This window comes from Podarcis pityusensis, assembly GCF_964106645.2.
Source record: "Podarcis pityusensis genome assembly, chromosome: 2".
Classification (NCBI taxonomy): Eukaryota; Metazoa; Chordata; class Lepidosauria; order Squamata; family Lacertidae; genus Podarcis; species Podarcis pityusensis.
The window spans coordinates 33585694-33866353 of record NC_138029.1 but is presented as its reverse complement, the minus strand read 5'-3'; the positions used below and the strand labels follow the sequence as shown (position 1 = coordinate 33866353).

The 280660-nt window shown below is 46.0% G+C and overlaps 13 protein-coding genes and 2 long non-coding RNA genes across 34 annotated transcripts in view; 10 read left to right on the top strand and 5 right to left on the bottom strand.

The window, feature by feature from the left end:
* LOC308470608 (CMRF35-like molecule 5) overlaps positions 1-7703 on the top strand; it is an 8334-nt gene extending 631 nt beyond the window's left edge. The window contains exons 1-4 of one of the 2 annotated variants that reach the window (XM_080994068.1): positions 86-507; positions 1223-1546; positions 3906-3957; positions 6479-7703. In XM_080994068.1, the coding sequence (XP_080850194.1) occupies positions 300-507; positions 1223-1546; positions 3906-3957; positions 6479-6581 (687 nt within the window). In that variant the 5' untranslated portion in view covers positions 86-299 and the 3' untranslated portion in view covers positions 6582-7703. Of the gene's footprint in view, positions 1-85; positions 508-1222; positions 1547-3905; positions 3958-6478 lie in introns of those variants that run through there. The other variant, XM_080994069.1, reaches the window with a different exon arrangement.
* CD300LF (CD300 molecule like family member f) overlaps positions 1-37758 on the top strand; it is a 104337-nt gene extending 66579 nt beyond the window's left edge. Inside the window, exons 1-8 of one of the 3 annotated variants that reach the window (XM_080993961.1) lie at positions 17765-18346; positions 19105-19437; positions 19967-20296; positions 32170-32254; positions 33946-34058; positions 35146-35189; positions 36373-36513; positions 36672-37758. In XM_080993961.1, coding sequence (XP_080850087.1) covers positions 18298-18346; positions 19105-19437; positions 19967-20296; positions 32170-32254; positions 33946-34058; positions 35146-35189; positions 36373-36513; positions 36672-36824 — 1248 coding nt within the window. In that variant the 5' untranslated portion in view covers positions 17765-18297 and the 3' untranslated portion in view covers positions 36825-37758. Of the gene's footprint in view, positions 1-17764; positions 18347-19104; positions 19438-19966; positions 20297-24388; positions 24621-25402; positions 25691-26953; positions 30307-31613; positions 31944-32169; positions 32255-33945; positions 34059-35145; positions 35190-36372; positions 36514-36671 lie in introns of those variants that run through there. The other 2 variants (XM_080993964.1, XM_080993963.1) reach the window with 2 other exon arrangements.
* Positions 9375-15601, top strand: LOC308470630 (CMRF35-like molecule 7). The gene is made up of 4 exons (XM_080994105.1): positions 9375-9594; positions 11419-11751; positions 14576-14645; positions 15313-15601. The coding sequence occupies exons 1-4, from the start codon at positions 9546-9548 to the stop codon at positions 15452-15454; spliced, it is 594 nt and encodes a 197-aa protein (XP_080850231.1). The 5' UTR covers positions 9375-9545; the 3' UTR covers positions 15455-15601.
* A 278-nt stretch (positions 37759-38036) lies between the features above and the next one.
* Positions 38037-62925, bottom strand: HEATR9 (HEAT repeat containing 9). Of its 5 annotated transcripts, XM_080993869.1 has the most exons (16): positions 62394-62920; positions 61182-61231; positions 58516-58685; positions 56554-56650; positions 55740-55796; positions 53046-53102; positions 51863-51923; positions 50605-50735; positions 50296-50484; positions 48188-48280; positions 45621-45740; positions 45070-45143; positions 41776-41827; positions 39748-39834; positions 39547-39638; positions 38037-38221 (listed from the first exon to the last, which is right to left on the bottom strand). In XM_080993869.1, the coding sequence occupies exons 1-16, from the start codon at positions 62488-62490 to the stop codon at positions 38137-38139; spliced, it is 1512 nt and encodes a 503-aa protein (XP_080849995.1). In that variant the 5' UTR covers positions 62491-62920; the 3' UTR covers positions 38037-38136. The 5 variants fall into 5 exon arrangements, with proteins under 5 accessions (XP_080849995.1, XP_080849996.1, XP_080849997.1 ...); XM_080993870.1 differs by lacking the exon at positions 61182-61231 and having other exon boundaries at positions 58516-58651; positions 62394-62925; XM_080993871.1 differs by lacking the exon at positions 45621-45740 and having other exon boundaries at positions 62394-62924.
* A 7608-nt stretch (positions 62926-70533) lies between these two features.
* On the top strand, positions 70534-106678 carry XYLT2 (xylosyltransferase 2). 3 transcript variants are annotated; one of them, XM_080993689.1, is made up of 11 exons: positions 70534-70840; positions 87982-88456; positions 89211-89386; positions 90414-90616; positions 92458-92538; positions 94574-94790; positions 94920-95096; positions 97147-97409; positions 98697-98892; positions 100124-100355; positions 103911-106678. In XM_080993689.1, exons 1-11 carry the CDS (start codon positions 70700-70702, stop codon positions 104231-104233), a joined length of 2484 nt encoding a protein of 827 aa, XP_080849815.1. In that variant the 5' UTR covers positions 70534-70699; the 3' UTR covers positions 104234-106678. The 3 variants fall into 3 exon arrangements, with proteins under 3 accessions (XP_080849815.1, XP_080849813.1, XP_080849814.1); XM_080993687.1 differs by having other exon boundaries at positions 70535-70840; positions 100124-100457; XM_080993688.1 differs by having other exon boundaries at positions 70536-70840; positions 87985-88456; positions 100124-100457.
* LOC308470742 lies at positions 76857-81604 on the top strand. The gene is made up of 2 exons (XR_013982620.1): positions 76857-77782; positions 77817-81604. It is a non-coding gene; the product is annotated as an uncharacterized lncRNA (long non-coding RNA).
* A 3849-nt stretch (positions 106679-110527) lies between the features above and the next one.
* Positions 110528-132095, top strand: LOC308470615 (uncharacterized protein). 3 transcript variants are annotated; one of them, XM_080994082.1, is made up of 5 exons: positions 110528-111616; positions 116815-116933; positions 121532-121630; positions 122251-122415; positions 130072-132095. In XM_080994082.1, the coding sequence occupies exons 1-5, from the start codon at positions 111580-111582 to the stop codon at positions 130216-130218; spliced, it is 567 nt and encodes a 188-aa protein (XP_080850208.1). In that variant the 5' UTR covers positions 110528-111579; the 3' UTR covers positions 130219-132095. The 3 variants fall into 3 exon arrangements, with proteins under 3 accessions (XP_080850208.1, XP_080850207.1, XP_080850206.1); XM_080994081.1 differs by having other exon boundaries at positions 110530-111616; positions 116812-116933; XM_080994080.1 differs by lacking the exons at positions 110528-111616; positions 116815-116933 and adding an exon at positions 119846-120132.
* A 1232-nt stretch (positions 132096-133327) lies between these two features.
* On the bottom strand, positions 133328-139451 carry MRPL27 (mitochondrial ribosomal protein L27). The gene is made up of 4 exons (XM_080994131.1): positions 139312-139451; positions 136203-136325; positions 135261-135328; positions 133328-133757 (listed from the first exon to the last, which is right to left on the bottom strand). Exons 1-4 carry the CDS (start codon positions 139364-139366, stop codon positions 133551-133553), a joined length of 453 nt encoding a protein of 150 aa, XP_080850257.1. The 5' UTR covers positions 139367-139451; the 3' UTR covers positions 133328-133550.
* A 9-nt stretch (positions 139452-139460) lies between these two features.
* EME1 (essential meiotic structure-specific endonuclease 1) lies at positions 139461-149381 on the top strand. 2 transcript variants are annotated; one of them, XM_080993831.1, is made up of 9 exons: positions 139461-139581; positions 140918-141771; positions 141980-142107; positions 143489-143578; positions 144267-144379; positions 144670-144808; positions 145460-145575; positions 146516-146705; positions 148581-149381. In XM_080993831.1, exons 2-9 carry the CDS (start codon positions 140967-140969, stop codon positions 148755-148757), a joined length of 1758 nt encoding a protein of 585 aa, XP_080849957.1. In that variant the 5' UTR covers positions 139461-139581; positions 140918-140966; the 3' UTR covers positions 148758-149381. The 2 variants fall into 2 exon arrangements, with proteins under 2 accessions (XP_080849957.1, XP_080849956.1); XM_080993830.1 differs by lacking the exon at positions 139461-139581 and adding an exon at positions 139590-139782.
* Positions 149382-150221: 840 nt separating this feature from the next.
* On the bottom strand, positions 150222-160762 carry LRRC59 (leucine rich repeat containing 59). 2 transcript variants are annotated; one of them, XM_080994029.1, is made up of 8 exons: positions 160654-160762; positions 158101-158256; positions 156999-157058; positions 156150-156308; positions 155428-155532; positions 154203-154275; positions 152403-152576; positions 150222-151250 (listed from the first exon to the last, which is right to left on the bottom strand). In XM_080994029.1, the coding sequence occupies exons 2-8, from the start codon at positions 158203-158205 to the stop codon at positions 151006-151008; spliced, it is 921 nt and encodes a 306-aa protein (XP_080850155.1). In that variant the 5' UTR covers positions 158206-158256; positions 160654-160762; the 3' UTR covers positions 150222-151005. The 2 variants fall into 2 exon arrangements, with proteins under 2 accessions (XP_080850155.1, XP_080850154.1); XM_080994028.1 differs by lacking the exon at positions 160654-160762 and adding an exon at positions 160331-160627.
* ACSF2 (acyl-CoA synthetase family member 2) lies at positions 160749-225130 on the top strand (the record flags this gene model as incomplete). 4 transcript variants are annotated; one of them, XM_080993739.1, is made up of 16 exons in its annotated part: positions 160749-160872; positions 177172-177371; positions 180416-180540; positions 181344-181397; positions 183360-183478; positions 187552-187714; positions 188554-188649; positions 189224-189372; positions 190425-190516; positions 191664-191740; positions 219233-219340; positions 220444-220595; positions 222080-222221; positions 223113-223223; positions 224070-224138; positions 224887-225130. In XM_080993739.1, 14 exons carry the CDS (start codon positions 180472-180474, stop codon positions 224935-224937), a joined length of 1452 nt encoding a protein of 483 aa, XP_080849865.1. In that variant the 3' UTR covers positions 224938-225130. The 4 variants fall into 4 exon arrangements, with proteins under 4 accessions (XP_080849865.1, XP_080849864.1, XP_080849867.1 ...); XM_080993738.1 differs by lacking the exon at positions 160749-160872 and adding an exon at positions 168159-168670; XM_080993741.1 differs by lacking the exons at positions 160749-160872; positions 177172-177371 and adding an exon at positions 168552-168670 and having other exon boundaries at positions 180412-180540.
* CHAD (chondroadherin) lies at positions 196099-207196 on the bottom strand. Its single transcript, XM_080993983.1, has 4 exons — positions 206077-207196; positions 198277-198440; positions 197662-197807; positions 196099-196496 (listed from the first exon to the last, which is right to left on the bottom strand). Exons 1-3 carry the CDS (start codon positions 206854-206856, stop codon positions 197666-197668), a joined length of 1086 nt encoding a protein of 361 aa, XP_080850109.1. The 5' UTR covers positions 206857-207196; the 3' UTR covers positions 196099-196496; positions 197662-197665.
* A 2105-nt stretch (positions 225131-227235) lies between the features above and the next one.
* LOC308470667 lies at positions 227236-231056 on the bottom strand. Of its 2 annotated transcripts, XR_013982522.1 has the most exons (4): positions 231042-231056; positions 230090-230408; positions 228914-229003; positions 227236-227940 (listed from the first exon to the last, which is right to left on the bottom strand). It is a non-coding gene; the product is annotated as an uncharacterized lncRNA (long non-coding RNA). The 2 variants fall into 2 exon arrangements; XR_013982523.1 differs by lacking the exon at positions 231042-231056 and having other exon boundaries at positions 230090-230819.
* Positions 231057-234047: 2991 nt separating this feature from the next.
* On the top strand, positions 234048-249856 carry RSAD1 (radical S-adenosyl methionine domain containing 1). 3 transcript variants are annotated; one of them, XM_080993918.1, is made up of 9 exons: positions 234048-234320; positions 241003-241136; positions 241548-241752; positions 242402-242767; positions 244142-244205; positions 244428-244575; positions 245779-245833; positions 248493-248596; positions 248709-249856. In XM_080993918.1, the coding sequence occupies exons 1-9, from the start codon at positions 234168-234170 to the stop codon at positions 248821-248823; spliced, it is 1344 nt and encodes a 447-aa protein (XP_080850044.1). In that variant the 5' UTR covers positions 234048-234167; the 3' UTR covers positions 248824-249856. The 3 variants fall into 3 exon arrangements, with proteins under 3 accessions (XP_080850044.1, XP_080850045.1, XP_080850046.1); XM_080993919.1 differs by lacking the exon at positions 234048-234320 and adding an exon at positions 234539-234712; XM_080993920.1 differs by lacking the exon at positions 234048-234320 and adding an exon at positions 235579-235704.
* A 3936-nt stretch (positions 249857-253792) lies between these two features.
* On the top strand, positions 253793-279141 carry MYCBPAP (MYCBP associated protein). Its single transcript, XM_080993682.1, has 19 exons — positions 253793-253973; positions 255983-256110; positions 256435-256609; positions 256773-256879; positions 259334-259514; positions 260016-260131; positions 261322-261472; positions 262771-262886; positions 263077-263204; positions 264700-264805; positions 266558-266747; positions 268193-268380; positions 269710-269856; positions 271053-271373; positions 272394-272515; positions 273665-273780; positions 275506-275618; positions 275862-276044; positions 278982-279141. Exons 1-19 carry the CDS (start codon positions 253925-253927, stop codon positions 279081-279083), a joined length of 2739 nt encoding a protein of 912 aa, XP_080849808.1. The 5' UTR covers positions 253793-253924; the 3' UTR covers positions 279084-279141.
* Positions 279142-280660: the final 1519 nt, after the last annotated feature.

Genomic DNA, 280660 nt, shown 5'->3' with positions numbered 1-280660 from the left:
GCCGGATCTGGCCCAGTTGCCTTCTAGATCCGGCCTGCGGACGGTCCGCGAATCGCCGCGTGGTTCAGCGTGGATCTGATCGTTCGGGCTGCGCCATTTCCCCCTCCTCTCCCTCACACACACCATGGCGGCACCTCCTCCCTCCCTCCTCCTGGCTTCTCCCTGCCCTGCCTAGAGCAGAGAGGAAGGGGCGGGGCTTTGTTGGTGCCAGCAGCAGCAGCAGTGTGAGTGAGCACTCAAGCAGCCACCACTGTAAGCAGGCTGAATTTGGGGTTTGTTGCTGCCAATGGCAGAGCTTCATGCTTCAGCACCGGGGGGCGGAGAGCAGGCAAGGGCAGGGGGGGGGGCAGCCACGATGCCACCCCACTAGGATTGCACTGCCGGGTGCAGTGAGCTTCCCCCACACTCCTTTTCCTCCGCCAGTGGTTGCTGCCGGCCCCTCTCCGGAGCCCTTTTGCGCCGCTCATCGTTCCGCTTTCGCCAGCCCCTGCTGCTTGCAAGACACAGGTAAGCAGCCACCAGGCCTTGTACATTCATTCATCCCCCCCAAAAAAATTTTAGTCTGGCCCCCCACAAGGTCTGAGGGACAGTGGACCAGCCCCCTGCTGAAAACGTTTGCTGACCCCTGCTGTAGATTCTGGTGCTTTCATATTAGAAGTGGGAATGGGGTGGGTGGAGAGAGGATGGGAGAAGCTTGAACAGTCACAATTAAGCCATACCTAACTAATCTTAATGAATAGTGGCAGCTTTATGGTCTGTGGGGCCCTATGTGGGGGGCTATTGTTCTGCCAAATAAGTGTGACTAAGTCAAAATTAGGGGTGTATGAGAAGATAACAATGGAATACAGTGGTACCTCAGGTTAAGAACTTAATTCATTCTGGAGGTCCGTTCTTAACCTGAAACTGTTCTTAACCTGAGGTACCACTTTAGCTAATGGGGCCTCCTGCTGCCAATGCGCCACCACCACACGATTTCTGTTCTCATCCTGAGGTAAAGTTCTTAACCCAAGGTGCTATTTCTGGGTTAGCGGAGTCTGTAACCTGAAGCGTCTGTAACCCGAAGTACCACTGTATAGGAAAAAGGAGGGGGGTGATGATGAAGCCTCGGCACCGGGCCTCGCCACCCCAACCAACTTTGGAATTTAGATACACACACATAAACACACACAGTTGCTGGGGAGAAGAAAGATTGTAACCTAGCCTGCTTCTTTTTGTTCTTCAGGATGTTTCTCTGACTTGACCGTCCTCAAGATGCACGCAATCCTGGGAGGACTGGCGTCTGTGGAATGCAGATACGATGAATGGTATAAGGGAAACCCAAAATACTGGTGCAAAGAAATGAGCAAAACATCATGTGACAAAATTGTCGAAACTTCGGGTACAGAAGAGCCAGTGAGGAAAGGCAAAGTCTCCATCAGAGACAACCATTCATTAAACCAATTCACAGTGACGATTGATGAGCTGACCAACAGTGATTCCGGCATGTACAAATGTGGCGTGATTGTGCGGGGAGGTTCGGATCTGATGGTTCCAGTCAATGTGACAGGTAAGTTAATGAGTCCCCCTGCTTTGATTTTAGCCCAGGAAGCCAAATCGCAGCTGAAGTGATGGCGAGAATAGAGAGAATAGAGAGAAGGAGAGGACTGCTTTTCCCCATTGGACTAAAGGAGCGTCTCCACTCCCATTGTTCTGCCCCGACACTGAGGTCCAGCGCAGAGGGCCTTCTGGCGGTTCCCTTGCTGCAAGTTACAGGGAACCAGGCAGAGGGCCTTCTCGGTAGTGGCACCCACCTTGTGGAACACCCTCCCACCAGATGTCAAAGAGATAAACAACTACCAGACTTTTAGAAGACATCTTAAGGCAGCCCTGTTTAGGGAAGTTTTTAATGTTTGATGGACTATTGTATTTTAATATTTTGTTGGAAGCTGCCCAGAGTGGCTGGGGAAACCCAGCCAGATGGGTGGGGTATAAATAATAAATTATTATTATTATTATTATTATTATTCACTAATTGCTGTAGGACAGCCTTCTCCAGCCCTAACATCCAAATGGTTTGATTGTTCTCCAGCAGCCTTCCTTGGTTCTCAGTCCCCAGAGATGGATGGACTACAGTGCTCCAATCCTTGACCTGGCTGGAGATGATGAGGGTCATTGTCCAACAACAACAGGGGACCCATGCATGATGGGAGCATTAGGGCTGTCCAAGGGACTCAACCCTTTAATGCAAATTCAGAACATATGGAAATATTAGGCTTTGGCTAAAATTGCATTAAGCCAAATGTCACCATCAAAGCAGGTCACAAGATTCTGTGTTTCTCCTTACCTCATTCTTTTTAAAAAAATGAAAGTCTAAAGGATTGTTTCTAAGTTGGAAATGAAAGTGTTACTAAGAGTCTCTTCCCATACCGCCATCCAATTTCCTTTGTAGCTTCTGCTTTTTTATGTTTGCTTTCATGCTCAAAATTTCTGGAGAATATGAGTGACCCAGGCGGTATTGTATCTTCATCCCGTTAAAGCTCTCTTCTTTCCAGTTAATACCTTCCTTATACTGTTTTTCACCTGATCAAACACATGTTTGTTGTCTACAGCTTCCTTAAGTAGGAGTCATGTTGGCTTCAGTCAAATCCTATATGCGTTGGCCACTCCTGTATAAACTACAGTGGCAGCAACCACTGGCGGAGGAAAAGGAGTGTGGGGGAAGCTCACCGCACCCGGCAGTGCGATCCTAGTAGGGTGCCATCGTGGCTGCCCCCCCCCCGCCCTTGCCTGCTCTCCACCCCCCCCGGTGCTGAAGCATGAAGCTCTGCCATTGGCAGCAACAAACCCCAAATTCAGCCTGCTTACAATGGTGGCTGCTTGAGTGCTCACTCACACTGCTGCTGCTGCTGGCACCAACAAAGCCCCGCCCCTTCCTCTCTGCTCTAGGCAGGGCAGGGAGAAGCCAGGAGGAGGGAGGGAGGAGGTGCCGCCATGGTGTGTGTGAGGGAGAGGAGGGGGAAATGGCGCAGCCCAAACGATCAGATCCACGCTGAACCACGCGGCGATTCGCGGACCGTCCGCAGGCCGGATCTAGAAGGCAACTGGGCCAGATCCGGCCTGGGGCCTTAGTTTGCCGACCCATGGTCTACAGTGTTGTCCTGCAATAACAGACAGCGTTCATTATGAAAGCTGTACAGTGGTACCTCAGCTTAAGAACTTAATTCATTCCGGAGGTCCATTCTTAACCTGAAACTGTTCTTAACCTGAAGCACCACTTTAGCTAATGGGGCCTCCTGCTGCCGCTGTGCTGCCGGAACACAATTTCTGTTCTCATCCTGAAGCAAAGTTCTTAACCCTAGGTACTATTTCTGGGTTAGCGGAGTCTGTAACCTGAAGCGTATGTAACCTGAAGCGTATGTAACCCGAGGTACCACTGTATAGACCAGGGGTCGGCAACCTAAGGTCCATGGGTCACAAGCAGCCCACGGGGGTCGTTTAACCAGCCCACGAGCTGCCCCCAAACTGAGCCGCCCCCTCAGCAACTCCCTGTGCGCTGTGCTAAACCGTCACAGTGCAGCTCAGGGACTCACTTCCACGGCGCCAGAAATCACGTCTGCACAGACGCAGATGCCAGAAATCGCAGGCGCATGCACGATCCAGCCCACAGAGGGATCTCCACTGGAGTGAACTGGCCCAGGTGAGGTAAACCTTGCTGACCCCTGCTGTAGGCCATGCAAGATAGAGATTGGAGAATGGATTGTTCTGGAAAGACTGAATGTAGAGGGAAACTTAATCCATTGATTATCTTTAAGTGACAGCAAGAGTCATCTATTCAGGCTGAGGTCAGGTTTATGTCACTCACAGACTTACTGTGGAGCAGCCCAATTTCACACCTTTGTCTTCCATTCTTCTTCTTTCTATATTAGAAACTACCAGAGGACCAGAAGACGTCTTTCACAAGGATATCAGTTCTATCAGGTGCGTGAACTTCCTTCACAGCATGTCCTGGTTTGAGCCACTCTCTCCCTTCTGACTTGTCTATGTGTTCTGCTTCCCGGAGGAACAGAATAATTTCTTTATTTGTGAATAAGATTCCATTTATGAACCTCTTTCCCAAAAATATCTGAACGCAATTTCACAGTAAAAACATCAGCAGTAAAAACAATAAAGAACAATTCTATATAAAAAAAGCAAACCCAATACAGATGCGGACAGGAATAAAGATCTCCAATTTAAAGACTGCAATTGAATGTCTGCAATCTCCTGCTACTACACACACACACACACACACACACACACACACACACACCCTTTGTACTGGCACATGCAGGTTGTGGAGCCCCTGCTAACAAATCGGTACAAGGTGGTAAATCTTAAAATAGTTAAATTAGTGTAACACACACACAATAAGCTGACATATCCAAAGAAAAACAAAACATTTTCCTATCTGAAATCTTTCCCACCTTCATGCAGTTTTTACTGAGTCTCTTCAGATAAATGGGAGACACCTAAGAGAAACTTAAGATTAGGGCGAATTGTTCTTGTGCAGTGAACAACTTATAATTAACTAAATGGACTTATTTATTCAACCTACTCATTTGAATCAGGTATACCTCACATGTTGCTAATAGACCAGGTTAATTAGGTAAAGTTATTCCTTCCTGCATTTCCTGATAAATTCAGAGTTCAGTCCTTTTCAGCAAAATAGCACCTAGCTGAAAAATAAACCTGTGTGTCTGGAAATGCTCCACTGCCTGGGACTCCATACTATGACATGATAATTAATTCATGCAGCTTAAGATACCCCAGGAACTTAGAGCACATGTTTTGAATATTTTGGATAATTGTTATATACATAATAGGCAGACAGAAAATCAGAAGACCCTCTTTTACTTTTCTGTTATTTCTCTTCTTATCTTGCTTTTCTAATGACCTTTAATCCTTGTTTTCTCTCTGTTAATTCAATCTATATTTATGCTTTGCTTTTTTGAAGTCTCCTATCTTGGATTAATGAACACAGGAAGGTGGTGGATGGGAGATGAAGGGCAGAGCAGAGAGGATCTCCCAGGGTGTAAGGCTGGGGGAAGAGGGGGAAGCTCCCAGGTGAGAGCTGGAAGGGTTTACTCTTCTGTGTGTGGAGTAAGGATTAAGATATAAATGTGATAGAGGACCTTGTGTTTATTTTCTCTTCCTTGTCTCTTCCTCTTTTTTTCTTCCTTTGCTTTTTTAAAAAAATATTTTTCATTTTTGCAATTTACCAACGTTTTGGGATGCCAAACAAAATTCTTACAATTTCAATTTACATTTCCCTCGCCTCCCCTCCCCTCCTTTCTGCGGTTACTTAATCTGTATCTTTTTGTTACTGCATATCCAATTTGAATCTGTTTACTAATTTTCTCTTATCTTCCTATTTGATTATTTCTTACTGCACAGGTTTATATCATCCGGCTAATGTTTTAATTCCTTTGGCATATTCTTGCTTCTTTCCTGTTTATCTTCTTTGGATTAGTTTTTTTGTTGTTGTTGTATTTTATGTTGAAAACTCTCAATAAAAACAAAAACTTCCATAGCACTCTACTTCATGATGCTCTACCCACAGTGATGCTCTACTTAGGCTTTATTTATTAGTCCTTCCTTGCCTCCCCTTCTCCTCATTTCCTTCCCTACAAGCCATGCTCGTTTTTGTTTTCCAGAGTAGTCAGGACCCTGAAATAGCCCCAGTGCATCTTCTCCAGGAGAAGGGTCACTCTATTTTGGACTAGTTAAAATGGGTTTCTCAGGAAACCATGATAAAAATTGTAAAATGAGATGAGGGACAGGAAGGAGGAATTTCTTAGCCTCCAGAAGGCTTCTTTAGATTATTTGGGTTCTGTCGGTCAAGGGAGACTAGTGGTGGCCAGTCAGCAGTCAGTCCCCCAATTGTCATTCTGCACAAATACCTTTTTATTGCTAATGATCATCAATCCTTACTCTGTGTGGATCTTGAAGGCATAAAGCAGAGGTCAGCAACCTTTTTCAGCTGTGGGCCGGTCCACCGTCCCTCAGACCATGTGGTGGGCCGGACTATATTTGCCGCAGTGGGGGGGATGAACAAATTCCTATGCCCCACAAATAACCCAGAGATGCATTTTAAATAAACACACACATTCTACTCATGTAAAAACACCAGGCAGGCCCCACAAATAACCCAGAGATGCATTTTAAATAAAAGGACACATTCTACTCATGTAAAAACACGCTGATTCCTGGACCGTCCGTGGGCCGGATTTAGAAGGCGATTGAGCCGCATCCGGCCCCCGGGCCTTAGGTTGCCTACCCCTGGCATAAAGTAAGGGACAGAGTTCGTACAATAAGCCCCCAACTCTGTAAGCCATGCTTTGTAGCTTCTGGGATCTTGGTGTAAGCTTTTCAGAGCCACAAAGCTTCTTGTTAGAGAATGGTGGGGGTATTGCATTGCGATCTACTCCAGTGAGGATAATATTCTGTTTCTCCAATGCAGATACCTGGTCTACATGTGCTTCCTGGTTTCAATTGCCTTGAAAGCCCCCATCTTCCTGGGTATGATCCTTGCAATTATCTGGATGCGCAGTAAGAAGACATAGCCCTCTGAGGAGGTGACGTCAGAAGGACCACTGTGAGAACTATCACTACTTCCTATCTGGACAATGACTCAACCCAACAAGAAAAGAGGAAATGAACTATGCAAGAAGGCATTTTTCTCAGCTTGTTCCGTTGTCATTCTGCTGTGTCCTCAACTTCTGCATCTGCAAGTACCAGGATCCAAAGAAGCCAACCAGCCTCAAAGTCACTGTGCCTTTGTCTACTCTGAAACAGTGATCAGTCACAGTCTTGATTCCCCGGGCCCCTTTTGCTGACAATCATTTGAATTTTATCAGTTTCACTTGGAAATTCTATTACTTTTGTTTGTTTGTTTGTTTGTTTGTTTGTTTGTTTGAGTGTGCGTGCTGGTGACATTTATATTATAGTAGTCTCTCTATATAATAAAAATGTAAGAATGCTATCATGCAGCCCCACTGGAGGATATGTAATACTATATCACAATCCTGGATTTTCACAAAACCAGGGTGGAGGAAGAGAGCAAAATGAAGGCAGGTTACACAACAACAGTGGCCGTGGAAAGGGAATGAGAAGGGAGAGACACAGAGAGGAAAAATTATGCTTTAAATCAGTGGCAGAAGTTTGAGCAAAGCAGGGATGGAGGCATACTGAGAGGGAGAGAGTGGCAATTATAAGGAATGGCAGAGGTTTGGGTAGGGTGAACAGAGGAAGACACTGAGGGGAAGTGGCAGTTTAAAACAAGGTTTGAGTACAGTGGTACCTCTGGCTACGTACTTAATTCGTTCTGGAGGTCCGTTCTTAACCTAAAACTGTTCTTAACCTGAAGCACCACTTTAGCTAATGGGGTCTCCCACTGCTGCTGCTGCGCCGCCGGAGCACGATTTCTGTTCTCATCCTGAAGCAAAGTTCTTAACCTGAGGTACTATTTCTGGGTTAGCGGAGTCTGTAACCTGAAGCGTCTGTAACCCGAGGTACCACTGTACAGAGAGAAGGGAGTTTAGAAAGACTGTTTTTAACTGGGTTTTCTTGATAACTTTAATGTTTTATTTTATATTTTCAAAAACCACTTAGGTTTTCTCACAATAAAACGTGTGTGTGTGTGTGTGTGTGTGTGTGTGTAAAATTAAATATACATTCAGCCTGCAGGTTCTTGTGATTTGCTTATGTGGTGTTTATAATCATCCAGTTCAAGGCCAGAGTGTGATGTTCTGCTGCTAGAGGCAAAAAACCCAGTGCCATCCTCTGCGACCCCCAACTTCTCACTGCCACTGGGCACCCACCACCCAGCACTCGCCACTGTTAGATGCATGCCTCCTCCTCCTAGTATTCCACTGCTGTGGCCACATCTCCCCAATGCATATATCGAAAACTGTTATTGCTACATATAAAATGTTGTGATTATTACAGTCCTTCTATGCACATTTGCACTTATTCCCAGTGGGGCGGTGTGCCTTGATCAGATTGGGCAGTGAGCCCACTGCAGGGATTGTCTTCAGCTGTGCTGGCAAAAAGGAGGAGGTACATTTCTTCAGCTGTCATCACAACCCTGGAGAAGATAAACAAGAGGGGAGTTCAGAGAACCCCCTCATAGTTGGAAAGAATATGTGAGGGTGTCATGAGGACACATGAACAAAAGTAAAGCCCTACTGGGATCAGACCAATGGCACACGCAATCCACCCCTGGAGTACTGTGTCCAGTTCTGGATGCCACAATTTAAGAAGGAAATTGATAAGCTGGAATGGGTGCAGAGGAGGGCAACCAAAATGATCAAGAGTCTGGAAACCAAGCCTTCCAATGAGCATTTAAAGGAGCTGGTTATGTTTAGCCTAGAAAAGAGGAGACTGAGAGGAGATATGATAGTCATCTTCAAATATCTAAAGGGCTGTCACATGGAAGATGGAGCAAACATGTTTTCTCCTGCTCCGTAGGATAGGACTCAAACCAATGGCTTCATCCTACAGAAAAGGACTAAACACCAGGAAGAACTTTCAGACTCTAAGAGCAGTATAACAGTGGAAAGAGCTAACAGAGCTTTCCTTTACAGTGGTACCTCGGGTTAAGAACTTAATTCGTTCTGGAGGTCCGTTCTTAACCTGAAACTGTTCTTAACCTGAGGTACCACTTTAGCTAATGGGGCCTCCCACTGCCGCCACACCGCCGCCACGCGATTTCTGTTCTCATCCTGAAGCAAAGTTCTTAACCCGAGGTACTATTTCTGGGTTAGCGGAGTCTGTAACCTGAAGCGTCTGTAACCCGAGGTACCACTGTAGTTGGAAACAGAGACTTTTCAGTCCTCCACTGGGACTTATGACATGTTGTAATATTCTGTAGAAACTGTCATGATCCTACTTCCCCCTATGATTCAAAGGGCAACTCAAGGTGATCAGGCTAGAACGTGTGTGTTTTTTAAAGGATAAGATATGTTAAGGTAGAATAAGCCTCCTCAATACCTATTAACTATTGTAGTAAAAATGGAACCTCCCTATACAGGGGCAGTATATCCCTGAGTACCTGATGCTGAACAATGAATATTACTTCCATTCTTCCTTATGAACTTTAGAGAGGCATCTGGCTGCCTGCTCCTGATCCACTACCATCTAACCAGGCGGAGCATCTGTTATTATTAGAAACATGCTAACTTTTGAACTTTCCAGAGGCACCTGATTGGCCGCTCTTGGAAAGAGAGCTTGACGGACACTTGACCCAATCCATCGAAGCTGCTCTTCCCTTTCCCATTCTTCCTGCGCATGCCATAAAAGCAGAACTACACTAACCACAGTCTTGCGCATCAAACATACAACATAGAAGCCTTCCTATTTCCACTTTTCGAAGCTCTGCTTCATGATCCGCTTCATTTAGCCAGAGATTATTCCAGCAGTTGGATTCCAACACATTGTGGTGTCCCTCTTCCTCCACCGCGAGCTTCCTGGGAGACTTTGGCTACTCTCCAGCTCCCTCTAGCTTGAACGGAGAAAACAGCAGGACCATGAGGCTCTGGAGGACTTTGACGCTCCTGATCTGGGGGCTGCTTCCAGGTAAGGAACAGAGAAAGGTGGTCATTGTGAAGCAAGACTCCATAAAGGGACATGAGCTGTGTATGGCAATAAAAGGTGGGATCAGAGGCAGGGGAAGGCATGGATTCCCTGCAGCTCCAGTCTATGGCACGCTGCCATAGTTGAAGGACGCTATTGCCAGATTCCTTAGGAAGAGAGTTTGTGGAAGTACAGTGGTACCTCGGGTTACAGACGCTTCAGGCTACAGACTCCGCTAACCCAGAAATAATGCTTCAGGTTAAGAACTTTGCTTCAGGATGAGAACAGAAATCGGGCTCTGGCGGTGCGGCAGCAGCAGGAGGCCCCATTAGCTAAAGTGGTGCTTCAGGTTAAGAACAGTTTCAGGTTAAGTACGGACCTCCGGAACGAATTAAGTACTTAACCCGAGGTACCACTGTATTCACTTTTTATTAGGGTCCATGCTTGCACAGATGTGACCAGCTTTCACCTCTCCTATGGGCACCCCCCCACACACACACCCTAAAGTGTGCGACAGTGTTGGTGCTTTGCTTCCCACCCCCAGATTGTTGCTGTTTGTGTCCCTGGGTGTTCAGCGGCCATTTCATACGGATGTGCTTTGCCACCTTTTCTCACTTTGGAGAGTCACCCCCCCCCCGCCCACATCCCTGCCAGAGCTGTCAGTCCTGCAGCAGGAGGTCCAGAGTGCCTTTCCCCAGAGTGCTGTGCGCAAACTCACCTTCCGTGCCCATCTTTCAGGGCTCTCGCTCCAGCTTTAAGTGCACCTGGCTTGGCTTGGCCAGGTGCAGGGGGCAGCTGGTGACTGTGCCAGGACTGGATTCCATTGAATCCTACACTGCACATCCTAGCAGATCTAGCCATAGGATTTTCCCCAAAGTGATTAAGCTGTATCAGCAGCATCTCTGTATCTGCCTACTATGCCTTAGCTGTTGCCTCCACGTTATGCTTTCTGAAATATACTTAGAGTCGAGAGTGGATTTCATGCTCTTTATTCAGCTCATAGTGGTAAGGAGGAATGGAAGTTCCCCCAGAATGTCTGATTTATATACATTATTTACATAATGGGCCCCACATGATTGGCTAATTCCGGGATTCTCCTTTAGGCCAGTCAGGTTGTGGATTCACTTCCAACTGGTGCTGGATTGGGTGGCTCCTGTGGACCAATCAGACTGCTGCATTCTGAATCCTATTATTCTAGGACCAATCAGACTGATGCATTCTGAATCCTATTGTTCTAGGACCAATCAGACTGCTGCCTTTTGGATCCTATTCAACTCAGTACATAACACTTTCTAATTTTCTTTATGGCTGTATGGTATACAGGCAATAAGCAATTTACGCGCAACAATTGCGCCCAAATTGGACCCAAATCGCAGCTACACAGAAGTGGCTGGAAATGGGGTGGTATGGGTAGTGGAACAGGATGGAGCAAGCTGATGAATGCCCTACCATCGTGCACGATTACCTGGAACGCAAAAATCAGTGGTTGCCTGTACTTTAATAATAATTAAAAAGCTTTTTCAATGAACGTCCTGGGTGCCTGCTGATGGCAGTCCTGGCTTCCAATGACAGGAATGGATTCAAGGGAATACTCCCAAAATTATCCTTCAGAGGGTGTGCAACCCCATGGAGAACTGGTTGAACACAACCTGTTCCATCTGAGCAACAACATTATTAACACTGTCTCTTTTCTTCCATGCATCCTCAGTGCCAAGGCCATAGTTCTCATCCGGACACAGGGATGTGTAATTTTATATTTTTCTGCTATACGAGAGGGATACTAGTTGGAGAGGTGGTGCCTCATTCCAGGTTCATTCTGTTTTCCAGGTTGCATGTCTGTTCTGATTGGTCCTGAAGTACTGGGTGGATTTCTAGGCAAGTCGCTTTCTGTGATGTGCAGATATGAATATTGGTATCAGACATATAAAAAATATTGGTGCAAAGGAAGCTCATGGAACAGGTGTAGTGTAGTTGTTCAGACTACAGGATCTGAGGAAGAAGTGAAAGCTGGCAGAATGTCTATCAAGGACAATCATACTGATTTGGAATTCACAGTCAGAATGGAGAGCCTCACACAACAAGATGCTGGGATTTACTGGTGTGGCATAAAGAAAAGAGGCTATGATCCTGGATTCCGTATACATATTACTGTTCTCCCAGGTGAGTCCTGTTTCCAAGCTCTAGAGGGAAATCGAAAGCCAAATACAGCTAAAAGGGGAAGAAAACATCAGAGAGGGAATAAGCGTGAGTGGGTGACACTGTGGGTTAAACCACAGAGCCTAGGACTTGCCGATCAGAAGGTCGGCGGTTCGAATCCCTGTGACGGGGTGAGCTCCCGTTGCTCGGTCCCTGCTCCTGCCAACCTAGCAGTTCAAAAGCACCTCAAAGTGCAAGTAGATCAATAGGTACCGCTCTGGCGGGAAGGTAAACGGTGTTTCTGTGCACTGCTCTGGTTCGCCAGAAGCGGCTTAGTCATGCTCGCCACATGACCCGGAAGCTGTACACCGGCTCCCTTGGCCAATAAAGCGAGATGAGCGCCGCAACCCCAGAGTCGGCCACGACTGGACCTAATGGTCAGGGGTCCCTTTACCTTTACCTTATACACATTAACCCAAACGGGGCTTACTCCCAGGTAAGTATACAAAGACTTGCAAAGATAAGGAGAGGGGCTACTTCTATACTTTAAAAAAATAGATAGGAAGTGAATATTTTGATATTTTTTCTCTTTCCAAAAGGAAATATTGCCCGTTAAGCAGGTAAATAATAGTCAATGAAACAAGGCTTGCTTTTCGTGGCTTCATGATGCAGATGTAAAATTGACATTAGGGAAACCTATGTTTGCAGAGTTGTCTCCTGCTACAGATTCCCCTGCCAGCACGGTTGCCTGAATGGACTGGGATAGAGTTCAAAATCCCAAAGGACATACCTGCAATGCAGCAGATCCTCAGGTTGACTTTGCAGTAGCCCCATATTAGCACATGAGGAAACCCATGGCAGGTTTTGGATTTCTCCCATCCCAAGTAAAAGTGTCGACTTGGGAGGAGGTGCTTGGAGGTAGGGAAACAGATCTCCCACTTGAATTACCTGCCCAAGAAGTTGTTTCATGTCACTGGTTTGTTCTAAGGTGCCTCTGAACCCAACTATGGGGTTTTGTACAGGGCCAGCCTGAGGTGAGGCCATCACCTCAGGCGCCAGATCCAGGCCTGAGGAACTCACTGCCTCCTCTACTATTGCACCCTCCCTGCCCATGCTATGCTCACATTGCTGCCACAGCATCCTCACCACACCCGGGATAGGGGTGCAGCTGAGGCATCATGGCAGGGGCCCAGATCTGGAAAGAGTGGTGGTTGGAGGGGGGGAGGCAATGAGGCTTTTTGTCTCAAGTGGCAAGACACCCTGGACTGGCCCTGCTTGCCATGGATTGAGGCAACTGGAAAGTCCAAACCAAATATATTTAAAAGACAAAACCGAACTAAACTGTGTGATCCCAACAAACCTCATAAAATCTCTGTCGCACTGCAGCAGACATTTTGTTTCTCCTGAGGTGTGCTTCATCACTACCCTCTCACACATATGTTCTCACCTTCTTGTTTTTGTTCAACAACATTGGTTCAGCTGTGTACTTTCTTTACAACAAGTGTGGGTTGAACATACCCAGAACACCCCGTGCCTCGCAGCACACCCGCATTGCACACCCCACAAGCACCCCAAATTCTTCTTCTTTGGCGATCACTTGTAGCTGAGTAAGATTGTCTTCCAAAAACACGGTTTTAACAGTGAGTCCGTAAGTGACTGTGGAGGCCAATTCTAGATCCACACGTCCTTCCACAGTGGGGACAAAGGTTTCTGGGCAGGAGTTGATCACGGTGAGGGTTTCCTCTTAGCACATTTCTCCCTTTTGTCCTGAGTTTGAGCATCTTCAAAGCCTATGACACCTTTGGTAAAGGCTGTTCTCCAACTGGAGCGCTCGCAGGCCAGTGTTTCCCAGTTGTCGGTGTTTATACAGTGGTGCCTCGCAAGACGAAACTAATCCGTTCCGCGAGTCTCTTCGTCTTGCGGTTTTTTCGTCTTGCGAAGCACGGCTATTAGCGGCTTAGCGGCTATTAGCGGCTTAGCGGCTATTAACGGCTTAGCGGCTATTAACGGCTTAGCGGCTTTAAGAAAAAGGAAACAAACTCGCAAGAACTCGCAAGACATTTCGTCTTGCGAAGCAAGCCCATAGGGAAATTCGTCTTGCGGAACGACTCAAAAAACGGAAAACTCTTTCATCTAGCGAGTTTTTCATCTTGCGAGGCATTCGTCTTGCGGGGCACCACTGTACTACATTTTTTAAGATTTGCCTTGAGAGAGTCTTTAAACCTCTTTTGTTGACCACCAGCATTAAGTTTTCTATTTTTAAGTTCAGAATAGAAAAGTTGCTTTGGAAGATGATCATCAGGCATCCACACAACATGACCAGTGCAACAAAGCTTATGTTGAAGAATCATTGCTTTGACACTGGTGATCTTTGCTTCTTCCAGTACAAGATACATATCACCAGAAGCAGAGCTGAGGCCATGAGCAGCCAAAAAACACAAACATACCGTTCCAAACACCACAGAACAAGCCCACAGGGATGCTGGTCGCAGGAATGACTCCAGAGACAGACATCGGATACTGCTTCCACCACCTCTCCCATGTTCCTAGGTGTTGTGGGGCGGTTTGGAGAGCTGCAGGAGAGCTGAGTGTGCTCAGGACCATCAGGTCTGGGTGGATCCAGATGGGCCTAGCCAATGCCCTGTCGTGGGCTGCATAAACTTCTGTGGCAAATTTCTTAAAAACAGATCACAGCTTGTTTACTGAAGCTGCCCTCGTGCATTTGGGAGCATGAACTTATTTGCCAGTTCTCTCTTCACATTTTCTGTAGTTCTCAGTCTCTTCAGTGTCTCTTCCACAACTGCTGCTGATACTGTCCATTTCTCACCCTCTCTACTCCCCTCCTCAGATCCAGAAGAAACAACAGCAGTTAGCAGCCAGACAGACCTTGATCCCTCCCTAAACACTACTGACAACGCGTAAGTCTTGAGATTCCCTCTGTGTAAACACGTGAGATCATTGATCTGTGGGCTCAGCAACCTCTAAAAGCTTTTAAGGTCTCTCTTTCTCCCCTTTGCCCTGCAAGTACAACCCACCTCCGGGCGAGCGATATCTCTGAAACTAACCTCCCGTGGTTGAGATGTCAAATGCAATGGGAACAAGGGTTTAATCTACATACATATTAAAAAACGCTGTGAAAATGCTTTTTAAAAACAACAACAACATTTTGAAAAATAAATTGAATTTTGCATAGCTTACTCTCGCCATCTAGTGTCACATTTGTATATGGCAAATTACAACACATTAAAACGTTTTATTTGCAGCTGTATAGCTGAGTCCAGGATCTCTTTAAAAATTCATTGCCAAATGGAAAAGTGAGCTGTGAGATGGAGTGCTAAGTGCATTGGCTGGCAGACTCTGTATGGTGCCATTACCAAAGGTAAGGCCAGCAAGGCCTGCTGTCTGCTATTGGCATGCTGTGTCTGCCAGCAGTAACACCTGGCAACCCATCTCATTGGCTGGCACAGGCATCATGGCTCGGACATTCAAGTGATGAGCACCAGAACTTTCCCCATCAGATGGACAGGGTATAATAATAATAATAATAATAATAATAATAATAATAATTCTGTTTCTTTGATGCAGGCACCTGATTTATGTGCTTTTCACCTTGAAAACCCTTATCCTCCTGGGTCTGGGCATTGCAATTATCTGGATGCATAGAAGACAATCAGAAGAGATCTTCAGCTGCCATGTGGCAAGAAAATGCTGGACAGCAATCCCATAGCGACCAATGTAACTGTTGTTAAGTTTCTTTACATAATATATTGTGTTTTAGCTAACACTCTTTTGTAACTCTAGTTGACATTAAACTATTTGTGTAACAACCGGCTTCATCTTCCCCCCAAAAGTACAATAAAAGGTATGCCACAGATTGTTTAGATGCTTTCCTTTTAACAATGTTTTAAAAGATGTGGCCAATCTACTGGATTTGCAATCCCAGTACAGTCATACCTCGGGTTACAGATGCTTCAGGTTGTGTTGTTTCAGGTTATGGACCGCTGAAACCCAGAAGTACCAGAATGGGTTACTTCCGGGTTTTGGTGGTCGCGCATGCGCAGAAGCGCTGAATCACAACCCGCGCGTGCACAGTCGTGCAGCTGTGGGTTGCGGGTACGTGCATCCTGCACAGATCACGTTCACAACCCGAGCATTCACTGTAATTTACCTGTAACTTGGATAGTCCATCTGCAGCAAGATTCAGAGAGCTACTTTTCATAGGCAAGTGTGACTTATTGCAATGTTTATTGGAAACTGTGGAGGGAAATGTTTTCTGGCAAATTACCTGTGACCAATGTAACAAGTGAGAATTCCTTGTGGGAAGTTGCAGTCTCCATGGGAATTTAACCTTGATATGTTTATTTTGAACCCAACATTTATCATCATTTGCAGGGATGGCAAATGTCAACAAAGTTCCTTAAAAAAAGAAAGAGCGAGCTGGATTTCATATTCATGAATATCATATTGCCATCACTCAGCAAACCAATTTTCTTTTCAGTTTCTCTGTCCCTCAAACTTAAAATAATAAAGTTGGCAACTGACATCAACACTTCAGTATAGTACCTTTTTCTCCTTCTGCGCTTTCTCTCAAGATACTCAAAGTTCCCCTCACGACATTATTCCCTGTGACTAGGGTGCTTATTTTTTAAAAAGTGGGAATTGCAAACCATGGCAGAAGTTTGGGCAGAGAACAGGGGTCGACACTGAGGCAAAGTGGCAGTTTAAAACAAGGTTTGGGTACAATAAGAAGGGAGTTTGGAAAAGTTCTTTTTTACTAGGTTTTATTGATAACTTAAATGTTCTGTTTTATATTTTGGAAAACCACTTAGATTTTCTTACAATCAACAAGACTTTTTTTTTGTAAAATAAACAAGTAAACATTCAGCCTGCAAGTTCTTGCGATTTGCTTATGGGATGTTTATAATTGTACAGTTCATGTCCAGTGCGGGATGTTCTGCTGCTAGCGGCAAAAAACCCAGTGCTACCTGCTGTGACCCCTACCCTTCACTGCCACTGTTAGATGCTCACCTCCTCTTCCTAGTCTTCCATTGCTGTGGCCACCCCCACCCCCCAATGCATATATCAAATACAGTTATTGTCACATATAAACTGTTGTGATTATTATAACCCTTCAACGTGTGTTTGCGCTTGCTCCCAGTTAGGGGATGCGCCTTGATCAGACTGGTCATGGAGGCTAATTTCTCTGAATAAACACATTTTTATATGCAATTCAGACAATTTTTTTGTGAGCAAATTCTCCCAGCATAATTCATTCTTCTACGTTATTTTCACTAACATATTCTCTTTTTTCACATTTCCTTCTAATATGTACATTTTGTAAGCACTATATGATCAGAGGACTGCAGCACAGAATTCAGAGAAGTGTAACTGCTCATTTGTGGACTTTCCAGAGACATCTATCTGACTGGACACCCTCAGAATGCTGAACTTGCAGGTCCAAGCATGGTGTTCCCCATACCCCAACTCATATAAATAAGAGACCAATAAGGCTGGTTTTGGGTCAAAACAGGCCACAACTTTATTGAATACAGATGAAAGAGGTTTGGCTTGGGCATGGGGCAACTGAAATACTTCCGGCCCACCTGCCGGAAGTGATGCGTGGTCAATCCAGGCGGGGGTTCCTAAGACTTACATCAAATAGGGTGACCCCCCCCAAGGGACTGCTGTTTGGGGGAGTTCCTTCTGCCCTAGCCCTGCCTGGACAGGCAAACATGGCCACTCACCCCAGATCCCTTTAACGGGATACCTCAGTGTTTGGAGGAGCAGGCAGAGACTACAACCTCCCCTCCACCCAAGACAAAGGATTGGTCCAATGCCCAACCAGTTGTGACAATTGCTATGAGGAAGGCAAAACCACCGGGTCAGGGCCAATTAACCTGGTGGGCAAATTCCTATCTGGCCCCTTAAAGGACGGCAACCACAGTAGTCGCAGCAAAGTCCATGGCCATCAGCTTAAACCAAGGGTAGGAGGGCGGGAAACCCCAATAAAGGAACGTACAGGTAGTGCCCCAGGTGCGAGCTGCTTAAATGGGCAAGGGGTGGAACCGAGGGAAACCTTCCTGCCCTGTTTGCTCCGCCCCCTGGCACAGCCCAAGAACCAGCCTGCATCCCCATTCACCAAAGCAGGGTGCAGGCTAGGATCCAGTTCCTGATAGGTGGTGGGGGCATAAGTTCATCAGGAAGGGCACGGCAGTTCCAGTTCTCCCATCAGGGCCCCAGTGGAGCCTCCACCGTCCTGCCACAACGCCACACCAAGAGGGGTGAATGGACTTGATGGACACTTGGCGCCACCCATTGAAGCTGCTCTTTCTCTTTCCGTTCTGCTTGTGCAGGACATAAAAGCAGAACAACACTAACCACAGTCTTGCCCATCAAACATGCAATATAGAAGCCTTCCTACTTTCACTTTCCGAAGCTCTGCTTCATTTAGCCGGAGCTTATTCTGGCAATTGGATTCCAACACATTGTAGTGCCCCTCTTTCCCCCGTGAGCTTCCTGGGAGACTTTGGCTTCCCTCCAGGTCCCTTGAGCGGGGAAGACAACAGCACCATGAGCCTCTGGAGGAACTGGATGCTCCTCACCTGGGTGCTGCTTCCAGGTAAGGAAAAGAGAAAGATGGTAGTGAGGGCACAAGTACTGAATTACAAAAAAAGACTTCATAAAGGGATGTGAGCTGTGTGTGGCAAGAGAGGGTAGGATCAGAGGAAGGGAGGGCATGGCTTCTCTGCAATTCCAGTCAATGCACGCTGCCATAGTTGAAGAATGTTATCCCCAGATTCCTTAGGAAGAGAGTTTGCCCATGTGTACATAATGTTCAATGTTCCTGAAGAGCTACCCCGCTGCTTACTGATTTGCCCAATCTATGAGGACTTAAGAGCAGACTTGTTCCAATATTTAAACCTCTCAGTTGAGAGATGGATTTGGTACCTTATTAACTTTTTATTAGGGCCCATGCTTGCACAGATGTGAACAGCGCTCACTTCCACAATGGGCCCCTGACCCTAAAGTGTGCTACAGTGTTGGTGCATTGTTTCCCAACCCCAGATTGTTGCTGTATATGTCCTTGGTTGGTCAGTGGCCATTTCATATGGCTGTGGTTTGCCATCATGTTATCCGTTTGGAGAGTCACTCCCTCCCCGCATCCCTCCCAGATCTGACCATGCTTCAAAAGAGAGTTAGAATTCAGTGGCAGGGTCTTTGAAGCTGAAAAAGCGGCTCTTGGTGCTGGGAATGTGGTCTGTATGGATGCAGTAACCTATGAATCAACAAGCGACATGGGGTGTGTGTAATTTGATATTTTTCCATGATACTAGTTGGAGAGCTAATACCTCACTCCAGGTTTATTCTGCTTTTCAGGTTGCATGTCTGATCTGACTGGTCCTAAAGCACTGAGTGGATTTTTGGGCAGGTCACTCTCTGTGAGATGCAGATATGATGCTGGGTTTAGGAAATATGTAAAATATTGGTGCAAAGGAAGTCCATGGAGCAGTTGTGAAATAGTTGTTCGGACAACAGGATCTGAAGAAGAAAGGACAGCTAGCAGACTTTTTATCAAGGATAATCATTCTCGTTTGGAATTCACAGTCAGACTGGAGAACCTCACACAGGAAGATGCTGGGATTTACTGGTGTGGCATAGAAAGAGCTGGCTCTGATTATGGATTCCCTGTAAATATTACTGTTCTCCCAGGTGAGTCCTGTTTCCAAGTTATACAGGAAACTCAAAAGAAGGAATAAATGTGACCTTGTGCACATTAACCCCAAAGGTGCTTACTGCTGGGTAAGTGTACACAGACTTGCAAAGATAATGTCACACCCCCCCAGGATGTCACCGGGGCAGACCACACACCGTGAACCCCCTTCCGACACCACTAAGCATGCCAGAACTGCCCCCCTCCCAGGTCCAGGCAGGCACTGAGAGTAAGAGAACAGAAAGCTCAGAGGCAGAAAGCACAGATCAGCCAACGTAGGGATGACATAATAGGAGAGATGGAGGAGATGGGGCTTTACTCAGAGCAACGCCATTATCCAAGAGGTGGCATTATGCATCTCTCTCTGTGAATATTGAATAAATTACCTTGGTAGGAACTTCTTGTTTTCCCCCACTTCTGGCTGCCAGCAGTGAGGGAGGGGGATTAGGTTCCCTGTAGCCTGACAACACCAGCAACATGGTGTCAACCTGATTGACTCCAATGAATGATTCTCTTTCTTTCCCCCAGAGACATGGCGACTGACTGGTCCAGTTGAAGTGCATGGATATGAAGGGAAATCTCTCTCTCTGCGCTGCCATTATCAACAAACCTTTGACAATAACACTAAGAGCTGGTGCAAAATGAAAGAAGGCATATTTTTTTCTTCATGCGAAAGTTTAATATCATCAGATGGAAAGGTGAACATGGGCAGAGTCTCCCTCAGAGAGAATAAGAAAGGGCACTACTTTCAAGTGACCATGGACAGTTTGAATCTGGATGATTCCGGTGTTTATCACTGCGTTATAGAACGTCTCTTGCGCAATATCAGACACAGGGTGAACGTGACAGTTATTCCAGGTAAAGGCTGCTCCTCCTCCTCCTCCTCCTCCTCCTCTCCTTGTTTGTAATGATAGAAATGCAGGAATGAGGAAAGAAAAAAAATCTCCAGTACATCAATTGTGTTCACAGCAATTGTGAAATAGTTGTTCAGACGACAGGATCTGAAGAAGAAAGGACTGCTAGCAGAGTTTTTATCAAGGATAATCATTCTCGTTTGGAATTCAGAGTCAGACTGGAGAACCTCACACAGCAAGATGCTGGGATTTAGTGGTGTGGTATAGAAAGAACTGACTCTGATGTTGGTTTCCCTGTAAATATACTGTTCTCCCAGGTGAGTCCCATTTCCAAGCACCACAGGAAACTCAAAAGACGGAATAAATGTGATCTTATGCACATTAACCCCAAAGGTGCTTACTGCTGGGTAAGTGTGCACAGACTTGCAAAGATAAGGAGAGTTCCTTCTTATATACTTTAAATATATATATATAGGAAGTGAATACAGTATTGTGATAATTTTTCTCTTTCCAAAAGGATATTATATTGCCCGTTAAGCAGGTAAATAATGGTAAATGAAACATGGCTTGTTTTATGTTGCTGCATGATACTGGTGTAAAATTCACATTAGGGAAAACTATGCTTGCAGAATTGTCTCCTGTCACCGATTCCCCTGTCAGCAAGTTCAAAATCCCAAGGGACATAATAAAATAATGGGCGGCTTCCAACAGGGTATACAAAAACACAGCAGCAGCAGCAGAATAGAATATCACACGTTAAGAGTACCCTGATATAGGTCTGCCTTCAGATGTTTACGGAAGATCATATAATTATTTATCTCCTTGACATCTTACTGGAGGGTGTTCCACAGGGTGGGTGCCACTACTGAGAAGGCTCTCTACCTGCTTCCCTGTAACTGAACGTCTCACAATGAGGAAACCCCCAGAAGGCCCTTGAATCTAGACCTCAGTGTTTCGGCTGAACAATGGGGGCAGAAACACTCCTTCAGGTATACTGGGCCAAAGTCATTAAGGGCTTTAAGCCAACACTTTGAATTGTGCTCAGAAACACACTGGGAGCCAATATAGGTCTTGTCGCGCAGTGAAGTAAAAACACAGGGTCAAAATTCACAGTAAAAAAAACCTTTACTGAGGCAAACAGACTCTTTACAAACACTATACCAACAATAATGGAAGAGAGCAAAATAAAAAGAAGTAAAGAGCACACTGAGCCCATGTATTTATTCTTCCTGGCTCCGTGTTACTTCCTGTAATTGAAACAATATTTGTATAAGGAATGAGTCAGCTAGAAGAATGAATCTTCACTTTTCAGCATTTTCCAGCACTTTACTGCTTCTGTTCTCAAAGGCCTTTGTCACATGACAGGTCTTTCAGGATAGATGTTATACAGTATAGTCCCAGCAGCTGCTCCCAGTCACCAGTCTGGCAGCCACATTCTGCATTAATTGTAGCTTCTGAGTCACCTTGAGCGCATTGCAGTGGTCCAAGCTGGAGATAACCAAAGAATGCACCACTCTGGTAAGACAGTCTGCAGGCAGGTAGGGTCTCAGGCTCGCTTTTATGAGCCAGAATAGGCAAGGGTCGAGGAGACAGGTTTCACTCATCCAGGCACACTGTCTACCTCCTCAGAGGTAATCGGGTTGAAATTGATCTTATACAACTTGACTAGACAGAGCGCTGAAACTCTCCCACCCCAGCCCTGCTACCACAGTGGCGCCTGCCTCTTTCTGAATCTGGGTGATTTTATCTGCAAACAGCTTTGCAAAATCGTTGCAGGACATTTTGGAGTCCTTCTTGGACCTCAGTGGCAAAGGTGGCTCTGTTAGACTACAAACCACCTAAGAGTCTCCTGGAACAATTCAAAATGTTTATTCGGCTTTACGCCCACCATAAAACACAACACAACAAAACAAATCGAATAAAACAGCGGACTCGCACAAGCCATAAGCAATACAACACAGCTCACAGCACACAAGGACAGATATTAACAATTCAAAAGAAAAATTTAAGATTAAGATTAAAAATTTAGGCACTACGCTAAAATCAATATCTGATGTCATTATAAAAAATTCTTATATCAATAATCAGCTAACATTCCATTCCGTCTCTTGTACGAGAGGACGGCTGTTAGGAATTTAGCAACCTGAAGGGTAATATAAGGATCCACATCTTGAAGAACCCAGGCAAGCTGTAAATCTACTGGTTTATCAGCCATAGGCTGGATTATGGAGTTTAGTATACTAGCACGAGCTGAACTGTACATAGGGCAGATAAACATAACATGATGTAGAGATTCCGATGTTTTCATTTCACAAGCACACATTGAAGAGACTTGGCCCTTAGTGAATCTATGTCTCAGCACGTTTGTTGGAAAAACATTGAACCTAGCTCTAATGAAGGCATAACGGTGAGACGCGGTCATAAGCGATGTTAAGTAAGACGGAGCACGGTAGATTGGGGTTATGCCGAAATTTAACGGCGAGCAGGCTCCACCACCAGCTAAGAAATTTTGGTATAGCTCCACATCATCCAGCCTTTGATTTATACACCTTTTTGCCACATTTAGATCCAGTTTGAGCAATTCAGTGGGCGAGATCTCATAGGACAGCAATTTGGCATGGATTTTTCCTGACCACAAATTTGTGAAGTCATCCCGCCACATGCATTGAATGAGATAGTGGTTCGGGAGTTTATGCCATAGGGATATCCAATAAATCAAAACTCTCCTCCATAGAACTAACTCCACTGAGGGGATCTTCATTTCTAAGCGAATAGCCGCATTACTTACGCATGTTGGTAATTTTAGAAGTCGGCGTAAGAATTGGCTTTGAAGCGACTCTAAAGGTGAGAGGTTAGCAAAGGCAGCCCATAAAGGTGCAGCATAGGCCATTGTGGCCATCACTTTGATGCTATACACTTTCAAGGCCGCAGGGATGAATAAGGCCCCCTCAGAGTAGAAAAAACGGAGGAGGGAGTGTGATAGGGCTTTTGTCTTGTTTTGAAGGTATTCAACGTGCGCTTTCCACCCTAAATTATATTGAAAATAAATTCCTAAATATTTAAATTTATGTACTTGTTCAATTTTCTTGCCCTCCAATTTCCATGGATAAAGTTTTCGACTCCTTGAAAATATCAGTACTTTGGACTTGGTGTGGTTGATAGACAGATGATTAGAATGGCAGTATGTCACAAAAATCTTTAGTGCCCTCCTTAAACCCACTCTGGAGTAAGAGAGTAGTACCGCATCATCTGCGTAGAGAAGTAAAGGACAACGATAATCTGCTATACGAGGGGTGTGGATAAATTTTTGTGAGTTGGCTAATGGGTTCCTCCTGGAACCACTTTCTGCAGATGCCATAGAGACAGTGAAAAGGGTCTTCTTTGCCATCGCTATTGCGATTTGGTAGGCTCTGCAATGAGCTCTAACCTATGTTCAGTCCACTTTAGGACATGTTTTCCCCCACTGGCGCCCTAGTCCTCTCAGAGATCGTTTCATCGCCTTCAGCCCTTGGGAAAACCACATGGTCATCCCAGCTCCATGCAATCGAAGAGGGCACTTCAGAGTTAACAGTCTAAAACCCTGGTTAACTACACATTCCAGTGGGTCACCAGAGTATCAGCTGAGAGGCCATCAGCATGGGATAATAATGTATCCCCTACCCAGTGTTTTTTTTCCTGGGGGGACGCAGGGGTACACATACTCCTAAACATTTTGTGAATCTTTGTACAGTACTTTTATCCATTTAGCTACTGTATTTATTTCCCCCGATTTGAACTTTAAAATGGTGATTTTCTTGAGTCAAAATGAGAGCACCCCTAAACATTTTTTAAGGGGGGGAAAAAGCACTGCACCTATCACTCTTTTGAAGCCATTTGGATCCGTTAAGTGGCAGAGGCAGACCATTCAAATTGGTCTCACCTCCCTGCAGATGGGAAGGGTTGCGGAGAAGTCTAGTTGTACCAGGAAGTGATCTGACCACTGGCACTTCTTTTGTTTGACTGGAACTATCCCTTATTTGCCAGTCCCTCTTCACATTTTCTGAAGTTCTTGGTCTCTTCAGTGTCTGAAGCTGTCCATTTCTTCATCTTTGTTCAGCTTCCTCCTCAGATTCAGAAGAAACAACAGCAATTAGCTGGCAGTCAGAACCTGATCTCTTTCTCATAACTACCACACAAGAACAAACGACCAAACAATCCTCCCCAGATTCCTCCGTGGATTCAGAAGAAACAACAGCAATTAGCTGGCAGTCAGAACCTGATCTCTTTCTCATAAGTACCAAACAAGAACAAACAAACAAACAATCAGGCTTCAGCCCTATTCCAACAGAGTAAGTATTGAGATTCCCTTTGTGTAAACATGTGATATCACTGATATTTTGGCTCAGCAAGCTCTAAAAGGTTTTCATGCTGCCACCTCCTGGTGGCTAGCAAGGCCTGTTTTCCTTGTTTGTAATTCATTTTTTAAATAAAGTTTTCAATTATACAGTTTCCACAATTAAAACAACCACCTATAAAATAATACATCAACTTCCCTTCTTCTCCTTCCGTGGGTCTTTGAAGTTTCCCATTCTTACTGCCTATTTTATTCCAACCAACCAATTTCTCCTCCTTTTCATATTACCTCAATCAAAATCAGACTGTTGAATTAATCCTGCTTCGTGTTTTCACTTTCTTACAATTATATGCAAATACTCCACAAAAACTTTCCATTCCTGTTTATAAACTTGATCATCTTGTTCTCAGACCCTGCTGGTTATGCCTTCTAACTCCGCACATTCCATCATTTTTAGTTGCCATTCCTCCTAGTTTTCCTATATTCCTGAAGTCGTGGCCCTGGGAGGAGGAGGCACTGCCACTACCAGCAAGGAGGGAGGCGGGTGCAGCCCCCAGATGCCACCCTTGAGTGCCATTTGAGTCGATTCCCTCAGAAAGGCTCATGGGAGCACCGGCTGTGGTGTGTTAATCCACAAAGCTTCTATATTAGAGAATGGTGGGAAATAGTCCTGTTTTCTTCTATCAGCAATTATATGATATCTGCTCAGAGTGGCTGGGCAACCCAGTCGAATGGGTGGTGTATTACGATGGTTATGGTTCTGTTTCATTTACACAGATACCTGATTTATGGGCTTTTCGCCTTGAAAACCCTTATCTTCCTGGGTCTGGTCATTGCAATTATCTGGATGCATAGAAGATACAATCAGAAGAGACCTTCAGCTGCCACACGGCAAGAAAATGCTGCACAGTAATCCCACAGTGACCAATGTAACTGTTGTTAAGCTTCTTTACATAATATATTGTTTTAGCTAATGCTGTTATAACTCCAGTATTCAAACTATTTGTGTCTTAATAGGCTTGATCTTCCCTAAAAAAGAGCAATAAAAGGTATGCCCACAGGTTATTTAGATGCTTTCCTTTTAAGTGTGTTTTAAAAGATGTGGCCAATCTACTAGATTTGCAATCTCAATCATTTATCTGTAACTTGGAGAACCCATCTGCAGCAAATTACAATGAGAGCTAATTTTCATGGGCAAGTGCCACTTTTTGTAATTTTTATTGGAAACTAGGGAAGGGGGGATGTTTTCTGGCAAATTACCTGTGACCAACACAACAAATTACAATTCATTGACCTCTACAAACTGATGCAAAGCAAGACCCTCTGCATCTAACCCTTTAAAACACTTTCACAAGTTTCAGATCAGCACCGAGTCCCTGAAGGATGTTGCAATCTCCATGGGAATTTGGTCTTGATTTGTTTACTTTGAACCCAACATTTATCATCGTTTGCAGTGAAGGCAAATGTCAACAAAGTTCCTTTTTAAAAAAAAAACAAAAGAGTTGGATTTCATACTCATGAACATCATATTGCCATCTCTTGGTCAACAAATTTTCTTTTCAGTGTCTCTTTCCTTCAAATTGAACAATAACAAAGCTGCAAACTGACACCAGTACTTCAGTACATTACATTTTTCTTCTTCTGAGCTTTATTTCCAAATACAGTTCTCAATTGCAAGGAATAATGTCCCTATGGGGTGTCTATTTTAAAAATCATTTACACGTTGTGCTCAAGATGGCTCTGAACCTTTTACAGGGTTGTACTATCCCCTGAAACAATGCAAAAGACCTTTAGGTCCCGCAGTGATTTTTTGTATTGTTGTATGGCAACAATAAATATATCTAAACATAACACTGCTAATAGAGCAGGGTCAAAAACCAGTGCGGGCTCCTATAATCCAAACCACATGGCTCCATAACCTGAACAATGGATTGGTACATGTTTCCTTGTCTCTGGGCCTCAGAGAAGTAAACTCCCTACTCTTAGCCCTTCCTCACCGGCACATTAATGGCACTGAGGGACTTCTGGCCTCCTCCTCCAGACTTAAGGTTTTTTATTTTATTTTACGGAAAACATTTTATTTAACTCAAGAAAGGACAAGTGTAGTAAGCGGGACTATTCACACACACACACACACACACACACACACACACTCCTCCTAGACACTGGCAGGACTTTGCCAGGAAGGGGAAAAATTGCTAGTTGTTGCAAATCACAAGCCAAACGGTAAAGCTGCCACCACCTCTTTCCTGGACCACCCTCGAATGGGGTTCAAGGAGGGGAACCCCCCTTCGATATTTACTGGATTTGCCCAGCCCTGAGTCACTTTACCGTGACACAGACAGAAATTCAACAGGTAGGTGTCCAAACGGTAAGCACTAGTTTAGCTTCCCCGAGCAAAGGCACAGAGTACAAAATACAAAAAGTCTTTTTCCACATGTATTGAAAAGGCCACTCGAAAAGTTGCACATCTCTTAGAAGGTTACAAACAAAAAATAAAAACATTGTAAAGTATGACTAGCTAAAACCATACTCACACAGCAACAATAGTTCAAAACACAGCAGAGTCCTTTCACTGGTCAAACACCCCCAGGTGAAGTACCAAGGCAAGACGTTCTGCCCTTTGCATCTGAATTCCTAAATCCTTTATCCTTGAAAACCCATGTGGAGGACAGGTTAGGGACCAATCATTTCTTCAAGTTAATTACCAATTTACCAATGGCTGTACCAATGGCTGTATACTCGCCCACCTGTGGGGAAGGGAGGGCGGATACTCCTGATTGTCAGGAGACCAGCACAGCTGAACTTTGTTTAGACTCAGAGACCTTAAGATCAAAAGGCTCTTCCTTCTTTCCCAGGCCTCTCTTACACACTGTACCAGGCTCCTAAATTGTAAATTATTTGATAGCCTCCTGTGCCTTTTTACAACCCAATCCACACTCAGGCCCCCAGCTGTGCCAGGGTCTGCAAATCAGATAACATCTCATCCTGCCTAGAGACAAGATGTACCAGTAATTGACTCACACTTCTAGAGAAAGAGAGTTTTACTTTTAAAGAGACCAAGCACCCATTCCCCATAAGGCCACAATCTTATCTCTCCCACAATGCCTCACTCCTGCGTGAACCAGCGTTTGACATACCAAGATTTCCCAACTTCACTACAACAAGAGGATCTAATGAAGTTTTCTTTAAGAGCGTACACACCACTGCTTCCTTCAGCTCCCCTAGGAATGTCCCCGTGCCAAGGGACAAATTGATAATTTCAACCAGGGGGATCCGCGTGACGTCTGGGCACGCCCTAATCAGCCAAGACGGGCACGGATCAAGGGGGCAAGTGGTGGGCCTGGCAGCTCAGAGGAATCTATCCACATCAGCAGGGAGTATCCGATCGAAATGGTCCAACACTGGAGCCGAAGACAGTGTTTAAACGGAATGTTTACCTCTATCTTTGTAGCTCTGTAAAGAAGAGGACTTGGGCAGGCCAGCTTTCAAGGCATGGATGGGCAGGCCTGAGGATACTTCTTGCAAGTAGATCACAGTTTTATGCCCTGAAAACGCCCCCAAGGCACTGCATTCGGGGGTATGAACTATGGAACACTTATCCTCCATTTCCAGTTTCTCAATGACTTGACCTCCTCATGGCCATGAGTTTCCACAGGATGACAAAGCACTATGCGAGGAGAAATTTCATCTTATTGCTCAAGAGCTCATCACCATCAATTACCTCAGTTCCTGTGCGAAATACGTCTGCCATTTTGGAAAGTGCAAACAGCTCACCCGCAACAGCTGGCACTAGTCATCAATTATTTTTAGCCCCCTTCTTAGATATAGAAGAAGAATTAGCAATAACTGAACAACCAGACCTTGCTCCCTCTATAAATATGACTGGCAAAGCACAATTGAGCATTCTGACTCCCTGTTGGACTACACGAGCACCTTGCTGTGTGCTGACAGAGTAATTTCCAATTATACCATTTTCACAATGTAACGAGGGAATGTAGAAAATTGATGTCTCTGATAGTGCTTGAAAACTCATCATTTCTATTTTGGATAAGTTAAGCTCCTAGTCCTCATGGCTGAGGCAAAACTGCAAGTGGGGAAACCCAGCCAGATGGTCGGGTATTATTATTATTATTATTATTATTATTATTATTATTTCTTCCAGTTTCTGAGAAAAGAGGATGCTTAGTGGGGCTTTTGTTGGCCAATATCCTGCATAGTCTAGCATTTTCTATAGTCCTCATCTCCACTTCTCTCCCTACATAGGTCATTCACACTGAGCCTTTTCCACACATGCTTTGTCAACTAAGCTGCAGTTTCCAGTATCTTTTTCATGGTCTGCCATTATTCATTAAAGGGATAATAAATTTTGTGCTGCTCAATATTGTCAAGTCTGGCCTCCCTTCAGTTATATATTAAGTTCATTGTTGGTCCCAGAAGTGATTTCTCTCTCACGCACATCTGAAACACATCCTACATATTTTTGACCTGGCTTTATCATTGCTTTAAAACTGCAGCCAAGCTGCCGCATAATCTTTGCGTATGCAGCACTTTTTCATTAGCGAATGGTGGGAAATAGCTTTGTTTTCTTCTATTTTCTCTTCTGTTGCTGTGCTGCAGATATCTTATTTATAGGTACTTCCTGGTTCCGATCAGCTTGAAAACGCCCATCTTCCTGTTTCTGCTTTTTGCAGTTATCTGGATGCATAGGAGTCACAACCGGAAGAGAGCTTCAGCTCCCACACTTCCTGCCGCACAACTCACTTGTAACCACACCATCTCTTTGTTTGTCACAGGGAAGTAAACCGTGTGATGGTGGGGGACGGGGAGCAGAAAGCTCTCTAATGAGGTGACACCACCACGAGAGAACTTCGGCTACTGCATCAAACTGTCCACTGTATGGACAGGATGTTGGACCTGAATAGCTCAGTTGGTTAGAATGCTGATACTGCCAAGGTTGCAGGTTCGATCCCCGTATGAGACAGCTACATATTCCAGCATTGCAGGGAGTTGGACTAGATGATCCTCAGGGTCCCTTCCAACTCTACAATTCTAAGACCAGTTGGGCCACTGGCCTTCTGATTCAGCAGAGCTATTTTCATGTTCTTATGGAGAAATACTGTGCATCTTTTCTTGCTTATCACAGCCCAGTTGTAACTACACTAGGTCATAGTATTGGTTAAAGTAATTCCGAAGTCCACTGAAATTCAATTACATTATTCTCCTCAGCTAGCATGTGTGTTTCTTAATATAAGGGGTGGGGGGAGAATACACTAACCACTACTGCTTGCATACTAAGGATTGCAGAAGAGAAGCTGTCCTTTCCCACTATTTCTAAAAAAGGCTGAGCACTTCCGCTTTCAGGGTTAAGTTATTGCCAGTGAGCTTTGAAGATTCTCTTTCCTGCCAGAAACTTGGGAGAGTATCTTGAGGCCTCTGGGAGAGACTGACTACCTTTTACCTCCCTCCAACTTCAGCAGAGAATAGAAGCAGAATCATGAGACCGTTGAGGGTGTTGTCTCTCCTGGGCTGGGTGCTAATTTCAGGTAAAGAAGAGAAAAATGCTACGTCAAGGCCACAGATCTTGAACCATAAGGAGGAAGTCTGCCAAAATGCATGGGATGGCACTACTGAAAGTCCAGAGGTAGAAGACTTGAGAGACAAACGGCGGAAAGCGAAAGGTAAACATGCTATTTCTGTTGCAAACATGCTATTTCTGTTGCAGACTGGCGTAGAATCTTTTGCATGTGCATATACCCAAATAACTACTTTGGAATCTTACTGCGTATATGTAAGCATATGACCATATGATATGGTGCCCTGATTTGTGGTTGGCTGCTGGCACAAGTTGCTGAATTGGTTGGCATGCCCATTTTCAAAAATTCCTTCTTTTTCCCTGTGAATTCGAAAAACTGTTTGGTGCCATGCTTAGGGACAAAGAAGCTCACCTCAGAATACACATTGTAAGACAAACATTTCCAAACTTCAAAACCAGCATTACACTATGACAATTCTGAAATTTCCACACCTTTGGGAAAATATACTGGTAAATATTTGTGGTCACAAAGTCTCTCTCTCTCTCTCTCTCTCTCTCTCTCTCTCTCTCACACACACACACACACACACACAAACACACAAGAGATTATCCAATAATACAATAATGCCCGAAACTAGAACTTCTGTCCTAAATGATGCAGCCTGAACAACCTTTTCATTTTAATGCAGATACTTTGGTACCCTCCTACTAATATCCACAAGCTGGTTTGCCCAAAGGCGCTTGGTGCAAAGGCCACTCACGGGAAAAGCAGGGCCAGAGCCTCTCACAGGGGCTATGAGGAGAACAATTTTGTGAACGCTTGTTGCAGAGACATGGAAAGACTTGTCTTGTAATGAATGGCCTGGCTTGACTGCGGTGCTGCACACCTGTCAAGGACTGGACTGAGGAGGAATGGTGGAGACTGCCCCCCTCCTCCTGCACTTCCCAGAGAAGAGGGAGACAGTATAGATTTAGAACAATGGTTTGCAGAAGGTTACAGTTCAGAGGCTGTAGAGGGGAGAAGCTGGGAAATATTGGGAAAGGAGCAGGAGGGGGAGGAAGCACCACCAGGGAGAGACAGCTGACAGACTCAGTGTCTTTGGAAAGCATGCCAGACCCGCCCCCTCTCCCAGGTCCAGGCAGGCACTGAGAGTAGGAGAACAGAAAGCTCAGAGGCAGAAAGCACAGATCAGCTGATGACGCATAATAGGAGAGACAGAGGGGGTGGGACTTTACTCAGAGCAACACAATTATCCATGAGGCAGCATTATGCATATATCTTTCTGTGAATATTGAATAAATTACTGGTACCTTGGTAAGAACTTCTTGTTTTCCCCATTTCTGGCTGTCAGCCGTGAGGGAGGGGGATTGGATTCCCTGTAGCCTGACAACAGCAGCAACATGGTGTCAACCTGATTGACTCCAATTAATGATTCTCTTTCTTTCCCCCAGACACATGGCGACTGACTGGTCCAGTTGAAGTGCATGGATTTGAAGGGAAATCTCTCTCTCTGCGCTGCCATTATCAACAAACCTTTGAAGATAACACTAAGAGTTGGTGCAAAATAAACGAAGGCATATTTTTGTCTTCATGCGAAAGTTTAATATCATCAGATGGAAAAGTTAACATGGGCAGATTCTCCCTCAGAGAGAATAAGAAAGAGCACTACTTTCAAGTGACCATGGACAATTTGAATCTGGATGATTCCGGTGTTTATCACTGCGTTATAGAGCGTTTCTTGCCCAATATCAAACACAGGGTGAACGTGACAGTTACTCCAGGTAAACGCTTCTCCTCCTCTCCTTGTTTGTAATGATAGAAATGCAGGAATGAGGAAATGGAGAAAGAAAAAATCTCCAGAACATCAATGAATAGATGAAATCCTTCTCTTCATGCAGTAAAATACAGAATGCTCTTGATATAGCAGAGGAACTATGACCACAATTTTTGTTGATTCTTTTTTGTTTTTGTTTTTTGCCCTTTGCCCCCACCCCTCACCCCCCTCAGATCCAGAAGAAAAGTTATCCTCTACAGAAACACTGGAATTTATCACCTACGTAGTAAAGTCTACCCACAGCCCAGATCCTACAGAGTGAGTATTTGGGTTTCTTTTCTATAACCTTGTGAGGGGCTTTCTATGTAGGCCCCACTTTTAATCTCCCCCTTTTGTCGCTGACCACTGAAATATAAGATTTCTGCAGCTAATCTCTCCCAGATTAACTGGGGAATAGATGCCTGTGAATATTTGTCCGAAATATGGTATTTATACTGATGTAATGGACAGCAGATGTTTCCCACGGAGGAAGCTGTGGTACTGGGCACTTTTGAGAATACCAGGTCTGAGGAAACTGCTACAACTGTTTGATTTTCATGTTGCTGCCCGGTGCTGTTGTTTGAACAGAAATTGGCTTTGGTTTTTACTATTCCATGCTTGCAGGGTTGGGAAAACTTCTACTTCTATGACTTGCAGACTGATGGAGTAGAGCATTTTTGCAGCCCCCTGAAGGAACTTAGAAACTGGGACTGGCAATGCTTAATCTGCATGATCTGGTGTCTCTTGACAGTCCCTTCAGTATCTGCTCTTGCGGGGGTTATGTTTGCAAGAATTATGACTGAGCAACAACAACAACAAAAGGCACAACTATGTGTATGTCTAAAAGGGATGCGGGTGGCGCTGTGGGTTAAACCACAGAGCCTAGGACTTGCTGATCAGAAGGTTGGCGGTTCGAATCCCCGCGACGGGGTGAGCTCCCGTTGCTCGGTCCCTGTTCCTGCCAACGTAGCAGTTTGAAAGCACATCAAAGTGCAAGTAGATAAATAGGTACCACTCTGGCGGGAAGGTAAACAGTGTTTCCGTGTGCTGCTCTGGTTCGCCAGAAGTGGCTTATGCTGGCCACATGACCCGGAAGCTGTACGCCGGCTCCCTAGGCCAATAAAGCGAGATGAGCGCCGCAACCCCAGAGTCGGCCACGACTGGACCTAATGGTCAGGGGTCCCTTTACCTTTACCTTTACATGTATGTCTATAACCCAAGAGCCCACGTAAAAAACGTAAATCATTAAAATGCAAAAGGTTTGGTTAGCTAGAAATTTGTTTCCAAAACTTTTCCGACTTATCATCAATTGCTGTGACGTCGAACGGGTGGGAGCCACCCACCACAAACCCCTTTCCAAGGCCATTAATTACAAGAGAAGCAATTCATAAATTAATTACAGTATTACTGTTAATGATGATGATGATCAGTAAGAAATTACATCATAAGGTACATGACTAAAACAAACTGTATCTGTTGGGGAATCATGTATATAATGTTACACTCTCCAATCTGATTGACTTTGGGGGGGTTTGCTCCCATTTTAACATCTCTGAAAAAGAGCAGTGCAGACCTCTGTGCACATTATCCATATCATCTTCTGTTTTCATCCTGGGTCAACATGACAATCTGGGCCAGTCCGGATGACGATGGTAATTTTGAAGGCGTTTCAATCACATCGAAATATTTGCTTGGATTCTTGCGAAAGAAAATCCCTTCCCTATGTATCATTTTTGGGGAGGGAGGAGGAATCAGAGATTGACAGCACAACCCTGTGCATGTCTAAGGTTGGAGTGAGTTCAGCGAGACTGACTCCCAAGTAGATATGCTGAAGAATCAAGAAAATAAACAAGTGGAACAAAGTTGCATATTATGTAAGAAGGATGTATTTTTTAAATGAAATGGCCATTGTTGAAATGGCTAATGGAAATATGTGACATTTGATATTCTATTCTTTTTTCTTTTGCCAGGACCCCCCCAGAATCAAAGCTCTACATTTTGATATATAGTATCATTCCACTATTTATTCTTGTCTTACTTGCAACTGTGGTGCTGCTTGTGATGTCAAGGAAGACGAAAACAGGTCAGAGCGATGCTGTATTCTTTGTTTATTCCTGAGCACGCTTCCTTCCTACTTGAATTTTATTCCGCATAAACCTAACACAAGAGCTCTGTTAAACAATTCACCTCTGAATGTCACCTGTTTGTAAAACTAAGAGGCAACAATCCTCTGCACACATACTGTATTTTTCTGTGTATAAGACTAGGGTTTTCCCCTAAAAAATAATGTCCAAAATTTGGGGGTGTCTTAAACACAGATAGATCTCCCCCCCCCATTTTCTTAAATTTGAGTCCCCCAAAATAGGGGGCGTCTTATAGATGGAAAAATATGGTACTTAGGAGTAAGCTTCATTGGACACAGGAGAACCTGCTTCCAAGTAAACATGCATCAGTCTACAGAGCCTCCAACTGGGGGTGGGGGAAACCACATAACAGTGGGAGGTATTCAACTAAATTTTCATGCTGGTGACATGGGACTCCTCTTCCACCACTGGTCCCCCTTGCTGCCCCAAAATCTGTTCTGGAAGAGTGGGGGGAACCCCCAGAACAGATTTAGGGCGTGTGCAGGGGGGAAATGTTCTGTTGCACAAAGATAAATACTTGTACTGATGGAGTCCTTAGAACTAGCTTAGATACAACCCATTGAGAGGGTGCAATATGAAGAAGGGAGAGACTCAGACAAATATTAAGGCCCAAGCTTCTTGGAATCTTAAGAGGGGCCTGAGTGACAGGGAGCAAACTGAGAAGCCACATGGCTGGCAGTAGTGATTAGCAATATTTCAGGCTCTGTGGTCGTAGGGCTGCAAATCTAGGTGCACTTACCTTGGAATAAGCCCACTGAACTCAACGGGACTTGCTTCTGAGTACATAGGCCTAGGATTATTTGTCTGTTTGTTTATTATTTATATACCACCCTTCATCGAAAGCTCTCAGGGAGGTTCATAAAATAAAAGCACAGGATAAAAGCACAGAAAAATATTCAGTATAATCTCCAGTAGGTGTAATTCCAGTGCGGAATTTCAGTCAAGCAGATTTTTCTTACCACCTAACCTGTTGTTGCAGTTGCTTAGTTTGACCTACCTGATTTCCAATTGATGCATCCATTTCAGAATCACATTTTCAGAGAAAAGAGGAGCTAAGTCTACCAGAAAGGGTAAGGCAAAAATCTCACATCACTCCATGATAAGATTTTTTATTAATATTATTTATAAAATAAATATTTATATACCACTATGTCATGAAAAATACATGAAAGTGGTTTGCCGCAATATACAAGGCACATTAATGCAATCACAATAAGTAGCACCAGAACAGTCTAAAATTCTTATTTCTGAGAAGTGGAATAGTAGTACTGAGGAGCAATGAGGAAGATCTTCAGATGTGGTGAAAGTCAGTCTTAAAATACCACAATGTGGTCTCACAGCTGTGGGTTAACCAGCCTCATATACCAAACATGCTTAAGTCTACTTAATATGTGAAGGGGTTAATAGCATAGAGCAGAGTTTTCCAACCTGTGTTGCGTCGGCTACAGTGTATCACACGAATACTCCCTGTGCTCCTCCCAGGGCTGGAAAGGGGTGACTCTAACCTCCGGTTTACTAGTGAAACTCAATTACTGTGTTGCAAAATGATACATGTCTAAAAAGTGTGTCACCAACCTGAAAAGTTTTGAAAGCTCCGTCATAGAGTAAGTAAGCTGTCCTACCAGCCTTAGCCAAGTCTACTTCCCCCTTGGGAGGAACTATAAGTCTTTGTTCCCTTCCCGGTCTACCTGAGAAGCTCAACATGTGAAGAGGTTCTAAGCTGGTTGCTCCAGCTCCACCTGCATGGCTCTCATCAGCCATTCCTGATAACTTTCACCACTTTGGAACTAAACTAAATTTAGCCTGCACAACTTTTTCTGAACGCTGTATGGGGTAGGCACATGAATCAGACCTTTGAACAGTTTGTAAGTAAGCAAATGTTTAACTTACCAAACATGTGATCTTTTCCTATGCTGGGGGAAGAGGGAACTCACAAGGGCATATTTTAAAGGTCTAACCATTTATATTTCCATGCTGCATATTTTGTGATTTTAACTCTCTGCTGGCACTCAGGAATTCTCCTTTATATACCTCTTTTTCCTTGACCACCAGCAACAGTGCATCTGCTAATACAGCCAAGATTTCAGCATACATTAGACCTCATTCTTGAAAAGTTTGTTCTTGGTGGCATGTTTGCATTCTGGCTCCCTGGCAGAAATCTTATCGAGTACCAAGTTAGGGCCATTTCAGATGAGTACAAAGCTCCCTTTCTGTGACTTGTTTTCAAAACTGCGTTTACTTCCCTTCTCACAGATGCCTACCCACAATACTGAAGATACTCAGAATGAGAACACCATTTCTGACCAGCCCCCAGACCATAATGAGATGGGACTCTACAGGATTGTTAAGGTCCTTCCTGAAAATGACTATGAAGAGATTCACTCCCAGGAAAAGGTAGGAAGAAAATGAATGCTTTAACCAGCATCCTTATTAGCCACTGCCATCTGTTTGCGCCAGTATGGGCCTTCGGTCTCATTCAGCAGGGCCCTTATGCCATCTTACCTACAGGCCGCCTGAGGCTTGTTAGCATTTCTAATCTTATTCTCTTTCAGACTTCAGAGGAGCAAGATGAGGTGTCTTATGCCAGCCTGGATATTTCAGATCATCATGGTCACGTCTACAACAACATAAATCTCTCCAGGCCAGCCCACCCAGAGACACCTGCTCAGGAGGTCTTTTATACAGAGGTGAAGCCTGACCATTAAATATATATATATATATAGAAATCCAAAAGTATTTCTCTCAGTGCACTGTCATGTGGGTTTTCTTATCCAGGCTCCAGACCACTTCTCTAGCTCAGAGACCCTTCCCCTTTAAAAGAGTAACTTGTAATAAAATGAGGTTGAATCACTGCTCTGCTTCAACAAAAACCAACTGCTGGGGAACTGGAAAGTGACAGCAGATCCTACTCTTACAGTAAAAGGAAAATGATGGATCTGCATTAGCTGCAACCACATATGGTGAGAAAGCATATGCCAGAGAGGTAAATATAATCTGAGCAGGGAGGGAGGCTTTAATGTACCTTAATGCATGACTATATGCTGTTTATTTGCAGAATACCTTCCCCAGAAAGATTTGCCTGCTGCAGCAATTTGGGCACCAGGTGCTTTTTATCCCAGGCCTTTTAGTTTCAATTATATGCTTCAGTAGTGTATTAGGTCTGGACCCAAACTGATTACTCCTTGCTGGGTGTGGTGGTGTTTTCCAGCTAGTGCTTATACAGTGGTACCTCTGGTTACGTACTTAATTCATTCCAGAGGTCCGTTCTTAACCTGAAACTGTTCTTAACCTGAAGCACCACTTTAGCTAATGGAGCCTCCCGCTGCTGCCACGCCGCGGCCGCACTATTTCTGTTCTCATCCTGAATCAAAGTTCTTAACCCGAGGTACTATTTCTGGGTTAGCGGAGTCTGTAACCTGAAGTGTCTGTAACCTGAAGTGTATGTAACCCGAGGTACCACTGTATTTATTATATACTGGTTTTGATATTTTTATGTCAGTTTCTGAGTTATTTGTATTGAGGTTATTTAACTGACCCAAATGCGTTTTTGTATTTGATTGCCTTCTGTACGCCACCCAGAGGACATTGTTCGATTGGCTGTTCCGAAAACTGAGAATAAAACAATAACAATAATCTGTATCCTAGAACTTGAATCTGCAGCACTAATTATAGGTTCTCCCGTTTAAAAAGAAACACATTTTTGCTTCTTGTGGCTACACAGCAAAGTTTGACACGGAGAAGCTTGGAAATCAACAAAGGACCTTGGGCAGGAGTTCTGGTAGTCAAAAGGAAAATATTATAGAAAGTCCAGTTGGGTGATAGGTAACCAGATGATCTGAAAACCTGCTATCAACGTAACTCGTGAGATGCCCGCAACTGCTGAAGAAATGCACTCTGTGAATAGGCCTGCTCAGATATATTCTCACACACTTTGCCACTGGAAAACCAGAGGCGATGTTTTATTCCATCTGCCTTGCCTTGATTCTGCTGTCGCAATCCAAAAAGAAAGAAGTCATCTCAGTAGATTTTGAAGGATTGGAGCATATACTCTTTCTGGGCATCAGAGACCTTATCAAGTGACTCCAAGGCTTTGGAACATTCTCTGTGAAGGAGGAAGGAGAGCCAAGGAGAATGCAAAAGAAAAGGAAGGTGAATAAAGACTCCCTTTGGGGGACGCCATATTTTTGAATCCGTTAATAGGATTATCCTGCCAGTTAGTAAATTACTTACCCCCAGAGAAAACTCTCCCCCCACACACACACTTTCTCCCCCTTTTGCAATGTTCACTTGGCGCGGTAGCATTTTGCATGGGAAACCTGATGCTGAACTAAGAAACCCCATGTCAGGAATTCAAGTGCCCAGTTCCAGGAACCCAAGAGACACATTTTTAGCACACTCCATTTGCACCTGGTTAGGCCCACCACATCCACACATACAAATTCTCTATAAGCTAGGTCACTTTCAAACCAGCTATGACTCCAGCTTGCAATGGGCATTGAACTGGCAGCCTGAGGGACATCAGGCAGGGACTCTGCCTGCGTCTACCACCAGCCAGCTCAAGCCAAAGGAGGAAACTGCAGGAAGGACCAGACAAGAAAACCTCTGTGCAACAAGATGTGCAGGCGGCTGAGGATGCTTCCTGGCTTATAAGAGGCTCCCTGATCAAGCTTGCCGAAGGTTCTGAGCAACTAAGAAACCTACTCTAGCTGGTTACAGACTGCCTCTGCTTCAACTTCGACTTTACAGGGGCTGCATCTGGGATTTTTACCCCTCACCACTTATTCCCTTGTCCCTGCCTCGTAGGAGATTGCTGCTCTGATATGGCCTTCAAACAGACCTCCTGCTCCCAGGGAGTTGCATCAGGCATGGCTTTTACTTTATTGTGCACCCCTTAACGTGCATCATAGGGATGTGGGTGGTGCTGTGGTCTAAACCACAGAGCCTAGGGCTTGCTGATCGGTAGGTCGGCGGTTCGAATCCCCGCGACGGGGTGAGCTCCCGTTGTTCGATCCCAGCTTCTGCCCACCTAGCAGTTCGAAAGCATGTCAAGTGCAAGTAGATAAATAGGTACCACTCCGGTGGAAAGGTAAACGGCATTTCCGTGCGCTGCTCTGGTTCGCCAGAAGCGGCTTAGTCATGCTGGCCACATGATCCGGAAGCTGTACGCCGGCTCCCTCGGCCAGTAAAGCGAGATGAGCGCCACAACCCCAGAGTAGGCCACGACTGGACCCAATGGTCAGGGGTCCCTTTACCTTTACCTTAGAGAAACATTGCAGCTTAGTCCTGCTGGCCACATGACCCGGAAGCTGTCTGCGGACAAACGCCGACTCCCTCCACCTATAGAGCGTGATGAGCGCCGCAACCCCAGAGTCGTCCGCGACTAGACCTAATGGTCAGGGGTACATTTACCTTTAATGTGCATCATACCTGGCAAGAATCCCTTTTGTCTGTGCTTTCTTCACAAGGCTCTTCCTCACATGCATGTTGTCCATCCCCAGAGTGGAAAATGCCCTGACAACCTGAGAGGAGTATGTGGGGAAACACTCAATTTACTGATCAGCAAAAGAGAGACAGTCAGCAGCACAGAAGGTTCCAACCTACAGGACTCTGAACTGCCCTGATACCAACCTGTATGCGGACATCCTCACAGGTGTCTAGCTCCAGCATTTCCAACATGGCAAAGAACAAATTCTTATTGCGAATGCCAAGGACACCCTAGTGAGAGGCAGAGGAATGAAGTGTCACTTATATAAAGCAAAACAAGATGCAGAAAGGTTTTTCAAATTGGCATTTTATTCTTTTTTAAAAAATATATTTATACTTTTCAGATATATACATTTCACTGATTTTACAATCATTGTGACATTTTAAAACTTGACTTCCTTCCCCCCCTTTCTGCAGTTCCTTTATTTTTAATATCTTCTGCATATCCAAATTAACTTACTCATTTATTTATCTTCTTTAAATATATATTTTATTCTTAATGGTGTGCCACAACATTTAATCTGGCCATCTTTCATGATCAGAGAGCACTTTTCTTCTCACAATAATAGATGGACACATGTATTATTATTTATTGAATTTTTTTTGAATTTCTATACTGCCCCATACCCAGAGGTCTCAGTACCACACGTATCTGAGGAGCTTCATTTCCCTAAGCAAATCTACACACAAATGTATAATCTACAAACAGGAAGTGTTAAGGGTAAACAAACAGAAATTAAATATGTGCAAGACAGAACTGCTATTGGCCAGGAAGACTACCATTCCATTGGATGGGATGTCGACCTAAAAACCTGGGAGTACTCCTGGAGTACTTTGGCCCAATAGTGTTTTGTCCAGCTTCAGCTGGTGCTCCAGTGGGCCTCATTCCTGGTAAAGTCCGACTGGCTGATTCTAATTGTGCAGCCTGAATTTGTTGCTATGTGACTGAATACCAAAAGTTATGACAGTCTGGAAGTGCCTGTATGTCTTGTAAGTATTTCTGAAGGTTCTCAAGAGCTTTAGGCCCAATAATTTCTTGGGAAAGGCAGACCCACCCACATTCACACATGCCTTGGCCATACAACTCACTTCCAAATAAGATGACTTCCAAATGCTCTGAGTTCCTGCCCATGAAAAGTGTTCAGAAACCTCAGGTGGTGCAAAACGTAGCTGTCAAGAAGGTTGGCTGGCGTCAGTTTTGTGGAGTACATTACACTCTGGTGTTATGTGAGTTGCTCCAAGATTTGATGTTTTTGTTGGTGGGTGTTGGTTGGTGATTCTAGGCACAATTCAAAGTTCTGGTTATTAACAACAAAGCCCGAAATGGCTTGAGACCAGGAATTTCTGAGTTTGCATATGTTCATCACTGGAGACCATGTTCTGTGCCCCTTTGCCTTCAGAGCAGCCTTCCCCAGCCTGACGCCTTCCAGGTTTCTGGGCTACATACAACTCCCGTCAGCTCCAGCCAATAGTCAGGAGTGGTGAGAATTGCAGTGTAAACCAGCTGGAAGGCACTGGGTTGGGGAAAGGTGATTCAGAGACTTGGCTGCCTGGGGCATGTGGGGCTTAGGAATGTGATGGTTATGGACTTTCCTCCCTTGGGAAGTGCAGCCAGTCTTTCACCTTGGCCTTCAGGTGAGTAGTGAAGACATTCTGGGGCTCTGGAATTGTCGTAACAGTTTAATCCCAAAGGCAAGCATGCAACCTACTATGGGCAATATCTGATTTGTGTCTCTTCGCTGTTGGAAGTCAGTAGTGTGGGGAGGGGGAGGTGATTTTTGGCAATCCCCCTGGAAGGTTCCAAATCCTCTGCTGCAGATGGGGGATGCAATGGGGGAAAGGAGGAATTGCTGGAAACAGCCTTCCTTCTTATTCAGCTGGTGGATATCTTCTGTCAGCAGAGTTTATCCAGTTGAACACCAATCTATGTATCCTTGCATACAGTGCGTCCCCCCCCCTAGAAAAATAGGTGCCAGCGTTCACCATGAAGTTGTTACAGTAAGTGCCACACTTTTTAACAACAAAAAGAGGCGCCCGTATTGCGTACCCTTGAGTACCCCCTGAAAAAAAGCACTGCTTGCATAATAATAATAATATTAATAATAATGCACATTTTGTGATTGCAAGCTGACAGCTCCAAGGCTATGTGACTAAACATGAAGTGTGACTTACTAATGCAATCACAGCCTTCTTTCGGATCTCATCTTTGTCATCCCTTAGCTGCCTATGGACAAAAAAGGAGGCATTTACCAGTACTGACATTTCAGAGGAGAAGAAGAAAAATGTTCATATCCATGAGATCCCCCCCTCAAAAGATATTGGTTCCACTGTGATATTATTTCTCAACAATTTGAAAGAACCCTTTTCAAATATGCCCTTCTCAGTTCAACCAAAGCTATATCCTCCTGATGCAAGCTTCCCATACCTGGATGAGAGATGCCACAGAACAAGACTGCAGTTCAAAGTGCACTTATTTGGGAATGAATTAGTGAGGTTTAGTTCTCAGCAAACATTCATAGGATCAGGTTACAAGGCTGTGTACAGATGGATGTTTGGGGGGGGGGTTGGGCGAGGGACAACAGCAACAAGTGTCCTATTTCATGGCTTCCTTTGCACTAGCCTTGAATCGACTTAGGGTCTTGGGTTCGAGCCCTATGTTGGGCAAAAAGATTCCCGCATTGCAGGGGGTTGGACTAGATGACCCTCATAGTCCCTTCCAGCTCTATGATTCTGATCCTGTGAACAGCAGTAGTTTACAGTGCAATCCTCGCCATGGGCTTGTTCACACTTCTGCTTGTGCCATGCCTAGAAAGCATGGGTTCTGAGCAGTTTTCCCCTTGCCCTTCTCCTTTCCCAGGGAAAACTCACTCTTCAACAATAGGTGGGAACAAATGATAATCTGGGGGAAACCCAAATTGCTGCCTGCTCCAGTTGAGCGCTAAAAAGCAGGGGAGGGAAGCAGCTGAGACACAAGAGGAAGTGTGGATAAGCCACATGCCTGCTCAGATGTAAATCCTATTGAATTCAATGTGGCTTAATCCTAAATATGTGGGGTTAAGACAGCAACCCCAGTAACTCTGCAAATATAATGGGTGAGGGCAGAGCCTTGTTGCTGGCCTAAAGAGTCCTGTTTGATCTGGTTTGGTTTTTTCCCCTAATTCCGCATTGCAGCAGCCTCTTCCCATGGAGCAAAGATGACTAGATTGCAAGTAGCCTCTGGCCTAGTATATTTCAATCCCTAACAGAAAAATCTGTACTTCCCCTCCTCTATTTTTAATTTGCCTCAGGAGCACATATGTGGCAAACCACCCATCCTTTCACAGAGCTTCACTATATGGCAAAATCACACATTGCAATACAGTGGTACTTCGGGTTACAGACGTTTCAGGTTACAGACTCCGCTAACCCAGAAATAGTACCTCGGGTTAAGAACTTTGCTTCAGGATGAGAACAGATATCGTGCAGTTGCGGTGCGGCGGCAGCAGGAGGCCCCATTAGCTAAAGTGGTACCTCAGAACAGTTTCAGGTTAAGAACGGACCTCCAGAACGAATTAAGTTCTTAACCTGAGGTACCACTGTAAACCTATTTTCTTAAAAGCATGTTTGAGCTGAAAAAGCAGCCACGGGACTCCAATCCAGAATATGTTATGTAACTAGAGTGCGGGTTCACACCAATGTCTTGCCAAATTTCATGTGTCATGGGTTGAAAGGAAGTTGAATGTAGCCATCACTCTTCCTGCAGTTCGGCAGATGTGGTGGGATTTCTGTAGGCGGGTTGTGAGGTTCCCCTCCACCACTTCAGTTCTGTGCAAGTAAGCCTCAGGACCAGTCTGTTTAATAAATGTGCTCTAGGAGTCTGCTGTGACGCATGGTTAACACAAGAGGTTATAAGATGCAAAAGGGAGCTTGGGACAGTATACCTGAAGGAGCATCTCCACCCCCCTCGTTCAGCCCAGACACTGAGGTCCAGCTCCGAGGGCTTTATGGCGGTTCCCTTACTACAAGAAGTGAAGTTATATGAAACCAGGCAGAAGGCCTTATCAGTAGTGACGCCCGCACTGTGATACGCTCTCCCATCAGATGTCAAGAGAATAAACAACTATCTGACATTTAGAAGACATCTGAAGGCAGCCCTGTTTAGGGAAGTTTTTAATGTTTGAAGTTTTATTCTGTTTTTAATATTCTGTTGGGAGCTGCCCAGAGTGGCTGGGGAAACCCAGCTGGATGATCATGGTATAAATATCATCATCACCATCATCACCATCATCATCATCTGCTGCAATATTCAGATCATGCTTCAGTAGAGTAGTTTTGGCTTTTTTTTCTAGATTAAAGCACTACAAAAAGCTGCTAAACTAGTTTGAGCAGAGACCACAGTGGGTCAAGATTATTTTTTTTTGTAAAAAAAGAGTGTATGCTGAAGAAACGATAGCTCTACAATATTGTTTAAACCACTTTGCGGCCTACTCCAGCAGCTCAGCCAAGGATTTTTGTTTCCCAGAAAAGCCGGTGGTCTGCACAATCCATGCCTCTCTTCCTTCAGGGAGATTTCTCCTCTGACTCTGAATGGGACTCGCTCTGTCTCTTAGCGTCTACCTCTCCTTCCCAGGGGCGGGGGAAGGGGGTGCGGTGGGGGCGGGCTGCCCTGGGTGTTACCACTGAGGGGGGTGACAAAATGCCGGGCGACACTCACTCCGGGGCCTGCAGCACGCCAGAGCTACGCGTCTCTCCTGGGAGTAACATGGTGGCTTGGGTGCCCACAGGCTCCGTGCTGCCCCAAACAGTCCACTCGCTGCCTCCCCCTCAGTGGTAGGGCGGCTGAGTGGGAGGAACCAGAGAGACTGCTCAGAGGCCCTGCAGACTGTCCTGCCCCAGATCGGCTGGCCCCACCCCTGGGCACAGGGCATGCGCGCCGTCCCAGGCGCCCTCTCGGCTTGCTCCTCCGCTGCTCCTTCCCACTAGGAATTGCCTTTAAAGGTGTATAACTCCTGCAGTAACTTTGTTATAATATTTTTTTTAAACTCTCTAATAATCCTCTGTATGCAGCTTAAGACAATACAAGATTTCATGAGCCTTAAGAATGTGGATTTTAGTCCATGAAATTATGGTTCAAATGCTGGGTTCTGTAAAGTGTGTGGGCAGGTGCAGCCCTATAGCTCCTTTTGCACCCAGGTTGCATACACACAATACAATTAAAGCACCCCCTTCCAGAATCCTGGGAACTGTAGTATAGTACACGGAGAGCTACAATTTCCAGAACCCTTAACAAAAAGCCAGTTCCCGGGGTTTTTGGGAGGGGAAAAATGTACTTTCACGGGGTGAACACAGCCTCACACCAGGTGGCACTTTCTGCAGTTTGACCCCTGCAGTTGAGAAGTGTGAAAGTTGCAGCCACCTTTAGGGTCTCTCTCACTGAAGGGAAAAAATGAAATATACATTGAATCGTTGCCTTATCTTGCAGCTTACTTCTCCACTATGTCCCAGACTCGCTTCTTTATGTTCAGTTCTTCAACAGTTGAGGCAACAGCCTGCCTCACAACCTGGGTGAAGGATGAGACACAAACCTCATATTGGCATCTAGGAATTCTGCTTTTATACCTATTGTTTCCTTGAACCAACACCATTAACCATAGTTTCTCAGTATGAATTCTGTGGATAACTCAGGCTGTGTACACATTGCTGTTTACTTCAATCCCAGTGTGCTCCCACCACTGGTATTTGAAGCAGAGTACACATTATGTTAGCCACAACCCATATGTATCTTGTAGTTTATTGAGAAATACTTGTGCGTGATGCACTTGCCCTCAAACTAGCTTCCATATGATTAAAAAACATAAGCTGGGGTGTATACATTTTGGACATCCGTTGCTTAGGCACAGATGGCATCTGAATGGAACAGGACATGATGGAGAACTACAGAATTTGGGTGTTTTAAAAGGCAAGGCAGAACTGTACTATAAAGCCTAGTTCGCAAAACTGAAAAACCAAAGGGACAGCTTTGAAAAGTTCAACATCACCAGAAAAGGTTCCTCAGACAACTTCTCCAGAAGCACATTGAACACTTCCTCCTCCAAGCCTTCCTCTTGGATGATTTCGAGCCCTATGGTGGCCAGCAGTCTTGCAGCATCAACGCGATGCTGAGGGTAAAGAGGCAAAAAAGAGAACATAAACTATCCATTTAACAAACGCCATGTGCTTGTGATATTTCAACAGACTGTCCCTTCAACCTGCTCTTCATTCTGCCCCAGTAGGACTGCCACTCTTTCTTCCACTATTCACCAGTCCCCACCACTTCTTTTCTAGTTATGTTTTACTGATTTTCAAAGCTTACAAAACCTGTTACAACACAAAGAAGAAGAAGAAGAAACTTAAAGAGGTAAACAAAATAAACGTCATAGGATATAGGTAAAGCTAAAAGCTTTAGTTCAGGATGCCGGTCCAAAGGCATGCATCGTCAAAGGCAGGCAAGATCCATGTTAGGTAAAGGTAAAGGGTCCAGTCCATTAGGTCCAGTCGTGACCGACTCTGGGGTTGCGGCGCTCATCTCGCTTTATTGGCCGAGGGAGCCGGTGTACAGCTTCCGCGTCATGTGGCCAGCATGACTAAGCCGCTTCTGGCGAACCAGAGCAGTGCACGGAAATGCCGTTTACCTTCCCGCTGGAGTGGTACCTATTTATCTACTCGAACTTTGACGTGCTTTCGAACTGCTAGGTTGGCAGGAGCTGGGACCGAGCAACGGAGCTCACTCTGTTGCAGGGATTCGAACTGCCGACCTTCTGATCGGCAAGTCCTAGGCTCTGTGGTTTAACCCACAGCGCCATCCGCGTCCCTAAGATCCATGTTACTTTGTGCTTATATAAGAAATAAAAATCTGCTTTCTTATTTATGTTTTCCTTCTAGCCCGTTAACTCTAAAGACAGCTGCATCCGCAACACAGACAAAACTTTTAAATTACTGAGAACATGAACGAATGGAACAATGGAAAAAGGAAAATCGAGTGGTAGGAAGTCCTTGAAAAAAATAATACAATACTTGTAACCCAATCCCATGCATATTGCTCTCAGAAACAAACCTGATAGTTCTCAGAAACAAATCTCTAATTGAGGGTGGTCTTAGCTGATTTCTGCACTTTGCATAGATCACAATTCTTGCAGCATCAAATGCAAACCCTTGATTCAATCATGTATCTTGGGCTGTTCCCATAACATTCTAGGAAGGTGATTTCAAGTTCAGCGGGGATTCTCTTAGGCTAAATATGACCCTTTGTTGTTGCTGTTGTTGTTTAAAAAGGAAATCATGTTCAAGGAGTTCTGGGAGAAGAATTAGCCTAAAGAACTGGAGAATGCAAACATGCTTGGTGCCTTGGACAAATCCTCACGTACTAACAGCAAGTGAAGTTGCACAGATCCCATTATAACACCAGCAGCAAGGCTTCTAGATTTAGAACTGTGCAGTTTCTGGAAAAATAGAGGCATGGTGTCTCAGGGTTGAGAAGTCTGTGGCGTCCCTCCAGATGTTTTTAGACTACAGCTGCCGTAATCCTTGACCACTGGTCGTGCTGTTGAGGCTGATGGGAGCTGAACATCTGGAGGCCCAACCGTTTCTCATCCCTGGTTTAAATCTGCCTCAAACTGACATTCTAGCAGCCCCCACAAGGGTAGTGATGTTAGTATGTTGTAGCAAAAACCATAAGGTCTTGTAACTTAACTTAAAAACTAACACATGTGTTGTGGATGAAGTAGACTCTAGCCCAGAAAAGCTTGTGCTTTATATATATCGTGATATATTTGTTAGCTTTGAGGGGCTACAAGACTGCTTGTTGCTTTTGTGATAGCAGCAGCATTGCCCCTATCCCCTGACATTTCAGTAGAGATAACACACACATTTCTGAGGCCATTCCATTGAGATTATTATTTCAAATGATCCAGAACTGTGCAGGAAAAACAAGTTCCAGACATAATCCCTGAAGCATAGACCCTTGGGAAGGGGTCCCATTGAGCCCACAGCAGGGGTAGGCAACCTAAGGCCCGTGGGCCGGATGCGGCCCAATCGCCTTATCAATCCGGCTCACAGATGGTCTGGGAATCAGCATGTTTTTACGTGAGTAGAATATGTCCTTTTATTTAAAATGCATCTCTGGGTTATTTGTGGGGCCTGCCTGGTGTTTTTACATGAGTAGAAAGTGTCCTTTTATTTAAAATGCATCTCTGGGTTATTTCTGGGGCATATGAATTTTCCCCAAAATATAGTCCTGCCCACCACATGGTCTGAGGGACGGTGGACCGGCCCACAGCTGAAAAAGGTTGCTGACCCCAACCCACAGGAATTTATTTCTGAGTAAATATAAATAAATAGAATCCTTTTGTAAGATAGATAAACAGAGAGAGAGAAGCTCAGACAAATCTATATACCGGCAAAGGACCAATTCAGCCAAATTCATGCATGAAAAAGCATGTAGAGAGAAAATAGCAAGCAAATTTTTGGATCCATGGACGAGCAAAAGAGTGGGAGGGAAATTCAGCCAAAATTGAGATACTGGCTTAATACACCACAGAAAGGGTTCTACAGAACAAAATTTGCTCACCTTGTACAAAGGAGAACGCTGAAGCTGGTCAATAACAGTTTTGATAACTACAGGGTCCACGATGGCCATTTGCTTTACCAGCATGACCAAAGCCTAGAAGAGGAAGACATGGATGGAGAGAGAGCATGTGTTCAAAGTGGGGTAAGGTATGGGGGAGAGGAAGACAATTTGGGCTTCATGCCAAGAAGTCTCGTTTAACTAAATAATATTAAAGGTAGCATTAAAATAATACGACAGTCCCTGAACCTGAACTCCTGAAAAACTGTAGGAAAGGAGATCCCAAAACAACTTAATGCAATTGCCCAACTCTTCTCCCAACGGCATATTAGGAATCTGATCTTCTACAGTTTAAATCCTTTCAACTGAAAATGGAATACACAAGATGAAACGGTTAAATCAGCTATGATAAGGTGGGCACAGGACATTGGGTATAATATCATGTTTGAGGACTGGGAAAGGTTGTGGAGTACTGGGTTGAACTTTACTGCATGCAATGCTTTGAAAGAAAATGTAATGAAAATGATATATAGATGGTATATGACCCCAGTCAAACTTGCAAAAATATACCACCTGTCTGATAATAAGTGTTGGAAATGTAAAGAGAGTGAAGGAACATTCTTTCACCTCTGGTGGACTTGTCCTAAAGTGAAGGCGTTCTGGGAAATGATTTATAATGAACTGAAAAAGGTATTTAAGTATACCTTCACTAAGAAACCAGAGGCCTTTCTTTTGGGCATTGTCGGCCAAGGGGTGGTAAAGAAGGACCAGACATTTTTTATGTATGCAATAACAGCAGCAAGGATACTTCTCGCAAAGCATTGGAAAACTCAAGATCTACCCACACTGGAAGAATGGCAGATGCAACTGATAGACTATATGGAACTGGCCGAGATGACCGGCAGAATTCGTGACCTGGGAGAAGAGAAGATGGAGGAGGATTGGAAGAAATTTAAGAATTATTTACAAAAACATTGTAATTTGAGTGAATGTTAAGCAGGATGCTAGATTACAAATAATTGAGCACCACTAAACTAGATGATTTAAGATAATAAGTGAAATTGAGAAAATATGAATTTTAATTTTTTTTTGAGAATTATAAGATTACAAATATATAGATGGGATATAAGAATGCAAATAAGATAATAAATTGCTGATAAAATGTTATAACGATGAAAGTGGGAGCGGGAGATGTGAGGAAGTCCAAAGAAAATGTGAAATTATGTTAAGATATATGTTACACTGTTTATTATGTTTATTTCTATTGTAAAACCCAATAAATATTTATTAAAAAAAAAAAAAATCCTTTCAACTGAATCCTAAAGTTGCGTCTTTTTCTTCTTGCCTTTTCTTTAGAAAAACAAACAAACCAGGTTTTAAAAAGTCAGCTTCTAGCTTCCATGGAGAATGTGCAAATGTACAAACAAATGATATACTGTCAATGAGGTATAAGAAAAAGCTTCACCATAGCTCTACAGCAGTGTTTCCCAAACGTGGGTCTCCAGCTTTTTTCAGTCTACAATTCCCATCATCCCTGACCACTGGTCTTGCTTGCTAGGGATGATGGGAGTTGTAGTCCACAAACAGCTGGAGACCCAAGGCTGGGAAATACTGCTCTTACAGCCTAAATCTGATTCTCTCCTCTCACACTGACTCCTGTGCCACAGCTGCTTTTATCTCTGTTGTAGATTAAGGGAGATTGAGCCCCGTGTCTCCCAATGCCTTGACTAGTTCAGTTTGCGCAAAGGTCTTTGTCCACTATTGGGTGCAGCCATAGTACAGATCTGAGCTAAATGTTCTTGATTATGGCTATTCCTATGCATAGCAGATTTCTCCCATCTCAGGGCCATGACTAGCTAAGGAAAAGGGAAGCAAACTGGGGAAGGTGGCTGATAAATGTGCATTTTTATATTCTCTTAAACAGGGGGAATGAGCAATAACTGCAACTTCGCCCCCTGCCCTGTGAGAAGGCAGAATGCACAACAAGTTTTGTCTCTCCTTTCCCCTGTGATTGTCCTGGGGCAAATATTTCTCAGGGACTCACTTCACAGAGATATTCGGACCACAAAGCACAACTCATATCTCTCTGTCCATTTATGTAACAGCCCCACCTGAATTTTTCTCTGACAGTCGTCCTGGGACAAGCACATGAACATGGTCTCTTGTGCGATTGGATTATACTTGTCCAGGTACCCTAAGCAAAGGGCTGCGTCGAATGACACGCTGTCCATGGGATCTTGTAGGTTCACCAACCGTCGCAGATTTCGGATTAAACTGGACCGGGCACCTATCCAATACCACTAGGGAAAGAGAGCAGCTGCATTAGGTGCAACAGTGATCTGAAAGCTGTTTAAATAGGCCCAGAAAGAGAAGAAACGGGCAGAACACATGTCTATCTGTAATACAGCCCCACATATTACCTCAAGTTCAGGTGTCATTGACCATGCCTGCAGGGATACCTTCAACGCACTCAGTGTATCTTCTCTCCGATTCAGACTCGCATCCTTTAGGTGTCTAATTAGCATTTTCACTACAGAGGTATCTAGGCAACCTGCTCCAGAGAATCAAGAGGCAGTGATCAAAGGGAAAAGCAAAACTCCCAGGAAGTTTTATTTAATTACCGGCAGTATTTGCCACCCCTTAACTGTAGTTCTCTGCGGGCATACATAAACATATTCAAAATAAAAACGCAAAGCAATAAAAATACAATTAGAGCAAAGATAAACAAATTAATTCAAGCACAAGAGTTCAGTGACAATGGAGGGGAAGCACACTGCAAGGCAAAACAATTCTGAGGATATATATTCTAGACAGAATATTTCTTTCCCCCTTTAAAAACAGAAATACCAAACCGACACCTGCTTGCCAGCTTGAGAGGACGGATGTTGATACTCTTTAGCAAACAAAAAGTGAAAGTAGGCTGCTTATTATTATGACTGGTTATTAATACTTCAGATATTCCAGGCTGAGCTGCGATATCCAAAAGAAGTTTGTAAGGCTGAGCCTTGGCTCAAATCTTGCTTACAGATGTGATTTCAGTCTTCAAAGGCATGCTGAAAAAGATCACTGGGCAATTTGCAGCCTGTGTGTTTATCTGAAAACAAATTCTACTAATTTCAGCTGGACTTGCTCCCAGTCCAAGGATTCCTTCCTTAATCTCACTCTGAAGTCCATCAGGAAATAGAAGTCTCCAATTCAATCAAAGTCCATGTGTGTCTAAAAAATTTGGCCGGGGGTTCTAAGCAATCAAAACATTCAAATCCAACAGAAAGTCATCTGAAATATCAGCCCACACAGGAATCTCAAATGGTTATATCCCTGTAACAGAGGGGACCGGAAGTCACCTTTTATAATTCTGCCACAAGTGTGAAATGTGCAAAAGAAAGCTGTGAGGGAGGAAAAAACCCCTCCTCTGCTTGCATGTGACAAGGCCTATAATACACGAGGATTGCTATAAATGCACCAGGGAGCATTCCTCTGTGAGTAATAATAGAAAATTAGCCACACCAGGAGGAAGAAGGAAGAAAAGAGCTCAAGTCCATCTAACTCTGGTTTGTTTTTCTGCCCAAACCGGGGCATGGTCAGCGCTAACTATGGCTGTCCAAACAAGTTGGCTTCAAACTGTGCTGAAGGATCTTGTGTTGTGTAGATAATGATCAGAGGTGAAATGTCACTCACCTAGCAAAGCCAGCGACCGGGCTGCTTCATACTGCAAAGGCAAGCTGTTGCATTCCTGGAACTGAGAGAATAAGTACTAATGGCAGGCCAGCTGGAAACCATTTACTTATACATGTATGAACATCTAAGCATATCACAGGTGCACAGAATAGAAGTGGAAGGGTTCAAAAGACCAAAGCCAAGCACCCTGCCTGCCCACTCACCAGGGCTCAGCTCAATCCAAGATTGTATATATAGCATAAGAACAGAGGAGGCACGTGAAAAGCAAATGCCTATAAATTAATTGTGAAAAGTCATATGCTGCATGGTAAGGCAAATTCCCTCCAGCCCCAACAAGTTCTTAATATGGTACGAAAACTTTCCCCAGCAATAACTATGGTGAGTCTTGCTCCAGTCCACAGTTACAAGGGGCTCTATATTTAACCTCAGAAGAGTCACACACATACCCACTTCCCTTGTGGGCTATGCCATTGCCAATGGTGAGATATGATGACTTAGCAGGGTGGGACGCGGGTGGAGCTGTGGGTTAAACCGCAGAGCATAGGGCTTGCCAATCAGAAGTTCGGCGCTTCGAATCCCCGCGGCGGGGTGAGCTCCCGTTGCTCGGTCCCTGCTCCTGCCAACCTAGCAGTTCGCAAGCACGAAGTGCAAGTAGAGAAATAGGTACCGCTCCGGTGGGAAGGTAAACGGCATTTCCGTGCACTGCTCTGCTTCACCAGAAGCGGCTTAGTCATGCTGGCCACATGGCCTGGAAGCTGTACACCAGCTCCCTCAGCAAGTAAAGCGAGATGAGAGCTGCAACCCCAGAGTCGTCCGTGACTGGACCTAACGGTCAGGAGTCCCTTTACCTTTACCTAACTAGATGTTACAGGAGATGCAGGGCTGCCACTGACCCACGTCTCCTCATGTGTGTCCCCAGAAACAGCTGTTAAAGGAAATGCGTAATGAGATGCTACCACATTCAAGAATTCACTGCTCCTGCATGTAGCAGTTGGTGAACTGGCATGGGGGGGGGGTGTCACACAATGATATCACATTCCCATCACACTCCTCCCTCCCAGATGCTACTGAGTATGAGGGAGATTCATACTAGCACTAGCCAAATGCCCCATTTAGTATCTAGTTAGAAAAGTCTGCAAATGCCCATCACAAGATGGCAAGAGTCCATGGGGATTCTACTTACAGTATTAAAAAGTGCAGATGTGACAGATTCCTCAGCAACCCCAAGTTGTCCAAGGGCCTAGGAAGACAGGCAGAGAAATCAGAATAATCACCCGGGTGGCCTCTCCCAATTCCTGCAGGAAACTGCAGAGAGATTTGTTTCTGCCTTGAAAAATATAAATGCACTACAAACTGCAAGACTGCTTTCTGGAGAGGCTTTGAAGAGGCACACAGCTGACCCACACTCAATTGCTTTCTCTGGTCCACCACATCTTCGAACAAAAGGCATTCATCACCCACTACAGTGGTACCTCGGGTTACATACGCTTCAGGTTACAGACGCTTCAGGTTACAGACTCCGCTAACCCAGAAATAGTACCTCGGGTTAAGAACTTTGCTTCAGGATGAGAACAGAAATCGTGCTCCGGCGGTGTGGCAGCAGCAGGAGGCCCCATTAGCTAAAGTGGTGCTTCAGGTTAAGAACAGTTTCAGGTTAAGAACGGACCTCTGGAACGAATTAAGTACTTAACCCAAGATACCACTGTATTTGTTAGTATTTCACGCCTCCAATGCTGCAGATGAGATTGGTGTAAATCACATGCCTGTCTGGGAAGAGTGTGGGAATAGAAGACAGTCTTATCTCTTCCACTGTATGTACTATTGTACTATACTTTTGCTTTTACTTGTTCCTGCCTGTTTCCTCTCAGAGCTGGAGAGAAAAGATGCCATGGATCCTCTGTCTGTACATAGTGTGTAAATAAATACATAGATGAGCTCTACGATGTCTCACACTTCTTGCTGTGTTATGCTAGAAGATTAGTGTGCACATATAATTTGATATATGTAACTAAAGCACACTGGAGAAGGGTAATGCCTTTTCCAGAGCTGCGCATACCAGAGGACGCTTGGAGTTTGGGGCTGCAAAGACACCCCCAGGGCGTTTTCCAACACTATTGTCCCTACCATAAACAAGTTGAGCTGTTCCCATCCACCTGGAATAGGTGCAAGGTAAGGCAAGTCGTCTAGGGACGTGGGTGGCGCTGTAGGTTAAACCACAGAGCCTAGGGCTTGCTGATCAGAAGGTCGGCGGTTCAAATCCCTGCGACGGGGTGAGCTCCCGTTGCTCGGTCCCAGCTCCTGCCAACCTAGCAGTTCGAAAGCATGTCAAAGTGCAAGTAGATAAATAGGTACCGCTCCGGCGGGAAGGTAAACGGCGTTTCTGTGCGCTGCTCTGGTTCGCCAGAAGCGGCTTAGTCATGCTGGCCACATGACCTGGAAGCTGTACGCCGGCTCCCTCGGCCAATAAAACGCGATGAGCGCCACAACCCCAGAGTCGGCCACGACTGGACCTAATGGTCAGGGGTCCCTTTACCTTTACCTAAGGCAAGTCGCCACTTCAAAGTTTTGTGCTTTAGCTGAAAGGACTTCTGGGGAAGCACAACATGGGCAGAGAGTCTAGAGGCCAGCCAAACCTTTGCTCTATTTCTGCTGCGTCACTTCTATAGCTTAGCAGAATTTAAAGAAGCAAACACACAAATAACAGTGGCTTTACCAGATGTTACCACCCCTACACCGACGACTGAGTGTAACACATAAACATGGCCAATAGATGAAGGTCCTTGCTTCCCCAATAATGGTCTTTGCCACCTCTGTATTCCTCCAAACCGGTTTTCCGAACTTGACCCAGAATGAATAAATAAATAAGCATCCCTAGGGTACGCAGAACTCTGTATAGCAGGAATAAGGTTAATAGGAATCACTTTATAATGAGTTGGACCACTGGTCCACCCAGCTCAGTATTTTCTATACAGAGGTTTTCTGGGGTTTCAAAGAGGAGACATTCTGAGTCTTTCCTGGAGATGAGAGGGACTGAACTTGGGGGGTTCTGAAGATTTGTTATCAATGGACAATGGCCCTTTCCTAGAAGGCCTACACATTTGATAGGCACATGGATCTGAATTTTTACATGGGACCGCAGTGTCTTTCCATGGGAAATACAGTGGTACTTCGGTTTTCGAGCATCTTTGAAGACGAACAATTCAATTTTTGAACGTCGAAAACCCAGAAGTAATTGCTTCTGTTTTTGAACGAGTCTCGGAAGTCTAACGGCTTCTGCTGCATGTTTTTCAATTTTTCCAATTGAATTTGCAGCCAGCCCTTTGCGTCTCGGTTTTCGAACATTTTGGAAGTCAAATGGTCCTCCGGAACGGATTACGTTCGAGAATCGAGATACCACTGTAATTCCTGACCTCTAATGTAAAAAGGAAGGGCCTGCTGGATCAGGCCAATGACCCATCCTGCCTGCACTTTCCAGCAACTGATACTCAGAAGCATACTGTGTCTGACTGTGGAGACAAAGCACAGCCATGATGGCTAGCAGCCCTTGGTTGCCTTATCCTGCATGAATTTATCTAATTCTCTTTTAAAGTCTTTTAATGTCATCCAAGCTGGTGGCCATCATCAGTGAGTTCCAAAGTTTAACCAGTAAAAGGACTTAATCTGCAATGTGATTTCTGACCCGGAACGCTTGGCACGCTTTTGAAATTCTGATAATCTTAGCTTTGTTGCTTTTTGTTGTGTTTCTTTTAAAAGCAGATAGCGCTCATATATTAAAGGAAATCTGGAAGGGGAGAACAACAACAACAGCAACAACAACAAGCCTTTCGAAAGGCTTTTCCAAGCTCGAAAATAAACAGATAAGAAGTCTTAACTTTACCTGAGCTGCATAGAGTTGCTCAAGTTCCACAGGAGAATCTAAATAGTTTATGAGAGCCTGCAAGCACACAAAATAAAAATTACTCACACACATACATAAACAGAGAGAGAGAGAGAGAGAGAGAGAGAGAGAGAGAGAGAGAGCTGTATTAAAAGTGTTAAAATTCCAATGATGTATTACAACTCTCTTGTAAAGGGTGCTAAAAAGCTTTTGCTAGCTTGCTTTGCCTAACTAGCCACACCGTTAAGTCACACTAAGGCCACTGAGTTTTAACTGATTATCTTCTAGTGCCAGTTAGGGAGATAGAGAATGAGTGAGTACACCTCTGTCATGGATTCATTGTGTGACATTAATCATTGCCTCTTTGCCTCAGTCCCGCACCTGTAAAATGGAAATAATAGTGACACTTCATAATGCATAGGATTGTTGCGATGGTAGAAAATAAATAAAATGGCTGTTTTAGTGATAGGTAGTAAAGTCCCACTGACAGTAGTGAGCCATGTATATGAATTCAGCCTTCACAAAAAAAGCCTTCTTTACAGATAAGAGTATGAAGAAAACAAGAAGAGCTCCCCATACCCATAAAACAATATAAATTGCACCATGTGTCCATCTGAATGGGATGAAGAATGGGCCTCCTCCATGTTTGCCAATTTACATATTTCCAACTGGCAATGAGGCACACACAACAAAACTTTCCTCATCCCTGCCCTGATCCATGAGTAAAAAGCATGCAACAATTAATCTACAATTAATTCTTAAATCCGTTCTTGGCAGATGTCCCTGTTGCAAACCATAACCTTTGGCTTCTGACCTTGAGCCTTTCTGGATTCAAATTTTCCTTCTCATTGAAGTTCTCTTTCTCTTTAATCCTTGCTAACTTGACATACTTGGAGAGGGAAAAGTCAGACCTGAGCAAGAGAAAAGACACCGTGATGGGCTGTTTAAAATTTGGTTAATGCACTCGCTGAGAGTGTTAGCACTGCAGGAATAAAAACGAGCAAAGGAATCTAGTGCAATATAAATCCACACTGTACAAGAAAGTCCTTCAATTACGCTGGGGAGATGCAGTTTTGTCATTACTTTGATTGTACTACGAAGGCAGAAGATTCTCAAAACGTGGGGTAACTCTGATGTTCATGTCATGCAAACTGTACATGGGACAGACAGAAATATATCCCTGGAAGAGGAAAGAGGCTGTATTAATCATTAACCAGCCAGAGGGCCTTCTTGGCAGTGGCACCCTCCCTGTGGAAACCCTCCCATCAGATGTCAAGGAGATAAAGGTCTGTACAACTTTTAGAAGACGCCTGAAGGCAGCTCTGTATTGAGATGTTTTCAGTGTTCAACGTTTTATTATGTTTTTACAGTGCTTTTTTGGGGGGGACATAGGGGTACGCATGTACCCCTAAACATTTTGTGAATCTAAGTTTGGCCTCATTGAGGGGCAGTATTTCAATATGAGTAGGAAAATGAGAGTACCCCTAAACATTTCTTTAAGGAAAAAAAGCACCGTGTTTTTGTATGTGCTGGAAGCTACCCAGAGTGGCTGGGGAAACCCAACCAGATGGGCAGGGTAGAAATAATAAAAATTATTATTATTATTTCAAAATGTAGTAAATAACAACCACTGCATGCCACCACATGCAAACCACCACGTCAATTAGCCCTAAAGGCAAGTAGGCACTGCAATAACTGTAGACCCTCCAAGGGTCCCTATTTTCCATTTCACCAATGAAAAGAGGGACATCCTAAGAAAAAGTGGGACATTCCAGGATGAAATCAGAAACGGGGATGGCTTCTCTAAATCAGGGACATCCCTGGAAAATAGGGACACTTGGAGGGTCTGGTATGTAACTGTTCATTTCCCAAGCTGATGAGACATGAGAGATTGTTAAAAAAAATGCAAGTGGCTTGCAAACACCTGGGTAATACTGAACATATGAAATTTAACTCTGAAAAATGCATACAATATACTTGTATGTGAATCATCCTCCCCCCCCCCCCCCGGTGTATTTGGTGCATTAAATAATAAAATTTTGGTGCATTAAATAATAAAACGTTGGTGCATTAAATAATAAAATTTTGTTCCATTGCTATTCATGTCTGAGAGGCCAGCTGAATCCAAAAGGCGGATGAAATCAGTGAGGTGAGTCCCACACAGACAGTTCAATTTGCTCTGCTAAAGGGCAATTTCAGCACCTAAAAAGTCTCACATTGACTCGGTAGACAAAGATGAACAATCTGTGATATGCTATTACCACCTACTGGATACTGGAGGAAGCAGACAAACACGGCTGTATGTGAAACTCCCTGTCCAAAGAAGTTAAGATTATTTTCCTTTGTGGGCTTGTTCCTTTCATTATTCTGTTAACTTACATTTATAAGACAATCAAGTTGGTCTAAGAGACAACTTCCATTTTGTTTTGCCAATATCTTGCAAATATATTTACCGGATATCTTTACTCAAGTATCTTTTCTGAAGACTACAGAGGGCCAGAAAATGTGATGGTGTTGCTTTAAATTGTGTATTTTGCATTGTTTCTGCATTTGCACTCTTGCTTGAATTTGCAGTATTGTTTGATCTGCTTTGTTTTTGTTTGGACCAGGCAGCCCATTAAATAGTCAGTTTAACACCAGTGTTAGCACCAGCATAGAATAGCCTGAATCCTTTGCGCTCCAAGCAGCAAAGCTTGGAGATTTAGCTTAAAGGAGTATTCATTTATTACTTCAAGTCAGGCTTGTAGACTTAGAAACTCAGTGTCCTATATCTTACCTTTTCTTCAGGGCCTTTTTCTTCTGCTTTTCCAGCTTCTTCCGATACGGGCATTGCTTCTTCAAGCTAGCTGCATCAGGCTGCTCAACTATTCTGGGCTGGACAAAGGTGACCACGGGCTGGAACGTTCTCCACTCTGAAGGAGAACACGGGTAAGTTACACGAGGAATCTGAGGACGAAAAATATTAAAACACTAAGACTACTACAGGAAAGAAGCAAAGCGATCTTATTGTCAGAAATAGATTTCCCTTAATTAGACACATGTCTGGGAAACACACTTATGGGATGAATTCAGTGTAGCCCTAAGTGGTGTATGCATGCACACATTGAGACTTCCCTCCCCATTCTGCTTTGCCCCACTTAAACCTGTTCTGGAGGTTCCCCCATCCTTTCAGAGAAGATCGAGGGGATGCGGATGGCTGCAGTCCCATTGCACAAGCAGATCGCATTCCCCCCACACAACCACATTGGAAGCGCCTTCTTTCCCTCAAAGAATTCTGGGATTTCTGGTCTCTTAAGGGTTGCTGAGTTTAACTCTTTGAAGGGCAAACTACAGTGTCCAGAATTCTTTGATGGAAAGAAGGTGCTTTTTAATGCGCTTTAAAGTTATAGTGTGTACACAGCCTTAGCCTTTGCTATGGCCACATGCCTCAGAACGGTCAGGTAAAACAATGCTGTCCAGGGTTGTAAAGACTGTGGAGAGAATAATTGGGTGTACTCTTCCCACCTTGGATCAAATCTATGCTTCCAGGTGCCATAAGAAAGCTGCAGAGATAGTGCAGGATAGTGTGCACCCTGGAAATGATCTCTTTCACCTTCTGCCTTCTGGAGTAAGGTACAGGGTTATAAAGACTAGGACTAGCAGCCTGAGAAACAGTTTCTATTCAAATGTGATTTTGGCTTTAAACGCAGTGTAAGGTAGTCTCTATGGGAATATATTGTATTTAATTATGGGGTATCAGAGTTTTTAGGGGGCTAAGCAGGCCGGAATAGCTGGGATAGCAGGCTTGTTGGTTTTTGAATGTCTGGTTTAGATTTTTTCAATTTCGTTGTTCTGTATGGGACAATGACAATAAAGATTATCGTATCGTATAATGCTTATACCAAAGTACAAGACCACTCGTAGGCTTTTTCTCTCTTCTAACCAATATACAAGGGTGGACTTTGGTAATATAGTGCCCTGGGAAAGGACAAAATTTGGTGCCCCCCTAACTTTGAGTAGGTACCCATATAAATATAGGCTTTTATTACTATTTTTTTGTGGTGCCTTGGTTTGGCACTCTGTGCAGGGGAACTGCCTGCATGGCCCTAATTCCAGCGCTGTAAATATTTCAGAATGCCGCTGCCTATTCCTGGATGGTAAGCTTTTCCTTACTCGCCCTGCTTGAACCTGTGGTTCCGTAAGCTCCAGACTGGGCATTCTTCAACAACAACAACACAAATTCTTCACTGAGACCTGAGTCATTCAGTAGAGCCAGCCATACTTAAAAACGAAAACACGCCTCTGCTATCCTTGTGCGATGTTTCGCCGCATGTTGCAGAACTCACTTCTGTTTATTTTTTTTAGAAAGCGACATTCATCATTTGGATGGGGAGGGTATGTGTGGAGGAAAACTGTAAATATTGCCAGTGAGTATGTCTTCCTATGTGGCACATGATTTCTGAAGAGTAGCAGCTCCCAGAATTCCTTCAAGGTTCTGGGATGGGACAAGGAGCAGCAGCAGAAAAGAGGGACGATGTGTAAAGAGCATTTGTCGTTTGTGTATAATTAATACGCATTTATGCGGTGACTACCATGCCTGGATATAAATACAAATCAAGCTGGTAGAACCAAAGAAGCTTAAAACAAAGCAGGCTGGGAAAGTTACAGAATACCAACCAGTCCTCCGTTTTCTCAAAACAGGCAAGGCTTGATGCAAGCAGGGAGGCAGTAGATGGTTAACAAGTGTGTGCCTATCACAGGAAATTAATTCTTGGACATGATTGCAGGCACAGCTAGGTAAAAAGAATTATGCATTCCATACATGCACGTAGGAAGGCAGGCCATTCAGAGCCAGGACTGGAAGGTGGATTTTGCCCCCTCTGCCAGATTGTTTCCAAGTGCAATGTTTTATTTTTCCCCCATAGGAGAAATTGATAGCCATCTGCTTTCATGGAGGGAAGTAAAAAGCTGCTGTGACTGTTCCAAAGCAGTCAAAATCCCTGGTGTCTAGGCTGAGGGTAAAGTTTTGCCTCCTTGAGGCTGTTGCAGATTTGCAGCCTATCTACAGTGGTACCTCGGGTTACATATGCTTCAGGTTACAGACTCTGCTAACCCAGAAATAGTACCTCAGGTTAAGAACTTTGCTTCAGGATGAGAACAGAAATTGTGCTCCGGCAGCGCGGCGGCAGCAGGAGGCCCCATTAGCTAAAGTGGTGCTTCAGGATAAGAACAGTTTCAGGTTAAGAACGGACCTCCGGAACGAATTAAGTACTTAACCCGAGGTACCACTGTACTTTGTTCAGCGCAGAACACAAAAGCCACTGAGAAGGGGGGGGCTTATTTACATAGCCCCACCCCTTCATCAGCATAGCTCCACCCTCGGAGCCACTTCATGCCAGGAGTTGGAAAGGATATTTCAAAATGGCTTTTTACGGATAAGGATCATGGGGCTCCAGCTATGACCTGGTGAACGGAGCTTCTTGGCATCGTGGACCGGACAGGCTTTCCAGTTCCTAAAAGGAGGAAAGCAGAGGAAAGCCTATCACTAGGCAGAGGAGTATGCTACTTTGTTGGTAGTCAACTTTTTATCTGTTTAACACCAATGTTATTGTGCTGCAGCACAACAAAACCAGAACAAAACAAAACAAACTTTGAATGGTGTTAAAAGTTACAGGACATGCACTGTTGTGTGGACTCTGTAAAAACAATGTATACTGGAGAAGCAGATATCCTACAATAAACACCCTTCTAGCAGGACCCTAAGGCAGAAATCCTATGTCCCCTTAGGGCCAAACTTGAACCATGTGCTTTTTAAACATGCTTTTGTCTACTATAAAGGCAAGGGTGGGAGATAAACTTGCACAGAGGTTGAGAGAAAAATCCATGGAGCTGGACCGGGGGGGGGGGGGGGGGCGGAATAACAAAACTTTCAAGCCCATGTCAATTCCATTCAGGAACTTTACAAATCTGAAAAGTTTGTGGGTGACTCTGTTGCTTGGTATGAGTTGTGGGCAAAAATGAGCCATACTGAACTACAGTGGTACCTCGAGCTACAAACGCCTCAGGTTACAAATGCTTCGGGTTACAAACTCCACTAACCTGGAAGAGTTACCTCGAGTTGAGAACTTTGCCCCCAGGATGAGAACGGAAATCGTGTGCCGGCGGCGCAGTGGCAGCAGGAGGACTCATTAGCGAAAGCACGCCTCCAGTTATGAACAGTTTCAGGTTAAGAACGGAACTCCGGAACGAATTAAGTTCGTAACTAGAGGTACCACTGTATTGGACCACACTAAACTGTTCCCTGGTATTAAAATGACCAAGAGGCTCCACGGTTTAGACCACAGTGCCACCTTGTCTCAACCATGCAAAGGACCCACAGCCTCCAAGGCCTGCTCCTCCTCCAGGCCTGAAGTCACTGTCTATTTGCCTCCACTCTCCAAGCACACAGGCAATTACCAGAATGAGATGGAACATCCTCTCGCCTTGTACAGTATGGACTCAGAAGAAGACAGACAGCAAATTTATGTGCAGTGGGAGTGCTCTGCTGGCAAGGAGGAAAGGGACCCACACTTGAAGGGAAGAATCTGGCCTGAAGCCTGGATCTAGCAGCTACCAGTTCACACAATAATAAAGGATACCATCAACATCACATTATTTCCTGAAGTTCTAACTCACCGTTGTCCTGTATTATCTCAATCATAGAGCTCCATGATAACTTTTGAGGCACTTTGACACCGCAAGTGTTCTCTGGGAGCATTTTTGTCCCGCCCATTTTTGTCCCTTTTTACTGCAAGCCTGGCTTTGATCACTTCAGAAGTTGATGGAAGACAGATATTTCAGCCAACACCTGGTGGTTCATGAGGACTCATTGTTCCTGAGCTCGGAGTGAGTGATGTCATAAACCACTACTATGATTAGGCCTTTGTTTTACATACCCCCAAGCATAACCTCAGAAGTGAGAGTGATTCAATTCCAGGTATTTCTTCAGCCTGATAATGATCATCTCGATCTGTTTCAATATGGTTTCTGACTGCTTTGAGGATCCAAGACTGTCCTGATGGATGATCTACCCCAGACCCTCCAAGTGTCCCTATTTTCCAGTGATAGTCCTGGATTTACAGAAGCCGTATCGGTTTCAGATTTGATTCTGGAATGTCCTGCTTTTCCTCAGGACTTCCCTGTTTTCATGGGAGAAATATTGGCAGGTATGGAGCTATGTGATGCCTGAGCCAAAGAGATAAGTAACTATACAACCTTTAGAAGACATTAAACATTGATATTTAATGTTTTGTTGTGTTTTTTATATATGTTGGAAGCCAACCAGAGTGGCTGGGGCAACCCAGTCAGATGGGTGGTATATAAATAATAAAATTGTTGTTGTTGTTGAACAGGATGTCCCTACAGTGGTACCTCAGGTTAAGTACTTAATTGGTTCCGGAGGTCCGTACTTAACCTGAAACTGTTCTTAACCTGAAGCACCACTTTAGCTAATGGGGCCTCCTGCTGCCGCCGTGCCGCCGGAACACGATTTCTGTTCTCAACCTGAAGCAAAGTTCTTAACCTGAAGCACTATTTCTGAGTTAGCGGAGTATGTAACCTGAAGCGCATGTAACCTGAAGCATATGTAACCTAAGGTACCACTGTATTTCCATCAGAAAAATGTTGGAGGGTATGCTATCCCAGAAGCTGGACAGGAGTAGGAGCATCCCTATTGGTTCTGCTGACTCTCTTACCAGCTTTCAATACCATTGGCCACTGCATGCTATGTGCCAGCAGAGATAGGAATTGAAGGCATTGTTTTATAGTGGTTCTAATCCACCTTGGAGAGTAGGTTTCAGGTGGTGATAGCGGCTTACTGTTTGACACCATGGCCTTTGGCTTAGTGAGTTCCACAGAGTTTCATCTTGTCCCTCATCTTGTTTAACATCTTCATGAAACCATTGGGATGGTGTCATTGGAAGGGAAAGCCCTGCCAGCCTTCTCATGTCTACAGGAGCTCTAGTCCTTTCCTGAGACAACTTCCTGCTTCAGAAGCTGGTGAAGCTAAAGAGGGTATACTGTATACATATTTCTAATAAGTGAATGAAAAATTAATGTACCAGCCATCCCAGTGAAATCCCAGCAAGAACCATGATACTAGTATATGGTAAGTGATTTAAGGAACTGGGACACAGAATCTTTCAGAGCCATTTTGTATGTACTACAGTGGTTTGGTTGGAGGTTGTTATTTGGAGTTCTCAAAACAGCAGTGTCATATTAGATTTATTTATGCCGGAACAGAATCCCCAAGTTGCTTTTGAAACATAAAGTGTGTGGCAGAAAGTACAGGGAGGGGTCTTGGAGTGAGTTATTAAAAAATAAATAGCAGTACAGTGGTACCTCAAGGTCCCCTAGATTTAGAGGCCTGAGTTGTCCTGCCCTCACATGAAGTTTTGGGTCTGCAATTTTGGGAGAGGGGAGAGTGCCTGCTGGGGAGCGGGAGGGCTGGCGAGGCCCCCTAGATTTAGAGGCCCTAGGCTTCAGCCTACTTAGCCTATACATAAATCCGGCACTGCCTAGCCTCATGGGATGCCACAAAAGTGTTGGGCAGCAGCCATTTTTTGTCCGCAACAAACAGAAAAACCATTGCGATCTTGCAACGCACTAAAGCAATGGGTACCTTGTTAGACATTTCCCCCTGAGCACCTGGCCCTAGTTTTATTTGATTCACTGCATGGGGCTCTTGAACGTTCAGGTGAACCCAAGGAGGAATTTGTTCATATTAATTCCGACAAGGGAGTTCTGAAAACAAAACTGTATCTTGAATCTATATATATACTCCTGTTTTGCTGTTTACAGGCCATTAAACTGCAAAGGGAACAATGCCAGAGGCCTTGTTGCTTTATGTAATCCTGATTATAACAGAATGGAAACCCGGTGTAAACAAACCTGAAAACCTGTATAATTTTTTTGTACATTAAACCTCTGGAGGATATTCTGCTTAATGTAAGAAGCTGCCTTAGACCAAGTCAGACCAGTGATCTAGCCAGATCAGTATCTTCTTCACTGATTGGCAGTGGCCCTCCAGAGTTTCAGAAACGGGACAGTCCTATCCCTACATGGAGAAGCTGGAGATTGAACCCAGGACATTTTTCATGCAATGCAGCGGCTCTAACACTGAGCCACAACCCCTCCTTTCGTGACTAGTTTGCGCAAATTGTGGAACTTGAGTTAAAATGCTTTTTAAGCCCAGAACTGAAAGAGTACCTTTAAACTAACCTACAGTATACATAGTCATATTAATGGTGAGTGAGTGTGGTAGAGCCCTAATGTGTAATTTTGTCACTGACCAGAAGGAGAAAAAGTGGCATATTCTGCTTTGACACTGTGAGATATCACACTGCTCAGAGCCAGCTGGCATCTCTGCAGCATGATCAGCCACAAGAAAGGCTGGAAATGATGTGTAGGTGTCTACATGGTGGGGCTGGGCAGAGAAATCCTAAGAACAACTTCTAATCTAGGGTTAAAGTCAGAGAGGCAGTGGAAAGGGTGGTGGATCCTGTGACCCTAGATCAGGATAGGAATTCAGAGAGGGTCTTCATACCTGACCTGCCAGCAGGTATATGGAAGTTCCATGTCCTACTGTCTTCCAGACCTGCCTTACCTGCTGGCCTGCAGCCAAGGTTGGTGGGCTGATGTTAATTCCATCCTCACAAACCATCTCTAACCGTTATTTTCCTATGGAGACATGTTGCCTGCCAGAATCTGATAGCATGGGGTGCTGAGGGACCTGAGCATTAGAGCCATGCTGTGCTGCCAGTGTCGCACGGAGTTTGGTACTCCTTGTTAGTCCTGACAGCCTCATGAATGGAGATATGATAGCACTCTTCAAATACCTGAAGCGACGTTACATGTTAGAGAACAAAGAGCTGCCCCAACGGGAAAAACTAGGGGCCCCTCCAGACTGGTATTTTACTGTGGGTAGACTCTGCAACTTTCTCTTGACGCAACAGTGTGTTAGAAGTGGATTTTTTGCTGTATGACAGGCTCAAAGCTTCTGAAGGTGCAAATAGTACTGGAAGTAGAATCGCCTTGATAGCACATATAAGCGCAAATCATCAGGAATGTGCAATACATTGGTTGTCTGGAGGGGTCCTAGGTCTGATGGATTTAAGTTAGAGGGGGAGGTAGATTTTGGTTGAGCATTAAGGGAAACCTCATAATGCAAAGGGCAATTTGACAATGGACCCAATTACCGAGATAGGTGATCGTGTGCTCTTCCTTGCAGGAGGCCTTTTCCAAAGGCAGGACTATACTGTACTATCTCGTGGGGCTGCCCCAGACCTGGGTTTCCAGCAGGGGGCTTGGAATAGATGACCTACAAGACCTCTTCCAACTCAAGGAGAAGAGATTAAAAATGAAAACAGCACTGTGCAAAACCAGTGTTGCTGAAAGGCTGTTTAACACAAAGCTTCAGGCAAACAATGTACTCACACAAGTACTTGCAACCAGTGATTCATCATTATATAAAGCACTTAGTCTGAAGACAGACAGAAGATTTTAAGAGAGTGGTATGAAAGAAGAATTGCTTCCTAAGGAGTTTACATAAATATTTCTTACACCTCTAGCTGCAATTCCTCTTTCATGACCCCTTCAACTCTCTGGCAATACCCCCCCCCCCCCATATCTGTCCATCTTCTCCAGCCTGACTGCTGACCCTCTTAGTACATTACATCTAATAATAGCCTAGCCACCCATTGCTCATGTGCATCTGATGCTGGGGCAGGGTGCTAGGTCAGCACCTGACAAAGGAATAATGGTCAAAAGTCTGTCTCTGCAAGGAATGTGGAAAAGTTGGCTTCTAAAGATAACAGACAAAGGATGCTTTGCTCAAAGAGTTCAGCCTGTCTTTTCCTTGCAGGCTTAAATAACATAAATGATAACGATAACAGCATTTTGCATTTGTATTGTGCTTTGGAGAGTGCTCAAACACTTCACATATATTATTTTGTAACCTTGTAAAGTAGATTCTGTGTTTTTATTCCCATATTGCAGATGGGAGACTGAGGCACTGTGCATTAAAACAGTTTATGCTGCAATCATAATATACCTGAGAGTAATCCCTGCTGAACTCAGTGCAATTTACATCTGAGTAGAAATGCATAGGATTGCACTGAGTTCCATGCAGAGTAGATCTCTGATATCTAAGTCATCCAGTGTCTTAGGCTACAATCTTCACTGCATCTACTCAGAAGTAAGTCCTGCTTAATGGTGTTTAGTCCCAAGTATGGGTATAGGGCTGCAGCCTTAGCCCCAATGCTACACTAGCTTTCTGAACAGTGGTACCTTGGTTTAAGAACAGTCCTGTTTATGAACAATTCGGTTTACAAACTCCACAAAACTGGAAGTAGTGTCCCGGTTTGCAAACTTTACCTCAGTCTAAGAACGGAATCCAAACGGTGGAAGGGCACGGGCAGCAGGAGGCTTCATTAGGGAAAGTGTGCCTCGGTTTAAGAACGGTTTCAGTTTAGGAACGGACTTCTGGAATGGATTAAGTTCATAAACCGAGGTACCACTGTACTCTGGTTTAGTTCATTTGGAGCTCATTGCCGTCTTACCATACCTGGGTATCTTCTGTACACTAGCCTATGATTTGCAGATTTTGGTTAAGCTGTAGGGCCTTGGCAAACAGAACCAACACAATAGCAAGCCCAGGCTCATGGCCTGAATTGCCATAAAAACACTGAAGCCAACACAGCATTTTTAATCTGTCGGTCAGATCTGAGCATTCATTTCCTTTGAGAGCTCTTTGGAAGGCTCCAAATGATGGCCTCTGAAAACTTCAGTGAACTGTGACTGACATTGAATAATTTACTTAATTCATAATTCACAGTTCATTAATTCATAATGTGTAATCAATTAATTTTTGACTTCTCAATTCATAATGTGTCATTTGTAGGGAGCTCTCCCAGTATCCACTGTTTGATCGAACGGGTACAGTTCAAGATGTGGTTCTTGGTCTTCAGTCTACAAAAAAAAAGCAACACCCACTCCTCAGAGCTGGCCTCCCACTTTATGATCCAGGCTGTGCCATACCTGCAGCACGATCAAAATATGTTTGAGAATCTTGGCTTCATTTTTCAGTGAGGTTGTAACCCTGTGTCTGTACAGACTGCAAAGCAAGGCTTCACGTGACAGAATGTTCCTCCAGACAAAATAACCCACAACTCTTCTCATAGAAAACTATGTTGGGGGAAATGTTTCTAGCTTTATCTTCTCCCTGGCTTTCTTTATGCAGAATACACACACACACACACACACACACACATATATATGTCTGGTACAATAAAAATAGAAGGCTGAGTATACTTTTAAACATAGAATAAAATAAAACCCATTACTGTCATGTGTGGGATGAATCTTAAAGGGGAATAATACACATTATTGAATCAATCAAATCCACTGATAAGCAGAGAGAGGTGGCAGGGTATCTTTATTATCATTATATTGTATGGCGAGTCTTAAATCATGTGAGCCCTTGGCTGAAGCCTAATGGTCCAGATATAATTTTACAGCCTCACTGAGAATTCGCTCAACTTCAGTTGCCCAACATATATCAGGATTCCTTACTGCAGCTCAAACATAAGGAAACTTATGAGGCCTGTTCAGCAACTATTGTGCTATCACAACAGCTTAGAGACCAAGAAGGAATCCAGTTTAGCCTGCTTCAGGTACAGGTATACATTTGGATTTATCCTCAGGAAAAATGGGTGAGGGATAAAAAGGTTCAGAGAGGCTTCCAGATATAACTCTCCTTGATCAAGGATGGGGCAATTCTGCCTCAGCAAGGATTATTTAAATAATCTCAAGGATAAACGCAGTAAAATTGTTCACAAGAAAAGAGGAGGTGTCAGGGACATAAAACAAGAGAGCTTTAGGGATCCTGTAGCCCAGGGATAGTCAACATGGTGCCTTCCAGGTGTTGTGGGGCAACATCTCCCATCAGCTCCAGCCAGTATAGTCCATGGTCAGTCTTAAGACCTAGGAATCTAGAAATCCTTTCTTTCCTATCATGCCTTTACTTGGTAGCTTTATCACAGGGGCAGCCAATGTGGTGTCCTCCATAAATCATTGGACAACCATTTCCATCACTCCTGACTGTTTGGAAATGCTGAAGGGGGCTGAAGGGAAGTCAACAACATCACATATTGGTGGTCTCTGCTTTATCAGAACCTGGTTTTAAGTCACAACTGAAGTACTGGTGTTAAGTTAACCGTCCCAAGGCCTAGAAGTCTTTATATAACAAAAGGAAAATCTTGAACTTGACTCAGTAACAAATAAGGACTTGCCGCCCCCCAAGGCAGCAAAGAATCAAGATGACAGTAGAATGGTAATTGTTTATATGAAGGCCGCAATATGAAGTAGACGTAGAAACACTTCTATGAAGTGATTTTAATGGGTCTATTCTGACTTCACCAACCCATAGATCTTAATCAAGTAAAGTGCACCTAACTGCTGGATCGTGGCCCCAAACTATAACCTGAATAAAATGCATAGGGAGGAAATGAGCAGAAAGGAAGGATGTGGAGGTAACCTTCCAACAAACAGCATTTGAGACAGGAAATTATTAAATTGTGTCTCAATCTAACCAACAGGGAATAAAACTGCTGGAAGAGGGTTGACAGACACACTTTGCAGCTTTGCAACATGGAAGTGGGCAACTGGAGAGGCACCCTGGCCCACTCCCGCCCACAGTATCTCTCTGGGCTGGAGAAACATATCAACTTCCCCCTGGTCCTTTCCATAAGCAGCACACCATTTTCATACCACATGGAAATAGCTGCACCAGACTGTCACCCCCGTACATATATCAGGAAGCCCATTCAGTAGTAGGCCCAACCAACCCCAACCTTTGGATGAAACTGAAAACCCGTTGAGTGACCAAAACACTGAATCAGTGTCTTATTTCCTGGTATTCCCCTGGAAAATCACTGCCCTTTTTCAGTCTGCCTGTTTCCACTGCTTTCCAACAATCTATCCCAGGGATGGAGTATTGTGACCTGCCTTTGTTCTTCTCCCTATGGGCCATGCTTCCTGAGCTGATGGGAGTTGGGAGTCCCAACAACCTCTAAGATGCTGAGGTAATTTAAATCTGCAATTATATCTTTTGTATGTGTTTCTCTCCCCCCCCCCCCTTGATTCTACCTTTTATCTTTCGGAAACCCCTTTGAGGTGTTTTGCTTTGTTTGGGGGGGTTTTTTTACACCAAGCAGTGTATAAATAAAAATTAATAAATAAAGGGCCACACATTTCTCATCCGGGTCGTCGGTGTCGCTGAATGTTGTTTGAACTGCAGGGCCCCCCCCCGCCCCAATACTCTTAGCACAGCCAGAATGTGGGCATTCTTCAATGTTGTGTTTGTGTTTTAAGCGAAAGTGCAAAGGGCTAGTTTGCTAAACGCTGTGCGCGGAGGCGAAGAGGAGCGTTGAAAACAGGCTCTCACTTCAAAGGCAAAGAAAAGAAAGATTCTACAACCTGAAAAAAGAGAGAAGGCATGTACTTTTTTCCAAACCAAGAAAATCTTTAATAAAAAAAATATTTAAACACACACACACGTAGGAACTGTGGGAGGAGAGAGAGAGAGGATCCTTTCTTAAGCTGCTGCACTTGCAGCGTCCTCTGCAAGACAGGCGAGCGCCCCCAGGCGCCCCGTAGCAGCCACCCCTCTTTCCCGCCCCCGAGTTCTGCAGCGACGCCTTAAAAAGCTCCAGGGCGCTTGTGCAGCTTCTCGCTTCTCTCCCCGCCGGTGCGGGTGCTCGGCGCCTACCACGCCGTGCGTGCTCGCTCCCGCGGTCTGCAGGGCTCTCTCGACTCCGCCGCCCTCTTTCTTTCTTTCCCTCCCTCCTCCCTCCCTCCTTCCTTCCTCCCTTCTCTCTGCCTCTCTCTGTCTCTTTCCTCCCCCCCCTCCTCCCTCCCTCTCCCTCTCCCTCGGCCGCCTTGGAATGAAGATGGTGGCCAGCGTCCGGGTGCAGAAGCTGGTCCGCCGCTACAAGCTGGCGATCGCCACGGCGCTGGCCATCCTGCTTATCCAGGGCCTGGTGGTGTGGAGCTTCAGCAACCTGGAGGAAGAGGACCAGGGAGAGGTAAAGGCAAGGCAGGGCAAGGGGCCGGCGCCTGCCTCCCGCGACGGCGACGGGGGGCGAGCCAAAGGGGTCTGGGCAGAGCCCCCGGGGCCACGGAGAAGCCGGCGTCGGGCGGCCAAGGAGCGCCGAGGGCGGAGCGGTGCCCAGAGCCGGCCAGGGTGGCTTCTGCTCCGGGGATGGCGGGTCGGGTCAATCCGCCGCCCGAGGGCGCGCGAGGGATTTAAGGGTGGCGGTGATGGTGCTCTTGGAACATCAGGGTGACACGGAAGGCATGCACAGAGAGAGAGATTTATGCCGAGATATGTAAAAAAAAATACACACATATATATATACATATTTAAAATGTTGGTTTCGGGAGCAAGGCTTGTAGCCCCGGGACCGAGGTTGGTACCTCGCCCCGGGCTGGTTGTGCTATGGGGGGCTACGTGAAACTACTACAAAGTGGCGGCAAGGTCGGGACGGCTGCGCGCGTTTGTGGCGGTGGGTAACTCGGGTGGGGTGCGACGGCAGGGCCTGCGTACAGGTAATGTTTCGGTTTGAACCCTCTCTTCGGCAGAGAGGGTGCCTCGGGAGGTAGTGGGGTGATGCATCAGGGTTTTCGGGTCAGCCCAGTTTGTGTGAAGGTTTGCTCCGAAGTTTAGGGGCTGGGTGCATCGGCGCTCACTTCCCCAAGTTAGTTGCGGCTTAACTCTGGAAGGCGTGTTGCGAAGTTGCTCGAAGCTGATACTGGGCATGAGGGGTGGCTGGGGAACTGCATGTGTAAGGGGTGTTTGCTGTGGAGACATGCCATATACTGTATGCCTTTAGTGTGCTCATTACTTGGTACAGTGGTACCTCGGGTTACATACGCTTCAGGTTACATACGCTTCAGGTTACAGACTCCGCTAACCCAGAAATAATACCTCGGGTTAAGAACTTTGCTTCAGGATGCGAACAGAAAAAGTTCTCCAGTGGCACGACGGCAGCGGGAGGCCCCATTAGCTAAAGTGGTGCTTCAGGTTAAGAACGGTTTCAGGTTAAGAACGGGCCTCCGGAACAAATTAAGTACTTAACCCGAGGTACCACTGTATTGCAGTTTAGAGTATGGCATCTACTGGCCAGTTGACACATTTTGCTGGGGGAGAATGTAGGAAGGGCCCTGCTGGATCAGACCAAGTGTCCGTCAAGTCCAGGGCTTCCTATCAGAGGCCATGCATCGGCTTTCAGGGGAGACTTTATGCCACCATTTGCCATTAAGCAGTGCGCACTCTACTGTATTTGGGAGGTGTAACACAGCAGAATATGGAGATGGTGGAATGAGAAATACCTGGGGAAGTTTCCAGGCTGCTGTATCTTACAATATTGGCTTACGTCGCTTTGAATCGCTCATTGAAGCAGATGCTACCACTCAGTGAGCGGTTTGTGTGTAGTAGAGAATCACCATGTGAATCTGATTGTTTTCACCATGGGATGATAAAAGCAGTTTCAACTTTCAGTCTTCATAGTTTGAATGGGCTGAGCTGCTGCATGCAAAGCAGCTCAGCACATGGTAACAGGCACTGCATGGAGCTACTTAAGATCAACCCCTGCATAGCCGTTGTAGGATCCTGACCTTTAGAAGTGGGGATAGACAACTTAGTTCATACCAATAATTACTTTGGAAATGGGAGAGGCAGAAATCAGTTCTCTCTTGTCTGTACAAACCTGGAGGAATGGGGAGATGCCAGGCTTTGGCCGATAGCAAAACAAAAAGAGTGTGACACACCTAATTGTGCCTGTGACCATGCTTTCAAAGCTTGAGTCGGTTTGGGTTTTTCCCTTCTCTGTCAAATCAGGTTTGAAATGTACCCAGCCTCTTACTTCTCTGCTTGGTTTTATTTTTTTTACCCTCTGATCTGGACACACATTGAACTGTTTCCAGAGTAGGTCTGCATTTCCACCTCAAGTTTACTGAAGAAGTAAATTTGAATGTTATAGAAGTGACCACTTGGTTACGTATGAAGGAACTGAAACACCGCAAAGCTCAACCATTCTGCGGTTCCTGTGGTGTCTGACTTAGCATCGTGTTCCTCCACCCTGATTTTATGCTTTTTCATTTATTGCAGGGCTAGGCAATTAGTGGTCTTGTATTTGTTGTAGGATTCCAGTTTTCATCAGCCCCATCCAGCATGGCCAGTGGTCAGGGATGATGGGAATGGTCACAGTTTCCTCGCCCCCGGTCTAATGCTTGTAAATACGGTACTTTTGAACCTGAAGAAGTTGGATTGCTTCAGGCTAAGATAGTGAACCTTTTAGTTACTCATACAAATTTGAAGTGCTTTTTCTGACGTTCTTGATCATCTTTTGGGAGGCTTTTCCCACTGGAATTTTCAGCTCCCTAAGTCTGCTGGCGCAGAACATCTGCTTTGTATCTTGAGCTAGATTTGCTGCTTTTATGTAAGAAACAGCTTACTGTGGCAGAGGCGGTCTGTCTGGATTAGATAGACTAGATCCCTCCTGTCTCTACCACACACATCTGGCATAGTGCATGCAATGGGAGATCTATTTTCACTCCCTGGTTTGGGAAATCGGATGTTATGGGCATCTTAATAATATGTTCTCTAAAAACAGAAAGGCAAAGATCTTCTGAAACTCTCCACCCTTGTCCATTTATAGTCTGTAGTTGGCTGCCTGGTCTCCTGCTGTTTGCCTCCAATTCTGCGAAAAAGGGGGAAAATATAATTGGCATTTTTGTACAGAGGACAGGGCATCCACCCAATGCATTGTGTGAGAACACGAGCCCATTAACAAGTTTAGCGAAGCTGAGTGCAGCATCCTTTCATATATGTGCATGCTGCTTCCTGGCTGATCGCAACTGGACAAGCCATAGTGCCAAGACATAAATAAATGTCAGAATCCTTTCCACAAGAATCTCTGCCATTACGATGTCTGCCTGATTCTGCAAGTGCTTAGTAGAGCCTTGGTCTTCTACAGTGAGAGATCAGGTGTTGAATAAGGTAGACTCACACTATATGGCCACTGAAGTGTTACATTGAGGAGATGGGGATGGGTGGCTTTTGCTTGACCCTATAGGCAGCAGTGTGAATTTGGGACCAGTTTATGTGTTAAAGAAGAATCACATAGTAGAGCTGTCTTGGAGCTGCCGCTTCAGAAGGGTAGCCAAGAAGTTTTCTCCATGCCACATTTTTCGTGGCTGGGGAGTTCTTGACATAGAGGAGCTTTCGGTCACATCATGATCCCCACCCCACCCCCGGCCGCCAGCTGCATTCTGAAGTGGTACAAACCCAGTGATAAATTTGCAAGAAGATTTTATCAAATGACAACTTGTCAGCATTCATTTACTGCTGTTTGTGTAAAATAGCCATAAAATGAATTCTACCCTGACATGTAACTTTAATCAATTACAAGCAAAATATTTGAATAGCCTATTGACAGCTTCTGCAAAATTAACTGTCCAATTGCCCCATAATAGGCAGTGCAGTCTTTTATACAAGCCTGCACAGAAGCACGTCCCATCCACTCTGGTAAATGAGTATAGGTTCACAGCCTGAATTAACTCTAAAACAACAACTACAATCTTTCATGAGCAGACATGCATTTAAAGCCCAGTTATGACACCTGGTTTGAGTTTATAATTCACTGGCCTTTTTCCTCCAAAGTGCCACTGACTTTATTATGAAGTTGTAGCAATGATGTGCTCTGATTTTAAATGCCGCAAAATCAGTCCCTCTCCTGAGACCTTTGATCTGGGGTTTCTTTCCATGATGTGCGGAAGCACTGTTGCAGCCTGCAGCTCTATTTTGTCTTCCCAGAAGAGATGGTTAAATTTACCCACTGGACTGTCTAGCTTCTGCTTAAAGCAGCTGCTTCTGGCTCTGGTTCTGTTTTTGGAAAGCTCCCCTTTGATCGCTGCTTCCTTTTTGCCTGCCTTCCTAACTTTTTGAGGTTCAGGTTATTTCAGAGCAAGCATTACCACAAGATGATAGGTTGCTGCTAAGTATGTAGGGGGAGCGGGGAGACCCAAAAGATTCCTACTAAAGAATCAATTCAAAATCTGAGTAGGGTCAACTGGTCTTAACTGTGGGCCATGTTTTTCACTGAAAAAGATCTAGATGTGGCAGCAATGGACATTGGGACAAGAAGCGGAGACTGCTCTTTTCAAAGAACAATTCTTTAAAGGATGTTTCTCTCTATATTATATAAAAACCCAGGCTTCAGCACGATGGGCTGAATTGAAAAGGAAGCATCTTTTGTCAGTGTTAAAAGGGTGACATTTTCTTACTTTCATCTTAGCAGTTCATAACAATAAAAATGTCTCTCTCCAAAGCATAGGTGAAGTACAGGTAGATGCAGCTATTTATTGTCAGGACTGAATATGTTGTTCTTCTTGTTGCTTGGGCATGTTTTTTTGTGCATGCTCTGGGGGATAAATAGAAACCTGTCTATTGTTTGGATGAAAGCTAAACAAAAATGTCCAAATGACCCAAGACTGCAATCCTGTGCACACAGAAGTCCCATTGTTGAAATAAGTGGAATGGATTTCAGGGGGGACCCCATATATTGGATCAGGCTCCACTCCCCCTAAGCATAAAACAAAGCTTGAAAGTAAGCCCTCTCTGTGCAACACTCTTCAGTAAACATGGTTGTGATGTGGCTTGGGAGCATCAGGTACTTGAAGCATGTCCATATCATGTTGTTAGTCTCATCTAAAACATCTGCCTGGTGTTCAGATTTAGACAAATAAGAAGCATCTCCATGAATACTTTATGCTGATCTTATTTATATCAGAGGGCATTCTCAAAGGAAAGGGGCAGAATTCCGTATCAATATTGCATCCTGGCGCATACTTGGGCGAGGAAAAGAAAACATTCTGAAACAAAAAGAATGAATTGAAATGCTTTTTCTATCAGTCAAGATTCTTGGACTCTTATTTTTAAAGTATCTCAAAGCTTCTATATTGGCTATAGGCATTTAGCTTAATGCTGAGCCCATCATGTATGCATCGTTGTACTCTGAATCGATTGATCTGGTGGCTGAACTAGTTGTTGACCCCTTTGAGTTTTAGCCCCTTCCCTACACATACATAAGACCCAGAGAACGAGTCCAGTATTTGTTGGCTACAGAAGAAGAAATGCAACTCTAAGTGCACCAATGCTGTAAAGGCACATGGTTTGAACATCAATTCTCTTACAGTTGTGGGAGGTATATTTGTCTGTAAGCCTGGGGAGGCCACAGCTTCAGCACAAGAACAAGGAAGGAGGAAAATAATGTGTATTTTCTTTAATTCTTTATTCTGGTAGCTAGATTGGGCAAGCCTTCGTTCTTACGTAATGTGTGCCCCCGGCACAATAATTGAGGCATCTCATCTGGAGGAAGGAGGGGCTGCAGTTCTGTGGCGGAGAGTACATGCTTTGGACGCTTTGAAAGTCACAGGTTCAGTATTTCCAACTAAGAAGAATAGATAGCAGGTGATGGGGAAGACCTTTCTCTGCCTGAGTCCCCTAGGGAGCTGCTGCCGGCAGAGTAGGCAATGCTGGGCTTAATGGACAAATCGTCTGGGCTGGTATATTCAGTGGTACCTCTGGTTACAAACACTTCAGGTTACAGACTTCTCTAACCGGGAAGTAGTACCTCGGGTTAAGAACTTTACCTCAGGATGACAACAGAATTTGTGCGCTGGTGGCAGTGGGAGGCCCCATTAGCTAAAGTGGTGCCTCAGGTTAAAAATGGTTTCAGGTTAAGAACGGACCTCTGGAACGAATTAAGATCGTAACCAGAGGTACCACTGTATTCACAAATCAGCAGGTGACAGACAAAAGAAAGTACTTTTAAACACAGAAGAACATAGTTAGCCTCTGGAACTCAGGGGCCACTTCACACATTTCACAATTTCTATGTCTGCAAAGCCACATTCATATGTGATTACAGCATATATGCATTGAGAAGCTGTAGCCTGTTACACACATGTGTGATTATCATAAGTAGTGGGCTATGCATTTTGTACATGGTGTGACGTGGCTCATATGATGCCTAAAAATGGATGTAATAAGACCTAGAATAATCACTGTGCTGGTGTCTGTTAGTCACAAAATATGGAAGTCCAAAAACCACAGTCATGCTGAAAGTATGGAATCACACACTTTGGTTGCATGCAGCAGCGCTAGGAGGCAAAATTCTGACCCCAAGCTTCAATTTGTAAGAGCTGTGTGGCAGGGTTTTAGATGCCAGTAGCAAAGTGGTATAACATTTCCAGTTCCTAGTGGCCAGCATCAATTTTGAGCACCTAGCTACCTATGATTTCCCCCAGCCCTGCAATAGGAAGGAAAACCCTCTGTTTACCTTGTCTCTCCTCCTTCTTGTGTACTCCCATTGCTAGGTCAGAGTGCTTATTGCTATTTCCTGAGCGCTAAAACCCTCCTAGGAGCTGTTGCACACAAGGGGCAAGAGAGGCCCCTTTATAAGAGGAAGAAGTGCTGCCGATTTTGCCATGGGGGTTGCAGGCCACTTAAAGCAGCTTGATGAGCCTGGTCTGTAAGGTAAAAAGGTAAAGGACCCCTCAACAGTTAAGTCCAGTCAAAGACGACTCTGGGGTTGCGGCGCTCATCTCGCTTCAGGCTGAGGGAGCCGGTGTTTGTCCACAGACAGCTTTCTGGGTCATGTGGCCAGCATAACTAAACCGCTTCTGGTGCAACAGACCAAAGTGATAGAAGCGAGAGTGCACGAAAACACCGTTTACCTTCCCGCCACAGTGGTACCTATTTATCTACTTGCACTGGTGTGCTTTCAAACTGCTAGGTTGGCAGGAGCTGGGACAGAGCAATAGGAGCTCACTCCGTAATGTGGATTCAAACCGTCAGCCTTCCAATCGGAAAGCCCAAGAGGCTCAGTGGTTTAGACCACAGCACTACTCGTGTCCCTTGCCTGGTCTGTGCCGTAGGTTCACCATCCCAGCCCCTAGACTATGTCATCTGTCGGTGACCTCAGGGTCCTGCTCCAGAACCAGCCTGGCTTATTTCCACCCCCTTTGCCTATCCCCAGTCTCTACTAATGTATTTCTGTTCTGGGTACCAGTTGCATCTCTTTATTTTCTTCCACAGGCTGCATCATTTTTTTTAAAAAAAACCCCAGTTGTTGTTTTTTAAAAAAATCACAGTGGATCTTAATCTCCTGCTGTTTTGGTTGTATTTGGGTATGTTCCGCTTTCACCCCAAAACTCATGAAGTGTATCTCTGGCTTTCTCCACTGTCTCTGAATGGGAGCTGTAGTCAAACAAACATCCAAAGGGTGCCGTATTGGTTACCACTTTGTTAGAAGGTAGCTGACCGATTAAGCTCTACATGCATGTTTGGTACTCTGTAACAAACCTATTTTGATGTTGAGTGGTCAAATCCACAATAAAGTAATCCCAAAGACCTGTGAAAATTTGGGCTGTGACTTGCAGCGATGCAGGCAGTGTGGCAGAGTACTACCCGGATGCAGAAGATAGCCTGTTTTGTATATCTCCTGGAAGTACGGGCTGTTGAAAGCTCCCGTGATAATCTGTTGGTTTTACCAGCAAGCGCAAATGGTGGAGATGAAGCAACATGGCGACGAGAGTCTGGAAATATAAGAGCGCCTGTCCCGACGAGCAGCGGGGAATCCATGCAAGCAGAGACTTTGCCAAAAAGTTCTGCCGAAGTGTTAAACAGAAGTTGGGAGTCATTTATTTTCTTTCCTCCGTGGGTCGAACAGAAGGGATTGCTCTGGCACCGTGCAGCAATTAGGAGCCACTGAGTTCATTAACTGGCAGCTGAAGGAAGGAGAGGGAGAGGAGGGATGCCTTCTCACCTGTCACAGGCTAGATTAAGAGCTCCTTCTGGGAGAGATGGATCTGCCAGCAACAGCCACCACTTAGGAGGCCCGTTCTTAATGCTCAGCCGTGCACATTGTGGAAGGGGGGAGCAGCAGACAGGTGTTCTGGCAGCCTGTCTCACCTTCCTTGTCTCGTCACTCTCTCTTTCTCTTCCAGGATGTGCGAGGTGAGGAAAACGTATTTGTCTCTAGGGGTGTCTTCATTTGGAAGTATGATGCAGTGGGCTTGACTGTGAGAGGGCAATGTGCTGGAAAGGAGCAGAGACACTTGCCTCCGTGCTGCCGGGAGTTCAGCTCTCCGAGTAAACAAAACCCCTTTGCTCCAGAGAGGGCAGGCAGGCAGGGAGAAAATATCCTGGGCTGCAGACTTCTGAAGCATGTGTTCCTCCGAAGATTGAAGGCGAGCACCATCCTTTCCAAAAGGATGCAAGCATTTCCTTCCTCACGGAGGTGCCTGGCTGCCCCTGGCAGGATGTTTGTATCTGAGTAGAGAGCAAAACTTCAGTTGTTTGCCAGCCTCCCTCCTCAGCTCTCACCTTCATAGTGGAGAAAACAGATTTATAAGTCCCTGAACAGATGGCTTTGCCTGGTGACTAATGAGCTGTTATCTCTGCCGTTCTGGCCTCTCTCTCTCTCTCTCTCTCTCTCTCTCTCTCTAGGATGCATGCTTGAAGAGGAAACCAGGGGAAGTTGTGGGTTTTTTCTTTTTCCAAAAGGACTTTGCTTGTGTTTAGTCTGTTCCAAACAAAAAACCAGAACTGCTGGTAAAAAAGCATGGCAGAAGTTGACTGACTGGGTTGATTGCTAACCAGCAAGGCATATGTGGAAATCAGAAAAGCTAGTTAGTGTGAAAGCCCAGAGTCCAGGTTGGTCAGCATCCTATTATTATAATTTCTTAATAGACCAACATTACTGCTTCTGCAGTACATTCATCTAGGGGTGATTCCAGAATTACAGCTGCTTTGGAGGTCCCCACAAAAGTCAGACTTTCTGTAATAAGTAAAGGACGGAAATCCACTGGAGAGTGTGGAGTATTGCTTGCTTTGACACAATGTCAAAATGAAAATGAATTTCAATAGGGACAGATGTAATGTTCTGCACTTAGGAAGGAAGAATCAGCTGCACAAATATAGGATGGGGGACACCTGGCTTACTAGCAGCATGCGCGAAAAGGATCTAGGGGTCTTGGTGGACCACAAGCTTAACATGAGTCAACGGTGTGATGCAGCAGCAAAAAAGCAAAGCTAGTGCTATTCTAGGCGGCATCAACAGAAATATGGTGTCCAGATCAAGGGAAGGAATAGTACCACTCAATTTTGCCTTGGTCAGACCACACTTGGAACACTGTGTCCAGTTCTGGGCTCCACAATTTAAGAAGGATGTTGACAAGTTGGAACGTGTGCAGAGGAGGGCAACCAAGATGATCAAGGCTCTGGAAACTAAGTCTTATGAGGAGTGCTTGAAGGAGCTGGATATGTTTAGCCTGGGAAAGAGGAGACTGAGAGGAGATAGGATAGCCATATTCAAATATCTTAAGGCCTGTCACATGGAAGAGGGATGCCTTGTCACATGTTTGTTTTCTCCTGCCCTTTAGGGTAAGACTTGAGGCAATGGCTTCAAGGTAGAAGAAAGGAGATTCTGACTAATCATTCAAAAAAACTTTCTGACAGTAAGAGCTGTTCGGCAGTGGAAAGACTCTCACAAGAGGTGGTGGACTCTCCTTCCTGGGAGGTTTTTAAGCAGAGGTTGGATGGCCATCAGTCATTGTGCTTTAGCTGAGATTCCTGCATTGCAGAGGGTTGTACTAGATGCCCCTTGGGTACCTTCCATCTCTCCCCTCCCCTCTCTCTCTCTCTCTCTCAATCAGGCTGAATTCTCAATAAACATGTCACCCTAAATTGGTTGATTTTCTCCCAGCCTTTCATTCCCTGGTCTCCATTGAGGGGTGCATTTCAGGATCTGTGAGTTTTAAGACCACCCCAACCATCTGGTTATTGAGAGGGGGATTACTTTAGGGGCCCCATTTCCTTGCCCTCCAATACAGATTGGCCACCTGTGGAACCAAATACCCCAGCTGGGCCTTAGCAGTAGGACTCCCTCCCTTATAAAGCTCTCCGTGTTAGCAGTTACCGAGAAATTGAGGGTTGTGTAGCAACCTAAGAGTCCTGACCCTTGGTCCACTGTGCCTCCCTTGGCTACAGGATTACAGTGTGTGCTACACAAATAGGGAAGCGTAACCAGCTCAATATCTTACCACCTTGACTTCAAGTAGTCATTTAGAGGTAAGCGGGATGAATTCAGCCATCCCACACACGTCCAAAGTGCAGTCTTTAAGAGCACTGTCTGCCATCCTAACCAGTTATTCAGTGTAACATTAACTAAGGTTATGGGAAATAATTGTATTCATTCCCTGGTCCTGCTGATGATTCACATCTAAAATGACACTGCTTCTGAAGCTGCGTTCATGTGAACCGACTTGCCTGAGGGTTTATTCCAGTTTAGCATCCTTGCTTTTGCAAGTGTTTGCATCGCTTCAGAGTGGGGAGGGTGTATTTCATGCGAAAGCAGTTGCTGGAGAAGTCATGTTTGGTTTTAAAGAGACTTGACACATTCAAGTAATGCGCTCTGATTTTTACACATGAATGTTGTGTACGTAGCGCTTGAAGTACTTCAGAGTTGACCCTTTGATGATAGTCTTAGAGATTGCCTCCCCCAGATTTCACTTTAAGCATTTTGTCTTTGTATGGTCGAGGAACACCTCCAAGCAGAGCACAACGTGTGGGTCACTCTGCAGTAAGAAACCACGGGGAAATAACACATGGGGCACTTGAGTTAAACTGGAGCATTGGGGTGGCAGATGGGCAGAAGAAATTCGGTGAAGGAAACCAACATGTATAAAATGAGTGACCTCTTTAGATATGCATTTGGGAGAGTTTTTTTTAAAAAAGTATGAAATGAGTCACAAATCCATTGTCAGTTGAAATCAAAGCAGACATAGACAATGCATGGCAATTAGTTGATAATTGTAAAGAGATGCAGTAAAGAGACCTAGTGGTTTGGGAAAGGAAGAGGTATTTGATCACTCCTTGCTTGTTCTAATCTGTGGTTTTCTCAGTACTGAAACAGCCAGCCCTGGGCAATGCAGAGAGACAGGAACTTGGCCCAAATGGCAGAGAAGTTTTTACTTTCTAATACAGTAGTACCTCGGGTTACATACACTTCAGGTTACAGACTCCGCTAACCCAGAAATAGTACCTCGGGTTAAGAACTTTGCTTCAGGATGAGAACAGAAATCATGCTCTGGTGGCACAGCAGCAGCAGGAGGCCCCATTAGCTAAGTGGTGCTTCAGGTTAAGAACAGTTTCAGGTTAAGAACGGACCTCTGGAACGAATTAAGTACTTAACCCGAGGTACCACTGTACGGGGATGGGGACCTTTGGCCCTCCAGATGTTTCTGGGCTGCAGCTCCCATCATTCCTGATGACTGGCCACCTGGCTGGGAGTTGGGAGTCCATCCAACAACATCTGACAAGCAACAGGTTCCCCATCCTTAGTCTAACCTAAAGGATCATGTGCAGCCATGCTGCTATGCCATATACATGAAAATTGACAAATAGAGGGGGACCAATACTGTAATGGAGAGCATCTGACTTGTTTCGCTGGCTACCATGGTAATTTCCCACAGCCAGGCTTCCCCTGCATCAAAAAATAGCCTCTTTCCCTCTCTCATACTTCGTTTCTGCAAGGATGATTACTTAATAGAAGCTATTTAGTTTCAATCAGGTTCAACTGACTTATTGTGATGAGGAAATCTCCCCCCCCCCTTTTGGGGGGATAATTCTGCAACCCAAGTTATAAATTCAGAACTGATCGCAAGGTCACTTCAAAGGCATGCTAAATTAATCATCTCTTAGGAGATAGCAAATTGTGTGTGAGAGAGACTGTCACACTCATTGTCCCTGCAGTCATAATGCACTTCCTTCCAGATGGGTAAGTGTGTGGAAAAGTGACTGTTTTAAGAAACATTCACCATCTTCATGGCTGGTAGGTCCCCTTTCATACTTCTGTGTGTCATTAGCAGTTAAATGCCACCTGGAAAGCAGAGCTTCAAAACTCCCACCCCCCTTCCCTACTCTCTTGTTGTCCCCTGACCACCTGCTTTGTATAACATCTTGCCTGACTGAAGACTTTGCCACTACTTTTGGTGACATTTTGGTCGGTCCTCACAAAGGCACTGCCCCAAAATGAATGTTGGGAGTTCTTTCTTATGAGCTAGCATAAGAGCCCCTGCTTTGTCTAAAAAGTGAGGAACTTTTCCTGCAGATGGTAGGCATCAGAAAGGATGGCCCATCTGGGATAACTGCTGTCTGCTATGACTCTGGTCTGGTTGTTAATTATTTACGGCAGGAGTGGGGAAACTGGTCCTCTAGATCAGGGGTGAGGAACCTGTGGCTCTCCGGAAGCTGCTGAATTACAACTCCCATCATCCCAGGCCATTGGCTGTGCTTACTGGGGCTGATGAGAGTCGTAGTTCTGCAACATCCAATGTGCCAAAGGTCCTCACTCCTGCTCTTGATAGCGTTGGACATAGTAGCTATTGTGGTGTCCTCCAGAATAATAATAATAATAATAATAATAATAATAATAATAATAATACTCCACCCATCTGGCTGGGTTTTCCCAGCTACTCTGGGCGGCTTCCAACAAAATATTACAATACACTAATCCGTCAAACATTAAAAGCTTCCCTGCCCCTATGTGCACTGAGATAGCTCAGTTGGTTTGAGCTTGGTGGTGATAACACCAGAGTCTCAGGTTCAGGCCCCATATGGGACAGCTATATATTCCTGAATTGCAGGAGTTTGGACTAGATTAGTGGTTTCCAATCAATGTGCTTTGGCACCCTGGGGTGCCTTGAATGATGGTCGGGGTGCCGCTGGCAGTACTGGCCTCTGTCCCTCTTTCCTTCCCTCCCCCTTCTGATGCCTTGTCTCTGCCTCCCAAAGGCTTGCACAGCTGTTAGTTGCAGCAGCCCTGGCTACAAGGTCTGCAGGCAAATGGTGCCTCTGGGGCTGGTCAGGGGGTGCTGGTTGCCAGGAGCTGAGGCGGCCTTGCAGTAAGCAAGCAAGTGGGCGAGGGAGCCCAGCCAGCCAGTCCACCAGCCCTTGCTGTTGGGAATGGACAGACAAGTCCCAGGCCCCTGTGGGGCAGTATGAGGAGGCACCTCTTTTGGGGGCAGGGGGGCAGCCCAGAGACTGGGGTGGTAGCAGTGGCTGCCCAGAGGACTCCCAAGGAGAGGGGAGAGGAGGTTGAGGAAACACTCCACAAGGGAGGGTGTTTGAAAAGGTGTGAGATGCTGCCAGCTCTGCAAGCAAGGGGTGATGTAACTGGGTTCCTGAGCCCCACAGGGGTGCTGCAGAAAGAACATAGTTGGTCAAGGAAGCCATTGACTCAAAAAGGTTGAAAACCTCTGGACTAGATGATCCTTCCAACTTGGCAGTTCTGTTATTCTATCTAGCTGCTCAGCTTGAAAAGAAGAGGGTTCTGGTTGAACGTAGAGCGTGGTCATAATCGACCTTTCACTCAGGGTACTTTCCTAATAATAATAATAATAATAATTTATTATTTATACCCCCCCCCCCCCGCATCTGGCTGGGCTTCCCTAGCCACTCTTGGCAGCTTCCAACAAAATGTTAAAATACAGTAATGCATCAAACATCAAAAGCTTCCCTAAACATCGTAGTGATTTTTCTGATGGAAATTCTCTCATCCTTTTGGGAGAAACACCTAACAACTAAATGTCTGCGGGAGGAAATTTCAGTCAAAGCTCCCTGTGTGAAAGAGGATGCTCATACTCCTTCAGGTGAGGAGGGGTTTTGTTTTGTTTTTGTCAGAGATAGCTCAGCTTGGCATGTTAGAATCTACCAAGGTATTGCTAAACCAGTCAGACAGCTCTGCTGTCTCTTAAATTACTTTTACAAGCCTGCGCCTGCGAACCAACATGGGCAGCTGGGTGGGGATTGGGGGGAGAACAGCACAGCTTCTCAGTGCCTCAATGTGTCTGGAAGCTGGATGTGGGTGAGCCAATTAAACCGTTGAGTTCAGACATGAGGAAGACGGCATACTGAGCATTCTTTCTTTAAAGCAAAAGAAGCAGCCTTGACTAGCCCCATCCAGCTTGGGTGCTTTGCAAGCTGTGCAAACATAATGCAGAAGGGGGGTGGGAGGAGGAGGAACTTTGTGGGGAGGGCAAGTCACCTTTGTCCCTCTTGTCTTGAATGCATTTGCTGCCCCATGTCTCATAAGCCAAATGGAGCAGGCTGCCTTTCTGCAGATCCACCTACAAGTTCTGCTGGGTACAGTCCATTTCACTTCTGAGAAGTTTGCCTCGTTGTGGAAGAGAACGCAGTTTGTTCTTGTTTAGGGAAAAAGAAAAGAAACACAACTAAAGAAAGAAGAAGCTTGCTCTCATAACGGAAAGGGAGAAATGCATACTTGCCAGAGAAAAAAATGGATTGAGGAACAATAGAAATGTTCTTGAAATGGATGGTTGTTACGGTGGGGGAGCAAACAGTTATATTTATATAGATATATTCTTTTTTAAAGGACTAATGTGGTTTTGTGGATAAGCACCTGTATTTTAACCCACAACGAAAGCAGATTAAAACAACAACAACCATAGGGAAGGAGGACTGGAGGGGGGGATTGTTTTTGCCTGCTAATAGTTATCTAAAATCAGCTAAGCTTAATCATTCTGTCTGAACTCAGCTGCTGCGTGCCAATAGGACCGTAGCCAGAATTATGGAGCCAAGAAGAAACAAGAGGGGAGGAATACACACTCTGGGGCACTCGCAAGGTTTGCAGAAGTAGGGAAATGTTTAGGAAGAGAGAGAGAGAGCACATGGGGTCAAAAAATGGCGGCAGTGTGGACTGAGCATGCTCGGTGTCCACAGAATGCTGAGTGCTTGTTGGGGAGGGGAGGAAAACGGGGGGAGGCAGAATGGAATGGAGTGAAGAATCCCAACCAATGAAAAGCTGTAGAACAGAGATGGCGGATTTGTGCTCTCCCAAGTTGGACTCCCAAGTCCTGTCAACTCAACCAGCACGATCAGCGATCAGTAGCAATGGGAGTAGTAGTTCCAACAACATCTGGTCACAGGTTCCTATGCAGTCCAATGTCCATTTACACGGGTTTAAGTCCTGTTAAACTTGGTGGGTCTTCCTTTGGAGTAAAACGTGTAGGATGGCAGAGGAGGTAGATTTTTCTTTGGAATTGTAAATGTATGCCTCTTGCAAGATTCTGTGAATCTAATATTTCTCTTGACACATGAACATAGAGAAATACGTGTTTTTTTATTTATTTTTGCTCTTACACCTCGCCTTTCTTTCAAGGACACCAAGGTGGTGTATATGGTTCTCCAACCCCCCAATTCCTGGTCTTTTTATCCTTGGAGCAACCCTGTGAGGAAGGTTCAGCTGGGGGAAAGAGTAATGGGTAAATCCATCTAGCTTCATAGCTGAGTGGTGATCTGAATCCAGGTTTCCCTAGCTCTACTCTGACATTCCACTGCACCGGCCGTCTTTGTTACTATCTGTGTAACTATCGCCCGCATCTGCACGGTACATTTTAAGCAGTACAGTGGTGCCCCGCAAGACGAATGCCTCACAAGACGGAAAACCCGCTAGACGAAAGGGTTTTCCGTTTTGGAGGTGCTTCGCAAAACGAATTTCCTATGTGCTTGCTTCGCAAGACGAAAATGTCTTGCGAGTTCCTGCGGGGGTTTTTTCCTCCCCCCCCCTTTTTCCCAAGCCGCTAAACCGCTTATCAGCTGATGGCTAAGCCGCTTATCAGCTGATCTTTAAGCCGCTTAACAGCTGATGCTAAGCCGCTTATCAGCTGATCGTTAAGCCGCTTATCAGCTGATCGTTAAGCCGGCTAAGCTGCTAATACTGTAGCGCTAAGCCGCTAAACCTCTAATGGGCTTGCTTCGCAAGACGAAAAAACCCGCAAGACGAAGAGACTCGCGGAACGGATTCTTTTCGTCTTGCGAGGCACCACTGTATTATACCGCTTTGAAACAGTCATGGCTTCTCCCAAAGAATCCCAGGAACTGGGAATTCGCCATAAAAAAGGTAAAGGGACCCCTGACCATTAGGTCCAGTCGTGGCCGACTCTGGCGTTGTGGCGCTCATCTCGCTTTATTGGCCAAGGGAGCCAGCGTACAGCAGCACAAGGGAGCCAGCGTACAGAGCAGCACATGGAAACGCCGTTTACCTTCCCGTCGGAGTGGTACCTATTTATCTACTTGCACTTTGACGTGCTTTCGAAATGCTAGGTTGGCAGGAGCAGGGACCGAGCAACGGGAGCTTTTTTTTTTTTTTTTTTAAATGATATTTATTAAGCATTTTAAAATTACAGAAAAAACAAAAAGACAAAGAAGAAGAAAAAAGGGAAAAACAAACAACAATCAAACAATACAAATCGATAAAAATCAAAAGCAAAAAGCAAAACCAAAACACATAACACATCAAAATCAAAAAACAAAATAAACCACAAAAATTTAAAAACAGATCCAATATTCTCAAATCCTTAACTGTCATTACCTTATTTCATCAACCTCCTCGCACCTCCCTTTTTTGTATTCTAGTTATTAATTACCACAGCAAATCCTTCCCTTTTTTCATAATATTCTGTCATTAAATTACCTTAATCTATTTTAACCTTATATTACTATAAAAAACCCTAAAACTTAAAACTTAAATCTTATTTATACCAATTTCTCATAACCATAACATATTCTTGCATAGTTCTTTTTAACATTTCTGCTAAAGCCAAATAATTTCGTTCCAACATTTTTCTAATACTCATTAATTTTGCAAAACAATCCTAAGTAAAAAATTTTTAAAACTTTCTTCCAATCTTCATCCAACGTCTCTTCCTCCTGGTCCCGGGTTTTGTCAGTCCTTTCTATCCCGAGCAACGGGAGCTTACCCCGTTGCTCGGATTCGAACCGCCGACCTTCTGATCAGCAAGTCCTAGGCTCTGTGGTTTAACCCACAGCGCCACCCGCGTCCCACTGGGGAATTCGCCTTACACAGCTACAATTCCCAGAGTTCCCTGGGAAGATGAATTGATGCATGTATGTACTCTTGTACATTACTTAAAAAGCTCATCTCCTTTAGAAAAATGGAAAGGGTGCTGATAACTTTCATTTTGAACGCTGCAAAGTAGCTTGGAGATGAACCCTGAAGTTAATTCTTCTTTTCCTCTTTTATTTTTATTCTGCGTGTGTGTGTGATTGAAACTGGAGAAGGGACGGCAGAAGAAGGCCCAGCTGCTTCAGAACGGGGAAGGGTCCAAGGATTTGGACAGCTCGGCAGGCCGCAGGGGCAGCTTGAGCCGGAAGCATGGGCGATGGAAGAGCCGTCCGGACAACCCCGGAGTCCTCGTGGCCAAAGTGGTGAGAGCGGTTACGGGGAAGCACAAACCCGGGCGCCGGTTCCCCGTCTACTTGGACTCCTCGAGCCAAAGGAACCTGACGGAGCTCAGAGGGGATGCTCAGCTAGCCGTCTTCCAGCACGGGGACACGGGCAGCGTGGAAGGGGCCCCCCAGCCCACAGAGAACAACTTCACTCCCAAGTGTGAGATCGCCGGCAAGGACGCCTTGTCTGCGTTAGCCAGAGCCAGCAGCAAACAGTGCCAGCAGGAGATAGCCAACGTGGTGTGCCTGCACCAAGCCGGGAACCTTATGCCGCGCTCCGTACCCCGGCAGTGCCAGCTTTCAGGTGAGACCTGAATTCACCTTTGCAGCATAGTTTCCGCTTTGCAGAGAGGATGCTTCTTCGGTGCTATGTGGTTTGGTTCTCTTGTCGCAGGATAGAGACATTTACCCTCTGCAGGCACCAATGCAGTCGCTGAGCAGACCATTGCCCCATAGATACGATGGAAGCAGCCTCCCACTGAGTGAGAGCATGGGTCTGTACACTTTGACTAGCAGCGGAACAAACCACAGGTCTTTCCCAACCTAGATGCTTGGAATCCTTTTTAGCTGGAGACAACTTGAGGCCTCCTGTGTGTAAATCAGCTGTCTTGCCACTGCACTATGGCCAAAGAGAGAAGTTGACAATCCCCTTAATTAAATGGGGCATGGGCCATGTAATTTGGGAAGGGCTGTACTAGCTCAGGAGTGGAGCATCTGCTTTGCATTCAGAAGGTCCCAGGTTCGATCCCTGGCTGGTTTTTACTTAGGTCTGATTTGCACACAGAAAAAGATGGTTGTGCCCTTTTTTTTTTGCCTTCCTCTGTGCTGGGTTGCACATTTATTTCTGATATGTTGCAGCTGCAAGTTGGATGACAGTATAAATGTGCTGCTTTAGGTTATTCTTCCACCCTGTATTTCTGAGATCAGGGTAGGAATGCAGCTTTTCTTCTGACCTCAAGGTCATTTGGCCTCAGGAGCTTGTGCACTAGCTCCTCTTCACTCCCCCTTCCTGCTCAGATAACCTTGAGTCCATCTGCAACCCCTTCTGATCTCTGCAGGGAAAGTCAGCCCCATTATCCAGTGGGATGAAAGCCGAATGCTCCACGCCTCTGTGAGCAAGCCAGTTCGGATTGCCTACATGCTGGTCGTTCACGGGCGAGCCATCCGTCAGCTGAAGCGCTTCATCAAGGCTGTGTATCACCAGCAACATTTCTTCTACATCCATGTGGATAAGGTAAAGCAGGTGGCCTCCTGGCCTGTGCTAATACAGCTTGGCACTAAGAGGAGAGAGGGAGGCGGGAGGAATGGGACAAACCAAGAGTCCACAGGTCTCCTTGCTAGGTCGCCTGGAGAAATTGTGTCTTGCCCTCTGCACAACACTCCCTGCTGTACAGCCCAGAGACTGCCACCCTTTCCCCTGAGTTCTCTCTGGGCACACTGAATCTTCTCTCCCTTGTCTTATCTCTGGCTGTACTGATAAGAAGATGTGTCACTCCTGCCTTCATTGAAGCCTGTTGCAAAAAAAAGAGGGGGGGGAGGTTATTTACTACGGCCCATGTTTTGTTAGCCCCAAAATGGAAAAGGAGTGAGGTCCAAACTAAAGAATAGTGGCAATTTAAGTTGACGGAATATGCGCAGCTTGCAGACCTAACATATAGAATAAGAGAACAAGAAGAACATACGTTTAGAGAAGATTGAAAAATGGTTCATTGAATGTATGGGGGGAGATTGTGTACACTTGAAAACGTTGGCAGCATTAAGATAAATTCAACAGTGTAAATAAGTTTTGATGGATGTAATAATGGAATACTGAATGTTTTGGTTTATGTAAAATATGCAGGGACTTATGATATGCAAAATGAACCATGGAAAGAGAAGAAGGGAAGTCATTGATATTTTAAGGATGTTTAAATGAGTATTCTAAATTGTAAAACAGAAAATTTAAATTTATGTGTGTGTGTGTGTGTGTGTGTGTGTGTGTGTGTAGATAGATAGATAGATAGTCCATTGCAAGATCCCTTCCCTTAGGTCCCCTGGCACAAACAAAGGGAAATGTTAGAGGTGTGTGCCTCTAACATTTAAAGGAGCAGAAATCTTGCAAATGAAAGCAGACACCGTCACGTTTCTTCCAAGGTCCTCCCAGAATAGCAAGGTGCACTACTACACATTTTTCAAAGAGCTCCTTCTAGGAAGGAAGGAATGGACCAACTGAAGCAGTGCTCCTCCCCCTGGGACTCAAACTTGGTTCTGTCCCCTTTCAGCGCTCCACCTACCTGCACCGTGAAGTGGTGGAGTTGGCCCAGCACTATCCCAACATCCGGGTCACCCCTTGGCGCATGGTCACTATCTGGGGTGGCGCCAGCTTGCTGAAGATGTACCTGCGCAGCATGAAAGACTTGCTGGAGATGGCAGACTGGGCCTGGGACTACTTCATCAACTTGAGTGCCACAGACTACCCTACCAGGTTCGTTGTGGGGAGAGCGGGCGTGGGAGGAAGCAGAACAGGGAATTACCTGCAAGGTCAGCTGAGGCTTTGACTACTCAAACACCATGGCTTAGAGTTGGAGGCTCCTCACCTTCTATAGCCTCACCTGAGCAGTTGGTGGGAGAGAGTTTGCATGTTGGAAAATGGGAAAGAAGGCAAGCAGGATGCCACATCTTGAGGGAGGCAGGACAAGGCAAACACCCTTTTAATAAATTAGGGAGACTGAGTGAAGGAGACCCAGTAATGGGAATAGAGTAGGGTTTGGCTAGGATGCAGGGCAATTAACCCAGATTTTCAGATCTTGGCTGCTTCTGAAGGTTTCTGAAACAAAATCACTTCTCTGAGTGTTGGAGGCATGAATTATTGTGTTTGTGCAAAACATCTGTTGACTTTAAATGAGACACTGAGAACAGTGGAACTGCCATACTATTCAGGGCCAGGAATATAGGGAGCTGCTTTGTGCAGTGGTACCTCCGGTTGCAGGCGGGATCCGTTCCAGAGCTCCGGTCGGATCTTAAGGTGTGCGTATCTGGAGGTGCCACTTCTGTGCATTTGCACAGTGCGGTTTAGCGCTTCTGCACATGCGCACGGTTTGTAGAGCACTTCTGTGCATGTGTGCACGGCGAAACCCAGAAAAATACTTCCGGGTTTGCCGCATACGTATGCCGAAGGATCCGTAACCGGAGGTGAACATAAGTAGAGGTACCACTGTACTGACTATTGGTCCATTTAGTTCAGTATTATCTACATCTACTGGCAACGGCTCCCCAGGATTATAGGTGGGATCTCTACCTGCCTTGCCTGGAGATTCTAAGGATTGAACCTGAGACCTTCTGGTCCAGGGTCCTTCAGCTGCAGCACCTAGCCTGTCTGGAAACAGTTTGTACCAGATTAAGAGGAAATATACGTGGAGCGAAAAAATAAAAATTGGTGTAGCACCCCCTGCTGTCATTTTTATACCAAGCATTTGTTACTTGGCACATCTGGGTCTCTTGGGTTCAAGGCAGCAGCCCTTGCAAACTTGTTATGATTAACTTCTGCAACAAACTTGCGGGAAAGTGCTCCCCTTTGCAACTCTTTTTATGATGGAGGAGAGAGAGTCCGTTAGTTCTTTTAACAATTCCGAATGGTATTTCCCCTATACTTGGTTTAGACAGTGGCTGACCACAAATAATAACTCGGTTTTTTGCTTTTGCATTAGGCCACATTGGAGTTTCTGCTCTTCAAAGAATACCTTGAGAGCTTAAAAGCTGCCACTTCTTTATCCATTAACAAAGAGCCTGACAAGTCTCAAACTGCCTTCATCCTTTACTCTTAATCATTGCACCACTGAAGTGTGTGGGCTTCACCAGTTAGTTCTTTCCTCTTTTGCCCAGGCAGATTCATATTACTAGACAAAGGCTTTCCAAAAGACACTGGATGGCTTCATCACTAAAACATAAGCGTTGCATTCTCTGTTCCTGCAGAAGCTGTGTCGTATTTCCTGTCCTGCTGTTCTCTTTTTGAAAATTCATGTACATCGTAGAATTATAGAGTTGAAAGGGACCCCAAGGAGGGGTGGGATGAGTGCAGGACTTTCTCCATGAGGGGAACTTGGAAAAACAGGGATTTCGATAATGTGGAAAGAAGCCAGACATATATTGTTGTATGGAGTCTCTCTTCAGACAGATTCAGATAGGTTGGGGCAGCACTTGCCTCCATGATTTCCCCTCCCCACTTCATCGTGCTATAATTGACGTATCTGAAAAGCCCTCTAGTCTTGCCACTGAACTCCTGCTTTGGCTGTTTTAATTCTTCCTTTGAATTGCTGCCACCTGCAGGACCAACGAGGAGCTGGTGACATTCCTGTCGAAACACCGAGACAAGAATTTCCTGAAGTCTCATGGCCGAGATAATGCCAGGTAATTCCCTCGATTGAGAGACAGCATGGGGAGGAGGTTAAAAATGAACCATGAACGGGGTAGAGGTGGTGGTGAGAATGGGGGTTTGCCCAAAGGTTTGGAAAAGTTAAAGGAATCTTTATTGGGCCTTTTGCTGGAACAAAACTGTGCGTTCACCATGTTCCTGATCGCTGTCCTCCCACTGCTCCTATCACAACTCTAGCTGCAACCCAAAACAACGGAAATCCATTACAGTGCAAAGGTTGTAGATAAGATGTTTCTGCTGTAAGTGAATAATCTGAAAACTTCTCATAGTCTTCTCCTCAGTTTATCTTTGTGTGGTTTTTTTGGCAACTCTGCTGCCAGTTTCATTTGCTGCTGCCTGACTGCTGCCTAAGAGGCTCCTCCTATACCTTGAAGGGAAAGTGTTGGCAGAATCATGGCAGCTGTGGAAGCCTCTTTCCTGAACAGGAGTGACTGTTCTGCAACTTTCCGGCTGTTGAACTCCAGCTCCCAGCAGCCCCAGCCAGCATTATTATTATTATTGTTGTTGTTGTTACTCGTTTAATTTCTATACCGCTGTATAGTTTTAAAGAAAAAGCCTCAAAGCGGCTTGCAACACATTAAAACAGCAAATAAAACAATCCAGAAGAAAACATTGCTGAAGAAAGTCAAATACAGTCATTCCTCGGAAGTTGAACAGCATCCATCCCGGAAGTCTGTTTGACTTCCAAAACGTTCGGAAACCAAAGCGTGTTTTCGGATTGGCTGCATGAAGCTCCTGCAGCCAATTAGAAGCCCCGTTGGACGTTCGGCTTCCAAAAATAGTTCGCAAACCGGAACACGCACTTCCGGGTTTGCGGCATTCAGGAGCCAAAACGCCCAAGAACTAAGCTGTTCGAAAACCAAGGTATGGCTGTATAAAGTATACATTCCAAGCAATGTATTTTAACAGGAAACTACATTACTGTAGTAAAAGATTTCAGAATAAAACATGGCAAAGAAAGTCAACTACAGAATGCGCATTCAATGCAGCAAAGTAAACAACAACAAAATCTTAAAACATTTCCAAAGAAAGCTTTACTAAAAGAAGTCAAATATTAAAATGTGCATTAAAAACAGCATAACTGAGAATGGAATAAAATATAAGCATAGGGCATATCTGCTGCCGTTGCTGCTAGTCCTGCCAATGGCGGTTCATGGTGGGTGGAAGCTCAGGCTCAGTGGCTTGTGTTTGCACTAAGAGGTAGGCCAGAGCTTTAGCAAGGGTCAAGGGAGGCTGGAGTTGTAGTCCCAGGAACCAAGTTCCCCACCAATGATCTAGTACAGTGGTTTTCAACCAATGTGCCAAGGCACCCTGGGGTGCCTTGAATGGTGGTCAGAGGTGCCGCAAGCAACACCGGCCTCTGCCCCTCTCTCCTTCCCTCCCTCCTCTGATGCCCTCTCACGTCTCTGCCTCCCAAAGGCTTGCATAGCTGTTTGTTGCGGCAGCCCTGGCTACAAGCTCTCCAAGCGAATAGTGCCTCTGGGGCTGGCCATGGGGTGCTTCCCAGACCGCTGTGGGGCAGTGTGAGGAGGCACCTCTCTTTGGGGCAGGGGGGCAGCTCAGAGACCAGGGGCAGCTGCCCAGAGGACTCCCAAGGAGAGGGAAGAAGAGAAGAACACTCCACAAGGGAGGGTGTTCGAAAAAGGGTAAAGGGCTGCTGGTTCTGCAGGCAAGGGGTTATGTAACTGGGCTCCACAGGGGTGCCGCAGAAAGTACGTAGTTGGTCAAGGGAGCCATGGATCCCAAAAGGTTGAAAACCTCTGATATAGTAGATGACCCGAGCCAGGCTGATGTTTCTACAGAAAACCAGAGAGGCTGTTACTTCATGAAAAGTGCTTTTAGTGATGAATTAAGCAAAGCAAATGTAATTATGCAGAATGTTTGGAGTTTCCTGGCTGTGGAACCCAGAGTTAAGAGTATAGCATTCTACAGAACCCTTCTTGCTCTGATCTTAATGCAGAAAACTCCACGTTGCTTTCTAGTGAATCTGAGGCATTCATCCCTGCACAGGTTCATCAAGAAGCAGGGCCTAGACAGACTTTTCCACGAATGCGACTCTCACATGTGGCGGCTGGGCGAACGGCAGATCCCAGAGGGCATTGTGGTGGATGGCGGCTCAGATTGGTTCGCCCTCACTCGAAGCTTTGTGGAATACGTGGTCTATACCAATGACCGGCTGGTCTCCCAGCTACGGCAGTTCTACACCTACACGCTTCTCCCAGCAGAGGTGAGTTGGCTGGCATCTCCGATTTCGTTGCTCCCCAGTTAGTTTGGCGTTGAGCGGGTTGCCACATTGCTCACTGTGGTTCTTCTTCCTCCTTCCTTCCCTCTTCTCTCTCTCTCTCTCTGTTTACAGTCCTTCTTCCATACTGTCCTGGAGAACAGCCACGCCTGTGAGACCCTTGTAGACAACAACCTCCGGGTGACAAACTGGAACCGCAAGCTGGGCTGCAAATGCCAGTATAAACACATAGTGGACTGGTGCGGCTGCTCCCCGAATGACTTCAAGCCACAGGACTTCCTGCGGCTACAGGTGCCCCAAGCGTTCCCCCGTTTCTCCCTCCCTCTCTCTCTTTCACTCTTCCGCAATTAGGTTTCACTCCTGCTCTCAAGAGTTGATTTGTCTCCCCTATTCCTCTTCTGCAGTAATCAAAGTAACTCAGCTTCTCTCCCATCCATGGGCTTCATTGTACTGGTTGCTCTGAATTAGTACTTCTAAAGTGGTGCTGCTTACTGCCACTGTTGTATCTAGAGTGCTTGTAGCAGCAGTGGGGAGAGACATTCAGTCTGCGGTCCTAATTTGGATTTGGAGTTTGGATTTGATATCCTGCTTTATCACTACCCTAAGGAGTCTCAAAACAGCTAACAATCGCCTTTCCCTTCCTCCCTCACAACACTCTGTGAGGTGAGTGAGGCTGAGAGACTTCAGAGAAGTGGGACTAGCCCAAGGTCACCCAGCAGCTGCATGTGGAGGAGCGGAGACGCGAACCCGGTTCACCAGATTACAAGTCTATCACTTTTAACTAGTACACCACACTGGCTGTCATATATAAGCTAGGTGCCAAATGGCTCCTTTAACCAAGGTTACAGTCGCCAAAACAGAATGCCGAGTTGCCATTTTTCAATATGACTTTTTGGTTCCTAAAATTCATTCTGACAGTGCAGATAAAATATAATGGATAAAATTATGCAGGATCTGTTTCTAGTGTGTGAAAACAATCCAAGATCCAAGGAACCTAAGGTATTCACCTCCAGATGATGGACACCCCAGGTGCTATCCTGGCACCCAGGCATCTTCACTTGGTCAGAAGTGACCAATAGCCAGGTGCAAAATGCACCTGGCTAATTTCAAATGCTGCATGGAGCCCCTTTCTAGCACCCCTTTTTGCCTCTGGCCCTCCTACCATTGGAATGCAATCTCTGGAGCCAAGACTGACAGTGAGTGGTGAAGAGAGCATCTAATTGCAATGGGAAGGTGAAACTTTGGGTGGCTTGGTTTTTTAAAAGTGAAAAAGGAAAGGGGCTGAATTGTGGAGGGTTGCTGAAGCACATGGCAGATGGGCATTTAGAGAGAGAAGTGGGGGTGGGGAAGGAAACATTGGGAGTGACAGAAAGTGAGCTTAAGGGGAATGAAGGGCATGTGCGGGCAGGTGGAGAGTTTTCATGCTGAGGACTTGAACCTTGTAATTGGCATGAAGTATGAGAGGAAGATAGTGCAGGGGCACAAGGAGAAGGGGGTGGCACAGAATTTAAATGTGAGAGTAGATTACACAAGTTCAGAGGCCTTGACCAGCATCCAACATCAGAGCCAGAATTAATCTCTGGTGAGCTTACCGTAACACAATGCTCCTGTTGAGTGTCTCAAAAACAGACCCTGCAAGTTTGGCTCCCTTCTGATGGGCCTGTTCAGAGCCTACGAGCCAAACTGGTGCAGCAGCAGTGACCTGAATAAGCAAAGTGAAAGGTGAGGTCGTAGGGTTAACAGTGGCTTCAGAGTTGTGCCTCCTGACTGAAAATGTTATTTGAAGTCAGTTTCTATAGCTGTTTTACAAGGACTGCTTTCCAGTAGGACCCTGGCACTTGCGGTCTTTGCGGTTAACGGATTCAAGCGGGAGTTAGGACCTCGTGGGTGTACCTACTGACCTAAATCTCTGAAGGCTCAAATCCAGATGCAGTCTTGGGTTGTGCAGCAACAGCAACACGTTGAGGACTGACTCCCCACCACCTCTTTAAAAGAGCTGCTTCTGCTCTTAGATATTTTGCCCAATCACCACCTCTTCAAAAAAAAAAGACAGGATTCTGCAACCAGGCAGGGTTCCTAGAAACCCAAATTGTATCAGCGATAGGGTACAGGTGTATGCATTTTGTATTCACTTCCACCTTTCACATGGAATCTTTGTGTCTGGGTCAAGTAAAGGAGATTTATTTGGTTAGATTTCCTCCGCTTCTCCCCCCAGCCCCCCATGTCCTCTCCTCGTAGTCTTATTTCTAGCATGTTTCTTTTCTGCACATTGCAGATTTGAGCCTGAATCATGTTGTAAAACACACACCCTCCTCCTCCCAACGTCTGTGTGTCTTTTCAGCAAATCTCCAGACCCACCTTCTTTGCCAGGAAGTTCGAATCCACGATCAACCAGGAGGTGCTGGAGATCTTGGACTCGCATCTCTACGGTAACTACCCACCTAACACACCAGCCCTCAAGGCCTATTGGGAGAGTGTCTATGACCGCGTGGATGGGCTGAGTGGGCTCAGCGACGTCACCCTGACTGTGTACACATCCTTCTCCAGGCTGGGGCTGCGGAAAGTGACATCTGCGCAGGCACAGAAAGAGGAGAAGCTTTGCAGGTAATTCGGGCCGATTGACTGATGATGATAATAATAATAGTAGTAGCAGGGAGTTACATTCTGTGGCCAGTTAGGAGAGCTTTTGTCTGCAGACTCCTGGGCCGCCTTCTTCTTGGCTTGACTCTCTGCTCCCACAGCAGCGTGTGGCACTCTGCGCCTTTGGAGATGGGCCGAACGTCAACGGCAATATGCCTCTGAAGGCCAGTTGTTTGGAATTGCAAGTGGGGAGTGTGCCTGCTTGGGATAGAGTCACTATAAGAACAGGTTGCTGGACTAGATAGCAGGAGCAAGCAGGAAACCTGAAGGTTCAAGCCCTGGTATCTCCTTTCAAAAGGTCCTCAGGGTAGTATTGTCAGTTTGCATTTACAGAAAGTATTGATCCAATGTGCAGAGATATTTCCTATTCTACTTAATTCAAGAGGGTTCTGGAAGCGTCTCTGTGTGAAAGAAGCAAGCAGAAGGTTCCTGGTGTTTGGGTTATACCTTCAGAGAAGCTGAGTACAGCTGGCTTAAACTGGTTCTGTTATCTCTTCTGTCAAGGTCATGCTGACTATAATAGGAGGCCAGAAGGAGCCCGAGTTCCACTCTTCTTCTCTTTCTATCTCTTTTCCTTCTGGTGTGGTGTTCTGTATGCTTAGTGTTAAGGTTTAGATTTACTGTAAGTTTAATTTAAGTCCGCTGCAACTGGATTTCTTATGGACAGTGCCAATCCTGAATGTATTGTATTTATGACCATTATGCTCATTTGCCTTCAGTAGCAGTAAAGCTCTGCTGCATGAAATATAATTGCCTCTGGTCTATTTTGGGGGGAATCCTGCAACGTGTTTTAAGTTTTACTCTGCTAACTATACATTGGAATCTATTCTGGATCAATATTGAGTAGAATTCCATGACAAGTATGACTGGAGAAGGGCAGTGAAAATAGACAGTACTGAGTTAGACAGATCATATGTTTTATATGGCAGTGGGCGTCCAGGGAAATGAGAGGCACAAGGGGACAGGTAAGGTCTCATCAGCTGATGGCCTGCAGGAAAATGGGATCAGTCTGATAGTTCTCCTGGATTAAAAGGTGTAGGACTAGTGTCTGTGTCTTCCGACTCTGAGAAGTTACTATGGCTGTTTTGAGAGCCAGGGGAGCAGACGGGTTAAGAAACAGAACTACAAATCAGGAAATGTGTACCAAATGGGGAAGCAGTGTTGTCCAAATTAGGCCTGCAGACTTGGAGGTTTGCCGCTTTACCTCGAAATGCAAATGTTAACTTGCTCTTCTTTGCTTCCTCTCTCTAGGTTTGAGCCACAGGGCTTCCCGTCCAGTGTGCACCTGTACTTCTACGATGACCATTTCCAGGGCTACTTGGTGACTCAGGAAGTACAAAACCCTGCGTCGCAGCAGGTGGAGTCTCTGGAAATGTGGGTGATGCCCCGAGGGACTCTCAAGCTAGCAGGCCGCAGCAGGCAGGCCAACCGTCTGCAGAACCTTGAGGTAGGCTTCCTGCTTCCTGCTGGTGGTCCTTCCTGGCTCAAAACTGTCAACTTGAAGATGGGGAGATACAAAAAAGAAGTTAGTTTCTGTCTCGGCAACATTCCAGTCTTTAAAAAGAAGGGTAGGCCGAGACCATGGGTGGGTTGATTCTGCTGAGTAAGCGCCAGAGTGCACTGTAGCCTCAGGGTTTGCAGCAGCTTCAGGTCGTTCATTATAGGGGAAGTCATTTCTTCAAAAGGTAGCAGCCTCGTCCAGTAATTTCCCAACAGTCAACTTCCATTGGATGCCCTTGAGTTCTAGTATTATAAGAGAGAAAGGAAAAACTTTACTCTGTCTGCTTTCTCTACACCCTGTATAATTTTATACACCTTTAATATATACAGAGGTTCAACTGCAACAGTCGGACTTCTAAAAAGTCATAGATAGGAAAGGCAGCTTAATCAAATCAGCACAAGAGGTGATAATAAGATGGGCTGCCCCTCTCATCCTCCAGGTCCCTCCCTCATCTTCCTTCCTCACAGGAAGCAACAGTCAGTCACGCTAATTTCTTCTGTGAGTGTCTTTCTGCTGCAGTTGTGCAGATGGATAAAAGCGGCACACAGAAAATGCTTTGAAAAAATTAATGTTACACACACACACACACACACACACACACACCCTCTTCTCAGAACAACAGCAACAACAAAAGACACAAATATTGTAAGCTTTCCTCATAGGGAAGCTCTTGCACCCCTTTGATTGTTTTGGTTGCCCATTTCTGGAAAATATTCCAGTGTCTTTTGGTCTGTTGTAAACTTCTTAGTACAGCCATACCTTGGGTTACAGGTGCTTCAGGTTGCGTTTTTTCAGGTTACGGACCCTCCGAAACCCAAAAGTACTGGAATGGGTTACTTCCGGGTTTTGGCGGACGCGCATGTGCAGAGGCGCTAAATCGCACTTTGTGCATGCACAGAAGCACCGAATTGCAACCCGTGCGTGCGCAGTTGCGCCGCTGCGGGTTGCGAATGCTGCGGGTTGCAAAAGTGCATCCTGCACGGATCACGTTCACAACCTGAACGTCTACTGTACAAACCATTGTTGGCCCAAGCCCTCGCTTTGGGGCAGGTTCTAAGTGTTATATCTGGCTGTTGGAGAGTCTACCATAACATGATGAAAAACGAGTTTATTAATTATCCCATAGTGTGTGTGTGGTGTTTCCCATTCTGAGTGTTTCTCTCCTTCCCTCCCGCAGGTAGGTACCGAGTGGGACCCAAAAGAGAGGATCTTCCGCAATTTTGGTGGCTTGATTGGACCTTTTGATGAGCCGGTGGCCATGCAGAAATGGGCCCGGGGCCCCAACCTCACAGCAACTGTCGTTTGGATTGACCCCACCTATGTCATTGCCACCTCCTACGACATTGCAGTGGACGCAGAGGCAGAATTCACGCAGTACAAGCCTCCCCTCAACCGGCCTCTTCGCCCAGGTGTGTGGACCATCCGACTCCTCCAGTTCTGGGAGCCCCTGGGTGAGAGCCAGTTCCTGGTTGTCCCACAGACCTTCAACCGCAAGCAGCCTCTCAGGAAAGGTGAGGGGGGGAGCTAAGGGGGGGGGGAGGGAACTGTTGCTTTGCAGTTCCCAAACAAAAGCATACACTCCAGCCCATGCTAGCTTTGTGCTGAGTCTCCCTGTGTGATACTCCTGTTTCTAAATCCACGCTTGTCTCATTCACTCATTGCATTTGTGGCAGTGCACAAAAAACATAATATTCGAGTAGGCCGTCAGAAGTCGGTTTTGACTTCACGGTTCTTTTCTTCGGGCCCGTCTGTAGTTGCGCTCTCCGTGTCCTCTTGAGGTGGTTCTCAAGCAGCCTTCTCACATTTATACTTGTGATTTTAAATCTCTGCAGCACGGGGTAATATGCACTGCACACACCTGAACCTGGTCAAAGGGTTCTGCAGTGCAGTCCTAAAGCACATTTATTTGAAAGTCTTTTGAGGAAACGTACTCCCAAGTAAGCATTAATAGGATTGCAGCCCTAGAATTTCAGTGAAGGGGTGACACGTGACAGTGGCAAGAACAGCCAGGGGTACCTCCCACCACCCAAAAGTCATTCCGCGTGGTACCTCTAAACATGCACAGTTTGGTTTTAGGGGAATGTTAGTAGAGCCTGTGATGGACAGCTTGGCCCCCTAAAAGCCAATGAACTGAGGTGGTGGTCCAGACATGAGGTATACAGCGTATCTTAACAGCTTATGCACACTCTGGCACCTCTCTCATCCCTTCATTTTTGCTGCATGTGCCTCTGTGGAATTACTTGCACAGCCTGAGCCTACCCATGCTGCATGCTGCTTTTTGAGTGAGCTTGCACAGGGTTTTATTGAAAAGTGTGTATGTGGAACAAAGGGAGAAGGAAGTCAGGGCCTTCTTTTGTATTTTAAGCAAGCAACTCGGCACCCCCGGGATTTCAGGAAATCAGCTCTCTGTTATCCACCACAATTGCTGGCTGGGGAGTCGGGGAGGGGGTAAACAATTTGGGGGAAAGGAAGAGGCTGCCAGGGAACGTTCTCTCTCAGCGCAACACACTGAGGCAAGTAGCGAAAACGTGGGAGGCTGGTGGAAGGGTAGAGCAGCAGGCACTGGAGGAAGGGAATTGTTGAGGCAAAAGGAGGGGGGGAGAACCCGTGGATCCCATTGTGCTCCTTGTCAAGAGGGGGGAAAGGAAGCCACTTGAGTCGGGAGAGTGAGCAGTTAGACTGTGTGCAAGTGGCAGTGGCTATAGCAACACAGGAGCTTTCTTAAGCAAGGAAACATGCACACAAAACTTGGCTCAGCTGGAGGTGAGCTGAGCCCTTCCTTCCCTCTCCACCAGCAGAGGGGGACAAGGCAGGCAAGCCGGTTCGCCCACCACCTGACTGCTGGTCTGAGGGACCAGGCAAAGTGTAGGGCAGCTGCCACTGCTACTGTCCCACCCAAGATACAATGCAACCCCTGCCCGCGGCGGTAGGCAGACCAACCTTCTGTTTCTTGCAACTGCAACAAGTAAGGCAGGCCAGCTTCCTGTAAGAAGTGATGGCGTTGCACTGCTTCTGTGCTCAGCTTCAAGGCAGCTTTGATTGCTTCTGCCTTGCCATCGGCATTGCTGCTTCACCATTCTTCCTGACTCCTTCCTGTCCAATTAGAAGACAGAAAGAAAGTGAAGCAGTTCAGTGGAGGCAAATGAGGGAGGCAGGGGCAATGCAACTTAATGCTGGTTTTCTTTCCTTGCTTTTCCTGGCCTTGGTGGCCTGCCCCACCTAGAGACAGGCTATACAGTGGTACCTCGGGTTAAGTACTTAATTCGTTCCAGAGGTCCATTCTTAACCTGAAACTGTTCTTAACCTGAAGCACCACTTTAGCTAATGGGGTGTCCTGCTGCACCGCGCTGCTGGAGCATGATTTCTGTTCTCAACCTGAAGCAAAGTTCTTAACCCGAGGTACTATCTCTGGGTTAGCAGAGTCTGTAACCTGAAGCGTATGTAACCTGAAGCATATGTAACCCGAGGTACCACTGTATCTTGCCCAGGGGTCAGAAGACTAGCCCCTCAGTGCCATAATCCAGTTCGGTTAGGGAGAAAGCGGTCAGCAGTCTGCCAGCTAAGGCAAGCAGCACAGTTTGCTTTTCCTCAATAAGGAGCCGGCAAGAGCAGTAACCGAACATCAGTGATGGCCGGTGCTGTGGTTCACTGGGTGGCTGCCAAGTTGTGGGGAAAGGCGTCCCCGACTTTACCTTTCTTTTCCAGGAGGTAGCCGGGGGCGGCAGGCTCCCCACAGAGAGCACAATGCAGTTACCTAGCTGCTAAATGGGTGGCCCTCCTAGTTGCCAATGGCATGAGGGACAAGCATCCGTTCTGCACCTGTGAGCAGTGACCACCTCTCTCTGGCTGCTCCCACCTAAAGTCATGCTGTGAGCACCTGCAGCACTGCCTAGCTCAGGCATAGGCAAACTTGGCCCTCCAGATGTTTTGGGACTACAAATCCCATCATTCCTAGCTAACAGGACCAGTGGTCAGGGATGATGGGAGTTGTAGCCCCAAGACATCTGGAGGGACAAGTTTGCCTGTGCCTGGCCTAGCTACCTGCCTCACTGCCCACCAGTGTTGAGGATGCGGAATGGATCTGAAATATGGCAGGCCCCCTTTTTTATTGACTTTCTGCTGGCTTCTGAAGAGGCTCCAGTTTAGCATTCCCTTGATCTCTTGACCCAAGACTCCTATTTTTAAGCACTGTGCTGTTTCAATGGGATCGTTTAATTTTGGGTGTTTGTACTTTAATAACCGTGCAATTGTTTTTAAACTAGGAAACTGCTCAGAAGCATGTTTTGGCGTTAACGCTGTATGTAAATCAATGCAGTAACAGTAATTAATAAGACCAGGTGGTATCCAGGGCTAGTCCTAGTTGGTGGTGGAGGTGGGGAAATCCACTGAAGTTAATGGATGTGAATAACTTGGTTCATTAGTTTCAGTGTGTATCTACTCCTCTGTAGGATCAGCACTGGATTCCCTAAAATAAAAAAACAATGATAATAAATTACAGTGGTACCTCTGGTTACGTACTTAATTCGTTCTGGAGGTCCGTTCTTAACCTGAAACTGTTCTTAACCTGAAGCACCACTGTAGCTAATGGGGCCTCCTGCTGCTGCCAGAGCAAGATTTCTGTTCTCATCCTGAAGCAAAGTTCTTAACCCAAGGTACTATTTCTGGGTTAGCGGAGTCTGTAACCTGAAGTGTCTGTAACCTGAAGCATATGTAACCCGAGGTACCACTGTAATGTATTATTATGAGCCTAGAGCAGGTATGGGGAACCTTTTGCCCTCCAGATGTTGCTTGACCAAAAGTCCCATCATCGTTGGCCGTTGGTCATGCTGGAGCAACACCTGGTTCCCCACACCTGGCCTAGAGAAAAGGTTAGCCAAAGCCTGCTTCGTTGGAGGGATTTGCGGCGCACGTGGGCCTGTGTGTGCCCCCAGCTAACTGCCTTTCCCTGTTGTGTTCCGTCCCAGATGACGGCAAGTGGCTTCACGCTGGTCCTCCTCGAAATGAGTACATGGAGCAGAACTTCCAGGGCCTGGCTGGCATCTTGAGCCTCCCCCGCTTGGACGAAACAGGACGAGCCTCCCACCGGCACACGCAGCTCATTGGCAAGGCTCTGGAGAACTGGACGGACAGCAGCATCGGCAGCTTCTGGTCGGTGGCTGCCCTCTGCGTGGCGAGCCCCTCCAGCTGCTCCACCCTGGAGCTCTGTAGCAAAACCTCCTGGAGCTCGCTCTCCCCGGACCCCAAGTCAGAACTGGGGGCCATCAAGCCCGACGGGCGGCTGAGGTAGCAGGGGCCGCCGGCAGCACATTGTTGGGATCAAGGAAGCATCCCCTCGTGGCAGGGTGTGGGGCTGGGCGCACAGGCCCCCTCCTCTCCGCAGGGCAAACGCTCGAGACTTCGTCATCCTGTGAAAATGTACCATCCTCCCGTGAACGGGATCTTCGCCAGCAGAGCAGGAAACTCTTAGTGGCTGTCGGCAGCGCAAAGGTGGTGTGGAGGCAGAGGCCCCGCCCACCCGTTCTCAGGATTGGCTGGAGAGACGGTGAAGCGGATGGGGAGGGGCTACCTGTATTTACACGAGTCCCAAGCATTGGAAGCACTCTCTAGTCTGGCAGGTGAGCTCTCAGCTTCCTGGCTGCAGCGCACCTGAGCCGGCGTGCCCTCCTCACCTCTGGGTGATGCTCTGCAAGATCCAGGACTCTTTGTTCCCAAATGGTTGCTGGCAGAGGATTCTGGGAAATGGCCAGATGGGGGTAGATGGGGGAATGCAGGCAACCAGGCCGTCACTTTAACCGGGTCTGTGTCCTCTGAGCAGCTGTGCCTGGCTTGGCAGACCTGTTTCTCATCTCCCAAACCCATCCTTTTAGTTCTTATTTTTTTACAAATGTGTTATGTATATATGAGACAAAAGTGCAATAGCGACGGCGGTCATCCTGCCCCTCTGCCTCTAGAGGTGGGGTGGGGAGCATTTCAGTGTTCCCATTGTCTTCTTCTTACACTGTAACATGATTTTGGTCCTCCTTGCTGATTCCGGTAGGGGTGGGGAGAGGGTGGAACATTTGTGTTTCCCTCCTAGCAGTGCTAGGAGCTTAGATCTTGCTGCTGACGTTGGAGAGAGCTTCTCTCTTTTTATTTTTTTATTTTTATTTTTTGCAGCTCAGAGCTGCTTACCCTCCCGGTTGGAAGCAAGGAAGGGATTTGTCCCCTCTGGCAGCTGTGCCAAGGCTCCCCCTTAATGGAGCTGCCCACTGTGCCAAACCTCCACCACCTGCCAGTCCCCCTTGTACAGTGCCTCATTCTCAAGCCTCGCCATCTACCTTGCCTATTCCCCTTCTCCCTTTGGCTTGAAATCTGGCTGTGTTTTGCGTCTTGGTGGCACATTGCAGACCTGTCCCATCCAAAGGGCCTTATTAAGCCAGGTTTATTAAGGTTTATTATTAAGTCAAGGTTGTCTTGACGTCTGATGCAAGGCAGGAAATCCCTTCATTTGTTTTCCGAATGAATTTTCTTGTCTCTGGATATTTGTTACCCCTGGTACCACTGCCAGAATGGATAGTCAACTCTGACCTACTTCTTCCCCCCCAGTGTGTCAACTGTTCAATGTGGATTTCCTTTCCTTTTTTTTTTTAACATTGTCAAATCAGGCAGCATCATTTGTGACCTTACACGCACCACACACACACACACACACACACACACACACACACACACCACCTACACCTACTTTGAATGGCTAATTTAGCCCTCTGAAGCTGTATACTTCCCAGCCAAAAACAGTGTTCCCATGCACAGGGAGTGATCTTAATTCTGTACTGAATGTTGTCCGATGTCCAGTCTTATTTCTTATCCTGATCTGATCTTTCAACTGTATCCCAGTTCCTGAGTAAACCACTCCCAGTTGAACTGGGGAATCAGTGTCTGGGGCCCCTTAATGGTTGCTGTTGAAATAGAAGTGTTAAGACAAAATAGTCTACTTTGGAGAGTATTTCTCTCTCTCGCTCAGACACACACACACACACACACACACACACACAGTCTCTCTCTTGTTTTGTTTTAAGTGTGCCATATCAGAAAGAACACACAGACGACTTGACATGATGAGGAGCTGTTGATGCTGCCTCTGGAAAACCTCTTTAGAAGGTGGTCGAAACGGACTTGAGGTTCAGAGTTTTGATATAGTCTCAGTAAGATGTTTGGAAAGTTCTGATCTCAGGGGTTATTTGGTCTGAGCCTTTCAAGGCAGTTAACTTCCCTGCATTTCTTCAAAACGTTCTGCTTCTTTTCTTTATTTTGTTCTTGGATTGGAAGTGCAGATCACAAATGACCTCTGTTTGTTCGTTTGTTTGTTTTTTTAAAAAAAGTTCTTTGATTTCAAGAGCTGTGCTGGTGCTAAAAAGAACCTTTGAAAATGGAATATTTTTTTGCGAGTGGGGTTTGCCAGACCCATAGCACACTGATTCTTCTTTGGCCTGAGCTCCTAGTCGGGCTCATTGCCCACCCCTACACCCAGGGCACAACCTTCTCCGTTTCCAGCGATACAGTGTGATGTCGGGGTACCTTTGTCTGGAAAAGGGACTCATAAAAGCGTGTTGTGCGTTCTGAGCCAAGGGGGTGAACTAGGCAGGGCGTGAATTGAAACCTGTTCCAAAGAACGAGTGCTGAAAGCTTTGTGTTGGAAGCATTATGTTAAAAGTTGTCTTAAATATGCAACACAAATATATCTATATCTCTACGGTGTGAAGAGTGTGAATTCTTGCAGCTGGCTGCCTTTCGTTTCGTTTCAGATTGGACAGATATGATCAATAGAATTTACACCCCATCACTCATCACAAGTGATCTTGGAGCCAGTCACTTCTCCAGGTGCATTCGAGAAACGTAACATTGGTTCCTTGGGTGGCCTGATGTGTACCAAAAGTGTCTGCCGGCACCAGACTGAGATGTTTGGAGAAAAAAGGCCAGTGGCCAAAGTCAGCTGCCATAGCGCTCCAGCATCTTGCATCAGCTGGTGGCGCAGGAAACCCAGTCGCTGCCTTCCACTTGATCCCTTTGGACTCCAGGCAGACACTGTGGCTGAGAATTGAGTTGGGGGGAAGCAGTCTGTGTAAGATTTCCTCCCCTTTCTCCTGCTGCCTATGACCTCTCCCTAGCTGGAGTATTTGACTGTTCTTGTTGCCAATTCTTCATGCACACCATTTACTCACGTTCCACACCTGGGAGCGTGCAACTCCTTTAGCAAATACCATGCCAACCAAGATGATTCAATTCCAATTTGCATTCTATATTCTGCATGCACAAATTGGATTCCTGAGCATTTGCAATTTTGAAAGGGATGTGTGTTTGTGTGTGTGTGTGTGTGTGTGTATGTGTAGAATCCCCTAGACCAGGGTTTCCCAGCTGTTTTTTTTTTGGGGGGGGGACTACAACTCCCATCATCCCTAGCTAGCAGAACCAGTGGTCGGGCATGATGGGAATTGTAGTCCAAAAACAGCTGGAGACCCAAGTTTGGGAAACAGCCATAAGTTTTAAGCCTTGTAGTGAAACTTGCTAGCTCAGAGCACAGCCTTATAAGATGGGAGTGTTAACAGCATAGAATCAACAAAATTACAGTAATGAAACAAGTATAGAATAATACATCATATTCAGATGCTCAGCTTTAAAACCTTGGGAGCATGCAGCACTACTAAGAAGTTCTCCAAAGATCTAGGTGTCCAGGCAGGGATTTATGAGGCAAGGGGTAACCTGATCTGGAGGTCTTCAGGGCTTTATATGCCAATAACAAGATGATAAACTTGGCCCAATATCATATTGACAACCATAAATAAGCAAATTCCAGCCCTAACATTTATATGAGGGGAGAAAGTGCATGCAAGATATTTGCAAATTTTATTCATACCCACATCACTAATTCTGTGGGGTCTCTGGTGCGCTACATCATCACGGCTTTGCCAGGTACCGTACAAAGTCCTTATCCCTGCCTTGCAAAAGAACTGAATGAATTAATCTTTGCAAAGCGTTCAGAGGCCCCTTTGCACAAAAATTGGTGTAGCACTGTCAGGCGTGATTAACCTTGCCATATTTCCCTTTATTACCAACCTGTGCACTGCTGCACTCCGGGGTGCGAAGTGAGGCTGCCCACGCTCTGATATTATAATCATCTTTTAATGAGTCTAATGAGAGCTGATCGAGTAAATGTGGCACTTTTCCAAGCCATTCAGCAAAGAGATTTTGTAACGGCACCAAGGAGACTACTTCCATTTATTGGTAAATGGGGGGGGGGGCAGGGAGTGTTAAACAAAACCAGCTTCTGCTTTGGGGCCATATTTTTCTGGCTGCTGTGCATGCAAAAGTACACAGCTGTTGGGTTCTTTAACGTAGTAGCCGCTGCACTAGGTCTGCCTATATAACCACATTGGTTTCATTCTTTGGGGCTAATGTAGCAAAAATCCTCTCAACCAGGGTTGGTCAGCTGGTGTTGGCGGTGAGCAAAAGACCCACAGCTTGGTTTTTGATGGGCTATCACTACCTGATGCCATTTTGGTTCTTCACATGCTCTGCATGGCTCTCACTGCAAGGAATGTCTTGTCCTTCAAATGGAAGCTGGTGAGATTGGCATCTGAATCTTAGTTCAACATGAGTGAGGGGACAGGATCCTCCACTCTCTGAGGGCAGCTGGCTAGATTAAGTGGCACAGGGCAGTTCTGTTATCCAGCATCTGCTGCCTGAGATAACTCCCTTACCATGCCTAATAGTAGAGCCGGCCCTGAACCTCTTACACACACACACACACACACACACACACACACACAAGCTGTGACCTCTGATATCTGCCAAGTGCCAAGAAGTAAGAATCTTAAGATTTCTTCTTTGCAAATGTGAGCATCTCTGGGTTAGCGGAGTCTGTAATTCTACCATTATTGGACAAGGTAGAAAAATGGTCATTCTACCTTGTCCAATAATGGTGAGGTCTAAAGGATTTCCCAGTTATGCTGGGCTGGACTGCCCCCTTCTCATCTGCACAAGCAAGTTGAAGTTTCTTGCACTGTAGAACAGTGTTTCTGAAATTTGCGTCTCTAGCTCGTTTTTTGGGACTAGAACTCCCATCATCCCTAGCTAGCAGGACCAGTGGTCAGGGATGATGGGAATTGTAGTCCAAAAAGCAGCTGGAGACCCAAGTTGGGGAAACACTGCTGTAGAAGGTCCTTGGAAGGAATCTTCTTCTGTAAAGCAAACAAACATTTGGAGGGGGAAGGGGAAGGGGCCTGTCACTCAATAAACAGTTGAACCAGCAGAGGGAGCTTCCTGTAGAGTCACTGTTGGAGCAGCCTTTTTACATTCTGCAAAGCAGCATTGTGAGGGAGATGTCAAGTGAAAGGTTATTATAGTGCGATACTTGAACACAAGGGTAGGCACTTAGCATGATGAATGAGCCTTCTGCATTTCCAGAACCTATGAAGTGTTAAGACCCAGCGCGTACTCACCTGCCAAGCTCTCAGCTAGTGGGAGGTCTTCAGTTGTAACTCAGAGGAATTCTGCTGCCGCCAAAGCTGCAAATGACTTATTAACTAGAGTTAGTTAACTAGTACGGACTGTTTGTTCCTGCTGTCAGTGCTGCTCCCTAACTTCAGACACTGAATGATACTAAGAATGAATATGCTATGGAGTGTTTTGAATTGATTCCTTTGTATCAACCCTGTAAAGAAGTTTATTAATACAAGCAATGTAAAGAGAGGAGGGATTTAACTAAAATAGGGATTGGGAATTTAATTAAAAAATATATTTATTAAATTTTCAATTTTTACAAATTCTTTTAAAATGCAATCTGAACGACTCTCATATCTGTTGACTTCCCATCCACCTCTTTCACGGTGTTTTGGACATGTTAAAACGTTTGCAGGAGCTGAAGTATAGCAACAGATGAGAATTTGTAGTTTAATAATGCAGAGTTAATGTATATAATGGATGAAAATAACTAACGCAGCAGAATTCACTCTCATCCACCCTCTGGTGGTGCTGATTTAGGAATGTCCGCTGTTCTCGTCACCCATAAACATGCACGGAAAGAATATGGAAAACGTCAAGACTTTTTTTAAAAACGCAATTGTGTTGGTGAGGCAGCCATGCAGGAACGAAACCTCTGCGGCCGCTTCGTTTCCTGGGTCTGCAGAGCTGAATAAGAGGTATACTCCGGCCTCAGGTGTCCTTTCGGGTCAAGTTGGAAGCTGCCTCCCCCAAAAGCGTTACAACAAGGGGGGGGGGGAGACCAATCTGACGCCATCCATCCATCGGCCGGTCGAGCGCTTAGAAAACTTCAGGTGCTTCACAAGTGAGCAACAACAACAACTGCTATGAGATCTTTGGAAAACACTTTAACGCAGACTCTCTTCTTAATCGTCGATTTAAATAAAATTATTCTTGCCCGCGTAGCTTTGTTTCTCAGGACGCCTAAAGCTCGGGGGTAGGGGGATATCAGGGGAAACTATTACGATGCGCAATAAAAACGCATTGACAATGGAACGCCGGAGGAAGCGCGTTACTTTCGCTTCTCCCCCCCCCCAGCCCCGTTCCTCCCCACGTGCACAGTTACCATGACGACCGCCGACACAATGTTGCATCCGGAGAAGGTAGCTCTTTTCACTTCCCACCAATGGAGGCCCAGAGCGTTGCCTCCGCGACCAATCAGAAGCGGAACCCGGGAGATCGGCGCAGGAAGGCGGTAGAGGGTGCAAAGATCTCCCCGCGAGGCTGGAAGGGGAGCCGTGCGGGTCGCAAAATCCGAGCGAGGGGGTTGTTGCTGCTGCTGCTGTTGCTGCTTTTGTTGCTTCGGTTTGCTTTTGGAGGAGAAAGCCCATTGCACTTCCCGGCCCCACCGCGGATGGGCTTTGCAAGGCGCACGTGCAACTCGGCTGGGCCCGGGATGCCGGAGGGAAGCGGCCAGGCCCAGGAAAAGCTCCGCAACCTTTCTGGAGGCTCCGATCGAGGGGAAGCAACTGGATCTTTAAGCCGGCGCTTTTGAATTCTCTCCAGGGGGAGCCTATGGAGAGTGCAGACCGCGCTGCTGCTGCTGCTGCTGCTGCTGCAACCCTCGTTTTGCGGGGGGAGCGTCTCCGAAGCCAGGTATCTGCCGAAGGAGCCGAGCCAAGCTCTCCCCCTGGCGCGCTCACCTTTGGAACAGCTTATCTGCCCTAAGGGAGACCGAGGACGGAAAGTGCAAAAAATTACTCCAGAACCAAGCAGCCCAGCGCTGGAAGGAAGAGGAGAGAGCTCGGAGCCGCCTCCCTCCGGGTTCCGGAGAGCTTACTGCCCCGAGAGTGCGATGCTAACCCCGGGAGCGATGCAAAGAAGAGCAGGAGGGGAGCGATAAGTTAGGAGCGCACGAAGCCAGTCATTGGCCGGACCGGGATCGAACCCGAGGAGAAGCCAGAAGGAACCGGACTGGGCTGCACGGGCTCCGTCGTGGCGGGGGGGTCCAAAGCTAACGGAACTGGAGGGCTGGTGAATTCGCCGGCGGGGACTGGATTCGGGCGGATTCCCCGCCTCCATGTGGAGCCACCAAGCTGGAAGGGATCTCGCAGTCGACCAGAGTTGAGCCAGCCGAGCGAGGCGCTGCCACACCCGCCCACCGCCCCTGTTCCCATGGATAGCAGCGTCGTGGCGATTATCATAGCCACCAGTGAGTCCTTGCATGGCTTTCTCTCGCCTTTAAATCGGGATGGATGCTGGGAGTTGTGGGGGGTCCTCTTCCCCCCCAAATGAGACTGCCTCCCCCTGCTTGGTTATGTCCCTGGCGTTATACTTCGCTGTATGCACACACATAATGTGGTTTTGGTTTGGCACCTAGACACTGTTTATGGCCCCTTCAGGGAAACTGGTAGATTCAAGTGCTTGGGACCTGGTTGTTTATATTACAGGCAGGTACTGGGCAAAGTCTTAGCCTTGCAGAGGCAGCTGCAGGTTTCTGCAAGTCACAGCTTTTGTGGCAAAAAGGGTGATTTCCTGCTATGAATGCTAACTTAGGTTATGTTCTCAGGGATGCTAACTTAGCTTCTGGTTTGGCATCCCTCTGCATTGTGGATTCATCACCCATGTTGACCTCCTGCCCTTCGTGTGGGTTACTGGAGGAGATGAACTATTAGGGAGCTCTGTTGGCATTGGCATGGCTCCAGGGATTGGAAGGGCTGGTTCAGTGCATCAGGAGCCCTTTTGACACTCCCACAGAGCTGTAAGGAGCATGTAGGGATAATGTTCAAATCAGGACGGTGGAATCCTGTTTATGTATTTGAATTTCCTGTGATTCCTTTTCTTCAGTATGTTTGAGTAGAAGTTCAGCAGAGAATGATGCGAGCAGAATGGTACAGCTTATCAGAGGAACTTAAACTGGCACAGAAATATAGAAGCTTTGGAGAGCCACTAACAAAGGTTTCTGTGAAGTCAAAAACTTGCATACAGTGCTTCTTTCTATACTAAGCAGCTGAACTAATGAAAGGTATCACTTTTTCCTGTTTTGGCTTTCGATTGGATAAAAATATTCTAAGAGGTTTCGTACAAGAATTACAGCTCCAAGCTCTTTTGTGAGCAAAATACTGGTTGGAATTTGAAGAAGCATCTGGGATCACCTGCTAGAGAGACATGATTGATGACTGTCAATCACCTGCTCCCCATTTCCATATTGTTGTGCCCGTTTTTTTGAATGTGAGAGTGATACGTATTTTGTTAAACAAGCCTTGGAGTTTCATAGTGTGACCTGTGCCCTCCTCTGAGGTCTGAAGGCTTGTGTCTTCCACCCACATAGTAAACTGCCCATTGTAGATCATTATCAAGGCTCTCCAAAGACGCCTGCAGAGAAGGATATCCTCCATATTATTCAGGCAAAAAGGACAGCAGCCTATCTGGAAGCATTGCAAAAAAATATTAGTCAATATGCATTCTCCCATTTTCCACCCAAAGACGCCCAAGCTGGTTAGCAACAGTAAAATCAAAATACAAAATCAAGTATTGAAAACAGAGCATCAATTAAATAAATGATGAGGCAAACAAAAATGACATATACAATTAGCCAGTTTGACTATAAAAACGGCTACCAGAACAGGCATGTTTTCAAAAGGCAGCAAATGATAATTAAAAACGTCTCCAAGGGCCAGGCTGCTCTCCCAGGGCAGAGAGTTGTATAGCCCAAGTGAAAACTGCTGTATTCCTGTCCAACATGCCTCACGTACACAGAATATGAAGTATAGAATTTTAAAAAGCCTTTCTCATCCAAAGCAAAGATTAGACCAGCAATTCCCTTTATGAAACTGTTGGGAGTCAGAGTGATGAAATAAATTGGCCGTGTTGTCTGTATACCAGCAGGAGAGAGCAAGATTTGTTTATTTGCCAGTGGAAGCATCGTTCATTGCATCCCTGTTACTTTTCCTTGTTTGGGAAAATCTGGTGTTCCAAATGAAAATAAGAAAAGGCTTTTTTTAAACCAGGGATGGGAATCTAATGGGCTTCCAGTTGTTGTTGGGTGACAAGCTCCACTGACTTAAATAGACGTAAGTCCAGCAAATTCAGCACAGATGAGAAGCTCCCTCCTCTGCTCAGTTCTGCTGACTCCACATGGGAGAATAAGGACAATTTCCCACCTGCAGACAAGATTGCTATCAAGATCTAATCTAGTTATAACTCAGGCTGCTGCATGCATGATCCCTGATCCAGCATGCCTAAACCAGAATATGTTAAAAGCCCCCCAAAATTAATATATGTTGGAGGTGCCAGGGCTTTTTAAACAATGGCCCTCAAATTTGCAGATCAAATTCTTCCGCATTAGCTTCTGAACAGCCTTGTTCTGATAAAGCAGGTGGAAACACAACAGAATGATATTTAAACTTGATTTCTCTTGCATAATCACCTATGGTCAGCAGAGCTACTTGGAAGTAAGTTGTTAGTCTGAGGGCTGCAAAGTGGACATGCTTGGACTTTTTAGGGTGGTTTTTGTTGTTGCAAAAATGAGTGGATTACCATCTTAAGTGAAATAAGGAAATATTACCATCTGGCTGTCATTGGAAAGCAGAAATATGAGGAATGTGAAAATTAAGAGATTAAGGTCGCAATCCCAAACCTGTTTTTACTCCAATCCTATTAAAACCAGTAGGGCTAATCTGAAGTCAGTATGTGGTGGAATTGCAGGCTCCTGGGACCCCAAAGTCCTCCAGTGGTTTAATTGCTGCTGTTTTCGTTGGATTTTTTGCTAGTTGCCAAATTTCCCTGGTGTCATTCAGCTATTTCTTGAGGGCTTACCTCTTGCTAAGCGCCTCCAGAGTAGAATAAAGGCAGGTCCTGCCCACAGGTTTATGTTCTAAGAATATGTGATACAAAGGAAGAAGGCAAGGCAGGGATTAATGGGGAGAGAGGAAAGCACTAAAGAAAATCCCAGAGGGAATAAGGACTTAAAAAACCCCACAAAAACTTATTCGAGAGAAATGGAAAATGTAACTACAGAGAGAGAGAGAGAGAGATTTTGTGGGGTTGGGGGCATTTTATTATCCTAAGCCAAATTCCAACACACCTTGGAAATTGGACACATCCAAGCCATGTGTGTCGTGTCAGGAGAAACCAACTCCATTCTGCTTCTCTGTGTCAGTTTTGCATTTTGTGCCCCAATAGTTTCTGTTGGCTGGACTAAAAATGTGCCCCAAATACCTGACTCCTTTAGGAATCCTTTGGAATCCCCCCCCAAAAAAGTTATTTTTGGTTTTCAGTACTCTGTATGGGCACTTAAAACTGCTCTCCTGGATCAGTTTTATTGCATCTTTACCGTAGCACATGACATTGGCTGCAGTAAAAGAATACTCAAATAATAGCAGTTCATTTGAAATGTTTGTGATTTTCTTTCGTCCCAGGTGGTTGGGGGGGGGGGGAACTGTGTCAGGGCTGGGTGGGACTGGAAGTGAGAAGTGGCTGAAATTTGGGAACGGTACTTAATACTATGTAGGTGACACAGTATCCCAGAAGGACTGTGTTGAAGGTCTGAATCTGTATTTTATTTTATTTTTTAGTGGTGGGTGTTGAAAATGGGGCAGCGAAACAGGTTTAGTGCTTGAGAAACTAGCAACAGGCCAGCTGCATAGTACTCTCTGGAAAGCCAACCACGTTTTATAGTTTACCTCAAATCACCCAGATTAGATTGTGCTACAAGCAGTAGGGCCGTGGTGCCACTATAGCAGAGGCAGCGTACGATATGGAGGAAGTGCTTGGAAAGTTTATACAAGTGAGCTGCATACCCAAGGGAGCAACATATCTGCTATTGCTGGGTACCTGTTAAGGGGTAAAGGTAAGGTCTAAACCACTGAGCCTCTTGGGCTTGCCGATCAGAAGGTCAGTGGTTCGAATCCCCGCTATGGGGTGAGCTCCTGTTGCTCTGCCCCAGCTCTTGCCAACCTAGCAGTTCGAAAGCACACCAGTGCAAGTAGATAAATAGGTACCGTTGCGGCGAGAAAGTAAACGGCATTTCCGTGCACTCTGGTTTCCATCACGGTGTTCCATTGCGCCAGAAGTGGTTTGGTTGTGCTGGCCACATGACCCAGAAAGTTGTCTGTGGACAAATGCTGGTTCCCTCAGCCTGAAAGCGAGATGTGCGCCACAACCTCATAGTTGCCTTGGACTGGACTTAACCATCCAGGGGTCCTATAGCTTTACCTTAAGGGGCAATTGGACCAGGGGGTGGAATCTCAGGTTCTGCTTGCGGGCTTCCCATGGGCAGCTGGTTGCCTGTAGTGATAACTGGATGCTGAATTTATTTATTTTTCTACTTGTTTAGTACCAAATCTGTGCATGGGTCTTTACAAAGAAGAAGTTTGGCATGCCCATCTCCGATGGGGCTTACGAGCTTAAGGCTAGATTGTCATGACCTATGAGGAGAAACCTTGTTCGTGTTTCATGTGATAGATACCTTGCTTAAGAGACATATAGGCAACTGCCAGTCTCTTAAAATTAGCTATATTTCTATTCTTCCTGAATAGAAAGCTTTCACATTCCTAAATGTGCAGAGATTTGGCTGAACAAGAGTATCACTCTCAAACTACTGGAGCTCTGTGATGCTCTTTAAAAAAAAAAACACCCAACAACAACTCGCCTACCAACATAGATTGATTCCAGCCGTGTAAATGTGACAGGTTACTAATTCACAAGCATGCTTCACAGCCTACCTTTCCCACAGATACTTGTGGCATATTGATGGCTTTATTTGATTAAAAATAGCAGTTTCTCTTTTCAGTTCACAGAAGCTTCTTTACCTAGTCAGAATAGAGACCATTTTTACTTGCCATAGGTGCCTGTTTACAAGCTTGGTCAAATAAAAGAATTCATTGACCATCTTTGCATTTCTTAGTGGTGCTGGAATGCCACCAAATCTTAGACCATAAACCTCATTATTGTGTCTGCCGCGAGGCAGATCGCAGCCAGATTCAGTTTGCTATATCTGCATTGGTGTGTTTTGCTTGTTTTTAAAGAACTGGGCACCTGTTTCTGTCTGCCAAGGGCTGGAATCTCAGTTATGAGAGAAAAGTTGAGACAATTAGAAAGGCTTGAAAAGTGTGCTTTTGGCAGCTCCTGTTTCCAATCTTCTCCAGGAGCATTTGAGTACCTGTTTCTGTCATTCGTAATTCCATTGTGGCCATGTAGATTCCCAGAGTCACTGTTCATCTAGGGATGAACTCGGTTAGGATGCCAGAGGGCGCTAAATCAGTGGCTCTCTCCTGCCCCCATTGCCTTTAGCCTTGCAGAGTGTACATTTCCTGGAGACTTCAGCCAGGATGTGAAGCCTGAGGCCTAGTCCCAGGCTGTGTGGAACACCCTCACCCGTGTTTCCCCTTTTCTCTTCCTCGACAGCAGTTTCTTCCTCCATCTTCATCGTGGCCATTTTGGTGCTGCTGCTGCTTTTGTACCACCGGGACCCCCTGTGCTGCCAGTTCCTGTGCTCTTGCCGTTTCTTCCAGAGCCCCAGTCAGTATGTGAGTATCTCCACCTCCCTCTTCCCTGCTGTTTCAATAGGCCTTGCATCCGAATGCACCCACCTGCCCACCCACCACATTTCTTTCTGCTCCGGCTGGGATGGAAGGAACCAAGGCACCCGCCCAGCTCAGCCTTCCGTAGGGTCCCATTACAGGTTTGTACAGAATGGCCTCGGGGTTTAGGCATTATTATGATTATTATAATTCGTTGCTTACTCCTGGCTGGAGAGCAGCTCAAGGCCTATTTGCAGTTCTCTCCTGCTGGGTTATAGTGTTTACTCACCAAGACACTCCCTGGCTCCCTGCTTCCTTCCCACTCTCTTCCACCAACAAAGCCCTTTCACCTGAGCGTGTCGCCAATGGGCGGCTTTTGAGCATGGCTTGCGCTGTCGGGGGGCACGTTATTGAATTTTGAGAGCACGAGAAGGCAGCACCAGGAGTGACGCAGGTCGCCAGGGCGATGGTGATATCCCCCTGCGCCTAAGAGAACTGCACTCCTCCTTAACTCTCTGGCACACTTCTTTCTTTCTTTCTTTCTTTCTTTCTTTCTTTCTTTCTTTCTTTCTTTCTTTCTTTCTTTTTTGGCAACGATGGATCACAGCAGGGAGTGCTACTGTAAGGCACGGGTAAAATACAGACAATGCCACTCTTGGTTGCTGGTATCCTGGCAACCAGCATTATACTTTGCACAGCTCACGATTGGAGACAGCCACAGAGAGAACATTTCCCCCTATTTTTCTTCTCTCTCTCTCTCTCTCTCTCTCTCTCTCACACACACACACACACACACACACACACACACTGACTCACAGTCACAAACCCTTCCCCTCTCTCTTATGCACACACACACACACAAGCTTTTTTGATGACTGCTGTTTGAGGAGCACCTGAGCAACTTCATGGCATTTCTCTCCCCACCCCACCGTGCATTAGACATTTGAAAGACCAAAAAACCTGGGCAGCCTCTGTATACTTTCCCCCTTGCAGGTTCAGACCACCAAAGGCCTATCTAGTCCAGCACCCTGTTTCTCCCTATGACCAGCCAGAGAGAGGCCTCTTGAGAAGCCCCCAAACAGAGCATGAGAGCAACAGCCCTCTCTCTCCCCAAACGTGTTCCTTAGCAACTGGTATTCAGAGGTTCCCTTCAGCGAGGAACAAATCCCTTTATTCGTTTACATTTGTACTTCCGCATATTCACATATGAAACTGCTCATGGTAAAAAGTGCAGTTTGGCCACCAGAAGCAGTGAAGATGGCTCACTTAACTCTCCTGGAAAGGAACCATCAGGGGTGACTTTCAGGTAATTCCTGGCAGATAGCAGGAATTCCTTTAAAGGATGCATGTTGGTGTAGATATAGCCACGTGGCAAAAGCAAGAGAAATCCCACAGTGCTTGTAGTCCAGAACCCAACATTGATTGAAGGGTGGCAGCAAAGACTCAGAATTGCTTTGAAGTAACAGGAATGTGCCATGTCCCTAGTACGGCCAAGAGGGCTGTGACAAGGGTTTCCTCAGCCCAATAAGTTTTGTGTATCACGTTCATGTTCAGGGACAATTGAAATGCTTTCCTAACAAAAGCTTGTGTTTTTGGGTCCAGGTGTCACATCATGAAATCAGGCCAGAATTTAGGAACGCTCAATTCAAGTCATGTCAAGATGACATGTTTGATGGGTGTGGTCTCTCCTGATTTTTGCTGAAGGAATTGCAACTTTCCAGTTGCGGTATCCCCTCCAGTTGGGAGCTTTCCTTTTGTTTTCTCGAGACTGCCATGCCACTACCCTTGTGGGCTTTTGTGGCACAGGAGGTGACACCGTTTGAGTTGATGGGGCCCAGGTGCAAGAGCCTCTTAAAAGTTTGCTGCATGGTGCTTGCGTGGGAAAGTGATCATTTCTGGCCTCCAGCCATGTGGCCTCCACTATCCCAGATTACTGTGTATAACGTGTGCATGCAGGTTATCATACGGTGGCAACCTACTATCAAAACACTGCCCTGCCCAGTTCGCCACACTACCACAAAGGCTTCTGCAAGTGCGTCGGTGGTCCCATGCAAGTGGAACCTTTGGGTCTGTGGGTGGAAGCGAAGCGATTGGCTAAGTGCTGTGCAGCAGCGCACGTAGATCTGCTGGGGAGAGCTCAGGGCCATGTGCCAGATTGGCAAGCTCTACCGAGGCAACGCCCGAGCCTTGTTTGCTTGCGGCTCACCTTTCGGATCCCAGGTTCGGATTTCAGAGCTTCGGGAGCTGGTGCTACGTTTTGCTTGCTCCACCTGTGGAGGCTTAGCTTGAACAATGGGCGTAGTTTCTCAGAGGCTCCGTTGCAAGAAACCAGAAGGGAAGAGAGAAGAAAGTGAAATGCAAAACGGACCCTTGGAAACTCACATCCCGCTTTCCACAAGAATATGATACGTCGTACTGGCCGACATGTATATAAATTGCAGTTTGCTGACCCATCACGTCCCTCTTTCCTTGCCCAAAGATGTTAATTTTCCCCAGAGGAAAGGGATTATATCTGGACGCAGGTCTGGGCTCATTTAAGTGCTACACCAGACATTTGCAAATCATTGAATTTCCCCTAGGCTCTCAATAAGGCCAATATTGATGTATAGTGGTACCTCGGGTTACAGACGCTTCAGGTTACAGACTCCACTAACCCAGAAATAGTACCTTGGGTTATGAACTTTACTTCAGGATGAGAACAGAAATCGTGCGGCGGCGGCAGCGGGAGGCCCCATTAGCTAAAGTGGTACCTCAGGTTAAGAACAGTTTCAGGTTAAGAACGGACCTCCAGAACGAATTAAGTTCTTAACCCGAGGTACCACTGTAGTATAATCACTCCTTTCAAGTGAGCCCATGGTGTCCCGTCCCGTCTCCGCCCCCCCCTCCCCGCCCCGTGATTCCATTCAACCTGTTCCTTCTCTCTTTGGGTTTCTCTGCTCCCTTCTTGCTGTTACTTGTGATGGATCTCTTTGTGGCTCTGCCTTCTGTGCCCTTTTGCAGGTGTTTGCTTAGTAGCAACTCTCTGAGTCCAAAGGTAGAGGGAGGAAGAGCTGAGATTGTACCCTGTACTGCAAAGGCCTTCAGCTGCGCATCCTGGATGTTGCTGGACCATACAACTGCCTTGGCCGAGCTGGCTGGGGCTGATGCGAACTGTAGTCTTAACAACACCTTTGAAGAACGCTGCTGTATCCCCTTCCTTTGGGAGGTGGGCTGGCACCCAGGAGGACTTCCTGTTGTTCTCAAAACACGCCTCTCTAGGAGAAGCAGTGTGTAGAGCTCAGGCATAGAGTGGGAGGTCTGGGAAAGACCAGCGCTAGGGATTTCTGTAGATGATTCACTCTTATCTACAACCAAGTGGCTTTTAGCACTGCTTCAGGCCTAATGTCAGAATCCCATATACCAGCAGTTGAGATGCTTTACTGCCGCCACCTAGGTGAACCATTATGTACACAGACAACATCCTATGCGAGTGGGAAGGATGTTTCAGCTGCTGCAGTTAAATAGCCCAAATAACCAAGGTGGCTCACACACTAAAACAAACAAACAGACATGGTGCTGTAAGGTGCTGGATTACATATCAGAGGCTAGCAACAGACAGGAGGTAGATTGGGATCTGCTGGGGTAGTTTGCAGTCTGTTGACAATGGTTTCCGATGCTCAAATATTTACAGACAGCAACAATGAAAAAAGGCTTACCCACTGCCACCCTTTAAAATTAGGCTGAGGAAAAGCTTGGGAGGAAATGAAGGGCTTTTTTGTTTGTGAAGGGGACAGCAAGTTCAGTTCCTGCCCTGAAAACAAGCTGGCTGTGCCTCAGGTGCACGGTGTTCTTTTAAGTTTCTTCCCCCATCAGCCACAACTTTGCACTTGGGGGGGTCTCTCAGGTTTCTGTTAAAGAAGATGGTAGATACCTCAAGCCAGGAACTCCTCCCTCATTCCTTCCTGAGAGGATGGAAGCCATCCCTGGCGTCCTCTGGCTGGTTGCCCAGGCATAACTTTCTGTTGTTCTCTGAGGCCTCTTCACGAACCAGGATTGATATAATTTTGCCATATACCAAAAGTGGGTTTAGCTAGGAAAGTGTAGCTTGCCGGGAAGCTCTTGGCTCTAGAAAACTGCGCCCTGAAGAGTGATTCAACGACAGCAGCTGTCGGAGAAAAAACAGCTTGTGAGCGTTTGTTTTCAGAGGTGAAACTTTTCAGTCAGCGCTCTTGTCACATGAACACGAAGAGGCTTCAGCTAATTGAGATTTGCAGTCATTCCGCTTCTGTGAAACACATGAGGTCCAGAAAGGCAGCTTAGAAATACTTTTAAAATAAAAAATTAAATAAGCACGGGGCTCTGGACAGGGCGGTTTGATGTCAAGGCCCTTCTGCCGCCCTGACTCCTAGGAGGAGGCACGGCCATTTTGTTTATGACCCCAAGCCAGTGACTGATCTTGAGGCACAAGCTTTGGCCACGAGGAGCCTGTGACTTTCCAGGTGTTGTTACTTTTGATCTGCGCAATGGAACACATTGCCAGCTTGCTGAACACGCACCCCGGAGTTGCCCGAGAGGAAAGCTCGGCTTGTATTTTAATTTTCCTTCCTTTCTTTCACTCCATGTAGGATTGCCCCCCTCCCTACTTCAGCAGCAACCAGCGTCTGGTGGGACCACCGTCGGGGACGCCGCGTCTGGAAAGCGCAGCTGAAAACCCTGGCGTCCAGGTGAGGGGGAGACTTTCCTTCCTGAAAGTTTGGGCGAATCACCTGTAAAAGGAGCGTGACCTGCGCAGGAGAAGGGGGCTTGATTCAGGAGGCCAGCCGAACACCAGGGAGGGAGTTGGAACCGCTGATGGTGGATCCCCAGGGGTTGTCCCCTCTAGGCAAGAGGTTGGGTCAATGAGGAGGTGGAATCAGGGAGAAAAAGCACCAGGTCCATGGGCCTGGTGGTTGTGGAAACCCCTGGGCAAGGGGCACGAGCCTCAGCAAGTGCCTTGTTGTGCCAGCACTTGTTGAACAACGCATTGCTGGCATATTCTCTGTTCCAAGAACAAGGCTTCCACAGACCCACCATTTTCACAGTGTGGCTTTTATGGCTTTGCATACATGCAAATAACACATTTCGACACCCAAAGAGGGAAGCATGGAGAGTATTGTGCCACATGCGAGAACTGGCACCGTTTTGCTTTCTTCCAAAGGCTGCTTCTCCCATTATAGGCGAGCGGCGGATTTTTGTCGTCAAGCCAATTCCTAAAAAGTAAAGTGGGAAGGCAACAACGGACGAGCCCCCGAGCTGGGTGTATCATCCGGGTGCATTTGTTAATGGTGTCCCTCTGTGCGTCTAGGGAGATGAGCTGTTCTGTGTCGGACCCCCCAGCAGCTACCAGCTCCCACTGTGGGAGCAGCCGCGGCTGCCGAGCTACGAGAGCGTGCGGAAGAAGGATCGCCAGCGGGAGATCCACCAGATGATTGCCGAAAGGTTCGGCTTGTGGGCGGAGATCTCCCCAGAGGTAAGCAATCTTCAGCGAGAAAATAATAAAACAACAACCCTCCACCCTACCACTATCTTAGGGTATAGAATTATCCCGCTGGCAGGTCTCTAATTATAAAACTTGCCCGGAGGTTCCTCCTCCTCCTCCTGATACCTTGAGACCTGGCTCTATCTTTCCAATGGCATTTTTATCTTGGAAGGAACACAGTGTTCCAGGAGGCTCCAGCGCTAAGCCACTTGTTTACATTCCTTCTGGCTAATGATTCATCCTGTATCTTTTGGAAAGAAGTGCTTCTGTCTTCCTCAAGGAGCCAAAACAGACACGGTGGCAGCCGGGGATAAAGCCTCTGAGACGGTGCAAAGTGCCTTGCCATGCCCCTAGCACTGTAGGAGCTGTTCTGTTGCTGCCTTGCAGGGTCACAGGAGGGTTATCAGACCAGAGAGCCCTCTGCCCAAGATCCCCTTTAACCTGGAGCTAAGAATATAGGAAACCTCAGGCCCAGAGACCCCAATGTGGCCCTCCAAATTTCTCTGTCTGGCCTACAGGACTCTGCCCAGGCCACGCAGGTCCTTGCTTTGCACCCTTTTTGAGTGTTTTTGCCTGGCTGGAATGTGTCCTTCCACTCTGATAATGCCTCTTTCTTGCCTGGCTGGAGGGTAGACAGGTGCGCAGAAACTTGCCTACTGCACAAGAGCAAGAATTACACCTGCTGCTCTGCCCCTTTTGGCCTCTGGCTCCATCCACCGCTGCTGCTATGTGGCCTTGGAAGATTTCCCAGAAGGAAATGATATTTTTGGATGTAAAAAGGTTTCCTGCGTCTGCTGTAGCCAAGCAGTGATTCTCCCCCACCCTGTTGTTCTCTCCGCTCACACGTTTTGTGTGCGTAGTGCTTCAAAGTCTGCAAAATGTATCTGACCAAAGATTTTTATAGTGTACATGCCTCTCCCCCTCTCCGTTTCTGTCCTCCCAAGGTAGGATAGGCTGAGGCCCAGGGTCACCCTGTGAGTTTCACAGCTGAGCAGGGATTTGAACCCGGGTTTCCAAGGTCCCAGGCCAGCACTCTGACCAGTATACCACCCTGGCTCTCCAGATGAGGATGGGACAAATGAAACCAATGCTTTACACCACAGGAAACCTCATCAAAAACAAGGCCAGTTCTTTCTTTTTTAAAAAAAAAAAAAAAAAAGCCTACTTCCACAGCTTAAAACAGTCTGAAGCCCATTTCAAACAGGTTTAAATTTACAGTGAAGAGAATAGAGTAGTTTGAAAAGGCAAAATAATTTTGCTGTGGGATGCTGGTGTTCCACTCAAATGGCAGCTATACTTGGTGTGTGTGAATTAGCATTGGCTCCTCTAAGGATGAATAACAGTAATAATAGTAGTAAAAAAAATAATAATAAAGTAAAATAAAATAAAATAAAAGCTTTATTATTTATACCCCACCCATCTGGCTGGATTGCCCCAGCTACCCTGGGCAGCTTCCAACACATATAAAACTTAATAAAACATCGGAATGTTAAAAACTTCCTGATACAGGGCTGCCTTTGGATGTCTCCTAAAAGTTGTGTAGTTCTTTAGCTCCTTGACATCTGATGGGAGGGCGTTCCACAGGGAGGGTGCCACTGCCGAGAAGGCCCTCTTCCTGGTTCCCTGTAACCTCACTTTTCGCACTGAGGGGACTGGCAGAAGGCCCTCTGTGCCAGACCTCAGTGTCCAGGCTGAATGATGGGGGAGGTGGAGATGCTCCTTCAGGTATACTGGGCCGAGGCAGTTTACAAACTCAGCTGGGTTGTAAATGTCATTGAACTGGGGGGGGGGGGGGGAGAGATTTATTTCTGAGTAGCCGTGTAGACGACTCAAGCATTGCTGTTGATTCTTCTAATGGACTTGAGCCTTACAAGTACTCTATCAAAGGAGCAATAATGGTAGTCAGCACTCTCGCAACCACTTACCATTTATATTGCATACTTAAAGTGCTTTCAGCAGATAGGTGAGCCTTCATAACAACCCGCAGTCTAGATAAGGAGAGGCCCAGAGTGGATAAGCAGGGGCACGTGTTGCAATGAACGTTACAAGCTGATCTTTGTACTTGGATCGCACATCTGCCCTCGGACAATATTCATGGTTTCTTGTTCTCCATCTTTTCCCTGCCTGATTTTGAGATGTTGTTTTCCCTGGGCTCTGAACCCTGAGAGATGGGTAGGCAAGGAAGGTTTCTGAGTTTGATTGGGATGCTCACCACCCGGGTAGTTTGACAAGGCAGAGAAGGAAATAAACAATTGTCTGGCTTTCAGAAGACACATGGGCAGCATATAAATAAGTTGTGGTGGTGGTGGTGGTGGCTCTGAGTGCCTGTGTTAGGACAGAAGAATGGCTTCCTTAAATAAAGGCACAGAAAGGAATTTCCACCCTGCAGGTCAGGTAGCTTAGACATCTTTAGGCCATCAAAACCACATCTGGCTCAGAGAAGGGTAGGGCAGCCAATGCATATTTTTGTTTGAGAGACAGACAGACAAACAAACAGACAACCCACAAAGTTGCTATATTTATATATTGAGGGGAAAACAACAACACAGACATAACCAAGTTCAAGGCCAATGAGAGACTGCATGCGTCCTTTGCCTTTAATTTCATTGCCGGCATTATCGTACTATAACTTTTGACCTACAGATACCTCTAGTCTTAGTGCAAAGGTAGGTGCAAGGTTGGTCAGAATCTACCAGTAGATCTCTGGCTCATTTGTAATCCAGGCCACTGTTTTAACATGTGGCTTTAGCATATGGCTCTGTCCCTATTTTGGAACACGTTCTCTCCGTGTGCCTGTGGCCTCTGGGTTTATCTATTAAGAGTTGCCTATGGCGCATGAAATTCTGCCTCAGTAGAATTCTACCTTTCTACAACCTCCAGAGTCCCTTGTTTCCAGTTATCCTGCGATTAATTAGATGACCTCAAGAAAATTGGGCATCCTCTATCACAAAATCGCAAGCCGTGGTTGAAGCCAAGCCTGCAAAGTTTAAACCAGCCACCACCAATCTGGTACAGTGGTACCTTGGGTTAAGTACTTAATTCGTTCCGGAGGTCCGTTCTTAACCTGAAACTGTTCTTAACCTGAAGCACCACTTTAGCTAATGGGGCCGCCTGCTGCCACCGCACTGCCGCTGCACAATTTCTGTTCTCATCCTGAAGCAAAGTTCTTAACCCAAGGTACTATTTCTGGGTTAGCGGAGTCTGTAACCTGAAGCGTCTGTAACCAGAGGTACCACTGTACTTCCTTGATTTTCAGGACTTCAGCCCCTGCCAGCTGTGATACAAGCGTCAGTGCAAGCAATTAATCCGATTAATTGATGGAAAACCTCTTTATCTACAAAAAGGTGCCCCCCCCCCCGTTAAATAGGCAGCGGTTCCCCCCTCACAACAATGTATTTTTGATTCAAGTACATATAAAGATTATAAGATATGAACACAGGAAGCTTCCTTCTGCTGAGTCAGACTGTTGGCCCATCTCACTCAGCATCTCCCACACTGACTGGCAGCAGTTTGTCCCGGATTTCAGGCAGGGAGCCTCTCCCAGTCCCTTCTTTCCAGCCGGGGTTTGAACTTGGGACCTTCTACATGCAAGGCAGATATGCTCTACCTCTGAGTTATGGCAAGCGCCATCTCATAAGAGGCACCTGCCCTTTTCTGCCTCTTAGGACGGGATGCCTCTTCTAAGATAAGGTCTGGAACGGCACCTGCGTGCTGCTTCTAAGAAGAAAGGATGGTTCTAACTTTAAAACTGTTGGGTGGAATTCAGCGCTGCACTATTAACAAACCTGAAGCCCCTGAAAGTAACTTTTCTGATGCAGGAAAGATAAGAAAGGCGCCCAGAGCTCTACTTTTCAGATCTTTGCGCCCAGGACAGTATGTGCCAGGAAAGAAAAAGGCCCTAAAGTCAAAATCCACAGCTTGTGCAACATACAAAAAACGACTCCCTGTTAGCTTTTTTGGAATAAATCAGAAATAAAAGAAGCTATTGAATGCAATTAAAAATCAATATGAATATTTAATACAATGTATATGTACCAGAGAACCAGTGTGGCATAAGGTCAGAGTGTTGGGAGAGGAGGCCTTGAATCCCCACTTTTACAAAAATTTTAGAAATTAACAAACCTGTCTGCTCAAGTATCTCAGCTTGTCAGATGGAACAATCCCCCCCTCCTCCCTCTATGTGCTGTGGGGCTGTCTTTTGACACCTCCTCCAAGCCACCGACGGGGAGGGGTGCAGGGGGAGGACAGGAGAAACCCTTGTGCGCAAGCAGAAATCACTGTAAAGCCTTCAACGGCTCAGGAGCGCAAACCTCAAGGACCGCCTCTTTCCATATGAACCTGCCCAGACCCTGAGATCATCTTCTGAGGCCCTTCTTCATGGGCCTCCTCCTTGAGAGGTCTGGAGGGTAGCAACATGAGAACGGGCCTTCTCTGCAGTGGCTCCCCATCTGTGGAATGCTCTCCCCAGGGAAGCTCACCTGGCGCCTTCATTATACACCTTTAGGTGCCAAGCAAAAACGTTCCTTTTTAACCAGGCCTTTGGTTGATCCAATTTACATCCTATGCCCTTTTAAAATGTAGGGGTTTTTGGAGGGGGGAGGGACTATTGTGTTGTTGTTTTTATTTTTATTAGATATTTTGCGGTTTTATATCTTGATTTTATTTTGTGACCCGCCCTGAGACCCCCTGGGTATAGGGCGGTATATAAATTCAACAGCAACAACAACATGGCTCTCTCCTTAGGTGAATCCCACCTCTTTTTTACACATTCAGGCTGCAATCCTTTGTCCACTTGCCTCTGAGTAAGCCTGTTAAACCACTAGGACTTACTCCTGGGTAGACCTGTCTAGGATTGCACCGTTAACCGGTCAATCTGCGGCCTTCCAAACTGGGGGACGGTGTGAGGGAGCGCACATGTTATTGTTTTTGTTCGTTACTACGTTACGCATTTTTGTGCTTTTTATATTGTCCACTGCCTCGTGATTTTCGGGTGAAGGGTGCTATTGAATTTTAGTAAATTTAATAAACAACAGTGTAACCTTATATATGCCTGCTCAGAGGAGCTGCAGCCTTAAACATATGCCATTAAATAACCCATTAATCAAGTAACAATACAGTCATACCTCGGCTCCCGAACACCTTGAGAGTCGAACGTTCTGGCTCACGAAAAATTGAAAATCGGAAGCGAGTGTTCTGGTTTTTGAACTTTTTTTGGAAGCCGAACTTCCGGTGCAGCTTCCGCTATTGTTTCCGGCGCACCTGTGCTATCGGAAACTGATCAGAAGCCGTGCCTTGGGTTTCTGAACGTTTCGGAAGTCGACTGTAATAATAAAACATATTTAAAAATTGAATCTGTTTTATCTCTCTCCCCTGCCCCCCACAAAGGCCTTTTTTTAAAAAAAAAATGAATGTAAGGAATAGCTTAATGGTCCGGTGTGTAAACAGGCTCACAGCAGGGAAGTGAGCTGGTGTTCTTGTGTCAGAATATCCTTTTCTAGGAAAGCTACTCTTTTACTGTTAAAACCTGGATGGAAGCAACTTCTAACCACCGTGAATATTTTCATTTGTTCATTTGCCCCTGAGCAAAAGCAAGCTATTGAACCTGGGCAGAGGCCCCAGTGACAGTTGCTGCTGTTCAGTGAAGCAAACCAGGGACTGCTCTGGACTGAAGTGATCTCAGCAGAAAACCAGAGAACTTAAAGGGCTGGGGGCTGGGGGCTGGGGAAGAAAACTGCCCATCTGATAATGAGGATTTCTGCCAGTCTTCTACATCCTGGTTCTCTAGGATGTTTGGAGAGTGGGGGGTTAACCGAAAGAAGAGTAGCTTTCGGCAGTGTGCCAGAGGGACTGAAAAGGATGCGAGACCCGAAATGCTTGTTTCTAACAATGCACAAGTGTTTTGGTGGCAGAACTGCTGGGTCGATGGAGCATCAGATATAATAATAATAATAATAATAATAATAATAATAATAATTATTATTATTATTATTATTATTATTATTATAAATTATTTATACCCTGCCCTTCCCGGTTCAGAAAACTGGGCTCAGGGCAGCTAACAACAAATTTAAAACACTTAATTGATGCAACAAAAAAGCAGCATAAAATACAGTATAAAACATAAATAACAATAAATTCTGAATTCAAAAATCAATTTGGGGGGGAATCCATCCAATATGAAGGCTGCTATAGCTGTTTGTGGTGGATGATGACCCGTGCTCCGAAAAGTGTGGTTGAAATGAAAGGGTTCAGCTCAGATCAGACCAGATTTCATAAAATCATACGCAAACTTTTACTAAAACAAAACTCCACAAGAGAGGGGGAAACTCCAAATAATTACACAGATTAACATAGCTCAGAAGGTAAGAAAACAGAAAAACTAACTTATCCAGGTAATTAACATAAACACACCTAAATTAACACACCTAAATCTCAGTAGGCTGAGCAACGGAACAAGATGCTTTCAAAAGCCCCAAAGCCTGCTTGGCTGGCTGCCGAGAACTCCCAGCAACCCAGGTTTTATGGGAACTTAGACCATGGGTCTAATTAACTTGTGACACCGGCCTTGAAACCTTAACGGGAGACAGCTGTATATCAGCTCATCATTTCTGAGGTTCTAACCCATTCCCGTAAACCAGAGCCGATATCACCACAGCCTTGCTTTTAACAGGGCTTGGGATTTGGGAGACCCTAATTCAAGTCTCCACTCGGCCATTAAGCTCCCTGGGGGAGCTGGGACCAGTTGTTGTCTCTCGGCCAAATCTACCTCACACGGTTGGTTAGGAGGATAAAATGGCGGCATGCGTCTGAACTCCTTGGAGGAGAGGCAGGACATAGAATCTAATACAGTGGTACCTCGGGTTACAGACGCTTCAGGTTACACACGCTTCAGGTTACAGACTCCGTTAACCCAGAAATAGTTAAGAACTTTGCTTCAGGATGAGAACAGAAATCGCGTGGCGACGGCAGCAGGAGGCCCCATTAGCTAAAGTGGTGTCTCAGGTTAAGAACAGTTTCAGGTTAAGAACGGACCTCTGGAACGAATTAAGTTCGTAACCAGAGGTACCACTATACATTGGTACCTCGGGTTACATACGCTTCAGGTTACATACGCTTCAGGTTACACACTCCGCTAACCCGGAAATAGTGCCTCAGGTTAAGAACTTTGCTTCAGAATAAGAACAGAAATCGGGCTCCGGTGGCACAGCAGCAGCAGGAGGCCCCATTAGCTAAAGTGGTGCTTCAGGTTAAGAACAGTTTCAGGTTAAGAACGGACCTCCGGAACGAATTACGTTCTTAACCTGAGGTACCACTGTAGTATGAACAAACAGTGCAGCTCTTTGTCAGCACTGCTTTGGAAGACACCATGGAAGCAAATCAGCTCAGCTTCTGCCTCAGGAGCACACCTGTGGGCCGTGAATTGTGCGATGCAGTTGCATAAGGGGTGAGGCTCGTGGGACCCAAGCTCACTGGTGTGTGGACATTGGGCAAAGTAGGTGTGGTGGAGGCTGGTGGGTGAAGCTGGCACAATAACTGAGCCTTGGCAAACGCATTCCGTAAAAAAACATTTGCATAGGCCAAAGTGGGCAGAGCCATTTGAGGTTCTCTCAGGAGGTGGTATAACAAGCTGCTTCTTATTTTTTACAGTTACCGCCACCCTACGAGCAAGCCCTGAGGTACCCTGCAACTTTACCAGGAACTGGAGCGGGTTCGGAGTTGTCAGCTGGACAGAGCTTGCCGGACATGCTGCAAGCTTCGCCAACTTATCATGCTCAGAGGAACACTTCGGTGTAGGCTGCAGGTTGGGTCCGTCCCCCCAGCCCACCCCTGTGTCTGGGACAATGCCAGAGTTTGGGGTGTGGGTTTCACCTGCACAGCAGCAGCCTGCCCAAACCTTTCCAGGTGCAAAAGGAACTGGGTGGAACTCTCCAGAGCCAACACAAAGCCAAGTTTATTGTGTGTTCCCCTTTCCTTTTCTTACTAGTATTACAGTATTGAGAGCGAATGCTAGGAGATCGCCAGCTCTTTCTGGAACTGAGCCTGAGGACGGCTGGACAGTGCTGTGTACACCACCTGGGGGAAGCTGTGGTCTCTCTCTTTTGAAGTATCCAAGGCCGGAGGAGTTTTGAAGAGACTAGATCTAGCGACTCCTGTCTCTCAGGGCAGAGGGCCGGAATCAGTTACCCTCAGGGCTGCCTTCTTGCCCTAGGAATTGAAAAGCCACAGAAAACCCTATGGAGATTTCAGCTTGCAGGGTCAAACTTTGGAAAAAGCCAGCAAGAGGCTCCCCTTGTCATTTTTCAAGAGGCAGACGCAACACTTCCTGTTCAAAGGGCATCCTTGGAGGGAAACACCAGCAACTATTACATTAAAAAGAAAACAGTGGGAGCTGCCAAACTTGCAAAGTATTAAGCCTGAACAGGAGAAAGTTTCTTTTGTCTCTGGTTGTCTTAAGGAGTGTCGCTTATCAGGGATTGCAGCTTCAAGTGACAGAATGAATGTATTTTGCCTCCAGCTGTTTCTACTGATTCTCGACAAATTCCAATGAGGATTTCTCTCTCTTTTCTTTCAATGCTGCAGGGCAGTTTTGCAAGTCCAAATAGGACAGCAGAAGGCAGGATCGGGAGCTTCTGCAGGGAATTCCCTCCCTTCTTGGGAGTCTGAAGCAGCCCAAGGTTTTAGGGGCCAAGCCATATAACCAAGAAAGGGTTACATGCAGAGACAAGAGGGATCTCCCCCAGGAGGGGAGGAAGGTGGTGATAACTGATAGCTATCACTCCTGTCATTGGTTACTCTCCTTGATTGCTCTGTCAGTTCGACTCTTTGATTTTTGTTATCTGGATGGTTGTTGTTTTTTGTATTTGACAAAGAGGCTTTTAAAATGTTCCTAATGCCATTGTTAAAACTGAAACAATCAGATCAGAGAAAAAAAATGTTTTGGGGGCCTCCTTTCCCATTGCAACTTTGTGAGTGTAATGCTTGGGGGGGGGGGTGGTTAGCCAAATTCCTTTGTGTGGAATTGAGAAGGTCAGCAGTGATTCTTTTGTTTCATACAGGTTCCAGCCTATAATTATGGGGAGTGCAGACACACAACACTAAGGCTGAATACACATTATTTTATTCTAGAATCCATGGAGACTGAGTTCTTTTTCCTCCCCTACGAACTCCCCACACTAGCTAGCTACGTTGTATATTTTTGCCCCTGAAAAGTGCTACTTGACAAACTAGTTTAAATTCCAGAAATAAAAGCTCACTGCAGATCAATTCTGCATTATTACCATTAGAAAACAGATGCAGGCACAAGGGAACTTCCCTCCCTTTCCACACACCCCAAATCTCCTTGGGCATCCACCCCCCCCCAAGCCTCTGCTGCGGATATCGGCAGTGCAGAAGGTACACAGAGGCAAGGGAAGTTCTGTTGTGTTGCCAAAGACATCCCATGCGAGCAGCGATTTTGGTGGATTCAACCTCGTATCTACTGCGTTCATGCATGCATTGCATCATTTATTTTCCCTTTCCTTACTAGGTTTTTGTTTTTTCCAAATGCTGGTGTTTCCTGTGTATATGGCTACGTGGTTTCAGATGGTAGAATTCCCCTCCCATCTGAAAATCAAAATGGAGGGAGCTGCTACATCCCAGATCTTTTTAAAAAAGAATGGATTAAATGCGCAGGAGGCAAAAGCAAACTGAGGGACATAACCAGACACACAGGGCAGACGAAAGCATGAAAGGGCAGCCTGCGGCACTCCTGGCTAGGAGCAGAATGGCCCAGGCGTCTCCCTAAAGCATTGCGTCAAGTCTGCCCTCTTGACTGTGCTAACAGCTGCTTCCCAGCTCAGTAGGCCAGAGTTTTTAAAAAACCAAACCACAGTGAGGCCACTGGTCCTTCCTGCATATTTATAGTAAAGGTAAAGGACCCCTAGATGGTTAACTCCAGTCAAAGCCGACTATGGGGTGCGGCGCTCATCTCGCTTTACTGGCCGAGGGAGCTGGCATTTGTCCACAGACAGCTTTCTGGGTCATGTGGCCAGCATGACTAAACCGCTTTTGGTGCAACGGGACACTGTGATGGAAACCAGAGTGCACAGAAACACCATTTACCTTCCCGCTGCAGCGGTACCTATTTATCTACTTGCACTGGCGTGCTTTCGAACTGCTAGGTTGGCAGGAGCCGGGACAGAGCTCACCACCGTCGTGTCGATTTGAACCTCCGACCTCCTGATCGGCAAGCCGAAGAGGCTCAGTGGTTTAGACCCCAGCGCCACCCACTCCCGCTATATTTGTGGTAGCCGATGCTGGAAGGACAGATGCAGGGCTTGATATGTGTCAAAGCCAGCCAGCACCACCGCAGAAGCATTTCAAAGTAATGAACCCCGGAAATAGAAATCGACTCTGAATCAGCAACAGACACTACAAAAACATCCAATGTCTGAATGCTTTGTGTAAGCTGAGCAGAGCAGCTGCAGCCTAACCCTCTGTGCTTCTGGGCCCCAATGTATGCTGCTGCATCATGGACCAGGAATATTTTGGGGAGATGCTGCAGCTACTTTGCCCAGTGGGTCTACACATGTTCCACTGCTGCCCTTCTGCACCCACCCTCCCAATAAGTTTGCTATGCAGGTGGAGAAGAACAGCCATCAGGATGGGGGTGGGGGGCATTGGGGGAGGTTGTAGCAGAGGGCTCATTGCTCATGGCCTCCATCAAACCACTCCTGTGTTGAAATATTAGGAGAAACAATTGCATGTGCATTTATAGACGTTCAGGCTGCTGTGTGAAATCTTCTGAGAATTGCCAGAGTAACACTTTCATGTTCAGAACCTGACTCCAATCCAGCCCATCAAAATCCTCCCATTACGTTAGAGCTAATCATATGAAAACATCGTCTTGAATTAGCTCTCCTGGTAAGATGATAGAACTGCCCATTTATTTTGGAAAAGAAATTTCAACAACATCCCCTTTGTTGAGAATACATTCCAGGTGCCTAGAATGTATTGAGCAGCCAACCACAGGTGACCGAGCAGGAGAAGTCCATTCAGAACCACAGCAGTGTTTTCAGACCTGTTTATATCTGGGCTCGGATAAAGCTGGCCAGTTCCTTGCTGTTGTCCAGGAGACCTCAAAAGTCTCAGAGCATCTTGACCAACTTGAAACTCCCCACCTCTTTAGTGGGAACGACGTTGATGAAAGTTTTGTACAGCACAGCCCCTTTGGGTAACTGGCAGATCACCTCTGTGCTTTCCTTGCTGCTGGGACGCGGCACGTAGACTTCCTTCGTGTATCGCACAATCCCGTCTTCGAGCGCGTAGAGTGACTTGTTGCGGCCTATTCCCACCTATTAGCAGGTGAACGGGGGAAATTAAAAGAGGAGAAAAGTTTAAGACTCTGGAGCAGAGCAGTGATGCCCAGTGGTACATGGTAGCACCTTGGTGTGTTTTGGTACATAGGTAACTAAACTCACGGCTCTGCTCATGGGAGGAAGGCTGTTTGCATAGCCACTGGGTGTCTGATCACAGAGCTGCCATGAAGACGGAAGCCATGGCATACAACAATAACGCTTCATGACCATATAAGACTTATTAAACTGCTGGTTGACTACTCCCATTCACTTTTCCCATTGGATCTTTCACCCCACTTGGCTTGCTCCTATGAAAATACGGATGGGCAAAAAGTAGATCACTGGATGATCAAGCATTTATGGCTCTCAAGTGCTGAACAACAGCAAAACCAAAAGGCTTCATCCCTACACTTCCTATTAGAAATGCTTCTAATTATTTGATTTATTGCCTGCCCTTCGCCCTAAGATCCCAGGGCAGGTCACAACAATTTAAAAGACCACATCAAAAAACGATTAAAGCTACTTAATAGCTGGGCTATTAAATTTGGCCAGAAGTTCTCTGATTCAGATTTGTATTTTTATATGCAGGTCACTGCAGTGTTTGTGCCTCCTGGGAGGCAGTAGGTTATTAGCTCTGCTGCAAAACCACCATTTTACACCTGACTCCCTCCCTCAACTTTCAGCCATGATTTTGCACCTGGCTCTGATTGGTGGATGTCAGGGTGCTCAGTAGAAAAGGGAACAGATACGGTAGTCAAGGATGGGGGAACCTGCATTCCTCCAGATATTGTTGGAACACCCATCAGCCTGCATTCCCCATCTCTGACATCTGCCTATGCACCTGCTGTAAAGCACTAGATACGGGGCTTGGCCAAACCTCACCTGCTCATAAGTGATTTCAACACGCCTACAGTAAGTTCAGGTCACCTGAGACTTATCTCAAATGGGTTTGGCTTCATTGGGATTTGGGATTATGTGTTACACTATTCTGCCCAGGTATTTCCTGGCATGGTTCGGGAGCTCTGCAAATAGACCTTTCTTTTAAAAAGAAAAAAGTTCAAAATATTGCAAGTTGGGCTGTGCAGCAAGCAGAACTCCCCTGTCTTACCACACTGTGAGCTGTGCTCTCCCGCTACAGTGTAATTTGCCCATTTATTTTTAGATCCATGACTGAACAATGTTTTTCCAATGTACCCGAGACATTCAGGTGCGCGAAGCTGAACTATATTGTTCATTGAATCCAAATGTCACTTAAAACAGGGTTGCAAAAGCTTTACTTTTGGAAGCGAGGGCTGTTTCAACTAAGAAGGCTCCAATATCTTCTTGTTAGAATAAGCAACTCCCCTGGAAGCCTTCAAGAGAAGGTTAGTATAAAGAAACTTGGCTCATTTCAGGATAATGAAGAATGAAAAAGGAAGCAGGAAGTTTGCTGAAGGTGGAGCAGAACAAGCAAAGTCTCAATTATAAACACTCTTGGGAATAGCAAAAAGAATAACTTACGTGAGCCCCCGGGTGCCAGCGAATCACCCGCTGTGTCGCCAATGTGTTGCCGGCGTGGACAAACTTTCCTGCAAAAGGTGTTAAGATGAAGCAATGAAGTGAAGAAATCGGCTTCCGTGATGAAAGCAGGCAAGCTGAATAGGAATTGCTCCACGGAACAAAAACTAGTCTCATTTCTTAGGAAGGAATGCCCATTTCAGATGATGCAAGATCACATAAATTAGAAAACCTGTCTCGGTCTCTCTCTCACTCACACAGAGCCTTCCTTTAGCATTCTCTCCAAATGACTTTTAATACTTCTGCAAACCCTGTGCTTATCCTAAGGATGTCAATACCTGGGAGTAATGGCGACACAGCACTATCCATGCACGTCCCCTGCTAGGTGTTGCCAAACTGCAACTCCCATTAGCTTCAGCAAACATGGCCAAATGGTCAGAGATGACAAGAGCTGTAATTCAGCAACACCTGGAGGGCCACAGGTTTTAGAATCATGGAATTGCAGAGTTGGAAGGGAACCCTGAGGGTCATCTAGTCCAACCCCCTGCCTTTTGCCTAACATGGGGCTTAAACCGCAATCCTGAGAGTCCCGTGTTCTACCGAATGAGCTCTCCACACCTTGTGCACATGCAATGTAACACATGCAATGTAAACTGGACGGTGCATTCCACTTCACTTATTGAGGCTCTCCCTTGCTGCATAACTCCTGAATTTGCATCCCAAAGAGAATTAATATCCGTGCACAAATTTCAGTTAGCGGTACTGTGTGCTTCCAAGCCAGCAGAATCCTGTTGTTGGTCAGTACAATTCTGCCACCTACTGGCCAGTCTTGCCAACACACATTCATAATATATGCCTTCTTGAAAGCATCCCTGTGCGAGCCAGACAGCTGGCAGCAAGAAAAATAAACTGAAAGGCAGCTGCAAAAAGAGACAAGGGACTTACCATCCGTTACTTTAGCTCCATAACTTTTCCCAGGGCTTTTCCCCCCAAGATTTTTGGAGCTGCCTCCACTCTTCTTAGATGCAAACCTCACTGCAACTGCACTCAGGGGGGAAACAGGCAAAACTGTGGAGAGAGAGAGAAACGAAAAACTCATCAAAACGGGGGGATATAAACTGACAATTATTTAAACTGAGAAAGAAACCTCACACCAGCCACTGAATACTAAAGTGTTTTACATTTTTTGAAAGTTGAGAGAGGGTGGGTTGGGGAGAACTGGTCAGTGTTGCGGTGACGACCATGAGCTGTGAGCCAGCAGTCCCCAGTTCAAACTGCAACTCAATTATGAGCACTCTGGGTGACCTTTTTATTTTTTAGATGCAGAGCCAAATAACTGCTGGCTTTTGTACTACCAAAGGAAGAAAAGCTGTTCTGTTTTTTGCAGGCTATATATTAAATGCCTGTATGTATATATATATATATATATATATATATATATATATATATATAAGGTTATTGGAACAGTTTTTAAAGAACTGTCACATGTTGTAGACAAGGATGTTTGAACCAGTGGTGTTAGTAGAGCAGAGATGAAATACCACCAAGATTATTTCACAGCAGTGATGGTGATTTCATCTGCTGGGCTGCTGTTTGCCAATCCTGCATGCTAAATGTTTATTTCAGAGAGAAACCCATCAAATAAACTAAACAGAGGAAGAAGCAGGTTACATTAGCATTCACAGCTACTGGTTACACTGCACTTTTATTTTATTTTTTAAAAAAAAATCTGAAGTCTCTTTAAAATGGTCAACTAAAATGTCACAAAATAGCAAGCAAGCTTCTGAGTCCACCAGAACCGTTCATCAGTGCCTGGGAAAGGACTTTAAAAAGGGAGTGTATCCCAAATAGAGGGGTACATTGTGCTAACTGGGAACACCCTCTCCTTAGAGGCATAGAATCCAGGATGGCTGAGAAGTAGATGTCACACGTTGGATAATTTTGTTGGATCCAGTCTTTAATGTTTACCAATATTTGGCATACAAGTGGTTCTTTCTTCAATGAAAAAGCGGCTTATCTAAAAGAACGGCCCATAAACACACAGCCATTTCAAGTCAGCAATACTAACCCTCCTTTTGCAGGACACTTCATTTGATTTATTTGCGTACAATTAGCAACCATTTCCTTTTCATTTCTGAAGTTTCCTGTTCAGTTGCCTAACTGGCACAAATCTAACTTCTTAGAAAAATGTAGGATTAAGGGCTGCGAATCCCAAGCACACTCATTTGTAAGCGCCAATGAATTCAATGATGATAATAATTTTATCATTTTATATTCTGTCCATTTGGCTGGGTTTCCTAAGCCACTCTAGGCAGCTTAGAGCACATATAAAATCATCGTAAAGCATCAAGAATTAAAAACTTCCCGATACAGGGCTGTCTTTAGATGTCTTCTAAAAGTTCTGTAGTTCTTTATCTCAACATCTGAAAGGCGGGTGTTCCACAGGGAGGGTGCCACTACCGAGAAGGCCCTCTGCCCGGTTAGGCCAGGCCTATTTTATTTTCCCGGGTGTAATGCATGGGAAAATAAAACAGGCCTGTCCTGAAGATTTCTTAATACAAACCCATCCATGAACACATACATACAGATCCGTGGTTCCCAATTATGGGGCACATGCCCCACAGGGGGGCAATTTTATTTTTAAGGGGGGGGGATTCAAGAATGAGTTATTAACAGTGAATGGCCTTTTACGCTTCTTCCACGTGAATAGGAGTTCACCTTTTGAATAATAAAAATTATATGTCATGGGGGACGGGCATCCGGATTTTAGAGAAGCTTAGGTAGGGCATGGTCAAAAAAAGGTTGGGAACCACAGATAGATAGATAGATAGATAGACAGACAGACAGACACACACATATACATGGGATTCAATTTAGCCATACTGTCCTGCCTATTAAGAGGGCTGTATTGAAAAAGGGTTGCCCATTCTTTTATTAATGAATTACTCCATTAGCTCAGGGCCAGAGCCAGGGCCGGATTTAGGTTTGATGAGGCCCTAAGCTACTAAAGGTAATGGGGCCCTTTATATGCCCAGCTGTCCTTTGTCAACAACCAATTGTTGCTGTTTTTTGTGTTGAATATATGCTATATGGTAATTTATGGACCTAATACATGGGTAGGCAAACTAAGGCCCGGGGGCCGGATTTGGTCCAATCCCCATCTAAATCCAGCCCGCGGTTGGTCCAGGAATCAGTGTGTTTTTACATGAGTAGAATGTGTCCTTTTATTCAAAATGCATTTCTGGGTTATTTGTGGGGCCTGCCTGGTGTTTTTACATGAGTAGAATGTGTGTTTTTATTTAAAATGCATCTCTGGGGTATTTGTGGGGCATAGGAATTCGTTCATTTTTTTTCAAATTATAGTCCGGCCCCCAACAAGGTCTGAGGGGCAGTGGACCGGCTGAAAAAGTTTGCTGACCCCTGACCTAATAGGTATCATAAGCGCCTACACAACACAAAACACTTGCTGTATGTAGGTTTTATTTTATTTGTTTTTTATCTTATATTATGGAAATGTCCATCCAGTTTTTTTTTCCCTTTAAATTTTTTTGGGGGCCCCCAAGAGAGTCGTGTCCTAAACTATAGCTTGTTTAGCTTACAGGTAAATCCGGCACTGGGCGGAGTGAAGAGATGATAAAATCTCCCAACCACCTCCCACGACGATGCGAACAGACAAAACTGCCCAAACCCTCAACAGGCAAAACGTCACCAAAGGGTGGGAGGGAGAGAAGGAAGGAAGGATATTAAAACGGCCGGGGGGGAGGGAGAAGAGTAATACCCGATTCTGAACAGGAAACACTCGCAGTGCAGTGCAGTGCAGTGCAATGCAATGCAATGCAATAAAATAATAAAATAAAATAAAATAAAATAAAAGTCCCTTTCCCAGGCTTTTGCAGTCACTTTTGCGTCTGCAGCAATTGCGGCGATGCGGCATGTTTTGCACCAGGCGCCTCCCGCCTGCCCGTCTCTTGCACGCGTCCCGATCTCTCCCCACCCCAGCACCCCGTTTCCCGGGACTTGACCCCTTCCCAGGCTCCCTCCGCCCGCCACTCACGTTGCCCTCCGGAGCCCAGAGCCCAAGGCGAGAGCCTGCCCAGCAGCGCCGCCATTTGACCTTCGCCGCCGCCGCCGCCGCCGCCTCCTGGTTGGCAATCCGTCCGGCTCCGCCTTGCGCGGCTTCCGGATCCGGGGCTGGCGGGGAGAAGCGCCGCGTTTGAATGAGGCTCCGATTCCCGGGCTCCATCCTAATTGCTGCGGGCCAGGAATAGGAGGAGGAGGAGGAGAGCGGCTGCTTCTGTTTCTGAGCCGAGAGAGAGAGAGAGAGGTACCGCCGAGAAAGCCCTTCGTGCCCCTTCCTCCCTTTCCAAAGAGGCTGGGGGTGGTGGGTGGAGGGGGAGGAAGGCGCTCTGCACGGGCTCAGAAGCACTTTCCTCCTAGCTTCTCGCTCAGCATTCCAGGGACTCAACTGTTGAAAAACGAGTCTCCGGGGATGAAATTCAGATCTACCCCAAGGTGGGCTGACACGGTGGGTCCTCTGAAGGCGCCCCCGCCCAGGACACACGGGGGTTTCTTGCTTGCTTGCTTACCTTTCTATGCCGCTTTTCGTTCCCGGTGAATCGCAAAGCGGCTTACAAATCAAGAAAAAACCATTGCAGGACATCACAGACACAACATAGATAGAATAATGAACAAAACAATCAACAAAACCATTCAGATGCCAAGGAGATAAAAGAATTACACAACTTTTAGGAGACATCTGAAGGCAGCACTGCATCGGGAGGTTTTTAAACGCTTGATGGTTTCATTATGTTTTTAGATACGTTGTAAGCCGCCCAGAGTGGCTGGGGAAACCCAGCCAGATCAGCGATCCATAAATAATAATAATAATAATAATAATTTGTGATCTATAAAGCACCAGTAACAAAACAACTAAAAAAAAATAAGCTAAGCAGCACAATTGCAATAAAAGTCATAGATTCACAAAGCACTGCAGCTTTCGTTACCTGTTTTAGTTTGTTGGTGTTTTTAGTAATTTATGGTGTGGTTTTCTTGTATTGTTTAAAACATGCTATTGTACACCTCTTTGAGCAGGCTGGCCCTGAAAGTGGGCTTATAAATCATGAAATAAATAAATAACATAAAGGGGTTTGTTTTGTTATTTAAATTCAGTAGTACATCATGAAGGGAGGCAGGGGGAGTGTAATGTCCAGGCCTGTGGCTTTCGATATTACTATTGTTGATACTAGTTGCTCTTTCACATTCTGCGGCAACCATATGGAGCGGCAGTCAGTACTTACCCCTTCCATGTGCTACCTGGCTGCCGGGGCCAGGTAGCCCCAGATGTTTGGGTCTGTGGATGTTTTTCTATCTCCTCTCCCAAGCACCTGCACAGTCTGCAGCTCTTGATTCTTCCTGCTGGAAGGGGAACCTCATCAAGCTCCCGGGGCAGCCATTGCCAACCTAGGACCCTCCAGATCTTTTGGACTACAATGCCCATCAGCCTCAGCCAGATGATGGGAATTGTAGTCCAAGATGTCTGGATTACCCCAAGTTGGCGAAGGCTGCTGTGGGGGAATGATGATGCCCAATGTCTGCTTCTCGTGCCTAAGAGGTTGCGGCTGTTGTTGTTTCGACTAAAACTTGGCGCTTCTTTCCCTCAGGCGGTCTCCATTTCCCTGGCACTCCGCTCATCACGTGAGGCTGAACACCATGTCCCTAGAGTTGGGGGACAGTGATGATGAGGAGCTGCCAACCTTTGATTTCCTGAAGCAGCAGCCTCCAAGCATAAAAAGCGTTGTCCAAACTCCTCCTCTAGAAGAGAATGTGGTTGTGCTCTGCAGCTCAGACTCGGAAGATTCGTCCGTGGCCTCTCCTGCCTGGAAAAAACCACGTGGCAGCCAGGATTCGGCCAGGGCTCCCACTTGTCTGAAAGCGATAGTGCAGCTCAGCAGCGAGAGTGAGGAGGAGGAAGTTATTCCCTTGGCTGAAAGGCTCAAGAGGAAGCTTTTGACGTCTGAGCCTTCCTCCGCTTGTCCTTCGTATACTAGGATCCGGGAACTGAGCAAGCGAGACTCCGCTGGAGGAAATGGACTCTGCTCCATTGATGAGAAAGCGGTCACAGATTGCGGGCGGCTGTCACAGCTACCCAGAGGCAAAGGAACCCAGGGAAGGGCTGTACCCAGTATATGGGAACTGTCAGATAGCGACCAGGAACTGGGTTCATTGGATCCCAAGAAACAGACTGTGCTTCGCCCGACTGTTTGTGTGTCTGACCGCTTGGTTCAAAATGGCAGCTGTCAGGTGGCAGAGGAAAGCCTGAAACCTTTGCCTCTTCAGAGGAAAACAAAGCGCAGCCAGGAGGAACTGGGCAAAGCCCAGCAGAGGACAAATGAGCGGGAAACCCAGAAGATACTGCAGCAGCAGGAACGAGAGAGGAGGAAGGCCCTTGCTAACCGGTGGAAGGCCCAGAGGCCAGAAGAGTGTCTGAAACACATTCAAGCAGTCCTAGATCCAGGTACTGCCCCTTCACTTTTAGCTCTGCTGGGTGTTAACTGCCTGCCCTCACAATGGACCCCTGTCCTGGAGTCAGCCCTACCATTTGGCAGAGCGTGGCAGCTCATGCAAGGGGTGTGTTGGGAAACAGAGCTGTTACAAGCCCCACAGGACCTGAGGAGTTTCAGCTGATCTCTGTCCTCTGCATCTGATCTCTGTCCTCTCCGTAGGTCTGTTACAGATTGAAGGTGGCGGGCTGGTGCTTACTGCTCTGCAGGCAATGGAGTGCAGCTGTGTGATTGAGAATCAAGCTGTTCCTTGCAGTATCACCTGGAGAAGGAAAACTGGACTAGGTCAGGTAGGATTGCATTTCCTCAAAGGCTTCCCCCCTTTTTTCCCTTGTCTCTAGCGCTGAAGTCATAGTGGGAGGTGGTTGAACTGTTGCTGAGCTATCGCTGTAGTGATCTCCCTGATAGCACATCCTTTCCCACCCACCTTTCTAGTGCTTGTCATGTACATTTAACAACACATCCGGCAATATCCTCCACATTACCTGAGCAAATATGCCAAGAGTTATCTGTTTGTTTGCTAGAGCCTTGTGGAACGTACAATTTTGCATTCAGAGGAGGTCTGTTGCGTTGTATGAGCAGTGCAGCAACGAATTCCTCTAGAAACCTTTCAGCGACCGTCAAGCTTTCTGATTTGGCAGGTAGAAAAAGATCTCCAGGATCTCCCCATTTTTGGTCTCCCAACATACCTGTCAGGGGTTCAGGAGCAGAGGCAAGGGCAAGGGAGGAAACAGAGAGCGAGGGAGAGGAGGCAGAAGAAAAGATGAGTGATGACGACGACCCGAGATCTCCGAGTCTTTCCAGTGAATCAGAAGATTCACAGAAAGGAGCACCAGTGGCCAGGGCAAGGGGGGAGCCTAGGGGGACACCCCAGGAAGATAGAGCCAGAGGGGACTCAGAGGGGAGCAGTTGGAAATCAGGACCAGCGTCACCGCCAGAGAGCAGGGAAGAGGAAGGGCGCCAGGGATCAAGCGCTGGCAGCTCACAACAGGGGGGAGGGCACGAGTCAGGAGTGGCCACACCTCCATCGGGGAGCGAAGAAACGGTCAGACGGAAGGTGGAAGGTTGGGCGCGCGTGCCAAGTTCAAATGCACAGGAAGGTGGCGCAGTAGGCAGCCCGGAAAGGGAGCCAGGTCCTAAAGCCCGCCGAAAGGAGGGAGAAGAGTCAGGGGGGTCAGCGTCAGAGGAATCCCGGAAGGAAGAGACCCCGGGGGGCAGAGGGACCCAGAGAAGAACAGTCAGGCGGAAAAGGTGGAGCAAGGCTAGGATATTAAGTTGGTGTACAAGGGGCGGAGACTCAGATGGAGCTTCGCCGATCTAACCATGAGACGTAGAGTTGCACGCAGCAGCTTGAGAATGGAAACTGTAACTCAATAAAGACTTTTATTTAATGATCGCTGGCTAGCGTGATCCTCTGTGAGCTAGGATCTGGAAGCAGCTCTGACAATACCTCTCTTCGTTGCCCACAAACTTGCCCACACTCTGTAGCCAGAATTAGGTCAGTTCAACAAATATTCTTCACTCCCATTCGTTGGTTATTTCTCTCCTTCAAGAATTTGGCTTCCTCGTTCTGGAGCATATATAGCAGTTTATACATCCCTTGTTTCTTTTTAATAGCAATAGCCCTCTCCTTTGTACTGTTCCACCTTAAATGTTCTTTTGTTCCTCCAGGCTGAAGAAGACAACTGGACAGAAGAACCCAACCTTCTAGTCCTAGTTGTGCTAGAAGAATTTGTTGCTATGATCCATAACTATAAACAGGTGACGTCACGCACGATGTAGTGTCTTAACTGCTACCCAAGTAACAGCTTGCACCATCTATTTAAAAACAATCTATCAATGTTCAGGCTTGAGGCCTAGTGAGTCCTCCAGGCCTCTCTGCCAAGCCCTATCTATAGACTACATCCGCTTACCAGTCCTGCTCCATGTGATCAAATGCCTTTGCTTGGTTGTGATGTGTGCTTGAACTCTGATAATACCACTTGCTTTCTGGATGGAGGGATGTGCGTGTTTGTGTGTAGGAACCTCTGGTTTTGGCAGGGCTGGAATGTAGCCCCCTGGGTGGCTGTGGCAACCCAGCCAGATGGGCAGGGTATCACTAATAAAATTATTATTACTACTACTACTATTACTATACAGAGGTAAGAGACACACTGAAACACTTCTGCCTCTTTCCCTGCCCACCACTGGTATGGTTCCCAACAAGATATTACAGTCCTTGAGCTGGAAAAGGTTCAACACCCTTGGCATATAGGAGGAGGCCCAGGTATTGTTTCATTCTGAAAAACTGGGGAGTGCATGAACCTGAAACTTCAGCTCTGCATATGGGTTTGTCTGGAGAGAGAATGTGAGCCTTACAATGCCAATTGGAGGTGGTGGTTTATTTGTTGCTTTAACTTTGGTCCGGGAATATATAGTTTCTGTTTTCTTGTATGTGTCTTGCCCCCAGGTTAGCATGGAAGGGCCCAGTGAGACTCTGCAGAGCTTTGCGGCAAACGTCATGAAGAAAACTCCTGGGAAGACTCTGGCCCTGGCTGTAGTAGAACTAGAAAAATACTTCAGGTTAGAATGTTGCTGCCTCCCCACTGTGAACAGTCATGGCAATAGGCTCTTCAGCATCCCCCAGTCTCTAAGTCGCAGGAAAAGCCATGCAAACTGGTGCAGCAAACACCGGTTTGCATCACCTGAGCAGAGCAGCATACGCAGACATGCAGTGCCTACTGGACCTTTCTCAGTGGTACTGTCTGTGGTTGCAGGGCATATATATTTTACCACTGGGAATGCCAATTTTTAGCAATGCAAATAGTTGTTACCGCCAACGCGGGCTGTTCATTCGTTCTTTGTCCTCTTAGTTCTCACAAGCTTAAGTCGTGGAAGAAACTGCAGAAAGCATTGCAGAGTGGCAGTGAGGCCCAGGAGCAGAGCAAACAGAGGAATCGGAGAGGAAAGGCAAATTCCGTCCCAAACCTGTCCAGACTGGACGTGGAAGAAGTGAGTGAGCATGGAGTCAGTGTCTCATGTGTTGCTTTTTCGTTTTGCTTCTTCCTCCAGGGTAAGTTCTTCGGGACTGTCCTGCCCAGGCACTTGGCTGATGAGTAAATACTATCATGCTGTGATGTCTCTGGTGATGGTTGTTGTTGTTGTTGTTTAGTCGTTTAGTCGTGTCCGACTCTTCGTGACCCCATGGACCAGAGCATGCCAGGCACTCCTATCTTCCACTGCCTCCCGCAGTTTGGTCAGACTCATGTTTGTGGCTTCGAGAACACTGTCCAACCATCTCGTCCTCTGTCGTCCCCTTCTCCTTGTGTTCTCAATCTTTCCCAGCATCAAGGTCTTTTCCATGGAGTCGTCTCTTCTCATGAGGTGGCCAAAGTATTGGAGCCTTAGCTTCAGGATCTGTCCTTCCAGTGAGCACTCAGGGCTGATTTCCTTAAGAATGGAGAGGTTTGTTCTTCTTGCAGTCCATGGGACTCTCAAGAGTCTCCTCCAGCACCATAATTCAAAAGCATCAATTCTTCGGCGATCAGCCTTCTTTATGGTCCAGCTCTCACTTCCATACATCACTACTGGGAATCACCAGGAGGGTGCAGGAGATGCCAGAGACTAAGCTGCCTTGCTCACCATCATTCTTTGCCTTTGCAGGGTTTGGTGGCTCTGCAGCTTCAGACGGGTATCCAAGTTCGACTCCTCGAGAGCTGGAAGGAGTTTGCCGACTTTGCCAGTACGTTCACCAAGGCTGTGGCAGAGGCTCCATTCAAGTGAGTGAGCAAACACTTCTCTGAGCACATCTCAGCAGCTTCGTTTTCTGGCGTGCCGCTGGGTTATGTGGGCACTGGGCTCTCTCCCGGGTGCCGTGCCTTCTGGTGGAATCTAAAATACTGATTTTTGCCGTGAGGCCCACTTCCTGGCCTGATTGGGTCTAATTGGCATCTCAAGGGTCAGTATGGTACACAGGAATTCACATCTGGCTCAATCTCCCATTTAGCACCTGTTGCCTTAGTTTCAGATAGTACTTGAGAAGCGTTTGTGGATTCCTGCCAGGATTGGGGTTTCTCCTGCAAGGATGTGTTCCATTCCGCTGCCAGTAGTGGTCTCCGTCTGGCAGTCCCATTCTCCAAATTCCTGCCTCAAACACCACCATCTTTGGCCTTCACATTAGAGGAAAGTGAGGGCCAGGAATTTCCACTGCAGCCCGACAGTGTCTTTCCTGCAGTATTTTAAGTGCACTTTGTATCTGAAACACATAGTGAGCATACCTGGCAGCTAGAAAGTGTCTCTGGATATGTTACAGGAAAGAGAGTTGTCAGACCCATGGTAGAAACTTGTCAATTTTTCTCCTGCTGTAACATGCGAAGCAGGCTCAATTCCTTGAAGTGACTGACACACTCAGTTTGTGTACTTTAAAGCTCTTGATTTCAATGCTTTTAAATATCCTTGGTATTTGGAAAGACCTGACAGTGTTTGCGCAAGGTGCTGAGATTCTGAAAGAAGAGCTCATTTCAATGTTCAGATGGAAATGTGAAAACAAACACCTTCTAATGTGTGCTTGACACATGGAAAGACCTACTCTTGGTATGAGAATTTCCTTTCCTTGCTTTCTGCTGTGGACAGATAATTTCCTTACAGAGGAGCACAAGCACTAGATGCATTAGACCCATAACTTTGTTCTGTTGTGTTTCTCATTCACGTCATTTGCAGAAGGGAACGAGATAAAACCAGCTTCTCCTTCTGCCTAGAGGGAGACTGGATCGGGGGGATGAAGGTGGACCGCTTTGGAAAGGGACTGCTGCAAGTTTGGAAGAGGCAGATCCAGCAGTTTAACCGGGTCAGCCTAGAGACAGCCAATGCCATTGTGGCCAAATACCCATCTCCTCTACTTCTGAAACAGGTACGCTATTCTGCTGCCAAAGGAATACTGTATTCTAGGTTGTGAGCGTTCTGTGCATGCGCACACACTCAAGATTCTGTGAAAATACACAGCTAGTCTGTATTCAGCACAGAAACTCAGATCTTGGAAGCAATTACACATTGGTAACTTTTAACTTAAAATAGCTTATTCTGTATCCAGAATTTAGGCATTGTATAGTACAGGCTACCCAGTATTGTGCTAAATGTAATTGATGTTGGAAGTTGCTTGCAACAGTTCAAGCCTGAATTATGTCCCACTATGTTTAATAATGGGATTTACTTCCAGGTCAGCCTGCACAGGATTGTGGCCTCAGTAACTAACCAGAGATGTGACTCGATACATCTGCCTCATGTAACTTGACTCTTATTAATGCATGCATGGTTCTGGCCCGTTCTTAAGTGCAGCGGGTTTTACCTCCACTGCTGGGGAGACAGTGTGCTTTCAAATACCAGTTGTTGGGATTCACAATTCACAGCTGCACTTGGGTCCTGCCAGAGTGAGAATAGGGTGCTGAACTAGATGGACCCCAGTACTGAACCTGAGAAAAGCAGCTGCTTCTGAGCTAGGCTCTTTTCTGGTTTTCCTCCCTCACTTATCAGCCACATATTGCCCAATCTGTGATACAGATTGTTCTTTGAAAATGGCACAGGCAAAGATTCCACTGAAGGATACGTAGATGTGTTTTGATGGAACACATCAATGCGTCAAGAGGTTCATGCAAGGTACCCAGCTCTTTGCAGAAGCAATTCAAGAGCACATTTCTGTACATGTTTATGTAGTGGACTTACTCCCTTGTCTATATGCAGCCCCTGTGCTTCAGTGAATCTGCCCTTAGAACGGGATATCCAGTATGACGCAGAGAGTCCCTGTTAGATGTCTGTTCATTCCACCACTGAACTGCTCTCATGATCAGGAAAGCATTCTGAACGTTAACCAAACTTTGCATTCCTTTTACTATAAAGCTACTACTACTGTTCTCAGTGGAGACGGTGACTCGTTACATCTTTTTTTAAAAACAACAACAACAACAACAACAAAGTATTTCTCTCCAGATATCCCATTTTGCATTTTTGAAGCTGATCTGTTTTCCTTTCCAGCAGCCCTTGCCGAGTTGTCTCTTTGTTGCCATCTGCCTACTTCTCCAGTTTTGTTTTCAAGGTTCTTTTTATTTAGATTTTCCCATAATACAGTAAAATTACAACTACAGAAGATACAAATTGAGTAAGCGAAATTACAAAGTCCTCTCTTCATTAAAAGTAATTCTTGGCCCTTACCACCCACAGAGGACAGTAGCTCCTCCCAGCCTCTCACCCTGAGAGACCGACATCCCCCTGTCTGTAACTCAGGGAGTCCTCCATCAAATCTCCACCATCCCCCAAGAGTATACAACTTCTCCCAGTTTTTTCAGTCTCTCAGTAACAGAACTGCTCACGCTGTATTCAGTGGGCTTGGGGAGTGGCTGATTGCCACTTGAGTTATTTGCACGGCTGTGCAAAGCCTTGCTCATAGGAAACCTGTAACCGTGGTGGTAGGGAGGAGAGCAGGCAATGGGAGGCTTTGGCTAGGAGTAACTAGCTAAAGGATCAATCGGCCAACTGCTCTCTTATCGAGGCTACAAACTTACTATGGGAAGTGCAATTATCCAAAGTCGCAAAACTGCCCCAGCAACGGGATTGTAGGTGGATAAATCATCTCTTGGGGAAAAAGTGAATGTAACTTCAGGCTGGCTATATTGGCCAGCTGCTCTATGGCACATACTTGGCTTCTTTAGTAAACCAATCTTAGACTGATTCGGCAAGTTTATTCATATATCGCATTTTGTGACGTGTAACGTTATTTCTGTGTTACATTTAGGCCTATGACACCCGCCATTCTCTACAGGAGCGGCACAACCTCCTTGCAGAGATACCTGTCCGCCGTGGCGATGGGGTGACAGCTACTACAAGGCGGGTTGGCCCAGAGCTATCCAAACGGATTTATCTGCAGATGACTTCCCATAACCCTGACCTTTCCCTGGATGCTACTGGGTGATGCAGAACTATGTATTTTAAGTAAAAACTTTGTTCAATTTTTTTTTTAATAGTGGGAAGAAATGTTAACACTAAACGTTTTCTGAAAATATCAAATGCGTCGCTGCTTGGCACCCGGAAAGGACTCCTACTTTTCCCCCTTTATTCCTGCAACAGTCCTTATTAGGCAATCAAGTATTTCTTGGCTAACCAGGAATGATTGAGTTGTAGTTCTTTTATCAATCTTGGAAAGAAAACGCAGGCACAACCCCTGGCACTCTGCATCTACCCCCTTACTACTCAGGATAGACAAGGATGCTAAAGAGGAGATGGGCAGTGCTTGTTCTACATCAACGTTTTTCAGAAATTTGTCAAATTAATTTTAAACGTTGCTAAAGAGGCTGGGCTTCAACAACTCTGACTTGAACGTAAGAGGTGCCCATGTGCCAAAATAGAAACAGAATATTGATTTACTCATACCTATGTCCTATTCGTTCAATTTTTTTTGTTTTTTGTTTTTATAAGAACCTAAATCTCCTTAAAAGCACAAACTATGTAACGGATGTCTATTTGACTAGAGCTGTGCATGTGGGTTATGTAACTTTACATATTAAATGCTTTACGGGAATTTGCTACAGGAAAGAAATCTCAAGTTGCATCTCCACCACTCTCAGCTACCAAAAAGTCCTCTAATCCCTCTGTCCTTGCTGCCCTGGGATGTCGTCAGTGACTTCAAATCCCGCTTTAAGGCCCACTTTTTCCATGAAGCCTTTTTTGTGCAATCCCCTTGTCCATATGCCCCACCTGAACAAAGTCTCTCATTTTAAGTTAGCAGAATCTCACCCTTCTTCCTCCCTGCTTACCCCACCTCCACTTTCATCTGCTGTTTCTCCTGTGACTAATTTTAACTTGCAAGCTCTCAGCCCAGGAGAGACTTGCGCTCTGTAAAGCACATGCCCATTGATAGTGCTATATAGCTATTGATTCAATTACACTACTAGCAGATGCTAGAGCTCTGCTTCTCCTCTGGTTTTTTAGACTCTGCACAAATTACTTCCATTCTGATCTTACGTGTATTTACTCAGGAGGTTTCACTGGATTTGGTGAGGTTTTACCCTAGGGAGGCTGCTGGGTTTGCCAGATATAATCTAGGAAGTAATTTCAACAGCTGGTAAAGCTGTTAGTTACAGTAGTGGAAGCTGCCTGAGCAAGAGAGGTACTCGTGCTCTAAGCTGACCCAGCAGGACACTGAAGGGTAGCAGGCAGGATCTGTGCCCCACACTAGATCCTTTGCACAATGGCAGAGGATAAGGCAAATGTGTTGCTTATTCGCTACCTGCTCAAACAAGCAAACGGGGAAAGTACAGTTGAGTAGAGAACTTTCTCAGGTAACTCACACTAAGGAATAACGTCGTATGTTCAGGAGCACAGACCGTCAAGCTAAGATACAACAGGAAAAAGCACTTAGGCACAAGGACACAGAAACTGCACCCGGTTTGTTTGATTTTAACCAATTCAAAAATGTAAAAAGCAAAAAATATATATAATGAAATGACGTGTTACTTGCTAAACTTTGGGTGCAGATTTCACAATACTTTGATAAAACTTCCATTGGCTGGTATACAAATATCTGGGGAGAGAAGAACTAGGTATTGGCAGATGTGGATGTAGATAGGCGTTTTCGAAAAACAGCATACTTTAGGTAGGTTGTCTTTACATTCCACAACCACCAGTTTCCACCTACAAATCCAACATCAAGCTGCTTAGAAAAATTACATATGCATATACGAAAGCTAACCTGAACCATGACTCCACTCCCCCCTGAATGAATACATTCAGTCCTCCTGTGTACAGTAGTTGTTTCCAAAGTGAGCACGTATTTGCTATGGCAGTAACACTCAAAGACAACATATACAAAAACTTCTTAAGAAATAGGTATCACTTCTCATAGCAAGGCTGCTACTAAGGGTACTGTCTTTCCTCGCTTGCATACAGACCAGCAAGTCTGTATTTTGCAGCCCAGGAAAGGATCCACTACGGAGGAAGGGAATGGCAATAAATTCTGGTTTACCGCAGGAACTGCAATTGAAGCGAAGCAACCCGGGCAAGTGGTTTGGCGCTGTTTGAACTTTGGCCACCAAACCTAGCGTTGAATGGCTGAAGGCAATTTCCACCAGAGCTTAATTCCATAGGAATCCTGGCTGCGCTGATGCAAAAAAAACAAAAACAATAAACCAGCAGGAGGTGGTACTGGCAAGGGGAAGAGTCCTTCAGGACTGCTGGGTGTTCGGCTGCAGTACGTTCCGAAGGATTTCACGGCTTTGCAAAAGAGACAGCGCCTCCTCATAGAGCATGTTCACACGGACGCATACAGGCTGGTGCTGCAGCTCTGTAACCTTACAGACAGCCAGAGTACTGAGGGCACCAAGCAGAAGGAACAGCAGCATCTTCAATAGGACTCTGGACCAGGACCGTTTGTGTTGGGGTGGGCGGGATGGATGGGAAAGCGAGGCCTCTGCAGAAACAAAGAACGGGCAAAGAATGAGAATTTATTTACTCTGCTTTAACAGGCTGACTAACCCCATCTCCACAAGCTCTGTAAATGCAGGCAACATTCTTAATAGTAGCAGAGGCTACTGTTGGCATCTAAATGATGCCCAAACATGGTTTGGGTTTGCCCTAACTATTAACCAGGTGACAATGCAAAATTTGCAAGATCTAACGACAACAATAATTCAATTTCTTACCCACTCTTCCCCATAAGGTCCCAGGGCAGTTGTACAACATTATAAAAACACTTTAAAATCAGTTAAAACAATTTACAATCATAAGAATGTGTGTGTGTGTGTGTGTGTGTACATTTTAAAAATAAATCCCAGGTGTTAAAGGCCGCAAGGTACAGAAGTGTGGCTTCAACATACGACAAAAGCTATACAATGAAGGCACCAGGCGCAACTCTGTGGGGAGGGAGTTCTAAAGCATAAGGGCTGCTATAGAAAATGCCCTCTCCCAGCAGCCACCCTTGCCAAAAAAAAACACCACCAGAGGGTGTCAGAATGACCAAGAGGGCCCCATCTGTTTATTTTAACACCCAGCTGGAGTTCTGTAAGGAAGGAGGCTTCTTTCAGATATTTGGAACCTGGGTCATTTAGGGCTTTAAACACCAATGCGAGCACTTTGAATTGGGCCCCAAAATGAACAGGCAGCCAAAGCAAGGCTTTCAGAACAGGATATACGTCAACTCTAAAAGGAACTCTAGCAGCTGCATTTGGAGCTGTTTGAAGTTTGTGAGTCATCTTCAAGAGCAGTCCCACGTAAAGGCCATTGCAATGATCCAATCTGGAAGTTACCAGAGCATGGGGTGTAGTGGGGAAATCATGTCTGTCCAAAAGGGACCCTTGCTGGCAAACTAGCCTGGGCTCAAAATAAACATTCCTAGTCCCCAAGGCCCACTGAGCCTCTGGTAGCAAAGTTGGAACCAGGAGTACCCCAAGCTACAGACCTGCTCCTTTGCCAATTTATGAAGTTTAATTAAGGTAAGTTTTGTAAGGTTTTTTTTAAAAAAAACCCAAAGCTATCTACTCTTGGTTTCCATTATTTCTCCCTCTCACACATACTTTTTAATATAACAACAACAACAACAACAACAACAACAACAGCAACTTACTTGGATTCTCATCTTTTTCTTTCCTTGATTGTTTTGCCATTTCCTGCTTTACCGCTCTCATAGCATCATACTCCCGCCTTCGCCGTTCTTTCTCTTCAGCCTTTTCCCGCTTCCGGAGTTCCCTCTCTTGGGCTTCCCTCACTCGCTGCTCTGCTTCACGCTTCTTCTCCAGCTCTGAGTATACCGTACAAACAGAAAATGTTCATGCGCTCTAGAAAACACTTCCATCGTTTACTTCTGCATCTGGTACAATAATGTGGCAGAGGTTGCTGCCCTGACCCCCCAAAGGAGGAGAGCTGCAGGTGCAAGGTGCTTTAAGAATCTCCTGTGTTTTGCACCCTGTAAGGCCTATTGTCATGCTGAACAGGTGAATTTAATACTGTAAAGGTACAGTCGTACCTTGGTTGACGAACACCTTAGCAGTCAAACATTTTGACTCCCAAACGCCGCAAACCCAGAAGCGAGTGTTCCTGTTTGCGAACATTCTTTTGGAAGCCAAACGTCTGGCGGGGCTTCTGATTGGCTGCAGGAACGTCCTGCAGCCAATCAGAAGCCGCACCTTGGAAGTCAAATGGACTTCCGGAATGGATTCCATTCAGCTTCCAAGGTACGACTGTACAGGGAGTAAGTACATCCAGTACAGGCAGCAGTTTCTCTTCACTGATCACAACAGGAAAATATTAAATGCATCACCCGGTTCAGTGTGCTAAGAGAACTAATACCAAAGAATCATTTAGTGACTGTGACCAAAGGTACTGCCCGTTGTTTAAACGTATTTAAAGGTTGTGTAGCACCAGATTACTGATTGGAATTATGAACCAATTTCCACCTGAACGACAGAAGTGGCGCCTGGGAAATTTTGGTTGAGTTCATTAGTGTTGTGGAGGGTTACACCCAAAATGCAAGTGTTGGAGGGACAAGCAAGGGGGATGAAATACATAGTTCTCCCCAATCACATGTGAAACGGGGGATCCAATCACAAGATCATGTGACACGTGGCTGAGGAGTGCTAAACTCCCCCTCCGTTTTCCATTATTTTCCCCAAGGTTTGCTCTCTTGTGGTATCGGGGTTTGGCTATGAAGAAGCTGCAGGGTGGCAGGCACTGAGCAAGGACAGGAGTCATCTCTCCTAAATCCAGACACCCTTTTGCTCCAAAGCTCAGACCTCTCCCTGCCACCCTCCACTTTGCATACGAACTGGGTCTGACCTGGGTTTAAACCAACATCTGCCTCTGAAACTGTTTATTCTGTTTAAAAGGATAGGATAGGCGTAGAGAGATAGAATGGCCTTGAAGATAATCTAATCCAATTTCTGGGCAATGACGACATGGCTTCAAATAGACTGGATGATAATGTGCCTACGAAAGTACAGCAAATGGAAAGCTGGAAGAACCACAACTCATAACAGCAGAAATGATTCCAGGATAATGCTCGTAATATGTACAAGTCTCCATTTCAATTACATTATTTTTTAAATGCAAGACTAAGTATAAGCTTAGTGACAGAGAACTGATTCATGTGATCATTTCTAAGGTGAAGGGTCATCACAGGTTAATCATTTCCCCTCCCCGACGGTCACATGATAAGAGTCTTGTGAAATGGGCTCCCGGCAGTTGGGTGGGGGGAGATACTGAGGGTGGAATTTAGTGGGGCTTGTGTGTCGGGAATGTGGTCCACTCGTCGCAACAAGACTTCCCCCTCCTCCCCATGCATGCCACCCAAACATGTTCTGGGGGTTCCTCCAGCCCCCCAGAGCAGATTTATGGGGCATGGAAAGAGAACTAGGGTTACTAAGCCTACCTCGCTCTAACTGTAGTTTTCGTTCCTTCTCACGATCCAGCTCAGATTGGATGGCCCTCATATGCTGCAGGACCTTTTGAGATTCAAGACGTGTGATTAGCTTTCACAATTACAAGAAGCAGGGAGAAGCCACAACCAGCATAAGGGATGTACAGTGGTACCTTGGTTCTTGAACTTAATCCGTTCTGGGAGTCTGTTTGACTCCCAAAACTGTTCGAAAACCAAGGCATGGCTTCTGATTGGCTGCAGGAGCTTCCTGCACTCAAGTGGAAGCCGCGTCAGACGTTTGGCTTCCCAAAAACGTTCCCAAACCAGAACGCTTACTTCCGGGTTTGCAGCATTCGGGAGCTGATTTGTTCAGCAGCTAAGCTGTTCAAGAACCAAGGTACCACTGTAACAGCATCTTATTTAATATACAACCAAGGCAAACTAAGGAAAGACGTTTATGAAAGTTCAGTTGATTTGGCCAACCTGCCTTTGAGAAGAGCTGTCTTTCTGACCACTTATACAGAATTAGAAAATTCAAGTGCTGTGTGGTCCAGCGCCCTCGTTCCCCAAAGACAGGACCAATCCTATCAAAAACAAGGGATGTCTGCAGAGCTAATTCCAGATGAATGAAGCAAGCCAGCACAGGGCACCAACCCCTAAAAACTAGCAACAAGTTAATTGCTAATACATGGCCTTTCAAAAAAGGGAGTTTCCTCTCTGTTTGCTCTTGAATACCAGTGAGTAAAAATGGCAGATGTGGTATTCAGATTAGCAACCTAACAACAACACATACACCTCTTCCCATACCCAAAACACCATCCTGAACATAGATACCAGTGCAACAGTGTACTACTCTGATTACCCTAATGCTTGCATGTAAAAATATGTGTTCCAAATTCCTCCCATGTTGCCCACTACAAGCTCTGAGCCAATTTGGTATTTCTAGTCCAAATGTATATAGCAGTGTGGTAAGGTTAACATCAATAACGGTAAAGCAAAACTATTTAAATTTTATTAGATAGATAGATAGATAGATAGATAGATAGATATATAGGCCTCAAAATGGGAATGCAGATTTCATTTGTGCATTTCTTTTTAGGTTTAGAGTTTATTTTTTTATCTTTGGTTTATGACGCAAATTGAGCCTTGGACTGGGATGCATAAAAATTCATGAGAGAATAAATACAAACAGTCAGCCGAATAGATAAGGAAAGTAACAGAGAATAAATTGCTTTACCCTGGTGGCAGCCTGTTTACATTGCTTTTCATCCAAGCAATCTCCAGCTACCTTCGCCAGGGCAGCCTCCAGAGGGTTGTCCTTCAGATCCAGCCACTTCAGGTTCTGAAAAAGGGAAACGCAGAGAAAAAGAGACCAAATCATTTGTCATGATTTTCTCTTTTTGGAAAAAAAAACAAGTTTATTAACTCCCCCCCCCCCAAGTTTAACAGAAACCAGCAAAACAAAAAGACGGAATGGAAAATTATCTCCAGGTATATTGGGAAGCCAGGTAAGCAACTCCACCAACTGCTATTGGTTTAACCCCTGGAAAGCATGGCAAGAAAATGAAAGAAGGGATAAGGATTCCCAGGACGACTGCTTGAGTGAAATACACAGTGCATGCTTGTTTGCCATTACAACTTTTTTTCATTCACGGGGAACCCCATGGAACACAGATTGAGAAATGCTGTTCTAACAGATCAAACCATGAATAGACAGCCATTCAATACTATCACACATGCAGAGGTAAATAAATTTTGCCAAGAGCTTGCTCAAACTACCAAGGTTTCTCCAGAGCCAGCAGCTGCATAAATGGCAATAAAGATTCGAACTTTCACCTCTCTGCCACCAGGAACATTTGATTTCCACCAGGGAAGTAAGCCTCAGATAAATCTCAAAAACGTTCTGAGCTGAAGCTCAATGTCTTTCTTAATGCACGAGTTGGAGAGTGAAAACGTTACCTTGAGTTGTGCAAAACTGACTGGCAAGGTAACTAATCGATTGTTCAGAAGGTCCAGGTGTTGCAAGTTGACCAAGCGACCAAAGTCCGAAGGCAGTTGCTGAAGCTGGTTTTTACTAAGGTCCAATTTCACCAGGTGGGTCAAGCTGCAGAATTCTGACTGCAACCAAAAACACAAGTGAAACAGAGTCCAACCACCTTCTTAACCCAAAGCTGAGGCATTTAGCAAGCTGAGCAGTTACAGATACGGTTAAGGATTTCCAAAGACCTACGGCAGCCCAGTCTCTCACCCAAGCTATTCACGTGAAGGAGCCATTCCCTCTAATCTTAGGCCTACAAGTAGAGGAAGATACACACAAAGCATCTTCTAAGGGAAAAGAGACAACAAACCATTGTTCCTTCAGTTCTACCCTTTATCCGCAAAGCCCCTTAGTATCAATCTCTCCCCAACACCCTGGCAGAGAGACCTGTATCTCAAAGATATGCATCATTATTTATCCACTTTGAGATGAAAGTATCTGCCATCAAAACTTGTATCTGTGCTCTCTGAAAGTAGCTGTACTTGCATCTATCTTTTACAATACGTCATTGGCCAAAATTGCCCTTCTAGTGACTGTGGCATCAACATTCACTCTTACCAGGGGATATGAGAACTACAGCTATTACTACATTAGGTGGTATGTATAAAAAATGTATACAGTCTCACCCTCTTAAGTAGTACAAATGTTAATAAATAACAATGCAATCTCATCCTACAGTCCACCTTCTGCATTAAAGAGTAGGATGAGATTGTATTATTATACATGTTTCTATATAAAAAGTTTGTAGATGGGATACAGTTGAAACTTACTGGCAAAGTAGTAAGGTTGTTACAGGACAAATCTAAAATGGTAGCCTTGGAAAGCCCTGCCTGAAAAAGAATCAAAGAACCAAATTAGCAGTGAAATCCTATGCTTGTTTCCTCAGAAGCAAGTCCTGCCTTGACCAATGAGGCTTAACTTCCTAGCATGTGTAGTTAGGATTGTAACATAGATCTATCATTTGTCTACAATACACATTTTAACAGTGACTATTGGCATATGAAATGTTAGTATCACATCATGGACCTTTATTCTAGAAATGGGAGTTTTCAGAATATCTACATCTGCCACAATATGGACCAAACTCCCACAACTGCTATTAACTAAACTAGCTATATTTCCTAAATGCTTCTTTATCATACATACACTTCCATGTTGATGCTGATTTATATATTTCATTACAAGTTTTGTCAAATGAATTAGGAACAAATTATTTTTGTCTTTTAAGTAGACTGTTGTCCTGCTAGGTAAAGCTTTCTGCCTACATGGCCATTATCAATTTGTTTCCTATTTTCTGGGGTGGGGGGCCCTGGTCTCATGTGGCAGAGCGTTCCACCAGGCCGGAGCCAGTGTTGAAAAGGCCCTGGCTCTGGTTGAAGTTAATCTAACTTCCTTAGGGCCCGGGACCACTAGGGTGTTGCTATTTATGGACCTTGAGGCTCTCCGTGGGGCATACCGGGAGAGGCGGTCCCGTAGGTACGAGGGTCCTAGGCTGTGAAGGGCTTTAAAGGTCAAAACCAGTACCTTAAATCTGACCCTGAACTCCACCGGGAGCCAGTGCAGCTGGAAAAGCACTGGGTGAATATGCTCCCATGGCAGAGACCCCGTGAGGAGCCTCGCTGCAGCATTCTGCACCCGCTGGAGTTTCTGGGACAGCTTCAAGGGCAGCCCCACGTACAGCGAATTACAGTAGTCAAGCCTGGAGGTGACCGTCGCATGGATCACTGTAGTTGAAAGCATATTTTTAAAGTACATATTAAAATTCTGGCGAATCAACAGATTAACCAGTTTACCATTTTACAAGAACCTGTACGTTTATGCAGGCTACAAAGTATTACAGAATTATTTGGCTTATTCTACAGAGATACCAACCAGTTCTTTCACTGGCACCTCATTCAGGTCACACAAGCTCAAGTCCAACTCATTGCCCTCCAGTTTGTCTTTTAGATTCACTCCTTTTCCTCCAGATTTTGCCATAATCTTCAATAGAGCAGTCTCCCAACGAGCCTGGTGAATATCCTTGTGTTCCTAGAGAGATAAAAAGATTAAGGCTACATACTCACTAGTAAGCAAGCCCCACAGTACTTACCGTATTTTTCGCTCTATAGGGCGCACTGGACCATAGGGCGCACCTAGGTGTTTTTTTTGGGGGGGGGGAATAAAGAAAAAAAATTATTCCCCCCCCCCCAGCCCCCAAGAGCAAAGAAGCCAAGACAGCCAGCGGGATGGATCCCACTAGCTGTCTTGGTTCCTTTTTAGCTGCAGGGCTGGGGCGGGGGAAGCCCAAGCTTCCCCCGACCCCAGCCCCCAGAACGGTCTGGGAGCGGGGGCGAGGTTGCGCGCAACCTCGCCCCGCTCCTGGAGCTTGCTGCTATCCGCAAGCCTTCTGAGCCCGGCGGGAACTCCCGCGGGCTCCAAAGGCTTGCGGATAGCTGCCCAAAGACCGGGGTGCGCTGCGCAGCGCTCCCCGGGCTTCGGGCTGCTATCTGCAAGCCTTCGGAGCCCGGCCGGCACTCCCGCCGCGCTCCGAAGGCTTGCGGATAGCTTCCGGAAGCCTGGAGAGTGAGAGGGGTCTGTGCGCACCGACCCCTCTCGCTCTCCAGGCTTCAGCGAAAGCCTGCATTCACTCCATAGGACGCACACACATTTCCCCTTCATTTTTTGGGGGGGGAAAGTGCGTCCTATAGAGCGAAAAATATGGTACTTTGGTTAGCTTCATATTGGGACACTCTTAAGCAGTGCACCCAATTCTCAATAATAAAGAAACAGGTCAGAATTATTATTATTTTAATTGCCAGTGGGAAATGGTTGAGGTGACGTGACTTTCCTGCTCAGCTGGAAAGTACAAGTTAAAAGGAGGTATAGGTCAAAAGGAGAGAGGGTCACAATGGCGCTCAGTTGCCTTTGGACCATTGCCAAGACTGCTGAAATTTACACTTAGCAGCAGAGGAAAGATTTGCAGCATAGACCTTGCACTTGACATCTGAGACTGTAAAGAGACCCACTTGACCATAGTAGAAGACCTCCTTATCATTAACATAATTGAAACAGACACCAACCAACATGTGGAAGGTGAACCCTGACCACAGCATAAATTAAATACACATACTGCAAGATCCCCCATAGTTGTGTACCATGCATCATTATACCACACTTGGGGGAGGGGGACCCCTTAGCGAGGGCCACAGCACCCAATGCCAAACCAGTGGGCAGTTTTCTCCCTCACCACATTTCCCCATATGAATGAATGGCCACTTGGATAGTAAAGTCCAAATGAGTGCACTTGGGAATATCACTGAAAATGGAGGCACTGTAACTCCAGCCACACAGAATCAACCCTGCCAGCTCCCAGGCCTTGCCTGGGGTTTCCTTTTTTGGGAGGACAGAGCAAAATATGAGGATGTGGTGCTCACAGAAAGATCAATTTCTAATCCCTTTATAGAGATGGAGCATCAGCACCTTTTCTCTGACTTCTCTGATAAGATCAGGGACATGCATGGAAATCTGGCAGGTGGCTTTCCTCCCCCTCCCCCACACCATCTGCATCTCCACAGTGGGGGAAATCACACCTGTTTCCATCTCTACCAGACTACGAAATGTTTAAATGCAGAGAGCCAACGTCAGCAAGAAATAAAAAGCCGTGGGGCGGGGGCCCCATGCCTAGGCTAACAACTCCTCCTGGCCAACTCAATGTGCCAAGGGCAAAACTGGGGCAAAGAAGTCACACCTCCACTCTCCCCACCTAGGGTTGCCGCCTTTGTTCTGGCAAAATACAGGGCAGGGCAACTTTTTTTTCCATCTGGTGCTGAAGTGACTTCAAAGCAATCCATTACAATCTGCTGCAGCCTAACAGGATGGCCCCTCTGGAATCTGTCACACTTGCACACACGGATTTGCAAATCTGTGCTTGGCTCCCTAGACCTTTCACACACCCTTCCAAACACGTGCATTTGGAGAGAGTGTTTGAGAAGACCTGATATACTGGACAAAACTCTTTTATCAATACAGGACGCAGCATTTTTTCCTTTAAATACGGGATAATCCTGCATTGTAATAGGACAGGTGGCAACCCTACTCCCCCACCCCTCTTTGCCCTTTGGACCTCTCGCAAGAGGCTCCCCCTGCACACGCGGCAGACACGTTCCCCACGCCGCCAACTCCAGGGCTGGGGCGGGATACGCCCGCGTGGCTCCCACGGTCAGCAGCCTCGCCTCGCTCTGCCTCCGCCTCCCTCTATGCCGTCCAACACGGCAGGCAAGCAATGTGGGCGTGGGGCTCAGACACGCAGCATTACGGGGCTGCTGCACTGAAAAGAGCGTAAGAAAAAGGGCGCGAAGGGAGCCGTCCCCAAAACGCAGCGGGCGGCCAGGGGGTGTCCCGTCTAGGAATCCCCCCTCCCTCCCGCTATCCCTTCACCTCACTCACCTCGCCCCCGCCCCTCCAGCGGAACTGCTGACGCTCTCCTGCCCGTGCCAGCCACTTCCGCACCCGCCTCCTCTCGGAGCGCCTTCCCCGGGAACCAGCGAGAGAAGCCGGCGAGAGCGCCTCGCGGAAGTCGGGTGGGGAAAGGTGCGATAGCGGCCTCTGGAGGCTGACAGAGGTCACAGCCTAGGAGGTCTCGCTAGGGCTAGGCAGGCAAAAAAGGTAAGGTTTAACAAGAGTCTACGCGGGGAGCCAAGTTTGCCGCCGCCGTTGTCGGGGTGAGGGGAAGAGTTGTGGTAGGTTGTTGCCTAATTGTGATACATACACACCCACCCTGTTATGTACTGAGTTGAATAGGATCCAAACTGTAGCAGTCTGATTGGTCCTCTGAGTATATTTCACACCCCTACACGCCTTTGCCACCACTGCTTAATTAAAGAAAAACGAAAAACCAGAAGCACCTTTTTCGGCAACTCGAGTGCCGCTTTTCAACTTAAGAGCAAATATGCTGGTCCAGATATTGAAAGAAAGACAGAAACTTGTCATTTACCACAGTCTTCTGCCTTTTCGTCTATTATTATTATTATTATTAGTGCTTTCCCCTCTAGAAAAATAGGTGCCGGTACTCAAGAGGAAGTTGTTACAGTATGTGCCACACTTTTTAACCACAAAAAGAGGTACCAGTACTGCGTGCCCTGGAGAAAAAGCACTTATTATTATTATTATTATTATTATTATTATTATTTACTAAATTTGTATACCGCCCTATACCTGCAGGTCTCAGGGTGTTTGCAACATAAAATCACATTATAAAAACACAAAATACATAACAAAATCAACCCAATAAGTGTCCTCCTCCCCAACACATTTTATAATAGGGCATTGGATGTCAATTGGCCAAAAGCCTGGTTAAAGGGCAACATTTTTGCCTGGCGCCTAAAGGTGTATAATGAAGACACCAGACAAAACATTGGCACGAGGTGGGTGGGGTAGGGAGCAAAACACATCTCTTTCAAAGGGTGCATGCTTTGTTCAGAATCAGCCCCATGGAATTCAGTGGGATTTATTCCCAGCAAGCATCAGGGCCAGGCTGCCTGTGAGGTGGGATGAAGCAGCTGTCTAAAGTGGCGGGATCCCATGGTGCTCCCTTAGGTGCCCCACCTGCTCCTGCCACCACTGGGGTTGCACAGCTGTGGCTTCTGGCGAGATCTCACTGGAAGCCACTGCTGCTGTGTGACCCCAATAAGTGTGGCTTTTGGGGTGACACCTTCCTGTTTCACATCAGGTGACAAAACAGAATGGGCCGCTCCTGGCAAGCAAATCCAAGATCAGGCTGCTTATTCATCAGTCACTCTTCCTCTCACAAATCTCTAACTTGTATATGGATTCGCACAAGGGAGAGTTGAAAGAAAGAGGAGCCTACTGCGTTCATGGTGGATTACTTTTCATTCATGACACAAAGCAGTCTTCACAGTAGTTTCCAGTTTTTATGGACTCATAAAAACTGAACCATAAGTGGTTTACAGTGGCTTTTGGTGGCTTTTCTCGTTCATTGTGTGGCTCATTTCCTACCATGAAAAATCTGCTTCCAGACCTTTCTGAGTTATGTAATACTACCTAAAACATGACAATGCTTACTGAGACAGAAGTGTTAAGCTCCTTGCTGTCTACAAAGCAAAGGCTGTGACATCGCTGTGAATTGATTCAGGAAAGAAGGCTAAAGGTAAAGGGACCATTAGGTCCAGTCATGACCAACTCTGGGGTTGCGGCACTCATCTCGCTTTATTGGCCGAGGGAGCCGGCGTACAGCTTCTGGGTCATGTGGCCAGCATGACTACGCCGCTTCTGGTGAACCAGAGCAGTGCACAGAATAGCCGTTTACCTTCCGGCCGGAGCAGTACCTGTTTATCTACTTGCACTTGACGTGCTTTTGAACTGCTAGGTGGGCAGGAGCTGGGACCTAGCAACGGGAGCTCACCGCCGACCTTCTGATTGGCAAGTCCTAGGCTCTGTCGTTTAACCCATTTGTAAGGCTAGAGATGACCTAATTTGTCCTCTTTCACCGAAGGGCTTTCACTATCCAAACTTGACATATCCTCTGAATTAGCGTACCAACCAGAAGAATGCAGGAGGAGATACAAGTAGTAGAAAAATGATAACACAATTGATTCAGAAGCCAGTCATGGACAGCCATACCAATCTGCTCTGGGGCCCAGTACAGTGGTACCTCAGGTTGCAGACGCTTCAGGTTACAGACGCTTCAGGTTACAGACGCTTCAGGTTACAGACTCCGTTAACCCTCGGGTTAAGAACTTTGCTTCAGGATGAGAACAGAAATCACACGGCAGTGGGGCGGCGGCAGCGGGAGGCCCCTTTTTTTTTTTAATTTTTTTTTATTGATTTTACAGAAAAGTTTTAAACAATACAAACAAATAAAAAGACATACAAACATGTATAATTTCATAACCTTTTTTTCATATCCCTCTCTTCTCGGACTCCCCCAAACCTCCCCTTCCTACATCCCAATTTCCAAAATTATTTCAGCAAATTCTAAATAATTTTATCAAATATATTTTTTCTTATTCTTTTCTTCAACTTAATCTTATGTCGCTGTAATCTCCTTTTCTTTCTCCAAACCTCGACATTTTAACATTCCTCAATTTTATAATAGTTCTTAAGATAAATTTTAAATTTCTTCCAATCTTCTTCCGCCGTCTCTTTCCCCTGCTCACGGATTCTGCCAGTCATCTCAGCCAATGTCATATAGTCTATCACCTTCATCTGCCACTCTTCCAAGGTGGGTAGTTCTTCTGTCTTCCAATACTTTGCGATGAGTATTCTTGCTGCTGTCGTAGCATACATAAAAAAGGTTCTATCTTTCTTTAACACCAATTGGCCGGCAATGCCCAAGAGAAAGGCTTCTGGTTTCTTCGGGAAAGTACATTTAAGTACCTTTTTCATTTCATTATATATCATTTCCCAGAAAGCCTTAATCTTCGGGCACGTCCACCAAAGGTGATAGAAAGTACCTTCAGTTTCTTTACACTTCCAACACTTATTATCGCGGGAGGCCCCATTAGCTAAAGTGGTACCTCGGGTTGAGAACAGTTTCAGGTTAAGAACGGACCTCCAGAACAAATTAAGTTCTTAACCCGAGGTATCACTGTACTTTCACAGACAGCTTGTAATTTGCCAGACCCTGAGCATGGCAGCATCCCCAAGCCCTTTAATATGTCCACTGTTTTTCACAGTTCATTAGAAGTTTCACTGATCAGCCAGATTCTTTCTGCAGGAATGGCTAATAGAGGACACAAGATTCTTCATGCACTAAGTCATAGATGTTCAGAATAACTGGCATTTTAAAAAATCAAGGGCTTTAGAGATGCAGAACACACATGCTGTTATTTTATAAGGATGTGGATTAGGAAGGCAGCGCAAGAGCAGAGGAACAAATATGTTTCCTGAAAGATTAATTCAAGAGGCAGATCTGTTGTTAGCATTTGTCTGTCTTGGGAGACAATGGAGTGCGCCTTTGGGGTGAAGTCAAACCACTGGAGAATCACAGCGCCTGCTGAGGCTGTGGAAAACCCAGTAACTCGCAACTGCTGCCTCCTGTGTTGTTTTTGCTGCATTAGCAGCGTCAAAGTGACCTCTCTGGTGTGCAAACCTGGGTAGTGTGTATGGCAGAGGTCCTAGGCTAGAGGCATGATCACATGCCACACAACCCTAGTCACCTCTTGGCCTCATCCAGCATGGCCCTTATGTTTTATGAATCCATGGAAACATTTAAAATGCTGCTCTGTCAATTCTACTGGTGCTCCTTTGACACACTTGGCTGCCCATCATTCAGTTTGTGAGAGTCACTCAGGAAATTCCCCTACTTTGAATGGCTGTTAATGTGTAACTCATAGAATGCTTTCTGAGTGTGAATGGGCCATTTGATCCTTGATCTGTGTTGCCATAATTACTAATTATTATTTTATTATTACACAGCACAGTCCTGTGCTCATGCAGAAGTAAATCCCATTGTGTGCATTGGTGGTTACAATCTAGTTAGTTTGTATTTATTATTTCCGCCTTCACTGCCTGAGACAGCTTAAGTCACAACTAGCCAAGGACGTGCCCTTCAGATAGTTTTGACTACAACTCCATGCCTGTTGGCTATGTTGGCTGGGGCTTGATGGAAGTTGAATTCCCACAACACCTGGAACACATTGCATTATCCACCCTGGGCTTAAGCTGTTGGAGCATTGAAAGTTGTAAAATATACCAACAGGTTTGGCTCCAGTCTAGGCTATTTGTGGATGGAACTCTAACCACAAGGTCCTCTGCTGGAGGAAAAAGTGGGAAGTGATTTCCCCCACTTCCCCACCTGCCCATGTTCTCTGAATAGCTGGTTCAGAGGTTTGATCCCTCTTTAACAGCATGGGATGTGATGCTGGGGACTCCAGGGAAGATTGGCAAGGATCACCTTCCCACCTTCATCTAACAGTGCTTTTGCACTGGTACATGTGCCAATTGAACAGGTATTGAAAGGTTCATCTGCTGAGAGGTTCATTCATGCTGGTAACCAGTGCTTTTTTTCTGGGGGTACTCAAGGGTACACAGTATCAGCACTTTTTAAAAGAAGAAGAAGAAGAAGAAGAAGAAGAAGAAGAAGAAGAAGAAGAGCAGCACTGGTTAAAAGTGTGGCACTTACTGTAACACCTTGATGGTGGATGCCAGCACCCTTTTTCTAGAAGAAAAGCACTGCTGGTGACCATTCAATAAAACAGGGGTAGGGACCATTAAATAAAACAGGTTGTAGTCCAGCAACCAGTGTTTGAAACTCTCGTTGTTCTAGGCATATTTTGCAACAGGGAATTTCATTAGAGTGAGCAGTTTCTGAGCTCTGGGCACAGTACTGCACCTAAGATTTCAGAATAAAACTGCAGAGTGTAAGGAAAGGAGGACCTTTTTCTGCCTCCCCACTTCCAGCTTCTCTCTGGAGACTGGAGAAGATGCTCTCTTAAGAATATTAGGGGGGTAGGCAGGAGAAGGACTAGACCGTGTGAAAAATGAACATATAACATTTTAGCTGCAGTTCATTCATTTTCAGCTTTGTATTCTTGTTATAAAAGAGCACCCTAGACATTCCGTTGTTGCACCCATAAGCTAGGTTTACGGTGCCATTTGGCTCCTAGCTTTCATATCTCAGTTTCTAACACTGCCAGCAACATATGAAGGGCCACAATTCCCATCACCCTTGACTATTGGCTAGGCTGGCTGGGGCTGATGGGATTTGGAGTCTAGAAACATCTGAAGGGCCATTGGAGGGTAAGGATCAAATGAACTGCACATCCACACATCTAGCAAGACAGTTCATGTGCTACTCATGAAAACACCATGTTCCTAAAGTTTACTTCCCACCCACCGTTTAATGCGTTCTGTACTTTGGTCTGTATTGTTGTGACAATATACTGAGGCAATTATCACTTTTATAATTTGGACATATATCTACACACCCTTTGTCCCATAAGGCTTGATGCTTTCTATGTCTCTTTAGGTTAGAGCACTAAGCATTAACTGTCAGCCGTCTTGATTCTTTTTTTTTTAGTATGCAGGTAGTGGGGTACTTTTAGGAACAGAAAGCAAAGGTGGCAGACTTGGTCCATCTGAGAGACGGGGGGGAAACACAGTTGGTCTATTATCTTTATTAGGACCAACCAAAATGTCACAAAACTGTGGCAAACTTTTAGGTTCTCCAGAATTCTTCATGTAAGATATTATTACATGCCACCCGAATCTCTGAGCTATGAGAGATTCCAGGCACTTACCCAAGGTCTGGTTTCCTTGGTATGAGGGACAGCAGAGACTGTGGTGTTTTTAGGATATATGGTTTATTTACACATATATACAACCTGAGCTTAAGGTGGAAGGACTCACAGCATTAACACTCCAAAAGATCTTGCTTATCCCATAGTCACAGCTTTGGATTCCAGCATAAATCAATCATGCCTCCTGTCTCTCCAGCTTCTGCCTGCTTCTAGCTGAACTCTCTCACACTGTTGGCTATTGTCCTTCCAGCTCCCTGACAAGAGCTGGGCTCCTCCTTGCGGCCCAGCTCATTCGTTTTTTCCTTTTCTTTTTTTTGGGGATGCTGATCATGGTGCTTAACTAAAGTAGATTTAACCCTTGCTGGATTCAGGACTCCAAGAAGTAGAAGGGTCTCAAAGCCTTATGCAGACTACCTCCCCCCAAAAACAACAACACAACAACTTTACACAAAGCAAGAGGGAGGGGAAATTAAGAAAACAAAAATAAATAAGTACAAAAATTTGGCTAGAAGTTGTAGCCTTGAGGTCAGCTTGTAGACTGTGTCCTAAAATGGAGATTGCAGGCTGAATGTGTCCCAGGAGATACAGCTATTAGGTTGTGTGTCTCTTCTGCTTTGTTATTTTGAACTTCTCTTTTCATGTGTGCCTCATGATATAATGAGCTTTCCAATATGTTAATAAAGACTTCCACCTTTATGCAGAGACACAATCTGCGTAAACAAACACGTTTTATCTTAAGCAGACCAGAGCTGGGAGGGCCAATCCTGCTCAACATGCAACCCTGGAAAAGCTGCTTGGCTTCAGTTTGTGCAGGGTGCTTTTGCTGAACGTGGAATACTGAACACTCTTCTGAGAGCTCTTAAGCTGAAAAAAGGATAGGCACTTTAATTATTTAGCTATTAATTCATGGGTGTATTTGTATAACACCCTCCCATGAAATACCAGGTTGGTGCACTTTAGGTTTAGTGTGTTTCATTTTCTAATACTTCACTATGGAAACTATATAGGACTGTTCTTCATATCTATGAAATCAAACAGTGGAATTGCTGATTCAAATTAAAAACAAACAGATCGTGGTTGTTGTAACAGTCCGTGGACCCTGCTTCAGGCAGCTTGAGTGCTGTCAGAGGGGAAAGAATGTGCTTTACAGGCAGGAGGGGGGCATGCAGCCCTATAGGGTGTTCTGGGATATAGTACAGTGGTACCTCAGGTTATGTACTTAATTCGTTCTGGAGGTCCATTCTTAACCTGAAACTGTTCTTAACCTGAAGCACCACTTTAGCTAATGGGGCTTCCTGCTGCCACCGCACCACCGGAGCACGATTTCTGTTCTCATCCTGAAGCAAAGTTCTTAACCTGAGGTACTATTTATGGGTTAGCGGAGTGTGTAACCTGAAGTGTCTGTAACCTGAAGCATCTGTAACCTGAGGTACCACTGTATATGGTTGCTAGAGCCCTGAGCCCCACATCTTGTTGAGGTAACTATCTCAAAACTTCTCAAAACTTCATAGAAATTACAGCACAGTGCATGCCCTGCCAAACTAGTAGGTACTTTCACACCCTTATGGTGGGCCTGTCGAAAACACCACCCCACAAACAAAGCGGAACCTAGGCAGAAGTGCCAACTTGAACAATATATGGGGGGCGGAGGAGTGCAGAGTCAGTCAGATTGTAGCTTTCTCCTCTCCCGAAATGCAAGAGGCTCCTTCTGCTTTCAAGCGATGCCTTATTAGACCGAAGGCTGCGCTGAGAGAGCGAGCTGCGGGCGAAAGAACCGCTCGCTCGCCTTCCCAGCCTCGCCTCGCCGTCCTCCGCGCTGGGCGACGGAGTTCTTCAGCGGCACCTAAGGGGCTTCTTCCAGCCGCCTCCTTCTTCCCCGCCCGCCTCCACTTCCTTCTCCCTAACGAGGCTACAGGAGGTGCTGCAGCCGGGCGGGCTGAGCGCCGGCAGCGCCGCCCCGTTTGCCTCTCATTCCCTCCCACCCCCCAGCTCCCACCCTCCTCCTCGCTGCTCCCGGCCGGCCGGCGGCTCTTCCCCTGCCCGAGGGAGAGGCAACTGCAAGCAGCGGGGCTGTGGCGAGGGCTACGCCTCTGCTGGGAGAGGGGGCCCATGGCTTCTACCACCGGCCTGCTGAAGAGAGTCGCCCGGGAGGGTTGGGCAGTGCTGGTGGCTCGAACTGGCCTCCGGGGCATTCATCGGGTCAGGTACAGGTGCTCTGGGGTGAACGGGGCACCCCAAGAAATGGGGGTGGGGGGCTGGAGGCCGGCGCGGGGTGGGGAGCCCATAGGGTTTCACTTTCTTTTTAAGGGTCAAATAACTTGGGGTGCTATATTTGGAGCTGTTGCGCTCTCCCTCCTCGGGGCTGGAGAGAAGAGGGTGATAGGAATGCACAGGGGCTGCCAGGATCGATTTGCGCTTGCCAGAGAAAAGTTGGGATGAAGGTATTTTGAGGACACGGGGTGGGCGGGAGTGGTGCGCTGCGGGGAAGGGAGGAAGTGGCAATATATACGGTATATATATATATATCCGGACATAAATTTGGGGGTGTTATGCCAAGAGGCCATTGATTCAGGCGTAGGTTAGTGCAGCGGAGGCTTGAACGGAAGCAAAGCAAGTGAAGAGAAGTGAAAAGAGTTCAGCGGAATCCCCATTATCAAAAAGATACTTTGGGCAGATCCAAACTTTTGGGGATTTTTTTTGGTGTGGGTTGTTTTGTGTAGTTGTGTGTGTGTGTGTTTGCAAGTGTCTTCTGCAACAAGTCCCTGATGCAATAGTAGTGGATTTATATACCACATCGACACATGCATCATTTTAAAAAAGTTGTTCTGGGATGCTTCCCCATGTTACTGCATTATTGCTGTCCAGATGGGCACTTCTGCATGACAGCACAACAAAAGGGGAACTAAACAAACAAACCAGAACATTTGTGGTTTCAAAAGTTACAGGATTTCAGAGGAGGGTGACCAAGATAATGAAGGGTCTGGAAATCAAGCCTTGTGAGGAACAGTTGAGGGAGTTGGGTACGTTTTGTCTAGTAAAGAGGAGTCTTGAGAGATGATAGCCATCTTCAAATATCTCAAGGGCTGTCATATGGAAGATGGAGTAAGCTTGATTTCTCCTGCTTTGGAGGCCAGTGGCCTCAAGTGACAAGGAAGGAGATTCTGACTAGACATCAGGAAGACCTTTTTGACAGTAAGAGATGTTCAACAGTGAAACAGACTCCCAACGGGAGGTGGTGGACTCTCCTTCCTTGGTTGGATGGCCATCTGTCATGCATGATTTAGCTGAAATTCCTGCATTGCAGGGGGTTGGACTAGATGACCCTCAGGGTCCCTTCCAACTCCACAATTCTATGATTCTATGATGTAAGGTAACCTGTTTAGGCACCATTCTCTCTCTTGTGTGTGTGTGTTGGGGGGGGGAATATCCTGCTCCCCCTCTTTCAGTGTTTTACTCTCCCCACCCTCTAAAAAAATCCCTGTGGACACCCATGCTCCCTTTTTGCCTTGTGATTCAAACTGCCATAGACTTGGTGGGAAAGGGGCAGTCAAAGCACAAAAGGGCAGCATGATTTCAACTGGTGCACAAAAGAGAACACAAGTTGGGTGAATTTGAGTAATGTGACCCTTGCGTAATACATCTCCGTTCCCAGAGGGCCATCTGCATAACTGTGGATTTTCTTCCTTCCCCTCTGATTTCCATGGGGATGGTGTTGGAATATAGAGCAGAAACACTCACCTTGGGTCAACTGGTATAAAGGATGGTTAGAACACTCAGGCTATGTTTGTGATGCCCCTGGGTTATATTTCAACGCCATGATTACATCTGGATTTAATTACTTTTTAAAAATGATGCCTCGAGTCAGTGGGCCAGTGTGGTGTAGTGGTTAAGAGCGGTAGACTCATAATTTGGTGAACCGGGTTCGCTTCCCCGCTCCTCCACATGCAGCTGCTGGATGACCTTGGGCTAGTCACACTTCTCTGAAGTCTCTCAGCCTGTTTGTTGGGGGGGGGGGAGATTGTTAGCCACTTTGAGACTGATAAAGCGGGATATCAAATCCAAACTCCTCCTCCTCCTCTTCTTCTTTGAGTCCTGAACTACTTTTCTTGCAATCATCAAGCCTAGTTTTCATGGGAGACCTTCGTATTTCTGGGCTCAGCTGCCATCTTCATATTGTACCGAGGTCTGCATTTCTCATCACATCCTGCTTTTGCAGCCAGAGTTCCCATGCTGTTCTTGGCTCATTTGCTGATATCAGAGGTAATTTTGGCAAATATTGCCTAAGGGAATGCATGTGCTTTGGGGTCAGCAGTTTCACTAGAAAGTGAACTCTGCTTTCTTTACTAGTAAGTTTATCTGCTCAGTGGGTATCTCTGACTGTCAACGTACAAAGTAACTGATTCAACACACCTTTTAAAGACATTTACTTTGTTGTCCTTCCAAGTTTTTGAGCTGAAATTATAATGCAAATTAGAAGTACAGGGTCTAAACTAGTAAACTCTGCAGCCCAGCATTATGCTTCCAAGGGCTCTTTTGGGCTGATTTTCTCCCCACAGAATAAACTGGATTGCTAATAAAATGTCATACTTGCGTTATAGAATCATAGAATCATAGCATTGGAAGGGATCCAAGCATCATCTAGTCCAACCCCCTGCAATGCAGGAATCTCAGCTAAAGCATCCATGACAGATGACCATCCAACCTTTGCTTAAAAACCTCTAAGGAAGGAGAGTCCACCACCTCTTGTAGGAGTCTGTTCCACTGTCAAACAGCTCTTACTGTCAAAAAGTTTTTCTGAATGTTTAGTCAGAATCTCCTTTTTGGAACTTGAAGCCACTGGTTCGAGTCCTACCCCCCAGAGCAGGAGAAAACAAGCATGTTCCTTCTTTCATGTGACAGCCCTTAAGATATTTGAAGAGGGCAAACATATCTCCTCTCAGTCTCCTCTTTTCCAGCTAAACAAACCCAACTCCTTCAAGCACTCCTTGTAAGGCTTAGTTTCCAGACCCTTGATCACCTTGGTTTCCCTCCTCTGCACACGTTCCAGCTTGTCAACATCCTTCTTAAATTGTGGAGCCCAGAATTGGACACAGTATTCCAGATGTGGTCTAACCAAGGCAGAATAGAATGGTACTATTACTTCCCTTGATCTGGACACTATACTTCTGTTGATGCAGCCTAGAATAGCATTAGCTTTTTTTCTATGATCATCATGCTTTTTGTCCCTTTCCTCCATTGAAACAATTTCCTCCACTGAAACAATTTCCTCCACTGAAACAATCACTCACCTTATTTTCCAACCTGAGGATGAGGAATCCAGTGGCCCTTTCCAATATTGCTGTCTTCCGACTCCCATCTAGACAGGCCAGTGCTGGCTGGGGATGATGGGAGTTGTAGTCCAACACCTCTTCCACTCCAGCAAAGTTTGACACATATTTTATAACTCTGCTGTAAATGATGCTGCTGGAGAAGCAAAAATCTGAGTATATCATTACCCACAAATCTTGAGCACCCCACCTCCCATGTTGCAAACTGAGATGTATGCATATTAGACACCAGTTCTTGCTTGGTTGTGTTGGATCTAGGTGGCTTTTGGTATCAGACTCACATCCTTGGGGTTAGTAACCCCTGAAATAAAACTTTTTTCACCTATTAAAATTTCCTTGTTATTCCTACTGCTAAATTGACAGGAACCCTGCTCTGTTTCACATTGTCTTGTCCTATAGGCCAGGGGAACCAATGTAATGCTCTCTAGATGTTGAAGGACTCCAGGTTCCCAGAAAGGATGGCTGATGACGGGAGTTGTAATTCAGAATAACAGGATGTAAAATACACAGATAATCAGGAAGAACAACTTTCTTCGTCTGTTTTCACCAGCTCCTTCTAAATCCTGCTTTATTTGCACTTTCCCTACTGTAAGAGTTTTGCCACTGTGCCAGGTCTAAACATTGCCAGTTACTAGCTGTTCCTTTGGATCTAAATCTCCATGGAAACTTCAGAAGAAGGGGAATGTCAGTCTTCTCATATTTGCTTAGTGCCCAGCCTTCAGAAGATGTTGCACCTCTTGCACAAAGAATCAGCAAACCTTTAGAGTTTTGCAGAGCCTCTGAAAGCCTCTCTTCCTTATTTGATAGAAGTAGTTCACTGCTTTGGGTGTTCCATATTGGGGTGCAAAGCAGCTTACATTTTTTCTAGCAACAGTTGCATTATTCCCCCATTATCCCCTTTTCATCTGCATCTCTGACAGCTAATTTCATGCTTTAAAAAGAACCTGGGAGTCTTGGAAGTTCCTGGTCCTACAGTTGCCAAGAACAGGATTTTGGGCATGGAAGAATTGAAGCTACCAAGGCAATTGTGTCAAAACACACATTCATCTTATAGCAGAAGTGGAAGTTTTGTTTCCACAGAAGAGCCTGATCAGATTCATAGGCTGTATTCGCATGCAGTGTTGCACTAGGCCAGTGCTATGTGGAGGGCCTCTGGGAGTGAAAGTGTTGGGCTTGCAGGCTCCTCCTACTTCCCTCACTTTCTCCCTTGAAGGCGGGAGGAGGATTTCTGCAGAGCTGAGTTTCACTTTCAAAGAATCTAATCTTGATGTTACATATACCGTATTTTTCGCACCATAGGACACACTTTTTCCCTCCTAAAAAGCAAGGGAAAATGTGTGTGCGTCCTATGGAGCGAATGCAGGGGGGAGGCAGGCGGGAAAAGCCCCCAGAGCCGCACACAAGCTCTGTGCGCTCTTGCGGGCTTTTCCACAGGAGGGAGAAGGGACTGACTGGCCGCATCAGTCCCTTCTCCCACCTCCCAGAAAAGCCAGGAGAAGCCGCGATCTCTTTAAAGGGGTTGCGCGGCTTCTGCGGGCTTTTGCGAGTGGTGAGGGAATTCCCCCACCTCCCAGGAAAGCCAGGAGAAGCCGTGCAGCCCTTTTAAAGTGCGCGCGGCTTCTGCCGGTTTTGTGGGAGGTGGGGGAATTCCCCCACTTCCCAGGAAAGCCAGGAGAAGCCGTGATCTCTTTAAAGGGATTGCGCGGCTTCTGCGGGCTTTTGGGAGAGGTGAGGGAATCCCCCCACCTCCCAGTAAAGCCAGGAAAGCCCTGTGCAGCGTCTCCCGGTAAGGAGAGGCTGCACGTGGCTAAAGGGGAAGCCAAAACAGCGAGCGGGATCCATCCCGCTCGCTGCCTTGGCTTCCTCCGTAGCTGCGCACAACCCCTCCGGCAAGGAGAGGCTGCACGGGGCTATGGATTCTTTAGCCCTGGGCAGCGTCTCCTGGGAAAGAGAGGCTGCACGGGGCTAAAGGGGAAGCCAAAACAGCAAGCGGGATCCATCCCGCTCACTCCCTTGGCTTCCTCCATAGCTGCGTGCAACCCCTCCGGCAAGGAGAGGCTGCACGGGGCTATGGATTCTTTAGCCCTGCGCAGCGTCTCCTGGCAAGGAGAGGTTGCGCGGGGCTAAAGAGGAAGCCAAAACAGCGAGCGGGATCCATCCTGCTTGCTGCCTTGGCTTGTGCCATAGCCCTGCTCAACCCCTCCGGCAGGGAGAGGTTGTGCGCAGCCTGTATGCTGCTCTTTGGGGCTGGGGGGGATATTTTTTTTCTTGATTTCCCCCCCTAAAAACTGGGTGCGCCCTATGGTCCGGTGCTCCCTATGGTGCTAAAAATACGGTATGTGCTGACGGTCGGCTCGTTCCTAAAGGCAGCCATGTGACATTGAACTGGCCTGCTGTCATTAAAGTTGTCAGTTCCTCTGCCAGCTTCCAGATTGGTGCAGCAAACACCCATGAAACATACAAAGTAAAAACTATGCTGTAATTTTTAAAGAAATATTTATTTGGGGAGTGGGTTGCATTGCTGGAGGAGGTATTTGTAGCCTGGGAATGTTCCTGGATGTGACATTTTATCTGTTGGGCAAATGGCAACATATCAGTTCCTTTAAGTGAAGGAGCAATAATTTTGGGTGTGTATGTGTAAAGGTCCTTTCTATTTTTATTTATTTATTTTGTTGATTTTACATCCTGCCTTTCCTCCCCAAGGAGTTTGAGGAGTTGATCTGCCAATTTTAGAGTGTTGCATTTCTAGGCAGCTTCTGGTCCTCCAGATGTCATTAGACTACAACAGGAAGGCCATAGCTCATCTGTTTTGCATGCAGAAGGTCTCAGGTTCAATCCGCGGCATCTCTAGGTGGAGCTGGGAGAGACACCCTGCCTGAAACCCTGGAGAGCTACTATCATCATTGAGCTGGGTGGACCCAATTGTCTGTCTCAGTAGAAAGCAGCTTCTTCTTCTGCTAACTCCATCATTCTTGACCATTGGTCATGATGGTTGGGGCAAAGTGAGAACGTGCCACCCCACTGCCAATACTTCCTTTACCTGGGTTGTGCAGCAGTGCTGAAGAGTGGCACCCACTGCCGGTGGTGGGTTCCAGCAACATTTGTGAAATTTCATGATATTTTGCCGCAAGCTAAGGGGTAGCAGTGTGCCCTTGAGGGCACCACCTCTCAGATTTCTGCCACCTGAGGTGGCTGCCTCACTCTGCCTCATGGGCAGGCTGGCACTTTCAACAGCATTTGGAAGGCCACAGGCTAGCTACCCCCTCTTCTAGGGCATGTGTAGTGACTGGTGAGATATTAGGTTGGTAGCTTCGAAATTTGGTGGTTTTGTTTGTGCGGACAGGTGTGCTATTGTACTAGCAAGAAACAGCTTCTTACCTTCTCTCAGCTTCTCCCAGTGTGTTTCCTGCAAACTGAAAACTCCTAAATTATAGGTCTGTTTTCCTGCAAAATCTTACCAGCTCTATTTACATAACCTGCTCAGCAATTTCCCAATAAAAAAAAAAGGATAATCCTATTGAACATTTGCCTGCTGGTTTATACCTTTCTCTGTTTGTTCTCTTTTTTCTTGATCACCTCCATTCTGCCATAGCAGCAATATTATGGCCTTGGCTTGAAATGTAATAAAAGTGGGTAACCTGTGCAACTGCACGAAATGGAAGATTAGGAATACGAGGTTTTGCCCTTCTTTACTGCCCTAACCTTTCCCCACAATGAGTTCCATTGTAACAGGAATGATTCCCCTCTGTTCTGCATTTAAGACAGACATAACCTTTTTTAGAGTAGTGGGACTGATTTTGGACGTGCATTCTGCTCTTGCAAAACGAACACACCTTTTCCTGTCCAGGTTTTCAGTTACAGTTCTTCAGGTTTTCAGAAAAAAGCCTATGGTTGGATGTGCCAATTGGTGAATGTCTATGATGTCATTAAGACACTTCCTTCATTGGCCAGAATTGTTTCATAACTCTTTTAACACCCACCCACCCACCTATATCTATTGTTAAATAAGGACAAACATAGAAATGAAGAAATGCACATCTATTACTTGCATTTATTTATTTTGTTCAAAATTGCACTTCAGTCATATGGAGAAGGGAAGGATTGATGGCTGACCCAGCATCTCATGCGGTGAAATGTGGTTTGTCACACAAATTATAATGCTAGAAAGAAACTGAACTCACATTGGAGGCAGGTAGACTTAAACCAACAAGGGGAAGAGTTGCCATTTATTTATTCAGACATTCATTCATCTTAAACATTTATTTACCATCTCTCCTGAGTTTCTGAGATGATCTATGTGGCTAATAACCACCAAAATTTAGAAGTATATGCATATAGTATAAAAATAAACAGAGCAGCAGAGAAAAGCACAGTTTGGCAGAGAAAAGGAGCAGCAGTTAAAAACCATAGTTTTGTAGAAGAAATCCCCAATAAACCCCAAGGCCTAAAGACAGAATCCTATACTGAAGATCTACCACAAATGGGGGCTGTAGGGGCACTCTTACATTGTGATGCAAAGCTATAGGATAGGAGCACATGCTTTTGAGTTCTGTGGGCCCCCTCTGTGTGTTGGTAGCATGTGGGTGTTGTTACAAGCACAGTCCCTGAGGAAATGGCTAGTGTTTTCCTTACGCTTTTCAATGTTCTGTGTTGTGATTTCCCCCCCTCTCCTAAGCTGAGCTTGCATGAGATACTTTCAGCTGTTATCCTGGTACTATTCTGGTAGATCTCCTCCCTGAGCATAAAACTAGGTAAATAAATAGTCTCCACTGTTTACAGACCTGGTATCTACCTTTAACTTAAACATGCATGTGGGGCCCATTTCTTTCTTTCTTTCTTTCTTTCTTTCTTTCTTTCTTTCTTTCTTTCTTTCTTTCTTTTTTACCTAGGTGGCAGTGCTACAGCTGCGCCCCATCTTAGATCAGGCTGAGACCTAGTAGGGGGTCCTGCCTGACCCACCAGCTGAAGGCCAGTAGGATTCTCTGTTGAACTAGGAGTCAAATTATTCCATCCCTGGTTACGCCTGGTTATATTTAAGGAACAGGGAAGTAGTTCTGAGGAACACCAAGCAGAGAATAGAAACCTAGAACATCTACGATTTTAGATTATTTTTAGTTCCACATTCAAATAACATTTTTCTCCCCTGACTTTTCGTTGTGAAACAGTGATAAAGTTTGCAGCAGCAAATATTTCTGTGCACCACTGAAAGTTCTCCATATGCTGTGACTAGCACACATAGGTTGATGATAATTCTTATGGTTTGTTTTTTCCTCCCTTTGGCTATATCAAAGAGGACCAAGCACCCTAACCCTTTCTTCTTCCGGCTGTGAACGACATTGCCCCTTGCAATTTCTGCATCTCATCTGTTCTCTTGACAGTTCTCTACAAACCGATGCACCCCCTGCCACACCTATAGCAAGCAAAAGCTATCTCCATGGGGTGACAGACATTCCGCTTCTTGGGAAAACTGTGGATCAGTGCCTGGAAGAGACAACCCACCGGTGTCCTGATCGAGAAGCCTTGGTGTTCCCTCTAGAAGGGATTCGGAAGACGTTTGCGCAGTTGAGACAAGATGTAGGTGACTCACGATTCCTTTGTTACTGAATCTAGGGATGTGCACAATGTATTTAAAGCATTTAACCCTGCTCCACAGCTAAAAGCGGTTTCCAGAGTGGCTTACAAAAATCAGCACTAAGACATATTGATAAGATAGCCTATACTTTAAAAGGCATTTGAAGCGGTAGCTTCCAGATGACCCAAAATGGAAAGATTTTTATTTTTTTTGCCAATTAATTTTTATTGCTTTTCGGGTTTTTTAACTAATTGCCATCAAATTAATTCAAGTTTAATACAAATTTAAAAGGCCCCACTGGCTTGATATTTCACTACTCACCCTTATTTACTGCTCAGTGTTGCATACATTTCCAAGTTATATTTCAAAAAATGTAACATATTTTAGCATTTTATCCATATTCCCCCCCCCTTCTTTCAAAAATGCAAAGATTTAACAAAAACCAGGTTATATGACTTTGTGGGCGTAATTCAACATAGTGTAAGGAGATCATTTTGTCAGTGCAAGCATTTCTGTTGGCCCAACTGAACAATCTCCCCTTTCTAGGGGTTTTCCTGACCCTCCTCCCCAAAAAGGAAAAAACCGAATAGCTGTAAATAAAATAAAATTAAAAAAAACCTGTCAGAATAAAAGCTGTCTACAATACCAAACAGCTGCATCTCTAAAGACTCTATCTAGCATGTCTGGAAGCTGCCTCTGCTGTCCAAAAAGACCTTTCCAAAATTCCAGATGTTTTGAGGGTTTGTTGACAGTGGTGAGAAGACCATTCTGCACATGGTCAAAGATGATAACCTTCATTTTTCACGGTTCTTCGAATTGAATTTTAGAACTGAATATGGCTTTTGGGACTAGGCATTGGTAAAGCTTTTTGTTCAAGGAGAGCACAGAAAATCTCAAGTTGGTCCATTTTAACCCTAAGCAATAATTGGAACCCTCATAACCCATATAATTGACAGTTACAATGTCTGGGGCATCTGGGTCTGCCCTTGAGAGCAGTTTGGAATCTTCAGCTGTCCAGAATGTGCTAGCCTGCTTAGGTAGTATTTGCTTTTTATGAGTTCTACTAGTTGCTAGTTTGCTGCAGAGTTAAATTCAAGACCTTGCCGCTCACCTTTAAAGCCCTTCTGGGCCACACTGATCCTTGAGCAAGCAACATTTTGTGTGTGAGTTCCTTTCCATTCTTTGAGTTCTGAGGGTGAAAATCTTATGGTAGTTCCTGCAAACTCTTATTTCTCTGGGATGGCCCCCGAGCACTGGAATCATTTACGAAAGTTGATACAACAAATTCTGGGAAATGGTCCACTGAAACACGCTGTCAATATCTTTTCTCTCCTTTTTTTATGTTGTAATGCCAGGTTTACCTGACCCTGTTTTAATTTCTCCTAACCATTTATTGTTGTCGTGATTTTATGGGTGCTTTATTTTTTCTTAAGCCGTAAGCTGATTTGAGAGCAGTTGCTGAAAAGCAAGTCTCTAAAGCTGCCTGGAAATAAATAAATAACAAGTATCCTAAAAGTAAGATGGACTTAATTGTTCCAGATGATGATGATCAAAGCTTGGATAAGTTTTCCAGAGTGGGACTGAGCAGCTACTGAAAGCATCTGTCTGCAATGCTTTGAAGGTGATCTCATGCATGTTTACTCAGAAATTAGTTCCACTGTACTTTAGTGGGACTTAACTCCCCATTAAATGCATGGGATTTTTGGGTGCAAGGCTCAGACTAGCTAAAGCTTTATAAGCTATTTAGAACTGGGGCTGGGAAGCTGTGGTCCTCCTGATGTCGTGGAACTCCAGTCCCCATCAGGCCCAGCAACTGTGGCCAATTGTTAGAGGAGCTGGGAATTATAGACCAGCAACACCTGAAGTTAGGACATTAATGTTTTAATGCTGCTTGTAGCGCTTTTCATCACACATCAGTTAATCTCAGGTTGTTTTCACTCGTTCTGCTTAGGGCCAATCTAATTGTGATGTAGAAGTGTGTGGGTGCCTTTCTTCCATCTTTCGTTTTCCCCTACAATGGAGCAGAGCAATGATAGTGTCCAGCTAATTTTCACCACTCCACAGCCCTCACCCAAATGCCTCCCCGCTCTCTTACTATTAGGAGGGGGAAACATGCAGGCACAAACCCAGTTACCATATGTTCTGGTCTCTGTGGCTTATGGTAGCTCTGCAGGACCTTTGTATTCTGTATTATCATACATAGTCCTGGTCCGGTACCAACGGGGCTGCTTCTAGCAAACAAAAAAGACATAGAGAGCGGATTATCTACTGCTCTCCTGTCACATTTTACCTTGAACCTCTCTTGGGCACGTCAAAATCAGATATGTAAATTTAAATGTGGCTTGTGTCAGTTTTATTAAACAATTCAAGACTTTATCACGAAGTTAAAATAACAATCCAGTAAGAAATATTAAATAAAATAATAAAAATGAGGTGGAAACTGTTGATTTGATTGACATCCTATGCCCTTTTAAAATGTGGTGGGGGGTTTTTTTGGGTGGGGGGAGGTTATTGGGTTGTTTTTATTTTGATTATGTATTTTGTGGTTTTATATTTTGATTTTATTCTGCGAACCGCCCTGAGACCTCCGGGTATAGGGCGGTATATAAATTCAATAAATAATAACAAAAGGAATACCAAATAAACAAACAAAATAAACAAAATCCAGTACTCATAGCCATTTCCCTTAAAATAAAATACATTCTTAAGAGACTACACAGTGAATTAAATGGTAGAATCCTATGAGCTTTTAAATCAATTGGTGGCCCTCCAGAAAGGTGAATTTCCTTCAGAACATAGGTGTTTGGTCTGAATGCAACCAACACACCATCTTCTGATTAGGAGGAAACTTGTTTGATGTTCTTTAACCATCTTGCCTTGGGAGATGAACATACCGGCTGCCGCCATATTCCTTTCCTTTAGCTTTTTAGATTCTTCTGTGTCGTCAGTGCGCAGAGTGGAACGTTCATCTCACATTCTCCATCGTTTCCTACCTGCCTAGCTCAATCTGCTGAGACGGGTTTTCTCTCTCTCTCCTATTCTCTAGGTAGTACAGGCAGCACAAGGACTTCTGGCCCTTGGTTTGAAAAAGGGTGACCGGCTGGGAATGTGGGGTCCCAACAAGTACGAATGGGTCCTAATGCAATTTGCCACGGCGCAAGCAGGAATTATCCTGGTAAGTTCCTCCTGCTTATGAACAGCTAAGAGGCTTGGTGGCTGGTTAAGGAAAAATCCAAGAACTCCCTAGAAGGATGTCATGCTGGGGAAGAGAGCTCGTATATTTAAAGAACACAAGCTTGTATATTTAAAGAACATTCACAATACCATTCAGTATCGACACAAATGCACACACCTTTAAGGTTAGTGTATAAAAGTGTTTGGATTTGTATTTTGGCAGAAAGTAACTACTCTTACTGTATGACTGGGAATCATCTATCTTGTTTGGCCGAAGAATTTTGTAGAATTCAGAAGCTTTTTTAAAAACAAACAAACAAACAAACAAACAAACAAACAAACAAACAAACAAATATCCTTTGGTTTAATGAAAGTTGTATTTTATCTAAGACCCAATAGACTCATCTTGCAGATATTGGCAGAATGGGGAGTTCTTTCTCCTGCACTAGCTGGAGGGTTTGTGGTGACATCGCACTGCATATTTTGTATTTGTTTTCTGTTTTGGTATCAGTGGAGTACAAGCCAGGAGATGCTTGCCTGGCTGCTGGTATATAAATATTTTAAATAAATAAATATTACATTGGGAAACAGTGGCAACTTGTGTTAGGAAATACTCTCCTGTTTCCACTAAGTGACAATTAATTAAAACGCAAGTGTGGTTTAGGCCCGGTTTGTATTCTTCATTCTCTGAAACCGATACTAGGAGACCTCTGACCTCTCAACACACACGATCACTCTTTAGCAGTACATGGTTAAGAAGCTGTATCTCTGATTAGTTTAATTCTCATCTCTTATCATTTCCAGGTGTCTGTGAACCCAGCGTATCAATCCCAAGAGCTGGAGTTTGTGGTGAAGAAGGTACGACAAGGCCTGTTGTGGTCAGCACTGCTTGTTTTCATCCACAACGCTTTCTGAAAACGCTTGAAGCTCTGGGAATGCGTTGATTAAGTTAGAGGTTGATTTGGAGGAAAGTATAGAAAAAGGCAGCCCAAACAATAATTTGGCAATGGCTAATGGGTTTGGAGCTTTGGTTTAGAGGAAAAGCTGACTGAAGAGAATGGGGGCTGTATGTTTTTCTCTCATAATACTGACACGTGTGGTTGTTGAATCAAGTTAATTGGCAGTTGATTGAGGGCAGGCACAAACAAAAAGTTGTCCCTGTCCCCCAAAATCAGAATGAACTGATGGATTTTGTTACTACAAGATGAGATGATTTTTAAAAAAAATATAAGACCAATACCTAGATGCTAAAATTGAGCATTTATGTTCATGAACTGTATTTTCTTATATTATATTTATATCCAATGGTTCCTCCAAGGAGCTCAATGTGGCATACATGGTTTTTCTTTGTTTTGTTTTTGCTTCTCTCAACATTTCCTAATCAACATAGTCTCCCTCTATGGCAATTATCGCTGACTTAAGCCATTCAACTTTCTTATCCCTAATAATGAGGGATTAAAGCTATTAAGTTTCTTGTGAAAAAAATTAATCCTTGCCCAGATTAAGAGGCCTCTTGTACTTACCTTTCTGGTTTAGCTTTGGAGCTAAATCATTAAAATACCATGGGAGGTGAAATACAAAAGCAGCAGTAGGTGATTCTACTTCTTGCTTGCTCTCGCTGTGGGAAAAAGTTTGGAAGCAATAAGACAAGCTTATCTGGCACTAGTGGCCTTGCACAATGCTGTTTCAGCTTGCAGATGTTTCTTGCTTGTTGGTTTGCAGTTCTTACTGCTCCTATTTTTCCTATGTGTTTGTTTCCTTCCTCGTTGGCCGACACTATGAGAAGATCTTCGTAATGTTCTTAAGAGTAACTTCCACTGAATTCAGCGGGATGTATTTTCAGTGCTCTTTCAAAGGATCAAGCTTTGAGGCTGCTTTCTGTGCACACTAACTTGGAAATGAGTCTCATTAAGGGCTGGCCCTGCGGTCGCAAAACTCAGAGTATACCTGCCTCAAACAGGCATATGGAAATGGCCATCTGCCTGCATTTTGGGCACACAGACTGGATCTCCTTCATTCCAGAAGACATGATTGAGAGGCTCTTGGTGTCCACAGGTCACCCACGGCATAGGTGCAGTTGTAAAGTGGAGGGTATAAAGATGCCACTGTATTATTAAAAGGAGAAAAGAGTATCCCAGTGAAGTCTTGATAATTTAATTTACTGTTGCAATGCTGCTGGAGCATACAGTAAGGCATTTTATTCTTTGTGTTAGCTGTTTTGAGGGTTTTGGGGGTGTTGTTTTTTTACAATCAAGTGGTGTATCATTTTAAATAAGTAGATAGGAAGGGGTAAGGTAAAGGTAAAGGGACCCCTGACCATTAGGTCCAGTCGTGGCCGACTCCGGGGTTGCGACGCTCATCTCGCTTTACTAGCTGAGGGAGCCAGCGTACAGCTTCCGGGTCATGTGGCCAGCATGACTAAGCAGCTTCTAGCAAACCAGAGCAGCGCACGGAAATGCCGTTTACCTTCCCACCGGAGCGGTACCTATTTATCTACTTGCACTTTGACGTGCTTTCAAACTGCTAGGTTGGCAGGAGCAGGGACCGAGCAATGGGAGCTCATCCCGTCACAGGGATTCGAACTGCTGACCTTCTAATCGGCAAGTCCTAGGCTCTGTAGTTTAACCCACAGCGCCACCCGCGTCCCTATAGGAAGGGGCAGGGGTATGCAAAAGTTCACCTAGAGCAGTAAAAGACAGAACAAAAGCATGCTGGCTGATGCTGAAAAGACTGCTGTGGTTCAAAACACCTGGAATGGCTGCTCTTTTGCACAGGTTGCCTTGTGTCCCATTTGCTTCACCCTTACGTGTATCTCTCTAGGTTGGCTGCAAAGCACTGGTGTTCCCTACACAGTTCAAATCTCAGAAGTACTATGAGATCTTGAAGCAAGTGTGCCCTGAGTTGGAACATTCTAATCCAGGAGCATTACAGAGCAAGAAGTAAGTGTTCACTGAGCATTTGCTCATTAGTCTCCCCCAAGGCCCGATCCTAAACACTGTTTTCATATTGATAAAGTGCCCAGATAAATACCCACACAATCAATCAAAGGAGCCACAAGATCAAGAGTGGGAGGGGCTTTCAGATTTTCTCTTACATTGGAGCACACCATAAGGGAAACACGATGATGAGTTTAAGGACCGTTTCAGTTCTTTCCCTTTTTCACCCCTTGTGTCAGGGACTGGACTGAGGAGGAATGGTGGGGACTGGCCCGCCGCCTTCTCCTGAACCTTCCCGAGAACAGGAGGACAGTATAGATTTAGAACAGTGGGTTGCAGAAGGGCATAGTTCAGAGGCTGCAGAGGGGAGAAGCTGGAAAATTTTGGAAGAGGAACAGCAGGAAGAAGAAGCACCAGGGGAGAGACAGCTGACAGACTCAGTGTCTTTAGAAAGCATTCCTGACCCCGCCCCCCCCAGGACCAGGCGTGCATTGAGCGTAGTAGAACAGAGAGCTCAGAGGCAGAAAGCTCAGATGAGCTGATGCAGGGAGAGATGTAATGGGGTGGGACTTTACTTGGAGCAACACCATTTTTTTTAGGGAAGACTGCATTCCTTCATCTCTTTCTGTGAATACAGTGGTACCTCGGGTTACATATGCTTCAGGTTACATATGCTTCAGGTTACACACTCCGCTAACCCAGAAATAGTGCTTCAGGTTAAGAACTTTGCTTCAGGATAAGAACAGAAATTGGGCTCCGGCGGTGCTGCGGCAGCAGGAGGCCCCATTAGCTAAAGTGGTGCTTCAGGTTAAGAACGGACCTCTGGAATGAATTAAGTACTTAACCCGAGGTACCACTGTATTATTAAATTACGTGGTAAGAACTTTTAATTGTTTCTCTGCTTCTTGGCTGTTACCATGGGAGGGATCGTATTCCCTGAAACCGGACACTTTGCCACATTCCTTAGGATAGGGAAGCTGCGGCTTTCCAGATGTTGTTGGACTCCCAACTCCCATCAGTCCCAGCCAGCAAAGCCAAAGTTCAGAGATGGTGAGGACTGTGGTCCAACAACATGTGGAGGAACCCCTCTCTTCTGTCCCTTTGTAGCTGCCTGAGGCAATGAGAACCAGGACTATGTGAAGCTCTCTACACTAATGTAAAGCCGTTGTCTCACTTAACCCACCATGGTTTTGTGACTGGCACGCCAAGGTCTCAGGCTGACGTCCAGTAAAAGGATTTCAAGTAGCAGGAAAGACGTGCCAAACAGTTATTATGGGCCCTCCTTGAGAGCAGCCTGAATACTCACAAGCTGTATTCACGCACGTTCCCAATTTTCTGTTGGACCCCTTTGATTTTTTAGACGTTTCAAAACCACTCAAAATATGGGGGCCACTAGGGGGCGCATCAGAAGATGGCTGACAATAACATCTCTCCGACCCACATGAGGTAATTTGGAGGCTATGATGGGCGTAATTAGCCTCCTTAACCCCTCCAGGATTGTGGGGGGGACGGCCCTTGCCTGCTGTGCCCTATACCACCCCCGAATTTGTGGGGATGGGGGCACTAGGCACAAAGCCCTCCTGTGGGATTCCGGCACTCCTCGATGCCGTCTCTGGTCCGCGCCACTAGTTGCAAGAATCTTCAAAAGAAACAATTTGGACGAGATAAATTGCACATACTTCAAGGAAAGAGGGGGAGTAAAGACTGCTGACAGAAGAGATCTCTGATAAAACAAGACAAGAATAAAATATGAGAAGATACGTCAAGATACGGTACGGCAAATGGCTGAGGGGGGAGGGGGGAAAACCCTCCTTTATTTCTCTATGTGATTAAATAAGAATCCCCTCCCCTAATGAGTCAGAAATGTCGTTTTAAAGACTTAAGCTGTGGATTTAAGGCTGTGTGGAGATAAATTTTCGAACCAAAGCAATGTTCCAAGACGAAGCTGGAAAGTTAAGAGTTTTGGAATGACGCAGTTAAAAATGCCGTCGCCATTTTGGGAGGCACTGTCGGAGCTCTTGAGTCTGGGAGGAGAAAGAGAGAAACAGAGTTGTTTACATATCGTGGATTAACTCCTCAGTGGGACTTAAGAGTGACAACTGCCTAATTTATGATTGAAAGAGCGATGTTATCTACGAAGGAGATGATATATGGAAACCATCTGGACTTAGATTGGAAGAACGGGAAATTCACACAGGATTATTATATTTGCTTATCAGCTTAAGGAGACTAACAGAAGAGATCGTAAAGGAAAAAGAGAAATTATATGAACAAGATATGATGTGGAAACACCAAGATAAGATTGGATAGAACTATGAACTCTGTTTGGACTGTGGGACTGATTTGGACATTAATGCAGTAATAAGAAGATGATTTGAATCCCCCTTTGGATCTTGAAGTATGGGTTCCCCCAACAAAATTTAAAAATTTGGCTTTGTAATTTGGAATTTATGTGATGTGATTTAATTTGATGTGATTGGCCAGTTAATAAAAATTATAAAACAAAACAAAACAAAACAAAACAAAACCACTCAAAATATATACCCGATTTGCAAAAAATGCCTGACAAAACTTAATGAACAGTAATAAGTTCATTTTCTGCAACAATACTTTTTGTTGATGCAGTAACATTGAAGAATACAAGGGCCAAAGGATCGCCATTAACCATGCAGTGTAGTTGTACCCTCTCATACATATGTATAATTAATGGATTAGTTTATTTATTGCAATGGTTTGCCAGTGCCGGACCTTAAAAAACCATTCCTCTGTTCCTTTGGGGAAAGGGACATAGTTTAGCGCTTAAAGTACCGTACCTGCTTTGCATGCAGAAGGTTCCAAGTTCAACTCACGGCATCTCCAGGTAGGGCTCAGAAAAGCGCCCTGCCTGAAACCCTGGAGAGCTGCCAATCAGTGTAGACAAGACTGAGCTAGATGGACCAGTGGCCTGGCTCAATATCAGGCAGTTTCCTGTGCATCTTTCTCCACCCCACCTCCCGAGTATTCTGCAAGCAGGATCTGTATCTGCCAGAGTCCTGTGGCTTTTATGCATATATGGTGTCATAAAGCCAAGTGGAATTACTGGTAGACTTAGTGGATTATGGTCTTCATAGCAGAATCCAGGCCAAGCTGCTTTTTGTGTAACCTTTATTGCTGGAACAGAAAAGGTGATTTGCTGTGACATGGGCAGTTCCTGCCAAGGAAGGTTGAGGGGACAATCTATGTGTGTCTGATGCATAGGCATTTGGCATGGATGACCTTTGGAACCACAGCCAGTGTGTTAAAAACTATTTCTCAGTCTCCAAACATTCATGGAAAGATAAGAGACCCGCCAACCCCATGTAGTCCGTTCTGGTCTCTTATCTGTGAATCCAACCTGCTGCCAACTCCACTTTTAGAACATCCTAAAATTCTTTAGCAAGGTCTCTTCAGCGCAAAACCACTGTGGCACTGTGTTAATACCATATGAGTCAATTGTGGAACCTGAATAATGAAAATGTTATGAAATTACTCAACCATCAATTTGCTTCTTTTTTTTTTTTTGTCAGCACAGCAGCCATGGGTGAAATTGAAGCCCGGTTAAATTTAGAGGGATTGTATAAAACAGTTCAGATTATTCATTCATCAAACATCAAGAGTCCATTCATGAATTCCTATTCCCATCTTCCTTCTCAGCTTCTGGGGGCAGGGGAAAATATTGGTCCATATACTGTATCTGGAGCTTATTCCCTGAACTTGTGCTTGTACCGTGGCAAGCTATACAGTGGTGCCTCACAAGACGAAATTAATCCGTTCTGCGAGTCTCTTCGTCTTGCAGTTTTTTCGTCTTGTGAAGCACGGCTATTAGCGGCTTAGCGGCTATTAACGGCTTAGCGGCTTAAAGAAAAAGGAAACAAACTCGCAAGACGTTTCATCTTGCAAAGCAAGCCCATAGGGAAATTCGTCTTGCGGAACGACTCAAAAAACGGAAAACTCTTTCGTCTTGCGCGTTTTTCATCTTGCGAGGCATTCGTCTTGCGAGGTACCACTGTATTCTGCTTTTCCCTGTTACTGAGCACACCTTCCTTTTTTTGTATCAGGCTACCAGAGCTTTCTGTTGTAATCACCTCAGACTCCAAGTTGCCCGGTGCATTCTCAATGAACGATGTGATGCAGGCCGGAGACAGCAGACACAAGAAGCAACTAGAGGAAATACAGAAGACGCTGGACTGCAAAGAACCTATCAACATCCAGTTCACTTCAGTGGGTACCAAATGTGCTTTTTCTGGTGTTCAAATAATGCAGCCCGCAATGGTCAGAAAACAGGAATATTCTGTACCAAATAAGCCAAGATCTGAAGCTTAGAATCACTTGTACAGAAATGTTTGCCTACATTTGCAGGAATTTGTTATCTGGGGATTGTGAAAAATAATGGTGTGGGTTTTTTTGGGGGGGGGGGAATCCAAAATATTTTGATAATACCTTATAGAAAACAAGGAAAAGCTAGTGTGTATGGTAGTACTGTATTAAGATCAAAAGGATTAGTAACTATGAGAAGGAAGAAGTGACATAGAAGTTCTAGCTTCCTGACCACTTCCAGTGCCTGTCCAAATTCCATTTCCTTTCTAAATTTTCATGGGTTAGAATAACATAAGAAACCTGTTTGATGAGACCAAAGGCCCATCTAGTCTAGCATCCTGTTTTCTCAGGAGTGAAGCATATGCCAGCAGGCAGGCAGGCAGGCAGGCAGGCAAAGCATACTTTACTTACCATCACACTTTAGAGCAGGAATGGTGAACAAACAGCCCTCCAGATATTGTTGGACTCCCAACTCCCACCAGCCCCAGCCAGCATGAGCAATGGCCAGGGATGATGGATGTTGTAGTCTAACAATATCTAGGGACCCAAGATCAAGAAAGGCTGTTCTAGGCCACAAATGGGGAAGCTAGTGTGTTTCAGCAACATCTGGGGGACCACAGGCTGCCCATCCATGTTATAGCATTTCAGCAATTTATGTATTGCATCTGAAGTCTTGTAATTAGCCCATGACTGTGGGTTAGGGTGAGGTCTAAACGAGCTAGTAAAACATCTCTTTCCTTTAGGGAACAACAGGAAGCCCCAAAGGAGCTACCCTTTCTCACCACAACATTGTGAACAATGCATTCCTCATTGGATTAAGACTGAGAGTTCAAGATGGGGTGAGTCATCTCAGTCTATTGGTTAACGTTGAGGCTGCAGACACTAACTGTATGGAGCAAAATCGTGTCCCCTAAGTAATGAGTGAGGGCTATTTGTGTGTGTGTGTGTGTGTGATGGTGGTAATGTAGAATTATACGTCATTGTCCCTCCTAGTTTCTCAGATTTTCAGATACACTTTTCAAGGTCTTTGCTAGAAATTTAATGACTAGTAACTTCATTTTTTTTAAAAAAAGGTGCAAGGATCAATAATGTGCATTTGCCACCAGATTCTCAATTTCTAGGCCCCGTGTTTATATACTTAACCTGAATGTGGCACACTCATATCCTGTATTAGTTAGAGATTGTCTAATTCTATGTGAATGTTCTAGTCTAAGAGTGGCTATTACTTGATGGTTAGAAATTTTTAAGCTACATACACTTTTCTGACAGTCACACATTGTCCCACCCATGCAAATCTCCACCCCAGGCTTCCTGCTGGCATTCCTCTGGTCTCTGTGACAATGAACTGTAAGCAAAGTTAGAGCCAGCACTGGAAGGCAAGTCCACCGCTGTCTTTGTTTGCCTTGACCCTAGAATGCCCGCTGCTGCCTCCCTGTCCCTCTCTACCACTGCCTGGGGTCTGTGGCAGGCTGCGTGCTGATGGCTATTCATGGTGTCTGTCTTGTCTTCCCGTCTCTAAGCTTCGATGCAAAAGCAGCACTGAAGGCCCTGGACCATGAGAAGTAAGAGTCCATCTTAAGCTTAGTTCTAGGAAGAATTAGCTGTCTATTAATACAGGCCACACTGGGGTGTATGGGGTGTTAGGGGAAGAGTAGCACCTCTGGTGGGGGGGTATTGTTGTGCTCCTTCTGGGGAGGTTTGTCCATCTTTGGTCCCCACCCTACACTTTGCTTGCACCTGTGACTCCTAGAAGCTGTCATCATGGGACAGCAGCCACACCCTGGGAAATGGCTTCGACTGGCTGGCTAAGCCAGGTGAGGGTAGCCGATGAGTCTCAAACTCTTGATGAGTTAGCGACTTTTCTTGCATTGAAAGATGAGATCCGGTGGATTGACCAATAGTGGCTCCAACATTCAAGAAGGCAGTTTCTGCACGTGGTGTAGAGGGAAGTGAGGGAATGTTATTGGGAGAACACAACGCACACTGAACATTACAGCACACTGCCTTCTTCAGGAGCGAAGAGAATGTGGCAATTCATTTATGTTGCTCTGAAGGAATCACTGTAATTGAAACGGATATATTTTTGCCTCTGAAGAAAGTATACGCAGAAACAGACTGGGCATGTTTGTATTCCACAATAGAATTCCCCCACTTGTAGCATCATTTTGAGCTTTTAAAAAAATGGGTGGGTGGTTAGGGGTGTTATTAGAACGACTGCCCCCCCCCCCGAATTTCTTTTTTGGGGGGGCACTTTCATATTTCACAAAAATCTGCTTTTTTTGCTTTGCGCTGACTAAACACTTCACAGCTTGGTGTTGGTTTCATAATGTTGGAAACCCCAATGCCAGGTGGTTGAGGATTTTTCAGGAGCTTCTGGTACCCCATGACGCTGGGGAGCCATCTTTCATTTGGAGTTAGGCAACAGGGGACATGCATGCATTCAACATTTGTGCACATTTTGTTTTCTTTGCATTGGGAAAAGATTTCCCCATGGTTACAAGGAATAAAGGCAAACTTGAGCTTTCATACCTGCAGTCCGAATCAGGTGGAGGAAGCAGTTGCCGTGCTCCTGCCTTCGTTTTAGCAACCTGCAATTCTTTGTCTTTATTTGAAGATGTACCCATGTTCACGGCACTCCAACCATGTTCATAGATATGCTAGCTCAGCCTGACTATGCCAGCTACAACCTTTCAGCTCTTCGGGGCGGTAAGTATAAGAACCCAAATGTAAGCATGTTTAAATGAGGTTTATCAGCCCCACATTTAAAAAAAAAATGCTAATGGATGCCTTTTAGATACAAACTTTAAACGGAATCAAATGTATTTGCATCAATTTGCATATACCACAGCCTTCTAATGGTACTGAAATAAGTGTTAGATGGCTTGCAATCTACTTTTAAAATATGCTATTATGGTTACAACAAAATGTTGTCTTTAATATTTTATTTTTTCATTCCCCATTACAGTAACATGCTTTTTAAAAAGCATGCCTTTAATTCACCATTTAATCATTTCAGGCTTGCCCTCATCTGTTAAAATCAACCCCAGTCAGCATAAGTTCTTAATTATTCAACCAAAGATTGCAGCTTTTGTTTAAACTAATTTCCTTTAAAAATGAGCCAGCTTTCTCCATTTTTAAAGAGGAATTGGCTCATTTCTAGGTGAATGGGGGGGGGGGGAGGCGCTGCTGCTGTTGCTGGTTGATCTTGCCCATTCCTTCCCCAAACTCAAATATTTTGAGGTAAGTAATCTCATGGGTTTGATCCAGCAGCACAGACATACACCTAGGGACCATTCCTCCCTTCAACTTGTGACACTTTCAAGAGCAGCAAAATGTTAATAAAAATTATTGGAGTATATTAGTGAATGACTAAATCATGTTATGTTTATCCTCATGCATGAGGAATCCATCAAGCACACCTTCCTTTTTATTGCTTAATAATCTGAAAGTTTGCGGGGTTTTTTTGCTATTTCTGTTACTGAAATAGCACAAGGTAGACAATACATTGGTTTTCCATTTAAAAAAAAAATACTGCATCCACCAGTGTGTGGCAGCAGAGGCCAGGCAGACTGCAAATATTGAATGGAAGGCATCCCAAACCAAGTATCTGCAAATAAAAATACAAGTATGGAATTACACTGTTTGGATTCACACAAACTATACTCACATGTTTTGCTACTGTCTGCCCTATCAAAATCTCGGCTGATTTGCAAAGCGTCAGGGTTAATAAGGGAAAAATAATAATAATACTACTAATGATGATGATGATGTATGCAGCCGTTGTCATGACTTGCTTTGTAAACTTGCAGTGTCCTTTAGGCAACTTCTCAAGGTATGCATTTTTGTCTTTCAGGAGTCATTGCAGGTTCGCCAGTTCCTCCTGAGGTCATGAAGAAGATCATCAACAACATGAACATGCGGGAGATAGTGGTGAGTCACCCTTAATCTTTCGGTTGTGAAGGTTCCTCTGTTGCAGGAGTGGGCAACCTCATCTCAGGGGGTCAAATGCAGTCCTCTGAGCCTCTGTGTCTGACCCTTGGGGACTCTGCCCCAGCCATCCCATCTCCTGGCCACACCTATCGCTGTCACCCTCGCTCTACATCATCCTGGAATGCTTTTGCCTGGCTGGGATGCCTTCTGGAACCTTGATAATGCCTCTTGTCTGCCTGCATGGAGAGATGGTTGGTGCAGAAGCCTCTGTTTCGTTGCATGGTTGGGATGTATCCTTCTGTGCAAAGCTTAGAGTCATAGATGTTATTTCACCCACTTTTGTTTCTGATCCCACCCATTTTTTTGGCCTCTTGCACTGTCCACCCTTGGCATGGAAACCTACCCTTGGAAGGCTGTCCACAAGAAAACATGGTTGTTTGGAGATATATATATATATAGCTAGAACATGATTACATGAATTTTCATTTCGAAAATTCCCATTGAATGTGGAAATTGACATGGCTGAATTGGGAACTAAAGGTGTAAGGGACCCCTGACCATTAGGTCCAGTCGTGACCCACTCTGGGGTTGTGGCGCTCACCTCGCTTTATTGGCCGAGGGAGCCGGCGTACAGCTTCCGGGTCATGTGGCCAGCATGACTAAGCCGCTTCTGGTGAACCAGAGCAGCGCACGGAAACGCCGTTTACCTTCCCGCCGGAGCAGTACCTATTTATCTACTTGCACTTGACGTGCTTTCGAACTGCTAGGTTGGCAGGAGCAGGGACCGAGCAACGGGAGCTCACCCTGCCGCGGGGATTCGAACCGCTGACCTTCTGATCGGCAAGCCCTAGGCTCTGTGGTTTAACCCACAGCGCCACCCGCGTCCCTAACTAAAGGTGTAGCTGGCCTTTAAAGGGATGCATGAGATGGAAGGGAAAAAATCTGCTGTTCTAGATCACTGGAAGGATATGGGCAATGGCGTGTCTTGGTGTTGGACAAACCTGTAGCCCAAGTCAAGCCCTGTTGTACGTGTTTATCGTTTTGCATGGCTACATCACATGTTGCTCTTAAAGGAAAGGGTCTTGCTCAGAAGTTTGATCCTTTGATGTTCGTTCTGAGGCATTTCTGGTCAATTTGTTGGCACTCATATTATAACATGGATCATGTACATGCCCTATCCCCTTGTGCTGGCAGAGCTATGGATATTAGTGAAGGAACTTTGGCGATGGGGTTAAACAAGGGGAGCAATATATGGTGTGGCAGGTGATCTTTTCTGCTCTGCCAGGCAGCTTCTTGCAAAGCCTTCTAAGAAGATCTCACGTACAGCCCTGTGCATTGCTGGTGTTAGGTAATATACAAGACTGTGGTGCCGTATTGTTTGGGCCCCTTGGGACATATTTGTGATACTCGCGCACGTTTCAGGTTGTATGGCTGGGCATAAGGCTGTGCTCCCATGTCGTTTTTGTGACTGCACAGTCTCCAGTGTGCCAGCTTTTCAGTCCTGGAAAGAGCCAGCTCTGTATTTGAAAACAGTGAAGTTAGGGACTCATGCATCTATGATTGTGGCCTGTGCTTATTTTCTGCAACAACACCAAAAGTAGAGCACTGGAAGGCTGCAGTTAATGATCCTGGATGAAGAGAAGGGTCTCAGAAAAGATGCTGTGCAGACTGTATTTCAGGCCCTCCAGACATTTTGGTCTCCAACTCCCATCAGCCCAGCTCTACATGGCCAGGGTTCAAGGATAATGGAAGCTATAGCCCAGTGACATCAACGGGGGAGAGGAGGAGCACCCTTGCTGTACTGGTACCAGAGACCATATTTTGAGTGTCCCCAGGTGCAAGGTGTTTGTCAAGAGTTTTCAGCCTATGGGATTGCTCTTGTAGCAATAGCAGGGTCGCAACGCATATCATTCAGTAGTGTCTATTGACAGACCTCAGTTTCTGACTCATGGAAGACACATAAAAATGCATGAAAACTTGGTCACTTCGTCTTTGCAGCAATAGCTTTATACAGAAGTTGTACATAAGAAAATATATAATTTGTTTTCTACATATGAGTAAGAGGAGGTTGGTGTTTTGTTTCGTTTTCTTCTTTAAAAAAATCCTCCTTGGAGTCATTTACACTCGGTAACAGAGGAATAAATATTATATATTCATATAAACCTTCAGGATTAAAAAAAATAAAAGCAGTTAAATTGAAATTGTCGTACGGTAAAATCCATGGTGATAAGCCACAGTCATCTTGCTGCAAACAGCTATATGTCATAGGGTGGATGGAGGAATCTTTTTTTCAGGATGGCAGGTGAGAATCCCTTTGTGTCGTCTCCCCCCTCCCACCCCGCCCATTTTATATACACACACCTTATGATATCTTGTTGTTCTAGGACTGTGGGTTTCAATCTTCCCTAAGAGAAACCTCCTCTGTTTCATTGTCTGCCAATGAACCCCTGTGAATCGGCCAGCGGCGTAGCGTGAGTTGTCAGCACCCGGGGCAAGGCAAGTAATTTGCGCCCCCTAACCCGGGGCAAGGCAAGTAATTTGCGCCCCCCCAACCCCTAACCTGCCGATCTGAGTCGAGTTGCTGCTGGCACTGCCGCCCAAACCACGCCGCTTGCCCGGAGGAGGAGGGGGGCAGAGAGGCGAGGAAAATGCAACATGGCCCAGCAGCTGCAGCAGCAGCAGCGGAGGCGGGGCTGTGAGGAGGGGCTGCCTGGCACGTCCTCCGCGGCCCTGACGCGCGGGGCTGAGAGCCGCTGCCTGCCGGACACCTTCAGCCCGGGCGCGCGCACAGCTCGTCGGTTCCACGAGACATGGGGCTCTGCTACAGCCTGCGCCCGAGGCTCTTCGGCGACTCCGGAGGCAGCGAGCTCGCCCCCCCAGATGTTGCGCCCGGTGCGGCCGGCCCCCCTGGCACCCCCCACGCTACGCCACTGGAATCGGCTCAAGAGCCTTGCATGCAGAAAGGATTCTGGGGCGCAATCTCCATTTGCAAGGCATGCCGTCCAAATCCATTAGGCTTTGTCATTGCTCAACATGAACCGAGTGTGGAGCCTAGAAGCCATTCCAACCCCCTCTTGGATCTGCATACTGACCAGGAGGATCAGTAATGGTGGGCAAGAGCCAAGTTGCCTTTTGGGGAACGGTTGTGTGTGGGTGATTAGAAAATCAGTAATTGAGGAACCAGTCCCTGCCTCCCCCAAGTAAAAAAAGGGCTTCACTTCCAATGAACCCTAGATTTCGGTTTAGTCTGATCAGCCTAGGGAGGAAAATCTGCTGTTAATTTTCATGATGACCAGCTAGCCCACCCATACTGCTACAACTGCAGTCCTGAGTACAGATTCACTGTGGTAGCGCCTCAAACAGGAGAGATGCTCCATCTCTTATGGGCTGAACCTGGAGAGTTATACTGCATATGTTATATAGGTAGATTCTGGAGATCCCAGCTCAAAGAAGTCCAATAAATCCATTGTTGCCGCTCATGTATGGTTGAAGGGCAAGTTGTGAAATCCTTACCACAAAAATGGTAAGGATAACTTTGTTACCAGAGCCTGATGGCCTTCTTGCATGGGGGCGAGAGAATCTATTTATACCAGGAATAAAGACCCAAATCACTGTCCCTGTTTTATATAGTCCCAGGATTGCACTCATGTTTCCGCAAAGCACAGGGCAAGGATGTTGTTCTTTGATTTGTTTTCCTACACAGAGCATCTAGATGGAATTGGATATAAGGGTTCTGCATTTGGCAGTTCAAATGGGATATCAAACATCAGATGCCAAATTCTTGAATGACTGGGCGTTCGAAAGGGCAGAACAACCATTGCAGCCCTCTAGTTGGTGATTCAGTCTCTTTCTTACATTGAACTGGTTGGGAGGGAAACATCAGTCTGTGGCCATATTTGCACTTATGAAATCAATATTTTAACTGCTCACCCTAAGGAATATTGGCATGTGTGGGTGCTGAGAATTCCCCATTGGAGATCCCTAGAACCCCTCACCAGTGTCTTAAGCTTTCCTGCATTGGGAAAGCTGATTCTTAAATCAGTTCAGTTGTGCAATATAGATGGAGCTGGGAATTGCTCACATGTCACTGTTGCTAAATCCCTTTCCCACCCCATGCCTTGTTTTCAGTAATCTTCCAGCATTTGTCCCATTGCTTCTCCCCTACTGACAACCACCACCCAGGTGGCACCCATGCCAAATATTAAAAGAAGGCAATGCAACCTTTGCATTCAGAATAACCCCCCAAAAAATTTTCCTCACAGTATAGGCCACGCACCGAATTCATGCTCTCATGCTGGTAGACTTTAAGGTTCTGCTCAAGTACAAAGTTTCCAATGCGAAATCAGGGATTCATTGGGTTGGGGATGTGGAGAAACTTTTAATGTTCTCTGTTAACTCCCATCCTGTTAGAAGGCAAATCCCAGAGACAAACTGAGTAGCTGAATGGCATCAAGAAAGAGGACTGTGTACTTTACCAGCAGGATCTAGTTTAGCTGTGTCTTAGCACTGCCATGCATAAGTTTAGGTTTTGTTTTTTGTTAACAACTAAATCTTTTAAAATAATAGATATAATAACAGAGGGGAGGGGATGAAATGGTGGATTCCACTCTGCGATCTTCATATAGCAAGAGGTGGTTGCTACCAGATATATGTTTCTTGAAGGGGTGGAGCTGCTTGGGGATGAAGGGCTTGGATGGAGTCAGTAGTTTTCTGATTGGTTGAAGCAGCCAGTCACCTGGACCAGCTTTCCTGGGTCCTGGGAGGGCAGGGAAGAAGAAAGAAAGAAATACCTCCATAAACCTAAAAAGTATTCTGAGCAGATCAAGTGCAATAATAATTATGCTTAACATTTGTATGGCGCTTTCACATTTTCAGAGCACCTCACCTGCTTAATTCTCACAACAACTCTGCAAGGCAAGTTAGTTTTACCACCACCCCATATTGCAGGTGGAGGGACTGAGGCTGGACATGAGTGTCTTGCCCAGGACGATTTGGTGAGTTCCTGGCAGAACGCCCTGATTGATACCTCCAGCAAGTTTCAAAAGTTCTGCAGAGTGACCATTTTAAAACAGAGATGACTCAAACAGGAGAACTTTCCATGGAAAAACACACCCCTCTGGTCAGGCAATAAAACATGCTCTGGTACATTCACAGTGTTCAGGAGGCAGGAGCTCAGCTGGGTTTAGCCAATAGATGAGTTGACATAGCGTCAGGGTATAGACAGACATAGCCAGCAGCTTAGCTTTGGAACAAGATTCTCTCATCTGTTGCTTTCTGTTTCTCACTCATTCCTCTGGACTCCTTTCCCCTGCCCAAACCTTTGGCAACAAGAAACTATGTTGTTTCCAACCTCCCTTCTCTGAACTGCATCCATCTCTGACTACTGGGATGCCATGTTCTGGGACACGGGGTCCTTGTATGTAATGCAAATGTATGTGTTTTGTAAGGTATTGGACTTTTGACAACTATACAAAATGAAGCCTTCTGTTGAGACACAGAACAGGAACAGGCCAGGTGCCTATGCTGCCAGCTTGCGTAATTATGCCCTGCCAGTGGGCCTCAGGGATGGGTAGAAGAGGATTCCATTCAAAGAAGCCTATGGAACAGCTTTGCTGCTGACACTACCAGTAACGGAGAGCTAGCCATTAGTTCTGTCTAGGCTAGAGCAACATGGCAGGCCCTCCCATTCTGAAAAACGGCACAACACTGTGAATCAGGACCTCACTCGCCTCACTTTCTCTGGTTGCAAATATACGTGGGCAGACACTGGTGCTAGAAAACGTGTCACCTGTTTGATACTATGGGTGTGGTCTCATAATATTTTATGGGGTAATTTTGGGTGTGATCAGGCGAAGCCTGTGTGGGAAGGGTTCTCTGAAAGGCATCTTAAATAGAAAACAGGAGGGGGGGGGAACAATTGCCTGCTTAATGGCGACTTCCCTTCTTGGACCTCTTCGTGGGGACCTTGCAACCGCGGAGTGCAGAGGTATCTCTGATCTGCTGTCCTCGAGCTGAAGAGGGCGATGCGCAGGCTGCATCAGGGCGTGATCGAGTGGATTCCAGCCACCTACAGAAGAAAAAGCAAATTTGCATGGTCACAACAGTGTGGTTGTCAGGGTAGATCTCCTGAGTGAGATTTACCAACCCATGCCTTGTACTGGCAAGGATTCATTAGCTAACCAGTACATCCTATCTATCATCTATCTCTATCATCTGTCTATCTATCTATCTATCTATCTATCTATCTATCTATCTATCTCTATCTATCTGTCTGTCTGTCTGTCTATCTATCTATCTGTCTGTCTATCCATCTATCTCCATCTATCATCTATCTATCTATCTATCTATCTATCTATCTATCTATCTATCTCTATCTATCTATCTATCTATCTATCTATCATCTATCTATCTATCTATCTATCTATCTATCTATCTATCTATCATCTATCGATCTATCTATCCGCAAACACACATATACAAGAGTGGACTAGGGGAGTCATTGCACCCATGAGATATAGAACAAAGTGTTCTTTTACCTGCGCAGAGGTGCTAGCTGACAGGAGCAGTGCCAAGGGTTGTTCGACAGGGTGAGGGTCTCAAGACGGCTGAAAGGGAAGTTCCCAGGAAGACTGGACAGTTTGTTGTTCTCAATGTGAACAGTCTTCAGTGTGGTTACGCCAGCAAATGCTTTATCTGAAAACTGAAGCACAGGCACATGTGTCAATCATCACGCAACCAGCAGGGAAAGGAGAAGCTTATCCTTTGGGCCTAGTTGACAAATCAGTTTTTTTGCTGGCAGTACATTTTGACTTGGTGTGGATACTTTTGGGCTTTCCGTCAGCATGTGGTTGGACACTGTAAGTACAGGATGCTGGAATGGATGTACCTTTGGGTCAGATCCAACAAGGCTCTTCTTCTGTTTCTATGACTCCAACCCAAAGTCCAGCAGCCACTCTTAAGTAACTCCCATTTCTCTTTCTGTATTTCTCTTCATCAGTGATCAGTGTTTCAGCGATCAATACCAGGGTGGGGGATGTAGTGTGGAATGCCCATTAGATTTTTACATGCACACCTAAACTATGAATTTAGCCATAAGTATCCCTCCTTCTCCTCCTCCTCCTTCAACTATAGCAGGCTTTAGGACCAAATTGCATGATGCTGAGTTTTGTGTAGTCTCCCCCCATTAAAAAAATAAATTCCCCACTCCTCTTTCTGGTGGCTTTCCTCATAAGAAAAGAAAGAAAGATGCAGCCATTTCAGGAAAAAAACTTCTAGAAGGGAAAAGGTTAGCAAGCCTTCCCCACCACCACCATTGTGCGTCTTCCACTTTAAACTTCTTCAGCTGTATTTTGTAAAAGACAAAAACAGGGGCAGACTACACATGGTTAAGCTTTAGTTTCCTTCCCTGCAGCATGAATCTTCCTGAGCTCCGGAGAAGAGCAAAGGGTGGAAGGAGGACCACCTTAGTATTTGTCTTCATACTTTAGGGTCGCTGAATTTAAGCTCTTGGAATCTGAAACCATGACACTACAGGCATGTGTAGCGTACAAGGCTGTTCTCTGATTAGAAGAGACATTGATGACCTTTTTTGGGGGGTTATGTGCCTCATATTATTTAAAAGATATGTGTGTTCCAACAACCTCCATCTCTCTCCCTGCCTCCAGCTTCTTTCTAGACATCTCTTCATTTCCAAACAAGCAAAGAGATTATTTGGCTTTTCATAGTTGAAATCCTTTCTGGCACCCGGTTGCCACATTCATGGAGAGGAGTATTTGTGGAGACTCAAGGGCCTGTAGACTTTGGCAGAACCCGGTGGACTCTCAATGGAAAGTTACACTTGGCATTCAAGCACAGTAGAAATAGCAAGGCAGATTTCCAGTGATTCAAGATTCCTCTCCCCTTTCTCTTTTTCCTGACCGGGATGCTGCATAATATGTACATTTATGCCATATATAGGTTTGCTTGGAGATTACAGCTCTTTCACAGAATTACGAGACGGTAAAGAGCTAAAGCAGTTATTTCTTGGCCTAGTTGTCATCGTTGCTCTTTGCTTCACTTGGAAAAATTCCCATGCACACAAACCCAACAACATAAACTTCCTTGGAGACTACTAATTTAGGTTCAAAACATCTACCAGTGGTTACAACAATGTTCTCCCCACTACCACTCCCCTTATTCCCTTTCAGGGAAATGAAAAGAATATATACTAAGCCCGGATAAAATTACAAGTCATTCCAGTGTTTCCACAACACATCACAAGAATCAACTAATCGCTGAATAAATTCCTCTACAGACCATCACTGAATGAATCCCAGAACATTCTCCTTGAGTTGTTGGCAGGGCTCTTTTTCACACGAGATGCAAAGGCAAGCATCTCATCTTAAAGAGCTGTATATATTTGAAGGAGATGTGCTGCAATTCTAGAGGGCTTTGCGGTTCACCACCAGATGTTGTAATTCTTGCTCCTTTGTGTAGTGGTGTTATGCACCTGCTCTTAGATATTGTACCTTCTGGTGCTGAGTTTGTGCTGGAGTCATCTAGTGTAGCTATTGTCTGAAAGGATGAGATGAGACTGAGTGTTTATATAGATTACTTCCTGTTCATTCCCTTTTTACCTTTAGTTGTGGCAGGGATTAAATCATCTTTTGAATTTGTGATCTTCCCAGGGAAGGTGTAGCTCTGTTTGGTTGCTCATTGAGAAGTCTGTTGACCCATTCCAAAAGGTTGCACTGCCATCTCTGGTATTTGCCAGCTGAGCCTTGGCTGGTTGATACTCTGGCCTGGAAACCTAACTATTACTAAATGCCTAGGTCTGCTATCTGCTTGCAGAAACCTCTAATGCTGAAACTACATGTAAAAGTGTTGTGTTCATTACGTTGACTACTGAAATAGCAAATTCTCAGCTTTTAGAAGCTTTGTTTAGAATTCATGTTAAGGGTACCAATGTGTGCCAGGAAACAAACCATATCGGATTGCTAAACAAAAAGAGAACCAAAGTCCACAGCAGAGTAATTAAGGTGGGCGAGGAGAAGAGAGTTAAGGGAGCTGGAGAAAGGGAAGTGTTCATGGATCCCCTTCTCAGGTTATATTAGCAGTAATGCTGGCATGGGGGAAGGATCCACAGCATCAACTTCTTTCATCTGGCTTGGTTTTTCCCATGTCACCCAACAGAACCCATGAAGAGGAGTATGTGAAACTGCATAGATGGGATTAGACTAGGTTTATGTATATGCAGGTAGATTGAAGAAGCAAGAAGCACTGAGGGTCCACACAGGTGGAAGGGAGATTTTGATTAGGCTCCAGCATGTGTACAAAACTCCGCCTGAGACCCTCCTTTCCTGTGGAGCTTTCTGAAGTTCCAGCCTTCGAATGGGATCAGTGAGTATCATCCATTCACGAGCCAGATGGCAAAAGACATAGCTGGTTTATGGTGCTGTGGACAGCTCCCTTGTGGACTTCTCCTTTCTGGATTAGATACCATCCTTTTCGGATAGGAAATACATGTAACTGTCAAATAGTAATCCAGTTGCTGGTATAACTAAACTTCAAACCGTGAGCCAGGATTCTGGACTGGTGAAAAACACCATTGTGTGTCTCTGAGTTTATACAATTCATTCAACACTCCAAACCCCATTGTTCTTTTAGGTACTGTATACTGTATTCTGCTCAGGTAAAGCCTAACAGAGTTCCACAACTACTTCAAGTGGTTGTTTTGTTTTTTAAAAGTGTGTCACAAGATCACACCTTTATGGTAGCATGTATGCAATTCTGAGGCTCTTGAATACTGTTGTAATTTGGAAATTGAAAAGCTCTTTCATCAAGAGGACTTCACATTGCTCCAGTCCTGAATAATTTGCCAGTTGCCAATCCCCATCCCTGAAAACTCCCTCCTCCCTCTCTGCCACCACCACCTGCTTCATAACTTTGCGTCTTGGGGTGAATCTTGCTCCTTCGGGTGAATCTGTTTGTTCACCGTTCATCCTGATACGTCTGCACAAAGCTTACATGGAGCTTAGACTGTGTCTGGTATGTATGGAGTATTCATTCTGATTTGTGAACAAGGCTCATATGACAATGAGCATTTCTCCTGAATTGTTTCTTGGGTGTTTACATGACTTTCTGTTAATTGTTTTTTCACCCCACTTTCTCAATGCATAATCTATGATGCCTTCAGACTGTCCCTTTCCACACTGCAAAAAGTTCATTTTAAAAATGTGGATTTGTGCTTTAATCTATTTTAGTTGCACAGACCTGAAGTTCTAGTAAGCAATTGAATCTCCCCCCCCCCCAGTGAAATATTGACAGTGTAGATACCCTGTATTAGCTCTGTGCTCTGGATGATTTTCTTTTCCATGTAAAATGTGTATTTAATTTTGTTTGCCAACACTCTGTCATTCACAGAGCTTTATTGCTGGGGGGGGGGCGGTTCATGTTGCTGCGTCCCTTAGCATCTCTTTGAGGGTCACTGTTTTGGTGCTGATTCACCTGGATAACCTCAGCATGGGTACATAGCATGGCTGGAAACTTCCCTCCTTGTTCACCTGGAAGCCTTCCATGATCCTTCTGCTTCTGTTTGATGTGGTCTCTTCCCCCCCATCTGGGACATGCTCCATCTAGTGTGATGTCACTGCTGCCTCCTGTTTACGAAAAGCACCTCAAGCATGATGCTTCAGCCTCTGGGACATGACTCATTTGCCGAGAAGAAGAGGAGTATTTTGCTGCATTACCTGAATGTCCCTCTAGCTCTCTTGATAGGAACAGAGTGCCTTTGTGGAGCGCTGTGAGGGTTTCTCTTGAGAGATAGTCAATAAACAAACCCTTCTTTATGAAGTGTAAGGTTGGAGAGAGGCAAAGATGCAAAAGTCCTCATGTGTGCTCAGTCTACCTGACTGCAGAGCACTCACCAGTCGCTGACGTTAGCCTCCACTTCTGCGGTGGTCACTGCATTCACTTACTCGTTCCAATAACAGGCCATCAGTCTGGTGTCTAGGAACAGAGCTTCACTCTCCCTTTTGCAAACGGCAGGTATAGGGGTGCCAACCTTTTGCCTCCAGTACTCTGTCCCATTAATTTCCTAGTCCCCAAGATGGTTTCTTCCATACGTGGTTGGACAATGGAAGTTGTCCATAAGGCTGCTGGGAGTTGCAATCCAATATAATCTGGAGGGCACCAGGTTGGGGAAGGTTGGGGACCTAGTCTCTGCCTGTCAATCACTCTCACTATACAAACGGACACAGCCTTTGCATCATTCATTTTGGAGGACAGGCACCACGACCATGGCTGTTATTATTCAATATTGTTTAGTTTGAAAGCATCGCAGGCTCCATGTAGTACCATGAAGCCTCCAGGTTACAGGGCTTACAAACAGATGAGATGAAGGCAAGAGGGGGAGGAATTTCAAATGAGTAACTAGAACAGATAGTGGACAGGGAGGTAGGTAGTGGAAATGTGAACAGTGATGCAGAAAAACATTCGTTTCCGTTCAGGAGCAACCTGAAGGAGGAAAGGGCCCCAGGGCTTGGTGGAGAGAGAACTGACTGCTAGGAAATTATTCCAGAACAACTTATTTCAAATTTAGGAGCGTGAAATGCAAATAATAAACCTATCACCTTTTATCGTTATTTTGCATTTTCACTAGCACCTGAAGTGCTTTTTTGCTAACGATTTGCTTCTGTAGTTGGGTGCTGTGAGTTGTTAGGAAGCCTCTCCCAGAGCTACAGTTCTGAGCACCCTTAAGAAACTACGGTTCCCATTATTCCTTGGGGGGGGGGAGCCATGACTGTTAAAAGAGTATTTTTAATATATGGCATGGATGTTACCCTAGCCATGATGTAAACAGTCAAAGCTCTTCAGGTTTGACAAACAGGGGAGAGAGTCTGTGTAGGGAGTCCTGTCCTTTTCACATCCCACTTACCCATTTCCCACCATCACTGAGATATTTGCTTCAAAGGGGCATGACCTGTACGGATGGGCAAATCTGCCCACTTCATTTTCTCTCAAATTTTCATTTTTCTGATCTTGAGTCCCATTTACCCTATGTCAACATCAGTTTGGGATTATTTTTGCACATTCCTCATAAACTACACATTTTTGTAAGCAGTTTCCCCTGATATAATATACTTTTGTACATTATTTTCACTAATGCACACTTATTTGTGTGCCCTTTCCTGTAAATATATGAAGGAGCGTCTCCACCCCCATCGTTCAGCCCAGACACTGAGATCCAGTGCCGAGGGCCTTCTGGCGGTTCCCTCATTGCGAGAAGTGAGGTTACAGGGAACCAGACAGAGGGCCTTCTCGGCAGTGGCGCCCGCCCTGTGGAACACCCTCCCTTCAGATGTGAAGGAAATAAGCAGCTATCCTATCTTTAAAAGACATCTGATGGCAGCCCTGTTCAGGGAAGTTTTTAATATTTAATGCTGTACTGTTTTTAACATTTGATTGGGAGCTGCCCAGAGTGGCTGGGGAGACTCAGCCAGATGGGCGGGAAACAAACAAACAAACAAACAAATAAATAAATAAAATTGTTATTGTTATTGTTATTTGGATGGAGAACTGCATCACTGAATTCAGTGACATGCACATCTTGAAGGGTAGCTTCATTTTGATTGGCTCAAGAAGTGGGAATTAGGTGGATTCCCGTTAAAATGTGAACCAAACTAATTCCTCCCCTGCCCCCATCCATAGCAGCCAGTCACGTTTTTCCAAACCTGGCGTTGCCCTCTTCTTCTCCCTCAACTAAACATGCCTTCCAGGCTCCTGAGAAGAAGGTAGCAAATGCTTTCACCTTCCCTACAAAGAAACTACAAAGAAAACTGTCAGTCCCCCCCCCCCCATTTCTGAATCTAGCTTATGCTTCGAAACATGCTGCCTCTTCTCCAAATCACCCAGGAGACTGTGGCAAACCACTGGGTTTACTTTCAGGCTGTGTGGCTTTCCTTCCCCCATCAATGTTGTTCCCAAATGTAGCATTTGTCTTTCCTCTGTCGGAATGAATTATAATGTTAAAAGGTGCACTGCAAACACGCCACTGGAAGCAGGGGGATTGAAACCTGCTTCCTGCCACTCATTTCCCCTGCATGTGGAGTGAAAGCAGGATGTGCACCCCAAACGGTGTCCCACTTATTTTGCCCCATACAGTGGTACCTCAGGTTAAGTACTTAATTTGTTCTGGAGGTCCATTCTTAACCTGAAACTGTTCTTAACCTGAGACGCCACTTTAGCTAATGGGGTCTCCCACTGCCGCCGCGCCACCAGAGCACGATTTCTGTTCTCATCCTGAAGCAAAGTTCTTAACCCGAGGTTATATTTCTGAGTTAGCAGAGTCTGTAACCTGAAGCGTATGTAACCTGAAGCACCACTGTATAACTGTGATGGGAGCGACTGAGAACCCAGCCAGCCCTGAGTTCTGTTTCTTAACCGTGCTATAGGCTTGAGTGTGACAGAATAGAAAGTGACTGCGTTTGAAAAGTCTGAATTAGAAGCATTTGCGAACATCATGGTGGCTGGGGGTATACAGTGGTACCTCGGGTTACAGACGCTTCAGGTTACAGACTCCGCTAACCCGGAAGTAGTACCTCGGGTTAAGAACTTTGCTTCAGGATGAGAACAGAAATCGCGCGGTAGCGGCAGCAGGAGGCCCCGTTAGCTAAAGTGGTGCTTCAGGTTAAGAACAGTTTCAGGTTAAGAACAGACCTCCGGAACAAATTAAGTTCTTAACCCAAGGTACCACTGTATATGGAAGGCAACAGTGCCTCCCAAGGGCAAAGGTTGCTTTCCCCGCAGAAGAGAAGGGGAACAATTCATTCATATGTAAAGAAGTGATGCACCTGGTAGTCTCAGCCACTGAGAATAAACTCATGGCTTGATGGCTCACCTGGGGTGGCTAACCTTGTTTGTCACCCTTGCCCTTGGGCAGCCCTTCAGCACCTGCATGCCAACAGTGGGTATGGCCACCTTGCACCTTCACTTTGCACACACAGACCGCCCCCCTCCTCCGCTGATCCATGCAGATCAGCGGAGGGCGATGGGATCGTCACCCTCTCCCTGCTCATCAAATGATTGATCCAATGACCAAGGAGGGGGCTGGGTTAGGTGCAGAAGTTAAATCCTCTCTGTCCAACCCAGTATAGTGCCTTACTTTAATTTCTATTTCCTTTTTGGTGCTGGCAAAATGGGGAGCGGGTGCAGGGAGTGGGCAGAAAACTGTGTGGGGAGCTACATTAATGTCCCACTGCTGTTGCTAGAACGGGGTGGAATTTGGGTAAGGGCGAGATGGAATATTTTGAATGGGTAAGATCTAGGGAGGGAGAGGGAAATTTCTGTGGACCGCTTACCTTTTCTAGGCCCATGTTGTCCAGGCTGAGTGTCTCCATGTAGCGCCCAAAGGACTGGAAGGCTAAATCCGGGATGATCTTCATGGGGTTGTTTGAGAGTTTCAGGTCCTCCACCACTCTCAGCTTGCTCATGGCAGCCCCAGGGTAGCTGGTCAGATGGTTCTTATCCAGGTGGAATATGGCTAGGTTCTCCACATCGTCCAAGGCCACAGGATGGATGGAGTTGATAGAGTTGTTCGAGAGATAGAGCCAGCGGAGATCCTTGGTCCCATGGAAGGCTCCTGCTCTCAACTCTCGGAGCTTGTTGCTGCCTAGCTGCAGGATGAAAAGGTTGATCAGTGGGGAGAGGAGCCCCTTGGGCAGGTCTGGGATCTTGTTGTGGTCTAGGTAGAGGTAGGTGAGCTCCGTCAGGTCATCGAAGGCCCCCATCTTTATGACGCTGATGTCATTGTTGGACAAGTAAAGGTAGACCAGCTGCTTCAGGCCCCGGAAGGCTCCGCTGGAGATCTCTTTGATGTGAGAGTGCTGGAGGTGGAGAGAGACGAGGTTCTTCATCTCCCTGAAACCGTTGGTCGGCAGGACAGGGAAGTTGTTCCTCTGCAGGTTGAGGAGACGTGTCTGCTCAGCTACCTTGGGGATCCTTCTCAGCCCAACGTTGTCACAGATGACATGCTGGAGGTCTCCCCCGTGGCAGTGGCAGTTCTGAGGACATGCCTGGAGAACGGGCAGGAGGCATAGCAGCAAGCCGAAGAGCTTGAGTACGAAGCCTGACCGGTCCATGTCCACAGAGCTGCGATGGATGTGCAGGGAGAAGCAGCGGCAGCAAGAGGAGAAGGAGGAGGAGGAGGGAGAAGGTGGAAGGGAGAGTGAGCATGCAGCAAGCTGAACACAGCCCTATTTATAATGTTATTAAAAAACAAAATCCCTTCCCACTAACCGCAGCCAGCAGCCAGACTCTGACTTGGAAGCAACTGGCTTCAGGAACTTGGTGTGACTTTAACCCCTTGGCACCAAGCACAGAGGGATCCTCCTTCCCTCTCCTCTTCTTAACTTTGATGATGCAGGGAGTGCTTCCCCTGCTAACAAATCACCACGGGGAACAGTGTTTGAATGTCTGTTGTTGAATATTCTTGTCCTTCCCTGAACCATGTGTGCAGGAAAATAGAACCGTATCTAAGGGGATCTTCAGATGTGCTGAGGGGGATGTTCTCCTTGTTGCCTTCTAATCAGTAGCTGATAGGAAAGGCATGCCAGGGTAACTAACATGGAAGCAATCTGAATTCCTCCCCTGCCCGGTTCACAGGGCATCTTTTGGGCTATTCCATTGAATATACTGATTGTCTACTGTGGATGCAATCCATCTTCCCCCCTGCCTCCCCTCCATCTGGCTTACCTAGAGCTCAGAGGTCTACATCCTTTATTTGTTGTTTTTCACTATTCATAATAATAATAATGCCAGTAACAAATAGCCTCGCAGCTAAATTGTTGGCTGAACTTGGCAGTTAAGTAATACAACAACACCACAAACTGGCTTGTAAGTATAAAACCAAATTTACTAGAATAATAGTTAGAATAGAGATAGACTTGTAACCATTCAAACAACAAACATACTAAGGTGCCATGTGCAAGACAAAGCCTGGAGATACTGTAAACATGGAGTGGATAAATGTACAACCCTATCTTAACAAGTTACATGTGCAGTAAACGTTATACAGACTGGATAAATGAACCGTTCAACAAGTAGCGCAAGTCCAATCACAGAATGACAACCCCGTGCTGCCACAATGGCAAGGGTAGCACACTGGAGAATATGAAAAAGTTTTTCAAAGCTGTTTTTCAAAGATTGAACTGGATGAGATGTTCTTCAATGGGTCTTGAGTTGGAAACACAAAGCCGTATGCATGGATCAATCACGGGAAGGCAAATCAAAGCCACCACCCTGGTGAGAATAATGCAAGTGGGCAAAAGGAGACCTGTTCTCCAGATATATTACAGGTTTCACTACACACTTCATCAGTCTGAAAAGCTGCATGATACAAAATAGCACTCCAATTGCAATGTGTGGTGAACCATACAAATTAGAAAATATCAGTCTCATACTATACCTTCCCCAGTCATACAAAACGGTTTGCTCAGGATAAAGAAAGTATTCACAGGCACAGGTAGTGTTCAGACTCATAACAAGCAGTTAAATACAATACAGGTGTATAGAATCAATCATCACATAGTGTTGGACTCAAACTCCCATCAGCCCCAGTCAGCATGATCAGTGATCAGGGTTGATGGGATCTAGAGTCTGATAACCTCTGGAAAACTTTTAAAAAATCAATTTAAAAAACAGTAAAAGCACCATCAGTAAAACTAAGTTCAAGTGGCAGTACTTAAAAATGCCCTCTGGAAGAGAGCAGAGATTGGGCCAGGCAACCTCCCTGGAGCAAGGTGTTGGTGCCACTGCAGGAAAGCCTCTGCTCCTTGTGTCCAGTCTCCAGACTTCAAATGATGGAGGGACACAGAACAAAGTCTCATTGGATGATATTCATGGTTGGGCAACTTCATATCACTGGAGACAAATCCCAAATCATTTCTGGCTTTAAAAGTCAAAAATAGCACTTTGCCTAAAAGCAAACTGACAAACAGTTTAGATGGTATTATATCACAGTTGCACGCTCCAATCTGTCACTTGTAGTTCATGTTCTGGCAGCTGTATTCTCGTCTGGCAGAAGCTTCCAAGCTGTCTTCAAAGGCATCACCATATAGATCATACTATGGTATCACCTTGCCAACAAAGGCCTGTATAGTAAAAGCTATGGTTTTCCCAGTAGTGATGTATGGAAGTGAGAGCTGGACCATAAAGAAGGCTGATTGCCGAAGAATTTATGATTTTGAATTATGGTGCTGGAGGAGACTCTTGAGAGTCCCATGGACTGCAAGAAGATCAAACCTATCCATTCTGAAGGAAATCAGCCCTGAGTGCTCCCTGGAAGGACAGATCGTGAAGCTGAGGCTCCAATACTTTGGCCACCTCATGAGAGGAGAAGACTCCCTGGAAAAGACCCTGATGTTGGGAAAGATGGAGGGCACAAGGAGAAGGGGACGACAGAGGACGAGATGATTGGATAGTGTTCTCGAAGCTACCAGCATGAGTTTGACCAAACTGCGGGAGGCAGTGGAAGACAGGAGTGCCTGGCATGCACTGGTCCATGGGGTCACAAAGAGTCGGACACAACTAAATGACTAAACAACAATGGTAGGCTAACCTGGAGCTGATTGAGGTATAAATAATGGCTAGGTCTGACTTCCCGAAGAGAAGGTGTGGCTGGTGTTTAATACAGAGCTGGTAAAAGGCACCCCTAGCCACAGCTTGGTCATCTAGGAGTAAGGTTGGGTTCAGTAGTACTTCTAAGCTACAAACCTGGGAGTGCCATCCCGTCTACTCATAAACCACCTGCAGTAGAGATCCTGGCACATTAGGCTAGTGAGAGGGGAGTGGAGAGATGTGGAGTTCCCTTCCTTCCATTTTTTAGCAAAAGTGGAGGCAGAGAATAGAGCACATAGTATCTGTGCACTTGAAAGGCCAGCACAGAGACACAGCACGATGTGAAGCAGTACCCAATAACCCCAGGCCTTGGTCCTTTGCCAAGTGGGGACAGGACGGGGGGTGGGGGAGAGAGAGACTACAGAGGAGTTGAGGGCAGAGGCTGGAAATGGAACATTTTGAGCTGGTTTCTCGCCAGATGCTGTTGGCTGTAGCAAACAACTAAGACCTGGGCATATACAACTGTGAGCTTGTTGAGGCTTCCACTGCTGGAGCTGGCTACAAAAGCCAAGCTGGCTGGGGTGTTTACGGAGGCGAGACAGTCTCAAGAAAGGGAGGAAATCCAAGGACTGGTTTAGGACACAGAGGAGGGATTATTCACAAGGATGCCTGGCTTTTTCCATTGTTGAAAGGAGGTATCGCGGCGCATGCGGCGCAGGGCTGTTATGCACACTGGCCAGGCCTCTTGTTTTGCAGAGGTACATTTCAAAGGACTTTTTAACTGAAGTTGGAGGGCTTTTTTTGCACCTTGGGGTGTGTGCGTTGATTTTGGGTCATAATTCCAGGCAACTTTTACTACTGCCAAATGAACTGTGCAACATTATTTTTTGACAACTTCCCATGAAGTTCTCTCAGAAGTGAAGAACTGGGAAGGTGGCGAACTCACTCCTGTGATGCCCAGTGTCCTGTGCTGTCCATAATACATAGCCCAGTACTCACCTGAGTTCTCAGCTTTGTTCTTTTACCTGCCTGGAGCTCTGGCTTCCCGGTGTGTCCTATTCTTCCACCCCTCCCACTGCAAATGTCCAGCTCTGTTTGCTTCCACTACCTTTGCATTCTGGACATGCTCTGAACTTCATTCCTCTTTCTAGTGAGCTTCTGGCCTCCCACTGTTCCCTTCAGTGTAGTCTACCATAGGGCTGGGCGATATCTGGTTTACAACATCATTATATATCACCAGCTAGACATCAGAATATACTGATATATCCCAATGTCTGAAATAAAGATGGAGCTTTGTCGGGGCATTGTCTGGCTTCACAGTTTTCCCACATTGGGATTTTTGCTTACCACACACGCACAGACACACCATGATTCTATATTGCCAGGTCAAAAATTATGAAACCGATATCGCAATATGGACTTCAAACCGGTTTTAGATGATATATCACCCAGCCCTAAATGATATATTGCCTAGTCTACAGTTGTAGCCAGCAAATTCTGGAAGGCACCCCCTGCAAAAACAACACTGCCAGCATGGATTGCCATGTGCCCAGATTTTCCTGGACATTTTTGCGATTTGCGCCCAGACCCTGCTTCCGACTGCAGTATTCCGGATATGTCTGAGAAATTCCGGATGTATGGCAACCCTATTAGCATAGGCATATGATTGCGCTCTTCATGGCTCGCCTTGTGGCACTGCAGAGATTAAACAAGACCCACATGTTTTCTATTCAGAACATATCAAGCAAGGCACAAAGGCTGTAATGGCAGTATTTACCAGGAGATGCTTTTTCAATCCCCTTGCAAGCCTACTGACTTTAAAATTTAGCAAAATGGAAATTCTTTTCTCCTGGAAGTTTTTTGGGCTCTCCTGCTGCTTTGATGTGGGTAAGCTTCTGCAGGAGGTTTGGTGTAAGGGGAACATCAGTAAGAGCCCATTATGGGATGGCCTTAAATGGAATCACCTCTGGACTCTCTGTTGTCTGAAGCCTGAACTTCTTGGTGGCACTCGCTCCAGCGGGATTTAGTGTTTGCCTACTAACTTTCACAGTTCTTTACCAGGGATGAGTAAGAGCTGGGCAAAAAGCAGGCAGTGATTCTTCTCACAAGGCTCACAGTTTACCTAGTTCATGCCAGTGTCTCCTGGGTGGCATGCGGTCAGGAAGTGACAATGGCTCCTGTGTCAATTCTCCTTCTGCACCAGGGCAACAAACACATCACTTTCACTGGACCTCTATTCAGTCCTCTTGCTTGGAGGCTCCCATGGGGCCTGGACCAGCAGGATGGTCTCAGAAGAGGCAGGATTATCCCGCAATCCCCTCCTTCTTAATTGATTAACAGTTCTGCAAACATTCCCTGCCATAGAAGTGCGTGAATCAAGTGGCCAATAATTTACGAAGGTCAGACTCCTCGCTGCCTCTCCGCAGAGGCTCTTGTGGGGTAAGCAAATAAATGCACCATTTTCAAATCAGCATAAATATAGATTTCAGTGGCATCATAGCTCAGGGTTGTTTTGGTCCTCCTAGTTTTTTATGTAGATAGTCCACTTTCCCCCTCCCTTTTTTTTAAAAGCACACCCTTACGTTTCATTAAAATTAACACATGTACCGTCTGTGTGACACCCCCTGCCCCCTGTGATACATTGCAACATGGTTTGCAAATAGCAAAAGTCTGAATTCAGCACATGGTGCAAATAAAAATTCATGACTGAAGTCACTAGGTTGTTGTTGTTGTTTAGTCGTTTAGTCGTGTCCGACTCTTCGTGACCCCATGGACCAGAGCACGCCAGGCACTCCTGTCTTCCACTGCCTCCCGCAGTTTGGTCAGACTCATGTTTGTTGCTTCGAGAACACTGTCCAACCATCTCGTCCTCTGTCTCCCCTTCTCCTTGTGCCCCCCCATCTTTCCCAACATCAGGGTCTTTTCCAGGGAGTCTTCTCTTCTCATGAGGTGGCCAAAGTATTGGAGCCTCAGCTTCAGGATCTGTCCTTCCAGTGAGCAAAGTCACTAGGTTATTATTTATTAAATCTGCATACCGCCCTTCATCCGTAGACCTCAGGGCAGTTTGCAACACAAAATGGCACCATAAGAAACACAAAATAAAGGTAAAGGGACCCCTGACCATTAGGTCCAGTCGTGGCCAACTCTGGGGTTGCGGTGCTCATCTCACTTTATTGGCCAAGGGAGCCGGTGTACAGCTTCTGGGTCATGTGGCCAGCATGACTAAGCCGCTTCTGGCGAACCAGAGCAGCGCACAGAAACGCCGTTTACCTTCCCGCCGGAGTGGTACCTATTTATCTACTTGCACTTTGATGTGCTTTCGAACTGCTAGGTTGGCAGGAGCAGGGGCTGAGCAACAGGAGCTCACCCCGTCGTGGGGATTCGAACCGCCGACCTTCTGATCGGCAAGTCCTACGTAATAAAAATAAAAACAAAAGCAAACTAATAATTCCTCTTCCCACAACACATTGTTTCACCCATAAGTTCTAATGAGGATAACAGAAGAAATGATTTCAAGACAAATGCCTGCTGCTAGGATAAATGAGTGCCATAGAAAAAGCGGGCGAGGAGAGAGAGAACTGGTCTACCTGTCCTTTCCGTGCACTTGCCCTTACTGTTTTCTGAACGCTGGGATAATCCTCCCAGTCTCAGACAAATGGATTAGTTACTTAGCGAGGGCATCTATGAAGGCATGGATAAAACAGCAAGTTAATGTCACATACTTTTCTGCAACGGCTGCCAAGCGGCACTTCTGAAGCTCACGTAGGAGCTGGAGAAATACTTATGAACCACAAGAATGTTAATCATTCTGGAAAGTAGATTTAGCTCCAAGCCACCAATACAGAAGAATAACAGGAGGTTGGTTTTCAGCATGGTAGAAAAACAGCCTGAGATCTTCAGTGGTCTGGCCAGGTCCAGTGGGTTGATATCTTTCACATGATGTGTATGAAGACAGGGCCATTTGCTGAAAAAAGAAACCCTTCTGATGATGCAGGTTCTTTTCAGGCAAAACTCTGTATGTAGCAGGGCTGGATTAGCCATTAAGCAAAATAAGCACGTGCTTAGGGCATCAAGGGAAGGGGAGCACCAAAGAAATTTTCCATTGCTGGATTTTCAACATTAATAGTCAAATATTGCTCAGCTTGAGTGTTCCATTTTCTCAGTTGAAGTATATTGAAAACCCCAACAGAGCAACTATGCAGCAAGGTAGACTGGAGGCCTTATCTCTACTAAGTATAGAAGCAGATGTGTTATGTAAGATTAGTTCTGATCAAAGACTTTGCAATTAGAAAACGTAGGAGAATTTTTTTCAAATGTAAATAAAGTGGAAGTATACAAAAATAAACCATTCCCATCTTACTGTAGGTTTTGATTCATTTCAAAAAACAACATTTTGTTTTATGCTTTATTGATGTTTATCATTTGAATTAGATCTATAAGGAGGCACCCAAAAAAATTAAGTGCTTTGGGCCTCTAATGGCCTTAATCCGGCCCAGGTATGCAGATGTAAAGGAGACGTAGAGCTGTGTGTCATCAGCATATTGCTGACAATGTACTCCAAAACTCTAGATTACCCCACTCAGCGGTTTCATGTAGTTGTTAAACAGCATGGGGGATAAAAGTGAACCACGAGGAATCCCATATTGATGGCTCCACGGGGCTGAAGAACATTCCCCAAGCAACACCCTATGGAAACGACCATGCAAGTAGGATTAGAAGAACTGCAAAGCGGTGCCACCGACCCTTAAATCAGACAGTCACTCCAGAAGGATACCAAGGTCGATGGTACCAAAAGCCACTGAGAGGTCAAGAATTAACAAGGACACGTTCCCCCTGTCTCTCTCCTGACAGAGATCATCAGGCAAGGTGACCAAAGCAGTTTCTGTGCCAAACTGAGCCTAAACCCCAATTGAAATAGGGAGAGAGAGAAAATCCCTAGAGCCCACACGCTGAGCGGGTGTTGCCCAGCAAGCAAGGTGGAGAGTTTAAAAGCACTTCTCATGCTGGGTAATCTAAGCACACCTGGTGTGGAATGAGCTTTCAGCTCCCTGGCTTGTTTGGGGGACAAGGCCCACTCAATGTGCCGGCTCTCAGAGCCTAGGGGTGCTCCTGAGACATCTTGTGGGAACTTTGATGGCCCCGCAAGCATCCCAGAGCCAGCGCACAGAGTGGGCCTTGCCCCCCAAGAAAGGTGGAGAGCATGGATAAGGCTCTTCCATGGAGCCTCCTGATTCAGAGACGGTCTGCCACCAGATACCTGGTCCTGGGGGATGTACACAAGATTCAGAGCTATGGTCCTGATGACCTGCTTGTGGCATCTCATGTGGGAAATGCAGTGCTGGACAATATGGGCTTTTGGTCTCATCCTGCAGGGCTGCACTGAATGTTCTTAACTGCACAGTCATTCATGCCTCCAGCGGTTTTTACAACTGCATAAAAGGAAACATAGACAAAATTTATTGGGTGCATTCAGGGAAATAGGCCAGGATGCAAAGTAAGCAAACCCTGTTTCTACTTTACATTACAGTGGTACCTCGGGTTACAGACGCTTCAGGTTACAGACGCTTCAGGTTACAGACTCCGCTAACCCAGAAATAGTTCCTCGGATTAAGAACTTTGCTTCAGGATGAGAACAGAAATCGTGCGGCGTCAGCGGGAGATCCCATTAGCTAAAGTGGTACCTCAGGTTAAGAACGGACCTCCAGAATGAATTAAGTTCTTAACCCGAGGTACCACTGTACAACTGACATTATTTATTTCTGGGACTTAATGACCCACCAGGTTTAGCCCCAGAACCTGTTTTCACTGCTTGGGCTCAGCTGTAGGACATACGAAGAAAGAACAATATAAATAGAAAATGCCCCTGAGCATGCGCAGATGGTTTTCCCTCTGATATTAGGAGGAAGGGCTTCTAGCTCAGACGGTGTAGGTTTGAGCCCTGCCAACCTTCTCTCCGCAGGGTCTGCATACCATTATCCACAGCAATCCAAATCAGCCCTTCCAAATATAGGATTGAAAACATATAAGACTTTGTCCTGGGGCTTTGCACGTACCCAGACCCCGAACGGGACAGAGCTATGTGCCAGTTTCTTCCAAGTAGACAAGGACAAAAAATGTTGGGGGAAACGGGGAGCATTATGCCAAGGGAGGATCCGGAAAGAACATTGGTGTTGATTTCAAGTCTAGACAGAATACCCAGTGTTATTAGAGGGATAATTAAATCCATCCCACAGGGCAAGAGGGGACAGGACCGGTAGACGGCTCTTTCTCTCCAAGTACTTCCGTTGGTTTATTATTTTATTCCCCTGTCTGCCACATTGTCTTTGAAGTTCAAAAATTACTCTTGTTTTCTAGCCAGGTCTACCCTTTTCTCTTAAGCCAATATCACTTTATTTTTGCCCTGGTGTTTTGAAAGGACTTGAAACGTGGCTCTTAATAGAAATGTTGTTTGTGTCAGGCTGGCATAATGCAAGCCTGGTAATAAAGGTGGACATCTCCTCTACATCCAGCAGAAGGAGGGCAACACTTTGCAGTACAAATGTTAGGAAATTGTAGTAACACATTCATGTACTACCCGTGATAGTTGGTTGAGTGACGAAGGGAGCCATCATGATGGAGAACTGTCATCATCTTTGGGCACACACACTCACTTCTTTCTGCTCAACTCAGGTCTCTGATCAAACAGGGTTTTTGTAGCATTTTAAGCACTTCTGAGCTTCCAGATACTTTTGTCTGCAACGGAAGTCGTCATTCTGGCTACTACTTTTCCCATTTTGATTTGCACCCGCCCAATTCCTGTTCTACTGAAGAATGGCTAGCAGGGATGGGTCCTTTTTCATTGCTGTGCTGTAAGGAGAGAGGCGCTCAGTCCCACATGGCACAATTGGGGAGACACACCTGGCAGCCTGTTCCCCCTGAAAAATACCATTGCTTTACATTTGTGCCTGCTGTTAGAGCAAGGTGGTGCCTGCGCTCTGCCCATTTCAGTGATCAAAGTCCAGAGGCAGTGGCAGCTCAGGAGTGCCGCTTTGCATTTGTGGGTGTGTTGCAGTTGCTCACAGTTAAATCTTTCCCTGTACCCCTGTCCTCTTTGCTATTAGCTTGAAATACCTTCCGCATGTAACACATTTAAGAGTGTGTGTGTGTGTCTCTTTGGATATTTCACAGCACACTCTTTCTCATGCTTGGCTGTCAGGGGCTGGACTGAGGAGGAATGGTGGAGACCTCCCCTCCCCCCTTCTCCTGAACCTTCCCGAGAACAGTACAGATTTAGAATGGTGGTTTGCAGAGATTGCAGAGGGGAAAAGCTGGGGAATACAGTGGATGCTCAGGTTGCGAACGTGATCCGTGCGGGATGCACATTTGCAACCTGCAGCGTTCGCAACCCACGTCTGCACACGCACAGGTTGCAATTCGGCGCTTCTGCCCATGCGCAAAGAGCAATTTAGCACTTCTGCGCATGTGCAACCTCCGAAACCCAGAAGTGACCCGTTCCGGTACTTCCGGGTTTCGGTGGTCTGTAACTCAAAAAGACGCAACCTGAAGCAGCTGTAACCCGAGGTATGACCATATTGGAAGAGGAACAGCAGGAAGAAGAAACACCGGGGGAGAGACAGCTGACAGACTCAATGTCTTTGGAGAGCATTCCTGAGCCCCCTCTCCCAAGACTAGGCATGCATTGAGAGTAGTAGCACAGAAAGCTCAGAGACAGAAATCCCAGATCCGCCGGCACAGGAATGACGTAGGATAAGAGAGACGGAGGGGGCGGAGCTTTACTTGGAGCAATGCCATTATTGAATAAGGACTGCCTTCCTTTGTCTCTCTCTGTGAATACTGAATAAATTACGTGGTAAGAACTCTTCATGTTTATCTGCTTCTTTGGATGCCGCCAGGGGAGGGATAGGATTCCCTGAACCTGGACATTGGTGGCCTTGGTGGCAAACTTGAAATTCAGAAGCAGATTTTAATCTTTGCTTTACCCTTTGGCCATTTGCTTCTTCTTGCTAACTCCTAGGACATCTTGACTGTAACCATGCAGCTCGCTACCTGTGACCAACAGTATCCCAAGCCTGTGAGTAATGTGTCTCCGTCTCGCACCAAGGAGTAGTTTGGGGTGTATCTTTGCTTCCTCTGAATTCAGGGCCTCTCTCACATGAAGTTGGTAGAGTAGCCCTTCACTGGGGATAGTGTAAAAACAGGCTACATTTCCAGTATCATCAATAGTAAATTACCCCTTAGATATGCCTGGAGGAGTTTTCTGCCGGCGCAAACACAGAGTGAGAGAGCCAAGAATAAAACCCAGGCACCCCTGAAGAACAGCCCTGCCCAGTAAATCAAGGCTCCTCCAAATTGCCCCTTTCTGAGACTCCAGAAATGTTTATTTCATTCTATTTTGAACACTGGCTTACACTGGCTAGTGTTTAAACAACATTAGCAGCCGAGGTTTTATAGCAGTGTTTAGATTCAAATAGTTCTGCTAATATGTTTCTTATTCCCAGTTTAGCCCAGGGCTCTGCATTCCCTAAGAAAGAGGCACTTGTCACCAAAAATAAATTGCATGCCTGCAATATTCAGAACGATTCTTGGTAAATCCACTAAATGAGATGATCCATTTGCCAAATAGTTGCGGTTTGAAATTATTTTCAGCCAACTATGTGATTATCTTCTCTATGACCTCTTTTGAACTAAAGGGGTTCCAAGGATTTCTCCAAATGTTACCCTAGCGCACAAATGATACATGAGCTTAATTTTAGCCACCAGAAGAATGCTGCACCTATAGTTCAGGACTGTACAACTTTTTAAAAACACGTCAAGTGAATCTGAAATAGGGTCTTTGCAAGATCAGGCATGGTCAAAGGAAGTCTTAGAGTACTTGTGAATTCATCCTTAAAATGTCTCTCCAGAAATACTGCTTCTTGGTGACCTGTTTACTGAGCGTTCATCCTGATTTGTTTTCACAAAGTTAGCCAAGAGGTATTAGGATGTTGGCCATTTATCCAGCACTCATTCCGATATGCTTGCAGGGAGGTTATATGACATTGCCTCAAGCAGTTGTTCGGTCCCATTCGCTTTTAGCAGATTTTCCTATCAGTCGCCCTTCTGTGCCCTGTATCTGGATGAGAACAAAGACCTATCGAGTCCAGCGTCCTGTTTTTTTAATCATGGCTAGTCAGGTGTCTGTATGCTCTCGCATGACACATGACCAGTGGTCCATCTGGTTCAGTATTTACTCTGACGCAGCAGCTTCTCCATGGTTGCAGCCATCTATGAAGGAATGAAGTGGGAACACTCAGGTACAAGTATGGGATACCTTACTAATCCATAGTTTATGGCTTTAGGTTTTTTATGAATGTGGAGACCCACAATCAGGACATGAGGGCAGGAGTCCTCTTAACGTTACAGGTGGCAACCATTTTGCGCCCATTCAGTTGATGTGCAACTGCTGACGGATGGTTTGTTTTGGACCCAGAAGAGGGTGGAATGAGGCATAATGGGGCAGAGCGGGCTTATGCATGCGCCGCTGGTGCACAAATGCCCACAACACAACCCCCATGCAAATTGGGAGTTCCCTGTACTTGATCCTTCCTTCCCATGAGATACCTCCTTTCCTCTCCTTGCAGGGAAACAAATTCTGCAACGATCCAAATATACCAAGAGGTGGGTGAAATTTGCAGATTAAGCTGGCGCATGCAAACTTACATTGATGATTTGTTTTGCTCGAATAGCGTGGACTATAGTGGGGCAAAATAAAATGCAGCTCCCTGAAAGACGGTCGCTTCATAACTTCCCTGATATGGTCTTATCTGCTGCAGATGGGAGCTTTTGCCCATAACACTTTAGCACTTATTCTGCATTGTTTAGTTTCTCTCTCAGCTGTTTTGTTTCCTTTGTGTTTTGCAGGTTGCATATGGAACCACAGAGAATAGTCCTGTCACCTTCATGGGGTTCCCTCAAGACAACATTGCCCAGAAAACAGAGACTGTGGGATGTATTTTCCCACATACAGAGGTGACTGATTCCCTTTGTTGGTGTAAACTGGGGAAAATGGGTGAAATTGCACTAAGTGCTTGGCCCGTGTCTTGAGCAGTCCATCCCCCATACCTGAATTCTGTTTCCTGGGGTAAAATCCTAAAAAAACCTCAACAACTTTGGGGTAAAATCCTAAGAAAAGCTCAGCAACTTCAATCCTAAAAAAAGGTTCACAACTTTGGTCGGCCCTTTGGTCAGCCCTCGCGGCCCTTCACTTCATCAAATCTGGCCCTCTTTGAAAAAAGTTTGGACACCACTGGAGCATGACCCATCCTCCCTTTCTTTAAGGAATGTGTGTAAGTGCAGAGACAAGTACAAAGCCAAGGCTGCATTCAGCAGCATTGGCAGGAGTGTGAGATATTCACTGAGAAGAGGTTTTCCTCAGTGCAAGGTCATAGTGGAGAAGCTGATGGTTACATGTTCAGTATAGCATGAAGATCTAGCAAGGTAAAGTGCTAGTGGATCTCTCTGTGTATTCGTATGTTTACAAGGCTTACTTCTAAGACCAGAGGAACTGTATTATGGTAGATTAGTTCATGATGGACCAGCACCTCTTAAAGTTTATGTAGCTAGTGTGTTTATGCTTGTCTTGTCTCATGAGGCAACAAGCACTCTAAGCTGAACCAAGTGGGAAAGGAGTTGTCTTAACTGGGAACTCTGGAAAAGAATGACTACGGTGGTACCTCGGGTTACATACGCTTCAGGTTACAGACTCCGCTAACCCAGAAATAGTGCTTCAGATTAAGAACTTTGCTTCAGGATGAGAACAGAAATCGTGCTCCGGCAGCGCAGTGGCAGAAGGAGGCCCCATTAGCTAAAGTGGTGCTTCAGCTTAAGAACAGTTTAAGGTTGAGTACGGACCTCCGGAACGAATTAAGTACTTAACTGAGGTACCACTGTACTGGAAAGAAGGAAGACTCTGATGTTCTGCTGAAAGACTCTGTTAATCACAACACTTTTGCTGTATCTTCTGTTGTCACACCCTCACAGTCTCTAACCTGAACATGCTTCTGTTCAACTGATCTCTTTTATTATGCCACTCCATGCCACCATTAATGTTTCTGTTTCCTCTGTATTAACAGGCAAAAATTGAGGATCCCGAGACAGGGGAAATTATCCCACTCAACAGCCCAGGAGAACTTCAGGTCCGAGGTTACTGCGTCATGCTAGGGTACTGGGCAGACCCCAACAAAACCAATGAAGTGATGGATGATGAGAAATGGTACAAGACCGGGTACGTTGGGGAAGAAGCCATTTGTTCATTGGGATAATCCTTGGGAAGCCAATAGGATCTAGTAGGTGGAAGGCTGGATGGAGAATCCATTCAGGGCCATAAGCTGCCTTTTAGCAAGTCAGTATCTCGTCATGTCAGTCACCCTAACTGGGCAAATGAGGACAAAAATGACCTATTGCATAAAATTTGTACAGGGCTGAATTTGAGATAATGGGGTCACCTGATGGGGAATGGCAGACAAGCAACATGTCCACCCCTAGGCCTAAGTCTTACCCAACACTCACTCAATAGCAAACTTGTTTCATACATAGGCATGGAGTTGTGGGGGAGCCACTCTCTCATGGTGCCATCCCCTTGTGACTATTTCCCACCAGATCACCACCCTCCTCATTGGTGGGATGGTGATCTGTTGGGGAAAAACCCATGCAATCAACGACACCTAGCTGCATTATCCATTAATCTGCTGCTGCTGCTGCTGCTGCTGCTGCTGCTCCCAAGTGGGATAGACAGCTCCATGGAGAGGGAGCTGCCTCAAACTTCCGGGTGTGCATGAAGGGAGCCTTTGTTCCCTGGCATATGATATCTCACTACGTCATGTCTTGTCACATTGCAGAATCTGGTATTTGGTTATGCAGAATTCACAGAGTCCTGCTTGTGATCTCTTGCTTATGCAAGTACAGAAGACTGGCTGCTAAAAAAAACTAGCTGAAAAGGGAACATTTGGGCTGAAACTCAACATTGCTCTAAGCTGACTGTTCCATCAGCACAAGCATTTGTGTTTGTCACACGGAACAATCTCCCTTCTCTTCTCCCAGTACCCCGTTCCGGGGGTACTCCTGACCTGCCAAAACCATTTTGGAGGAGTTGTGTGGGAGGAGATGGGCAGAAAGACCCATTGTACTAGTGGGATTTTGTGCTGGTTCCTGCTTGCCCGGCTGTTTAATTGAATCTGGTCTTGGGCACCTAAGCATTTATCATATCAGGCATCCCCAAACTCGGCCCTTCAGATGTTTTGGGACTACAATTCCCATCATCCCTAGCTAACAGGACCAGTGGTCAGGGATGATGGGAATTGTAGTCCCAAAACACCTGGAGGGCCAAGTTTGGGGATGCCTGTATCATATGCATGGTGCAACAACAGCTTTTGGAACAGTTGTGTACCGTTCTGGTCTCCTCACATCGAAAATGATATTTTAGAGTTGGAAAAGGTTCAGAAGAGGGAATAAAAACAAAACAAAAAATGATCAAAGGGATGGAACAACTCCCCTATGAGGAAAGGTTAGAGCATTTAGGGCCTTTTAGTTCAGAGAAAAAGCGAGCAAGAGGAGATATGATTAAAGCGTGTAAAATTACATAGGACACAAGAGCCTGGTGTTGGACTAGGTGTGTCCCTGGCCTGCTCCAGCAGCCTCTTCTTCTGTTCTCCAGTGGAGCATCTAGCAACATGGCAAGGTCAGGGTAGAATGACTGTGATATCCTTCCAGGGACATGGCTATTCTTGATGAGTACGGCTACTGCAAGATAGTAGGCCGCTGCAAAGACATGATCATCCGAGGAGGAGAGAACATATACCCAGCAGAGCTCGAGCAATTCCTACATACCCATCCTAAGATTCAAGAGGTGCAGGTGAGAAAAATGGTGAGGTGGGACATGGGAACAGGCCCTCCAATCCTCTGGTTTGGCTATGTGCTGGACCCAAGGATAACTCATAAACCACGGTCCAGGACCAGTCCAGAATCCAAAGGTTCCACTGGGAGTCAGTCCGACAGGGCCAAGGCAGGACACGAGGCAGGGAACCAGGCAAGGACAGGGGCAGGATCTAGCATACAGCAAAGTTGCTCCCGTAACCTGGGGCGGGGTCCGACAGCCTTTTATCATTGTTGGGGTAGCAGCCGGTCCTGATCCCCCGGCGACTCACCTCCCTGTTTTGCCTGAAGGCGAGAACTCCTCCTGCGAGTACTCAGGTCTCTCCTTCTCTCAGACCTTAGTCTCTGCAGCTCAGGAGATGTTGGTGGGTTACTAGACCCAGGGGCCGCCTCAGCCTCCCCTGACCAAACCGGTAGTGGAGCAGCTGTAAGTGATGGCTCAGCTGAAGGCAACAAGGTAATCCCCGCATCTGGAGCCAGGGAAGGCTCAGGCCCCTGACTCGGCTCTGTTTGTTGCAGGGGAACCTGTGCAGACTGGGACTCTTCAGGATCAGGCCCCAGACTTGGTTTAGATAATGCCTGAGGCAAAGGATCAAGTGCAGACTGAGTCTCCTCTGGTTCCGAGTCCGAGCCCGAGTCCCAGGCCATCCCAGGCTAAATACTTAAGGCTGAATGTGCGACAAATGCCATGTGGCTCCAGCGCCATTTAGGGAAATGAGTTCGCTTGTGGGTTTCCCACAGGAACCTGGTTGGCCACTGTTTGAGAACAGGACACTGAACTAGATGGGTTGTTGGCCTGACCCAGCAGGGTCAAGAACCCCAGTAAGTTGGGTGGGCCCCATGATCAACTTTCCCCTTCTCTTTCACTCAGGTAGTTGGCGTGAAAGACGAGCGAATGGGAGAGGAGATCTGCGCCAGCATCAGAGTGAAAGCTGGAGAAGAGTGCACAGTAGAAGAAGTCAAGGCATTTTGCAAAGGGAAGGTAGGAGCTTCGAGATGGGTGGCTGTGTCCTGCTTTTCCCCACCCAATAAAAAGAAAGAGCAAGCTCTCCAGTGGTGAGGTTCTGTCAAGGGCTGCTTCCAGATGGGTGGCTCCTAGCTCAGCCCAATCATTGCTCTTCCGTTGTAAGCTATACGTGGAATTGCAATCGATGTCCCACACTATCAGGAGGATTGTGCTTTTCAAGGTGTGCATTCCACTATGTTCTGTATACATCCATGGGGGCATGGCACAGCTGCTGTGGGTAGGGCCATTTGAACCTCAGCACACGTCCACTATAAGTGGTGCTAAAAGCATCTACGGTCGTACCTTGGTTCTCGAATGTTTTGACTCCTGAACGATTGAAACCCAGAAGTGACTGTTCTGGTTTTCAAACATTCTTTTGGAAGCTGAACGTCTGATGGAGCTTCTGCGGCTTCTGATTGGCTGCAGGAGCTTCCTGCAGCCAATCAGAAGCCGCGCTTTGGTTTTTGAATGCTTTGGAACAACTGTACGCTTGTCACATTTGGGCTGCTCATCTGTTCTTCTGAAAAAAACAACTGGGCTTTCTGTAGTCTGGGGAAAGACGGAAGGACTGTATGATAGGATGACAGCCTCAGGTGGATTCCTCATAAAAAGTGACTGAATAAGCATGGCAGTTCCACACTAAATGCCTAGTGTGGAAGCTCCCGCTGTCTTAATATCAGTTGGGGATATGGCTTTAGATAAAGTGCAGTTTTATATTCCATGTTGGAGAGGCACTTGCTCTGAGTCCTGCTCAAGCAGGGAACAGCAAGCCCGCTGTATAAAGGTTGAGTCAGTCCACAGCCATTGGCTTTTCTTTTGCAGATCGCTCACTTCAAGATCCCTCGGTACATAGTGTTTGTGAAGGATTTCCCGCTCACCGTCTCGGGCAAGGTGAGTGACAGTCCAAAGGCTTTTGCTTGCTTAGCCCCAATAGGTTGCATGGTGCTTTGCGGAGTGCAGGAAGATCCCTGCCTCGAGGAACTTGCAAACTAAACCAGTTACAGTGGAATCACAGGGGAGGGGAAGAGGACATAGTGTAAACAGGGAAGGAGTGTGTGCTGTTGCTTGAGTTACATGGGCTTGGGCCTAGTTACAGACTACTGGGTATGGAACTAGTAGATGGGTGGGCCACAAGTGGGTTTTTAAGAGGAATTTGAAGACGTAGGAGTGGTGGCATCTAGGAGGCAGTGACTAGCATATGAAGGGCAGCAGGTAATAGAAGGTGGGATTTTTTGAGGGAGGTTGAGACTTTTAGGTGATGGAGAATGGTGGAGTCCAGGGAGTGAAGATCATAAGGGGAGACATATCAGGATGATAAGATAAAGGGGGAAAGGACTTGGAGAGTTTTGAAGGAAAGGACAAGAATGAATCCAGGAGAAGATGGGAAGTCAGGGTAGGGTCTTAAGGAGTAGCATTGCATCATCAGAGCAAGGAAAGACAAGTGAATGACTTTGGCAGCAGAGTTCTGGGTAGAGGTGAGGGGTCCAAAGTGAGGCAACAAAGAGAGAGAGAGCACTTTATGGTAGCCTAAATGAGAGATGGCCATAGACATGGACCAAAATATTTGCAGAGGGACGACCAGTATGTTTGCAATGCTGTAACCAATCCCTTCCTTCTTTCCTCCCTGTTCCAATCTTAGATTCAGAAATACAAACTGAGGGAGCGAATGGAGAAGCATCTTCAGCTTTGAACCCAACAACCCAACGCAACCCAAAATTAACATTTCTTCTGCCAACTTTTATACTTCAGCTTTCTAAGCCGTTAAGAGAGCTGGCAACCTGCCTTAAGATAGCAATCACCAGCCTGCCTTAAGATGTTTTAGTCAGGCCTACTTAAAATAACATGGGTTTTTTTTTCTAATAAATAAAAAATCTGTTTCTTTAGCAGAGATTACTTCTTTGTGTTAAGAAATTCCACCTCACTTTGTTAAAAATACAAAACATGTTTGTATGTCTGGGGATGGTATCCAGAAATACAATTTCCTCCTAGTAAGGAGGACCGTGAGGGAATTCCCATTGCTCCTTGTGACCAGAGCACATCATGGAAGAGACATACCGGTAGTCCTGCCTTTCCCTCTACTGCATCCTGTGCAGTTCTTTTATTAGAAATTGTAGTTTTGGAGGAATAGTGGTGAATGCAAAGGACACCAGGGTGCTGAAAAGTAAGTCCCATGTAGGAACATTAAGAGCTATCGTGTTGCAAATTACGAGCCAAAAGAAGGGGAAAGTACTTTCTAGCAGTCAGAAAGGCTACATGGGAAGAAGAGCATAGTCACCTGAAACATGCTCATATTGGATTTGTAGGAGCAAATCTGTTAATTTTGGCACTTTTGCCTTGTGATTCTCTTTTGGACGTCCTGTTGTTTCATTTTCTGCCATAGTAGGCTAATAGGCTATGGTGATTGAACCTCTTGTCTTCTCATTAGTCAGGTCATCCACACACACCAAAAGTGTCTGGAGCAACTTGCCTGAGAAGGGTGGTGAACCTCACGTATCAAGGAGTAAGGGGTGAGATTTGCTTGATCACTTGTCTACCTTTTGGTAACTGAAATGGAGCACCATTTATTGGACTCCCAGGGATTAGCCAGATGTGACGCAGTGGATCCATGATCAGGCTCTCTCAGGTTTGTTTGTGTTTTCATTTTAGAGTAGCTAAGAGTCGGGCATCTTTATTGAGAGCTAGATTGGGACTGTAGTTCTGAGAGAGGACCATTCTGTGCCTCCCCCCCCCCCAATTTAAATTGCTCTTCCCTCACTGTGGTAACTGTATGCTTTCCCTTATAGGGAAATTAGCAGCTAACACACACACACCCCTCTATGATTGCAATTACGTTTTTCTATTGTAAATGTAAGTGCTCCTGATTTCCCATGTCACATCTTACACAGGTACTATTTGTTTATTGCTGTAAGCTGCTGTGAGCTGCATTTTGTTAAAAAGGTGACTGATAAGTTTAATTCATAATAATCTTCAGTGCTTTTAAAAAAAAAGAAAAATAGGTCCAGTACTCATCATGATATTGTTACATTAAGTGCCACACTTTCTAACAAAAAGGTGCCGGTACTGCATACTCTTGAGTAAAGGTAAAGGTACCCCTGACCATTAGGTCCAGTCATGGCTGACTCTGGGGTTGTGGCGCTCATCTCGCTCTATAGGCCGAGGGAGCCGGCGTACAGCTTCCGGGTCATATGCCCAGCATGACTAAGCCGCTTTTGGCGAACCAGAGCAGCGCACGGAAATGCCGTTTACCTTCCCGCCAGAGCGGTACCTATTTATTTACTTGCACTTTGACGTGCTTTTGAACTGCTAGGTGGGCAGGAGCTGGGACTGAACAACGGGAGCTCACCCCATCGCAGGGATTTGAACCACTGACCTTCTGATCGGCAAGCCCTAGGCTCTGTGGTTTAGACCACAGCGCCACCCGCATCCCCTTATACTCTTTGAGTACCCCCTTAAAAAAAAGCATTGCTAATACAGTGGTACCTCGGGTTACATACGCTTCAGGTTACATACGCTTCAGGTTACAGACTCTGCTAACCCAGAAATAGTACCTCAGGTTAAGAACTTTGCTTCAGGATGAGAACAGAAATCACATGGTGGCGGCAGCAGGAGGCCCCATTAGCTAAAGTGGTACCTCGGGTTAAGAACTGTTTCAGGTTAAGAATGGACCTCCGGAACGAATTAAGTACGTAACCAGACGTACCACTGTAATAATAATAATGGCCACATATTTAATTCAAGACAACACCATTGTGACCAAAAGGGAGGCAAGAGCAGATTTCTGTGGCTTTAGAGGTATAAATCAACCCAGAGCCTTCTGCCCATGGAGGAAATACCTGGATCAGGAGGCGTGAGAGCATTAGAAAAGGACTTGGGAGCTGAGCTCTTTCATCACTTCCACAGCAACCAACTCCCTGCTATGGACTGGAGGAGGTAGTTCCTCTTTCCAGTTCTTTTGAGTGCAAGCCATGAAGTTGAATCTTCCCACACATTAGATTTCTCATCTGCTTTATTTCCGATTCAAAACAGGTATTGATGCCATAGAAATTCAAAACTTCAAATCCTCCAAGTTGGAATGCATCTAGGATGTGTTTGCTTTTACGGGAGCTTTATTAGGGCACCTCCCAACCATGATACTGAACCGCAGAAGTTGGTGCGTAACACTTTTCTTTTCTGGCTGCAGCTCCCCACGCCAGCAGAATTTGATCTTGGTTCTGTTTTGTTATAAAGCTACTACTCTTCCTCCTCGCCTTCGATGACCTACCCTGAGCTTTTCCTTCTTTTACTCTGTGGCTGCACGTAACACCGTGATTTTGCTATGCTTTCTGAATGGTCTTACGTACTGCATTATAGCACTGGTGGGTATTGCAGTATGCAGCTGGTTTCCAAACAAATTAAGCGAAGTATGCAGTGAATTCCCTCTCTCCCTTTATCTAGTAGAACAAGACCCCTGGGGGAAGTTTGAGATCAGTCATTAGCAATGAAGATGTGACTCCTTGTCACAGAGCGATTTCAGAAGCAAAATGAAACATGGAAGTTGTTCTTCATCTCTTAAAGAAACAGCCAGGGTTTTCTCAGGAAAAAAGGAAGGTGGTCAGGGTGTGTCTCCTCCATAACTTTTCTGGCTCTCCCAGCTGAAGCGTGGTTTCTGCCCATGGAAGCAGAACACAAGGGGCCTCCATATGTTGCTTTGTTGCTGAAAGAAAACAGAATCCAGGTCAGGTCAAGAAAGAGTTTCATTATGAGAGCCAGTGTGGTGTAGTGGTTAAGAGCGGTAGATTCGTAATCTGGTGAACCAGGTTCACTTCCCCGCTCCTCCACATGCAGCTGCAGGGTGACCTTGGGCTAGTCACACGTCTTTGAAGTCTCTCAGCCCCACTCACCTCACAGAGTGTTTGTTGTGGGGGAAGAAGGGAAAGGAGAATGTTAGCTGCTTTGAGACTCCTTTGGGTAGTGATGAAGCGGGATATCAAATCCAAACTCTTCTCTTCTTCTATGTGAATGTTTGATGTCATAATTAGTTTGAGACTAGGGGATGAGAAGGGAAATAAGATCCCTCCCACAGATGTCAAATGGATGGGCCTTTTGCCTCTTGACAACAACTATCACCTTTAGCACACAAAGGGTGCTACTACACTTTCCAGTGGCGCTCACTGGACCTCAACATTGCCAGCTGTTTCTTTTCTGTTATGTCTCCACTATAGATAAAATGTAAAGGGAAGGTAAAGGACCCCTGGACGGTTAAGTCCAGTCAAAGGCGACTATAGGGTTGCAGCGCTCATCTCGCTTCCAGGCCAAGGGAACCAACATTTGTCCACAGACAGCTTTCCGGGTCATGTGGCCAGCATGACTATACCGCTTCTGGCGCAACAGGACACCGTGACAGAAACCAGAGCGCATGGAAATGCCTTTTACCTTCTTGTCGCAGCAGTACCTATTTACCTGGAGTGATTAAGAGCCCTGTTACGGCCCATCAAACGCGCAAGAAACATGTGCTAACTACGGTATTTAAAAATTAAAAATACACCATAGATTTTCCCAGCCCACATATGAAATATGCACACGTTTCATTGTCCTTTAAATGCAATATGAAATTATCTCACAAGAAGACTTTAGTTGCCATTTTAAGCTTAACAGCCGTGTGCCACAGATGCACAAAATATACTTACATGGTGATAGGCCCCACTACTGGATTCCGCAACACAGGACAATGCCCAGCTTCTTTGATGGGAAAGGAAGTTAGGAGTTGGGGTGAAACCCTGGAAGAAATCCCAAAAAAACTCGAATGAAATAAGCATATGCTGCTTCTCTAGTCTTAATCAGTTTGGGAGGAATTTGGCAACGGGAACAGCTGGAGATGCTGGAGATGCTGTGAAATAATTATGTCAGACCTCACATTATTAACTCTTTAATAACACTGCTTTTTTAAAAAAAGTAGAGGTGGGAAAAGGATGCAGAAAAGTACAACCAAAATTATTAATTAATGTTGGCGGATGGAGCAACTTACCTTTGAGGAAAGGTTGCAATGTTTGAGGTGTTTTTAGTTTAGATAAAAGGCAAGTAAGAGCCTCAAAAGCATGGTTACGTCACACTTTGCCTGCAGACCTGGCAGCCCCTCACCCCTTTTCAACCACCTTCCCTTGTGGGGTGTTCCTTCAGCCTCTTCTCCCCTCTCCTTGGGAGTCCTCCAGGCAGCTGGTCTCTGAGCTGCCCCCCCACCCCAAAGAGAGGTGCCTCCCAGAGACACCATTCACCTAGGGAGCTTGTAGCCAGGGCTGCTGCAACAAACAGCCGTGTACCTAAGTCTTTGGGAGGCAGAAGCACGAGAGGGCATCAGAGGGAGGGAAGGAAAGAGGGGCAGAGACCAGTGTTGCCTTGCGGCACCCCTGACCATCATTCAAGGCACCCCAGGGTGTCACAGCACACTGGTTGAAAACCACTGCAGTAGACCTTGTCTTACACACTTACCTTGCCAAGTAAAAAGTTACTATACGAGACATGTTTTGACCCTGTTATCGGGCCACATTGCCAGAGTGAAACTCTCCTATGATTTCTCAATAATCCCCTTTCCCTCCAATTAGCTCTTTCTTTGTACAGCTTTCCCACTTGCCCATACCAGGGTGTTTGTAAAGAACAAAAATTGCATGCATCAGATTGCAACCAGTGAAGTTCCTTTGAGAGTAGACCCAATGAAACAAATAAACCTATGTTGGTCGTGTACAGTATATTAATAGGCTTCAATGGATCTACTTTGAGTAGTTCTAGCGTTAACTACCATCCGCACAGCCTTAATCCCCTGTTGTCGCGATGACCTCTACCCCCTCAGCAAATGCAAAGATACAAACCTTCCACAGCCTCACAGACAGCACGTTCAGTATCAGGACAGACATCATGAAAAATAGCATGAAGCACAAGGACTCCACAAGGTTTCCCTTCATCTTGGCTTGCCTGTGTTTGTCTCTTCCTTCCTCACTCTCTTTATAAAGGTTGCCAGACAAGGGGGAAATCCTCATTGCAAGGCCACAGTGATTTCAATGCGTGTCATCACTCTGTGTTTCGGGAACCCCCTGGGTCCTGTCACCTAAGAACTTCCTTTTTATTTCTGCAGCGGAAGCACTTTCTTTTTGATGTGTCTTTTGAATCGGGTGACATTGAGACCACACCCTGAAGAAACGGAAAATTCTCATATAAGGGAACCGGTTTCCTTTCCATTAACTGTGCTAGTGTGACACACACACACACACGCCCCCAGATGTGGTAGGAAGGTAGCAGGCCTGTCAGAGTTTCTGGGATTCGCTGAACCCCTGCAGGCTCTGACGGATGCAATAATTAGGAAATAAAACTTATTAGCCATAAATCTCTTCCTCTTTTTAAAAAATATTGCCTGCAAAATGCCTCCACGCCACACATGCAAACACAGCTGCTCCCCCCAAAACAAGCTAGGCTTCTTGGAAGTGTATTGACCATTGCATTATGTATAGACATTTACACAAGCTTAGAGAGCAAGATGGATGGTTAACCCTGAGAATAGCGGAATAGTGTTTCAGTGGAGATCCCCCAATGCTCTAACAGCAGCACTAACATCTAGTTTCAGTTCCATAGAAACTGTTGCCTGCATGGATGCCACGTTTGTGTGATTTCCCAACAGAGATGAGTGCAGAGCAAGGAGCTATTGGTGGTCGTCATGGGCTTGTACACAAAGGCTGTCCCTCTTTTATGGTGCTGAATGTTCCTTCAGGCTTCCTTCGCTTATTAACCCTGGTTTCCCCTGAAGTCTCATGCACAACTCTGCCTAACCTGTCCAAACATTCTCTTCTAGTCATGGCCTTCTCCTGTCCTTTTCTCCCATCCAGTGAGAGAGGAAAGGGATGCGGGGGGTGCGTGTCATCACTGAGGGGGGTGACAAAATGACAAAAAGATGAGTTTTTAAAAATAATTTTTAATTGGGCTCACGAAACTTTTTAGTTCAGTCAACAATGTAACAAATGTAACAAAATGCGGCTGGCACTAGGCACCACACAGCGGGGCCCGGCACTTACCACGGGGCCTGCAGTGTGCCCAAGCCATGCGTCTCTCTTGGGAGTGACATGGTGGCTTAGAGGCCTACAGTCTCCGCGCTGCCTGAAACAGCAGTGTGGGACCTGCGTCTGCCCACCACCTCTCCCTCAACCACCCTACAGCTGAGGGGGAGGCAGCGGAGAGGCTCCATGCAGCATGCCCCACCCCCAATTGCAGGACGCACACGCCGCACCCAGCACCCAAGCGGCTAGCTATGCCGCTGCACCCATCTCAAATTATCCAACCTCACTTGTCCTTTCCCTCTTCTGCTCTGTTTCCTTTTTACCTTGGATCAGGCGCCACAGCCCCCACTCCACCTTTCTCCCAGGAAAAGCATGATGCCTTCAGCACCCAAAGTGAAACAAAGGTATTAGAGACAACATGCACATCTCTGTCTCTCTCTGTAAGGTACACAAACCTGAATGCTCTTCCTCAATTAAAATGGGATGCTGATTGTGGTTTCTGAGTGGTGGGAGAAATTCCAGACAGGCCCCTGCCCCTGTCTGACTGATACACAGGGCTGACCACTGTGGTGTATGAGGCAGTCATTTAGCAGGTAGGCAGTGGTGCTGCGGGGTGGGGGAGATGGACAATGCGCAGCATCTCCAGCTGCAATCCTAAAGCGTGAAATAGAGATGCCAGTCCCATATTTGATTCTTGGTTACAGCTGTCACTTGAGAACAAAGCAATGTGAGAATCTATTCCAGCTTTGATCTCCAAAATGTAGTATAAACACTGACAACTTAGAAACACCGGCCTGTGAGCGCTCCAATTGGAGAACAGCCTTTACCAAAGGTGTCATGGACTTTGAAGATGCTCGAACTCAGGACGAAAGGGAGAAAGGTGCTAAGAGGAAGGCACATTTGGCAAACCCTCACCATGATCAATTTGCGTCCGGAAGCCTATGTCCCCACCGTGGAAGGATGTGTGGATCCAGAATTGGCCTCCACAGTCACTTACAGACTCACTGTTAAGGCCGTGTTCATGGAAGACACTCCTACTAGGCTACAAGTGATCACCAAAGAAGGAAGATTTTATGGGCATTTGTAACAATTAAGAATCAACAAATTTCCTTAACGAGAAAAAACCTGTTAACACTTGGTTTACAACGGCAATAAAGAGGTTCAGTTTTCAGGCAATTATGGGAGAGTCAGGGATATCAGATAAAAGACAATGGTAGTAACAATCAGCAAAAGACTAACATAGCTACTGCTCTGGATTTTATTTCATTGTATACACTCTTCTACAAATCCAGAAACTACTTCCACATTTTTACATGGATTAATCGTCCCTGAAATGACAGCTTTCTATTTGCAGGAGGGAATTCATGGGAGAGAATATGAATGCATTCTTCCAGCTGTAGCATAACGCTCTCCCCTAAGGGGTGGATAATTGGGACTTTAAAGTACAGTATTAAAAGATTTGAGTAAGACCAGAAGCCAGGCAGTTTGTGTATTTGTGTGTGACGCTAACTAGCCTCTCATTTGCTCGATCTTTTGTTGGGAGTCTTCTGAAATACTAAGAGACATCCGATATCGTTGGGTTGTACTCTTAAGGAGTGTATTAGCTACCAAGTGACCGCACTACCTCCAGAAAGCATAGGTGTGCCATCTGCTGTCTAGCTGCTGGAACTGTAGTCATTTCAAAGGCTTACGCATGATACCACAAACGTTGACCCACCAATTCAAGGTACTTCATGTGCTTTATATAACACAGAGGTGTCCCAAACTTTTTTCAAAGAGGGCCAGACTTGATGAAGTGAAGGGCCGTGGGGGCCAACCAAAGTTGTTGACATTTTTTTTAGTCCCCCGAAACGGACTTTGGACATGCCTGATATAACATAACCTACATATTGATTCAACTAAAATAAAAAAGTGCCCGGAGTAAATAACTCCATGCCCCTAGGGCATTTCCAAGGTCTTGTTATTAGGTTTTTATTCTGTTTTTCCTAGGTGTGTCCTGTTTCACAAGTTAATGAGGGGAAAGGGGGGGGGGGGAGGGTGAAGTGCCAAGGCAATGGAGAAAATTGTCCATGGCTGTGTATACAACATACATTGAAGGCACGTTGACATCCCGCAAAGAATCCTGGGGACTAGTTTCTTAAGGGTGCTGAATGTCTGTAAGCAGTACATTTCCTGGGATTCTTTGGGGAAAGCCACGTGCTTTGCTTGTTTCCATGATCCCCACCGCCTGTCGCTATCAGACACTTCAGCAACCAGTTCAGGGGCTCTCCATTTCCAAAAAGCCAAACCAGAAGTTTCATAAATGAGTCCTAAAAGCGTTGAGGGTCTATATTTGTACTGAAAACCCTGCTCTAGATTTATATGAGATAACACACACCACCTGCATATGCATCGATCTATAGATCATCTTCCAAGCAGAGTTTTGCGCAGCCTATGTAGTCCCTACCGCCCCCCACTTCCTCTTCCTCTCCCGCAAATTTAGATTCTCCCAACCCCCCTTTGAGGCGGGTCAGGCTAAGAAATAGTAATAACGGTTGTCCCCAGGTCTAGCGCTGACACGCCAACCAACTCATCTCGGGGTTACGTGCGCGCGCGCAAGAGAGAGATACCGCTCGATGAGTGCTGAAAACTATAAAGCGCACTCTGCACATGCTTAAGTGAGCTGCACTTCCGTTAACCGCCATTCTGCGAGTTCTCATGCTAGATCCTTGCAAAGAAGGGGCCGGGTTTTTTTTATTATAAAAAACCGCATTATTTATTTATTTTTTACTGTGCAAAGCAACGTGGGCCAGAGAAGCTCCAGCGGAGCCCAGCCTCTCTCGCCCCCCGCCCTCCCCGTCGCTAGGGGCGGACTCCTCGTCGCCTCCGCCCGTCAGGTGGCGGAAGAGCAGCGCGGAGCGGCATGGGCACGCTTGGCAAGCTCAGGGCGGCGCTCCCGGCTGGCCTAAGGGCAGTCCGGCCGCCAGAGAGGCTCTTCGGAGGCGCCTCCGCCGCGCAGCTCCGCCCTCGGCCTCCCGCTCCGGAAGCGGCGACGACCGCCGCGCTCTACGTCCACGTGAGTCCGGCGCGAAGCGGAACGCGACCCACCGCGCGCGAGAGGGAGGAAAAAAACATTTTATGCGCTTGCGCACGCCGGCTTCCCCGCGAGCGTTGTAAAACGGACTTTTGCGCATGCGTACCGCGAAGTAAAGCTCCTCCTCCTTTTCCTGAGGCGCTGAGTAACTCCCGCCAAATCGACTGCTGGGGATACCTTCCACACACACCTTTTAGTAAAGTGCGCATGCGCTGTTCCTTAGGCGTTCTCTGAGTCCGGAAGGAGGGTTTGCCCTGTTTCCTTTTGCAGGCCTCTTTCCCTCACCTCCAGTGCGCTTGCGTGGGGTCTGAACGGGTGAAAGTACAGTACGCTTCCTCGACGGAGCGGTTCTCACTCTGCGCATGCGCATGGTGGTGATAATGTGTCTTACATTCTCCCCCCCCCACAAAAGAACCACCTCTTACTGAGGACTTGCATGTGTTTTACAATCACAACACAGATGGTTATGACTCAACGAGAGTTGCACCATAACTGAGGAGGAAAATACTACGGACAGATCAGATACATAGAGATTTATCTACCTCATCTAGTTTCTAAGAAGTGTATAATGGATTCTGCTCAGCCAAAAGCCCAATAGACTTCCTCTGAAACAGAAATACGTGGCAACATGGCATTTTACCCCAGACTAAGCACACCTCTCTCATAGTTGACAGTCTTTCCTTGCCTTCACTCTTCCATGTCTGCCTTTGTCCTTTTTCTGTCTACTTAAGTGACAAACTACACATCATTAACACGACAGGTTGTTGCTTCCTGAGCAGTATGGTTTGATTTTCAATTGAGGGGGGTTATATGAATGCTCCTACATGTTAAAAACAGCAAAAACCTACTAATGCATCAGGAAGAATATATGTAGCACATCCCCATGAGTAATTGGGTTATTTTTGGAGGCCCTCTTCAGGAAAGAGACCTGGAAAACCACCTGTGCTGACTTTCTGTGAATTGGTATTAAAATACCATTCTGCTCTTGCTCTTCCCCATGTAATTCCATATTTGTGTTTGGAACCACAACTGATTTTATTTCAGAACAAGTTCATGCTGGGGCGTTGCCATAGCAAGTGTAGAAGACTAGGTTGCCTTGTGCTACACTTCCTCCAGCAATCATCCTCTTCCCAAGCATAATTCATAATGCAATACTAACCATATCTCCACAAAAGGAAGTCCTATTGAATGCAATGCTGCTTACCCCCAGGTTAAATTTCCCACATAACTCCTTTGTAGAGTCCTCTCTTAAACATTTCACCTGCCCAAAAATATATGGACTGAAAGACATGATGGTCACGATGACTGGAAAGCCTTTGAAGTTTAGCCAAAACTAGAGATAGAGCATCTTTATGAAATAAAACGGGTTTGTGGTTGTTTTTTTACTTGGGCTGGCATTTATTGGCTGAGATTAAACTCTGTTGAGTAGGACTAAGTCTATAGTGCAATAAGTATATTTGTATTCTGAATCTACCATGTTTATAAAACATGCTGGTGGTCACTATGTGCCTTTGGGGTAGAATGAGTGCAGAGTTAAATATTTTGCATTCCAAGCCATTTTATTGATTGCCCCTCTTGGTAGATAGAAGTGTTACAGGCTTTGGTCTGGCAAGATGTTGACGATAGCAGGACACAGCAGGGTGAAGGTACCTGTTATGTACTGAGTTGAATAGGATCCAAACTGTAGCAGTCTGATTGGTCCTAGAACAATAGGATCCAAAAGGCAGCAGTCTGATTGGTCCTAGAACAATAGGATTCAGAATGCAGCAGTCTGATTGGTCCTAGAACAATGCAGCAGTATGATTGGTTGGCAGTAACCACCCAATCCTGCTCCAGATAGAAGTGAATCCACAACCTGATTGGCTTACAGTAGAATTCCAGAATTAGCCAATCATGTGCAGCCCATTGTGTAAATAATGTATATAAAGCAGATACTGTGAGGGGACATTTATTCATTCCTCCTCACCACTATGAGCTGAATAAAGAGCATGAAATCACTTTGCGACTCTGAGTATATTTCACTGGCGACGAGGATGGGATCCCGCTGAGCTGACTGCCACACACAGCACCGCAGCACCGCCAACTGCCGCACCGCTGCCCCGCACCGTGTATCCAGGCTTCAGCTCCGGGGCACAAGGAACTCAGAATGGCAGCCAACAGCAGCTTCTCGCCATTCAACCCAGCATCTGGAGACTGGGAAGCGTACGCCTCCCGTTTCACCTTCCTCCTAGAAGCCAAAGGGGTCACCGACGAAGAAGACGCCAAGAAGAGGGCGATATTCTTCAGCGTCTGCGGAGAGGAGACGTTTGAAATCGCCCGGGCTCTCCTTGCGCCTGAAGACGTCGCTACTGTTCCATACAAAACAATAATGGAACAGCTGAAGGGGCACTTTTCGCCGCAGCCCTCAGTGGTGGCTCGTCGAAATGCCTTCTACGCAAAGCGGCAAGCCCCTGGGGAAACCATAACTGGGTTTGTGACCTCTCTCCGCCAAGCCGCCCGGTTCTGCAACTTCTCAGAGCTGGAGAACATGCTTCGTGACCGCCTCGTCGGTGGCCTGAAGGATGAGAAGCTGCAACGACGCCTCTACGCTAAGAAGGACCTAACGTTCCAGGTCGCTCTGGAGGAGGCCCTGGCAACAGAAGCTGCCGAGAGGTCGACCCAAGAGGCACGGCCGAGCCTGCCATCCCAACCGAGGGTCCACCATGAAGACCTCACCGACGACTCAGGATCCGACAGGGAGGAGGTGCACCGAGTACAGCAGCACACTCAAGCAGCGCACAGACCACAGCTGCCTCGACGAGAAGGAGGGAACTGCGCAAGCTGCGGGGAGAGTCACGAGAGGAGGACCTGCCGTTTCCGCAACGCAGAGTGCAGGCAGTGCAGAAAATCGGGACACATCGCCCGGGTGTGTCGGGCTCGGCCCACCCGACACCAGGCATCAGATGACCAATCCAAGAGCCCCAGGTCCCGGGGCCCAACGCACCAAGGCAACTCGACGGAGCTCACGGACTTCCAGGTATACCAGTTGCCCCACCCCAACGTAGAGAAAATTTATGTAGAGGTACAGATAGAGGGGGCCCCATGCCGCATGGAGCTTGACACGGGTTCAACTCTATCCATAATCTCGGCAAGGACCTTAAGGAAACTGTGTCCCACTGGGGGTCCCAAACTCAGGCCGGCCCCATTCACCCTCCGGGACTTCCAGAAACGTAAGGTCCCCACAATGGGGGTGGGGACCTTCAGGGTGCAATACCGAGGGCGGACGCGGCAACTGGACTTGCTTGTGGTCAAGGGCCCCTACATTAGCTTACTGGGATTGGCATGGTTTGGACCACTGGGGCTAGCTGTCACCGGGGTGAACCACACTAGCTTACAAGTGGACGTGGACGCCATATGCAAGGAATTTCCAGGGGTTTTCGATGGGAAATTGGGACAGTATACGGGCCCCCCCATTGCGCTACAGCTTGACCCCGCAGTACGACCGGTCAGGCTCAAGGCCCGCCGGGTCCCGTTCGCCTTGAAACCCCGTATAGACGAGGAATTGGACCGACTCGTAGAGCAAGGAGTGCTGGAGCCGGTGCCTAATGCTCCCTGGGAAACCCCAATCGTCACACCCGTCAAGCCTAATGGTTCGGTCCGCATCTGCGCAGACTACAAATGTACCATAAACAAGGCCCTCACGGCCCACGCATACCCAGTGCCAGTGGTCAGCCATGTCCTTGCCACCCTGGCTGGGTCGAAAATTTTTGGCAAGCTGGACTTGGCCCAAGCATATCAACAGCTGCCAGTAGATGAGGCCACAGCAGAGGCACAGACGATTGTGACGCACAGAGGAGCGTTCAGGGTAAAGCGGCTGCAATTCGGTGTCAGCGTGGCACCAGGCATATTCCAGAATATAATGGACTCTCTCCTTAAAGGGATTCCTGGCGTCACCCCCTTCTTCGATGATGTGTTGATTGCCGGCCCCACACCAGAGGAGTTTGAGGACCGCCTCCGCACCGTTCTGCACCGTTTCCAGACGGCGGGTCTCAAGGTGAAGCGGGAAAAATGTCTACTAGGAGTGCCTCAGGTGGACTTTCTGGGATTTATGGTGGACGCAGAAGGGGTCCACCCGACTGGGGACAAGGTACGGGCCATTTGTGATGCCCCAGCGCCCAAGAGCAAGACTGAACTTCAGGCCTTCTTGGGACTATTGAACTTTTACCATTCCTTCCTTCCCCACAAGGCGGCGGTAGCGGAGCCCCTACACAGACTCCTGGACAAGCGGGCCCCTTGGGTGTGGGGCCAGCGCCAGGAGGCCGCATTCCAGGCAGTCAAGGACTTGCTTGTCTCAAACTCGGTCTTGGCACACTTCGACGAGAGGCTGCCGGTGGTGCTAGCATGTGACGCCTCACCCTATGGCATTGGAGCTGTCCTGGGGCACCAACTCCCGGATGGAAGAGAGGTACCGGTGGCGTACTTTTCCCAGACACTCAACACAACCGAGCGGAACTACTCGCAAATCGACAAGGAGGGTCTGGCAATCGTAAAGGGAGTAAAAAAATTCCATGATTTCTTGTACGGGCGGCCCTTCACCGTGGTGACTGACCACAAGCCGTTGCTTGGCTTGTTTGCCCCCGAAAAGCAGACCCCCCAAGTGCTGTCTCCTCGCGTCCTCAGGTGGTCAATTTTCCTTGCCAGCTACCAGTATGCACTGATTCACCGACCTGGGAAGGCGATGGGCCATGCGGACGCCCTCAGCAGGCTACCACTACCGGAAACAGGCCCTGACCCAGCACCTGCACAAGAGGTTATGAGCCTGGAGCTGCTTCCCGACTGCCCCATTCAGGCACAAGAAGTTGCACACCATTCCAAGAAAGATAGGGTCATCTCCCGGGTCCTGGACTGGGTGTGGAGGGGATGGCCCAGCAGCAGCCCCGGGCCAGAATTCGCCGGCTACACAACCCGCAAACATGAACTGTCGGCCCACAAGGGGTGCCTGTTATGGGGAAGCAGAGTCGTTGTTCCCCAGCCCCTCTGCAAAAGGGTCCTCACAGCCCTACACGAGACACATCCAGGGGTAGTAAGAATGAAGGCCCTTGCCAGGAGTTATGTGTGGTGGCCGGGGATCGATGGAGAGATAGAGGCCTGGGTCAAACACTGCCAGGCCTGCCAAGAATCCCGCCCAGATCCCCCAAGGGCCCCAGTCCAGTCCTGGGAGTCCGCCCGAGCACCATGGTCACGCCTGCATGTGGATTTCGCTGGCCCCTTTCAGGGGAAAACATTCTTCATAGTGGTGGACTCCTACACCAAATGGCTGGAAGTCGCACTGGTACCGTCCACTTCCACGTCCGCAGCCATCCGGGTACTACGCAGGCTGTTTGCAACCCACGGGCTCCCTGACACTCTCGTCTCAGACAACGGGACTGCATTTACGTCAGGAGAATTCCAAACCTTCACAGCGCAGAACGCCATCCGCCACATCCGTTCGGCGCCGTTCCACCCTGCCACCAATGGCCAAGCAGAACGCATGGTGCGGACCACCAAGGACACCCTTCGCCGCATGACGCAAGGGGACTGGGAGTACCGCCTTGCCACATTCCTTCTAGCACAGCACAGCACCCCCAGCTCAACGACTGGCCGGAGCCCCGCTGAACTACTAATGGGTCGGCGCCTTGCAATCAGATTGGACCGCCTTCACCCCGATAGAGCTCAGGATGAGGTAGTGGTGGGGGAAGGCAGGAACCCCCGGACCTTCGAGGCCCAGGACCCAGTGTACGCAAAGAATTTTGGGGCAGGCCCAGCATGGGTACCCGCCACAATCACCAGGGTCACTGGCCCCGTGTCGTACGAGGTGCTAACGGATGGGGGGCAATGCTGGCGCCGCCACTGCGACCAGATACGGCGACGATTCCCGGGAGAAAACCAGGAGGAGGACAGGTCAGAGGAGTCCCAAGGGAACAGCGGGGCAGTGAGGCCCATAGAGCAGGAGGGGCCAGCAGGAGAGGCAGAATCAGTAAATACAGAGAGGACCCGTGAGGCCGAAAGGACACCGGAACCAGAACCACGACTGAGCGAGCCGGTTGCACCAGACCAAACAGCCGCATCACAGCCAGCATCCTTGGAACACGAGCCAGAACCCGGAGCCCGGACCAGGGAACACCCCAGGCCACAACGCACACGTAGGCCGCCGGCATACCTTGAGGACTATGAATGCGACCTCCCGGGCAGGACTGGAACTTAGAGGGGAGGGGTGTTATGTACTGAGTTGAATAGGATCCAAACTGTAGCAGTCTGATTGGTCCTAGAACAATAGGATCCAAAAGGCAGCAGTCTGATTGGTCCTAGAACAATAGGATTCAGAATGCAGCAGTCTGATTGGTCCTAGAACAATGCAGCAGTATGATTGGTTGGCAGGAACCACCCAATCCTGCTCCAGATAGAAGTGAATCCACAACCTGATTGGCTTACAGTAGAATTCCAAAATTAGCCAATCATGTGCAGCCCATTGTGTAAATAATGTATATAAAGCAGATACTGTGAGGGGACATTTATTCATTCCTCCTCACCACTATGAGCTGAATAAAGAGCATGAAATCACTTTGCGACTCTGAGTATATTTCAGTACCAGAAAGTGTGTTAGGTCATAACAAATAAGAATTCTATTGTTTCCTTGGTCTCTTAGTGGCCCTACTGTGAGAAACGCTGCAGCTACTGCAACTTCAACAAGTACATTCCCCGAAATCTTGATGAGCAGAAAATGAGGAACTGTCTTGTTCAGGAGGCCCAGACCCTGATCCAACTCAGCCAAGTCAAGAGGTTAGTATAGTGGAAGATGAGGGGGAGGTTTTGAACAGTCAGGATTTACAGTCAGGGAACTTTGGAAGGAAAGGGAAAGAGATGAGTTTTACAACAAAGCCAGCAGCTGCTCTTGCGTTGGGAATTTTAGTGATTTGGAATAAGCCCAATATATTCAGTACAGATGCTCTTCACCATTAGAGGACAGTGGCTTTTGTGAAATCCTACAGAGGTTTGAAGTCTTTCTGATCAGTGGGAACATTATGTTGTATATTTGTTAAGTGGCTTGTAAACTGCTATAGGAAGATTTATTTATTTTATTGAAAAGCAGTAGACAAAAAAAAGGCAATGAGATGTATGGCTGAGACGTATATGGCTCAACACTGTGGGTTCCTCAGATATGTCCCTCTCACCCTCTCCTTGGTTTTGCAGAATCACATCAGTGTTCTTTGGTGGAGGGACGCCAAGCCTGGCCAACCCGCTCACCATTGCTGCTGTCCTGGACACTGTCTCCCAGTGTGCCCATTTAGCAGAAGGCACTGAGGTTACACTGGAAGCCAATCCCACTTCAGCAGATGCCTCGTGCCTGGCTGAGTTCCAGAAAGCTGGTGTCAATCGCCTCTCCATTGGTGTCCAGGTGAGGTGACGGGTGCATTGCTTTCAGGGCTGTATTAATCTGTGCTGATCCAGTTACAATATTCCTTTTGGGAGAAGTTTCTAAAAAGCATTTATGGAAATGTTTGGCAACTTGCATTTGTCAAAAATGGTTGAGCTTGCCACTCTATTTATCAGCATCTCTCTTCCTCCCCTTTCCTGCCCATAGTATGCCAGAAACAGCAAACAGTTACTTATGGAATAAATATCTCAGAATAGTCCAGGATAACCACCAATCTGACCTGTGAGAAATTCCTTTCCTGTTACTATTTTTCTACATCCACAATTTTAAAAGTAAGAGTTAAATTTGGCAAGGGGGAAAGCAAACAACAACCTGGGGATCAGTGTGAGATTTCAGTCAGGGAAGGAGTTAAAACACAACCCCCCCAAGAATGTATTTCAAAGGGGAGAGGGAGGAAATGGGAAATCTCTTGCACAAACTGTTTTTTGGCCACCAGACTCTTCACATTTTGCTCCCATTGGTTCTTGCTTGCACCTGACATTCAAAAATCTTCATGCTCTAATAGTGTTTTCACTCTTGCCTTACTCATATCTCTTTCCCAACACTTGCACTTCTTTTTCTCCTGATAAATGATGCAAATATACTCATGTTTTCCCGTCCTCATCAACAGTCACTTAATAATACTGAACTGAAACTCCTTGGAAGGAACCACACATCTTGTGACGCTCTACGAACTTTAGAAGAAGCCAAGAAACTCTTTGCAGGCCGTACTTCCATTGACCTCATATTTGGACTCCCGGGTCAGACCAATGCATCGTGGATCCAGGGTCTGGAGGAAATGCTCACTGTGTGTGATGACCACATCTCTCTCTACCAGCTGACACTGGAGAGGGGAACTTCGCTTTTCAAGCAAGTCCACCAGGGCTCCCTGCCCATGCCTGATCCGGATGTAGTATCAGAGATGTACGAGTGCTCTCGGCATGTTTTGCAAAATTCAGGTTTCCATCAGTACGAGGTCTCCAATTTCGCTAGGAATGTAAGTCTGTTACTTTGCCTAGAACCTCTGCTATACAGTGGTACCTCGCAAGACGAATGCCTCGCAAGACGAAAAACGCGCAAGACGAAAGAGTTTTCCGTTTTTTGAGTCGTTCCGCAAGACGAATTTCCCTATGGGCTTGCTTCGCAAGACGAAACGTCTTGCCAGTTCTTGCGAGTTTGTTTCCTTTTTCTTAAAGCCGCTAAGCCGTTAATAGCCGCTAAGCTGCTAATAGCCGCTAAGCCGCTAATAGCCGTGCTTCGCAAGACGAAAAAACCGCAAGACGAAGAGACTCACGGAACGGATTAATTTCGTCTTGCGAGGCACCACTGTATAGCTTAAATCAGGAGTGGGGACCTTACTCAGTCCAAGGGCAGCAACCAAACATTGTGAATCTTTCCCACACACCAATTCATACACACCAATGTTACCCACTTCCATCCATTCTCATGTATAATACAGACCATACCAATACCCATTCATGTTTGTTTTCTCCCCACCCCAACACACACTCTGACCACACCTCCAAATAATTAGGCTTGAAAAAGCATTGGAGTTGCAGTCTCCACAAAGATCTCGCTCTCTCACACACATATACAACAGCTAAGCTTGAAAACAGCTTCGCATTGGAGTCATTGGAAGACTTTTTTTCAAGACAATTGCCACAGGTGGAGGGTAACTGGGGTTGAGGGTCATAGCTGCTAAGGGAATGGTTAACCTTCTCCCCGTGTGCTGTCACACACACAGAGAGAGAGAGAGAGAGAGAGAGAGAGAGAGAGAGTTTTCAAGCCTGACAAGCAAGAGGAGCTTTTTTCAGTGTGGGGGTTGCAGGATATGGTTAACCCTTCCCTCTTCAGTTGCAACCACTCCAAAAAAGCCACAAAACAATCCCCCCCAAGGGGGATATGCAGAGAAGCACCCATGGGTCTCATCCAGTCTTCAGATGGATTGGTGGCGGGGTTCCTCTGGCCCAAGCAGAAGGGAGTAGACAAAATAATTTCGGATAATGAAATAAGCTTGCTTGCTTGCTTGATTGAGTGTGTGTGTGTGTGTGTGTGTGTGTAAAGAGAAGAATATTATCCAGCTACAGAAGTGAAGCAAACATGCTCTGAGGATGCCTTCTTAGCAAAGAACAGAGCATGTTATGGAAGGCAGTAGGCACAGGCTGAGACTGATAGTCAGAAGGCTTAGTTCCCATCCCAAGAGAGAGCTTTAAATCTGAGCTTTCCACTTTCTCACAAAACTTGAATTCTGGATCCACTGAGTTGCTGAGCGTCCTCAGGAGTCAGTCGCTAAAGGGTGCCCAGCATGGTGTAACACTGGACTACCTATTCCTTAGTGGTTATGCTGTTCTGTTTTTTTTTCCCCCTGCAGGGGGCACTTAGTACCCACAACCTGTCCTATTGGCAAGGGAGTCAATATATCGGGATTGGACCAGGTGAGCATTGCTTGGGGAGATGAGAGGGGCCAGCCGCTTCCCAATCTGGGCTCTCCAAAGTGCTTTTCAGATGGCACCATTTTAGCTGTGCTTCATGTTAGACATGAGTTGTTGGGGAAAGATGGCCTTAGCCATCTGATGGCTGGGCAGTTATGCACATTTGCTTCCCATACCCTCTAGAGACGAAGAATTAAGCCACAGCCCTGGCTGCCTCTTTCCTAGGTGCCCATGGGAGATTTGTGCCATGGGGAGATGGCAAGGTCCATCGGGAGGCCAGGATACAGACTTTGGAGCCAGATGTATGGATGAAGGAGGTGTTGGCCGTTGGGCACGGGACCCGGAAGCGGACTGAACTCAGCAAACTGGATATGTAAGCAGAAGGGGAGGCGAGGAGGCAGTTTTATCCCATGAATTTGAGTAGAATTCCTTCAAACCATGGTATTGCAGCGGGAACACCTTGGATTCAAGTTTTGACTTGACCACGAACTCAGTAGTTGCCCATAGGCATGCCATGACTGCTTAGGCCCCCATCTGCAATAGGGGAATACAGTGGTACCTTGGGTTACATATGCTTCAGGTTACATACGCTTCAGGTTACAGACTCCGCTAACCCAAAAATAGTACCTCGGGTTAAGAACTTTGCTTCAGGATGAGAACAGAAATCGTGCTCTGGTAGCGCGGCGGCAGCAGGAGGCTCCATTAGCTAAAATGGTGCTTCAGGTTAAGAACAGTTTCAGGTTAAGAACGGACCTCCGGAATGAATTAAGTACTTAACCCGAGGTACCATTGTACTAAGACCTACATTACATTGCTGTTAGGATTTCTGAGAAAATCCATGTGAAATGCTTTGAACACTCTATGTGAAATGCTTTGAACACTCTAAAGAAGGGGGTGGGGAGGATTTTCAGCTCAAGGGCCTCATTCCCTCAAGTCAGTCTTTTAGGGTGGCAGTGGTGGGTGGGGCCAGAGGCAAGGAATGGATGGAGCCACAGTGACTCTTATCTTTGATATGGTGGCTACATTTCAGCTGTGGAGAATCCAGAGGCTTCTATGCATACTCATCTCTCCACCCTTCAGCTGGGCCAGGGTTTCCCAAACTTGGGGCTCCAGCCGCTTTTGGACTACAGTTCACATCATCCCCGGCCACTGGTCCTGGTAGCTGGGGATTATGAGAATTGTAGTCCAACAACAGCTGGAGACCTAAGTTTGGGAAACTGATCTAGGCAAATATGTTTTAATATGTATATAAAGCTTGAAATAGCAGGTGAAGTTGGTTCAGAGCATGTGTCCTCTGCGTAGGCCAGACATAGCCAAACTTGGCCCTCTAGATGTTTTGGGACTACAACTCCCATCATCCCTAGCTAACAGGACCAGTGGTCAGGGATGATGGGAATTGTAGTCCCAAAACAGCTGGAGGGCCAAGTTTGGCCATGCCTGGTCTAAGCTAATCTGCTACAGTTGCTAGGAATGGTGTGTGCAGAAAAAGCAGTACAGGTTTCTGGTGACTATTCCTAGGTTGCTAGAGAGTTCTATGTCCTTGTGTTATGTTACCCTGTGACTGTCTCCTTTGCAGACTGGAAGAGGTTCTGATGTTGGGGCTTCGTATGGATATAGGAATTACACACAAGGTGAGGTGTGATTGTGCCAGCAACTGCACTTGCAGCCAACTGGGTGGGGCTGAAATTTTCAGTGCCCTAACTCCAGAGCTTTGGGCAGAAATGGCCTATTACTTCCTCTTTTTCTGAACTTTCTCTGTCTTTTCCACAAGGTACTCAGCAGGTAGAATCAAAAGAATTAAAGAGAAATGAGTGGCCAAGAAGCAAAATACGTGACCAGCACCAGTGGTTTGAATCTGCTTTTAAAAGATTGGATTTTTATTCCTTTTGGAGAAAGCTTTGAAAAACCTGCTGGTTGTGGTTGCTAAATGAATGAAAGCTGGAAATAACCTTCGTGGGATTTCCACTGGCCACGAGGCTCTCAATTTTAGGAACTGCAGATTTTCCCCGCCCTCGGTTTATTTTCCTTAAAACACACATTGTTGCTTTCAGTGGTCCAACAAGGAGAGAATTAGCTGTTGCCTAAAGCAACCCACAGGAACGTGGGTGGCGCTGTGGTCTAAACCACTGAGCCTAGGGCTTGCCGATCGGAAGGTTGGCGGTTCGAATCCCTGTGACGGGGTTAGCTCCCGATGCTCGGTCCCAACTCCTGCCAACCTAGCAGTTTGAAAGCACATCAAATGCAAGTAGATAAATAGGTACCGCTCCGGCGGGAAGGTAAACAGCGTTTCTGTACAGTGCTCTGGTTTCGCCAGAACCGGCTTAGTCATGCTTGCCACATGACCTGGAAAAACTGTATGTGGACAAACGGCGATATGAACACCGCAACCCCAGAGTCGTTAGCGACTGGACTTAACTGTCAGGGGTCCTTTGCCTTTACCTTTAAAGCAACCCCCTGCACCTTTCTCTCTCTCCAACTTTTATTCAGAGTTATATTTGTTTCCTTGCATCTATCAGCAGCATCCAGTTATGTACACTGGGAGCAGGAAAGAAAAGGAAAATAACATGGTTATTTCTGACCAAAAGCATTACTAGGGTGGGGAAAAACAACTCAACACTGAGCTTCTTAATTTGGCAGCAGTGATGTGTCAGGCATCTTGTTGAGTAGTACTGTAAGCTACACCAGGAACTGGGACCATGGGGCTCTCCAGATGTTCTTGGGACTCCAACTCCCATCAATCCCAGCCAACAAGGCTGGTGGTCCGAGATGATGGGAGCCAAGTTCAACATTGGGAGGGTCATGTTTCCCATTCCTGCCCTAAATCTTCACCCCTCCAAGAAAGACAAAAATGGCGAAGTCAAGCTTTGAAAATCAAACCGATTCAAGCTTGCCAAATTGCTTAGCACATTTTGGTTATGGTAGAAATCTAGAAACCGCTAGACAATTTTGCACAGTCCCAGTGCAGGCTGAGATGAAAACAACAATATACCGTATTTTTTGCACCATAACACTCACTTTTTTCCTCCTAGAAAGTAAGGGGAAATGTCTGTGCGTGTTATGGAGGAAATGCCTACGGGTAGCATGCCTACGGATTTTCCTCCTCTAAAAACTACGTGCGTGTTATGGTCGGGTGCGTGTTATAGAGCGAAAAATACGGTACTTCCACCCTTGCTGCAGCTTAACTTGCCAGGCTTACTCCCAATGATGGTTTGTTGCCAACAATATAAAAGGGGTGTTGGCATTCAAATATGGGTTTGCCACCAAACTAGCATCTAGATTCTGTTTTAGCAACTGACATGGCCGCTCAGTTACTGACCTTCATTACAAAGATGCAATCAACCTAGGATTTCAGAAAGATATGCTAGCTTGAATGCTGGTTGCCAAAGACAGAAGGGGAAAAAAGCAAAAAAGAATTTATTTATTTTTATGTATGTACATTACTTCTTGCCTTTTGGTGTTAGGAGTCTTCAAAGGTAGCCAGAAAATAAATAAAGACCATAAAAAACCAATTTAAAACAACTCATAAATCAACAACTCATAAAATCAGTAAATGATATACTTCAAGCAATATGTAGAGCTGGGTTGCACATAATACAAACTATGGCTTAGTGCAAATGGAGAAATCACAGTCATTTTGCTGCTGCTTCTGTCTTGCTGCTGCCGTCGCACTGCTGTGAGCCAAGCCATGCCTTGGCTTAGGGTGTCATTTGAACCCAGGCTTGAGGTTTGTGTCGCTCCAGTCAAGCCATGAGCTGTAACTACGGGGTGTTCTGGGTTTACAGCTTGTAATTTGTCTGGAGCAGGCAAACCCAAAGCCTAGGTTAAGACAACATGCTTAGCCAAGGGAAGGCTTAGCTCACAGCAGCGCAGCAGGGGGAGGAGCGCTCTCCAGGAACACTCACACGAAGCCATGGTTTGTTTGGTGTAGTGTTATATGCAAACTTGATAGCAGAATGGGAGGCTGTGGGGGGAGTTACTGCGCTTCCTGAAAATTTCTAGGGAGCTAGAGCATCCTTGAGGATGTGCCGCAAGAGAATAGGTCCAACTTCTTGAGGACGCCAGTTTAAACTCTGGTGGCGGAGGGGAGCAACCAGAGCAGGGGCCCATCATATGGTCTTAAAAGTATATGAGAGGCTGAGGAATTCATTGCGAGGACTTTATAATTGACATTTGGAAGTCGCATTCCCCCCCCACCTCCCACTCATTAGTGTTCTGATAGGACATCAACTGCAAAGCAAATTCTCGAAACTATCGAGCAACACCCATCCTAGCAGCATTTCTTTTCTACAGCACTGGCTGCAATTTGCCCCTGACCTCAGCCTGTGGGATGCATTTGGAGAATCGGAGGAAGTGAAAGAGCTGGAGGAGGGCGGTTTGCTGCTTCTAGACGACAAGTAAGGGGACCCTACGGGTTCATCATGTTTCTCTGTGAAGAAAGATGCTGTTGTCTGCTGTGGAAGATTAATCCATGTCCTTGTCGGTGGGGATTGGTTTGTTTTTTTGCAGGGGACTTAGATGTTCTTGGAGAGGCCTGGCTGTGTTGGATTCTCTGCTGCTGACACTTCTCAACCAGTTCCAGAAAGTCTGGGTGGAAAGAGAAAAAACGTTCAATCAAACCTGAAGTCCCTACTTAGGTTCCTTAAGAAGTAAAGGATCGCAGGAAGCAGCCTTATACTGGGTAGGGCAGGACACTAGGGATTAGGAATTTTCCAACCTTGTGCACTGACTCACACTACCATCCGGGGATAGTAATTTAGCCATCTTGATCTCATTTTCTCCACCTACTAAAGCTGGGATAATGACCATGAGCCTTGCAGATGAAATACATGGGTGGTTATGGAACCACAGCATTCTCGTGATGTTAGTAGCAAGGAGGGAAAACAAGGCAACAAAATGGAATGCAGGGCATTGATCCATGCAGGGGTAGGGCCCACATCCTCAGGTGGTGTGCCCTGATGGCGTCACTAATCACTGGTCCAACAGGCTGAACGAGTAACTTTCTACATAGGATGAAATTTCAGCCATTGTCCATTAAACCCATAGCTAAAAGCACAATGCAAACTTATACTTCAGAGGTAGGATGACTATATTTCAGGGGTGATTTAAATTGAGAAAGCACCGTATTTTTCACTCTATATGTCGCACCAGACCACAAGACGCACCTAGTTTTTGGAGGAGGAAAACAAGAAAAAAAATATTCTGAATCTCAGAAGCCAGAACAACAAGAGGGATCACTGCGCGGTGAAAGCAGCAATCCCTTTTGCTGTTCTGGCTTCTGGGATAGCTGCGCAGCCTGCATTCGCTCCATAAGACGCACACACATTTCCCCTTACTTTTTAGGAGGGAAAAAGTGAGTCTTATAGAGCAAAAAATACGGTATGTTGGCTAGATGAGCTTCAAGTTTCCTACTAGATATAATTTTGGTTGTGTGTGGAGATTATAGTCGCACATTTTGAGAACCGCGGTGGAATTCAAATGACAGCTAATTTATTCAACAAATGAAATAAAGAGTTCAGTTAGGTTTTATACACATTATATACAAACTCCCATGCATGGACTCCGGACAGCAGGAAACGTGCTCCATTTTGCATTTACTGGCTAACACAGTAACACAGAGACCGGTGATAATAATAATAAAAACGGAAACAGAAACATGCCATGTCTTTTCTGCTCAGGTTCATCCACTGGGAAGGTGGGTGTGTCAGCTAACTTGATGCACACTGTGCTGGTTGGCTGGCCTCCTATGATGTCACCAGGAAACTTCCTTGTGCTCATTCCCTGGAACAATGCTGCACTGGATTTTGAAGGTAATGAAGGGAAGGATGAACACATGAACAGGATAGTTTGGAAAAATAAATTAAAAAGGACAGCTGACCTGAAGCGTGTTGGAAGTACAAGACTAATTGCTGAGCCAGTATCTGATTTGCTGATATGCACATAAGTTGTCTTGGGCTCACCCAACAGCCAAAGACCAAATCAAGCTCTCTTAAAAGCACACAAACAACAGAACTTTTAAAACATCAATAAAATTCAGTTCCAGAGACTAACAGGCTCTTTTTAAATATTATGCCTGGAGCTTTTGCACCTTAATTGTGAAAATAATTTAAAATATGTAAAATAATATGGCAGAAGCATGGAAAGACCTGGAATCAAAGCAACATTATGCAGCTTAAAGTTCATCTCACCAACCTGGTGAAAAGTTCTTACTTAGTATGTGGTTTTTGTTTTGCCAAAATTGAATAAGATTCCTGAGGTGAAACTACTTTAATGCTGCTTTTTAAGGGAACAAGCCTAGCAATCTCCTGTGCTGTTGGTTTTCTTGCCGCAGGATAGGCTTTAAAAATAATTTATTGTAAGCCACACAGGAAATTTGTTGCAGGGTGAGATTTAGATCCTAAATAAAACAGACTTGTAAGTGGGGTAACTACACCAAACACAGCTTCACTAAACACGCAAAAAGTTTGGGAGTTTTGCACCTTGGTACAATTGCATGGAGGTAAATGGGCTGCTAGGTCATTTCTAACTTACCCATCAGGGGGTTGTGCGTGTGTATAATCTCTCTCATGAAAAACTGCCTCTTCTTTCCAAATGCAGGGAGAGAGACAAACACACTCACATCTAAGGGCTGATTAAAATCAGTAAAGCAATTAAAGCTTATTACAATCACTCTGGGAGGCAGGAGTAAACTACTAGGGCAGGAATTAAACATAAAGTGGAATAATTACAGCTTTAATTTCAGCTTCTTTTTACGCTGGATTTCCATCTACTCTTCACTAGTGTGCACATAACTTTTTAATAGATTTACTATGACTAACAGTCTTTAATATTTGCCATTCTCCTCCTTGCAGTAGCTAAGCTATAGAATCTGCAATGTAAATAGGACAAGCAGACACATTCCCTGCCCCCCAGCTTATAATTTAAAATAGACATGTAAGGAAAAGAAGAGATAAGGACATAAAATATAGGAGATAATGGGCTGTTGGAGCGGGGTGCAGAAGAGAAGGGGGGGGGAGAGTTCTAATAGAAAAAAGTACATTTCAGACAGAGGGGTGGAAGATGGCATAGTGTGGATTTTGGTGGGAAGGGAATTCAATTAATAACAATAGGGGGGTGAGGGCAGATATGGCATAGAAGGGCAGATATGGCATAGAAGCCAAGACTGAACAGGAAAACAGAACCAGCAGAAGTAATGTGGGAATAAAAAAAAGAGGAGGCAAAAGGGTTGACAAATTAAAAGGGGAAATGGCTGTATAAGAGGAGTTTATATGAACAAGACAGTCAGTTAAAGATGGGAAAATAGGAACAATGTGGTGAAAACCATGGGAAGAAAGAACAAGCCGAAGAGCCATAGGATATATCTGCAAAGCAAATAGTTGAGGGTTGCCTTTAGTTTGTGCTAGACTCCTCCAGTTGGCTAAATTGATAATATGGTGTTGCCTCTTCAGCAACATGGTTGTATGGCAAAGACATACTGCACAAAATTACAATTGTAGTCTAGGAACACGTCTATTACTCACATCCTTCCCAAAGCAAGTTTGGAACCTGTTGATAGCTTTGCAACAGGAGAGCTCCTTATGATCTCGTGCCTCTGTTATTTGAACCACAAAACGTATTTAGACCTCACTGCTAAATTAGATTTGAAGAAATGATTTCGAAATTTAGGCTGGAATCCTGAACATATTTGCTTGGCAGAGATTCAAACAGAAATCACCAAGACTTGCTTCTGACTAAACATGGTCAAGATTTAACTGAAGGAAAGAAGGGAACATGTTTTCAGATAATCCCCTGAAAACAACTTTCTATTATATGAGCAAGGAAATGTGTGTACAGTTAAACTGGATGAGCCAAAGGAGCATTCCATCATTTAAATGCTCGAACATTCTAGCTATAAAATACAAAATAATTTGTCCCATATGGAATTTGATGCAGGGAACCTGTGTGGTTTGGTTTAAAGAAGAAAAGAAATGGCCAACATACAATGATTTCCCCTCTAACAGTTTATCAGTTTATGACTTTTTTTTCTCCTTTTGCCATTTTAGTTTCTCCCCCCCTTAAAAAAAAGAATATTATAGGCATTTTGATATACATGCTTTGGTCCCCTCACTCCCCAAAACAGCATAATTTGCCAGAAAACAAATGACAGCAGGCAGCAAAGTGTTCAAGCCTCCCACACCTGTATTTTTAAAGCCACCTACACAATTAACAATTGTTACCGGTAATTCTTTAAATGCAGTATCACTTGATTTGGCCATTATTATTATTATTTTTTTTGCATATGATAATTGCTAGTAAGGTAACAGAACTCTTATCCTAAAGCAAATGTTTATTCTCAAATACGGGGGGGGGGGGGCAGATATTTTTTGGGGGGGAGGGGTGTCCTCCCAGTCCAGTTCTTCCTTGTAGCATTTCCTACGCTGGGATTTTATTTTGGACTGTCAAGAGCTCATTGGGCGTCTCCTGCAACACTTACGTTTTTACATCACTTGGTAAACATGTAAACTAATGGGACTTTTCCTGTCACCGTCATATCCGAGTTTATGGAGAAACAAGCCTGCCTCAATGGAGTAGGCGGGGAAAACAATGGAATAAGTACCAAAACCCCCGAACTGCGGTGGCGACACCACTTGCTCGCGTATTTGCATCCATGCGGGGGCGGCGCACCCTCTGCTACTTCCCATTTTTAGAAGGTGAAAAGGAAGGGGGATTTGCTCAGAGTTGGAGGCAGCCGGTTGGGTGTTTCTGGAGTTCAGAAAGGCCATCCTATTCTACCGCTCCTCTTGCAACTGGAGCCTTGGTGTGTGAACTCGCCACTGGCAGAAGTAATAATAATAATAATAATAATAATAATAATATTTACACCCCGCCCATCTGGCTGGGTTTCCCCAGCCACTCTGGGCGGCTTCCAATAGAACACTAAAATACAAAAACCTATTAAACATTAAAAGCTTCCCTAAACAGGGCTGCCTTCAGATGTCTTCTAAAAGTCTGGTAATTATTTTTCTCATTGACATCTGGTTGGGGAGGAGGAGGCTGCGCATCAAAAACAGCAGCAGCAGAAAAGAGAAGGTGGCGTCTGGTGTTTAGCACAAGGTCTGAACTCGCTCCGGGATGACTGTGGGCAGGATTCATGCGCTACAGGGGTTAGACTAGATGAGACTTGGGGGTCCCTTCCAACGCTATGATTCACAAATGAACCAGGAAGGCAAGCAGGGAGCCACTACTTAGCAGGCATTGCCGCGCAACACAGCGGGTGCTTTTTCCTTGGAGCCTATGCAGCAAAGCGCGTCTCAGAGCAGCTCAACGCGCTTCCACAGCTGATCTGCAAAACCTGCTCAGCGAGGCACGCGCGGCGCGACTCGCCGCACGCGCGCCCCACCTATTGCCACGGGGTTTTGCACGGCTGCGCCGGCGCGCGCCGAACACTGAGCCCGTGCGCCGAGCCTTGCGCATGCGTCCGGGGACCCGGGCTTTCCTTCCTCTCCCGCACCCTTCCATCGGCGTGTGTGGGCGTGGTTCTCCGCTGCCTAATTGGTCCCCCCCCGAGCCCCGCCTGGGGGGGAGGAGAGAGGGGAGGAGCTGCCGCCGCCGCCGCCAGCCGGGCTGTTGGAGGAAAAGTCGTTGCCGTGGAGACGGGAACGCTGCGGGCGGCGCGCGCGCGCCTGCTTTTGCGGGGAAAGTAGCGGTTCCCGCGGGTAGCGAGAGCTGGAGGGAGCCTGGGCATAATGAACAAGCCGGGAAAGAAGGACTCGCGCACCAGTAAAACGCCCCCCGGTAGGAAAGGGAATAATAATAATAATAACAATACTCAGCCCATCTGGCTGGGTTTCCCAGCCGCCTTGGGAAGGAAGCCGCCTTGCATTAAGCTCGTCATGGAGAGAGCATTTAATTTAAAAACAAAAACAAAAGGTGCCCACAGGAGGAGCTTGCAGGGCGCTCTAGAGCCATTTTTCATACCACGGCGAAGGATGGAGGCAGGGGTGCGAAACTTGAATAAAATAGGGAGGTGGCGGGGCAGGTAAGCCCCACCCTGCATAATCGATCACATAACATGGCGCGCGCACACCATTTGGCAGTGCCCATCAACTTTGCCGGGGTGGGGGGCTCGGCCCCTTCAAATATTTTATTGGGGGCCTCGAAGTTGGATTCTGTGGGACGGAGGGGATGGGGCATGGGGGCTTATAGCTGGTATTTTACCCTCTAAGAGACTGGTATTGAACGTTTAGGAACTTCCGTCTCTGATCTTAGAAGTTGCATACAGTGGTACCTCGGGTTACATACGCTTCAGGTTACAGACTCCACTAACCCAGAAATAGTACCTCGGGTTAAGAACTTTGCTTCAGGATGAGAACAGAAATCGTGCTCCGTGCAGTGTGGTAGCAGCAGCAGGCCCCATTAGCTAAAGTGGTGCTTCAGGTTAAGAACAGTTTCAGGTTAAGAACAGACCTCCGGAATGAATTAAGTTCTTAACCCGAGGTCCCACTGTATTCAAGCAACATAGGAAGTTAGTTGCCTTCCCGTTGTTGACCCGTAATGACTGGCAGTCAGGGGTGCAAACAGCTGAACTTGGAGTTGCCAGGGATTGAACCTGGGCCTTATGCACTATAACCTTCATTATCGTTGCACTTTTCTATAAGTTCTACAAGTTCCAGGATTAAGTGTTTGCTCAAACTAAGCCCCTTTCAGCTGAGGCATATCCTGGCAAAAGCTCCAGAGATCTCAGTCCTGGGATCACCATCTTCACAGAGGCAGGAAGTGGCAACAAAAGGGTGGTAGAGTCAAGCACAGTAAGAGAACAGGGTGCTGATTCTCCTGTGAGAGATCTTAACCGGGGTGTGTGTCTGCAAAGTGACTGTGGGGCCATCATTCAGTGGCCTTTCAGTTGGCGGTTACAGTAATTTCTGACAGTAGAAAGAAAGTCCTTCTGCACTTTGTGTGGAATTAATTTACAGAATTCGCTGCCACAAGAAGTGGCAATGATCACTGGCTTGGTTGGCTTTAAAAGGGGAGTAAACCAATGTGCAGAGGATAGGTCTGTGGCAGAAGTGTGTGGCTTCCATCAGGTCTCTGTGTAGAAAGAGATGTACTTCTTTAATAAGGCATAAACTTTCCTGTAAGGAAGCACAGAAATTCAGTGCTTAAATGTGTCATATGGTACATGTTTTTGTACAGGAGAGCTGCAAAAAGCATGGCGGGTTGACACAAGGAACCCCTTCTTTTCTGTGATTGTCCTGAGATGTTGGAATGCTTTGCCCTAGGAAATGCGGCTGGATATGAATCCGTGGATTAAATTACCTGCCTTGTTTTGAAGCTATAAGCCATAGTTTCTGGGTTTGTCCATAACAGGAAGCTGCTGGTTAAGTGCTGGGTCCTGGTTTGTTCCAGGCATAGGCAAATTCCAGCCCTCCAGATGTTTGGGACTACAATTCCCATCATCCCTGACCACTTGTCCTGTTAGCTAGGGATGATGGGAATTGTAGTTCCAAACATCTGGAGGGTGGAGTTTGCTTATGCCTGGTTCAGCTGCTCATGCAAAGGGAGAATTGAAGTGGCCAGGAAGAGTCTTGCAACATCCCACATACAACTCATGCATATTCTTGTCTTGTTGGGTAGGAGTGTGACCTGTATCTGGATTGAAGCCAGAATGTTGTATGATTCCAATATACACTAGGGATGGAGCAATGCTTTTTCTTTGCCCTGCGATTCTACCAAACTTTAAACAATGTTTTCAAATTGATGAGTGAAATGGAATTTTTGTAGAAAATGAAGGAATTGTGTTTCAGAAAAGAAGAGGCAAAAAACATATGAGCAGCCTTCCTCTCCGGTTCAAGAAGAGCCGGAACCTGTGAGCTGTGTATTGCAAGGAGATGAGATCCAGGCTCTAGCCATCAAGTTGGAAGACTTGGAAAAGGTGGGTATAGGATGTCAGCAGTCTTGGTGGAAGGCTAGGGTAGCTTCCTAGTGGTGCAGGAATCAAACTGTTAGCACATTAGTGAAGCCAAGCAGGGTCTGGTGTGGTTTTGAATTGGATGCAGAACTGTGTGTTGAGATTCTTGCATTGCATGGTGTTGGACTACAATACCCTAAGGTCCTTTCCAACTCTACAATTCCTTCTTTGTTTTTCTCTCCTAAGAATTTCTTTTACCACCTGAACGTGTAAAAATGTTGCCATGGATCCCAGTTTCATGTTTCACTCTAGTGATCATTTCATTGGGGCTGTGTTTTGTTTCGGTAGCTCCGTACTGCACAACTGCCTCAAGAAGAGAAAGAGAAAGAGAAAGAGAAAATTCCTGTGACCAAGAAGTACCTCATTCGCAAATCCAAGCCCCAAGAAGTTGGGAAGAAGGCATATTTCCTGGTTGCTTATCCAACTACTTCAGATGAAACCAAGAAATCACTGCAATATTCTGGTATAGTCAATCTTCAGTTTTTATTCCAGAGTGACCTATGCTAGTTATTGGAAATTCCTGAGTAGTTGTTGGAAGTTTTGGCTTTTTTAAAAAAATATTTCTGAGGTTTGACCTATACAATGGGTCTGATCTATGATTTATTGTTTTGCTGTCTTTGTTGTAGGTCTAGAAGAACCGGTTGTTGATAATTTTGGATATATCCTCCCCCATAGCATATTAGGAACTCTCCAGGAATTCAAGCAAGAAGCTACAAAAAGAGGACAGGATCAGGTTGGTTTCAGCTGATGTATGTAGTATTATTTTGCGGGTTGATTGAGCAGGCATCCCTCAAGGACCTTTTTATGCCAGCAGAACCATGTAGCTGTTTAAACTTTCTAAGCCTGCCATTTTACTGGTGATTTTGTCTGACTTCCTCCGTTATATATAGAGAGAGACAGACAGACAGACCTACTTTTATCCAATGCAGCACTAAGTAAGCATCTCATCAGAGCAAAGATATATGCTTTTGGAACAGGACGTTCTCATTCTGTCCCATGTGTCTCACACCTTCCTCAAATCTGCTCTGGAGGGTTAGGGGGAACCTCCAGAACAGATTTAGAGGTTGAATAGGAGGGTGGGGAGTCCTGTAAAGGGACCCCTGACCATTAGGTCCAGCCGTGGCCGACTCTGGGGTTGCGGTGCTCATCTCACTTTATTGGCTGAGGGAGCCAGTGTACAGCTTCTGGGTCATGTGGCCAGCATGACTAAGCCGCTTCTGGCGAACCAGAGCAGCGCACGGAAACGCCGTTTACCTTCCCGCCGGAGCGGTACCTATTTATCTACTTGCACTTTGAGGTGCTTTCGTACTGCTAGGTTGGCAGGAGCAGGGACCGAGTAATGGGAGCTCACCTCGTCGCGGTGATTCGAACCGCCAACTTTCTGATCGGCAAGTCCTAGGCTCTGTGGTTTAACCCACAGCGCCACCCGGGTCCCTACCAAGTTCTTAGGAGCTTTCTATTCTGGTTTGGCTCTTGTGTGTCCTTTGGCTGGTGCCAGCCTCCATTTCATTGTGGTATCTCCCTGTTCTCCATTCACGTGATCTGTGAATTCTGACCCTCTGGGAGCTATACATTCAGGATGCATCAGGAGAGCTCACCCTGTCGCGGGGATTCGAATCGCCGACCATCTGATTGGCAAGCCCTAGGCTCTGTGGTTTAACCCACAGCGCCACTCACATCCCGGGGAGTCCTGTTACACAAGCTTAAAACCTAGCACAGATGGGACACTTTTAGATTGGATACAAGTCATGAATACCTTTGTGCATGCCCAGAACAGAAAAAAGGCAGGGGAAGGACTCATTGAGGTGAGCCACATCACTCACCTACTGCTGCTCCAGATACATTCCATCAGGCTTTGCCCGCTGGTGCAGATGATGAGTGGCAGAATGGCAATGATGGTAGAGAATGGGACTCTTAATCTCAGGGTCGTGGGTTTGAACCCCACATTGGGTAAAAGATTCCTGCATTGCAGGGGGTTAGACTGGATCCTCCTTGTGGTCCCTTACAATTCTATAATTTTTTTATTTAAAAAATAATAATTAAAAATTTCTTAGATGATGATGATAATAATTTATTTGTACCCCGCCCATCTGGCTGGGTTTCGCCAGCTACTCTGGGCGGCTTCCAACAAAGATTTAAAATGCATTAAAATGTCACACATTAAAAACTTCCCTAAAGAGGGCTGCCTTCAGATGTCTTCTAAATGTCAGGTAGTTGTTTATCTCTTTGACATCTGGTGGGAGGGCATTGTCTCTCTTTTCAAGTTGTGTTTTCTGCAGATCAGTTACATTTGTTGTGAGACATTAGTGTTGCATGCAGTATTAGGTTGGGAAGGAAAGAAGGGGAGGGGGGAATGGTGGGTGGGGTGGGGTGGCAATGCGTCTATTCTTCTGCTCAGTGTATGTGTGGGGTTTCATGTGAGCGTCACTTGTGCGGGTTCTCTTTCTATTTGCTTGTTCGATTTCCTTGGTGGAGAGAGGTTGGGGGCGGTCTAGGGTGCGGTTGGTTGCCTTTGGTTGGCTGTAGTGAGATTTGTTTAGTTGTGTGAGATGGTGGGTTTTTGGGTCAGGTTAACCATATTGATTTGTTTGCTGTCAGCGGATTCTTGTTGTTGTCTTCCTGGGCTATGTACGTGATAAAGGGGAACTATACCAGGATGAAGGTCAACTTTACAATTCTATGATTGTGACTGAAAAATCTGGGCTATAACAGGCCCAATAAAGATCCAGGAACATCTGGATGCGGCCAACCTGTTTGCAATATAAGGCTTCTGTCTGGAATTGCCTGGAGTTATGTATTAATTAGTGATAAAGTTTGCAGTCACACAAACTTTTAATGTGACAAATAAATAGTGGGTGCATTGCATGAGGTCTGTATCTTGCCTATTTGAGGATTGTTGTTTTTTCACTGTTGTGCCCTATACAGTGGTACCTCGGGTTACAGACGCTTCAGGTTACAGACTCCGCTAACCCAGAAATAGTACCTTGGGTTAAGAACTTTGCTTCAGGATGAGAACAGAAATTGTGCGGCGGTGGCAGCAGAGGCCCCATTAGCTAAAGTGGTACCTCAGGTTAAGAACAGTTTCAGGTTAAGAACAGACCTCCAGAACAAATTAAGTTCTTAACCCAAGGTACCACTGTATGGGAATTAAAGCCTGCATCACTGTTTTTGTTTTTTCCTCCCCCAGGTAGCAAGACTAGTTCCTGATGAATTACTTCATGGAGCGTCAGTCCCACTTTTGGGGAGGTTCAGAGAGAAGCGCGAGGAAGAAAAGAAAAGCGCCCCGTCACCTTCGCAGCAGCACATGGCCCTTCAGAACTGGAACCGCAACATGATGCTCAGGAGGATGCAGCAGAAAAGGCTGTGTGGTAAATAAAATATTGCAGCAAGCGAGTTTCAGGCATTCCCAAATAAACCTAGATGCACCCATGTTAGTGATGGCGGCTGATGGCACTCACTCCAGTGCTGACAAGTGCCTTTTCTATCTTTGACTGGAGGGAAGGTTTTAAGTAAGGGAGACAGTGTGGTGTAGTGGGTAGAGGACTGGACTAGGAGCAAATTCCCACTCGGCCATCAAGCTCACTGGGTGTGACTTTTGGGGCCGGACACTTTCTGTCAGCCTAACCTACCTCACGGACTTGTTGTGAGGATAAAATTGAGAGTTGGGGAGGGGGGAAAGTAGAGATGTGCACGCCACCTTCTGAGCAACTTGGAGAAAAGGTGGGGTGTATATTCCGTAATTAATAATAAGTGATTGTAAGTGTGGAGCTATAACCCAGAGCATAGGGCACGTGCCATGTGGATTTCCTAGACCTCGGGACTGACCTACAGCACGAGAACAACTGTCTGCCTGTTTGTTTTGTTTTTAGAATGTCTCCACAAATCGGAAAGCAAGCTGCTGATGAACTTTGCAGAGAGTTACAGAAAAATCCAGGAACAGCGTACTCTAATTGACCGCAGCCTCCCTTTTCTGTACCTCGGAAAGGTGACTGTTCTTGATAGCTTACTTTGGGTGACGTTTGAGGAGACTTGTGACAAATTCCACGTCTGCGTAGTTTAGCGTGTTGTGCACACGCACCCTCGAAGTACAGTGGTACCTTGGATTACATACACTTCAGGTTACATACACTTCAGGTTACACATTCCGCTAACCCAAAAATAGTGCTTCAGGTTAAGAACTTTGCTTCAGGATGAGAACAGAAATCGGGCTCCGGCGGCACAGCAGTAGCAGGAGGTCCCATTAATTAAAGTGGTGCTTCAGGTTAAGAACAGTTTCAGGTTAAGAATGGACCTCTGGAACGAATTAAGTACTTAACCCAAGGTACCACTGTATTCGGGGGTGGGGGGTGGAATGCAAGTTAGTCAGCTGGGCTTGAACCATTGCTCCAAATGCATCCCCGCAAATGGTAAGATTAAGGTGTTGAATACGGATGTCGAAGGCAAATGTTTAGCTGTAGCAAACCTTTGCAGCAGCACGTGTGATTTCTCTGGAGCAAGGCAAACTATGAGCCTTGGGTCAAATAGCCAGACTAAGGCAAACCGTGGCTTAGCTCACGGCAAGTGCAGCAGGGAGGAAGGAGAAAACAATACAGTCACAGCCTCCTCTCCAGGAACTTGCATGCTTGTACATTCATTCAAAGTCATGGTTTGGCTCAGCTTTGCATGAGAACTTTGTTGTTACTTCTTAGCTTCAGAACGGTAAGATCGGCAGATGGGAAAGGCACAAGAACTCTGCAGTATTTTCTGTAACATAAACATAAATAATTAACATTCAGTCAACATTTTATTTCTGTTTCAACATGCAAACATTAAGTCACCATTTAGTTGTTTTTAATATCTACTTCATCAGATTTGTCATATGCCTTGGTGCCTTTTCACGTCACTGATTTTGAACTTTCGTTGGCTGTGTTGCTTTGAGTGATTTTTTAAAAAGTAAACTAGAAAATCAGGGTCATAAATACAGAGATAATATCAAAGCAGGGTTTGATGGAGAGTAATTACAGATAACAAGAAGAGGTCAGGAGGTCACTTTGGTCATCCTTAAACCGAGCAGCTCTTCATAATCCTGAGTCGTATCCTTACCTTGTGTTCTTATTTCCCCCGCGTTGCACCCACATTTTATCCTGTGTCGCAAAACCAAACCAAAGCTATGTGACCTTCTGCTTTCTTTCCTAGGGCTTCAATGTAGGGACTGAATTCTGGAACCAGCCTGTTCTCATTGGAGATGAGGTCAATGGACTGGCGGTGACAATGGGCCAAAGCGAGCTTGGCTTCCCAGAAGAAGTCACTCACATTGGCAAACCTCGCAGCATCTGGAAGGAGATGGGTGAGGCACCATGAGCCTATCGGGCTATCCGGGGGGGGGGGGCAGGTTGCCTAGAATGACTTCAAAGGGGTAGAGTCATTTCCTGTTCCTTTGCTGCAAATGTGATCTTGCAGTAATCCTTCATTTGGGCAGTGGCGCAGCATCCACCTGCGGCACTGTTTGCCGTTGGGCCCTAACAAGGACTACTGAGATGGTAAGTACGGAAAAAATTCTGAAGACCGCTTATCTGCATTGATAGAATGTCCCAACTATTCTCAGCCAGGATTAATATTAAGCAGGTGTGTACAGGCAACAGACTAGAGCAGGCATAGGAAACCTTTGGCCCTCCAGATGTTTTGGACTACAATTCCCAAAACATCTGGAGGGCCAAAGGTTGCCTATGCCTGGAATAGTGCAACTCGTACAGCACGTTGGATGACAAATATTCACACAGTTGTTCAAAAATAATTTTACACAATTTATCAAATATGTGCGAAAGAGACAGTTACTTACAAAGTGCCATGAAAACTTACAAACTACCGATACCTAAAATAAAGTGAACTTGCAATATCAGATTTTACTAGGTTCTTACAATTTCTTGACTCAGTTTTTCATTTTTTTTTTGTTTTTTAAATAAGTTCAAGAAGATTCAAGAAAAGGGTAAGTTCAACGTTGTTCCCGGTAGCTGTGAGGTGCTGATGAAGCAGCATATGAAGTAATAAATAAGACAGAGTGCCAGCGTTCTATCCCTGTTTCGCCCTAGTAGTCCAAGAAATTGTCTCTTTGGCGGATAGCACACTCCCTGAGCACAGTTTTCTGGGCTTCTTCAGTTGTCTTGTGCCATTGATGCGTCTACTAGTGCTAAATATCTTTAAAGAGACAATTTCTTGGCTTAAGCATACAAGACTGAATAGCCAACCCCAACAAATTGGCCCCACCGGGGGCGAAACAGCAGCCTCTCAACTGCATGGACTGCCCTCCCCCCAAAGTCTGAAAGCAAAACCCGAATGCTAGATTCCTGTAGAGGAAAATGATCGCAGCATGCTGTTAGGTGCCACCACATCTGAGTGCTTTCCCCCCATTGCTGATTATCTCATATGAGGTTGTGCAGGGAGGGGTTGTGTGTTTGTACCCAGAAAAGCCATAGAAATCTCCAAGCTGCTTGGGAGCTAGATTTTCTGTTCAGATCAGCTTGAATCAGTCAGAAACTGCTATAGCTAAGCTCGCAGCTTGGCATTCATGAGCACATTTTCTATTGAGAAACCTTAAAGCTCAGTGAGTGTATATATCTGTGGGTCACATTTGGGCGTTCCCCACAGGTACCAGACCTTCAAAATACCTCAGTTTCCATCGCACCTGGGAGAAGAGTCTCTTTCTGAAGCAGCGGCGAAACGAGTTAAAGGATATCTTAGAAAAGCTGGATTTTTACAACCCGGTATGGCGGCAATAATTTCAATGCGCAAGGCTGTTCATACAAGGCCAAAGTATAACTTCTCGGTAGCTTTCCCCTTGTTTGTAATGTAAATTGTGTTTGGATGTTCTGATTTTCCTTTTAAACAATAGAAACAAAGCCAACACAAATCACAGCACATTTTCTCTCCCTACCCCCTTTCCCTCGAGTTAAGGACCTGGATGGCCTGGAAGTTGTAAGCAAAAATCACCCATACACCAGTGTAACGGCAGAGAGTCTGTCCTCCTTAGCAGAAGAAGAAGAAGAAGAAGAAACTAGAGAATTTCCTGAAGAAAAACACTGGTTAGTAGTGTTTGGCTGAGGGCGGGTAGATGAGAGGCCTGGAACAAAGCCTGACTTTGTGAGGACAGCATGGTTTCTCCAAACCCGTACAGTGGTGCCTCGCAAGACGAAATTGATTCGTTCCGCAAGTTTTTTCTTCTTGCGAGTTTTTCGTCTTGCGATGCACAGTTTCCCATAGGAATGCATTGAAAATCAATTAATGCGTTCCTAGGGAAACCGCTTGCCAGGCTGGCGGTGCGGAGAAGGGCTTTTCTCCCCACCGCAAGCCTTCAGGACAGGTACGGGAACAGAGGGGAAGGCGCGCAGCGCTTTCCCTCTGTTCCCGGGGCTTGCGTGGGAGGAGGGTTTTTCCTCCCCACCGCCAACATTCAGAACAGCATTCTGAATGTTGGCGGTGGGAAGGAAAACCCTCCTCCCACCCCAAGTCTTCAGGAAAGCCATCCGATGCCGGGCGGCGGGAGAAGGTGTCCCCCCCCGCCCGGCATTGGAGCTTCGTTCTGATGCCGGGCGGGGGGGGGAGGAGGCGTTCCCCCCCCCCGCCCGGCATTGGAGCTTCGTTCCGATGCCGGGCGGCGGGAGGAGGCGTTCCCCCCCCCCCGGCATCGGAGCTTCGTTCCGATGCCGGGCGGGGGGGAGGAGGCGTTCCCCCCCCCCCGGCATCGGAGCTTCGTTCCGATGCCGGGCGGGGGGGAGGAGGCGTTCCCCCCCCCGGCACCGGAGCTTCGTTCCGATGCCGGGCGGCGGGAGGAGGCGTTCCCCCTCCCGCCCGGCATCGGAGCTTCGTTCCGATGCCGGGCGGGGGGGGGAGGAAGCGTTCCCCCCCCCGCCCGGCATCGGAGCTTCGTTTCGATGCCGGGCGGGGGGAGGAGGTCCGAGGACAGTGGGGAAGACGCGCTGCGCTTCCCCGCTGTCCCGGAGATTTCCCTATGGGCTTTCGTCTTGCGAAGCAAGCCCATAGGGAAATTCGTTTTGCGAAGCGCCTCCAAAACGGAAAACCCTTTCGTCTAGTGGGTTTTCCGTCTTGCGAGGCGTTCGTCTTGCGGGGTACCACTGTATTTCCCATAAAACATTCATTCTGGGGCAGCAGGTATTTGCAGGGCGGGGGAATTAGTGAGTGCAAGGGACCGCTTAACCTTTTCCCCACCCTCCAATTCTTCTATGCAACACCCTCCCCATTTTATTTTACTTTACCCATTCAGGCTCTGAAACCCAAAGTGAGTTGGGGCTTGGCTCTCCTCTTCTTCTGTTGATGACATGCCTTATATATCTCCATATTTGATTTAAAGTATGTACCCCTCCAGCAGTGGCCTGCACGCAACAATTCTTCATTTAAGAAAACTCTTTAAGTTAGTGAGTTTTTGGTCACTTTGGTTACCAAGAGAAGAAATTACCGATCGGAGACAAAAAAAATTGACTAAATCTTGCTGAGCTACATAATTGACCTTGAATGATTTTCATTTTCATCATTATTTTTTTTTTTTGCTGTATTTATTAGGGACCCATTAGCAAAGTACCCAGATGTGGTTTCAGCACCAGTGTTGGGCCCATCTCTGAAGTTCTGCGAACAACCGGCTCGCTGGATCAACACCACTTCTGAAGAGGTGGGGGGCTTGTCGTGGTTGGCATCCGTCTGTCTCGGGAGTGCGCCTTTGGGGGTGAAGTCAAACCGTTGGAAGGGAACTGCTGCCTCCTGCATTGTTCTTGCTGCGTTTGCAGTACCAAAGTGACCTCTCCAGGGTGCAAGCCCTGGGCAGTGTGGATGGAGATCCTGGGCTGCCCAGGCGGCAAGACCCCTCCCTCAGCCTCGCTGATGTGGTCCAAAGCAAAGGAAAGCAATACATTTGACACCGGCTTGGCTGCAGGAGTTGCCAGAGGAAGCGTAAAAGATGCCATCCAGCTGCCTTAAGGACTCCACTCTGGATTTGTGTCGGGCTTATTCCTTAGCCTTTTCTTCTCCCAAAGATGTCCCGCAAAGCAGTGAGCAGTTTACTCCCAAAGCCTTTCTCACGAATGAGTACAGTCTCAAGTCAGTGGAGGTTTAGGGTCAGAGTTTTCCTTCTCCTAGATCAGGGGTCAGCAAACTTTTTCAGCAGGGGGCTGGTCCACTGTCCCTCAGACCTTTTGGGGGGCCGGACTATATATTTTTTTTTGGGGGGGGGGGAATGAACGAATTCCTATGCCCCACAAATAATCCAGAGATGCATTTTAAATACAGTGGTACCTCAGGTTACATACGCTTCAGGTTACAGACTCCGCTAACCCAGAAATAGTAACTCGGGTTAAGAACTTTGCTTCAGGATGAGAACAGAAATCGTGCGCTGGCAGCGCAGCAGCAGCAGGAGGCCCCATTAGCTAAAGTGGTGCTTCAGGTTAAGAACAGTTTCAGGTGAAGAACGGACCTCCGGAACAAATTAAATACTTAACCCGAGGTACCACTGTAAAAGCACACATTCTACTTCTGTAAAAACACCACAAATAATCCAGAGATGCATTTTAAATAAAAGGACACATGTTTTTACTCATGTAAAAACATGCTGATTCCTGGACCGTCTGAGAAGGCGATTGGGCCGGATCTGGCCCCCGGTCCTTAGTTTGCCTACCCATGTCCTAGATGGGCTGCCTTTCCAGGTTGATGAGCCCCATCTGCCCCTCAATTCCCTCTACAGCACATGCAGAAACTGCCTTCTTGACCGTTGGACCCGCTGTTGGTCTCATTCACTCAATCCACCTGCCTTCGCATGCAGGAGATACAAGAAGTCCCTAACTCACCAAGGGTTTAAGACCCATCGGCTACCCTCACCTGGTCTAGCTGACCGGTTTAAGCTGTTTTCGGGCATGTGATCATTTGTTGCATGCTGACAGCTTCTAGGAGCCGGAGGTACAAGGGCAGGAAAGAGGTAGGCTAGGTTTTTAAAATCGTCCCCAAATCCATGCTGCCCTCCAGATATTAGGGGACTCCAACTCCCATCAGTCACAGCCCGCATGGCTAAGGGTGAGGGATGATGAGAGTTGTAGTGCACAATGTTTAAAGGGCACCTCGTTAGCCGCTCCTACTCTAGCCTTGTGTCTTGTTTCCATTCAGTTTGTAATCATGTAAGGGTACCTAATGATGCAACAAAAGCTGCCTTCCAAGGCAGATCCTTTCCATGTGCTTTGAAGAATGTTCAAAATGTTCATGGGTGTCACATTTTCTGGGTTTTTGTTTGCTGAAAGAGATGTAACAGAATCAGGAAGCAGCACTGGCTTTGGCCCTGAGCTGCTAAGGTTTTTTGGGGGGTAGGGAAGTGTGGTCATCCCAGGCAAACTTGACGATTTCTGGCATCCTTATGTTTTGTTTGCTTTCGGCCCAATAGGGTGAAGTTGGCATCGCTGCCCGGGTCACCTTTGAAATTCTAGTAGGTGAGAAAGCTGAATCTCTGCTCACTGTGAGCAATGACGGCACGGCTGCCATCTGGTATGATTGGCGAAGGCTGCCTCAACCCTTTAGCTTTCAAGAGAAAAAAAGGAAAGACATGCAGAATTTTTACTTCAACACCAGATCAGGTAGGTGATTCCTCCTCCTGTCCCCAGTCGACATTTGCAGCATCGATAAAAATGCCAAGTGCAGGCAGACAGGCAGGAGAACCTCCTTAGGAGGTTGAATTGAGCATAACAGTTCTGATCTCAAGAATAAGTTTGATCATCTTTGTGCCCTGGTGGTAGCTAGCAGGTCATCTTAGCTGCTTAAAGAGGAAGAGAGGCTGAGAGTGGAATTCAATGTTGTGATCTTATAGTCATTCCATCTGTGCAAACATGACTCCCCTACTTCCACTCCTCCCTGTGCACTGTTCTAGTGTTTCTCCTAACCCACCCAGAGCTAATTTCTGGGAGTGCAAGAAGGGCAGGGGAAAGCCACAATGTGCAAATGGAAGTCCTTGCACGGGGCTTCTGACTGTGCTTGTTAGGTGACTCCTGCCCTCCACCCATTCTATTTGCATGTGGTACTTCTGCGGCCGGGACGCGGGTGGCGCTGTGGGTTAAACCACAGGTCGGTGGTTTGAATCCCCGCGATGGGGTGAGCTCCTGTTGCTCAGTCCCTGCTCCTGCCAACCTAGCAGTCCGAAAGCACATCAAAGTGCAAGTAGATAAATAGGTACCGCTCTGGCGGGAAGGTAAATGGCGTTTCCGTGCGCTGCTCTGGTTCGCCAGAAGTGGCTTAGTCATGCTGGCCACATGACCCGGAAGCTGTACGCCGGCTCCCTCGGCCAATAAAGCGAGATGAGCGCCACAACCCAAGAGTCAGCCACGACTGGACCTAATGGTCAGGGGTCCCTTTACCTTTACTTCTGTGGCCAGGCATTGAGGCAAAGGGGATCCTCCTGGCTGCCAAATGAAGAAAAGCTGTTGGAGGTTGCAGAGTCACATGGGTGTGCTTCAACCAGATGGTTAGGATACTGACCATTTGTGCCTAGAGCCTGGTGTCAAAAGTTTGCAGTTGGTTGGATGTGTTTTGTCCAAGGCCAGGTCATTATGCACTGACTAAAGCGATTCTGCTGAACTCTGCCTAATACGTCCCGGTCCAAGGAGCATGATATGTATAAGACAAAATTAAGAGGAAGGCTGACACCAGAGGATGAAGATTATATGCAGTATCCTGGCAAAAGGCCACCTAATAAACTGAAATCACTGTCTTCCTTCTATTCCTCCTTGGGCCATTTCGCACACTACACAACGACAAAGGCACACTTAGCGGCGCCTCTACATGAAATAGGGGGCTGTGGCCATCCTACATGTGCTTGTATAATTCACACTGTGGCAAACACATGTTTTTTGCAAGCCCGTGTTACACCCTTGCAAAAGCCTTGAGGACTCTTGCTTGTTGCTAGATGGGGGATATGAATCTGAAGATATGTGAATGAAAACTAAAGCAATGTGTCAAGTGGCTGTCAGAGGAGTTTCCTTGCCAGTGGAAACTGCAATACATCCCTGTTCCCTTCTGTTCCTGTTAGGCGTTATCCTACCTAGAGAAACCAGGAAGTTTTCTTTCATCTTCAAGGCGATTAATGCAGGCATCTTCACAGAATCCTGGGAGTTTGGCACTCGTCCTGTGTTGTTAGGAGGTGCTATGTTGCAAGTGACCCTGTGGGGAATTGCTGTGTATGAAGATATATCAGCTGATCTCAGGAACGAGATAGAGGTAATCAAACAGGGGTTACGAACATTGTGGGTTATCGGGTGCTCTAAGGTTAGATGTCTTTTGTGAGATGAGTAGGCTTGAGCACACATTCTGTTTGCCCACGAGGAAAGATACCTTCCTTGTCATGGTCACACAGATGAAAGAATGCCATCGGGGATTTCCTTAGAGCAGGGTTGGTTAGCCTGTGACCCTCCAGGTGTTGCTGGAAACTACGGCTCCCATCATTCCTGACCATTGGCCATATTGGCTGGTCCTGAGGGAAGTTGAGTCCATCACCACCAAGTCCTTCACTGTCACTGAAAGATTCAGGACTATGCCTCTCTTCCGTAGTGTACAGTTTGCATGCAAGCCTGCAGTTCTCACGTGTTACCCTGGATCTTTTGACATTAAGACTTGATTGCGCTCCAGATTTTGGCACCCCCAGAGTTAAAAAAAGCACACTTTATTGTATCGGGGGAGAGTGAAGGGCTGGGCTTGCCTGATGGGCTTGCCAGAGAGGAAGGGGTCTTCAGCTCTTGTCTCTTCAGTATCCAAAAGCTTCCTGGTTGCTGAAGTGAAAAGCATCAACTTTTGCCCAACTTGGGCTTAAAAATTAAAAACAAGAACAAAGACTTCCAATCCTGTCAGGAAAGGTTTGTCCTCAATCTCTTGAGAAGTGGTTTCTAAAAATACATCTTCATTCTGCCCTCCAGTTTCGTGGGGGAGAAATAGATCAAGCTATCTTTGGGGCTTTTCTGGAAGGAACCTCAGACCATTGAAACTTCTTGATTAGTTAAGGTGTGGAGGTAGGAGCAGCAAGGAAGGAGTGACATTTTAGGTGATCTTATCTTGGCTTAACACTCCCAGGAGGAGATTACATTTACAAGTGATAAGAGAAGGTGGCAAAGATCTGCAGTGAAGGGGACAGTGATCAACTGGCTCAGCATGAGCAGTTGCAACTTAGCTTGCTGGTGTTCCTTGGCTGACTATAATGGACCGTTCCCTTTTTGCCTCTCCAGGCCAAAGCAGAACTTCCAGCCAGGACCAGGGAGACCAGAGTTTAAACCTCCACTCATTCATGAAGCCCATTAGGTGACCTTGGGCCACTCACACTTTTACAGTGACATTGTGAGGCTGGCTGGGCAGAGATGCTGAAATAGAAGGGAGGGAGAGAAACAGTCTCCCCATAGCCCTTGTTCATCTGGGCAGTGGCAGAGGGCAGAGTTTCCTTCCTCTTTCCTTCTGCCGCCCTGAGGCGACATTGCATGTTTATGTATTTATCTCTCCGTGTTCCTCAGCAACAGGAATGTGCATACCCAAACTTCCATGTGCTTTTCTTGGAAATCGCAGGAAGAGCTAGAAGCCCGGGAAGTTGCTGTCATAGTGGAAGAGAATCTGAAGGACCTGCTTGATCGAATCCGTGTGCCAGAGCGACCACGGTCTCCTCACGATGCGTATGTCACAGAGGAAGAGCTATTCCACAGAATGAACCCAGAGGTATCTTTCTGCTTTGGAGTGAGAGGGTGCTGTTGGTTTTTTATGGGTCAGGATGTCAGGAATCAGCTTTAGGGTTCATGCGCTGCACTCCTGTCTCTATTTAGAAGTGTGTGCCACAGAGTTACATGGTACTTACTCCTATCTAAGTGTATACAGGACTGTTGGCTTAGTCACTGAGGCCTGGAGGACGGGGCTCAATGTTACAGTGGTACCTCAGGTTACATACGCTTCAGGTTAATGACTCCGCTATCCCAGAAATAGTGCTTCAGGTTAAGAACTTTGCTTCAGGATGAGAACAGAAATCGTGCTGTGACGGCGCGGGGCAGCAGGAGGCCCCATCAGCTAAAGTGGTGCTTTTGGTTAAGAACAGTTTCAGGTTAACTACGGACCTCCGGAACGAATTAAGTACTTAACCTGAGGTACCACTGTACTTTAAAAACTGAGACTGACTGACTTTTCACAACATTCCTTATTGAGGAACATTTGTATTTCTGTTGCCTAATGGCTAGAAGGAAGAGTTTTGAACTTTGAAGGGATTGTGGACTTTAGTGACACAGTCCCCCTCCCCTAAGAGGAGCTGTAGCTGCTGTTTCCAGAACTTAGCCAGCATACTCTCAGTCTGTTAATCATGAGAATCTTAAATCTCGGGGTTATGCTTTCGAGCCCCACGTTGGGCAAAAGATTCCTGCATCACAAGGGGTCCCTTCCAGCTCTACAATTCTGTGATTCTATACTGCTCCTGTCAGGTGATTTCAGGGAAGAAGCTAGGCCAAGATGTTGTTTAACAAAGGAACAGCTTTATTGTAAGAGAACATGATTCATTGCCACAGAGCCACCTATAGTTGAAGCAGCAATCGTTAACTCTACATCACAACTCCCATGGCAGATCTGGGAGCCATTTTTTATTTATTTATATTGGGCTGGCATATCAAGTTCTATCCTAAAATGGGATTTCTACATCATGGAATCTATCGGAATCTGTTTAAGTATGTTAATATCATAGTGTATTTAATCCTTCCTTACTGTCCTTATCTTCTGAATACCAGTTGTTGGGCCTTGCAAGTAGGGAAGGTGCTCTTGTTTTGGGGTCCTGCTTGTTGGGGTTCCCACGAGCATCTGGTTGGCTACGGTGAGAAGAGAGTGATGGACCAGAGGGGCTTTTCTTATGTTCTTCCCTTATCTTCTCTCGCTTTCAGTTGTACTACCAGCACCAAGTGGTAAAGGAGCTATATGAGCTGTGGAATAAACTCATGAATCCTCCTCCATACGAGGAGGAGATGAGGAAAAGCATCACTACCCAAGAAGAAGCCTCTCTACCCAAGAGTGGTGGGGAGTCTCGGCAGAAGAGTCCTGACGAATTGCCCCGTAAGAGTGTGTCCCCAGATGATTCTTCGGTGAGGAAGTCCATGGTGGAGGAGCTGGCCGGCGAGCTGAGTAGGTCTGATGTGGAGGACGTCAACCGAATGGAGGACATCAACCGAGTGGAGTGGAATCTGTCCATCTTTGATTTCAAACAGGTGCTTGATTCGGGTGTTCCTTACTTCTCCTGGCTCTGCCCTGTTCCTAGAAAGCCTCGGCCTTGTTATCAACATATCCAAACTTTTCGTTTATTGAAGGCAGCTAGATTGAAAGAAGAATCAGTGTCTAGGACTTGAGACACTGGAATGTGGTGTGTACAAACATGCTGTCTTAAGATGCTTGCACGAATAACCCCGGAAGAGCAATGCATCGTTAGTTCTATTTCCCAGTGATTGTCTTTATTTTCCAAGCCAGCTTCCAGAGATCCAGCCCGCTTCCAGAGATCCAGCCCACTTCCAATGCTATTATCTTCATTAGAAACTCAAATGCAAATATGGCTTTTCATATGTTTAGTCCCATGTCATTTTTTTAAGGTGGATGCCAAAAGGGAGAATCCCTGTATCCAGCAAATGCAGATCTTGTGGTTCAGTCATTCAGTAAAGGGATGCGGGTGGTGCTGTGGTCTAAACCACTGAGTCTCTTGGGCTTGCTGATCAGAAGGTTGGTGGTTCGAATCCCTGCAACGGGGTTAGCTCCCATTGCTCTGTCCTAGCTCCTGCCAACCTGGCAGTTCAAAAGCACGCCACTGCAAGTAGATCAGTACCGCTGTGGCGGGAAGGTAAACGGCCTTTCTGTGCGCTCTGATTTCCGTCACGTTGTTCTGTTTCACCAGAAGTGGATTAGTCATGCTGGCCACATGACCCGGAAAGCTGTCTGTGGACAAACGCCAGCTCCCTCGGCCTGAAAGCGAGATGAGCGCTGCAACCCCATAGTCACCTTTAACTGGACTTGACCATCCAGGGGTCCTTTCCCTTGGACAGGGGAGTGTTGGAGGTGTGGAAGCATTACAAGGCTGAGACCAGCTATTAACTTTCACAGAGGCTGCTAGAGGTGGGGCAGCTCTTTTGCCCAAATTTTTCATTCTACCGGGCATGGTGATCTTGGTCTGGCCGTGGATAGCCAGGAACATTTGGTGTTACTAAACCGAGAAATGTTGGCTGTGATTTCTCTCTTGTTAGACTTTGCTGACAATCCCCGAGGAAGAGGAACGAGAAGCTGCCCTGGCCCAGCTCAATAAAGCAGCCTTGGAGCTTTGTTATCCACCAGTGATGCCTCAGACAGATCTCCTTTACCAAATATGGTATGTTGTGGGTGCTTGCAAAGCAGGGATGGGGGACCCTGTGGCTCTTGATATGTTGCTGAAATCCAACTCCCATCAACCCCAACTAGCATGGCCAGTGGCAAGGGAGAAGGGGAGCTGGAGTTCAGCAACATCTGGAAGGTCAAAGGCTCCCCACAACTGCTGTAAAGGATTGATTTTGTCCACCAGACACCTTACGCTAGCTGACTGGTAACATTGTCAGCCAAATTAGAATTGATCAGGGGTCTGGAAACCAAGCCATATGAGGAACGGTTGAAGGAGCTGGGTATGTTTAGCTGGAAAAGAGGAGACTGAGAGGAGATACGATAGCCATCTTCAAATATCTCAAGGACTGTCACACGGAAGAGGGAACAAGCTTGGGAGGGTAGGACATGAACCAATGGACATGAACCAATGGCTTCAAGTTACAAGAAAGGAGATTCCAACTAAACATAAGAACTTTCTGACAGTAAGAGCTGCTCTACAATGGAACGTTCTCCTTGGACGTCTTTAAGCAGAGGTGGTACGACCATCTGCCATGGATGCTTTAGCTGAGATTCCTGCATTGCAGGGCGTTGGACTAGATGACCCATGGGGTCCCCCAATTCTACGATTCTGTTATCCCCTCCAGAAGCAAACCCAAATGCTATGTAGAGTAGAGAAGAAGCTGGGGCTCCCAACAGGTGGGTTGATCCATGTTAAGAGGAGGAAAGGTATTTTGGGGTGCTGGGTGGCTCACAGTTGTCTTCGTTCTTAAGCCAATTCTAGATGTAGTTGGGTTTGTTTATTTATTCCACAGTCCCTTCTTCCAAGGAGTTCAGGGAAGCATTGTATTGCTCTTCTCCTTCCTCCATTTCCCGCCCCTTGCAACAACCTTCTTGATTGGCCTGACAGATGGTGACTGGCCCCAGGTCATTGACTTGAGCTGGGTAGTTAGTTGGACCGAGCTGATGGTAGTTGGAATGTGACAACACTTGGAGCTTCCTTTTCCTGCCTTGTCGCGTTAACATGGGGCAGCTCCTGCTAGTTTCAGGCTGCCTTTGATTCTGAAGGTGGAGAAAAACCATTGAAAAACAGGTAGCAACATTCTATTGCTTTCTCAGGCCCCTCCTCCTCCTCAGACTTAAATTAGTTCCTTTTTCATTGCAGTTTCCAGTTGTGGCGTGAAGTGATTGATGGTCTGGTGAGCCGTTCGCTGGTGCTCAGGTCGCTGCTTGGTATGCCTGAGAAGGATACTTACGTAGAAATTGTTCCGGAGGAAGTAGGTGAGCTATTCTGTCAACGGAGATCTTTTTGTGGAGCTTGGCAGAATCTGGAGAGGCCAGGAGTGCAGCCTGCCAATCCAGCTATGTAGTTAATGACCTCGTCATGCTAGGATGGAATGCGAGTGGCACTGTGGTCTAATCCACTGAGCCTCTTGGGCTTGCTAATCAGAAGGTTGGCAGTTTGATTCCCCACAAACGTTGCTCTGTCCCAGCTCCTGTCAACCTAGCAGTTCGAAAGCATGGCAGTGCAAGTAGATAAACAGGTACTGGTGCGGCGGGAATGTAAATGGTGTTTCCATGCGCTCTGGCTTTAACCATCCAGGGCTCCTTCACCTTTTACCATGCTAGGTTGTCATGCCAGTGTTGTTGTTGTTGTCAATTTCATTTCTATGATGCTTTATATTTTTAAGAAAAACATCTCAGAGTGGTTTACAACCTACATCAAAACATCAAATGAAACAATCAAGGATAAAACATGGCTGAAGAAAGTAAAATATAAAGTATACATGGTGGAACGCTCTGCCTCATGAGACCAGGGCCCTGCAGGATCTGATTTCTTTCTGCAGGGCCTGTAAGACAGAGTTGTTCCGCCTGGCCTTTGGCTTGGAGCCAATTTGATTCCCTCCCTCTCTTTCTTTTTTCTTTTCCTTTCTCCTCCTGCGATGAGGCATGAGGCTACATTTTAATATTTTAACGTTTCAATATTTTAATGTTGTATTTTAATTTTGTTTTTAAGTTGTATTCATTCAACATGTTTTTATTATTGCTTGTTAGCCGCCCTGAGCCCGGCCTTGGCTGGGGAGGGCGGGGTGTGTGTGTATATATATATATCTATCTATATATATATCTATATATATATATATTAAGGTTACCAGATTTTTTTTTTAGTGGATCTGGGGACACTTTTCAATTTCAATGGATTTTGTATGGGGACTGTTCTGTAATGATTTTATTTTTTCTCCTTTTACTACACCCTATCTTCTATCTCTTCTATCAAAGCAATATTATAGTAAGTCCTATTTTTTTCCTGTGGCTCATGCTTCAAATCTTGCTTGCAAGTTCATCATACTATAATATTTCTTTAAATAATAATAATTATATTTCCCGTTCTTTTGACTAAGATCAAGTGTAGTATCTGTTCTTAAAAAACAGGTACTACACTTGATCTTAGTCAAAAGGCTGGGAAATATTATTATTTAAAGAAATATTATAGTATATATTATATTATACGGTATAGTATATATTCAAAGCAGCATAATTAACAGGAAGCTAAAAGTTTAGTATGAATGAGCAACCAAGTGGACTCTTGGAGAGGAGATTGCAGCTGTTTTGTTCCTCCCCAGTCGTTTTGCTGCTGAGCTAAGCTAAACTAAGCCATGGTTTGTTGTAGTGCATCATCTGAACTTGGGTTTAGCGTTCTCCAAACAAATCACAAGTAGGTCAGCTCAGCTCAGCAGCGAAACAACCAGGGAGGAGCAAAGCCTTTGCAGTCTCTGCTCCGGAAGCCTGCATGTTCGTGTGTTCATGCTAAGCCACGGTTTGGTTTAGGGTGATGTGCAAATGATGTTTGTTGAACAGGATCTCAGATGTTCCTGACTTTTCAGAGCTTGGTACTAGTTACCTGGCAAGAAAAGTAGATGACGGTGACCAGTGAAATAATGGAAAGTTGTCACTTCTAGTCTAAAGAGGGTTCAGTTTAGCAAAACTGCTGTGTTTTCTGCGCAGTTGAGGTGAAGCCAGTTACCGTGAAGACAGGGAAAGAGGACCGGAAACCTCAGAAAGAAGACAAGAAGGCTGCAAAGGAAAAAGACAAAGAAAAAGCGAAAGCGGCCAAAGAGGTACATAGCTGGACTCTTGTAAGATACGAAAGCTGGAAACGAAGGACTTGGTTCCAAGGAAGTATTTGAAAAGGATTTTAGAGCTTCTGAACAGAGCTGCCTCTTTGCTGTGAAAGGGCGGTTTCCTTCGGACATGCAACTTGCTGGGAAATACACATGAGAAGACGTTCATGTGACGTATGTCCTCAGCTTGCGCCGAGCTCTCTCTATAGTCTATATCATACCTGTGTTTTTTCTAAACAGGAACGTCCAAAAAGCACGAAAGCCAAATTGAAAGAAGAGAGAAAAGCAAGAGGTTCCACAAAGGAGACAAAGGAGTCTGTCTCTGCGTCACAGGAAGCTGCAGGGTCAGAGGCCCAAGAAGCTCACCAAGAACAAGTGGACCCAATCCTGCAGGAAAAGTACCACGAGAAACTTTATGTCGAAGTAAGTCGGTGTGCCCAGCGTTGTCACCTTTTGTCCATTTCCTTACTGCTTTAGCTAAAGTTCTGAACCCTGTTATTTGTAGGTATGTACTGTTAATGCGGGTGGCGCTGTGGGACGCGGGTGGCGCTGTGGGTAAAACCTCAGCGCCTAGGACTTGCCGATTGCATGGTCGGCGGTTTGAATCCCCGTGGCGGGGTGCGCTCCCGTTGCTCGGTCCCAGCGCCTGCCAACCTAGCAGTTCGAAAGCACCCCTGGGTGCAAGTAGATAAATAGGGACCGCTTACTAGCGGGAAGGTAAACGGTGTTTCCGTGTGCTCCGCTGGCTCGCCAGAGCAGCTTCGTCACACTGGCCACGTGACCCGGAAGTGTCTCCGGGCAGCGCTGGCCCCCGGCCTCTTAAGTGAGATGGGCGCACAACCCTAGAGTCGGACACGACTGGCCCGTACGGGCAGGGGTACCTTTACCTTTACCTTACTGTTAATGCGGGTGGCGCTGTGGTCTAAACCACAGAGCCTAGGGCTTGCTGATCAGAAGGTTGGCGGTTTGAATCCCTGCGACGGGGTTAGCTCCCAATGCTCGGTCCCAGCTCCTGCCAATCTAGCAGTTTGAAATTATGTCAAAGTGCAAGTAGATAAATAGGTACCACTCCGGTGGGAAGGTAAACGGTGTTTCCGTGTGCTGCTCTGATTCATCATGCTGGCCACAGGACCCGGAAAAACTATCTGTGGACAAACGCCGGCTTCCTCGGCCAGTAAAACGAGATGAGCGCTGCAATGCCAGAGTCCTCCACGACTGGACTTAACGGTCAGGGGTCCCTTTACCTTTACTGTTAAAACTAGTGGGCCTTGCTTCTGAACAAATGTGTCTAGGATGAGGCTGCTTGTCATCTTCTCCCAGTTGCTTTTTCATTTTGTGCCATCTTTTCAACATACGGCAATTGATGTCAGGCTTAGAACTTGCTGTGCATTTGTGACAGACAGGCAACTGTTTAATCCGGGCTCCTGAGATGAAAGTTAAAACTTCTCTATAATGAGTCCTTCATGCATGCATTGCTTTTGAAATGGGTACCTTCTCCGCAGGTTCAGAGTGACTTTTTCATTTGCTTCCTCAAGCTGATCTAGCAGAGTTATCTTCTGTGATAACACAAAGGACAGGCATTAGGGAGAAATAGTGTCTCCGGCAGTCCTGAAACATGAATCGATTCTCCCCACTGACTTCTTCTCAGTGCTCAGACTTGAGACTTGATAGACCGATGGAATAATTACACTTTTTGTCTCCTAGCAGCATAGGGCTAGGCAGCAAAGAAATTTGGGTAGGGCTGCTATTCTGGAATAAACTCAGCCAGAACCATAACTTTTTAATACAATCTATGGCCTTTTAAACTGGGGGGGAATTGTTTTTGTTTGTTTTTATATTCTAAATGAAGGGTGGTATAGAAATTTAATAATAAAAATACAGTCATACCTTGGATCCCGAACGCTCTGGAACTCAGATGTCTTGGCTCCTGAACGCCGCAAACCCGGAAGTAAGTGTTCCGGTTTGCAAACGTTCTTTGGAACCCAAACATCCGTGGGTTCTGATTGGCTGCAAGAGCTTGAGAGACTCCTGCCTGACATCCTGGAGAGCTGCCGCCGGTTGGTTTAGACAGAACTGAGCTAGATAAGCTAATGATCTGATAAGGCAGCTTCCTCTGTTCCTAAAATCCTATCCATGTCTACTGAGCCACACTTGAGTATGCAGTGGGCAAGTGTGCATTTCATGGCCATCTAATTCCTGCCACTTCTCACCCCTGATCTTAGCTTAGGAGGGCAGGCTAGACCAGCACCTGAGGGCCATTCGAGGATCTCCCAGGACAGCCAGCAGGCACGATAACCTGCCTTCAACCTCCACTAGCCAAAATGATATACGGGGTTGCATCTTCTTCAGCTGAGCAGGTCAAACACGAGAGAGAAAACATGGGACAGAGAGTACTTCCCAAAATTTTATGAAGCACTTAACCTGTTGAAATGACAATTCCGCCCTGCCTCTAAATGCACAGTCCTCTTTTGTACCTGTGTGAGGCAAGGTTTCAGCCTTTCCTCAGCCCACTGAAAAGAAAGATGGGCAGCAGGTTACAGCACAGTCCTAATGTCTGCTCCAAAGTCCTGTTGAATTCAGTGGGCCTTATTCCCAAGTTTGGTGAGGCTAGGACTACAGCTTTACATGTACCCCAAATAGTATATGTTTATATCATAGATAGGAAACTAAGGCCCAGGGGCCGGATCCGGCCCAATCGCCTTCTAAATCCAGCCCACGGATGGTCCGGGAATCAGCGTGTTTTTACATGACCAGAATGTGTCCTTTTATTTAAAATGCATCTCTGGGTTATTTGTGGGGCCTGCCTGGTGTTTTTACATGAGTAGAATGTATGCTTTTATTTAAAATGCATCTCTGGGTTATTTGTGGGGCATAGGAATTCCTTCATCCCCCCCCCCCGAAAAAATATAGTCCGGCCCCCCACAAGGTCTGTGGGACAGTAGACCGGCCCCCTGCTGAAAAAGTTTGCTGACCCCTGGTTTATATGTTTGTAGCTTCCTCAGCCATTACACTAATGGAACAAAGAGGCTTTAGGAGCTGTTGGGATTGCTCCAATTTGTCACTGATGATGGAATTCTGCAGCACTAATGTAGAGGGTTATCCTCAGTTGCAGTTGGTCATTAAGGCAGAGCATTCAGTGGGGCATACTTCTGAACAGACATGTACTGTACAGGGTTGCTCTGTTAAAGGCTGAAAAATGCCTCTCACACACACACACAGAATGTTTGTTATGGGATGCCTACACAGAAAAAAAACCACCTGAGAAAAACCATACTTGACTGTTTGTTCATGTGTACCTTTCTACTGGGACTTTGCTGTCCAGACTTTTGTCCTGAAAGTTTTTTTGACTCCTGTTCTTAGGTTTATGGACTGCTGGATTCAATGGTGAGCAGAATGCTTTCCCTCTTTGAAGTGCTGAAGAAGGATCCCTTAGAAAAGAAGAACAAGCCACCTTTTGTCTAAATACTACTGATTTCATAATGAAATGATAATAATAATAATAAACCCTGTTTATATATGCTGTGCCAGAGCAGTTTCCTTTTGTTTATAAAGCCGCCAATTGGTTAAATAGACATGAGGGCTAATCTGCACAATTAACTCTGCCACAGTTGGCTGGCACTACTCGTTTCTCTGTACTCTGCTGTGTATAGCCCTGTCGAAAATTTCGGGGTGTAGTTAAGGGCAATCTACAGTATGGCAAGGTTTTCAGACCAATGCTATGACTGGCTTCATACATTAACAACGACATGATTGACCCCAGGGGTAGATCATAACTTCTTCTTCTTCTTCTTCTTCTTCTTCTTCTTCTTCTTCTTCTTCTTCTTCTTCTTCTTCTTCTTCTTGTGATTCACCATCAAGTTCCCTCTTCCTCATGAAAACAGATTTCAGGCAGCTACTTCTATATGCATTGCAGAGCCCCGGATTATGATTGTTGGAGCCTGCAGAGCTCCATCAATGCTATAGTAGCCTGTTTACAGACAAGGGCTTTTCAGAAGCTTGGGAGTGGAATTGTTCAGCTATGGTGCTTCTCCCCCGCCCTGGCAAGGAAATGCCCCATCAAGCTGGTTTTGTAGTTCTTCAAGCAAAAGCCCTAAACTCATACCCACCAAGCAGCATGGCCAGCCCTCCTGTGATTGATGTACAAGGATCTGCTGAGGGCACGTCTTTGGTCGTCCCCATGGGACCACTAGCGATGAGCAGCCCTCTGGGAAATCTAGAAACTTAGTTGGTTACTGCCAACTTTGGACTACATCAACACGATGCAGAAATGTGGAATATAAATGCAATGAGTAAATGCTAACTTTTGAACGCTTGCAGGAGATGCTGTGCATTGATTTTTGCTGTACTGAAAACATTCATGGGTGAATGGGCCACTTATAGAGAAGAAATGCCTCTCCTATACCAAAGGCCCCCATTCCTCATTTCATCTAAAGACTGGGACTGGCACTATTGGCAACCTTATTGGCAACCCGGTACCTTATTGCGCCTGTAGCTCCTGTGCCAAGTGTGCATCCCATATCTCAAGCCACCTGCTAAATTGCCGATTTTGCAGCACTTCAGGCAGTATCTGGGTGAAAGCCCAAACTCAAAGTCCCAGCAGTTTTCCTGCTTGGATCAAGGCAGTTGGGAGGTCCCAACCTGGATTGTGCTGGACAAGCTTTTGCCTTTGTATGCTGTTAAGGAAACTCTGGCACCAAGTGTTCCAGATCCATTCGCTGAGATGACTGCCTCACCTTCCTTGCATTGGTCTTGCTGAGTCTTTACATCCGCTCTCCCTAGATGCTTGCTGTCCCCTGATCCTTTTAATGTGAGGTGCCAGGGATTGAGCCTGGGACTTCTCAGGTGCAAAAGTTGGAAGCATGGTCCTCCCCTCCCGAGTCAGTGAAGGGGAATTTGTGGCCCTCTGGAAGTTTGATAGACTCCAGTCCCCCTTCATCCCTCCTCGTTGGCCTTTCTATATGGATGTGTTGAGCGATGGAGTACAAGGAACATCTGAAGGGCTGCAGGGCCACTTCTGGGACCTGCTGATGAAGGGCAGG

Excerpts from the sequence above, each read along its gene's own strand:
- XYLT2 (XM_080993687.1), top strand. The coding sequence starts at position 70,700 with ATGAAGATGGTGGCCAGCGTCCGGGTGCAGAAGCTGGTCCGCCGCTAC. Across the intron at positions 92,539-94,573 it reads CATGGCCGAGATAATGCCAG|GTTCATCAAGAAGCAGGGCC; the intron begins GTAATTCCCTCG and ends ATCCCTGCACAG. Across the intron at positions 100,458-103,910 it reads CAAGCAGCCTCTCAGGAAAG|ATGACGGCAAGTGGCTTCAC; the intron begins GTGAGGGGGGGA and ends GTTCCGTCCCAG.
- MRPL27 (XM_080994131.1), bottom strand. The coding sequence starts at position 139,366 with ATGGCGGCGCTGCTGGGCAGGCTCTCGCCTTGGGCTCTGGGCTCCGGA. Across the intron at positions 136,326-139,311 it reads TCTGGGCTCCGGAGGGCAAC|TTTTGCCTGTTTCCCCCCTG; the intron begins GTGAGTGGCGGG and ends CTCTCTCCACAG. Across the intron at positions 135,329-136,202 it reads TGGAGCTAAAGTAACGGATG|GAAAGTTTGTCCACGCCGGC; the intron begins GTAAGTCCCTTG and ends CACCTTTTGCAG.
- LRRC59 (XM_080994029.1), bottom strand. The coding sequence starts at position 158,205 with ATGGCAAAATCTGGAGGAAAAGGAGTGAATCTAAAAGACAAACTGGAG. Across the intron at positions 154,276-155,427 it reads GTAAACAGGCTGCCACCAGG|GTCCTGCAGCATATGAGGGC; the intron begins GTAAAGCAATTT and ends GAATCTCAAAAG. Across the intron at positions 152,577-154,202 it reads AAAACTACAGTTAGAGCGAG|AGCTGGAGAAGAAGCGTGAA; the intron begins GTAGGCTTAGTA and ends CGGTATACTCAG.
- EME1 (XM_080993831.1), top strand. The coding sequence starts at position 140,967 with ATGTCCCTAGAGTTGGGGGACAGTGATGATGAGGAGCTGCCAACCTTT. Across the intron at positions 144,380-144,669 it reads GAACTAGAAAAATACTTCAG|TTCTCACAAGCTTAAGTCGT; the intron begins GTTAGAATGTTG and ends TTGTCCTCTTAG. Across the intron at positions 144,809-145,459 it reads CCAGACTGGACGTGGAAGAA|GGTTTGGTGGCTCTGCAGCT; the intron begins GTGAGTGAGCAT and ends TTGCCTTTGCAG.
- LOC308470615 (XM_080994080.1), top strand. The coding sequence starts at position 119,887 with ATGGATCTCTTTGTGGCTCTGCCTTCTGTGCCCTTTTGCAGGTGTTTG. Across the intron at positions 120,133-121,531 it reads GTATCCCCTTCCTTTGGGAG|GATTGCCCCCCTCCCTACTT; the intron begins GTGGGCTGGCAC and ends CACTCCATGTAG. Across the intron at positions 122,416-130,071 it reads GGGCGGAGATCTCCCCAGAG|TTACCGCCACCCTACGAGCA; the intron begins GTAAGCAATCTT and ends TATTTTTTACAG.
- CHAD (XM_080993983.1), bottom strand. The coding sequence starts at position 206,856 with ATGGACCGGTCAGGCTTCGTACTCAAGCTCTTCGGCTTGCTGCTATGC. Across the intron at positions 198,441-206,076 it reads ACAACATGGGCCTAGAAAAG|TTTTCAGATAAAGCATTTGC; the intron begins GTAAGCGGTCCA and ends CCTGTGCTTCAG. Across the intron at positions 197,808-198,276 it reads CAGCTAGCACCTCTGCGCAG|GTGGCTGGAATCCACTCGAT; the intron begins GTAAAAGAACAC and ends TTTCTTCTGTAG.
- HEATR9 (XM_080993869.1), bottom strand. The coding sequence starts at position 62,490 with ATGGGCGGGACAAAAATGCTCCCAGAGAACACTTGCGGTGTCAAAGTG. Across the intron at positions 56,651-58,515 it reads AAAAAGGCCCTGAAGAAAAG|GTCTGACTTTTCCCTCTCCA; the intron begins GTAAGATATAGG and ends TCTCTTGCTCAG. Across the intron at positions 45,144-45,620 it reads TGTCTGAGGAACCTTTTCTG|GTTGTGAGGCAGGCTGTTGC; the intron begins GTGATGTTGAAC and ends TCCTTCACCCAG.
- LOC308470630 (XM_080994105.1), top strand. The coding sequence starts at position 9,546 with ATGAGGCTCTGGAGGACTTTGACGCTCCTGATCTGGGGGCTGCTTCCA. Across the intron at positions 9,595-11,418 it reads GATCTGGGGGCTGCTTCCAG|GTTGCATGTCTGTTCTGATT; the intron begins GTAAGGAACAGA and ends TCTGTTTTCCAG. Across the intron at positions 14,646-15,312 it reads CTAAACACTACTGACAACGC|GCACCTGATTTATGTGCTTT; the intron begins GTAAGTCTTGAG and ends TCTTTGATGCAG.
- RSAD1 (XM_080993918.1), top strand. The coding sequence starts at position 234,168 with ATGGGCACGCTTGGCAAGCTCAGGGCGGCGCTCCCGGCTGGCCTAAGG. Across the intron at positions 245,834-248,492 it reads ATATAGGAATTACACACAAG|CACTGGCTGCAATTTGCCCC; the intron begins GTGAGGTGTGAT and ends TCTTTTCTACAG. Across the intron at positions 248,597-248,708 it reads TTGCTGCTTCTAGACGACAA|GGGACTTAGATGTTCTTGGA; the intron begins GTAAGGGGACCC and ends GTTTTTTTGCAG.
- MYCBPAP (XM_080993682.1), top strand. The coding sequence starts at position 253,925 with ATGAACAAGCCGGGAAAGAAGGACTCGCGCACCAGTAAAACGCCCCCC. Across the intron at positions 262,887-263,076 it reads AGCTGGATTTTTACAACCCG|GACCTGGATGGCCTGGAAGT; the intron begins GTATGGCGGCAA and ends CCTCGAGTTAAG. Across the intron at positions 273,781-275,505 it reads AATTGTTCCGGAGGAAGTAG|TTGAGGTGAAGCCAGTTACC; the intron begins GTGAGCTATTCT and ends TTTTCTGCGCAG.